The sequence below is a fragment of the Phyllostomus discolor genome, chromosome 7, assembly GCF_004126475.2.
Source record: "Phyllostomus discolor isolate MPI-MPIP mPhyDis1 chromosome 7, mPhyDis1.pri.v3, whole genome shotgun sequence".
NCBI classification, from domain to species: Eukaryota; Metazoa; Chordata; class Mammalia; order Chiroptera; family Phyllostomidae; genus Phyllostomus; species Phyllostomus discolor.
In genome coordinates this window covers 5,213,511-5,421,593 of record NC_040909.2, presented here as the reverse complement: position 1 = coordinate 5,421,593, position 208,083 = coordinate 5,213,511, and the positions used below count along the sequence as shown (strand labels likewise).

Genomic DNA, 208,083 nt, shown 5'->3' with positions numbered 1-208,083 from the left:
CGTCAAGCGGAACAGAACTCGGCGCACCTGCCATTCTCACGGCTCAGGACGGCTTCGCCCGTCCCCTCGCTCGTCACGTTCTAATTAAGTTTTATGTTTCCAGAAACGAGCCTGGACGGATGATGATTCAGAAGTGAGTCAGAGAGACAGACTTCTTTCATCCGAGAAATTATATTCCACAGAGGCAGAGAGACAATGAACAGGCAAACAAATTTACTTAATTTATTTTTAATTTATTTACAATGTAATTACAGGGGCTCCAAAGGGCAATGAGGACAAAGGCAGCAGCCTAAAGGGCCGAACCTGACGGGAAGTGTTATTTTGGAGAAAACTCGAGGTGGAGACCGTACTGGAACTGAGATGGGGGGCAGTGATGGGGGGGGGCAGTGATGGGGGGCTACGAGAGACAGGAGGACCACAAGTCAAGAGAAAGATAGAAAACGTGGAGATTTTTGGCTGAGCAAGAGGGTGGATGTAAGTGCACCGGCTCTGCCTGGGACCCCAGGGAAGTGCGTCTACGGGACCAGAAAGAATTCTGCCTCCTGCACGTGAAGTCTGAGATGCCTTTAAACCTCGCACTGTAGGTGTTAAGAAGACGACAGGCGCCCTGGCTGGTGTGGCTCAGTGGATTGAGAGCCGGACTACGAACTGAAAGGTCGCCGGTTCAATTCCCAGTCAGGGCACGTGCCTGGGTGGCAGGCCGGGTCCCCAGTAGGGGGCGTGTGAGAGGCAACGACACATTGATATTTCTCTCTCTCTTTCTCCCTCCCTTCCCCTCTCTAAAAATAAATAAATAAAATCTTTAAAAAAAAACAAAAAGATGACGGCAACAGGCTAAAACTCGTGCCGAATGCCAGAGCAGGACGTGCGAGCACGGGGGGCGTCGGACCGCAGGCACCCTTCGACCCAGGAACCCAGACGTCCGAGCCTCCCGAGACGGAGCGGCTTGTGGAGGGCTCGTGCTCCCATGAAAAACAGATTAAAAGGGAAATAAGATTTTTTAAAAAAAAATCTGTGTGACATCACCAGACAGCTGCCCAGGCGACGAGCACTTGAGTGGGCAGATGCCAAAGGGAAGAGAACCAGAGTGAAGAGCCAACATTGTTCATCTGCTTTTTGCCTGTTGGCCCCGGGCTGTAACGCTGGGAGGGTGGAGGGGGGAGGGGCTGGAAATCCAGGCACGGGGAGGTTTGGGCAGCGTTGTTGCCAAGAGACGGAAAAGTGAGCAAAACAAAATGCCCAAACTGACCTGTGTGGACGGCCGGCCAGGGAGCCAGGGTTCGCACGGTCAGCGCTGCAGAGGGTGAGGCCTCAGCACACACAAGGTCTGGCTTCTCCTGCTTCTCCGGCATCTGCCCGTCCCCCCGACTGCCTTGGGAGGGACTGGAAGTTGGGCGGAAAGCCTCTACAATATCCCAGTCTGTCAGGGCTAGAGAGGGACCGTCGAGTCTGGAGACCCATCGAAGCAGAGAGGGGGAGGACTTGAGAGATGGGCAGACGGCTCTTTGGGCTCTCCCGGTCTGGAAGTCCTGGGCCCCAGCCTCCCTCTTACCCCACAGGGCTCTGCCCCGTCGTCTCCCTCGCCAGCTGGGTCTGCGCTGCGTGCCCAAGGGTGCGTGGCGGAGGCCACCTGAGCACCTGCTTCCGTGTGCCCACACCTCCCCTGAGACAGTGGCTCACACCTCAACGTCTGTGGGCCACGAGCCTTCTGAGCCCAGCCACGGGCACCAAACACGTGGTTGTTTCATCACTCACAAGGGGTCATTTTCACAGCCCTCCGTGCATATCTGCTAAGCTCAACATCTGCAAAATCAGTGTCTTCCTGTCCCCCGGCACTCACGTTTTCTTCTGGGTCCCTGATCTCCAGGGTTCGTCTCTTCATCCCGCCTTCTCCCTGCCCAGCCTCTCTCTGCCCCTCTCTGGGCCCCAGAGCTCTGCACGAAGGTGTCGGAACCTGTGGATCTGTTTCCCCATCTTGGCCCTGACCCCACTTCCGTCCCCAGTGCCCCTTGCTCAGGCCGCAGCAGCTCTGTGCCTCGCTAGGTCAAGGCAGGGGCCGCCCAAACGCTCTGGCCACGTGCCGTCTCCCACTGCTCAGGCTGCCCAAGACACCCCCACGCAGGGCAGCTTCTGAGGCCTCCCCTCCGAACTTTTCTCTGGTTCCTCGTTTCTAGGTGCTCCTCTTGCTCCCGCCCCCCATGCTTGCCCCGTGCCTCCTCTCTGCCGGCCCCTGTGTGGCCTTAGGAGACCCGCGACCATCCCGTGAAACAAGGGTCCCTAGGGGAGCGCACTCCCCCTCCCCCCCCCGCCCCCCCGCCCAGGGAGGGCATGGGGTGGAGAAGGACGCTGGGCTGGCCAGGCAGAGTGGGAGGGCCCAGTCGTGTTCCCGGGGTGGCATTTGGGAAAGGCAGGGGGGTCACAGGGGGGAAACTCGTGCCATGGCCCTGCTGGCTCCGGCCCTGCCAAGGCCCCTCCCGGCGTGAAAGCACCCTGGACTCCTCACACAGCTGAGGGGAAGGAGCCCCCCCCAAGTCTCGTGGCCTCCCCAGGGCACCACTGCGACAGGGCAGGGCTCCTTGCCGGCCCTGGGAAATGTATTAAAAAAACATAGGTTAATGTCTAAAGGTTAAGATCTTCTGAGACTCAGAAGATAGAAGCAGGGGAATGCTGAAAAGGACTAAGAAACAGAAGCTACAGGACAGGCTAAGTCCTGGGGCGGTCCGATTTGCCGATCACCACAGCCATTGTCACGGGTGTGATGAAGAACCAGCCCCCTTTCCTGTGACTCTAGCTCAGGATTCGGAGCTCCGGGGGAGAGGGCTAACGAACCCGACCTAAAACACAGGGGTCTAGTCCCCTGGCTTTGGGGGGAGGGGAGGGCTGGAAGGACGAAGATCTGAGGGGGTAGATGGCACTCCAATGGAAATGTTATCTGAATGGGAGGTTTCCCCAAAGAGCAGCGTGGGTTTCTAAGCTGCCTGAGTGCCCATCACCCCTCCTCTGTCGAAATAAACTTGAGGCTGTGACCAGGAGGGTAGGGAAGGGAAGCCCAGTGAAAGGTCTACGGAGGAGGGCAAGGCCTGATGGGTTGTGTGGAGAACTGGACAGGAGTTCCCAGCATTATTGACAGCACCTGGGAATGCGCTGGGGCAGTCACACCTTTGACTTAGTTCATAATCAAAGAAAGTCTACGCGGCCGAGATCAGTGATGAGGAGTATATATTCTAAGACAAGGGTGGAAAGCCAGAAAGTGTCAATTCACACAGAAATTTGCAGGGCATAACCCAAATATTTAATGCATACTCAGCGCAATGGTAAGATTGATTATTTTGTGTTTTGTTTTTTAGCAAAGGAGAAAAGAGATCTCTGTATATGTTTAGACCTATGTTTTTCAGAAATCCTTTTCACTGCCATTTAGAAAGTGGACTTAAAAGTAGCCACAGTGCCTAAGAGCCAGGGAAGCTCTGCTCAGATTTGCAGATGAACAGACCTGTTGGACTCTGTCATCTCCGTTACCCATCCAGATAAAGGCGGTGCAGTGCAGGGTGAAGGGGAGATGGGAGAAGGAACGGTAAAACCTGTGGAGCTTTGCACCTGAGCACGAAGCATACAGTTCGTCGAAGGAAACAGGAATAAGCAGGGTCCCACAGGGCCTGTGATTTCTGAACAACACAAGTTCAAGGGAGACAACAGTTGAACCACTGTTAGGCTTTCGTTTTTCAGGAACAAGTCACTGACGTGTGCAGAGAAAATCGTCTACCCAGGGCGCCTAAGCACTGTTCGGATTTGCACGCGCGACACGAAACTCTGAGATCCTCGGAGAAGGCGGCTGGCAGGGGAGAGAAACCTTCGAGCTGGGGGGCGGACGACAGACGAGACGACAGATGTGTTTACCTTCTTCATAGGATCTAAAAGCACTACCCGATGGAAGACAGGGCCTCTGCTACAGTGGAGGCGAGGTCAGCGGTCTACAAGACCCGGGACCCTAGGAGACTGTAGTCCGTGTGAGCGAGCAGGACATCTGCCCACGGCGGGAGGACGACGGGGCAGGGGCCCCGCTCCGCCGCCACAGGTGTGTGGGCTGGAGGCGGAGAGGCCACCCTCTGCAGAGAAGTCCTCAGCCAACCATGCGCTCCTTGAAGCTGGAGTCCCCCCAATCGGGGTCCCAGGGTGATACAGATGTCACATGCAAAGTACGGTGGTTTGAGGATGGTGTCTTAAAGGGACTACTATACATTCTTACTTGGGATGAAAAGAATGGGAGAAATGATAAATCTAGCGTTACTGTAACGGGTCACTTTTATTACCACCCCTACAAGGCTCGGGCGGCCCATGTCCAACTTGCACTTGAGAGTCCAGGCCAGGTTTTGTTTCTGCCTCAGTCACAGGAAGCTCTGTGGGTGGGCGCTGGGCCCCTTGTGGTGGGCACCAGTTAACCTTCCCCTCCGGGTCAGGCAAGGTTAGCGGCCTACCACAGCTGACCTAGTTAAGGAGGGGGCACCGAGTCCTCCCATCCCACCTTTTATTTCCTGGTGCAGCCTGTGCTTAAAGCCCCTACTGGCGCCTTGCTAGCGTAGCTCAGTGGATTGAGCTCGGGCTGTGAACCGAACCAAAGTGTCACAGGTTCGATTCCCAATTAGGGTACATGCCTGGGTTGCAGGCCACGGCCCCCAGCAACCGCACACTGATGTTTCTCTCCCTCTCTCCCTTTTTCTCTCTCTCTCTCCCCCTTTCCCTCTCTAAAAAATAAATAAATAAAATCTAAAAAACAAAAAGCCCCTACTGACGAGGGGGGTTGGGGGGCGGGGCGGGGTGGAGCGGGGTGGGGGGGGGCCAGAGCGAGCTGGCTACAGAGCACAGGGAACTGAGCAGGGCTGCTCCCCCCGATGTCAGAGCACCTCTATGCGACGCCATCGCTTTACTGGATGACGTTCAGAATAACACGGGCGAGTGGTTTAAAGTCACAGATCTGACTGACACGTTCTACCCAGTAAAAGTCCCACAGGCGGGAGAGAGGTGTGCGCACCCACTGCCCGAGCACGTGGCCGCACGAAAGGTGCCCCTGGAGGAGCCAGGGAGCAGGTCAAATGCACCAAACCTGAGATTCCCAGGAGACCCACAGGCCTCCGGCGCTACCTCCACTCACCTGGGAAACCCACGGGCCGCGACCCACGGGGCGCATGGGACCCAGGACGGCTATGAATGCAGCCCAACACAAAATCATGCATTTACTCAAAACCTTTTGTTGCCCATCAGTTTTCGTTAGTGTTTGTGCATTTCACGTGTGGCCCGAGACAACTCTTCTTCCAGCGTGGCCCAGAGACGCCCGGACACCCCCGCCTCTTCCTCACCAGGGAGGTCCCCACCCCCCACCACTGGGACGGCACCTCTGCCGGTGTGTCACCTCCGCCCTACTACGTGGCTCCTGCTGCCCAAGGAGGGGGTCTGGGAACTTGAGGACCCGCCGTACTGCCCGTGGACACAGAGCGCTCGCCAGGCCTAAGGCGCCCCAGCGCCCCTGCACCTCACCAGGCGGATCAGAACCTTCCCTTCCCGGGTCATTTGCCTGGCTCCCCCCGTCTACGCGGGCAGACCCGCTGCACACGGGCCTTGCAGTGCCAGTCTGTGCTCTCAGAGCACAGTCGAGGTCCGGAAGATGCCGCCCCAGCGGGTGCGAACGCAGGCGTCATAAAACGACGTCCGCTGCAGACCACGAAACCGCCCAGGGCCGGCGGACACATCACCTCAAAGCCCGCTGGTGCCCCATCCACAGGGTTACACATCTCGTGACGCGTCCTTGTTTAATTTTAAAATAGTTAAATTAACGTTTACTTAAATTTCTTTTTTTTAAGATTTTATTATTTTTTTAGAGAGGGAAGGGAGGGAGAAAGAGAGAGAAATGTCAATGTGCGGTTGCTGGGGGTCATGGCCTGCAACCCAGGCATGTACCCTGACTGGGAATCGAACCTGCGATGCTTTGGTTTGCAGCCCGCGCTCAATCCACTGAGCTATGCCAGCCAGGGCTTAAATTTCTTTTTAAATTTAAATGAATCGTTCAAGTTAAAATTGTAAATATTTATTAAGTAGTTTAAATAATCCAAACAGGCAGATTTTTCGCTATTTAGAGCCTGCCTGCTTTCCTGCTCCCGGCAAAACCACACCTGCCAACCTCAGGCGGTAAGCCCCAGGCTGCTGAGAAAGCTTGGAGCTCTCACACCCAGAACTCACGCCCGTGCTCGGGCACACCACGCTGCTGAGCTAAGTCCCCTAGACTAGACTCTCAATTCCCTCCCCCATCCCCTCTCCCAGAGCACGCCGCCCTCCCGCCCTCTGGATGGTGAGGGCCCTCCCTCCATGCACCCCCTCCAGGCCCCACTCCATGAGGCCTGTGTTACAGCCTGTTCTGTCGTTTTTGTGGATCGGCCCCTCAAGCCCCTACAGACCTGTACCCCATGTGTGTCAAGGACTCTCGGAATTCAACAGTAAGAGAACCACCAAACGGAACAGGGGAGAAATATTTTGAACGGGTACTTCACCGAAGATGAAATACAAGTGGTAACTAAGTATACAAACAGGCAGTGGACTCATCACCAGCCACAAGAGAAATCTAAATTAAAACCACCATGAGCCCCGACTGCTTGTTGGTGGTTGTCAAGGGTCACAGGTTCGATTCCCATTCTTCCTAAATCTATGTGTTGACACCTACTGCCCATCATTCTTTTAGAATTCTCAGCTATTACCTCCTCGATATGACCTCCCCCCAATTCTTCCCCTCCTGTCCTTCCGGGATCCCAGTTGCATGTATCTCAGTCACTGTGGTTGAATAGAAATGGGGTCAAAGGGCACTGATGGTAAGGGCCCCTTCGCCGCAGGAAATTGTCGTCGGGCTGATCATGTTCAAGGACATCAGCCACTCTGACGATGGCAGGCCGCGAGCTGGTGAGGAGTGGAGTCAGGTGCCTGATGACAGGAAGGCACAGGAGTCTCCGGTGAAGACGGCGCGATGAGGTGATCATTTACGTGTGTAAGGTAGCAAGAGCGACCTCAACGCGCTGAGGTCTCTCAGGAGGGTAGGAGTGATGACTGAGGATGCTCCGGAGAGAACCCTTTCTCTGCTCTTATTACACACAAACCTGTGCCCGAGACGGGGGACGTCCCCCCTCACCCTACAACGCATGGATTAGAGGTGGGGTGCTGGCCAGCAGAGGGCAGAAGCAGAGAGTCCAGGCATGACGAGGCTGGGCTGCCCAGGGATGGGCAGGTGACATGCAGTCCCCTCGGACACACACACCGAAGTCCCGGTGAAAAGGCGCTGTGACGGAGGACCTGCTTGTGCCACACGGTGGGGCGCTGAGGCCCAGAGGGGCCTGGCAGTGCTGGCTTTGTCTGTGACCCGTCCTCGGAGGGGCCAGGGCAAGCTCTGTGCCCTGCTTATAGGTGCACCCTCTCTTCCTGTCCTTTACCAACGGGGCCCTGGATGGCCACCCCGCCCACCCTCCACAGGGGTCAGGCCTGGGCCCCAGCCCTGGTCTCCAGGGGCCCGCCTTCTCCGACAGTTTCCACAGGGTGCCCCCTCGGGAAAGGTGCTTAAGGACGCACATCTTAAGGAAGAGGGACCCAAGGCTTGGAAAAGACAGTCCCAAGGTAGTCAGTGCCAAGGCCAAGTCTGCAGGCTTTCCACTGGGGCATCTTTCCTCAAGGTCCGAGCTCCTGCCTGCCCCCAGGTCCCCCCACCCAGCACACACATCAAACATACACATACAGACACAAACACCCAAATCGATGAGCTGCGTCCCTGCAACTCCAGGCCAGCGAGCTGGGCCGGGAGCAGGGGGTTGGCATGCCCGCACCCAGTTCAGTGGGTGTGAGGAACACGGGTGAGTGGCCTCCCGCCTCTCTCCTTACGGTAGGGCTGCGCCCTGCCCCGGCTGGGTTCCTCTGCCCGAGAGGAAGCTGTAGACCCAGAACACCTGTTCTGCAGCCTGCAGCTGCGTCCTCCTCAGGCCCCTGCTGGCACACCCAGCATCCCCCACAGCCTGGAGAGACCAGGAGGCCCACGCAGCCCCAAGGAGCTGAGATTCCCAAGGTCCTTCAGAACAACTGTGCAGCCCCTCCCAGGAGGCACCAGGGTGAGGGGCGTGGGCGGATGTGCCTCCGCCCGGGGCAGTCGCTGCTGCGTGCCCATCAGGCCCCTCCCGCCTGCTTTCCCACCTGCCCTGCACATGCACCCCCACCCTCTGGCTCTCACCTAGGCTGTTATTCAACGGGGGATGGGGGTGGGGGGGAGCCACGGGAGACGGGGACGCAGGAGGAGCATGGGGCTGGGGTGATTATTCCCCCAGCATCCTCCCCGCGAGGGGCGGCTACAGCTCCCACGGGTTCAGTCTGGGCCCCTCGGGCCCAGGCCGGCTGGCTGCCCTGACGCCCGCAGCTGTCAGCACTTCCTTCCTTAAACTCTGCTGCGCCCCCTCCTCTGGTGAGTGCCGCCTGGCTCCCAATGGGGGCCGACAGGTCAGGAGTGGAGACAGAGCCTCGAACCCTCCCCTCCTGGTAGCATCCACCCGCTGCGCCTGGTAGGGGCGTCCTGTAGCATCAGAGAGCTTCCCGCAGGCGCTGGCCAGAGGCCGTGGGTTACAGGGCTGTCCCCTCGCCAGCTTGAGGCTCCTGTGGTCACTAATTTCTGGGTTACTTTATCCCCTGTTGTCCTTCCAGCCCCTCCAACACTTTTATCATCAACCTCCCGTTTGAAACACCCGCAGTGGTTTGTTCTGACCAGTCGCTCGCTCTCACACTCCCTCAACCACACGCCGAGACACACCTCACATCTAAAACCCCTATTCAGTTAGACAAGGTGAGGTTCCTTACCCACTGAGCCCTAGCTTCATTTTTCACTGGTCCTTGTTTCAATTTTCTGATGAACTCCCCGCTGTGGCCAGAAGGTGGCAGTACGCTGCCACCCAGCTCACCAACTCGCCGGCGGTCCTGCACCAGGGGCTCACTGGCCGCTGGGACAGACCACTGATCCTTCTGTTTCAAGAGCATTTGTCAGTCAAGTAATCCAAACGCTTACAAATAAAACCCAAAATTACAATCAAGAAGTAAATTCCTTTCCAACACCACGATGTCCTGGTCTTAAGTTTCTGGTCCACGTTTGGAGTTGGATACACCATCATCCTCAATGAAGGGGAAACACTTTTGAGGGGAGATCCAGGAGGCACTGCCCGCTGGCTAGAGCAGGCAGTCCGGGCTGGGCAGGCTGGGCTGTGGGAGTGAGCACAGAGCCACGGGGAGAGCCTCGTGAAGACCCTGTGGGCCCCGGGCTCCCGCGGAGGCCAAGGGCGGTCACAGTCACCCACCCCTGGCCCCACGGACCCGGCCAGCACGAGACCCGGTGAAACAGCCTCGAAGCTCACCTCCTTCTACAAACCAGCAAAACCACCCAGGGCGGCCTCATACGGGCAGGCAGCGGGTCAGGAGCCCCCACCTAAGACGCCTTGACTTAGAAGACACCCAGTATTCGGGGGCTCCTGAGGACGCCCCAGGCTACAGGGGGTTGGGGAGTTCAGAAACGGGACCGTGGGAAAGGGCCCCGTGGCCCACGCTGCGTGGGACGTGCATCCTCCCGCAGCTCCTTCCTGGGCAAACGGAACTCGAATGCAGGAGCCACAACACTCCCACTGCAGGTGAGGCAGCCCCCTCCACCTGGGTTGCAGACCCCCCCCCCCCACACACAGGGCCCGGCCTGGACAGGCTGCCATTTCCTTCGTGGGATCTGAGCCCAGCTGCCCTATGCCCACCCCCAGGGTGCAGACCCCGCACCCTTGCTGCCTGCTAGCAACCCCCCCCCCCCGCCCCCTCGCTGAGGGAGGGCCTGGGCCCAGCCCGCAAGACAGACGCCACGCAGTGTGTTATCCTTTAATGAAGAGCTGGGTCAGTGTGGCCACCGTTCTCCCCAAGGCCCCCCGCAAACAGGCGCCCCCTGCCACTGGCCGCGTCCGAGGCAGGGTGGCCCCAAGGCGGTCAGCCCTTCTGAGGGCTCAGTTCGCAGCGGCCTGGGAAAGGCGTTCATCGCTCGGACCCGGGGTCGTGGCAGCAGCAAAGGCCGGAGGCGGCTATGCTGAGGTCAGAGCTGATGGCGGGGAGGGCCGGGAGGGCAGGACAGCCCATGCCCTGCTCCTTCCTCTCTGGACCCCGGTGGAGTTAAGGGCAGTCAGTATTCGGGAACAGTCCAATCTGCCCAGGGGTTGGGGGGCCTTCATACCCGACCCCCCACCAACTGAGGTCACGCAGCACACAGCCCACAGGGTCGCTGGGCTCAGGGAGCAGGCAGGCCACCACCCCATCGGCCTCAGGGCCCCAGGCCCGCGAGGCGAGTCCGGCAGGGCCCAGGCCAGCGCCACCAGGAGACCGGGGCCACCTCCCACTAACTCGGCTCATCAGGCACTACGGGCATCTAAGAAGGTGGTTTCTCCCTCGAGGTTCCGGCAGAGCCGATGCGACGGCGGGGCTCGCCGGGCCCCTACAGGTCCGTGACCTTGTTCTCCACGGCCGCGGCCATCTGCTGCAGCCGGTAGCCCAGCTGCATCCTCTGGGCGGCGCCGTCCTCCTCCAGGGCGGTGATGATCTGGGTGAAGCGCAGAGACGGCGTCAGGCGACCCGCCCGGCCTGCTCGGTCACTTCCAGGCAGACTTCAGCGGCCCCCCCGGGCACTGGGGCACAGTTCGGGGGCCCCCACTACTTCCTGTGTGACCTCAGGGCCTCGTCAGTGGGAGGGAGGGAAGGCTATCCACAGAGTCACTACTATGGGGTTTTAAGGATTAGTGACACGGGGCCAGAAGTAGCCCTCAGGGTCGCAAACAGCCACCTCCCCGGGGCAAGCCGCTCTCCGTGGAGGCCAGCCCCACCGCCACGCTGGCCTTCTCCCCACGAACGCCCCAGAGGCCCTGCCACAGCACCCCCACCAGGTAACGAGCATTTCCTGAATCCCTACCCGCTGGTGCCAGGCACGGAGCAGGGACCCAACAATGACGGATGTGACCCCGCCCTTGTGGGGGTCATGGGTGGGGGGACAGATACTGACCCCCATGACACCTTAAGTGGGGCAGCCACAGAGGGAGCAGCAGGAACTGAGGGGCTCGCCCACAGTGTCCCCAGCGTCCCTGACACCAGGGCCACCACCATTCGGAGCAAGTGCCTGGACGTCACACTGTGCGTCACTCCTTTCTCCCTCCAGGCCCAGGGCACCCAGCGGGCCACCGCCCCGCAGCCACCCAAATGTCTGGGTGGGCGCTCGTGGCACACAGCCAGCAGGCTGGCTGGCGGGTGCTCTGATCTTGAGGCCCAGCCAAGAAGCACCCCCCAGAAAGACGACGCCATCATGACCTCCCTCTCCCCGGGCCCTGTGCCTAGCCCCTCCTCTCTGGTGGCCCGTGCTGCTCAGTCAGGCCCACGCCTGCAAGGGTGACCGCGTCCAGCACAGTGCCACCCATGGACTCAGATGAGGACTTGAGCAAGGGCAAGGTCAGGGCAGAGGTGGCAGCTGTGTGCCCCTCTTAGCACATCCTACATACCATCTCTAGGCCCTGGTAGATCCCCAGCTGCTGCCCACCAGCACCACCACCACCAGCACCGCCACCAGCACCACCACGCCACCATGCCTGGGGGCGTGGGGCGGGGACAGGTACCAGCAGTCAACACCAGGAAGTACGTCTGAAGAGTGCTTCCCAAACCCAGGACCCAGCTGCTCCCCTAGTCAGTGCCCAGGGGGTGATCCGAGGGCCCCCCGTGAGAATCCCAGGGCCAGGCGCCCCACCCCTACAGAGCTCCTCCGCCCCCAGGCGGAGGGCCCAGGGTGCCGCTCACCTGGTCATAGTATTTGTTGATGTACTTGTAGAGTTCGTGCAGGGCCACCCGTGCCCCCAGGTCCCCAGAGTAGTTCTAGGGAGGACAGAGAGAGGACACGGGGTGAGGGGTGCCGCTACCCACCAGGGGAAGTGCAGAACCTGGGAGGGGGTGGAGGAGCAGGGGGCCCGGGAGGCAGAGGACGGGGCAGGCCCTGCAGTGGTGGTGGAGCCCCTCTATAGACCGGGGTCCCAGCTCAGCTGGGCACGGGGTGGGCCAAAGGGCCTCCTTGGTGGAGACCCCATGCCTGCTGTTTCTGCAGGGTCTGGGGTCCCGCTGGGACCCTGCCTCTCCCCACCTCAGGGCTCCCCAGCTGAGACCTGGGTCCCTCCCGCCCCCCATGACTGCAGAGCCAAGCAGAAAAGGTGCAGCTTTGCTCTCGCTCCAGCCCTGCCCGAGGCCCCCCCCAGGCGTCCCCCAGGTGCACCTCGGACCATGGAGGTGCTATCAGGTCACCCAGCCTGTGCAGCACTTATGGGGATACAATGAGACAATAAAGCACCCCAAGATACACAGAAACACCCCAACATCATAGCTGCTTTCACTGTGGTGGTTGAGACTGTCCCTGTCCCAGAAACCCCGTTTGTAAATTCCTGGGTGGGAGTTTGCGGCTGCGTCAGGAGCGGGGGGGGGGCGCACCCACAGAACCCAGGAAGCAGAGCGCTAAAAGACGTCAGCAGGTTCGCCGGGCCGTGTCGGGCTGCACCCCGGCAACCTCGCTGCCTCGGGGTGTCGTCCACAGACCCCACGAGGGCCACAGGCACCCGGCTGGGTCAGGGCCGGCAGTGGCTGCGAGGACAAGACCCCTGCTGCTTTCCGATGCAATCCTGCCCCCCCCCCTCTTTTCAAGGGGCGACCAAAACCTTCCGCTGCAGAGGATGCAGGGACGTCCCCGCAAAGGGGCAGCGGGAAGGGCAGGACCCCGGCGGCGGGAGGCATGTGCTTAACCCGAGAGGCAGGGGGCGGGCCGTACCCGGGACAGCTCGGCCAGGATGGAGTTCATCTCTTGGTCGCTGGCCGGGATGGTCTGTCGGATGTCTGCGTAGTACCTGCCGGAGATCGTGGGGACGGCAGCCGCTGGGACACAAGCCCACCCCCACCCCCCCCACCCCCCGGCCAGGGCCTCCACTGTGACGCCCCCCAACCCGCCCACCCCGTCCCTCGGGCCCTCCCCCTGCCCGGTACCTTTCCACCATCCGTTTGTAACGGGGGATGTCCCGTGCGTACAGCAGTTTGTTGATCGGGGAGTCCTGGGTGCCAGCAGGAAGTGGGGGGGGGGGGGGGAGGGGAGGAAGGATGAGACCCCCGTGAGTGTGATGAACTGTCCCAGCCTGCACAGCACTGCTCCAGTTTGAAAAGTCCCCCGTCCCAGGAACGCCCCTCAGACCCGGCAACCGGGACGGCTGGTCACCCTTGCCCACTGCCTTCTGCAGGGACCTCCTCCCTTCCACTGGGGCCAGGCGCTGCTATTGTCCACCCCCCCCACCCCCCCGCCCCTGCGCCTCTCCCAGGCCGTTCTTTCATCAGCTCGGGTGCCCCCACTGGGCCCGGCAGGGAGCCAGCACGTGAGGCAGGGAGGGGCAGCGCTGTGTGCGCCCTGCTGCTTTCCACGCGCTGTCCGTTCCCTGCGCGATTGCTTCGAAAACCGGGAAACTGACCCAGGAAGTGAGGTCCCTGGCCCAGGCCAACTCACTCCTGAGCGGCTGGGCGGGGATTGGAAGCAAGCCTCTCAAACTGGGAAAAGGCTCCGCCTCACTCTCAGGCCCGACCCCCACCCAGCCCCACCCCGTTTCCCAGGCCCTCGGTGGCTCTGGGGCCCCCTCAGGGTGGGCCCTCACTAGCTGCCCTGGCTTCCTGCCCCCCCCCCCCCCCCCCCGCAGGCTGCACGCGCCCCCACACCTTGACCCTGTGAATCAGCACCCGGCAGCCCCTGCCCGGGCCTGTCCTGGATGAGATGGAGGCACCACTGCCCCCCCAGGCAGCCGAGGGCCAGAGCCCGGCCCGGGGCCTGCGTGCACGTCCCTGGCCCACGCTGCCCGCCCCACGCACGGCCCGGTGTCCCCCGCCCCCACTCACCCGGCCCAGCTTGTGGTCGGCCAGGGTGCAGGCGTCCATGAAGGTCTGCGCGATGACCAGGAGCACCGCGTCCATGTTGTCGGACGTCTGCACGTCGAACACGAACTGCGGGTTTTTGATTATGTTGACCCAGAACCTCAGCGGCAGGCTGCGGGCAGGCAGGGCAGGGCAGGCGTGGCCGGTGAGCACGCGGCGGGGGCCGGAGAGGAGGAGGCCCCGAGCCCCTGGCCCGGCGGGCTCCCCCCAACCCCCGCACCTGTTGGTCTTCCAGATGTGGACCGTGTCCTGGTCGGAGATGCCGTGCTGCTGGGCCTGCTCGTCCAGCAGGTCAAAGAAGTACTTGATGGCGAGCGGCACGGGGCGGCTGGTGCTGAGGATCACCTGGAACAGGTCGTCCACGAACTTCTGCAGGGTGCCCTGCGGGGACGGGAAGCACAGGGATGTGTGGTCGGCAAGGGGGCTTCAGGCCCTGCCCGGCCTCAGACTCGGGGCAGCCCCCCTCGCCCCCCCAAAGCCCCGCCCCCACCTTCATGGACAGCAGGCGGGTCAGGTAGATCTCCGGGATGGCCTTGGCTCGCTCGCGCTCCCCGCCCCGAAGGCTGCCCCTCCTCGGCCGGGGCGGCTCCGGCTCCTCGCTCGGCTTCACCAGGTGCCAGGGCCGGACGCCACCCTCGTCCACGTCCTCCAGCATCGGGGTCCCTGCGCCAAGGCCCACGCGTGTCCCCACCTCCTCAGGCGCCCCCTCCTCTGAGCCCCAGGCTTCTGCCAACTCCTAGGAGCGGGGGCACCCAGGAGGGCTTCTCTGGGTGGGTGGGTGGGAGGGAAGTAGACACAAGGCCCTCAAAGGCCCAGAGTTCCTGTCCCATCACTGGGCAAAAGCAGGGCCAGAGGGCCGTCATGGGGGTGTGGGGCTACTCACTCTCTCCGGGGACATAGTCCTGGTTTTCCCGAAGAACATGCTTGGTGAGGCAGGGCACCAGGGCCACCGTTGCTCCATCTGGGACCTGCTGACCACAGCTGGTGACCCCTCCGCCAGCCGCACCCCCGCCACACCCCTCCTCCAGCTCCCAGCACCCCCACCTTGTAATGCTGCAGGGTGTTCAGCCGCCGCCACAGACCCTGGACCTCGGAAGTCACGTCCTCGTCCGAGAGAATGAGGTGTCCGGCCACCCCAGACCGCCACTCTGCAAGGGCAAGGGCAAGGGGGACTTGGTCCTGGACTTCTGGGACACCTTTTCTGAGGCAGAGCCTGTTTCTTCCTCCATGAGGACACGTGCCCCTCCGTCAGGGGCAGCCCTGCCCAACCCCTCCGAAGACCAGAACAGGTGCCCGCCGCCGCCGGCTGTGGGGGGGTCCCTACACCGCCCAGCTGTGCCCCCACTCGGCACCCCACCCTACAGCACAGCCCAGCTCTGGCTCAGCCCCCCCCGGCCACCCGTCCCCTCCGCACTCACCGACATCTAAGGTGCGGGGGTCCGGCCGCTGGGCGAGAGGCACCCCTTTATAAAGCTGGTCCAGCATCTTCTCCTTGGCCTGGGAGATGGTGTCACAGTCCAGCACCTTCACAGGCACGCCCTGGGCCTCGCCGGCCGCCGGCCCCACGGCCAGCAGTGCATTCAAGGTCTGCACGGGACACGTGGGAGCAGTCAGGCCCCAGCTCCCATGTGGGATGACCGAAACGCAAGACCAAGGACAGGGCCATCGGTGGCCCCAGCACCCAGCACAGTGCCCTAGTGACTCTGTCAGGCGAATGTCAGAAGTGAGTGTACACAAGTCAGGTCCCCCGGCTCCTGGCTCGGCTGGTCAGGCTGCGACACCCGAGGGACACCCCCGCACCCTGCCTCACAGACGGCCAGGTGCAGCAAGGCCTGAACGTAATTTTCCCAAGGGCCCTCTGCGTGGGCCCCTGGAGGGAGAGCACACCCAGAGGGACACGAGGGGCAGGTCTGCCGGGGCGGCCGCCAGCCCGCTGGGCACTTGACATTCCTGGCGGGACAGTGATATCGCGGCCGGGCAGACACTCAGGCCGGGTGCGGCGAGGACTCAGACCAGCCCTGGGCAGGGCGGCTGCTCCCCAGACCCCGGCTGTGGCCCTCTGACCGCACCCCAAGCCTGGGACCCCCTGAGGCCCCCGCCTCAAGGTCTGACCCATAAGCTTCCACCCTGCTCAGCTGGTCGAAGGGCGTCTCCCAGGGGCCCAGCGGCCTCTCTCCCCAGACACAGGCAGCCACACGTGACCGCTGGCGCTCACCCCCCCCTCCCCCAGGCGGACACCCCAGCGCGCGTGCGCACATCCCCTCACCAGGGGGCGGTACTCCACGTCCTCTCTGAGAAGGCGGTTGTCGTTCAGGGTGTACTTGGCTTTACCGGTCACGCTGTCGACCGGCCCCTTGTCCACTTGATGCTTGATCCCACGGAACAGCATGTACAGAGGCTCCCCGACCGCATCCTGGGGGAGCGGCAGGCGGTGAGCGTCCCTGGGGCAGGGGACGGGCGCGGGGCAGAGGTGTGTGGGACGTGAGCCACCACCCTGGGGCAGGGGACGGGCGGCTGCCCAGTTTGGAGACGGCCCCGCCTGCAGGGGGAGCCCCACCCGCCCCTGCCTTGCTCACCCTGACGAAAGTGTAGAGGCAGATGGACATCCAGTTGGAGAGCAGCTTCTCCACCACGGTCTCCGTCCTGGGACGGCAGGGAAGGGGGAGCAGGGAGGCGGGGTCAGCAGGGGGGGCCGCGGTTCTCTGCTCCTCAGGCCCCCCAGGCCCCAGGTGCCCAAAGCCACCGGGCGCCCCCTGCTTCTGACCCCCGCACGGACCTGCGCAGCATCAGCTTGGGGTTCTTAGCCACGTACTGGGCCACCAGGTCACTGAGCAGCGTGCGGAGGATGTCGGTGAAATATTCGAGCTTCCCGTGCAGCGCCACCGTGAGCAGAGACGCCACGTAGGCGCGGTCCCGCGCCGAGAAGGTGCGCTGGCTCTCCAGGGTGTGGATGAACTGGTATCAGAGAGGTGGTGGGTGGGTGGGAGGGGCTGATTCAGAAAGCCAGGGATGGCGAAGGGGCGGGGCCAGGTGGGCGGGGCCGGGACAGCCAGGGTGTGGGCGGGGCCGGGGCAGGGCTGGCACCTTGGTGAGGAAGAGCTTGCTGTTGAGCAGGTTGGAGAGCTGCCCCAGGCCTTGTTCCACGGTGGGCCGCCTGCTCTCGGGCACACCCAGGTCCCGGTGCAAGGGTGACTCCTGGTGCCCCGGGAAGAAGACCCGCTCGGCGTACACCTTATAGTCGAGGAAGGGGATGCCGCTGCCCAGAAGGTCGCTGGTGAGATCTGTCATCTCGGTCATAAGGTCTGTTGGGGGGAAGAGGGCGGGTGTGGGTGCCCCGCCCACGCGAGGGGAGCGGGCTTGGGGGCCGGGCCCCCTGCGCAGCCTCACCGGTGAACTCCTTCTTGCAGCGGTCCCGCACGCTGCTCTCCAGGTTCTCCAGCTGGATCTGGACCTTCTTGTAGTCCCTCAGGGCCTGCTTGCTCTTCCTCCTGCTCGGCACCAAGGTCAGGAGGGGAAAGGCTGCAGGGGCCCAGGCCTCCCTCGGCCTGCAGTCTAACCCGGGGGTGCCCAGCCAAGCGGAGGTCCAGCCCACAATAATTCAAGCCTGTCCCATCCCTGGCCAGTCACAGCCACCCATGTCCTGGGCAGCCCAGCACAGCTGAGCCCAGGGATCAGCAAACTACAGCCAGGCCAAGGACACCGGGGACCCATTTTTGTAAGGAGAGATTTAATGATATGTCTGTGTATTGTTTACGGCCGCCTTTGCGCTCCAATGGAAGAGCCGGGCAGTGGCAGCAGCGACCGCCCGGTGTGCAAAAGCCTACGGTATTTGCTCTCTGGACCTTTACAGGAAGCGTGCCGGCCCCCGGCCTCGTCTGCCGCTCCCAGCCTGGCCTCACCCGGAGGCACCCACCTGTATATGAAGACGATGATGACCACGCCCACGGCCAGAAGAGAGACGCCCGCCCCCAAGCCCGCCTGGGCCGCCAGGGGGAAAGCCGCGGGGCTCTCGCCATCGTACTGCACGTGGCCCAGGGAGAAGCGCAGGTTCCCCATCTGCACCTGCACGGGGACACCGCCCTGAGCGAGGCTTCCGCGCATGCCCGACGCCTGGCCCCGCCCAGGACCTGCCCACTGACCGTGAACTCGGGCAGCGCCTCAGGTGCCTCCCGGAGGGGCAGGGGCTGCTCCGTGGGGGGCTCGCAGTACAGGTGGTGCCGGGTCAGCGTCTTCACCACGCAGGGGCCGGTCCCTATCATGGCCACCACCTCCTCCTTGGACATTGCAAGGTCCAGATTCTCCCCCTGGAACATGAGGTCACTGATCGATCACTCAGAACCCTTCCCTGAGGGGAGGAGCCAGTGGTCCCTCAGATCCCCTCCCCCCAGGTGTGGAAGGGCTGGTCCTGAGGCCTGTCCCAAGAGCAGGGCTGACGGGGGCCTCGGCACCTGGTCCCCTCCCTGTGGGTGGGGTGCGGCCCGTGACGTCTTCCGGGGCTGCCAACCCCCCGTCCCGACCTTTCTCCGCCCTCCCCTGTCTTCTTTCCTCCAGTCCTAACGTCCCGGGAGCTTCTGAAGGCTAATAAAGTTGTCCCAAATTCTGCCCGGTTGCCTAGCAAAGCCTGAGCCCCTAACATGTCTGCCGGCCCCACGGGGTCGGTGGCGACTGGTTGCCTACCTACGGCCTTTCAGTCGCTCGCCTACGGAGTGTCAGAACACGTGCCAAGTGTGTGCACGAGCCAGGCTCTCTGATAGGCATCAGCCCAGCACCTGCTGGGTGCAAGCCACGCCCCCACCCCCATCTGCGTGTGCCAAGCCATTTACATATTGCCATTCGGCCACCTGCTGTGGAGTACGTCAGGACCCGGGCCACCGGAGCCAGGCCCAGCCAGGTGCATCGAGCCAGGCTCCCCCACACCAGCACCCCCAGCCCGTGCCACAGGAGGGGTGAGGTGCCAGGTGCACCCACTGGCCCTGGCTCTGCAGCCATGCCCCGCCCCCTACCACACACAGCAACGCCACCCAGCCAAGGGCAGGCTCGCGGGCATCCAGCAGTACCTCCACAGAGAGCACACTCCCAGGCTTGTGCCGGAACGGCATGGTGGGGTCCTCCGGGTTGAGGGGCTGCAGAGTGGGGTCAGCCTCATAGGAGAAGGGCGTAGGGTTCAGCGTGGCGAAGTCGAAGACCAGGCTGTCGAGGATAAACTCCACCCGGACCCGGGCGTCCTCGGGCAGGCCCGGGAGGGCGGGCGTGCGGCAGGTGATGAGCCGGGAGGAGTTCACGTGGCAGAGCTCCTCAAACTGGGCGGGGGGAGGGACGGGGGCGGGTCAGGGAGGGGCCTGCAGGGAGGGGACCCACAGGCACGGCTCTCCCACCACCCACGGCTGTCCCAGGGCCGGGGTGTGGGTGAGGTGGACCACGGCTAGCCCAGCACAGGCAGGGGGTGTCCTACGTGATGATCGCCACAGGAGGCTCCGGGGGCGCACTCGGTCTCCGGGATCACATGGCGCCTCTGCCCGGGCCCCTGGCCCGGCTGCAGCGCTCTCGGTGCCACGGTCACCCGGATCCTTGGTGTCTGCACCACGTCCAAATTCTGGCCACGGACCCGGATCTCACGTCCCCCACTGCAACACAGCCCGTGGGCCGCCCATGGAGTCGAGAGCCAGGCTTCAGAGCACAGCCCAGCCCCAGCCCAAAGCTGCGTGGGGGTCGCAGCCCCCAGATAAAGCCCTACAAACCCCCTGCCCCGGTCCCGGGCCTGCAGAGACCACCCTGCCCCACGCGCCGCAGCCACGCCCTGGGCACAGCACCTGAGGAAGCTCCTGGTGGGGCCAACAGAGGTGACGTTGGGGTCTGGTGTGTACTCGAACCGGCTGTGCTGAAGCTTCCGCTCGGTGGCCCCAAACCACACGGCCACGGGGAGCGTGGCAGGCGCGGGATGTGGGCTGGTCTCACACTGCAGCTGCTCCGCCTGCTGCCCCGGCAGTCTAGGGAGGGAGACAGGAGTAGAAGGCAGGCCGGGCTGCCTGGAGGGGGCGCGGGATGGGGGGAAGGTGGTTCCAGGGCAGGGACCCGCCCGGGCCTCAGCTCACTGCCCTTCAGCGCGGACTGCCGTCTCCACGGTGGACCCAACAGGCCACACCCCCACGACAGCCCCTGTGCAGGGAGGGCCTGGCCACTTCCTGATGGAGCAGACTCGACCCTCTCCCCTCTCCCCTCCTCGGCATCCCGCCCCCACCCTCTCCCCAGAGAGCACGGATTTTTGTGGAATGAGGAAGCAGCTCTCACAGGTGACAAGGCTGGTCTCCAACTACCACTCGGATGTCCTCCAGCCGCCCGGTCAGGAGCTTGGAGCCGTGCAGGGTGAGGCGCGTGCCCCCGGCTCTGGGACCTCGCAAGGGGAAGACGGAATGCACCTTTGGGTCCTGGGGGAAGGGGGACAGGGACAGACAGACGGGAATCAGGCCAGAAACAGAGAGGCGGGGGGAACCTGAGGCAGACACGAGGGCCCTGGGGGGGGTGGGGGGGGTCCCGTCCCCAGGAAGGTGAAACTAGGTGGGCTGAGAGGAGCCACCCAAGGGGGCAGCCCATCGGCAGCAGGGGGTGCCCCGCAGTCAGGCACCTGGTAGGCGAAGTCGTGCTCCGAGACGCCACGTCCGCGTCCTGGTACCTCCACGGTCACGGCACCTGCCACCTCCCTCCCGCTGGCCTCAGTGACGCACACAAGGCTGCAGGCACAGCACAGGCAGGGGTCGGGCTGTGCCACGGGCCCCCTCGCCCACGGACCGGGCTGCCCCGCCCTGCCCCCCACGAGACCAGCAAATCCTCTCGCTCCGGAGGGGACCCCACATGGCACACAGGAGGACTCCTGTATCTGAGAACCAGAACCGTGGTTTCCACTACCCACGTCGAACCCGAGCCCCTAACACGGAGGACGCGCTGGGAGGGGCACACGTTCCCAGGGGAGCCCCCGGAAGGCCGGCTGCTGAGCTAACGAGGGGGCCTAACTGGCTGCCCTCACGTGCGCGCAGCACCCCTCGCAAAGTGATGAAAACTTGACTTCCTCGTGGAAAAAAAAGTCCCCGAAAGCCTCTAGCCAGGTCTGGGGAGGGGCATGGACGGGAGGGAGCCACCTAAGCAAGTCCTGGCTCTCAGCCCGAGGACAGGAGCTTGGGGCCAATGTCCGCAACGTGAGCCGCAGTGGCTTCACCCCGTGACGGCGTCACGGTCCCCGAGGAAGCAGAGCGAGTGGTGTGTGCACTTGCCGGCAGGGGCTTAAGCCAGAACACAGTCTATAATCACTTTGTAAGTCACTTCGGTCTCTTGGCTCCAGGATCATTAACGGTCTAGAGAGTCCCCTGAAGTTCTCAGTCATAACACACGCACGGGGGAAAACTACACGCTCTGGCCAAGTCCCATCCAAAGCACAGGTCTCCGGGCCCAGCACGGCCCACAGACCCAGGTCTCCCAGGCCGAGGCTGCAGATCTGCTCTGCGGTGGTTGAGAGTGGGCTCTGCTGTTCAGCTGGGTTTGGGACATGCTGATGGTGGCTATGTCCTTGGGGAGGCCCCATGCATGCGCTTCTGGGACCTTGCAACCACCAGCCAGGTTACCGAGAGCCAGGATCCCTGTCAGCCTCGAGCCTGGGAAGGACCCCGGCACTCAGCAGGTGTGCCACAACCTGCCCTCTGGGGGGGGGACCAGGACAGCACTAGGGGAAGAAGGGTCTGTTGGTGAGAAGCCCCTGAGCACAGCTGTCTGGGAGCCGAAGACCCTGCTACCACAACTACATCCGTGGTCACTCTGAAACCCAGGTGGGAACACCCAGGTGACGCCAGGAAGCAGAGCCACCTGTCAGCCCAGGAGCAGGAGCGACCCCCTCCCCCACCACAACCACAGCACTGGGGCCTCGTGACCAGAACCACAGACAGAGGGACAGGGAGGGCAGATGAGGCGCGGGTGGGCGGCCCTGAGCAGGAGGCGCCCTGCTCCTGGTGGCCCAGCAGCTCACCTGCTGGAGACCTCGTACTCCTGAGCGTCCACCACACAGGGCGCCCCGGCCACCCGGACCGTGTCCTGCACGTCCTGCACGTGCTGGCCCAGGTTGGAGCCCCTGATGGTGACGCGGGTGCCTCCGTCCACCGGCCCAGTCAGCGGCTCCACCTGTTCCGGGACAAGGACCCGCTCGCCTGGGCCCACCTGGCAGCCCCTGGCAGCGTGGGGAGCTCCCCCCCAGGCCCCCGGACCCACCCTCCCTCCCAGGGTGGCAGCGTTCCAACACACCGAGTGGATGAGGGGGGCCGGGCACTGGGTGGCCACAGCCTCGGCGCCACCACAGGCTTCCCGGGCCACGCAGCGGGCACGCTCGCCCTCGCACCACACGCAGCCGTACTGGGGCATGGCGGTTTGGCAGTGGCTGCAGTCCCCGTGGCCCACGGAGCAGTCATAGAGCACCACTGGGGGCGGCAGAGACGGACGTGAGAGGCGGGCCCGGAGGAGCCCTGCCCCTAGCCGCCAGCCCGGCAGCCCCCGCGGCTCACCGTGCAGCCCCTCGGCGCTGTCCACACGCAGGCGGCCGGCCCGGCGCAGGAACAGCCCCACGTGGAGCTCCGGCTGCGGAGTGTCGTAGCTGAGCTGTGGAGGTGGGAGTGGGGTCAGAGTCTGGGGCTGGGGAGGCAGCAGGCCTGGGGAGGGGGTGGCCGGGGAGAGGACCAAAATGACGCATGGTGGGAACACAAAGACCTCGGTCAGACCTGGGGTGCAGGAACCCGTGGGACCACAGGGCCAGAGGTCAGAGCTTCCAAGGGCCCCCAGGGACACAGGGCCAGAGGCAGAACTGGAGCGTAGGGACCCGGAGGTGCCACTGGGTGAGCAGTCAGAGCTGGGATGCAGGGACCCCACGGGACACGGGATCAGAGGTCAGAGATGGGGCACCAAGACTCCCTCAGGGTCACAGTGAGGTCAGTTAGCTAGGGCTAGGATGGGTGTGGCTCCGCTAGCCGGGATCGGGAGCCAGCTCATGGCCGGGGGGGCCCCCCCGCCCACCCAGGCACCTGCAGCTGCTGGCACGTGACATGGCACCGCGTGTCTGGAGGAGGCTCACACTCGACCTGGGCTGCCACCACCACCTGGCGACCCTCCAGCTCCATCACACACTCGTGGTCTCCAGGGCTGTCCTGGGAGCAGAGGCCACGGCTGTGGGGGGCAGCTTCAGGAGCTGGGCCTGCGGAGCCCCGCCACAACACCCGAGAGCTGGACCCGCGAGCTGGACCCGCGAGCTGGACCTGCTCACCTGGAAGAGGCGCAGGTTCCTGCCCAGCAGCCGCACCTGTCGCTGCACGTGCACTGGCATCAGTGTGGAGCCCTGAACGCTCTCCACACAAGGGCAGGAGCTGGCCCCGCCGTGCACCTCGTCCTGCGGGCACCAAGAGCAAGGCAGGCTATGGGCCTCGCCGGCCCCCTCCGTCCCCGCCCGCGCAGGACCGCCAGGCGAGCAAGGGGCTGCCCCTGCCCCTACCCCCTGCCCCCGCCCGCAGCCCCCTTCCCGGGCTGGGCCTCACCAGCTCCCAGAGCCCGGGGGTGTCGTACTGGTAGTCGAGGCCAGACAGGAGGATGAGGGGGGCCAGCGGGCCCTCGTGCTCGGCCGAGTCTCCGTCGCCTGAGAGGAGGGTGGAAGTGGAGAAGGCGGGCGCGTCACCCCCTGGCCACTCGTCCGCCTCGGGCAGCTCGCCGCCTTCTTTCGTGAGCCAGTCCAGAGTGGGCGTCGCGGAGCCGGCGGCCCCTGGGAGAGCGGCGGCGGGAGCAGTGCTGGGGGGCTGGTCCTGGGGCGCCGCAGTGGGGGAGGCCCCGGGGCCGGGGTCTGCGGGGGCAGAGGGCAGCGTCGCTGCGTCTGAGGGCGACGGGTGGGAGGCCGAGAGGTCCTCGGGCGTGGCGGCGGGTTCGAGGTCGGTGACAGCGGGGACAGCGGTTCCAGGTCTGTCCGGGGAGCTGGGAGGGGGGGGCTCCTCGCGGAGGGGAGACTCTGTGGAGGCCGGGGCAGGTGAGGCCATTGTGGGGCCGGGACCCGCCCAGGGCAGGGAAGGACTGGCCTCAGGCAGGGCGTCTGAAGCTGTGGCCGAGGAGGGGGCCTCAGGCTCCGCGGGAAGGGTGTCAGGAGTCGGGGTGACCGTGGTGGCTTCGGGGGCGGCCGGTGGGGAGGGGGTGGGTGCACCTATCGCGGGAGGGGCTGAGGGAAGAAGCAGGCTCTGAGGGGGGGGCAGAGACAGACAGGAGGGGCCACTCAGCAGGCAGGCGGGGGGGCGGGCGGCAGGCAGGCAAAGGGTGTGTTAAGAGGAAAGGGGACCAAGGAAAAGAGAGACAAAAACAGCCCGTTAATTCTCCAAAGGAGAAAAGCGGAGGGCAGGCTCCGGGGCACCTGTGCTGAGGTGGGGCCCGAGGCCCAGACCTCCCCGCCGCTCAGCCGCAACCGTCCTCTGCGGGACGGTGCACGGCTTCCGCACGAGGCGCCACGCACAGCAGCTGAGGTGCGCACAACAGCCGTGGGCGGGCAGGTGGGTGGGCGGGCACACAGACCCCAGGCTGTCAGAGAGCCTCTTATACCGGGGACCCCTGCACCCACCCTCCATGCGCCCGGCCCGGAGTCACGCTCACCTGCTGGCTGGCCACCACAGGCCCGGCGTCGCACGAGGCCTTGTGCGTGCACAGGTGCTGCCAGACGCACCAGTTACACCCCCAGCGGCTGCTCACGCAGGCCTGGCACCTGCACAGAGCACAGCCGTGGGGCAGGGGTCGCCACGGGGCAGCCCCGGGCCCGGGGGTCGGGGCGAGGGACTCACTGTGCAGACGGGTGGAGGTCGGTGACGGCCACACAGTCATAGAAGGAGAGAGAAGATCTGGCGATCACGACCGCGCCAAACCTGAGCTCCACACTCAGGGAAACGTGGTCTGCAAAGCGGGGAGGGGGGAACGCCAGGGCTGAGGGGCGGGGAGGGGTGCTCAGCCCCCACGCCGATACCATGAGACCACTCAGAGTGGAGTTAGCGCCCCGAATGGGGAAGGGCACGCAGGGTCGAGGGGTGCGGGACACAGAATGGGGACTTGAGGGCCTTGGGGACTAGCGGGGAGGCTCGGAGAAAGGCTTGAATTCACACCTCACCCAGACCACGCCCCTGGGAGCAGTGTGGGAGGCGGGCGGGCTCCCAGGCCCTGGGGCCGGTCCCTCGTCTCACGCACCGGCTCCTCTCGGCAGCGCCGGGGCCCTGCTAGGGTCTGGGGAGGGGCACGTCACCCCAGAACTGGTCGACAGGGCAGGGCTCTGGTGTTCCCCGAAGTGGCAGGAGTAGGACTCCCCCGGCCGTAGGGGCGGCAGGTCAGGTACAGACAGGAAGACCTGCCGAGAGAGGCCAGGACACAGCGCTGGGGTCGCTGGGCAGCAGACCGGGGCTGGTGCTCAAGGGGCACCCAGTGTGGGCGGGCACCAGTGGCCACCAGCACCCCCGCCTTCACAAACACCCTCGGGCCTGGTTACGGACAGAGGGAGAAGGCGAGGCCCCAAGAGAAGGAACCCATGTGAGGCCATGTGGTGTCTGGTGCACCTGACACCGAAATCCAAGGTGTCGACCCCCCTCCAGAGCCCTCCCCACCAGGGCCCCACCCACCCTAGTCACGCACCTCCCTCCTCTCCTCTCGGCTGAGGTTGGCCGGATTCACGGCTGCCACCTGCAGGCAGCCCAGCTCAGGCTGGAAGCTCCACAGCCACCTCTCCGGGACCTGGCCCCGCGAACACTCAGAACGGCGACTGCACCTGGGTGGCAAGAATGACCAGCGTCCACCTGTGACCCTCACAGGGCCCCTGGGAGTTCATGGGGCAGGACCACCTATGGCCCTGGGCTGGGTCCTCCCCTGGGCCATGACGCCAGGATGGGGGTGCCCTGGCAAGGCAATGACATCCAGGGTGGAGGATGCAGTGGGGGACTGGGACATCCAGAGGTCAGGGGTTGAAGGTGAAAGGCCAAGCACCAGGAATCCTGGACAGGGTGACTACGCAGGAGCACCGAGGGCACGAGGCCGGGGTTAGGGCCAGGGCCGGGGGGGCACCGACCTGCCGAGGAGCACACACCACCCACAGTAGGGGTCCCTGTGGGCCAGACAAGACGCGCAGTCCAGGTGCTGAGCACAGGCGGCCACGGGAACCTTGAGCAGCTGTGACGGCAAAGGGGGTGTGAGGCCAGCAACCCAAACACCGGGGGCTCACCCACCCCGGGCCCCGCCCCAGGCCCCTCCCAGCGGCCTGGCCCCAGCTGTCGCCTGGCACTCACTGTGCTCTGCGTCATGACGTACAGGTGCTCGAAAGCCCCGTCAAAGATGAGGTCTCTGCTCACCGCAGACCCCTGCTGGATGCTCTGCGTGGAGTATGGGTGGCCATCACTTCCAGGGCCCAAGTACACCTGAGATCAGAAACCACAAAGTAGGGGACCCAAGTCCATGGCCACAGGCCCAAGGGTCTCCCTTTCCCCACAATGAAGCAATGTACGGGCGGACTTCCTCCCAGGCAGAACACGTCACGACACCCAGCCCTGGGGGCGGAAGTGGGGACCAGAAGGGGCGGGGATCCCAGTTAAACCCCACCCAGCCCCAGGAACAGGAGCATGGGTCACCTCCCCCATTCTGGGGTCGGGGGCCTGTCTCGAGCCTGTATGCCAGCCCCAGGGGTCCCAGGAGTCGCCTGGCCCAGGCTGGGCTCCCAGAACCTCGTCCCCCCCAGACCTCGGGGCAGGGCCCAGCACTTCCCGTGGACTCACTCTGTGCAGCCGCCCTTGACTGTCACCCAGGAAAGCAACAGTGTGTCCGTCCTCCATGGTGACCGCCACCGCTGTGAGCTGAACCCCTGGCCACTCCAGAACTGGCGTGGCTTCCAGGGGGACACGGCTGGCCATGGGGCTGGGTGTGTGGTCTGAGCCACAGGGATAGGCGTCCAGGGTGTCCTGCAGGAAGCAGGAAGCACGAAGCACCACCGGTGAGGCCCTCCCTGGATGGCCTCCTCCCCCCAACCCCCCGGATACCCCACTGCCTCGCCCAGGCTTTCCACCAGTTCCCCCAAAACAATGGTCCCCTCTGCTGGGCCTCCTGGGCTGATCCCGTCCCTGCCACCGGCCTCCCCAACGATGTCCCCCGCAGCTGCGTCCTCAGCCCTGCCGGGGCGGCTTGTCTGCACCTGCCTCGGCCCGGTCTCCGGCCGCCCCTTCCTCCTTGTTGATTCCCACCTGTCGGGGACCCCACCTCTGTGCACCCCTGGCCTGGGAGCTGCTTCCTCCAGGGTAGGCATAAGCTCAGCCTCCTCCCAGCCCAATCCTCCCAAGCCCCCGGCTCCCTGCACTCTCAGCCCCAAGTCCACAGTGGCCCCTTGGCCCTGACACGGCTCAGTGACCCAGGCCCACGTGTGCAGCTCCCCCCATCCCTTCTCTAAGGCACCCTGAGGCTAGGACCAAACAGTCTCAACCTCACCTGCCCTCTTGCTGGAAAACCTCAAACAGCAAGTCCCACTCCCTGGTCCCCATCCTGGGTGGTTGTCCTGTACCCCAGACAGACGCTCCCCCAATACCCAGACACCAAAGAGGCCACACCCATAATGTCCCCAACCTGCTCGGGCCCCCCACACCGCCACAGGCTTCCCTCCGACTCCCGCAGCACAGCTACTGGGCAGGGCGAGCCTGGCCGGTGGCCGTGGCGACGGTGGGGGGCCGGGACTCACCACAGGCAGCTGCGCGCAGTCCGAGTTGACGTCGTACTCGATGTAGGCCACCTCGGCCCCGTCCTCGCCGCGGCCCTCCCGCGTGTAGCAGGCGTCTCGCGTGAGGTTGGCGAGGCGGTCCACCTCGTCCAGGCGGAAGGCACAGAGGGCAGAGGCCCCGGACACCCCCGAGGCCGCCGATGGCGGCCGGCCCACCGAGGGCGAAGTGGCCGAGGAGAAGGCTACGAAGAGCACCTCCCCCCGGGCCACCTCCCTGGACGTGGCCACGGCCGCGGCCTGGATCCGCCCGTAGCGGCCGCCCTGGCAGGCCAGGGGCAGCTCCACGTAGGAGTAGTAGTGCTGGTCCCGGAGGCACACGCGGGACACGTAGGCGCGGAAGGCTCGGGACTGCGCCTGCAGGTCCCGCCGCAGGAACAGGAAGTAGGCGCTGTCCCCACGCGCGAAGGCGCTCACAAAGTGGTGGCTGTACTCAGAGAGGCGGCCCACGGCCAGCTTGGCCGTCTCCTCGTAGGAGAAGACAGCTTGGGGGTCCGGCGGCCGCAAGGCCCGGGTTGTGATGGGAGGGATGCCGCCCCCCACGCCCCTGCTGGTGTAACCCCGCCCCACGAACAGCAGGGGCTCCCCGGCCAAGCCCTGGGCCACCAGTCCCACGGTGCTGACCTCAGGGTCGTTGGCGGCCACATACTGGGTGTCCCCAGGCCGCTCTGGCCTTAGCAGCAGCCGCCGGAGCTGCCCGAGGGCCCGCTGCTCGCAGACCCCCTGGTGCACGCTCCCGCACACCACCAGGGCCCCCGGGCTCACCAGGAGCAGCTGGTTCGGGTTGTCGGTGGGCTGGGCCTGAGGGCACTCATCCTGCACCACGGGCGGCAGGCAGTCCCTGCTGTCTAGCACGGGGCCGGTGGGCACCTCGGCCTCCAGCTGCAGCTCCGGGCTCAGCTGGAACAGGGAGTTGGTGGCCCCTAGGTAGATGGTGCCAGAGGTGGGGTCCCGGGCCAGGTGCTGCAGATGTGTGCCGTTGGGAGTGAAAGCAGCCGGTGGAGGGGCGTGGAGGGCGAGGACCCACCCAGCCCAGAGCACCTGGAGAAGGCCGGGGCCGAGGCCGGGCATGGTCACCTGGCAGGGAGAGAGGTGGAGCAGGGCTCACGTGGCCACCAGAGCACCCCGGGGCCACAGGTGAGGGACAGGGCGACGTCACTGCCAAGATGCCCCTCCTAACCCAGGGGGTGAGCAGAAGCACTGTGGTCCCAGCTAACCCCAGCAAGGGGTCAGGGCCACCTCCTAGCAAGGGGTCAGGAGATCCTTCCCGGAAACGTCAAAACTGCCCGTTCTCTGCAAGCACTGTTCTCTCGGGAGACCCCGACCCACCCCCGCCTCGCCCTGCACCACCCTGTGGCACCCACCCCGGGGCCGAAGAGTGAGTGAGGATCTGCAGAGGCGGGGCCGTGGGAAACAGCCTGCACCCCTGGACCAGGGGTCCTGGGAGGGGCAGGAGGAAGTGGGTGATGGGAAGGGGCCCAGAGCCTGGAGGAGGGAGGATGAGGCCCCACAGGCCAGCTGCAGGTTGGGGCAGGGCAAGATTTGGAGGATGGGCCTTTCGGGCAGGAGTCTGCAGGGTAACGAGCACAGAACCAAAGGGCCAGGGAGGAGAGGGAGCTTCCTGCCACCGGGGAGGGGGCCTTGAAGACTGGACCCCCACCCCGGGGAGCCCCCAGGAGAGGTGGGAGTCACACTCCTCCTAGGTGCCTAGGTGTGGGGCAGGCTCACCTGGCAGGGCCAGCTGGGTCAGGAGACAACGGCATGACCTGTGCGGGAGCCACCTGGCCAGGGAGAGAGCAGAGCGTGAAGCTGGAGGCTGGGCCACAGGCACACAGGGGCGGCACAGAGGTGCCCCCGCTCCCCGCGCAGCCTGCCGGTGGAACCGGGCCCAGCCTGGCCCTCGGCCACCAAACACATTCCACAGGGGACGCCTCTTCTGAGCCGCTCAGGGAGGGGGTGGGCGGGAGGACCAGGCACCCTCGGGGCCTGGGAAAGGGCAGCTAGGAAGGAGCCCCAGGGCTGGCGGGGCTCAGCCCGGCCCCAGCGCGGCCCTGTCCACCGCAGCCCCTTCTTCCCCAGTCTTGGCACTCTGCCACTCCCACCCTCTGCCCAAACCCCACCTCCCCGGGCACCCAGGAACATGCCCCCGCACTGGCCAGGGGCTGTCCGAGCCCAGTCGCCACAGCACATAAGCACACACATGCTCGCACACACCGAGAAGCATGAGTCCCGTGCAGGTGCTTGCACACACACACAGATGCACGCAGGTGCAACCTGTACACACGGAACACAGCAGACACACCACCCCCATTTACACACCCACAGAGACAACCTCCTTACACGCACATCGCACAAGCATGCACTTCGCACAAGCATGCACTTCGCACAGGCACACGTCACGCCCACATACCGAGGGCACACACATTCGGGCACCCACATGCAGACTCACGCATACCTCCCCGGTCGGAGCCCTAGGGCCTAGAGGGCTGCGGCAGCCAGGCCATCTCTTTTGCTATTTTCTCTCCACAAGGTCAAAGGAGATCCAGGGCCCAGGCCGTGGCCTGGAGGGGGCGTCCTGGAGTAAGTCACCATGCCCAGCTGTGCCCCAGACCCTTCCTCGCAGGCCTCAGCTAAGGCCTGCTGGGGCCAGGAAACCATGGCAACACCATCCTCCCCAGGCCTGGTGGTCCTCAGCCAGCAGCACCAAGGCTGGTGAAGGGCCGGGACAGGCCGTACATCCCAGGCCATGAGACACGTCCCCGGCCTGCCTGCCCCCAGGCCACGTTGCCCAGCCCCTCCTCTCCTTCCCCCCGGCTGCCAGTCTGTCTGTGGGAGAGCTTCCCTCGGCCGGGTCAGCTCCTCCCAGCCAAGGGCACCATGGGGTATCCCCGAGGCTGCCTCGGAGTGAGTGGGGCTGGGCCACGGGCTGGGAGGAGGGTCCGGCAGCCCAGTGGGAGCCGTGGCCACTGCCCGGCTGGGCAATGCTCCCGAAATAGCTTGGGGGTTTCCATTTTTAGTGTGCAGAGAACAGGGCGGCTCTATGGGAGCAGGAACAAGGCCGCCTCTGTCTGCCGCCCGAGGGGGTGGGGGGCGGGGGCGGCAAGGAGAGTCGTGAACCCAGCCAGAAGCCCAGGCCTGTGGCAAAGCCAGGCTTCCCAAGAGCCCCCCACCTTGTTTCCGAAGGGTGAGGGAAGAAAGTTTCCTCCTCCAGGAAGGCAGGGTGTGCCCGAGGATGGGCAGAGGCCACCTCCTGCGCTTGGCTGCTGCTCCCCCCCTACACCCCCCCGCCCTGCAGCCTCCAGCTCAGGGATGTGCCGGGGCCGGGCGTCCGCGGCCAGCCCAGCACTCAAGCCTCTATCCGCGTACAAACATTTGCTCAGGGCCTTCTGTGTGCCAAGGCTCCCTAGCCCTCAAGGGGCAGCAACCCAGACACTCCCCAGATGTACAATCTCCCCTGGGTGGCCCAGAGGAAGAAGACAGGCGGGATCGGAACGGCTCCTGTGGGGCTAGGCTTCTGAAGTCTCTGACACCCAGCCTAGAACCCCTTGCCCGTCCCCACTTGCCACGGGAGGGGGGGGAGGAAAAGAAGGGCAGGGACAACTTCCCTTCTGTGCTAGGCATTCCTGGCTCACATAACCTCTGCCGCAGGCCACAGAGCAGCCCCCCGGCTCTCCATCAGTCCCCCTCCTCAGGATCCTCAAGAGGAATTGAAGCCCGTCCCTCCCCCACTGGAGTCTCCGGGGCCCCCGGGGGCCTGGGATGAAGACCGGGCCCCTGCAGCCCCCGCCCTCTCCCATCACATGCCTGCACTCCCCCACACATGCTCCTCGTGCCTGGCGCCTGCTGCAGGCCGCTGTGCCCCTCCCTGACAGCGCTCGGGCTGCTCCCATGGCCTGGAATGCCCACTCCCCCTCCAGCCCATTAACTCAGCTCCCAGCCATCACCGAGCCACCCCCCCCGCCCCCTGCCAGGAGCCTGCCATGTCCACCGGAGCCACCGAGTCCACTCCGTGAGGTAAGTGGGCAGTGCTGCCTTGGGCTGAACGGGCATCAGGACTGCTCTGCTCATTACAGGTGACAGGGTGTATGCCTGGCATTAGTGCCACTGACCAAGGCTACTCTCCGCCCTGCTCCACCCACTCTGGACTTAAAGCTCCTTGAAGGCAGGGAGGGTGGCTTCTGATTCAGAGGCCCCAGCGACTGGGACAGAGCAGGGTAACACAAAGCAGCTGCTCCTTGTCAGAACCCCCCTTCCATAGCCAAGGAAACCTAGCCCGTGGCAAGGATGGGGGGCTCTCGAGCTACTTGGCCTCTCCGAGAACAGGGCGTGAGCAGCACCATTACTAAGAGCAGGCCAGGGCGGGCTGTAAAGTGGGGTTTGGAGCCAGGCCTCACGTCCCCAACTTGCACAGCCCCGACCTCCTGCCCACTCCACAGATCTCAGGCCCCAGCCAGGCTCACTCTGCCAACGTCCAGGCCTGCCCTGAAGTCTCGGCAGGCCCACCTTTCAGGGACCGGAGAGGCAGGGCCCAAGCTGCCTAATTCCCTCCACGAAGAGCAAGCACTTCCTGGGCCCCTCTGGGATGTCCTCACCAACCACAGAGGCTCACACACTCTGCCCTCCCACATCTGGAGAAGGGTCATGTCCAGCGGGCAAGTTCCGGCTCCTGGAAACTACTGGGAAGCCGGCCTTTCCTTCTTCCCACTCCGCCGAGAAGTTACTCATTGACTGAGCTGCAGAGCGCACTGCTCGCCCCGTTGTTTGTGCGTTGACACGGGGTGGGAGGATCCACCATTGATTTACCCGGCCCCCGCGAGGACTCAACCACAGTTTGTGTGCGGAGAAGGGGTCCCCCCGGGAGATGCGCGGTCCGAGGTTCACCGTCCGCATTTGTCGGCTGCACTGAGCGCAGCCTGAAGGGCTGTTACTACGGGCGGGGAAGCCTCGACCTCCCCATCGGCTCTTCCCCGGCCCTCCGCCCTCCTCTACCCGGCCGCGGGCAAGGACCCTACCAGTGGTCTTGGGAGGGCGGGGAAGGGGCCGGCCGGTTCCGGCTGAGGCGGTGGCGGCGAGGAGGGGGCGCGGAGGAGCGGCTCCACCTCCTCTGTCTCCCAATCGCGTTACAGGCGCAGCCGCCAGAGTTTCCATTTACGCGGAGAAGTGTGGTCCCAACTCTCAGGACCGAAGCCGCCCACTACTCACCGGGCTGCCCCTGCCCCGCGGGATCCAGGCCCGAGGCCCTTCCCCTTGGGGCACGCCGCGGTGCCGGGTCCCCACCACTCCGGGCCCCCCGCCCCGCACTCACCACCCGGCCGGGCCCGCGGGATGAGCGCGCCGAGGCGGACGCCGGCCGCTCCGGGCTCGGGAGCTGCGCGCGGCGACCTCGCCGCCCCCCTTCGCCCCTCGGAGGTGGGTCTGGCGGAGCCGCAGCTGTTACCCGGAGACCGAAGGGCGGAAAACTGCGCCCGCTGCCCGCCCCTCCCGCCGCAGCGCTGCCACCGCCGGGAACAAAGGAGACAAAGCCCGTCGGCCGGGCCGGCTCCGCTCCTTCCCCCGCGCCCGCCGGGCCGCCCTCCCCCCTCCCGCCGCCCAGGCCAGGCCGGAAGCCGCCGGGAGAGCCGCGCGCGCCCGGAGCCGCCCGGGACCCCCCGCGGGCTCCGCACTTGCCGAGGGCCAGAGACTCGACCCCTCCCCTGTGGGGAGGGACAGGCTGCACCCCGGAGGTAGCCGAGGCGACGCGGATCGCAGCGGGGTGGGGGACGGAGTGGAGCTCCGCTTACAGGCCGCCCCACCCCACCCCGCCCCGCCCCCGTCGGGCCTCACCTGCGCGCCGCGAAGAACCGGAATCGGGAGCCCTCCCGGGATGGGAGGGGCGGGGAACGCGCGATGCACCCCAGGTGTGGTGGTACCTTGAGCGCCCCGGCCTCTTCCTGCCCGCCGGCGTCGGGTGGGACCCTCGCCCCTCACCTGCTCCTACGGTTCGCTGGCCACCGCCTCCGCCCTGCAAAGTCCCGAGCTTCCCCTCTTCCTTCCCAACACCTGACTCCCGCGGTCGGCCGCCTCCAACTTTGTTTACCTGAGCTCCCAGGCGCCTAGTTTCTTCTGCCGCGCCCGGTCCTGCCCACCAACCCTACTCCCAGGACTCCCAAACAGGCAACCGCTCCTTCCGGCCCCCACCTCCGGCGGTGCGGGAAGAGCGCAGGCATTGGGGCTGAGGCCGGGTTTGCGCCATCACTAAGCCAAGTAACCTGACCCCTGCCACCCCCCACCACGCACCCGCCTATTTGCTCACCGGCAAGTGGAGGTGACACCACCCCTAGCCCCACCGTTGAAGGACGGCGCGGTCGACTGCACAAATGCAGGAGCGAGGGCGCATTTCCTTCTTTTTCCCCGCTGGCCCGTACCTGGACCCACCCCAAGCTGAGAAGCCTTGGGCAAGTCTAAACTCCCTCACTACCAAATACCTGGGCGGTCCGAGGAGGAGCTGCCGGGCAGAAGGTTCTCCCCAGAAGCCCATTTGTGCCCCCTGCTGGGCCTTTCTCGCCCTGGCCTGCCCGTTGCAAACTCCCGCGGGGATCGGGCCCGTCCTGTTACCTACTAGGACTTTTGGAGGATTTTGGCTCAAGGCCATTGAGATGGCCTCCCGGCGGGTAAAATCTGTCACACGTATGCATCACCCCGGAAGCTCCCGGAGCCTCCATGCGCTAGGGGCAGCCTCAGCCAGAAGGTTCAGGTCATCCCCACTGGCTACTCTGGGAAGAGCTACCGCCACGCCCACCCTCTCCCACCTGCCGCCCCCCCAGCCCCCATGAAGAGTCCGCCTTTAGCCCTGGCAGACGTGGCTCCGGCGGTCCGCCAGGTGGGCTGAGTCCTGCGAACCAAAAGGTGGTAGGTTCAGTTGTGGTCAGGGCCCATGCCTGGCGGTGCGGAAGGGTGTCACTGCTCCCCGGTCAGGGCGTGTGCAAGAGGCAGCCCGTCAGTGTCGCTCCCTCACGTCAGTGTTTCTGTTCCCCTCTCCCTTCCCTCTCTGCAGTCAATAAAATAAACAAAACTTTCTGTAAGAGTCTGCCTGTACTCTCGTCTACTGAACTCTGCCTCCTAAACTCTCCCTTCCCGGGGGCCTCAGGTCACGCCCGCTCCTCTGCCTCTTCCCAGCACCCGCTCTGAGCCAGCGGCACCCTCTCCCCAGTTCCCCCATCCCTGGCCTCCAGCATCAGACACCTCCGCCCCTCCACCTCATCTCCCTCCCACCTTGTGCGCCACACTCCCCCCCAACAGCCACCACCACCTTGGCCAGGTCCATCTGTCCTGAGTCCCTCTCCTACTGTGGCTTTCCTGCTGGCGTGGCTTGTTGGGGGCCCCTTCCATGTGCCTGGAACCCTCTCCTCCCTAACTCCATTCACTCAAGTGCACAGCCATTCAGGAACACCTGCACCCCAAGAAGAACCTGGGGCTTCTAAAGCCCATAGTAGCCATTGCCTGTGCACAGATACGGCACCCCCAACCCCACCAGGAGTGTGGACGTCCCAAGTGTGTGTCATCCCAGGCCATCCCGGGGGCCATTATTAAGAAAACTTTGCCAGGGATGAAGTAACCAAACGACCAAGGGGCCAGGTGGGGCAACACTCACTTCCCAGGCTTCAGGAAGGGAGGACACCTTTGTTTTTTTCTTTTTAAGATTTTTATTATTTTTAGAGAGGGGAAAGGAGGGAGAAAAAGAGGGAGAGAGACATCAACGTGTGATTGCCTCTCATGTGCCCCGCACCTAGGACCCAGCCCTCAACCCAGGCATGTGCCCTGACTGGGAATCGAACCGGTGACCCTTTGGTTTGCCGGCAGGAAATCTACTGAGCCACACCAGCCAGAGCCAGGGAGGGCACCTTACGGGAAACACTGCTGGCTCCACAGGCGGCTGCTTGGCACACCCACAGAGAGCACCTACCCACAGACCCCAGGCACTGCCTCCATGCGCTCTGAGTTTCTCCAGGCGCGCAGGCCCTCCGATACTCCACGGGGAGCACAGAGGGCCTCCCTACCGCTCTTGTTTACTCAAGGCCACACAAGGCCACCCATGACCATTTAGTCCAGGAAGCCAAAGGTTGCCCTTCTGTCCTGAAGAGGAACAGGTCAGAGGTCCTCCGGAAGTCCGCCTCCATGCCTCCCACCTCTGGGAGGCCCCTCCCCGTCGCTCTCTCCGCTCCCACTGCTGGTAGATTGAGCTCTGTCTGTGCCTGTAGAGTCCATCCCTGGGCTGTGTGCGGGAGGACACCCCGCCCGGGTGGCATACCGGGGCTGCCCAAAGTACTCTGCACTGGGGACCCAGACTGGCCACCAATCCCTGTAATTATGTCCCCACAATATTTATCAGCACTTTCCCCAATCCCTCTTCCCTGCTTTCCTCTGATTATCCCTCCTGCATTAGAACTAGAAGGTGCTCCCCACCGTGGCAGAGAAAGTGATCCACAGAAGGGATCCATGGTCACCAGTGAGCAATGGGTGGCAGCAGGCCAGGTTCCACTCCCTGGAATGCCCAGGCCACCTGCCACAGGAGGGCTGGGGCACTGGAAGGCAGGCCAGGTAATCCAAAATGAAAATCCAGACCTCGCCCTAGCTGGTGTGGCTCAGTGGACTGAGTGCCAGCCTGTGAACCAAAGAGTTGCTGGTTCGATTCCCAGTCAGGGCACATGCCTGGGTTGTGGGCCCAGTCCTCAGTAGGGGGGCACATGAAAGGCAACCACACATTGATGTTTCTCTCCCTCTTTCTCCTCTCTAAAAATAAATAAATAAAATTGGAAGGAAGGAAGGAAAGAGAGAGAGAGAGAGAGAGAGAGAGAGAGAGAGGGAGGGAGGAAGGAAATCCAAGGGCAAATGTATCCAAAATAGTCCTAACCAAGGACAAGACCAAGAGGAGGTGAGACAGGAAATAAAGGGGGCTATCGCCCTGGTTCCAGACCAAACCCTTGAGTCTGGAATCTCAATTTTCCACAGATAAAACTGAGTGTGGTATACATTACTTTAAATAACACAAACTCAAAGACATTTTAATTGGACATTAGCACAGAGTTTCCATAATTAGTATAAATGAGCACTGCCTGAGAGGCGAAGTGTGTCGGCCGGCGAGCCGCGCACACCCCGCTCAGACCCCGGCCGAGGCTGTGTCCCCGAGGGCTCGCTGCACTGCTGAGCCCCTCCGCTACACCCACACCACACCCCCCAGACCCTCCAGGCCAGGGTCCAGGGGCTAGCTGGCCCTGAACAGCATGTAGAGCATAGGCATCGTGGCCACGATGGTCACACAGGTGACCAGCGTGCTGTAGATGGTGTTCCGGTTGGCCTGGGCTTCCAGCCTCTGCTCCACGTCCTCCAGCGCCAAGATCACGCTCCCCTGCCCCAGCGCGGAGCCGGGCAGAGCCCCGTCTGCAGCCTTTGCCAGCTGAACCGCCCCAGCCGTTTGGCTGACAGTCTTTTCCAGACCACGAAGCTGTTCTCGTAAATCCTCTAGACAGGCACGGACCTGCCTGGAATGGCTGAGCTGCTCTTTCAGGGCAGCTGAAAGCGCATCTGTGTCTCTGTCTCGGGCGGGGGATGTCCCTGCCCGGGGCCCGGGGCTCTGCCCTGGCCCGGCTTGCACCAGGCCCCTCAGGTCTACCATGAGGTCGTGGAGGTCCCTCTGCTGGAGGGAGTAGCTGGATGCCTGTTCTCGAATGGCCTCCTGGAGGCTCACGGGCCCCTTCTGCGCCTCCAGGAGTAAGGCCTTCAGCTCCTGCAGCCGCACGCGGTTCACGTAGGTGGAGCCGGCCACACCGATCAGGGCCCCCAGGACCGAGCCGACTAGGGACCAGTTTTTGGTCCTCTCGGCCCGAGCCCGCTCCTTCTCGTGACTTTCCCGCACCGCCGCGGAGAAGAGGGAGAACTGCTCTCGCTCGGAGTCCTCGGCCCGCAGGTAGGCTGCCCGGATCCTCTTCTCCTCCTGCGGGGGCAGAGCCGTGTCATCCGGTGGCCACGTGGCCCCGCAGCTACAGCTGCCGGCAGATGTCCCACCCCCATGCCCCCGAGGCTCAGCCTTGGGCCTGGCGCCCATGACTGGCCGATGCACGACCACAGCCTAAGCCTGGTGGTGTGGGGGCGGGGAGCAGAGGAACCGGGGGTGGTTGAGGTGGCTGCACCGCCCTCCCACCCAAGCGGTCTTGGCTCACACCAGACTTGTACTGATGTCTACGGGACGTGTCTACCGGAAGGCACGGGTCTGGCATTCTCTGGCCAGAGCCCTCTCCCCGGTGCTCCCTCCTTAGCAACCTGGGGCCAGATCATACTGCCCTGCTCTGGGACCCCCGCACTCCAGGGGGAAGTGGGTGCATGGGCTCAGGAAGCCTGGGGCCCAGTCCCCCACAAAGAGCTCCTGGTTGACCCCCTTACCAGGTCTCTGACCACCAGACCTTGCCCCTCCACGGCCTGCCGGGTGACGGGTCCCGCCCAGGGGAGGAGGCGCTGCCTCCCGGGGAAGCCTACCTGCAGCATCCGGTGCTCCAGCGTGGCCAGCTCCAGGTACTGGTTATCCTCCCGGGACGTGCGGTCCAAGCGGTCCCTCACCTCCTTCAGCTTGGCCTGCTGCGCCTCCAAGTCCCCCCGAGCCTCGCGGACGAGCCCCCGAGCCACCATGAAGGCTTTCTCTGCCTGCGGAGAGAGCGGCGGAAGTCTCCGTGCCTTCTCTCCACACCCCGCAGGCTCAGCCTGGTCCGGCGAGACTGGGCGAGGAAGGCCAGTGGGGCATCAGGGTAAAGGGTGGCAAGACCGGGCCTCAGGAGCACGGTCCTGGGTTGCCCAGCCATGCCCCAAGTGCAGCTCCGGGCTGAGTCACCGTCTGCGTCACCGCCGGCTTTGTCCAGTCAAGTGGAAATAACATGCCCCTGAGAAACTCGAAAACAGCCAAGAATGCACCGACCCAGCCAGCTCTGGTCTGACGCCAGCCACAGAGAGAAGGAACCTGTGTTCTTGAGATGTTCTGGGTATCGCCTGATTTACACCTTACGACAGCACCATCGTCACGGCCCCCATTCGGCCCACCCAGAGACCTCAGCTCAGCCAAGGTCACGACTTCGAAACCTCCCGCCGAAGCCCAGCTCCGCCCGCCTCCCCCTCGCTGTGCTGGTCCGCACCGGGGCAGGAGTGGGAACGGAGACTCCCCCTCCAAAGAGGGTGCTTCCCGGGGCCCCCACCTTCGCAAGGGATGTTTTAATCCCGCTCAAGGCTTCAAAAACACCAGGGCCCAGGCACCCTCCAGGCGACTCTCCCCACCAACCCCCCAAACGGCCAATGAAGGAAGCACGTGCCAGCCTGACAGAATGGATGCTGATGGCCGGGGGTGCCCGGGGAACACAGCAGCCTGTTTTCAGGGTGGGTGGGTGGGTTGGGGGGCACATGCAGAGGTCTTAGGGTCAAAACCAGGCTGGCACGTGAGAAACAGTCAAATCCCTCTACCAGTGGCGCTTGCTCAGGAAGAGGCCAGGCTGGCTGGGCTGGTGGCTTGTCTGGCAGCGGCCCCCCAGGCCACACTCCCCCAGTCGGAGGGCAGGGCCAGCCACCGGCTCCCCCCGGCTCACCTCGGTCACGTTTCCCTGGGCCTCCCGCACCTCGCTGAGGCCCACAAACTCCTCGTATCTGTCCCACCACGTCTTGACGGTGGAGGACGCTCGCTGCTGGAGGCTGCGCCCCAGGGCTCTTCCCAGGGCCGAGAGGCGCTGCAACAGCCCGAGGGCCACCTCCTCTGGTCTCTTCTCTCCGGGCCGGCCCGGGCCTGGGCTGCACAGGGTCCTGGTCGTCCAGTCTCTTCCAAGGAGGCCTCTCCGCAGCAGTACGGGGGGCGCACCCACCACGTGATGCATGGCAGACACGGGGCTGCACCCTGTCATCGAGCGATCTGTGGGGGACACGGGACAGATGAGCTCGCAGCCGAGAAAGGCTGGGCGCGCGTCAGGTTCCAAGGCCCAGGGACAGCTCTGGACTGACTAACCTCCATTGAAAGGTCCAGACTCGGTGCGGCCATGCTGGGCCTGAGGCCACAGCCACTGGGCCAGGCTCCCCTCCCCGAGGTCAGCTTGGAAAACAGGGCATGTGGGGAAGAACACGCGCCTTCAGGAAATCAAGCCTCCCACCTCTCCCCACGATGCCACACACCCCAGCCCCACCCACTGCACCCGCATCTGAAGGTCGCTGTGATGACTCGGGTAAGAATTTTGGTGCCCAGGTTGCTTTGATGTCATCAAAGAAAATTCTCAAAGCTGCGTTGTGTCCGCAAAGCCCCAAGAACTCCCTAGGAAACCACGGAACTGAGGGGACTTCGGGGACCGACTGTCCATAAGAGACATCAAAACCAGCTTCCAGATGCCCCAGAAGTGCCTCAGCGCCGGGGAAGCAGCGTGCAGCTGATGCCAGGGGACACAGGCCATCTGTGTCCTAAGCAGAAAAGCACTCCAGAGGAGAGAAGTGGGGATTTCTTCACAGAGGACAACTCCCTGCACCCCCCCCTTCACACCGGCCCTCCTCCTCCTCCTCCTGGCCTCCAGGCCCACACCGCCCAGGCTGTGAAGTCCCAGCCTCTCGTCTCCCTTTCCATAAGCTCTCCGCCTCTTCCACCTTAGTCACTGCACAGCAGGTTCGGTTTCTTTAACCTCCCCCTCTTCAACCTCCCTTTGATGTGCAGGGCCCAACAACGCCTGCCTCTCCACCTGCACGCATGGCTCAGGGAGTCTCCCGTTGCCCAGCGAGGCCCTACCAGCCCCAGAGCAGCTGGGACTCTGAGGACCTGGCAGGGAGGGCCGCGGCCCGCCCACCTGGCAAACCCGGGCCAGCAGCACCCTCCTCTGGCCAAACCACCCCTCTGCTCCACAAGTCCCCTGGCTGTCACAGTGACACCTGGTGGCCAAACCACCAGGCCAGAGAGAAACAAAGCAGAGGGAGCTGGAGACAGGAAGACAAATTGGAGGCGATTGGAACAGAGACAGGTCAGAGCATCCCAGCCTCCTCCCTATGCCAGCTCAGAGAAGCTCTGCGTCTCTTGACTATTAAATGGGGCAGGGACACACCTCCTGGACAAAGTGGGCCGGAGCAGAGAACCGCAGAAGGGGCATCCCTGTCACAGCGGTTCCAAGCTGGTGCTGCACCTGAACCCAAGTCCCAGTCACAAGGCCCAAGGGAGCACACGTCACCCATGCCCGAGTGGTCGGGCAGGCCGCCTCAGTGCCAGTGCCCACTGCACACACGCTGTGACCCCACAACGATCTTGCACGTGCACCCCAAGCACACAGCCTCACAGCCCTGCCGACCACAGCACCCACTCGCCTCCTTCTGGGCAATACTCAGCAGAAGGTATCCACCTCGGCTGTCACTACTTCCTCAGCTCCCACCTTTTAAAAAAAAGTGTATCAATTGTTTTCAAGAGAAACAGAAAGATCAATGTGTTGTCCCCATTATTTATGCATTCGTTGGTTATGGTTGTGTATGCTCTGAGCAGGGATCGAACCCACAAGCTCAGCGCATCAAGGCAAAACTCGCACTGACTGAGCTACCGGGCCAGGGACCCCTTCTCTCTTCGTCCCACTCCACCAAGGTGTTCTCCTGGAGGTCCCGCAAATGTCCACCTGGCAAGATCCAGCAGGAACCTCTGCAGCTTTCAACGTGCTGTTTTTAAAACCACCACCCCCGCCGTGGCCTCCTCCGACCTTCTTAGTTTCCTTTCCTGGCTCTTCCTCTACCAGCCGCCCAGTCTTGGACCCCAGGGAGGACACCCAACGCTGGCAGAGAGGGCAGCTACAGACCCCTTCGTAGTCCTGGCTTCCTTCCCTGCCCCCACAGCTGTCCTTCACATGGCCACCAGAGGCCATCGGGTCCTACGTCACATCACACCCTCAGTCCCCACCTCACCTGGGAGTAACTCCAACCATCCTCTTCCTTCTCTCCGCTCCTGCACTGCCCTCCGGCCACCCTCCCACACTAAGTGCGATCCTGCCTGTGCCCGGCCGCTTCCTCCACCTGGGCCGCTCTTCCTTCCCAAGTCCCATCGGCTTACCCTGACTGCTGTCTTTGCTCAAATCCCACCTCTTGGCGAGGCTTTCCTCGACCACTCCCTCCCTGGCCATCTTACCTGCTTTATTTTCTCCCTCAGACACATAGTGCCTTCTTTTTTTAAAAAAATATTGTATTTAACTTTTAGAGAGAGGGGAAAGGAGGGAGAAAGAGAGGGAGAGAAACATCAATGTGAGGTTGCCTCTTGTATGCCCCTCACTGGGGACCTGGCCCACAACCCAGGCATATGCCCAGCTTGGGAATCCAACACGAGACCCCTTGGTTTGAAGCCTGGCACTCAGTCCACTGAGCCACACCAGCCAGGGCCCTTGCATGGAGTTCTTGATAAGGCTGGAACACACTAGGCAATCCCGCACAGCCTTCACACCAGCTCTCATTGTCTGTACTGCTTGCTCCTTCCTCCGTTTTAGGTCCTGCTCCAATGTCATTGCCACCCAGCCCACCCCAGCATTCCTTACCCACTTTCTCTGCTGTGTTTTTCTCCATGCACATATCCTATGACCTACGCTACGTACTTCACGTATTTACTTGTCTTATAGGCTGTGTCACCTTCCAGGATGTCAACTCTGCCAGGGCAGGCACTGTGTTGTTCACTGCTGCACCCTCAGTGCCTAGAATCCTGTCTGCATATAGTTCGTACTCAACAAAAATGTACTGGATGAATAAAAAGAATCTGCAGAAAGTCGCAACCTGTCCTATACCATAAAACCCAGTATCCTCTGGGGGGCCTCCAAAGCTCTAGGACAAGGTGATCTAACCCCCACCTCTGCCACCTCCCTTGCATCTCCCCCGAGCCACACTGTTCCTTCCTAGGTCCCAGGAATGCGCCAGCCTCCAAGGCCTTTGCACTCGCCCTTCCCTCTACCTGCAGTGCCTTCCCCCAACACACGCACGGACCGGGAGCCTTCCGGTTAACACCCCTCCCGGGTTCCGGACCTCCCCCGGCAAGAGGACCACTCACCCAACCCCCTTCCCGCGTACCTGTCCCGCCCAGCGGCCGAGCTGCAAACCCCAGGGAGCACTCGCCACTCAGTAGATCTCTGAGCCCTTCGCGCCCGCCTCCAGGAGGCCGCTTCCGGCCGCGGGAGCGCAACTTCCTGACTAGGGGCCAATCAGCGGGCCCTCCAGGAAGTCCAGGCGCAGGGGTGGGCCGGGAGCTTAGCTTCCGGTGGCAGGGTCTGGGGAAGGGGCGGCAGGCGCCATGTCCGGCCGCGAAGGTGAGTGTCCGGGTATGGCGGGGGTGGCGGGGCGGAGTGGGAGGGGACCCGGCGCGGCCAGGGATGATGAGCGTGCTCGTGTCGCCCGTAGGTGGCAAGAAGAAGCCCCTGAAACAGCCCAAGAAGCAGGCCAAGGAGATGGACGAGGTGAGGGCTGCGCGGAGGCGTGGGCGGGCGCGGAGGGGCCGGGAGAGTCGCCTGCAGTGAGCCCGTTCTGCTTCTCCCTAGGAAGATAAGGCATTCAAGCAGAAGCAAAAAGAGGAGCAGAAGAAACTTGAGGAGCTAAAAGCGAAGGCCGCGGGGAAGGGCCCCCTGGGTAAGAGGGCCGGGTAGAGCCCAAGCCGAACAAGTGTTCTGAACATCAGTCTGGACGGGGCGGAGCAGGTCCCTTTCCTCCCTCACTGAGGAGTGGGGAAGGTGTGGGTTCTTCTGTGCGCTAGGGCGGACGGCCTTGGCCGCAGCACCAAGAGCTGGGAGCCAGACCGGGTGTAGAAAGGAACCTTTTGCTTCCCGGGCAGTCTGGGCTTCCCTTCCCCAGGGAAGCGGCAGAAACGGAAACAGATTCTTATATCCTAGACGCCATTCATGCGGTTGGATTTCCAGGTATCCTCCACAGTTTCTTGCCCCAGGGTTGTATTTCACCTCTTCGTCCCTTACTTTACTATTGGTATTGTTAATGCTAGTAAGTACTTTAGCATCCTTTTTTTTTTTGGATGCGCTTGTACTAAAATATAATAGGTTCCTTGGTGTGCTATTGCTCCAAAACCTTTTTAGACCTAATCTCCTACCATTCTGCCTGTTCCTTTATGTTAGAGAAATTCATATCAAGACTTTGCAAGCCCAACAGTCCCAATATTTCCCGTGCTGCTTAAATGCTGTTTACATTAGTCAAATTAGTGATTATTTCTTCCACAGTTGTCTGGGCCTGATCGGATCGCTGTGAGCCACACGGGGGGCAGTAGAGGCTGGGGTGGTGGGAGTGTCATCTAGGGCTTCCCAAGACTGTCCCCCAGGGGCTCCCATTCATTATTGTTGAGCCACACAGCACTGAGATTCTAGCTATTGAGATTCCTTTCGGAATGATGTAACAAAGGATCTTGAACCTTCCCTTAATCTGTGATTGTAGAGAAAAGGTCAGTCCTTCGTGAAAGCCTATACTAGTTTCTGTTGAACTTCATCTGGTTTTTTATTCTTGTCATAGGATTTTCATTGCTATATTAGACGTACTTAATTCTACAAGTGTGTCTTAAGTTACCTACTGTGTGCCAAATACATAGTCATTTGTAAATTGGGTAAAGGTGTTGAGTACAGCAGACCCCAGGAACATACTCCGGAAGGTAGTGTGGTGTGATGTGTCGGTGAATAGGGGTTGGGAAGGCACAATACCTGGGTTGGAATCCTGGCGCCATCACACACCAGTTTATAACTTTGAACGGTTCCTGACACGAAGACTTCGCTCTGTAAAGTGGGGTGGTGGGGGGTGAGGATTAAACGAGCCGATCCATGAAGCACCCAACAGCACAGCTCCCAACTGGAGGGCACGGCCGTGGCTCGTGGCCCTCGTTCCGCTTTCCCCCAGAATAGAGAGCATTGGTCAAGCCCTGTGCGCGCTTGCGTCGAAGAGAATGCCCGGCGTGAGAGCTGAGCCTTACCAGGACCCGTGTGGGGCCCCTGGGGCTTCCTCCTACAAGAAGTGTATTTTTCCCTGAGACTTTCTTTTTTCTTTTGCAGCCACGGGTGGAATTAAGAAATCTGGCAAAAAGTGAGCTGTTCCCGTGACGGGGGCACTGGTGGTCCTTCATCCCCTTCCTGCTTTAACATCTGGGTTCCCTGCCATAACATCTTTTGCCACCTGTAGCTAGGATGAAGTGTCATCTGGGAGCCTGCTGTACATTTAAGAATAAACTTTTGTAAAAAATAATCATGACAATAGCCACGCAGTGGCTCGTCGTCTTAGCTCTTCTCCGTCTGCCATCTCAGCCTCGGCTGTGAGGTCAGAGGGGACCCAGCCCGGGGTCCTGTCCCAGTGTGTTCCTCACACTCGGTTCCCTCCGGAATTCTATACCACCTGGAATTAAACCAACTCGTTTGAAGTGGCTGTCATTTTTGTGTGGGTGTATGTCTGATGGGATACATTACGTGAGGTTAGTGGAAGAATTTGTACTTTGGAAAGAAAAGCCATGTTTTCTGTTATGACATCCACATTGCTGTTTAATGGGGTGGTTCATCTGGCCGTGTAAGGAGTCTGCCATGTGTAGACCGTGCTTGTATCTGCAAACAGTTGGACAGTTCCCGTTGCCAGGAAACTTCACACAGGGAGGGGAGCAGGACAAGTACACGTGATACGCAGTGTGAAGGGAAGTAAACTGCAGAGGGAGATTCCTGAAAGCCTAAGAACCAAGCCTATTCCCGCATCCCCATGTCTGCATTTCCACAAGGGCTTCAGAAGGTCCTTCCTAGGTTCTTGTGTCTTACACCCACATCTAACCCATCAGGAAAATTGAATCTGGCCCCTTCACACTTCCAACAACCCCCTGCACCCCTAAAGCTCCTCACCTGGGTTGCAGTCACACCCAAATTTGTCTTCCTGTCTCTCCCCTTGCTTCCCTCCAGTCTCATCTTCACTCAGGACCCAGAGTGATCTTGCCAAAGTGGGAAGTTATGCTTTGTCTCTCCTTGGCTCAGAATTCTTCAGAGCTTAGAACAAAACCCAGAGTCCCTACAATGGCCAGCGAGGCCCTACAGGGTCTGGACACCACTCATTGCCCTCTGAGAGCTCCTGTCCACCCTAATCCATGTTGAGCCTCAATGGCCTATATTCCAAGCAAACTCCTGCCTCACTGTTGTCACCAACTCTTCTTTCTGCCTGTCTTCTGCATACTGGAGGCTCCCTTCAGAGAACTCAACTTCACAGTAGCGAACTCTTCCCTGAACATCCTACAAAGTGACAGTCCCAATGTCTCTTAACCTGTGTCATGTTTTTCTCCCGACATCACCCTTGACTGGAGGAATAAACTCCGGGAGGAGAGAGGCCGTCCATAATGTACCCTAAGTGCATATGTAATGAAACAATTGAGAGGCACAAGTCTGGATTCCCCCTGCCCCAGGATCCTTGATACAACTGAGAATAATGCTAAACTCTCTCTGAGTGTTCTCAAAAAGGTTCCTAGATAGGTTTTGCTAAGTCAAAACTGGAACATGTTTTGATTGAAACCCATTTTATGACTAATGTGCTTGATATTAACAACAACAAAAAAAGCCTGCTCTGGTCCTCTGCGTGAAGTTGCACAGCCAGCGGCACCTTCTTTGGACTTGAGCATCCCTTGTGGGCCTTGCCAGCTGGCACCCAGCCCTGTGCTGCTGAGAACAACCCTTCCAAGAGCCAGTGCCAGCACACTGCCCTGGAGAGTGGAACCTAATCCCTCCCGACAAATTAAGTGCAGTCCTGTCTTTACAGGACCAGAGACCTGCAGCAATTTCTAATTCACATTGGACATTTGGGCTGCTGTCGGAGGGAAGCTACCAATTACCTCGAAGAAGCAAACTCGGGTATTCAAGACCCCCTAGGCCCCAACAACCATCTCCCTTTCATTTACTGCTTTCACAAACCTCCATAGGATAGTCACAGGCTGTCTGGCACTAAGCATGCAAGGATGAAAGTTACTCTCCAACACCCGGTTCGGACTAACTGTCCTGCACCAGGTTGCTGCCCAATAAAATTGGGTCAAGTCCAGTTTGACTTTGCTCTTTGAAACCTTACCTTCTCTCTGTCATAGATAACTCCTACCTGGAACTCGTGTGGCCTCCATTTTGGTGTTGTATTCTTGTCTGAGTAGTCTTGTGCGCCAGTCTCCTCGCCCACTCAACCTGTAGGACGGCCCTGGTGCCACTTCCAAGGGCCTTCCTTGACCTGAGCCTCATTCATTTCTGTATGACTAGCACTTGGGACAAAACCCCTCAAGCGCTCCCAGAGAAATGAATGAATGATGTTATTGATGAGCAGTTAGCTCCCACCCCGCTCCAACACAAGCACCTTTTCAGAATCGCCTCAGACTTTCTTCCCCGGACCTACATCAAATGTACACATTCAAAACATTTACCGTTGTCAAACATGTTTGCTCACAACAGTTCTATTAAGACTCCCCGTCCAACCCCACTCTCCCGGACTCCTCCCCAAATGAACCTCTGGGTAAGCGAGAGGAGGGTCCAGGTGGGTCCGGCGGGAGGACAGCAAGGTGGCAGAGACCACACCCCTGAATGCTGGCTGCCTCGATTCACATTCACACGAGTGAATGTCACGGCGCACGCCTCCAGCGCGACTGTGTACCCCACGCACAGCCCCCCGCGCGGTGGAGCTGCTGAGCCCAGCGCCCACACTCCTAGCTGCTCAGAGTGCACGGCAGAGTCCCGGCCACAGGCCCACTGAACCGCAGCAGGGCGGTTCAAGAGGGCCGGGCGCGTTCAGTACAAGCAGGCACTCGGCGGAGGACTGCGGCGCGCTCATCTGTGCGTCATTTCTCCGCGCCCGCATGCTGCCAGCTGATTGGCCGGGGGACTCGGGGGCGTGGCCCCAGCGGCTGAGGCGGTCGGCGGCGCGCGGGCGGTTGGTCCAGCGTTCGGGCCTCGCGGGGACGAAATCCGGTTCCGTGCTTTCGGAGACTGGCCGGCGGCAGGCATGGCTGGAGCCCCCGCGCCGGGCAGCAGAAGGCGGAGCGGGCCCCAGGCCCCTAGTCCCGGCCCGCCGCCCAGCATCCGGCAGCCTCCGAGCAAGCGGCCCCGGGGCTTCCCCGCGGCCGCAGCTCTGGACCCCGAAGACCCGTTCGGCCCTCACGAGGATTTCACCGCGGACGACCTGGAGGAGCTCGACATCCTGGCATCACAGGCCCTGAGCCACTGCCCGTTCGCGGCTCGGGATGTGTCCAGTGAGTGCTCCCAGGGGTCTTTTCCCCGAGGGTGATGCAGACCTCGCCAGACATCCATCATGGCTGTGGCTTCGGAACCCGTGACGACCGCGGCTCTCGGTGTCTTGCACCCACACTGCACTTTCACCTTTTTAAAATATAGGAACAGTTTGATTTAAGCATTGGTTGTGTCCCACAAGGGCCTTTGATTTCGGGGAGAAATGGACCAGGAATGTCAAACATTTTGCTTTAGTTTCTGAACTTAGGGTCACTTAGGTTCTTAGTTCCAACAGAGATCCTTGGAACACGACTCCCACCACCATCAGAACCATCACTACCTGCGCGTGGAGACCCGTTCTTGTAACAGGTTTGGGAGGCTTTAGATCTGATGAAGACCACTGCCCCCCCTTGAGCATAACAGGGACCTGGCAGAGGCAAGAGATACAAGAGCCTTATTCTTTTTTACAACCAAAAAAGAATTGTACTAGGTGCCCAAGCCTTAGGAACTGCAGCACACTTAGCAATGAACACAAGTCAAAAACCCCTTCCTTCATGGTGCTTACGTTCCAGTTGGGGAATGAGTGAAGTCTCCAGGGGGCTCCCAGAAACAGAAAGGTTTTGAGGGCACCTCGCATCTCTCCTTGGATGTGTCACACGTGTCTTACATTCCGCAGTCATTTCCCGGAAACCCCGTCATCCTCCAGCATCTCCGGCATGGTGCCTGGAAAAGCAGACATGCAGAAACACCGGTCGGTGACCAAATGTTCTGCAGGACAGTGACTAGCACCGCTGTCCATCAGGTGGCACAAGGCAACAGCTCCCTTTCCTTGACCATACATCTAATTCCTTTCCAAATCCCATAACTTTACCTTCTTTTTAAAAGATTTTATTTATTTATTTTAAGAGAGAGGGGGAGGGAAGAAGAGAGGGAGAGAAACATCAACGTGTGGCTGCCCCCCATGTGCTTCCCTCCACCAGGGACTTAGCCTGCAACCCCAAGCATGTGCCTGGACTGGGAATTGAACCAGCGACCCGTTGGTTCACAGACTTGCACTCAATCCACTGAGCCACACCAGCCAGAGCTGTAATTTTACCTCAATCTGTCTCTGGAATCCATCCTTTTTGCATCATCTCTACCATCTCCCTGATCTAAGTTACCATCACCCGTCCCCCGCACAATAGTTTGCTAGATTGTCTTCCTGATTCCGGTCTTGACTCCCTACAAGTCAGACTTCGCACCACAGCCAGAGTGATCTTTTCAGAGCTCAAATCTCGCTGTGTCTCGCTCTGATACAGGTGAACACCCTTACTCAAGGCCCTTTGATGACTTCCCACTGATCCAAATCCTTAATGTGGCATGGTCTGCCCCTTTCCCTCTTCCTCTCTGGGTGTTAGCCACACTGACTTTGCTTTATTTTTAAATCCCCCCGGCTTCTTTACAATACAGAAAGTTTGCACAGTGCTGTTTCTCGTACATTGGGCGTTCTTTCCTTCCATTCCCCATCCCAGCTCATGTGGTTAATTCCTGCTTGTCCTTCGTCTCAGCTCAGTCATCACTCCCAGTCATTCCGTTGGATCAAGGCCCCTTATTATAGGCTTTCCTGTGTTCTCTGCTGCTCTTCTCCCAGTTGGCATCTACATTTATACATGTGATTTTTAAAACATTGTATTTATTTACTTTTAGAGAGTAGGGAAGGGAGGGAGAAAGAGGGAGAGAAACACGAGAGAGCTACATCAGTTGGTTGCTTTTCACACGCCCCCAACTGGGCACCTGGCCTGCAACCCAGGCGTGTGTTCTGACTGGGAATCGAACCAGTGACCTTTCGATTTCCAGGCCAGTGCTCAATCCACTGAGCCACACCAGCCAGGGCATACATGTGATTATTTTTTTAATGTCCTGTAAGCTCCATGAGGGTAAGGACAATCCATTTTGCTCATATTGTCCCTTTGGACACTAAATCATGCCTGGCACATTGTAGGTGCTCAGTAAATATTGTTGAGTAATAGATCACTGAATTCTGACCAGCGATATCTTCACAGTGCCTTTCAGCCTTTAGGTGAGACTTAAAATTGGGTGGGCAATGGGGAGAAGGTGGCAGGACCTGTTATTTTGTAAGGATCATTTATTTATGAGTTTGAATCATTCCTAGATTGGGAAATACCTATATTGCTCACTAGAGCTTTCCCTAAATTGCTTTCAAGAGTGATTTTTTTCAGCATTGTCTGGCAAAAGTGAGAAAATGTTCGGTCCGGAAAAGAATGTGGGAACTGTTTTTTACAGGTGCTCATAATGTGCCCAGATTGGATGGAATGCCCAAAAATCCTACAGGCAAAAGCAGAGAAAGTGTTCCAGTTAAAGATAATTTTGAATTAGAGTTACTTCAGGCCCAGTATAAAGAACTTAAAGAAAAGGTAAGTGACTTGACTTAACGGTTTTTACAGCTAATTCACCCACTTGTGCATGTATTGTGCAGTAAGATATGTGAGAGTTTTAATACAAGAGTCCAGAAGTCACCCCAAAGTGGGGGAAGGCTGGGAATCGAAAGCCAGAAAATTGAGGCTGAAAGAAACTGAATCCTGAGATTCCTAACAGACCAGGCAAGAAAGGAAACACTGTCCGCCAGATCCAAAAAGAAGCTACAAGCTTCCTGTTTTAGCACAGGGGTACATTCACGGCACGTGTCATGTAAGGAACACAAGGTCATAATGGATGCTGTTTTCATGAGGAGTTTTGCAAAAAAGCAGACACCCTTTTTATGACCGACCTGGGTCCCTGGGAAAACCAGGAATGTAACGAGGAATTTCGCTTCTGTGAAGTGTGCGACCCAGATTGTTTAAGACTTACTAGAGCCCCCAGAATCTGTGCATGAGTGACGAGTGTGTCTTTGTGTTGCCTTGTCAGATGTGAGCGGTGACGTCCAGTTGGCGCAGGTACTGTGAGCGCTCGTTGGTCTGCGGGACGCTTGTCACCCGGGCCTTCTCCGTCTCCCCGGCTACATGTTGAAATAAACACATGCATAATTTCCCCTGACCAGCTTTTCACAAAACTGATTTGGGATTTACAGATGAAGGCGATGGAAGAAGAAGTCCTCATTAAAAACGGAGAGATTAAAATTCTGCGGGACTCGCTGCACCAGACAGAGTCCGTTGTAGAGGAGCAGAGGCGATCACATTACTTCCTGGAACAGGAGAAAGCTCAAGCGCTCAGCGACAAAGAGAAGGAATTCTCCAAAAAGGTGACCCAGAGCATTGGTTTTGGTCGGTGTGGGCACCAGCTGTGCCTGCTCGCCGAATTCCTGTAGAAACGGTGACTGCAGTTGCCTGTACATCTCCCAGGAAGATTTCAGCCGCTCTTTGTGTTACATACTCTCCGCTGCCAGCTAACTGCGTGTCCTCTTCGCAGGCTCTGCACGTGGCTTGGGAAAGGACTCGGATGAAACTGCTTTGCTGTGGCAGTTGGTCTTGGCAGGAATAAACCACTAGCTTAGACTTTTCAGAAAATGGTCGGGTTCAAACGAGGGCTCCTTGGGCAGATCAGAGACTCAACTGGTCTCGTGCGCGCCAGAGGGAAAGGCGTTGGCTTCCTGCCCCGGGTTGCAGGAGGACCTGGAACTGTGGGCCATTACGTTCACTGAGAGGTCAGCAGGTCATTGTGAGACAAGGGCGCCTGGGCCGGCTCCACGCCGCGCACTTGACATTGATCATTTAATCCCCCCAACCGTGAAGACAGGTAGTCACAGAGAAGCTCACATTCAGAGAGGCTGAGTAAATGCTGTCTGAGCCCTCACAGACCACCTCACCATAGCTCAGGTCAGAATCTCTTTCCAGGATAACGTACTGTCTTTCAGGGAGAAGGCTCACGCCCGACCCTTTGGGACACTGATGTCACAGCCGGCGCTCATTCCCATCCCTCCTCATGTGTTTTTCGTTCACTGGAGCCCTGGAAGCCCAGGGGCAGTTTCGTAGGTGCGGTGACGTGTGCTCCTCTGCCTTCCAGCTCCAGTCACTGCAGTCCGAGCTCCAGTTCAAAGACGCAGAGATGAACGAACTGAGGACCAAGCTTCAAAGCAGCGAACGAGCAAACAAACTGGCTGTTCCCTGCACTTCCCATGGCAGGTAACGACGGCGCCGGAGGGAGAGTTCGGTCTGGCGTTGTTTGGTGAAAAGTCTGAAGAACACAAAGGCTGGTCCTGAAGGAGGCCCGTGCAGACTCTGCCGTGGCCTGGGTCCCCTCTTTGAAGGCCTCAGAGCCGGGCTGGATGGAGCTCGAATGGTGCGGGCGTCACGGCACGAAAGCCCCGCACGCTGGGTGTCTCCCTCTGCGTGGGGCTTTATCAACACCGCTGCCCGGGCTAGGAAAGGCCAGCAAGAGCTCTCCAAACTTTTGGGGTGGGCCAGTCTTCATTTTTATGTAATGTATTTAAAGATTTTATTTATTTATTTTTAGAGCTAGGGGGAGGGAGGGAGAAAGAGAGGGAGAGAAACATCAGTGTGAGAGAGACATCGATCAGTTCCCTCTACAGCCCTAACCGGGGACCTGGCCCACAACCCAGGCGTGTGCCTGACCGGGAATTGTACTGACAACCTTTTGGTTCACAGGCCGGCATTCAGTCCACTGAGCCACCCCAGCCAGGGCTGTAATTTGTTTTAAATAACTGACTTTGCCCCAAGCTTAAGTATAATTCAGTCCCAACCACTTGGAATACATGTTCTCATTCGCTGCTCTGGACCTGTGTCCAGCGGCCCCTGCTTTTGCTGCAGATGTGAGGGACCGTGCAGGGCCGGCGTCCTGCTCCCTGCCTGCCAGAAGGGTCTGGCACGGCGTCAGGATCAGCTTGGAAGTTCAAATAGCGTGGGTCAGGGCGTCTTTTTCCAGTCTTGAGCATTCTGCTGCCTGTGCTCCTAGGGGGCAGGGTGTGAACTGAACTCCTGCCTTGTGTAGTCCCGGTGAGATGGGAGAGCAGAGGGGTGCACCCTCACCTCTTCGCATGGACGGCCTCGGCGTGGCCTGGTCCGGTCCGAGACCTCAGGCCGCTTCTCCGACACCACTTCCGTGGCGCCGAGGAGCTAGCTCTGTTTCCAAGTTGCGAGACAACTCACCTTTTAATTGGCCCTTTTTCTGCCGAAAATCTTGTCATTAAAAAACAGGTTGTTCCACATTGAAAACATGTTTTGGTGGAATTAGAAATAATAATGGAATTGTGGCCAATATTTTTGAGTGATTAGAAAAATATGGAAATAAATGAAAGGTTTTTTCAACACTTTGGGCCAAGATGCCTTGAATTGTTTTTCTGCTTTGCATTTTAATTACTGCATTGCTAAGTCTTACTACATTTCTTTTAACTGGCTGAGGTAACACTGGTTAATAATGTTACACAGATCTTAGGTGTGCAGCTGAAACGCCACATCTGTGCACCCCACTGTGCGCTCACCACCCAAAGTCAAGCCTCCTCCTGTCACCCGCGTATCTGACTCCTGCACCCGCTGCCTTCCCCCACCCCCGCTGCCTTCCCCCATCCCCTTCCTCTCGGTGACCACCGTACCGCTGTCCGTCTGTGCGTTTGTTTTTGGTTGTTCATTTGTTCTTTTTTGTTTCATGTCCCCCATATGAGTGAAGTCATATGGTTCTTCTCCTTTTTCGTCTGACTTGTTTCACTTAGCATAATGCTCTCCAGATCCATCCATGTTGTCATAAATGGCGATATTTCATCGTTTTTTTTTTGTGAAAATGCCTTGGCCTTTATACCGCTGTCCTGACAAAGAGTGACAGTTGTATAGCAGGTAAAACTTTGGTCAAATCACCTAGGTATGAAACGTTTAAATCTTGTCAGAAGGTTTATAACCAGGTACTGTAAGTGGTTTTAGCAGAATCATGCCTTTGCCTTCACGGTTGACTGTCTCCAGCCCTAGGAAAAGCCCCTCTGTGGTTCCAAAGCCAGAAGCATGTTCTCCGCAGTTGGGAAAGCCATCTTTCCCTACAAAGGAGTCTTTCAGCGCTAACACGTCCCTCCCCCAGCCCTGCCAGACGGAGCCAGGATGCAAGGCGCTGGCGGGCAGAGAGGGTAAGTCAGCCTACCTGCCATCTGTTGCTGTGCACCAGCTCACCCACGCTTGTGGCTTCAAACAGCCCGTATTTATTTTCTCCTCACGTCTGTGGGCCACCGGCTCTGACAGGGCCCAGTGGGAGTGGTTTGTTTCCGATATGTCTGTGCTTTTGTGCTCCAGTGTTGATTCACGTTTTATCCAGTTTCAGAAAATAAGACCCACAGTCTGGGAGGTGACCCTGTAAAGCAAGAAGAGTCCCCCCAAAAATGTCTTGTCAACAGCCTGATGCAGACATCGAACACTCGAGGTACCGGAATCCCCGCTCTTTCTGCAGGAGGCGTGCCCGGCTCCGATTATCCTTTGTGATGCGGCCAGTGCCCTCGGCCAGTACCTGCGGAGCTGTCCACCGCTCTGGGCACCAGTGCCCCAGGCAGCCCTTTAGAGGGTCCGAGGAAGTCGTAGTTGTGACCCAAACAGGAGGCTGTAAAATGGAAGGGGCCGAGCAGGTGTGTCCCAGAGCCTTGTACCCACAGGTGTCTCAGTGGGGCTCAGTGGCAGCTTAGAGGACAGCTGGCATCCAAGGAATGCCCACTTTTTCCTTCTGAGGCCACAGAAAGCCCCCCCACGTCAGAACCTTCTAGAGGCACCTTGTTCTTTGCAGGTTCCATCTTGATAAACCTTCTTCTGCAGCAGCCTTTGACCCCAGGGTCATCTGTCGGGCTGTGTCACCTCCTGAGCAGCGGCTCTGAGGCTCCCACCGGCACCCTGTCGCAGCCACTGGGGTTCGGCAGGTAAGCGTGAGGCTCCTAAGAAGCCTGTTCAGGGCCTGGCTGGTGTAGCTCAGTGGATTGAGCACGGGCTGCGAACCAAAGTGTCGCAGGTTCGATTCCCAGTCAGGGCACATGGCTGGGTTGCAGGCCATGACCCCCAGCAACCACACATTGATGCTTCTCTCTATCCCCCTCCCTTCCCTCTCTAAAATTAAAATAAATAAAATCTTTTTTAAAAAAAAGCCTGCTCAGAAAGAAGTTTCCAGGAAGCAGGCCTCCTCCTGGGACTGGGCCCGCCCAGGAGGCCTGCGCGCCGGGCAGGGTAACTGGGGAGTGTGGCGGGCAGGTTGTCTGGGGCCCCTCACCTGATCCCCACCTCACACTTGTGTGTTTTCTCGTGTCTGCTGCCAGCATCTTGCCTGGGATTTCAAGCCTCAGGACCACCGGTTCTCGCGATGGGCCACTTCCCCTCTCGGCCCTGCGGGAAGCGCAGAACCTGGCACTTACTGGACTGAACATGATCGCCAGGGATGAAGGCTCGTGCGACAGGGACCCGGCCGAGGGCGGCAGAAGGGCCTTCCCGCTCTGCCGGTTTCCCGGGGCCGTGCACCTCCTGCCACTGCTGCAGCTCTTCATCGGCGTCCACTGCCAGGCTCTGCAGGACTCGTCGCTGTCGGTCGCCAAGAGAAGCGGGGCCCCTGGGGACTCACCAGCCCGCGCCTCCCGCGTGAGCCCCAGGGCAGAGGCCAGCGCCGAGGACACGCTGAGCCAGCTGGAGCCCCTCTGTGTGGCCTCGCTGAGCGTCCTGCAGCACCTGGTGTGCCACAGCGGGGCTGTCGTCGGCCTGCTGCTGTCGGGAGCGGGGGCCGGCTCCGCTGCCGCCAGCGAGGGAGACCCCAGCCTGGCTTGCCCTGGGGCCGGGGCGTCGGACCCGGGGGGCCTTGCCGACCACCAAGGCCAGCATCCGCTGCTGAAGATGCTTGTCCGCCTGCTAACCTTGTCCTCTGCAGCACCGGGTCACCTTCAGGCCAATGTCCTCAGCCAGTGCCTTCAGGTGTTGGTGAAATCAGCTGAAAACTCTCCCTTGGACCTCTTGCCCAGGTATAACGCCACCAGGGAGTCACGGTTCTATGTGGTCTTACCTGACCTCTTGAGGCTCATCCTGTGGCCCTGTCGTTTGCTCGTATCCTGACGTATCTATACTGCTCAGCTCTGAGCCTTGGTTTAGGTTCTGAGGCTTTGTTCAGGGAGTTCTGACGTGACGGGAAGGAGACCAGGTCCTGGGGGAAGGAAGGAGGTGGTGTACTGGGCTGCATTCCGCCTCCGTCCGGCAGGGAAGCAGAGGACACGTTCGGTCAGAGAAAGCGGTTAGCCGCGGCGGGAGAGTGCCTGCCCCCGGACGCAGGCTGAGCTAGGAGGCCTGTGAGCCTGGGCCACGGAGTGGGGGAAGACCCCGGGTCGCAGCCTCATTTCAGTTCGGTGGGGTTCCCAGGGCAGCAGAGGCGGTGGGCAGAGTCTGCAGCCCCCCGAGAGCCGGCCGTGCTGGGAGCCTGCCTGTCGTCGTGCCCGGCTCTGGCCTGGGCCGCAGGCTGGCTGCTCTGACGGTCATCGGGAGTGGTGGCAAAGTTCACCTGGCTCAGGTCGCTGCTGTCCTCAGTCCCTGACTCGGGCGGGGTCCCAGAGCCTCGCCCAGCCCATCCTCTCATCCAGTGACCCCATCTCCTCCGCCCCACCAAGAGGCCAGGTCCGATGTTGGGGGGACTCTCCTGGCTGCACGTAGGTCCTCCTCTCTTAGCTCAGACACCTGATTCTAAAACTCTCCCAGACCCGGTTTCCCCCTGAATACATTGCGGCTGGTCCAGTCCACCCTGAAGGCGGTGCCCCGAGCCGGTACTGCAGCCGGTACTGCAGCTGGTGCTGCAGCGCGGTGTGGGCAGCTCGGGCGCAGGACCGTCGCCCAGGCGCCAGGACGGGGCCCAGCTCCCTGGCTGGTTGCTCGTCCCACATTTGTTTTGAGTGAATGAAGACCAGGAACCACCTTTTCACCATTTCCCTTGGTCCATACACCATCACTCCATTCCTGTTCACCGTTTCCATGGGACACCGGAAAGCCATTCGTGGGCTCTCACCGCAGGCCAGACAGACGCCTTCTGCTCGCTGGCTCCTGTGACACCCTCAGCCGTCCCCACACACAGCCCTGCCCCGGCGCACTCGGCACCTGCTCAGGGACAGCCCCGCTGGGGGCTTTCAGAGCAGTCTCCTGAGCCACTGCTTTCTTTTTTTTAAGATTTTATTTATTTTCAGTGAGAGGGGTAGGGAGAAAGAGAGGGAGAGAAACATCCATGTGTGGTTGCCTCTCGCACTCCCCCCACTGGGGACCTGGCCCACAACCCAGGCATGTGCCCTGACTGGGAATCAAACCAGCAACCTTTCAGTTCATGGGCTGGCACTCAGTCCACTGAGCCACACCAGCCAGGGCGAGCCACTGCTCTTGATCCCTGTCTGGCACCACCTCCCACTCAGTGTTCCTCCTCCGAATTCCTTCAGGCTGGCAAGCTGAGCCCCACCACTGCACAGCTTCCACTTGACCTTGGCATCAAAGCTGGAGATGGATGCTACCGGGGCTCTAAAGCCACGTGCGATGCTGACAGGCTGCGGCCTCGTTGAGGGCTCCATTGCCCACCTGGGCTTGAGGGCCAGTCACCCCACACCCTTGTCTCTGTCTTCCTGCTGCGGCTGTTGTAGCACCGAGCCCGGGGTCGGTCCCCAGGTGCCAGGGTGGCAGGGGCCTTCGGGCAGATAGGTCTCATTCCCACTCCACCCAGAGCAGTGCGTTTGCTGCTAAAAAAAAATCAGAAAGGAGGCCCTGGTGTTATCTAAAACAATTGGAACCCTGGCCTGCGTGGCTCAGTTGGTGGGAGCATTGTCCCATGAACTGAAAGGTCGCAGGTTTGATTCCAGGTCAGGACACGTCCCTGGGTTGCATGCTCGCTCCCTGCTCGGGAGGTCCCTGTGTGCAAGAGGCAGCTGACCCGTGTTTCTCTCTCACATTGATGTTTCTCCCCCTGTGCTTCTCCCTTCCTCCCCCCTCTCTAAAGGCGGTGAGCATGTTCTCGGGTGAGGATTAAAAAGAGAAATTGGAAACTGCTGTGTTGTACGAAAAGACGGATTTCACATGCAGGTCGTTTCAGGGACCCTAGTGGACCAGTTGGGGGCTCTTTCTAACAACCAGGGCACATTCCAGTTTCCCGTCAAGTGGCGCGCTCCCTGGGGACTGGAAATATGCTCCCGCATGAGTTTGCCCCGAACAGTGAGACCTTGTCCCTCGTGCACCCTGAGGAGTGTCCCTCACTCTCGGTGCCGCGTGCTGAGATGCCGCAGGCGTGGGCGGGGCGCACCCGTGTAGGGTGGCCTCCCCACCACAAGGCTGTACAGGCTGGGCAAACAGCAGTGGCTGTCTTGGCACTTGAGTCCTTAGTGACTGTGGTCCCTTTGGCCTGACACCTGGGGGAGGGTGTGCCCAGAGCCCCTCCCCCGCGCTCACCCCAAGGGCGCCCCTCTCACCCTTGTCACAAGAGGAGCTGGCGTGTCCCAGCAAGTGGAGGAGACGGTCTCCCTTGCTTAGCGAGTGGTCTCATGCGACCAGCCACAGCCCAGTCCATGTCTGACGCTCCCGGAGCCTGGCCAGTCCTTCGGGAGGGCACAGGGGGCATTTCTCTCCCCCGACCTACCTCCGTACTTGGGAGCCGAGGCAGGCAAGAGCCCAGGAACAGTGTGGGGGCCAGGTACCCCCGTCCTCAGAGGCAGCCGCCATGTACTAGGTGGCACTGTGCCAGGTGAGGGTCTGTCCTCTCTGAGCCACAGCCGGCAAAGGCGGTGCCCACTCATTCTTGTAAAGGTGGGTGGCAGTCAGCTGGCACTTGGACCCAGTTTGCCTGAATTCCCTGCCCCCTGCCGTGAGAAGGGAGGGTCACATCCCTCTGGGCCCCTGTGTTTCAGGCTCCAGAGCGTGTTCCCCGCGCTGCCGCGGTGCCTTAGCCCGGAGACACCTCTGCCCAGCGTGCTGCTCACCGTGCAGCTCCTGTCCCTCCTGGTGGACCACGAGGAGCTCGTGCCTCAGCTCTGCTCCCACTCGGGTAAAGCCGGGCAGGGGCCGGTGTCGGGACTACTCCAGGAGGGTGGTGGGAAGGGTGGCGGCAGGGACAGGTCAGGGCCCCCCGAGGGCTTCTGCAGCTTGCACCGGGCGCCCCCGAGTGAGAGGTGGGGTGCTCTTTTCAGAGGGGTGCCTCCTCCTGCTGCTGTACATGTACATCACCTCGAGGCCTGACAGAGCGGCCTCGGACAGACAGTGGCTGCAACTGGAACAGGAGGTGAGAATGCCAGGGCCCCTGAGTGGACTCTTCACCGCCCCCGCCCCTCGGAGCCATCTTTCCCTCCTTCCTCTGGGACAGAGGGAGCTTTAATTAATTCTGGTAGCAAGAGTTTATCTAGCCATTAACAGGTAAACGCGTTTGGGTGGCTGCACACTACACAGATGGGATAAGGTGGACCCCGGGGTGCCTGGGACTTGGCAGAGCTGCCTGATCACTGAACCGACCTTGGCTTTGGGGCCTGGGGACGCGTGGGTTGTTGGTGAGACATGGGTGTTGGTCCTGAGTGGGGTCTGTGAAGCCCCCACCACCTCTTGAAGCCCACCCGTGCAGACGGGCAGCTGGAGCTCTTGTAGAAGCCGGAGGGGGGGGCCCACTGTGCTCAGGGCCTTGTCCTGGAACAGTCTGCCCCTGTTCTAGGCCGTGTGGCTCCTGGCTAAGCTGGGTGTGCAGAGCCCCTCATCCCCCGTCACCGGCTCCAACTGCCAGTGCAACGTGGAGGTGAGTGCCCTGGGGCGTGGCAGGCCTGTGGGTGGGTGAGGTGGCCCAGTGCAAGGTCCCGTGCTGCTTCTGACCCTAGCGCCACCATTCATTCAAAACCCTCCTCACTTGGGGCGGCTGGGAGAGGGGCTGCCCAGCTGGGCACGTTGTTGGGGTACAGGAACCGTGGGACCCGACCTGCCTCCCCCGCACCCCCAGGTGGTCAGAGTGCTCACCGTGGTGCTGCACAGGCAGTGGCTGACGGTGCGGAGGGCGGGCCGGGCCCCCGGGACCGAGCAGCGGAAGCGGACAGTGCGCTGTCTGAGGGACGCCGTGCTGCTGCTGCACGGCCTGTCCCAGAAGGACAAGCTCTTCGCCGTGCACTGCGTGGAGGTGCTGCACCAGTACGACCAGGCGATGCCAGGGGTCAGCACGCTGATTCGGGGGCTTCCGGACGTGACCGACTGCGAAGGTGAGCGGGCGGGAGGCCCCCGCCCTGCCCCCGCCCACCTGTGGGGCTCTCCCTGAAGTCCAAGGACCAGGCAGACTCGCTGGCCTGCCGCCCCCCATCCTCCACAACCTGGTGTGAGGGCACTGGGTTCCTCCCCCCCTCCTCTCCCTGCTCCTGTTCTCCGAGCGTGCCCAGCTGCCTTCCGCTCCCGTCTGTTGGGCGGCCCAGCAGAGCCTCGGCTTTGCCAGAAGCATCCCTGTCTGAATTGCCTTTGCGTCCCTTCGCTTGCGGTGGCTGAGGGAGCAGGGCCTGGGTGTGGGAGGGACTGGTTAGTTACTGCGAGTGTGGGGGAGGGGAGGGAGGCCGTGCCCCAGTCCCCAGCACTCCGGGCCCTCACCGCCCCGTCCTCTTCTGCCCTGCCTCAGAGGCCGCCCTGGATGACCTCTGTGCGGCGGAGACCGAGGCGGAGGACCCCGAGATGGACTGCGGCTGAGGTCCGTGAGCACCGAGCCACGTGGTGGCGCCAGCCCCCCTGCCTGCCTCCCCCCAGAGCCCATTAAAAGCAGTGACCCGCTGTTTGAGAACGCGCCAGCCTCGTTGTGTCGCCGAGTCTGCGCCGCGCTGGCCAGCGGAGTGGGCGGGGTGGAACCGAGCGCGGCCCAGGGAAGGCTGCGGTCCCGCAGCTTCCCGATCCTTCTCTCCCCGGTTCTGGCTGGGGCGGAGACCAGTCCCCATGGCGACGGATCTGCCTGGAGGAAGGAGCCCTGCCCTGCCTGTGGAATTGTCCTGAGTCATCGCTTTGGGCCGGGGCCATGGGAAGGAACCATTGTGTGGCGGGGAAGGAAGCAGCCCCCAGGCCCAGCGCCGAACCAGGGAGTCCTGGGGGAGCGGGGCCGAGGGGTCTGTGCTGAGACGGCCATGGCGGGGCCCCCCGCAGGCTCGAGCCCTGCAGACAGCCTTCCCCGATAGCCTGGGCGCCCCGGCCCTCGCCTCCCCGCGGGCTCTCCCTGGCGTGAGGGCCCTGCCGCACTGTGCCAGTGCCAGCCGGCGGGCCACCGCTGCCGCTCCGAGGCCTGTGGGGAGTCCCGCTGCGGGGGTGTTTGGGGAGGGATGGGCGTTGGCGAGAGAGGGCCCGGCAGGCTGACTTAGCAGGGCGGGCCTAACTCTCCCCGGCCCGGTGGGAGGGCTCAGGCTGAGTTTCACTTCCCACCTCTGGGGCCAGCAGCGAGATCCAGCTGGTGCGCTCGGCCGAGTCCTTGCCGCCTGCCTGCCACTTGGTAAGTGAGGACCCCCCAAGGGGCTGGGCAGGGTGGGGAGGCCAAGGGTCCCGCCCACCACCCCCAGACTAAGTGGGCACCAGGGGAGGAACCCAACCTCCCCTAGAGGGTGCCGGGGTGCCGCCGATACCACTGAGGAAGCCACACCCTCCCTGGCTTCCTGCCCCGAAAATGGGTCCTAAAGATCACCAGCCGTGCCTACCTGTGCCATGAGGGCTGGAGGTGTGCTCCTGCCCACCCTCCCCACCCTGCCTTAGGTCTGGTCAGGGGGCACTCACCCACCCCCTCTGCGGGCTCCTCCCCAGGCGCAGTGGCAGGTGCCATGTGCTCGCAGGCCCTGCCCCGGGGGCCCATGCAGACCCTCGTCTTCCTGGACCTGGAGGCCACCGGACTGCCCTTCTCCCAGCCCAAGATCACAGAGCTGTGCCTGCTGGCCGTCCACAGGTGTGCGCTGGAGAGCCCCCCCGCCCTCCGGGGGCCTCTCCCCGCGGTGCCCCCGCCGCCCCGCGTGGTGGACAAGCTCTCCCTGTGTGTGGCTCCCGGGAAGGCCTGCAGCCCCGCGGCCAGCGAGATCACCGGCCTGAGCACGGCCACGCTGGCGGCGCACGGGCGTCAGCGCTTCGACGCCGACCTGGCCCACCTGCTCCTGGCCTTCCTGCAGCGCCAGCCACAGCCCTGGTGCCTGGTGGCTCACAACGGCGACCGCTACGACTTCCCCCTGCTCCTGGCAGAGCTGGCCGCGCTGGGCGTGGCCAGCGCCCTGGACGACGCCTTCTGCGTGGATAGCATCGCTGCCCTGAAGGCCCTGGAGCAGGCCGGCAGCCCCCCGCAGCAAGGCCCGTGGAAGAGCTACAGCCTGGGCAGCATCTACGCACGCCTGTACGGACAGGCCCCGCCGGACTCGCACACGGCCGAGGGGGACGTGCTGGCCCTGCTCAGCATCTGCCAGTGGAGGCCGCGGGCCCTGCTGCAGTGGGTGGACACCCACGCCAGGCCCTTCAGCGCCGTCAAGCCCATGTACGGGGTCACAGCCTCTCCTGAAACCAACTCAAGGTCATCTGCTGCCACAGCCACGGCACGCCTGGCCAGAGCCAGAGACACCAGCCCCAAACTTGGGAGGAGCAGGGGGTCCAAGGACCTCTCTCCAGTGAAGGACCCCGAATCCTCACCCTCGGAGGGACTGCTCGCCCCACTGGGCCTGCTGGCCTTGGTGACCGTGGCAGTGGCCACACTGTATGGGCTGTCCCTGGCCGCACCTGGGCAGTAGGCTGCGGGGGCGAGTCTGACCAATAAAGACCCCGCAGCACTGAGCACTCTCGCCTCTGCCTTCCTTGGCGGCCTTAGAGCCCCCCGCACCTCTGCCCGCACTCAGCACCTGGGCGGGGGCACAGAGGGGGCAGCCCTCGTCCCCCGTCCCTGTCCCTCCCCCTCCCCAGCAGGACGCCCAGCTGTCTGAGCCCTACATGAGTAGGGCAAACCCGGACTCCCAGTGCTGGACGGCAGTGGTGCCCGGCCGGCCGCCCGGTGCCTCCAGCCAAGGCTCTGCAGAAGCGAGGCAGCTCCAAAAGTCCGTGTTTATTGTAAACAGAGGCACAGACCCGGGACTCAGACACACATGACAGGTACAGAGCTGAGACAGATCTGGCGAGACAGTAACAGAGGGATGGAGGAACACCGAGGTATCCGTGTCCGGGCCAGCAGCCACCGGGGCCCCCTGCCACCTTTGGTCCAGGTGGCCGACCGACCCAGGTGGCCGCGCTGCGAGGCGAGGCCAGGACGGACGGGAGCACAGAGCTGGCTGCCCCGAGGCTGGCCCGAGGGAGGCAGGGACTGTCGGGGTCGGACGGTCCCTCCCCGTGCGCCCACCTCCCCCCAGGACCCCGGGCTTCGGCCTCGGAGCAGCTACCTCACACACTTCAGAGGAGAAAACAGGCAACACGTTTGGCTGAAAGTAAAACAAAAACACTGCAGGGAGGGCACCTGAGTGTGCAGGTGGACAGAGGCCACCCTGCCACCTGTTGGGGGGGGGGGCAGAGCCACCTGATGTGAGCCTCCAGGCGGTCCCAGGGAGGCTGCAGGAGTAGTCCAGGCGCACAGCTGGTGGGCGGGCGGGGCGTTCTGATGTCAGAAGTGCCCCCACTGGGCGCACGCGACACGGGCCCCGAGGATCAGAACCCGGCTCAGCCGGGCCCGGGCCCCGCCCGCTCCCCGGCATCACAGCTCCGGTTCTTCAAAGGGACGCGCAGAACTGGGCCACCCCAGCAGGACGAGCCCCGCCTGGTCTCCCTGGGGCGGCCTGGCCGTGAACCCCCGCCCCGTTCTTTGCATTTCGTTTGAGATTTCAAGGAAGCTTCATTTGAAGTGAGGAAGAGAACAAAAGTATGGTCCCAGCAACTCTGGCAGGATTGTCCCCACCTTGTCGGCATCACGAGTGACAAACACCACACACACATGCTGCACGCACGGGGAGAAAAGGGCCGTGCCTGCAGAGCCACACACACACACACGACACATCGAGTGGCAACCGGAGATGCAGGTGTGCGCTCAGTAGGCGGCCTTTGGGGGGTCCATGTACGCCGGGTTGTAAGGAGGCTGGCTGGGGGGGTAGGGTGTGGCTGCGCCTCCTGCAAAGAGAGGGGACCGTGGTTGGCTGGGGGCGCCGCGGGAGCTTTGGGGTCAGGGCGGCTCCGAGTGGGCGGCGGCGGCGGTACTCACCAGCCAGCGTCTCGTGGTAGGCTGGTGGGCCCGTGGGCTGAGCCGGGTAGGGCGGTGGGTACTGCGTCGGGTAGGGTGCTGCCACCATCCCCGGCTGGGGGGCGATGGGCTGGTAGCCCTGGTACGACGGCCCCGGGTAGGTGGGCGGCACACTCGGAGGCTGAGGGTAGGGGGCGTGCACCACGGTGGTGGACGTGGTGGTGGTCACGACCGCTGCAAACAGAGCCCCAGTCAGGACCCTCAGGCTTGCCACCCCTCCCCCAGCTCAGCCAAACCAGGGCCCTGGGCAGCTCCCGGGCCACCCCGGGCCCTGCACCACGGTGGGTGGGTGGGGCGGGCGTGCTTACGGCGAGGCCGGCGGCACATCTTGTACAGACAGCAGCAGGAGCAGGTGAAGCAGGCGATGATGGTGACGATGAAGAGCACGAAGATGGTCACGCCGACCGCAACAGTGGCCCCGAACCTGCCACAGAGCCGCTCGTGACCTGGGGCCTCTCACCCCTAGCCACGACCAGCAGTCCACAGCCCAGCCACCCCTGGGGGTTCCCCTCTTGCGGGAGACACTCTGGGCAACACAGATAGAGGGACTCTTGGGGCATCCTGTTCTGGCCTCAGTTTCCTCACGGGGAAAACGGGGTTGCGAATCTATATAAAGCACCCCACCTGGGGTCTGCGCCCCTTGCCCTGCCCTCAAGGGCACGGGGGGGGGGTGGTTTCTGCACCTCTCCACCACCCACACCTCTCGTCCGCCCACCAACTGAAGAGCAAACGGTCACCGAGCAGGTGCCACGAGCCAGGCACTGCGGTCTGAGCCAAAAACTCAGCGAGGCGCGAGACAGACCGTGGCCTCCGGGAGCCCTTGGAGGCCCAGAGGAGGGGGCAGATGTTGGAGGTGATGCCTCAGGAACACCAGGGGACGAGGATGGGGAGGAGACCCAGGGGAGCAGAGGCCGGCGTGTCCAGAGCGGCGAGGAGAGGAATGCAGTGCACCCGGCCGGGCCGGCTCCCGGTCCAGGGCAGGGCTGTCCCCGCCGTGACCGCAGCCTGCTGGGCACCAGCACCGTGCCAGGTGTCCACCTGCACCCCTGGGCTCCACAGGTGGGAAAACCAAGAGCCAAAGCCAAGAGCAAAACCAAGATGCCGTGGCGGGGGAGCTGAAGGCGGTCTGCCTTCTGGAAGAGGAGGCCTCGCCGCCTGACCCCGTCCCTCAGCCAGGACCTCGACGGGGGGGCCCTGGGCCAACTCACCAACACTGTCTCTCCAGGGCAGACAGAGCCCCCCCCGCTCCCCGGGCTATCCTCCCCTGCCCAAAGAGGTCAAACTCGACTCTGATAACAGGCAGATGCTCAGGAAGTGCACCGAGCCCAGGAAACCCCAGGAGGAGCCTGGTGAGCCTCCCCAGCCTCGGGGGGTGGGGGGAACAGGGTTTGGGGGGGTGTGGGCCCTACCCTGGGGGGCTGGGGAGGGGCTTCCACAGCCCACACAGGTAGCACCTCTGCAGGGCCCTGCGCCACAGCCTAGGGACAGCCTAGGGACAGACGAAGGACAGCCCCTTCACACTGCAGACCAGACACCCAAGCACATTTGCGAGACAGGATGTCAGTCCTGCCCAAGCCCTCATCTGCCCCTCCCTCGGCCACAGGCTCCTCCCAGACCCTCCGCGGACAGGAAAAGGGAAAACACACACATTCACAACAACCAGTGACCAGAGACACGTGAGTGCAGGCCCATCGCCGTCAGCCTCCCCTGCAGTCCATCTCCATCTCCCTCTCTCTCCCTCTCTCTCTCTCGCTCTCTCTCTCTCTCTCGCACACAGCATGGCGCCCAAGCTCACCCCATGTCAGCCTCCACCTTTACTCAGGGTCTTCCTGTCCCAGACTGCTCTCTTTCCATCACGGCCACTCGGTTTCAATCTCCTCCCATTTCAGAGAAAAGGAAAGTACTCTCCCCCTCAGCCCTCCCCTAGCCTGACGTCAGTGGCAGGAAAGACAGACACAGGATCTTCTTAAAGACACAGCGCAGGTGTTAACTGGCCACACGGAAACAATGGGCAGGGCTTGCTTAAGGCCAAGAGAAGCCTTTTGCTAAAGAAGTCCTGTGCCCGGGGAGACTGCCCAGCATGCCCTGCCCAGTTAGGAATTCAGGACCAGAGCGCCCCATGAGGTGGCTTTCCACAGAGCCCCCCTTTTTCTCGCCCACAGATTTTTGGGTATAACCAGCAGTCCAGCATACCTTCTACCAGGGAGACGTACAGCCCAGGGGACCCACACCTAAGACAGATACAGCTAAAATATGGGTGACCGCAGACCTCCTGGGGCTCCTGGGCTTCGTGGGGTGCCAGGGTCAAAGGGCAAAACAGGCCCCAGAGGGGAGCAAGAACCACCTAGATTCTACAGCAATCAGGGCACAAATGAGGTGAGCGGGGGAAGGCTGCTTCTCCTGACAGACGAATGGGGAGTCCCGGTCGAGAGGTATTAACCAAAAACACTTCTGTAACTTATGAATGACCATTAGAAAGACGTACCAGTGTCACACTTCTTTACCTATGACGCCCATGAGCTAATAGTTGTCTCACTGCAATTTAAAACCACTCGACTTCTTTGGAGTCGTGTACTGCAAATGCTTACGGGTTAGAAGTCAACTCCCGGGATATTAAAAGGAGAAAAAAAGGACAGGGAGCCAGGGGCTCAGGCACCCGGGGCCCCGGCTGCTCCACCCGCCCGGGCAGCAGGGGGGCTGGGAGTGGGGAGGGGGCCAGACCTGGCCGGCCCTCCCGGGCTGGCCTCTCCAACGGCCCGTCACCCGCCTCCATGGGCTCCTTCAGCTACCTCAGCCCTCCGCCACCTGGGGGGTCCGATCACATCCCTCCCTTCTCAAAGGCCCACCGTGGCTCCTGCAGCTCTTGGCCCAGAAGTCCGCTCGGTCACTTGTCACACTGTGTGCGCGCGTGCGTGCATATGTCATATATTACAGTTCACAATAAAAGCGGGTGGAGTTAGGACTTGTCTCACCACAGAGTAAAACTTGCAACAAGGCAGATTTTTAACCTTTCAAGTTTAAATAACATAGAACCCCTCGGGTGGTCTGGGACTCCCACCCGCCCTGCTTAGTACTGCAGCCACACTGCCCTCCCTCCCAGCACCTCCCTGTGGCCTCCGGCCTCTGTGTGAGCAGTGCCTCCTGCCCCGCCCACCCCTCTTCCTCCCGCCCCACATCACAGATTCCTGTCTACCCTTCAGCCCTCAGCTCAAAACATCCCTTTCTCAGAAGCTTTGCGCCATCGCTGTGTCTGCAGTGGCTGGCACTGAGTAGGTGGCCGGTTGGTCCCTGACGGATGAATGAATTCACCAGGGACCCCACGGCACGGCCAGGCACGATGCCCCGAGGCAGGGCCGTGTGGCAGGGGTGAGGGCACAGTGCGGCAGAGGCCGGCGGCCACAACAGGCCCCGCTTCTCGTGGGAGCCTGCCTCTGAGGGGGATGGGGGCTTCCCCAGGCTGGCACCCCCTCCCAGATTAAGGAGCCTGAAGGCCAAGTTCAGGAAGCAGAATGGAGCGGCCCGGAGGAGGCCAAAGACTCCCGATGCTCACATCAGAAAGGGCCGTCTCTGGGTCTCTGGGGCTGGGACCCCCGCTCCTGCATGGTGCTGACAAGGCGGCAGACCGGCCGTGACACGGCGTGTGCAAGGGTCTCGGAAAGGGCGCTGTGGGGGCTACAAGTCAGCACAGGCTCGCTGCACCCCGCCCCACCTAATGGGCCTCCCTCTCCGTCCCCTGTGCTGTCAGAGGGCGGGGGAGTGGGGGGAGGGGGGCAGAGGGTCGGCATGGCCTGCCCAGGCCCTATCGCCACTCAGGTGCCAAAAACACACCAGTCCTGCCCTGGCTGGTGTGGCTTAGTGGACTGAGTGCCAGCCTGTGAACCAGATTCAATTCCCAGTCAGGGCACATGCCTGGGTCGCAGGCCGGGTGCCCAGTAGGGGGAGTGCGAGAGGCAACCCCACACTGATGTTTCTCTCCTTCTCTTTCTCCCTCCCTTCCCCTCTCTAAAAATAAATGAATAAAATCTTTAAACACACACACACACACGCCCCAGTCCCGCCAGACCATCCCACGAGTGGCAAAGAGCTAGAAAGGGACAATAAAATCAGGATCCAAAGGAACCATGACAGGGGACCGAGGAAGCTGTGGGGGGGAACGAGCCAACAATGACCCCAGCCAGACCGCACGGACAGAGCAGGATGGGGCTCACCTGCCAGAGCTGGGGCTGAGAGGGCGCACACAAGCCCAGCGCCAAGCCCAGCGCCAAGCCCAGCACGGCCGCACTCCGGGAAGCAGTACCCGCTTGGAGGAGGGCCCCACCCATCCCGCCGTGCCAGGCAGACGCGGGCTCATCTGCATCCCTGTGCTCTGACCAGGCACCTTGTTCTTGGGGACCCAGGAGACTCACGCAGAGGGAGAGCCGAGGGCAAGATCCAAGAACGGAGCGGGGGAGGGGACTGTGGTGGGGAGGGGGCCGAGCTGGAGCAGGTCCCTGGCACCAGGCGGTCTCTCCCCCATCGGGGTTTGCCCAGAGCTCTCAGCCGGGCCCGGGCAGCGGGGGCTGGACCTACCACAGCGCCAGCACCCCAGCGGACAGACAGCAGTGCCCCCGGCCAGCGGCAGGGCACAGATGCCCACCCAAGAGAGCCCCTCCTTGCAACCCTGGACAGGTGGCCACCTGGGGGCATTCACAGAAGTGTCACTGACATCCCTGTCCCTCCACCCTCCAGAAACCTGCGCCTCGAGCCCTAAACTTGTCTAAGGCAGGTGCTGCGGGGCCCCTGGGGCTGGGCTCAGGAAGTTTAGGAGACTGGGGTGCTCCCTGGCCCCCTCAAAGGGTGGCCCTGACATAGTAACCATGACCCACAGGCCTGCACATCACCAGGTGTCTCAGCATCGGGGCCCCACCGCTGCTGCCCCGGGCACCACCAGCATCGCCGCATCAGAATGTCACCATAATCCCTTCCCACCACCGTGCGCTGCCTGTCGCCCCCCCCCCCCCGTCACGTGCCCCATCGCCCCCATCCCCACCAGCCTCTCCAACCCCACCACACACCACTGCCCCTTCACCGAGCACTCACCACCCTCCACCATCGCATCTCCCCCTCTGCTCACCCTCGCCCACCCCCCACCCCCCACTCAGGTCACTACAAACCCCCACCCTTGGCCTTTCAAAGGTCCGCCCCCAACCACAGTCACTCCCGTCCCCAGGGCAACAGGGATGCGAATTCCCAACATAAGGATGAAGGCCCTGGTGGTCGGACATGGTGACAGCTCTCCCGGGACCCCACCCCGGGGAACCCCTCCCCATCCCAGTCCCCACAGCCTTCACCCCAGCCCACCCAGGACCCCGTCACCTCCGCCAGGAAGGTGCACCCCATTCGCTGGTGTCACTCACCCTGGCATGTCTCTGTCCATCATATCGGAGTTAAAGCTCAGCGACGAGGCCAGCTGCTGCTCCACATTCTCCAAACTCTTCCTGACATCGGCTAAACTGCAGGGGGAAAAGCTCGCGGTTAACACGACCCCCCGCCCGGCACCCCAGGAGCAAGCGCAGCCTGCACTGGCGCACACACAGAACATGCACCGAGGCCCACTCAGTACTGGGCCTCAGGGGCAGCCCGGACAGCGTCCCGGGGACAGGCGTCACACGCACCACCAGGGCCTCCGGCGGCCATGTGCCAGCCCTTCCTCTCCAGAACGTGCGCCCGGCACGTTCCTCGGGGCAGACCACACGTGAGGCTACAGACCGTCTCTCAACAGAGAGACAGCTGTCCCACGAAGTATCTTCTCCAGCCACAACAGGATGAAGTTAGAAAGCAGCAGCAGAATATTACAATGCCGTGTTAAAAAAACAAAAAAGAAATGCTAAAAAGAACTCATCCCTTGGGAAACTAACATGGCAAAAACAACAACAGCAGCAAAACACCTCCTGTGAGTTAACAAGAAATCATAAAGGAAATTAAGAAATACGAAAAACTGAATGATAATGAAGATACTCCAGATCAAAACTTATGAAACTCAGCCCTGGCTGGTGTGGCTCAGTGGATTTGAGTGCCGGCCTGTGAACTGAAAGGTCGCCGGTTTGATTCCCAGTCAGACCACATGCCTGGGTTGTGGGCCAGGTCCCCAGTTGGGGGCTTGCAAGAAGCCCCCAACTGTTTCTCTTGCACATTAATGTTTCTCTTTCTCCCTCTAAAAGTAAGTAAATAAAAAAAAATTAAATTTGTAAGACTCACCTAAAGCAGCTCTTAGAGAAAACGTAACTTTTAATAGTGAAATGGTATTAAACTCAAGATGAAAAAAACAGTGCAACTCCCCCTCATCCCCCGCAAAGAAGGAAGCAAAAAAGCAAACAAAACAGCTGCAAACAATGAAAGAAGATTAACAAAACCAAAGCTGGTAGACCTCTAGCAAGACTAAACAAGAAAAGGAGAAATGATACAAAAAATGCAGACGTTACAAAAGGGGAAATAACTATAGATGCGGCAATTTTAAAAATAACTCATTTGAATTCGGCCTTGAACAAACCACCCATGAAAAGACATTTTTGAAACAAGCGGAGTCAGCTGAAGACGGACTCGTATTGGAAGCTATTAATGAATTACTGTCAATTGTGCAGAATGGGTTACTGATAGAGTGGTTACATTTTGTAAAGGACTCATTTGTACTGATAAAGTGAACATTTACGGTCCAGACTGGTGTGGTTCAGTGGGTTGGGCATCATCCCCAAAACCAAACAGTCCCTGGATCGATTCCCAGCCAGCGCACAAGCCTGGGTCACTGGCCAGGCCCGCGGGTGCGGGCATGCGAGAGGCAACTGATCGATGTTTCTCTCCCTCTCTTTCTCTTTCCCTTCCCATCTCTCTAAAAAATAAATAATCTTTTTTTTAAATGAACATTTAAGGAGACATGTTTATGATGTCTAGAATTTGTTTTCAAATAATCCAGAAAACTTAACAAGTGGCGGGAGGTGCGGGAACAGCAGTGTCACAGTGCTGGGAACCGTGGACGTGGGTGAGGGACACACGGAGTTATTACAGTATTCTCTCTGATTTGGTACTTAGTTGCACATTTCCAAAATTAAATGTATATCAAAATAAAGACTTTAGAGCATGAGGGCCGTGCTGTTGAAGGACAACCCCTAGAGCTGAGGGGCAAATATGTTTCAAGACCGATGGGCGGGCTTCAGCGAGCAAGGACACAGAGGGGTCTGCCATGTGGGGACCCCGGGGTGGGAGGGCTGGGAAGGCAGATCCACGGAGGGGAGCCTGGTGTCCGAGACTCCTTCTCCTGGGGGCACTTGCCGACTTCAGAGGAGAGCTGAGAGGCTGAGCAGAACTCCTGAAAGCCTCAGGTGGGAAAGATTAGGTGCAGAGCCCATGGGGGGCGGGGGGAGGCCCTGGTGAATCCCGCTCAGCTGGGCCGAGACCTGAGACGCTGCAACCCGAGACACGGAAGAGGCCGAGCGGACGGCTCAGCTTCCCGTCATCTCAGCCTCTGCGGTCAGGCAACCTGACCCGGAGCGCTAAAGGCCCTGACAAAAGCGGCACAAATCCACCCTGGAGGAAATCCTAAGCTCCAAAGTTCTACAATCAGTTTACAAACACCATGTCAGACACACACCCAGGCACTTTCGGGAACACCAGATTAGACACCACGCATGGAAAACAACAGAAATTACAGACCATGGACTTGTCCACAGGGGCTTCCAATACTGAAGTTATCCAACATCGACATTAAAATAACAGCACTTACACACCACTCAAGGAGAGTAAAGGTCGAACAATTCAAGAGAACTTGCAATATAAGAAAAATACCCTGGCTGGTGTAGCTCAGTGGATTGAGCTCAGGCCTATGAACCAAAGGGTGGCTGGTTCAATTCCCAGTCAGGGCACATGCCTGGGTTGTGGGCCAGGTCCCCAGAAGGGGGCGCCAAGAGGCAACCACACATTGATGTTTCTTTCCCTCCCTCTTCCTCTGTCTAAATTAAATAAATAAAATCTTTAAAATTGATTTAAAAAATTAAAATCTAGAACTAAAAATAATACAGCAAATTAATAACTAGACACAGCTAAGGATATAATACATGAACTGGAGAACAGGTCAAAATAAATGCATGTGGACTGAAGCCCAAGGTCACAAAAGGTTGGTCAGTGGAAAAGTGGGAGACAGTAGGTGAAACATGGAACACAGTATACAAATGATCTTTTATAAAAGGACAGGAACGAGAAAATGGGCCAGAAGCAATTTTTTAAAAAGATTTTATTTATTTATTTTTAGAGAGAGGGGAAGGGAGGAAGAGACCAAGAGAAACATCAATGTGTGGATGCCTCTTGCCCGCCCCCTACTGGGGCTGGTGCCCTGGACTGGGAATCGAACGTGTGACCCTTTGCTTCACAGTCTGGTGCTCTATCCACTGAGCCACACCAGCCAGGGCAAGGAGAAATTTTTAAAGAGATAATGGCCGCAAATTTTCCAAAGCTGATGAAAAACAAGCCAATGATTCCAGCAGTACTGTAAATCTCAAGCAGCATAAATTCAAAGAAAACCACACCAAGGGCCCTGGCTGGCATAGCTCAGTGGATTGAGCTGGGACTGCAAACCAAGGCATCACAGGTTCGATTCCCAGTCGGGGCACATGCCTGGGTTGCCGGCCACGGCCCCCAGCGGCCACACATTGATGGTTCTCTCTCTCTTTCTCCCTCCCTTCGCTCTCTAAAAATAAATAAATAAAATCTTTAAAAAAAAAAAAAGAAAGAAAACCACACCAAGGAACATCATAGTAAAACTGCTGAAAACCAAATTACAAAAGCAAAATCTTAAAAGAAGCCAGAGAAAAAACACATTGTTTACAAAGGAGCATTAATAAAACTGTCAGTTGATTTCCCATCAGGAACAACAGTCACCATCAGAAGACAATGGAATGAAAGCTTTAACGTGTTGAAAGAAGCTGATGATAACTGCCAACCTAGAAATCTATAACCAGGAAAAATATCCTTTAAGAAGGAAGGTGAAGTAGACATCTTCAGCCCTGGCTTTTGTGGCTCACTGGGTTGAGCAGTGGTCTACAAACCAAAAGGTGGCTGGCTCGATTCCTGGTCAGGGCACATACCTGGGTTGCGGGCCAAGTTCCTAGTTGGGGGCATGTGCACAAGAGGCAACCACACATTGATTTTTCTCTCCCTCTCCTTCCCCCTCCCTTCCCCTCTCTCTAAAAACAAATAAAATCTAAAAAAAAAAAAAAAAAAAAAGACATTTTCAGACAAACAAAAACCAAGAAAATTTGACACCAGCAGACCTGCATTAGGTAGAAGAAACATGATTTCAAATGAAGCTTAAAAAGGAATAAGTGCCCTGGCTTGTGTAGCCCCGTGGGTTGAGTGCCAGCCTATGAACCAAAGGGCTGCGGGTTCAATTCCCAGTCAAGGCACAGGCCTGGCTTGTGGGCCAAGTGCCTAGCTGGGGGCACACGCACAAGAGGAAACCACACATTGGTGTTTCTCTCCTTCTCCTTCTCCCTCCCTTCCTCTCTTTCTAAAAATAAATAAATAAATCTTTAAAAAAAAAGAGGAAGCAGCATGACGAAACAGCAAAGCGGGCTCCCTCTGGAGCGCTCTCACGCCTTCCCCATTTCTTTCTTGGGCATGATTTGTTTCTCTCTCTAAGCTCTACGGGTGCCCGTGAGACTTGCAACCAGGGGAGCAGTGGGCAGCGGCAGTTCGTCCCAGGCTTAGCCCCTGAGCCTGTCTCAACTGAGGAAAGTATTCTTCCTCCCCCACAAGAAAAAAAGCTAAACTATAGAATTTAGGGATATATTCTTAGGTGTTACAACTCTAAGGGGAAGCAAGGTTGTACATATCAAAGTTAGAATAACAGTTACCTTTGTGGGGTAAGGGAGGCAACAGTGATCGGAAGTGAGCTCAAGGGGGCTTCTGAGGTGCTGGCGGTGTGCCGTAGCCTGTCTGGTGGCTACCCAGGCGCTCGTTTCGTGATAAGTCGCTGAGTATTTTGTGCACTTTTCTGCATGTGAATTATATTTTACAGTATGACAGTATAAAAACCAACTTCAGTGGATGAGTTTAACAGCAGATGAGGCATAGTTGAAGAAAGATGGGGTGGACTGAGGGGTCAGGAGACTTTTCTAGAACACAGCATGGAGGTGGAAGTGTGGAGGAGAGACTCGGAGGCGCGGACGCTGGAGTAAAAGACGTAACATCTGCTTGAGTGGACTTCCGGACGGAGAGGAGAAGAAGGAGAAAGGGCAATATCTGAAGAAGAGCAAAAACTTTTCTCGAGCTGATGAGACACGAAAGCACAGATATAAGAAGCGCAACAAACCCACGGCAGCATAAACAAAAAGAAACCCACACCTAGATACATCGCAGGGTAACTGAAGAATACCAAAGACAAGGACAAGATTTTTCCTGTCAGATGGAAAGAAAGATTTCTTTTAAGCCCTGGCTGGGGTGGCTCAGTGGATTGAGAGCGGGCTGCAAACTAGTGTCGCAGGTTCGATTCCCAGTCAGGGTACGTGCCTGGGTTGCAGGCCATGACCCCCAGCAACCACACATTGATGTTTCTCTCTCTCTATCTCCCTCCCTTCCCTCTCTAAAAATAAATAAAATATTTTTAAAAAGAGAAATATTTCTTTTAAATAAGAGACAACTGACTATTGAACTGATGTCTTGATGGAAGTAATGGAAACCAGAAGACAATCTGGTGAGATAAAATAACCATCAACTTAAGTTCTGTTCAGATAAAATATTAAGAATGAGATCAACATAATTTACCATCTATGTTGGTAAATTACAATAAAAAGACAAAATCATATGATCATTGCTAAAAGTGCAGGAAAAAATATCTGACAAAATTCAAGATCCCTTCGTGATTAAAACTCCAAACAAACTAGCCACAGAACCTCCTTAACCTGATAAAGGACACCTACGAAAAAGCTACAGCTGACGTCACAGCTGACATTGAATGCTTTCTCCCTAACATTGAAGACAAGAGGTATCTGCTCTCGCCGCCTCCATTCAACATTGTCCTGGAGGTTCTAGCCAGTGCAATAAGGCAAGAAAATGGAATAAAGGTATACAGATTGGAAAAGAAGGAAACGATGGAAGAAAAAAATGTAATAAAAACAGACTAAAAAAATACACTAAAGGAAAAGGTAACACAGGAGAGATAAATAAAAAACACAAAATAAGATGGCAAACAGAACCCCAGGATGCCAACAATTACATTATATTTAAGTGGATTAAATGTTCCCATTATTTTTTTAAAGATTACTAGAATGAATTAAAAACTAAAAAGATCTTGTACGTTATAAGACTACCAAAAGGCGGAAAGTAAAAGGGCAGGATATAACCCATCGGGAAGGCTCAGGTGCAGCCAGCAGGTGTGCGGCCGGCAGGTATGCAGCCTAGCGCCACCATTCCCAGGAGCACTTTGGAAGCCCTTAGTCAGTAACTATGTGCCTCTCTCTGATCTGGCAATTTGGACCCCACATGGACCCCAGGAAATTCCCACACGGTCCTGTAGAAGGTGGGGGAAGTCCTGTGAGGATGCCCCCTGCAGTTATCCATGACAGCAACTCACACCACAGCAGTGGCGGGCCCCAGCCGGATGTACGCCCAAGAACATGGGTGGGCTGTACAAACCCTGTACTGACTGCAAAAAGGAAGGGGGTCCATTGTACCCACAAAACAATACAGACTTTGCAAGAACAGAAACAGTCAAGAGAATATGGCAGACTGGTGGTCTCCTGAGTGAGGGGAATGGAATGGTCGAGAGAGACTAAAAGAAATGTGTAAGAGGTTGGGGGGGCTGGTCTTGTCCTGACAACAATGACCACCTGCCGTGAGCTGAGGATGACCACCTCGACCCTCTGTCCCTGCAGCCACACACAAAAGAAACAAAGAATGTGGCAAAGGGAGGCATAGGCAGAAGACGAGGAGCTCAGTTCCAGTCCGGGCCACGGTCTACGCCCAAGATGCGGCGTAAATCCACAGCCGCACCGGGAGCTCACGGGCACGGCACAGTGTGGGGCGCATGCCCATGCTCTGTGCCCTCTCGGGCCCACAAGGTGATGCCTGTACAAATCACATACAACACCCCTAGGCTCATGCACACACTTGTGGGGCACACTCATGCCAAGGTGCCCACCCTGAGGATATGTTGGTACAAGTACACACCCAAGGGTGAGCCACAAAACCGCCTAAGAGACCTGCTCAGCCCCAGGCTGGGTGAGCTGGAGCCCTCCAGGGCAGCGGGGAGAGGGGTGAGGGACTAACCAAACAGGGTCTAGGGAGTCCAGCCCAGAGAAGAGACCCCCCCAAACCCCTATCCCAATGCTCACCACCATCTTCAGAGGCCTGAGGGGTCAGAGGGGCAGGGCCATTTCCCTCCCACGCACAGTCCCACTGGGGCACCCACCTGTCCTCACAACTCTCCTTGGCCCATACAAATTTCTTCAGTATGTCGGAGCAGCAGTACTGGTTGTAACAGGTGCCACAGCAAAAAACAGGGCAGGTCTTGGGGTAGAGGTTGTATCCACTGGAATCCACACACACCTCGCCGTGGGCTGGAGAAGAGAAACACTTGTTCACCTGTGGCCACAAGGTGAAACCTCATTCCAGGCCTCGGCCACATCCCAGTGATCAGGGCCAGCAGGCGCAGGCATGCCCGGCCACCTCTGGCCACCACCCCAACCAGCCTTGCCTTCTCTCCCAGGTCACAGCAGATCAGCCTAACTGGGCTCGCTCTTGCCCCACCAGCCCACTTGCCTTCTGATGGGAGCATGAACTTTCTACGTGTGAGTCTGACCGGGCCACTCACTGCTCTCAGACCATCCCTGGTTCACGCTATGTCAGGATCAAGCCCACAGTCCACAAGGCAGGGTCCAGACTGCAAAGGGCCTTGAAGGCCACCCCAACTCTCCAGCCCTATTCACACTCTGTCCATATTCTTGGCTGTTTCCCATCCCCCACCTTCAAATCTACTCACCCTTTAAGGCCCTACTCTAGCCCACCTCCTCCTCCAGGAGCTGCCCAAGCCCAGCGGTCACACAGCGGGACAGCAACGTCCCTGGCCAGTCGCTGGGGACCAGGCTCTGGACCGGCCAATTCTTGATCCTCATTCCTTCTCGCCACCACCGGCCACAGCAGCCTCAGCCCTGACTGCACCCCATGGCAGGCTGCCTCCTGACCAATCCACCGTGGGCTGCAGTCACACCTATGCACAGTGTCCACGCAGCCCTCGGTCCCGTGCTGGGTCTGCAGCAGGTGCCTAAGAAACGTCTGAGCCCTCGGTGGCCAGGGCGCCAAGGCAGTGGCACCGGTTCAAGGCCAAGAACCACCACAAGGCTCTCGGCCACCGAGCTGGGATCTGAGGACATCCTCACAGGCTGGGGAGAGTACAGAGCCTCAGGACACAAGGTCACACTGAGGGGACCTGACTGGCAAGTGCAGAAAATGACCCAGGGCTTTGGGGGACCACGAGGTTTGCAAACTTCCAGGAAGATGCTACAGCCATGCTCCCAGGCACCCTTCAGCTGCCCTAGCACAGAGCTAGTGCCCACCAGCAGGACGGAGCGGTCCAGGATTCTGCCTGGACAGGCCCCAACAGGGACTCCAGAGAGCCAGCCTGGTCAGTGTGTCATGTGCCCTGGGGCCCTCACAGAGCAAGCCCCACTCAGTGACTCTAAGAAGAGACAACCAGGAATGGGGAGAAAATGGGGAGATACTTTGTCCGTGGCAGCTCCAAGCAGAATCCTGCTCTGGGCAAAGCTGGGGGGCAGACAGTGGGACCCCCGCAGGCCGGACCCAGCCAGACGTCCACACGGCAGCAGGTCTGCCCAGCACGGCCCAAGCTACCGAGTGGCTGGGACGCCCCGCCGCCACCTCCAGAAAGTCCCCACAGCCGTTAGAGCCACAGCTGGAGGGCCTGTCAGCTGGGGCTGATGGCAGACACCTGTGTGCCCGCTTGGGCCACAAGCCCATGACACAAACATCCTTTGACCCACACACACTCTGGGCAAGACTCTCCAGCCTGCCCTGAACCAGGGGCCACCACAGCTCTGCCTGCTCCCTGGCCCACCCCAGGCCCTCCGGAGCCCTCCCTCTAGAGGAAGCCATCCACCCAGAGGGATCTTCGGCTTCCCAAGCCTGGGGGTGGGGAGCTGTCGCTCCAATTCCTAACCCTAAAAAGCCCCCAGCCGGGTCTCCCCATCTGTGAATCATCCATCTACAATCAAGCCATCAAGGCCCTGACCCTGACCCTGACCCTGGCCTAGGTTGCGGGTTCGCCCTCTGGTCAGGACACAATCAACTAATGAAGGCATAAATAAGTGGAATAAATCAATGTCTCCCTCTCCCTCTCCCTTCCTCTGTCTAAAATCAATTTTTTAAAATTTCACAGCCAACCAGTCTACACATACAGTTGGCTGTCTCCAGGGCTCCAGGGCCTTGGAGGCGGCGGCTGGGGGCTCCCAGCCAGTAAACACAGGCGAAGGAAAGGCCTGCATGGAGGGGCAGGCCTCCCGGAAGCCACCACCCCGGCGACGGCGACGGCCAGGCAGGAAACCCTTCCCCAGCCTAGGCTGACCCAATCCCTAGGAACCTCCGAGGGACCGTAGATCCCCACCCCCACCCCCCGATTCCAGGGCAGAGCCATGGGGGCAGCTGCCTGGGGTCTGGGGGATGTCACTTCAGGCGGGAAGGGGTGCTGCGGCGGAGGGGAGGTCAGTCCCGGGGGGTTGCTAACCGCCTGGGTCCTCCGGGGGCCGGCGCGAACGTGGCCGACCCGGTCCCCGGCCGGGACGAACGCCCCCACCCCAAAGGCTCACCCCCCGGGGGCGGCGGCAGCAGCAGCAGCAGGACCAGGAGCAACAGGTTGCGCGGCGCGGCCATGGCTGGGCGGGCGGGCGGGCGGACGGACAGACAGACACCCAGACAGACGGACGGGTCGCGCGCGGTGCAGCCGCCGCCTCCGCGACCTGAGCAGGCAGCTGCCTCTTCGCCCCGCCCCGGCGGGTTCCGGGTATCCCGCCGGGAGGAAGAGGAGGGAGGAAGAGGAGGAGGAGGAGGAGGGCAGGCGGGGGGCGGGGGGAGGAGAAAGGCGTCCTCCCGCCCCCGGCAGCCCGCGCGGACGGCCGCGGGACCCCTGGGGACCCCTCTGTCGTCTTCGGCTCCCGGGAGACTCCTCCGCCCCGCCCGGCCCGGCCCGAGGCGGTGGGGGGTGGGGTATCTCTCCGCGGGAACGTGCGACCCCAGCCGAGTGCCCGGGTGCTGCGGGAGGCCAGCTTGCCCCGCCCCCCCCCCCCCGCCCCCGCTGTCACGTGCCCAGCGGACCCTCAGGCCCCTCACCCAGGGACCAGGGGAGGTGGGACGGCGACAGTGCCCGGAGCAGAGCTCGGCACACAGTAGGTGCCCAACTAATGCTCGTCCCTTCTGGAAGTCTAGACCGGAGGCTTCCCGCGACCCCTGCTCTGAGGACACAGCGTCGCCCGGGCCTCTGTGGTGACGCCTCTGCCCCTGTGGTCCTCCGCCCCTAGTCCAGGCAGCTGAGCCCCTTGCCCCGGGCAGCCTGGCTCGGGGCCTGGGCTAAGGGACAGCAACCGGCCGCCCCCTGGGCAGCTCAGGGCTCCGGAAGGCTGGCTGGCCCGCATCCCTGCTGCCCGCAGAGGACGTATTGGCCACAAGACACCCCGCGTGGTGCCAGGGCTAACAGGAGCGGTGACGTGCCTCGCGCCCCGTCTCCGTGGTTCAGGCTGTGGAACAAACCCTCAGACTCGCGGATGAGCAACGTTTCTCGTAGTTTGGCGGCCTGGGAAGTCCAAGATCAAGGTGCCAGCAGATTCCGTGTGTGATGAGTCAGCCTCCTGGTTCATTCAGGGTCCCCCTCTCCCTGTGTTCTCGGGGCCTCCATCCACCAGTGCTCCCCCGTCTCCACCAAACCACCTCCCAAAAGTCCTGCCCCCAAATGCCATCACTTCGGGAGGTGCGATCCCAACACTTGAATTTGGGAGGACAAGGACAATCGGCATTTTTTTTGCACCTGGCCGAGGCAGCACGTTATGTTTTGGCGGAAATAGGACACGTCACGCTAACTGGGTGCCGGTGAGCCTGTGGGTGCACTCTGGGTGCCCCCGCCTGCTTCTCGTCAGAGGGCAGGGAGGCCCTGCGTCGGGGCGAGACCTGAGGGGGCGACCCAGGGTGTCCCCAAGGCAGTTCCCCAGGCTGGGGTGTGCCGAGAGGAGGGCCGGCGGCGGGGGGTCCTCCCTAGGTCCCCAGCACCGCCTGCCAGGGAGGGGCACAAAACAAATTCAACCGAGTCAATTTGAAGATCTAGCCGGCTTTAAACCAGCGACTCCATGCCAGGGTGCCCCAAGGGGCTCTACAAAATGGAAGGTTTCTATAGGGAGACCAGTGAGTGGGACAAGGGAGCCATCAACAAAAGAAAGGAGGATTATTCCTGGCTGAGGACCCCTTTTCTTGAGGTGGGGAGAAGGGGAGGGTGTTTATCAAGCATGTTGCCTGTTCTCTTTGGGGTGGGGTGGAGAGGGCCCCAGTGGCAGATGGCCTCGTTGGTGTGGACCAGCAAACCCCATACTGGCTGATTAAGACAGATTCTGTTGCTGGCGCAGGACGAAACTACAGTTACATCAGGTGTTAGCCTGGGTTTGATGTCATGGGCTTGTAGCTCAAGGGCAGCCATTTTGGACCCATGGGTTGTGTCTGTTCACAGCACAGCAGGTGGGAGCAGAGGCCTGCCGGTCCCCGGGCAGGAAGAGGGGCCGTCCCTGGCACAGCCCAGACCCGTCCTGCCCGGCTGCCTCCGCCCCCTCAGCTCCATCAAAAAAAGAAATAAAGGAACCAAGTTCAGCCCATTGACCACTTTCCCCAGAACGCAGGCCCCAAAGCCACTTCCCCGGGGCGGTGTGTGTGTGGGGGAGGGGGGGTGCTGCCTCAGGCCCAGTCCCCCCCCTCCCAGGGTGCCCCTCGCCCCAGCCTCTCAGCACTCACCGAACAGGGCTACAGCTGCGGTGCGTCCACCTCCCCACCCACCCTGTCAGCTGGAGTCCTCGCTGCCCTTGCACCGCGCCCCACCCAGTCCCGAGGCTCCGTCTTCTGGGACTTCTCCTATTTAGTCACCCAAAGGCAGCCCCAGGAGGCCAGAGGGTGGGAGGAGAGGGCAGGGGTGGGGCTGTTCTCTCCCTGCTCCTTCCGGAGGCCCCGGCCAGCAGTCACACTCACACTCACACTCACACCACACCCTACACGTGCGCACCCACCCGTTGCGACACCTCCCCACTGGATCCCTTTTTTCAAGGCCGTCTGCTGAGAAAGCTCCCGGTGCTAGAGCCTGTGCCGGATGCTCCAAAGAAAGGGCAATAGTCAATACATCGGAGTGTTGGAGCCAGGGAAGTTTTATTGATCCAGAAGGCCGAGCTCCAGGAGATGGGAGAATTCTCAAACCCATCTTAGGAGAGCCGAACGTTCAGGTGTCTTCTGTATCAAGGGAAGGCAGGGGAGGGGAGGCGGAGAGGCGGGTGGGGACTGTGGACAGCCAGGTGCTGCAGAGCGGCCCGGGGAAAACTCCCACATTCCTCAGGGTCGGCCACCCCACAGAGTCCGGTTCTGGCCTCATTCCTTCGGGCCTGCTTCCCCACGGCTCCGCCTCCCAAGCAGGGGCTGTAGTTAACCCGCATGTCTACAACAGGAGCTGTTTATTTGCCCGCAGGCCGGCACTCAGCTTGGAAAGAGTGACTTTCTACAGCTGGAACTTTGCGTACAGCCGGGAGCCCAGCTGCAGACAGAAGTTCTGCACGGGGGCGGGCAGGTCACGGGTACGGCACCGAGGATGCTCAGAAAACCCAGTGCGAGACAGGGTGTGGGTGAACGTGACCCACTGTGGGCCGCTGTGAGGGCCCCTGCCACCGCTCTCCACCGAGAACCTGGGCTCCTCTCCTTGTCTCAGGAGGCAGAAATGCCATGTAGTCATCGCTTCCCCAAGGGCTGGTACCCTCCCTGGGGTTGGCAGGGGGCCGGCGACCAGCAGCGGGACAGCACACTCTGCGGCATCCGGGGCGGTGGCAAGCCTCGCTGTCCCCTTGTCACAAACAAGGGACGGGGACTGAGGTGGGTCTGCCCCTGGCACGGTCTGGAGTGTGTAAGCCGTTTGCTCCTAGGTGTCCTCGGTCAGGGAAGGTAGGACCTGTGTCTCAGTTTCCCTATTTCACTCGCCAGGGAGCTTTCCCGGCCTCGTACTGAATCTTGCCTCGTCCTGCTGGCCCTGCGGCGGCGGCGGCCACGGCTGCTCGCCAGGCCAAAGCAGACCTCGGCTCGGGTTGGAGGTGAGGCGGCGTGGCCCCTGGGTCTTGCCCTTGGGGCAGCCTTTGCACAAATTCTGCTTCTGCTTGAAGTGGGCAGAGTCAGCTTCCTGCCACTGACGAAGCTGTCACCAGGAATGGCAGTGGGTGACCAGGGTCATGGGGGTGTGCCAGGGTTCGGAGCCACAGGGAGTGGGAATCCGACCAGGATCCGGGGAGAGCCCCAGTAGCCCTGGAAGGCCGAGGGGACGGCCAAGAAAGCCGCCGCCACTGGTGCGGCAGTCTGTGATACTCAGAGTGGCTCCTTGTCCCTTCTTCCGGGCTCCGGAGCTTGGAATGTACTGTCTTTTGTATGCTAATGAGGTGACTCCGGGTCGGGGGGTGCGGGGGATGCATCCCCACCCCCCACAGAGCTTCAGGATGGGTCTGCTCAGCAGAAAAACCAGGCCCTGAATGGAGGGCTGGAACTTTCAGCCTCAGCCCCAACCTGGGGTTTGGTTCCGAGAGACTGACTGCTGTCGCCAAAGGCTAGTGATTTCATCCATCCATCCATCCATCCATCCACCAGTCACACCTGTGTAATGAAACCTCCCACGAAATCCCCTGGACAGTGGAGTTCAGACAGTTTCTGGGGCTGTGATCACACTGACCTGCTGGGCAGGTCCCAAACTCCCAGCCCCCCTTCCCCACCCCCTGACACTCCGCCCTGTGCCTGTCTTCCGTAAACTCCTAACTGCAAATACAGGGTTTTCCCCGAGTTCTGAGGTCCAGCCAATTATCAAACCTGAGGAGGGGGCTTTAGGAACCCCTGATTTACAGCCAGGGGTCAGAAGTTAGTCCAAAATCTTGGGACTTGGGGCTGGCCCCTGAGGCGGGCAGAGTCTTGAAGGACTGAGCCCTGAACCCGTGCGGTCTGCACGAACTCATGAGCTGGTGTCGGCAAGGAGCTGAGCCCAGGCCGGGTGGCTCAGCTGGTCGGAGCATTGTCCGACATGCCGAGGTTGCGGGTTCGATCCACGGTCAGGGCCCATGCAGGAAGCAACCAACGAATGCATCAATGAGTGGAACAACAAATCGTTGTTTCTCTCTCCTCTCTACCTCCCTCCTTCATTACCTGCCAGGGGTCTGTACCTGCGTGGGTCTGCCTAGGGCCAGCTGTAGTGTGTGGGTTCCTGATTTCACGTAGGAAAGATTTCCGAACACGCGTCCAGGTGACATTCATTAAAGCTGGGGACAAGGAAACAGGGGAGGGCCGAGGCTGGGCTGCCGCAGCTCACGGGGAAGTCAGAGGGGAGGAGCTTTGGGGGCAGACTCAGGGGGTCAGACTGGGTGGGGCCCCTGCCCGCCCACTGCCCATTGCCTCAGAGTCTAGGAGAAGTGAGCCTATGAAGAAAGAAGTGGGGGGCGGGGAGCCTCGGGCCAGAAGAAAAGGAGAGGAAATGGCCGGGCCCAGCGGGAGGGCAGGTGGGAATCTTAGAGCGGGGGGGGGGGGGGGGGGGGGGGGGCCCAGCGGAGGGTTTCAGTAGAGCACGCCTCAGGTCTCCAGGTGAGCCCGTTCAGAGTCACGGTCTCCACCGATTGGTCAGTGACGGGGCGGGGCTCTTCAGTCATTGCAGTTGGTCCCGGCACTGCCCACCTGGTCTTGCTGCTTTCCTGGGCCTGGCGCTGAAACGCAGCTGAGGCCCACGTGTTGTCTCCAGGGAGGGGGGGTCAGGGGAGGGGACGGGAGGTCCTTGTTCGCCCAGTTTGCCCCTGCCAGGCCTTCCGCCCTGGTGACCCTCTGCACCCGGCTGTCAGTTGCTCGGCCACTGTGTTCAGCTGTCAGTTTCCGTGTCCCCACTCTGCTCCCAAGGAATCTTCCAGCTTCTCACTGTCCTGTCTCACCCCCCTCCCTCCCTCCCTCTCTCTCTGAAAAAAAAAAGAAAACAATTTTAAAAATGAGTTGAGCCCTGGCTGTCGTGGCTCGGTGGATTGAGTGCGGGCTGTGAACCAAAGTGTCGCAGGTTCGATTCCCAGTCAGAGCACACACATGCCTGGGTTGCAGGCCACGGCCCACAGCAACCGCACATTGATGTCTCTCTCTCTCTCTCTCTTTCTCCCTCCCCTCTCTAAAAATAAATAAAATCTTTTTAAAAAATGAATTGTTGAACACCCAGTTGGCGTGGGAGGATCTGAGAGTTGGTTGTTGGTATGAAAAAGCCAATTTAGTGTCCGAAGGGATATCAGAAAACAAGACACCGAAGGTGGTCGCTCAGGTGATGTGAGGACAAGGGTCTGGGTAGCCAAGGCGCTCACCTCGGAAGCGCCTGAGGCCCCTCGGTGTTCCTGGACCGCACCCGGCACAGCCTGCGGTCTCGGAGCCTGACGGTGGGATGTGCCGCAGCTTCACCCAGGCCCTTGGTCACCTTCTCGGTGAGGCCGTCTTACACGCCTGGCCTCCGGGACGTTTATGTACACATTAACTTACTTCTTTACAGCGTCTCCCACCTGCAGAATGTCAGCTCTGGGGGAGCAGGGGACTGGCCTGTCCTGCTCCTGGCAGGGGTGTGAGCGGTAGAATAGGAAATCCGATTTCTTTCTTTTCTTCCTCCCCCATCACAGCCTTAGATGATTAAGGTAACCTAGTCATCAAATGTATAGGTTTGACCTTACGTTCCGGCTGAGATTTTGTTGCAGGTAACAGCGGACCAGGAAAGAACAAAGGGACTTTTAACCCAGCCCTGAACCCCAGGCCGGGTCAGCGGGAGAGGGAAGACCTTCGCCCGGCTGCCTCCGTCATCCTTATCGGAATGCGGGCCATTCCGTTCTGGAAATCGGTCATGAAGATATTCATCAAGATCCAAACCCCGACCAGGGCTCAAATGCCAAAGCCTGGGCATCGTCAGGACCACGCCCCCCCCCCCCCCGCCCCCGCGCGCTCCTTTCCCCATTCCCTTCCCGCGTGCCCCTCACGCACTGGGTGGGTGGGGGGCGGTGTTAGGGTTTTTACCCGCCACCTCCTCAGATTTCCGGCATCTGATAGTGCGCCTATCTGCTTTTTGGCTGGGTGGGGACAGGCAGCGGGAGCCCTGGACTCGGCTGACCTCCGGCTTCACTTACTGCTCTCTCCCCACTGCTTAGCACAGGGTAGGCACGTCGTTCTGTTTAAGTCGTTACTTTAACAGAATCGTATATGAGAAGACCCCGGAGGAATCAAATCGCCACCCGCCCTGGCCCTTCTGCACCTTCCTCGCCCAATGCAGCGAGGTGCTCCCCGGCGCCCCCTGCAGACCTCCTGAGGGAACTGCTTTGCAGTCTGGAGCCAGCTCTTCTCAGGCTCGTTCTCCCGACTCTGACGTCTCCAGTGCCTTACACTGGAGACAAACTCCAGCTCAGGTGAGCTCGCTCCCCCTCCCAGGAGCATGCCCGCCTGCAAATTTCCCCTGCCCCTCTTCTTTCCCCGCAGGCTGCATCTCCTAAACTCTAAGGCACAGGTGGCACACGCAAGGCCTGAGGGCCTGAATCCAGCCCTCCACCCTGTTTTATCTGGCCCAGCACCTTGTTTCTACCCAGCGGCAGCGCCCAGCTCCTTGCCCCTAGTTAAAAAAGTTACATTTATACAGTCCTAAAGTTACCTTAGGCCCTTTGAAGGCGAGACTGCTGTGGCCCCTGGTGAAAATGAGCCTGACACCCCTGTTCTAAGGGGCCCCATGAGGCTGAGGCTTGCAAGCAGGGGGCAGCCAGCAGCAGCAGCTCCGCCCAGGCCAAACCCCTGAGCCTGTCTCCAGGGCCCCCTTTCCTCCGACTTCCCAGTGACCCAAAGCAGCCCAACGGGCCCTCCTGTGGCTGCTTTGGCTGCTTCCACCCTAAGCCCTTCCTTGTTTCACTGTCCCTGCCTTAAACTTCAAAAAAAAAAAAAAAACCTCTCAAAAAATAAAAATAAAAAAATTCCAGCATGTTCGGAGACCTTATTGCAAAGTCAAACCCAGAAGGGAACGCTTATATGTCAAAAGAATTGTAAGGCTTTGTTATTTTATGTTGGCCAAAATATAGAGAATCTATATGAAAAGTCCGAGGTCCTAAACCAAGGAGGTGACTCGATGTTTAGCTCGGGCTGTCTATCAATACAGGTGCGCTCGCCAGAAATTCTGGACGCGGGTGCTGCCCTCGGCCCTTGGGGTTTGTTCTGTGCGTCCGTGGGCTTGACTGAAAGGAACCTGGGGCTCACTGCAGCGGTGACGCCGAGGGCTCCCCGGGACAACGCGGAGGAAAGAACCCAAAGCCTCAGGAAGACGCCCTGATTCGTTCAAAATAAACGCTGGACTGAGTTTCTCACAGGCAGCTCACCGTTCAGGGGTCCCTGGGGAGGGAGGTGCCCTCCGGCAGGCCCCAGGCGGTTCGTGCACTTCGGGGAGCACCTTGCAGGGAACTTCCTGTTGGCTGGGGCTGCTGCAGCGAAGTGCCCCCCCCCCCGCCCCCCACGGAGGAAACGACAGTCACCGTCCGCCTCACAGCTCTGGAGGCGGGAGTCCGAAACTAAGATGTCAGCTCTCACAGGGCGCTGGGGAATGTGGGGTTAAACTCCCCCACCTCACTCTGGTGTTACCTCCCTCACTACATCTTGCAATGGCCCTGTATCCATATGAGGTCACATTACGAGGTCATGAGGGTTACGTCTTCTATGCACGAGTTTGGGGGGGACCCACGGGGCAGCCCGTCACAAGCACCATAGTGGCTGTTCCCCACGCATCAGCGCTTCCGACTGGGGGCGCTGTTGGAACGGCTCCTTGATTTCAGTGCCGATGCCAGGACCCTGGGGGGCAGGGGGACCGGGTGGCACTACTGAGCCACCAGAGAGAGGCTCGGAGACGGACAGGCGGCAGGACTCCCGTGGTGTGCAGAACAGAGTAACCAGGCCTGACCAGCGGAGACTGGGCTGCGACGGAGGGGATGTGTCTGTCACCCGGGTCCCGGGCAAGACCAGTGCACACACCCAGGGGCCCTGCCCGAGGCGGGGTGGGCACCCTCTCAGGGGGCCCCGTGGAAGGAAATAGCACGGGTTCACACCCACACTCCCCTCCCTGCCCTTCCCAAAAAGACCTGCGGCCACGAGCCAGGGCTGGACAGACGCGAGCTCTGGTCCGCTGCAAAGACATTCGCACTTTGCACCTTGAAGGTTTATTTCCTTCTGCATTTATCTTCAGAGAGAGGGGAAGGGAGGGGGAAAGAGGAAGAGAAACATCTATGTGAGAGAGAAACTCCAGTTGGTTCCCTCTCATACTCGCCTGGCCCAGGGGCTGCACGGCGGCCCAGGCGTCTGCCCCCACCACCGGGAGTCGAACCAGCGACCTTTCTGCTTTGCGGGATGACACCCAACCCACTGAGCCCCACTGGTCAGGGCAGCATTGTTCACTTTGAATGCAGTAGTTTTGATCAAACACCAGTGTGCCTGGCCCCAGGGGGTGAATCCTGCTGGCAACACTCCCCTCTGCAGGTGATAATTATACATGATTTTAATTATAATTATTATACACGTAACTCACCTATTACTGAAACTTATGTTTCCGCAACATTGCATTCAACCCAGATACCCTCCGATCCTACCTAACGGCCGTTATTCCCTAGCAACCCAAAATGATACAAAGTTTTCTCAACACGACAGCAAGTACTCCCTCACTCTTTCTAGGTTGTGGCAGAACATCGGACCCAGAGGGAAATTCTGATAGTTGCATTTCATTCCTTCTGCTATGGTTTTGCTGCTAAAAGTCCTCAACACCTTCTTCAAACGTGCCGAAGCCCCTCAGGAGGTCAGGGGTCCTCCACCCCAGGAGCTCAGCGCCGGGACACAGGACGAGGAACCCCGAGCTGTCCCCTGGCCTCACCTACCAGGAAGGCCGTCGAAGCTGAGAGGCCTCTGAGCCCCCGGCTTTGTCACCCACCACGACACAGGTGCGTAGGGCACAGCCATGGCTGTCGGCGACCCCGAGCGGTCCAGAAGCAGCGCAGCCACCGCCACCCTCTGCGCTGACACCCCAAGAGAGGTGTGGGTGGGCCCACAGCCGTGCAGGGCCCATCACGTCCATAGAGGAGCACCCGTCTGCTGCCTGCGCTCCGCAAAGCCCGGCCCCAGGGTGGGGGTGGGCAGGAATTCCGATGACAGTCCGAGGCACAGGAAGGGGGAGGCCTGATCCCTGGTCACCTCCGCCAGCCGGAGGCAGGGGCCGACTAAACACGCCCCCACCCGCAGCGCCATGTGGTTGCTCCGTCCTGGACACAGAGCCCGGCTCCCCTCCCCAAGGGCGCCAACGTTCGGGACCCACACTTTCAGGGACCTCAGGGCCCTCCACTTCACAGTGCTCCCCCCAGGTCTGCCCCGTCCCCACAAGTGCCTCTTGCTCGGAGGGGAGAGCCCGGGGCTCACTCCAGGGAGGGTCTTCTCTCCAGGCAGGGCAAGGCCTGGGGGCGGGGGCTGGAGCAAGGCCCCAGCACAGGCCCATGAGAGGCCACAGCACGGGGTCTGCGGGCCGGCCTCAGGAGAGAACCTTAGATTAGGATTTAAAAAAAAAAAATGGCCCTGGCCGGCGTAGCTCAGTGGATTGAGCGCGGGCTGTGAACGAAAGCATCGCAGGTTCGATTCCCAGTCAGGGCACATGCCTGGGTTGCAGGCCACAGCCCCCAGCAACTGCACATTGATGTTTCTCTCTTTCTCCCTTCCTTCCCTCTCTAAAAAAATAAATAAATATAATCTTTTAAAAAATGTATTTATTGCAAAGAACGCTGGACACAGTGTGATGCGCGGCGAGACCCGACATCACCCGCTCCATGGAGAGCAGGAAAACAGCCACCACAGAAGCACAGTGACTGTCATGGCGGAGGCCTGGAAGCCGAGAGCCATCGCTGGCAGAGGCGGGGAGGGTTGCCCGAGCCCTGCTGCGGCCCCAGGCCCCGTCCTTGGGACACCCCCAGGTCCCGCAGGTCCTGAGCCCCCTCTGGACACGGAGCAAAAAGGCCTCGCTGGTCTCGCCTCAGCTGGCCCGAGGTCCCGGAGGGGCGGTGACATCCACAGACGTGTGCCACCGACCGAAGGGCCGAAGGGACCCGCTATGGCTAACAAGTGTGTCCATGTGGTCAAGTCACCGAAACCCCAGTGGACACAGGAGCAAAGGCAGAAGTCCCCCAGACCCAAAGACAGGGGCTTGGTCCTCCGGCCCCGGGGCTCTGACGGGAGGTGAGTCCGGGGGGGCCGCTGCCCCGGCCTCACCTGACATCATCTCCCCGCCACGCGTGTCCACAGCGGCTGCAGCACACAAGAGCGAGACCATCTGGGCAGGAGGCACCCGGGGAGCTGCATAGCCCTGGGGCAGGTGGGCTGCCCTGCCAGGCCTGGCCCCGGGAGGGTGGCAGGGACCAAGTGGGCTTCGGGCCCCAGGGCCTGGCTCCACCAAGGTCCCCCATGGGCAGCAGGCATTCAACTACAAACCCAGACATCTCCCCCCCCCCCCCCGGGCCTGCAGGCGTCTCTGGCTGCTGCCTGGCCTGCCTCTCTGGGCCCAGAGGGCTCAGGGGCGTGACAGATGGCAGACCCCCAAGATCGCTTCCAACAGGCTCCTGTGCACGTGCATCGAAAGCCGTGAGGTGTCCAAGAAATTCCCCCGTGGACCAGCTCCCTCCGGGTTCCGGCCTCCCCGCCGCTCAGCGGGGCCAGGCCCCCAGGCCATGCAGGGCCACCACAAGCTCTTCTGAACCTTTCACAGCAAATGTCCGTCCCCGGACCGGTGCACACCCCTGTGCGGACCCAGGCACAGGGGCCCAGAGGAAGCCTGGTGGCGGGGAGGGGCAGGAGATGGGCCAGCAGCCTCTCCCTCGAGTCTGGGCCTGGGGAGGGTGATTCAAACAACCACCCCCCGCCCCGGCCCCATCTTTCCCTGGTTTCACTGAGAGAGTAGTCAGGAAGGGGGGCCTTGGCTACCGGCTCCCCAAATACTCCAGTGTACATGACTGGGAAGGGTGGCCATGGTGCTGAGATCCGGGCACGTGTCTGCACGTCGCATCGCGTCGATGCAAGCTCATCACCTTCCCAAGGGGCACAGACCCCGGGTCTGGCCGCCCAGGTGTCTGCGCAGGCGCAAGCTCTCCAGCTCCAGGCAGGGCGCGGCGACCAGGGCTCTCCTCTCACCTGGGGCGGCCGACCTCGGCAGCCGTGAGGGCCTGGCCTCTCACGCACGTCTCTGGCTCAGGAGCTGGCCGCAGACAGGGCGGCAGAGCCCCTGCAGGCGTCCCCAGGGGCGCGCAGGCGGCTTGGCCGTGGTGGGAACACCTGGTTTCACATTGTAGGGTTTCACGCTAACGGTGGGAGGGAAGACCTGAAGGCTACCGGAGCAGGACTAGGCAGGGGCTGGAGACCTCACACTGCCCCGGAGCGGGCACAGTCTGGCCAAACGCCTTTTAGTGGCCTCGGGCACCACCCTGTCACCATCGACAGGGAACAGGCAGACTGGGGCGAGGGTGCTGGGGGCCCCGGCCACACACATGGCTTCGAGGGTGTTCCTGCGTGGACCGGGGGTCCTCGGAGACCGACGCCTGTCCGGGGGTCGCAGTGGACGAGACGGGGTCACTGGTGAGCAGGGACGGTGACGAGGGCTTCCTCTGGAGGCCGCGAGATGTCTACATTCTGCACAGAAATAGAGACACGGACACTCGCCCTGCGGCAGCAGCGGATGGTCCCCGCCGTCCCGCTGTGTGTCTGCTCCCTCGTGCCGTGGGCGTCCGGGCCCCCGCTCTCCCTCCGAGCAGCCCAGCTGAGGACGCCGGGCCCTGACCGTCCCTGAGAGCCGGGGCTCAAGCACCTCTGCGTGCGTGGCTGGTGGACAAGCCCAAGGGCAGCAGCGGGGCCGGGGGTGCCCCTGCGAGCATCACGAAGGACGCCTGGTAGGACGTCTGCGCTGGTCACCTGCGGGTGGGCCTGGACCAGACCTTCGGGGGCAGTGGGACGGGGACAGGTCCAGGTGGGGGGCAGCGGCTCTGGGGGGACGCGCCCCACATCCCCGCTGCCTTGCCCCCTGACCAGGCCCTGACGGGCCGCAAGACGGCCGGCGTGGTCGGCGGGACGCCAGAGCACACGGCCGACACAGGGAGATCCTGTGCATGGGAGCCCGCCCAGGGTCATGGGAGCCGTTTATCGGGCCCAGCCTCGAGGCTGGGAGAATGCTGCTTCTCAGGCCCCTTCTCCAGGTGATGGGGACCTGCTTCCCTTAGTTGCCCAGGCACCTGGGGGAGGGCGCCAGGCTGCCTCCGTTTACCCTCCGGCTGCCCGAGGGGCCCAAGGCCAAGGGGCTGCCCAGGGCCCAGAACGGCCCCATCGTGGCTGGCAGCCGGCCCCAGGGGACTTCTGGCAGCAGGGGGCTCTGGGAACAGGGTTCGGAAGGGGCGGTCTGCCCTTGGCCTCAGCGGGAGAGGTCGCCGACAGGGTGGGAGGACCCCAAGTGGGCAGAGAGTGATTCTGGGAAACCCTTGGAGGTGCTTCTGTGTTCAGCGAGGCTCGGGGGGGGGGGGGGGGACACAGGGCAGTGAGCTGCCCTTCTGAGGGGAATCCACCCAGTGCCAAGGCCCCTCGGCCTCCACGCAGCCCCTCCCCCAGGAGAACACACCGTTTCCATTCGTACAGGCGCCTGAGCTGGGAGAGGTGCTCGGGAGCCCGGGCTGCCGGGGGAGCATGGAAGAACCCTCACCCACCCGCCACAGGCCTCCAGCCTCCTCCCCGGCTGGATGCCCTCCTCGGCTCGGACCTCTACCGGGGGCTGCTGGGGAGCCGGCCATGACCCGGCTCCAGGGCACCCCAGCTTCGTGGTGGCCCAGCTCCAGGGGTTTCCCCGCCCCCAGGGCAGCGCTGCCCCCAGGCCATGGCCTCCCCTGCAGACAGGACAGCAGCCCGAGAGAGAAGTCGAGCCGGCCGGACCCGGCCCCGGGTGGGCCCAGACAGACACCCCTGGGGAGCTGCCGCCGCCGCCCCCGCAGCGACCCCGCCGGTACCTGGGGCCTGTCCCGGTGCGTGTTCACCGCTGCCACGTTCAGGTAGATGGACTCCACTTTGCAACCTGCCAGAGGAAGATGCACAGCCGTTCCCCTCCTGAACGGCAGCGGGAGCCACGGAGGGGAGAAGCTTCTCCCAGGAGGAGGCTCTGGGTGCTGGGAAAGAACAGGTCTGACCCTGTTCCCCCAGCCCCCACAGACAGCCCTGGGAACCCCTCACCCCCCGTCAGGAAGGACCAGGCACCTTGTTAGGCCCCTGATTGTCAACCGCCACCGCCCAGCGCAGCCTCGGTGAGGAGCCCACACTGACGACCCCGGGGGCGGGGAGGTCTAAGGAGCCACAGGCCGAGCTCAGCTCGGGGTCTGTACGCTCGGTCCCCGGGGCCCCCAGACCCCTCGCCCCCCACCCGGTTGCACACGTGGTGCCAGGTGCTCAGTATGGGGGCGGGGGGACCAGAGGATGCGCCCACTGGCCTAACACCAGCTACCCCTGAGCTGTCCGCATCCTCCAAGGGCGTGACCCCCCGAGACACCTGGCGACCTGTGTTGAAGGTGACTTGCTCAGACCCCAGAGCTCATCGGGAAGCTGGCTGGGGTCTCCGCTGGCCCGGCCCCAGGCGGAGGGGGATGGGGGGCTAGGAAAAGCCAGTGGAAAAGCCCTTCACACGGGTGGGTGCTGGTTAAGGAGGGCCACTGGGGAGGCATCCTGTGGTCACAGAAATGGAACCCCCCAAATTTAAAAGCAAATCGGGAAGCGCAGGAGGATGGAGGGAGGAGGGGCAGGCCCCTAATGGGGTTCTCAAGGGGCGTGCGGCAAGTCACGGGGCCCCATAGGCAGCCCGAGCCTGGCAGGCAGGGTGGCGCACGCGCTCGGGAAGCGTCCTACCGTACGCCACAGGGGTCAGCTTCAGCACCGTGTGCAGCGGGCACCTGAGGTAGGGCAGCTCCTCTGTGGGCACAGACGGGGAGGGCTGGCACTCCAGGGATGCCGGGGTCTCAGTCCCCCGAGCTCTGTCGTGCACGCCTCCCCCCGCCCCCACCTCCCCGGGGCCCGGCCCGCACCCGCCGTCTTGTCCAGGAAGTAGGCCAGCAGGCAGCGCATCACGGCCTGGTGGCAGATGACCAACACGTTCTCCTGCCTCTCCAGCTCCATGATGACAGGCTCGAGGCGCTGGACCAGGTCCTCGTAGGACTGCAAGGACCAGCAGCAGGGAGGGTCCCTCAGGCCCGGATCCGGGGCAGGGGGTAGGGATGAGCCACCCCGGGGGGCGGGCCACCTCCTGGCTCCTGGCACCATGGCCAGGCCTCCCCCAGCTGGGCTCCGGAGGGCACGGGGGTGGGCAGCTCAGGGCCCGCCCCACCTCAGGACTGTGACAGAAGTCACCTTGCGAGGGAAGCTGAGGGACCGGGGAGGACTGGCAGGCAGTCTGGGACAGGGGTCACCTCCACCAGCCCAGGGCCAGGTCCCGGTAGGACCGAGAGGGGGGGGCTGGGCCGCAGGCTGCCATCCCAAGGGGCCACCTCTGTGCCCACCCACAGGACTCTGGTGATGTGGAATATACACAGCTCCCTTCCAGCTCATAGCAGGTGGGGGCAGGGGGAGCAAAGACCCCCCCCCCACAACTTCCGGTGCACAGCCTGCCGGAAACACCCGAGGTCCGAGGAACGACCCAGGCCCTGCAGTCGGCCTGCTCTGTCTCCGCCCCCCACAGGAGGTCTGGAGATTTCCCCCAGGGAGGCCGAGCCCTGGAGCGGCACCAGGAGCGGAGGGGAAGTCCTACACTGGCTCTGGGGTAACTGCGATTTCCCTCCCGGTCCCCCCCCAACCCTGCCCCGGATTCCCAGGGTCGAGCAGGAAGCTGCTTTGCCTCTTTCCCCCGTGCTCTGGGCTGGTTCCAAAGCTGAGCTCCGCGCACTGCACCGTGTGGGGAGTGACTGCCACGCCCAGAGCTGCCCTGTTCCCGGGGACAGGACGGCGGCACAGGGCCTGCCCGGGAGCCTGGCCCCTGGGACGGGGGGGCCTCCACGCCTGGGCACGCGTGTGCCTGTGCGGGGTGTTTCGATTTGGCCACTGTCCCGGGTCATGCCCTGAGGTTGCCCTGCTCCCAACCCTGGGGCCCAGGCCACGCCTCACCTGGGAAGGTCCCCCAGGTCTGGATTCAGGGCTGGGGGTGGGGTCTGAAGCGGCAGGGAGAGTGGGATCATCCCATGATGCCCCCGGGGAAGGGGGTGGGCAATGTGGGAGGTGACAAGGACAGCACCGTCCTTCCGGAGGAGGGGACTGCAGCCTGGGCCACACGGCCAGGAAGTGGTAGAGATGACGGACACACCCAGCCCAGCCTACCTCTGAGGCCAGCCCCCAGCGCTGCCCCCGCGGCTCCCACAGGGCCCCAGGCTCCCACAGGGCCCCACGGGGCCTCAGCCACAACGGGTGGGCCTCCCAGGCAGGCGGCACGTGCCTGGGACGAAGCACCCAAAGCCCACCTACCTCCCCCTTGGGGTACCGGTAGCGGTATTTGTCCTGGTCCCGCAGGGCAAACTCCAGTGGATAATGCTCCTGGATTTCCTCATAGGTCATTTCCTCACAGACGCCCTAGGGAGACACCAGGGTCGTTACACCTCCTATGCCAGGCCAGGGGGTGAGCCCTGGGGAGGGGGGCTGGGCAGAGGGGACCGGGTTCCTGGTCTATGGAGGCTCTCCCAGCCCGGGGCAGGGACCCGCCTGGGAAGAGCTGGCCCTATGGCGACACTGAGCAGGGGCAGCCCCTTGTTTGTGCAAAGTTATCAGAACAGTCTTTTCCGGCTATCCAGGACCCACTCACCCAATCAGAAAGCAACTGTGTATCTTTTCTAACATGTCTTTTGTCTTTTGTGCTGTGGACACGCTACTTCTCAGTATGGACTTTGTGCAGACTAGAAAGCCAGACCGCACCTGTGTCAGTCAGGGTACACGCCCACGCCCACGCCCACGCCCACGCCCACGGAATCTGGGCCTCTGTCTCTCCTCAGGACTCCCTGCACTCTCCCTCCCTCCCTCTCCACCAGCGCCTCCTCCTCAGCTTGCAGACCGCCAAGTCTCCCTGGGCTCAGCCTCCTTGCCTCCCACTGACTCCCCACCCACTCCCCCTGGGCACCAGCCCCACCCAGTTCATGCCAAGACACCCAGGGACCTTGTTGCTACATCCCAGCGGTCAGTTCTCAGCCTGGCCTCCCTGGGGCATCCCCCACACTGACCACTGCCTCCTCTCTGCCTTGACTGTCACGCCCCTCGTCTGCCCGTGCCCCCTCCCACTGCACTGGCCGCCCGTCCGCAGCCTTCTCCATGGCCCCTCCGGTGCTGGGGCTCCCGGGCCTTTGTCCTGGGTCCCAGCTGTGCTCCCTCGGCCCCCTTATCCCTTCCACAGCCTCAGCGACCATTTCTGGGTTGCAGGCCAGGTCCCCGATTAGGGGCATGTGAGAGGCAGTCTCTTGCACGCGCCCCACTGGGGACCTGGCCTGCAACCCAGGCATGTGCCCTGACTGGGAATCCAACTGGTGACCATTTGGTTCACAGGCCAGCACTGAATTCACTGAGCCACACCAGCCAGGGCAATAAAAATCTTATAAAAAAAAAAAAAAGGAGAAGCCAGGGGGTGGGGAAATTGGGTAAAGGGGGTCAAAAGGTACCAACTCCCAGCATGGTGACTATAGTTACCGATACTATAACATATATTTGAAAGTTGCTAAGAAAGCAGATCTTAAAAATTCTCATTACACAGGCGGGGGGGCAGGGGGGAGATGTAACAATGTGAGGTTATGAATATTAACTTAGTGTGGTGATCGTCCTGAGATATATACGTGCATCAAATTGTCATGCCGTACACCTTAAACCAATATAATGTTACATGTCAGTTACATTTCAATGAAACTGGGAAGAAAGAATCCAAGCAGGAAGCAGGGACTGAGTGGACAGAAGCTCGGTCGGCCTGTCAACAATCTCGGGGTCAGGAGACAAAAACCCAGAAGCTTGGGGACCACGAGTTTTCCAACAGAAAACTCGAGGAGGAGGACCTGAAAAAACTGAGTAGCCGCCACAGAGCTCAAAACGCAGCTTTAAAATAATAGCTCTGTCTCTGAGTAGACCGAGGGAGTCTGCCCCAGCTGCCGGCCAGAAGCAGAGGTTCTCCCTCCGGAGAAAGATAACGTCAGCCGGAACCTCAGATTATCTCCCTAAGTGTTCCTTCGCAGTGTCCGGCCCTCCATCTGAAAGGACCAGGCATGCGTTGTGTCCAGAGTGGAGTACTTCAAGAACTCCTGAAAACCGATAAGAAAAAGGCAGGCAACCCAACAGGGGGGAAAAAAGAGCAAAAGACCTCCCAAAAGAAATCAAATGGCCAGTATGTATAGTAAAAAAACTGTCATAATTAAAACTGTGATACCGGCGTGTGAACAGACACACAAATCATACGTAAGAACTGAAAATAAAAGTAGATAAAGTGAATCAACAGGAAAAAGATGGTTAGAGATAACCACTGTTTGAATTAACTGGGGAAAGGTCATAGTTAAAGTTTATGTCGAAATCAGTTCTGGCTGATGTAGATAGTTCAATGCAAAAGAGGGAAGGAACGATGGGAAGGCAGGGAGAGGGGGAAATCGAAACCCTAAACCACAAAGAAAAGTGAGGGAGAAAGCTCCGCCCACCCTGGCTCACACCTCCGCCCTGGCTGAGTGCAGCCAGGCCCAGGAGCCCTGGGCCTGGGACAGGAAGAGTCAAAGATTAATTACCGCGTCGATCTCATTGAGGACTTTCCACTGCTCGTAGGGCACGCCCAGGGCCTCGGCTGTCTGGATTGTCCTCTTCATCTGGCTGGTCCAGACCTTCAGGTCCTTGATGTTCTGGTCACTGATGAACTGGGCCAGGCCCTTGGCAAACTGAAACACATCACAGGCAAATTCAGGCCCCAGAGACGCAACGGTCCCCGAGGTCATGGCCAGCCTCCGAGAAGACAAGTTTCATAAAAACATGAACTAGCCTCTCAGTGACACCCACACCCTGTGCATTCCTCCCAGACCCTGGGCGTAGTGCCAGCCATCCGCAAGGTCCCCTGCCGCTGCCCCGACCCTTGACCCTGGGGTGCCGCAGGCTGTATGACCTCCCCACCGAGGCCTCCACATCACCCCTACGCTGGGGCACAGCCATCGGCTGCACTGCAGGGACTCGGGCCACCCCCAGGCTGTCGCGTCTCTCCAAGGGGACAGCTCGCACGGAAGCCAGAGACCCAGGCATGTGCTTCGTGCTCGGTGACTTTGTCCACATGTTTGGAACATTCTAGACTGAACGGAGGCCATCCGTCTCGATGGTCACACGTCGATGGCCACGAGAGCTGGAGCCCAGCCCCGGCCCCTGCGCGCACACGGCCGCCCCGAGGGGCCAACGCGCAGCCACCACTGACCTCCCGGCCCCGGGGGGACAGCCCCGGGTCCCCGCCGATCCGGCCCTTGAGGTTGAGCTCGCTCTCGCCGTGCCGGCAGAGGTAGATGGAGCGGGGGGTGACGTGGATGTTCATGAGGTAATACACGATGCGGCTCTGGATGTGGTCGGCCACCCGGTTCACCACGTAGCTCTGCCCCACGTCCATGATCTTGATGTAGGACAGATCCCTGTCCGGGGACGAGGTCGGGAGAGGCCTGTGAGTGTGGCCGGGGCCCCGGGGGGCGCATCCCGCCGGCCGCAGGAACTGGTGGCAGACCCTCGCCTCTCCGACCACCAGGCTGGACATCACGGCACACGGGGCCGCCGGCCAGGGTGCGAGTGACGGGGCGAGGCCGGAGCGACAGGACACGCGTGGCACACAAACCCTGCGGGAGGTGCTCAGCACTCAGCTCCCGAGAGGGGACACCCGAAGGCGGGGGGCGGGGTCAGTCAGGCCGCACTGTGCTGTCCACCACTGCTCCGCGACCCCCAGGTCCCTCCTGCCTCTGGCTCTCAAGGCACTGTCCGTAAGGGGAACACGGAAGAGACTGCTTTCTCCAGCAGGGATCAGCAAGCAGCTCACAGATGCTCCTCCGCTCCCCTCTTCCCGGTCAGCCACCCCAGGACCTGGCCTTTCCTTCCCCTGGCGACCTCGCCCCCTGCAGCTCAGCCCAGGTCATCCTTGCGCAGAGTGGCTGCCACACCTCCCAGCGGCCGGGGGTGCTGGGGGAGGGGGGACGGGAGGCACAGGAGGACTGTGCTGGTGGCGGCAGCCGAGGAACCCAGCTCAGCCCCGTTGCCTGCTTTGCACCTGCGCAACTTTGCAGCCCGGAGAGCGCGCTTCTCTGTTTACGGTTGTGGAGGGCGTCGGGCAGCAGGAGGAAAGGTGAGATTTCCCAGGCACTGGGCTCGGGTTCAGCCCACAGCCCTCCGGGTGTTCTCACTGGCCAGACCACAGGATGTCGGCCTAGGTGTAGGGGCGTTACCCAGACACCGCCACCAAAAACAGCAGCGACTGCCCTGGCCGGGCGGCTCGGTTGGTTGGAGCATCGCCCCGTACACCAAAAGGTTAGGGGTTCAATTCCTGGTCAGGGCACGTGCCTGGGTTGTGGGTGTGGTCCCCAGTCAGGGAGCATATGGGAGGCAACCAATCAATGTTTCTCTCTCTCAAATCAATAAACATATATATATATATATATATATATATATATATATAGTTTAAACAGCAGTGACATTCACTGACAGCCCAGCAGGAGCGGCTGCAGACCAGCTCCTCTCCTGCAGTCACAGCACAGAGCCACGAGCAGGAAGGCCATGCTGGGAGAGCAGGGGACATGCGGAAAACCAGAGACCCAGAGAGCAAGTGCTGCGTCGTTCCAACAGCGTGGGCAGGCCAGACAGCCCAGCTGGACTCCGGGGCCGGCTCAGAAATCCCGACCCCAACACCAGCCCTCCACCAGCTGCCCCTCCCCTCGGTCCGCAGGCCTCGCTCACTCTCACGTAACCAGAAGAGACCCGAGCACAGAGCCACACTCCAGCCTTGTCACTCCCTGCAAGGAACAGGCACGGGCCCACGTCTCTTTGATCTGGTTTGCAAAGACCGTGCAACGCTCTACCGAGGGGCCGCCTGCTCTTTCCTGAAGCGCTGCCACCACCACGCATGAGGGCCAGGAGCCAGCAAACCGCAGCCAGCAAGTCAGAGGCAGCCCCCAGCCCGGCCCGGTGACCACGGCCACGCCCACCCGTGCACACGCTGTCTCGGCTCCCTCTGCTCTGCAACCGCAGAGTCGGCGGCTGCCTGGCCCGCGGCCTCCAACCTCGCCTCCTGCCTCTCTGCGCAAGAGGTTAGGTGCCCGCTGCTGTATGAATGACCCCACCTGAATGGCCACCACGGGCCTGAGGGCCCCTCCCCACCCGCCGCTCGCTCCTGCTGGATCTTCCTCTCCGGCGGGAGGGAGAGGCGCCACCACACCAGCCGCCGCCAGCTGTCCCCAGGCACAGTCTGGCCCCCGCTCCCCCTTCTCAAAATGCAGGCTGCGCATTTAAAAGGGAGCAAGTCGTGGCTGCAAATGCCTGCGGGAGGCCCCTCTGTGTGGAAATCAGGCTTGATTTCACGATGGAACAGGAGAGAACTCAGCTCTCGGAGCTCCAGCAAGGCAGCGGGGACTCCGCCAGTCGCCGCTGGCCCACGACTTCTGCCCCAGGGCAGAAACAACAATGGCCAGACCATCTCTGGCCACGAGCCACCGCCACGGGGAGCCGCGAGGAGGCAGCCGAGCGGGCCCCTGCTGCCCACCCGTCACGGGGCTCGGACATGGGGCTCGGACACGGGGCTGTCCTCGCTCACCTGTCCAGGTCCTCGTCCAGAGACTCGTACGAGCTCTCGTAGCACTCGATGCGCCTCATGAAGTCCTCCGTGGCCTCGTCGCTGTCACGGTTGACGTAGTCGGGGCTGCCCAGCTTCACTTGCTGCCGGCGCCAGGCACAAAGTGGGGACCCGTCAGGGCTGGCGGCCACATGGGGCCAGAGACCGAGGAGGGCGTGGGGGTGGGGCTGGGGGTGCGGGCCCTGGGCTGAAGGCCAGGCCAAGGCCGGGACGCAGGGCCGGGGGCCAACCACGGGCACGTCAGGAGGAGCCCGGTGGCCTCCTGGTCCCCAAGCTGGAGCTAAAAGAGCATTCCTGGGCATCCCAAGGTCAAGCCCCTCATCTCTGTGGGATGGGGGAGGGGAGGCCCCAGGGCAAGGGGCCTGGAAGACCCTCCCCACCTGAACGAACTCCCCAAACCTAGAGTTCGTTCCTTGAATAAAGAGAGGGCAGGGGAGAGAGTCAAGTCTCCTTCCCAAAATTCGAATAGCACCCTCCACCCCTGACCCAGGGGCTGCAGCGTCTCCCCACCGCCCAGGGGACCGCCGTGCGGGGGAAGGGAAGAGGAGGGAGCAGAACCAAGGCCCACCTGCCACACAGCACTGGGGGTGGGGGGATCGGGTGTAGGGGGGCAGGCTCACCTGACCCAGCATTCTCCTCTCTCCCACCCGGGCCCCGAGGTTCAGAAAGACCAAATTAGGGCTGGCCCAGGCACAAGCCCAAACCTGGAGGGAACCCAAGTGCCACATGCCACCTTGGTTGCACTATTGCCCCGACCGGGTCAGAAGGGCCACTCACCACGATGTTAGCAGCTATGACCTCAGGGTCCACACAGATGGACTCCACGAAGAAGGTCTGCGGGGAGGACCACGGCCGGCAGGGGGAGGGACCACGGACACAGTCAGGGCTCTGGCCTGGCCCCACAGAGCTCTCCACCCCGCCAAGGGCCAAGCCGAGTGGCCGGGCCCCTGAGCCTCTGGGCTGGGAGCGAGGTCCAGAAACATGGAACCAAAGCAGGCGGCACCTGCTCTGGGACTCGGCCACCGAGACCCTGGCCTCCCAGGAAAGAAGGCCCTGGCTAGAGAAAAGCAGCCCCTTTCCCCCCAGATCCACTCGGGGCGCTGGCCTGTCCCATGCCCGTGAAAGGGGCCCCCCGAGGGCCCCAATGCGCCCAGCCAAGGACTCGAGCCAACAAGGTCTCACCTTGTAGCCGTTCTGCTCCCCGAAATTAAAGATGGTCGCCCTCCGTTCTCGGGTGGTATTTGTTGCATCAAAAACCTAGGACCACACTGTGGTTAACTGGGCCTCTGGCCCCGGGGAAGAGAGAGCCACCCAACAGGTGCGGGGCTGGCTCTCCCCCGGGACCCGCTGCTGGCCGGGCCCCGCCTGGACAGTCTCTTCCAGACCTGCGGGGGCTGGGCTGCCCCCCCCCGTCCTTGGGGAGCACACCCCCAGGAAGCTGGGAGGAGTGGGTGTGCTTTGCTCCCCAAGGGCAGCAAACCCTTGGCACAGAGGAATGCACTCAGCACTGCTGTGCATACAGCAGGCGCTCAGTTCATGGTTGACCAGCAGGATCTCCTGTGAAACCAGTCAAACCTGGAGAACTGAGCCCACATTTATCTCCGCTGCATCCCGAGACCCCGGGGGGCTGGGAACAGGAGGATCAAGAGGACGGGCGAGGAGAGGGGAGGGGAGACGTCACGAGGCTCTCTGAGGCAGACAGACACACGGTCGCTAACTCTGAACAACCGGGAAACCCGAGCAAGCCCCCACGGACCCGAGCACACCCGCTGGTGCAGAATCGAGATGGGCAAGGGCGGGGGCACCGGCGTCTCTGGTGAAAGGGACAGACGGCGGGGGAAACGGACCGTGGCCCGGTAACGGAGAGCTGGCAGAACCTCCCCGGGTCCAGCTGTCCCACCTCGTCCAGCTGGCTCGGCCACCTGCGCTGCTCTGGAAGCCCCTGGGGCCAGTCTGGGCCCCCTCAGGGGCAGTCCGCACCCCTGCACACCCAGGCAACTTTTGAGCATCCCTCTCAAAAGGGCACGCAGCCAGGGCTCACTGGACACTCCAAACACACCTCTCACGTGAAAAACAAAATAAATCAAGCAATAAAAGGAACTTTGAGAAAATGAAGACAGAGCATGAAAAAAAAAAGAAAATGCCAAGAACGCTCTAATAATCACACAACAAGAGCAGAGTTCTGGCCCTGGCCAGGTAGCTCAGTTGGCTAGAGCACTGTCCCAGTATGCCAAGGTTGCAGGTTCGATCCCTGGCCGGGCACATACAAGAATCAGCCAACGAACGCATAAATAAGTGGAACAACAAATGGCCGTTTCTCTGTCTCTCCCTTCCGCTCTCTCTCAAATTGGTAAAATTTAAAAAAAAAAAATGAAAAAAGTTACAATAAATTAGAACACAGAATGAGAAATTTTAAATTTGGAAATTTAAAATGCCAGCACAGAAACTTTTAAAAAATTTCAACCAAACCCGTGTAAGACACTGTCTTTATGAGATAAAGTTAGGGACCAAGCCTAGTGCACAGCCACCAGCGGTTCCAGAAGAAGCAGCTCTAAAAAAAAAATCAGAGCCCAGTGGGGGGTCACATATCTGAAAGTGGCAGATGCATCAAAGTAGTGAGACACAACAACTTCTCAGGCCTGCCGGGGAGCGTTGCCTAGTGAAAACGGCCACCGGACCCAGCGTGGTAGAGAGGAGAGGAGACTCTCCGTGAGATGCCTCAGCCCGGAGACCCCACACGCCTCCCCAGAGGAGTGGCCATGAGAGGACCCCAGCTCCCCCCACGAACCTTCAGGAATATCAGCAAGTCAGAAGGACATCGGACTTTCCCACAGACACACTAGAAGCCGTGACACAAAGGAGGAACGTTGTGGGAATGCTAAGGGGAAAGGACTTCCCACCTAGACTCCGTACCCAACAATCAACTCTAAGGATAAAAGGAACATTCCTAGACACGCAAGGTGTGGTGAAATTTACTTCCGAAGTACCTTTCTCAGAAAGCTACCGGAGGATGTGCTCCAGCAAAATAAGTTAGAAAGCCACGGAAAAGGAAGAGCGATCCAGGAGTGGGATGGTGGGATACTCCAGCCGGAGGAAGAAGGCAATTCCCGGTGTGGCAACTGTGCCACAGACCGAGAGGGCAGTGGATCCAGATGGAGCTGGGGGACAGGGTGCTCCGGGTGGCACACCTCCGAGGGAAAGTTTCTGTGTTTGCACAGCGGGGGCGGGTAGGACCCTTTTCTGTAGACACTGGCTCAGCCTTGCTCGGCCCACCCCTTGCATCTGACCACAGGGGCCAACACGCAGGCATATTCCCTCACCCGGGACTTGACTGGCTCCTGAAACGGCCTTTAAATGCTGGACGGGTGTCTCCCTAGGGCAGGGGAAATCACCTTTGCTCAAGACCAGGTAACAGGATCCCTCTAACCTATGAGGTGGCCGGCAGTGCCAGCACTCGGAAGTCCTGCGGGGTCACAGACAGCCACAAGCCGGGACGGAAACGCCTGGCGCACACCCAGCCTCGGCCGCCTCCTGCACAGCAGCTGCGGACTTTCCCCAGGGTCGGGTCCCCGAGGGGCAGCCGGGCCACACGCACCTGGCCTTCCCCTCCGGAGGCCCGGTGAGCAAAGGGGTGGATGCATATGGGCTCCCGTATGCCTCTCCCAGGTGTCACGAGGGGATCACACTCACCGCCACATGGCCCCCCTCCTCACTAAGGAACCGCCGGACGTCACGGAGGGCTGCCAGCGCACACTGCCTTCAGGGGAGAAAACACGGGGTCAGCCGGACCTGACCCGGGCTGCAGGAGGGCAGTGGGTGAGGGACACACCCTCCCCCAGACAGGAGAGGGGGTGGGCTGCAGGTGCCTTGAGCTCTGTGAGAACCCTTGAACAGAGAGCTGGAGAGCGTCCAGGTTGGTGGGCACACGGAGGAGCCGGGAGGGCCATGTGCCCTAAGAGGGTGGGGACACCCCTGTCCCCGTCTGGGCGTCTCTTCCGTCTGGCTGTGCCCAAGTTGCATCCTTCATAATAAACCAGTAAACATCACTAAAGCATTTCCTGAGCTCTGTGAGTGGTTCTAGCGAATTACTGGACCGAGGGGGAGGCTGTGGAAACCCGGAGTTACAGAGGGTCAGTCAGAAGCACGGCCCCCCCCCCCCCCGCCCCCGGGGACTGGCGACGGATGTTTATAGTAAGGGCAGTCAGCCGACGGGGTCGAGCCCGTGACCTGCGGGGGCTGACGCTGCTCCCGGCGGGCGGTGTCCGAACTGAACTGAGCGGGACGGCAGGACGCCAGCTGGTGTCTGAGAAAACACCCCGGTGCCCCCAAGCCCTCGTGTGCAGTGAGTGAAAAGGCACAGGCACGACCGTGTGCACACACGTGCGTGCATGGGGTTCGTGTGTGTGCACCCATGCACGAGTATAGGTTCTTGTGAGTGTGTCCAAATGAGCACTCAGGGTGTGCACGTGTGAACACCCACGTGAGTGCATACGGGGTGTGCCCACGTGTCTTCATGTGGCACAAGCACATGAGTGTGCTTAGTGTGTTAATGCATGTGTCCGTGTGTGTGTACAGGGTGGGCACCAGTGTGTACATGCTACATGTGCCAAGAGATACGCAGATGTCTGCGTGCAAGTGTGGGCACCCACCTTCACTTGTCGCATGACCATGTGTGTGAAAAGGGTTAACACGGCAGCCTGAGAATCCCGGCCTTCCAACGGCCTCCTGCAAGGCCGGCCTGGGGCTGGGGGCTGGGAACTTGAATGGTAAACAGCTCCCTGCACCGATTCTTTCGTTTTTTTTCTTTTTTAATCTCCTTAGTCCTGGCCGGGGGGTTCAGGTGGTTCAAGCACCATCTCGTGCACCAGAAGGTTACGGGCTCGATCCCTGGTCAGGGCACACGTCTGGGTCGTGGATTCGGTCCCCAGTCAGGCGTGTACAGGAAGCAACCAATAGATGTTTCTTTTTTCTTTCTTTTTTTCTTTTAGATGCTTCTCTCTCACATCATTGTGTCTCTATTTCCCTTCCTCTCTCTCTAAAATCAGTAAAAACATGTCCTCGGGTGAAGATGGAAAAAAGTTTCCTGGACAGTTTACACAAACGATACGGTTTATACGGAACACCTGCTTTCCTTCCGGGATTCTGCAATGCTGGTACGAGCCAGGCACGGAGTGTGCGCATGACCAGCCCCGCCAGACCCTCGACACGCGTCCGTGAAGAGCCGGCCTGGCCGAGAACACCTCACCCGTGTCACCACAAGTTCACGCCGGAGGACCTAAGGGCACCCTGTCTGAGTCTGGGGTAGAGACTCCGCGAAGCTGGTTTGCTCCAAACTTCAACCCACTGGCCTCTCCCTTTTGCTGACACTTTGTATCATTTTGTGTAATAAACCTCAGCTGGGAGTGTGGCCACATGCTGAGATCCTAGCAAATCACAGAATCTGGGGTGGTCTTGGGGAACCCCCCACACCATGCTTGAGCGTGCATATGTCTACACAGATGAGCAAGAGTGTGCCTTGGTGTGCACATGAGGTTTGCAGGTGCGTGTACGTGTCCTTGCATACTATGCCACCTTGACTGCACATGCATGAGTCCGAGTATTTATATGTGTAGGTGTCCACATGTGTATGCCCTCACAGGTATGTGTGTGTACACATGGCTGTGTGTGTGTGAACCCATGTGTGCCCATGGGGTGTGTCAAATAACTTGTTATCTTGTGTGAGACTTCTGAGCCTCGATTTCCCCATCTGTAAAAATGGGGGCGGGCAACAATGGGCATCACACACCCAGCACACAGCAGGAGTTCAAATATCAGTCCCCTCCCTTTTGTCTGGGTCCATGTCACCAGAGGGTCCGGCCTTGAGTTGGACCCACAATTTGGCCGCAGAGGCCTGAATGTCAGACTCCCCTTCCCTTCTTGGTTCATTGGGAGGATGAGCCAAGCAGCCTGGCCCAACCCAAGAGCAAAAACGGGTCAGAGGGCCAAGGCCCACGGTGGGGAGCTCCTGCCACCTGGTGGCCAGAGAGAGAACTGGCTGCCTAGTGCCCAGGCCCTGGCGACTTCTGGCCTGGGGGCCCTGTTTGACTTGTTTGACTTGGGGCCATTAGGAGAACTTGGCCAACCTCTGTTCCACGCCCTACAGAGGGCGTGGGTCCCATCAAGGGCAAGGATGCTTCTTGACCCCTCAGCTGACACCAGACAGGAAGAGCACAGTGCAGCTCCTCAGATAAGGGCTGGTGCTCAGTTTCTCTGGAGAGGGGACTCAGTAGAGGTGGGGTGGGGGAGGGGGGTGGGGGTCCTACGCAAATTTCCCCCTGGAGAGTAACAGCAGGAGTGCCAACCAGCCACCCAGCGCTACTACAAAGCCAGGTCAAGGTCTGCCCCACACATGCCAGGCACGCGCCAGCCACCCTCCAAATGTACAGGAGGGAGCTTCTCCTGGGGCACAGGAGGAAAAGGCGCCGGTTCCGGCCCGATCCTTCTGCTCTGCGAGGCCCCAGGAGGTGGCTGCCCTCCCCCTCCCGCCCAACCCCTGAGGACGGTACCCCTGCACCCACTTGGCTCTGCCCACGGAGGGCGGCCCTCCCCTGCCCTGGCCAAGGGCTTGCTAACACCAGGGCAGGGCTGGACGCCAAGGAACCACACAGCCTGTCTCCTGGTCCCCAAACCCATAGCATCTCCAGCCCTGTCCCACCCGAGAGGTCAAGAGCCCCGCCCCGGTGCAGCCCGCGGGGGCACGGCAAGGCCGGGGCTCAGGGGCAGCTCCGTTATCCCCGGCAGCTGGCCTGCAGAGGCTCCGGGGCCCCTGTGTTCACACACGCGCACCCACTCACTTCCTGATCCTCAGGCCCTCTTCGTTGTCTGGAAGGAAGAACTCGAAGGAGGTGTACGTCCTGACCACGCTCCGGCGATACTGGCCAACGTTGAACTCTGGGGGAGAGGAAAGGAAAGGCTCAGCTTTCCCACGACAGCGACGCCCCCCCTCGAGCCCGGGCCCCATCTCTCATCCCCCCCGCACCCCTCACACACAGCCCCAGCGCCCGCTTGGGGAGCCAAGGCCAAGTCTCACCCCGAGTGGGCACGCCGATCCAGTTCAGGTAGCGAGTCAGCTTTTTAGAGATGTAGGTTTTGCCCCTGGCTGGCAGGCCCACCATGACGATGAGCGTCGGGCAGTTGGTCATGCAGACTGAAAGGCAAGGGGCACAGGTCAGACAGGGGTCAGGACCCCTCCTGGGGGGGGTCCTCCCCCCCTCTCGGCAGAGGGCTGGCATCAGACACGCTTTCCAAGCCTCTCCACATCACGCAGGTCCCTGAGCGCCCCCAGGCCCGACCTCAAGCCACCACTGGCTTGCTCCAGTGGGGGTACAGAACGAGTCGCCCCAACATGTGCCTCTGTGGTATGCAGATGGCCTTGGGCAGAAGGCAGCTCTAGCTGCAGGCTCGAGAGGATCTTCTGCCTAGGCCCCACCAACTGCAGAGAAGAATTTGCAGCGCAGGCCTTGCCCATAAGCTTTCACCCGCGGTAACGCCTTCGAGCTATCTGCAGGGCAGGGCACACGTCTGTTTGGCAAAGGTCAGTTCCCCTTATCTCCGGCTCAGGGCGTCTTCTCTCCCCCTCGACCTCCCTTTCCCCTTTCGTCTCTGACCCTCTCGTGTGCATGGGGCTCTCGTACGTATGTATTTAATGTGGTTATTTTCTCTTGCTAATCTGTCTCGTGTCTATTTGATTGTTAGGCCAGGCAGATGAACCTTGGGGGTGGAGGAAAGTTTGTTCCTCCCCTGACGCCCTCACTCCCCAGGGCTGCCCGGGGCCCAGCAGGCACAGTGGGACCCCCCCCCCCCCCCGCCCTCCGCTGTGCATCACCAGACACAAAGCCAGGCCAGCCGCACCCCTGGCTGGGTGCTGCTGGGGAGTCCCACGAGGAGCAGGGCAGAGCCAGAGCCCGGGGGGGTTCCCACACGGTGGATCCCCATCCCAGAATCGCACGGGCGCTCCGCATTCCCGCCGCGCAGTGCCGCTGTGCGCTCTCCCCGGGGTGAGCTTCTCTTCGCAGTGCAAAGCCCAACTCAGAAACCGCTCCTTCCGCAGACCTTCCTCCTCGCCGCCCTGTGCCCGCCGGCCGGCGGCGTACTCTCTCCTCGGCCCGGCTGTCTCACTGAGGAAGGAGTCCGCGCCCCGCGACCGTCCCTTGGAGCAAGAGCAGCCGTGCGGTGTCTGAGCCATTCGGGGTCCTCAGGTCTGGCACAGAGTCGGTGGTGCTCAGAATTTAGGGGCAGAAGGGTGCGGGGAAGCATCTCGAAGCCCAGCAGGGTGAGGGCTGCAAGGAGCTGAGACCAGAGCCCCAGGCTGACGTCCACAAGGGCACAGCCCACTCCCGCCACCCTGTGTGCCACCAGGACCGTGTGCCAATCAGAGGAGCTGCAGGGCTGGCGGCGGGGAAGGGTCTGGCCACAGCCCCCCGACTCCCTGGCCTGCCAGGACAGACAGCAAAGCCGCAGAAGGTGACCCAGCTCAGCCCTCCGTGTGATCTCCGCTCAGACGCCGCAGGAAGCTTCCCTCTCGTCAACCCCAGGAACCGGGCCAGGCGACACCCCAGCAGACAGAGATGGACAGATGTGGGGACCCGTCAGGGCCCCTCTTTGACCCCTGTGGCTCTGCAAGTGCCCTTACCTGGCAGCCCTTCTCAGACAGACTGCCAGGCCCGACCCCCCAACCCTCTGGCCGAAGCACAGTGGCCCCAGGGCCGGCCCTGCTGGGGATCAGGAGTCAGGGAGACTTGGGTTCTTGCCTTGACTCCATCAGAACCTATAGGAGGGGCTGACAGGTAATCCCTCAGGGAGGTCCAGCCCTATCGCCCTGTGAAAGCACTTCCCGCCCTCACTGGTGTGGCTCAGTGGGGTGGACATCCTCCTGCCCACTGAAGGGTCACCTGTTCGATTCCCGGTCAGGGCACATGCCTGGGTTGCAGGCCAGACCCCCAGTTGGGGGCGTTAAGAGGCAGCCGACAGATGTTTCTCTCTCACATGAACGTTTTCTCCTTTTCTCCCTCCCTTCCTCTCTCTAAAAATAAATACATAAAATCTTAAAAGCAAATAAATAAACGTACCCTGGCAGAATGCCAGGCTAAGGACACAGGTGTACCTCAGCAACAACTGCCCATGGGGACTTGGGGTGTGGAGGCACTTCTGTCCCCAGGGAGAGGTACAGGGCCCTACTCCCCAGTGGGAGCGCCATCGCTGCTGTGGGCAAAGGTGACACAAACAGTGAGCCCCTGGGGACGACAGGAGGGAATCCCCTGGAACAGGTGAGCAAGAGTGAGGGAACTTGCGAAAAAGCCTCAGCGTTAGCTAATGCAAGAGAAAAACAAGTTAGGCAAGGCCCTGTGTCCTCAAGGCCAGCCACAAGGGGCCCTGTGCCATTTGCACAATTCCTAGCTGGCCAGCTGGGGCTCTCAGGCAACCGCAGGGCAGCGCAGGCCTACCAACCAGGGCGGTGCATCGCTACTAACCGTGGGGGAGGACCTGAACCCTTCCTGCCCCCTGTGAGGATGCTACCTCTTCCCACTGCACCCTGGAGGGTTCCTCCTCGATCTCAGGACTGGGCTCCTGCATCCCCTCTTCATCTGTGTTTCCAGAGACGCTTTGGCCTCCCCCCCAAGGGGGTCTGCTCAGCACCCTCCCACCCTGGGTGCACAGCCCTGGGGGGCGGGCAGGGCAGCAAATCCGGGCTGGGTGCAAAAGAAGAGCAATAAATTACCTATTACTTCTGTTCCTCAAGATAAGCTCCCAAGGAAATGACCCAAAAGAAAAGTCAAAGTACAAGTCCCTTCACAACAGCTCTGCGTCCAACAGCAAAACACTGGGAAGGTGCCAACCGCGCAGAGGTTGCACAAGAAGGCCCCCGTGGGGGTGTGGGGCGGGAAACCTGCTGCATCAGAACACAGAGTGCGCTGACCAGGCAAGCCGGGGTGTGCAGCTCAGGGCCCTGGAGCACCCTGACAACGAGCAGCGGGACAGCGGGACACAATGTGTAGGACATTGGGTATATGCGGAAGGAAATCTGAAAACATGTCACCCGGCTGCCCTCTCTAGTTCCCCTTCCTGCACATTCGTCTGAGGCCACGGGGGGCCCTAGCACTCAAGAGGCCTGAGACAAGCCTCGTGCTGGACAGTGAGCGGTTTCTGGGGAGGCCGCCCCAGGGACAGCCACAAGTCCCTGAAGTGGGTCTCAGGACTGATTCCTGAGCTGCGCCTGCTCCGCTCCCCTGGGCCAGGCGCGGGAAGGAGGAGCTCCTGGAAATAAAGCAACATGGCACCACTGTCCTGTTCAGAGGGGACAGAGAGTCAACTCTCCTACTGTCCTGCACACACCCCAGTCATGTCTGCACCCTGAAGAGCCTTGCCACCTACTGGCTAGGAAAAGCCACCAGACACTGTCCTTTCTACTGCGCTTCCCGAGTCCCCTCTTCGCCCTTGCCTCACCTGCCCCCGAAGCACCTCCAGGTGCTGAGGGGTCAGTGATGAGGGAGGTAACAGCTTCCGGACCTCGGGTGTAGCTCCAATTTTATCAAAAGGAGGAAGAATCGCTGATGAGAAGTGGGGGTGGAGGAAGCATGGGATGTCCCACAGCCACCAAGGACAACCCGCCACACAGCACAGACCAGCCATGAGCCCCGCACCCTCTTCTCTGCAAACGCCAGCGATTGAGTGGACTCCTACGCACCACGCACCCTCAGGTCCACACCTGTCCTCCTACCTGGTCAGAAGCCCGTTTTGCAGAGCATAAAGGCTGCAGGAATGCAGCCTCTGGGGAATGGACCTGCTGCACGTACAGGTTCCATCCGCGGGTTCACTCACTGCTGAGTCACACCCTGCTGTGAATTCTGGGACCCTAACCTGGGAACCGCCCCCCACTCTGCAGGTCTCATCTTTGGCCTCTTGGGTGCCACTTCCTTCTCCAGGAGGCACCTGGGGTGCTGGGCCAGCCCACACAGTCCCACCCACCCAGTGCAACACAGTGTGATGGGCATGAGCCCCTCTGCCCAAGCCGGAGTCACATTTTAATCACAGGCTTGGAGCTTGGAGAAAGACAGGCCCCGCCCAAGGGGCTGTGAGACCTCGGCAAGTCCCCCGCCCCATTAGGCTGCAGCTCCCTTCCCACCTGTAGTGGGGGTTCGCTCAGAGCTGATGCTGCAGTCCCAGACCTCGAGGGGACAAGAGGTGAAGAAAGAGTGGTGAAATTACAAAATGGCCAGCACTCCCTGATGCTGCAGTCCCAGACCTCGAGGGGACAAGAGGTGAAGAAAGAGTGGTGAAATTACAAAATGGCCAGCACTCCCTCCTGAGCACCTACTCATTAAGAGGCTCACAGCAACTCCACGGAGCAGGATGGTGACAGTCTCATTCCTCAGGCGAGAACCCCGAGGCCTAGAGGCTCAGCTCCCTGCCCAAGGTCACACACTCGAGCCAGGAGGCGGCTTGAGTGCGCCCGCCTCCAAAGTCCAGGTTCTTACTCCTTCCTCTATGTGAGAACAGCAGCTACCTCCTAGTTCAGACAATGCAGCCCCAACGCAGACTGGCTAGGAGCACAGAAGGGGGCCTCAGCCTCCTCCACACCTCCAGAAAAGTCTGGAAGGAGGGCATGGCCATAGCCCCCAAGGACTCAGAGCACTGCATGAAAAGCCATGGGCCCAGGACTAAAAGCATGAGCACAGGCTCCGTCCCCCACCAGGACCTGTATCACGGTCAAAGCCATGGCCACCGCCTGCCAGGACCCACAGTGTGGAAGGAGATACACACACTTCTTCCCTAGGACTGACATCATGGGCAAAGCCAAGGCCCAGGCTGGCCTCCATGCTGGACAAACGAAGAACACTTTCCCCTCCCTTATCAGGCCCAAGCAGAGGTCGGGAGTGCAGGGAGACCCTGACGCATACCCAGTCTCCTGATCTCCATTCCATTCATGTACCAGGAGTTGGACTAGATGTTCTCAGAGGTCCTTGCCAACTTGCAAATTCATCACAATGTTTCATTACTCCTAAAACAAACCTTTGTTTTTCTTCATAATAAGAAGGTTGCAGACTCATTTAAGGACAGGTATAAAGTCAAGGTAGTGGATTAAATGCCCAGGACTCCAGGAAAGGCGAGCCCCTTAACAATGTGTGGATTTCAGCATGGCCCCTAGATGTTTCATGTGCAAATGTTACCATTTACCCATGACCCCACTGGAATGCTTCCACACCCCTGGACACAAAGACAGGCTGGCATGGCGCAGTGCCCTCACTATCTCTGTCCTAGTCAAAGCTGCACTTTCCCGACATTCCTCCCAAAACTCGATTTTAGGCAAAGGGGTGGGTGATGAAGGCCGAGAAGCAAGCCTTCCTCCCACTGCAGGGCTAGCCTACACTTGGGCCTTTGAAAGTTCTGGGCTCAGAGAGGCCAAGCAATTTCTCCAGGGCCAACACAGCTCAGACCCAGGCCAATTGCCAGGCCCACGCTCTCTGGCCAGCAGAGAGGACAGGGCAAGGACTCCAGGTCCTCCCCTGGCCTGAGGCAGTGGAGACACTAAGTGCTAGGTGCTGGGGCCTCTCGCAGAGGTGAAGACCGCAAGACCAGCCCCCAAGGAGACAAGATTTCCCCACAACCCCGTTTCCGTCTCCCGCTCTGTCACACCTGTCTCCGGCCCACCACCTGTTTCTGCTCCCCTCCCACCCGTCTAGGCAGCCTCACCTGTCCCCGGATCCGCACCGGTTCTCGGGCCCCCCTCTCCATGCCAGACCACTGCCCAGGCCGCCCTATCCACCCATCCCCGTGGACGGCCCTCCCCGCTCCCCGGGGACCCCGCCTCACCACCCGCGCTGGCAGGCGTGCAGGGCGGGCCGCCCGTTGCTGTACGGCATCCAGATCTTTTTCAGGGGATTTTGAGTCAATTCCCTCGGGGATGCCATCCCGGAGGCGGGAGGAGTCGGAGTGCGCGGCTCCCGAGCCCTAGAAGCCCGGCCAACTGGTGCCACTAGAGACCCCGCCCCTCGGCCCCGCCTCTCCTCCTGCCGCGTGACGCAAGGCCTGCACGCCGCAGGCCCCGCCCCAGACCGAGCAGGCTCCACCCCAACGAAAGGGGGCCGGGCCTCCGCCGCGCATGCCCAACTCGCCGACCAGCCGGCCCCCCGCGGGCCCGCCCTTCTTGCGAGGGGTGTGGGGGGGGAATACAGGCCGCGCATGCCCAAATCCCTACGGGCCCAAATCCTAGGTGGTGTAGGCCCCTCCACGGGTGAACAGTCCAGCACACCCAACGCGACCGCGCTGACTTGCATGGGTCTCTCCTAAGGCCTCGCCGGGGCAGTCGCTGCCTGGTCCCCAAGGCACCCGGAATTCCGCTCCTTACCACGCGGGACCTCAGGGACCCCAGGAGGGACGACTTTACCTGCAGTGGGGCACAGTCTACTTGACACGCGGGGCTTGATTGGTCAGGACCATCCTAGAGGCTTCCGCGCGACTGTAATCACCGGCCTGATGTCCCAACTGTCAACCTCGCTCTGCCCCGACCCTCTCATCTGCTCCAAGTCCCGGGACTCTCCCCCAGCCCGTAGGAGCGATCCGCTCAACCATGCTGAAAACGCTCCTTCGTGTCATGGACAGGGACCCAGGAAATATTTCAACCTGATCGGGTTTACTCCCTTTTCCTTAGCTGCTGGGGAGCTCAGGCTAAACCCAGGCGCCCTGGAGCCAGTGAGTGGGACGCGAGCGGGTGTGGGACGTAACAAAGCTCTGTGGGGAGTCCGCTGAAAATGGAATGTGCAGGTCATCCATCTTACAAGATGCTGGTATAGAGTGTGTGTGTGTCAGTGTCTGAAAACTCCACTCTGAAGCACATTCATGTTATCACTTATTATATTATGTGTCTACTGTCTCTTAAACGCAGCGGAGACGAGGCAGAGGTCTGGAAGTTCAGAAGCCTCGGGGCCACTCTGCTGTCTCCGCTCAGCCTCGCTGAGCTTTGGACATTTTCTGCCCTGGGGCCCCTGTGGACACGGCTGAACTGGCCGCACTGCCCTCCAGCGAGGCCCTCTGCCACTCCCCTTGACAGGAGCACTGTGCCCTACCTGGACTTCCCTCTGACCAAACTGTGGCCGGTCAGGAGCCAGGTGCTAGGGGCGTGAGCAAGGAAGGGCCACCCCGGTACACCGCAGGCGCTGCAACCTCTCCCCCTGCCCTCGTCGCCACACCCCTGCCTTGGGTGAGTTCTCCAAATCACCACCCAGCCCTTCAGAGCCTGGCAAGGATCCTTAGGGTGACTCTGACACGGATGGCCTGCCCACTTCCCGGGAAATGAAAGGCCAGGAGGTCCACGGGCTGGAAGCCCACCTAGACCCAACCTGAAACCAGCTCTGGCTGCCTCCCCTGGGGATGCCCGACCTCAGACACCTTCGGCCACTTCCTCCTTGCTCTGCAGGGTCCACCCCCACCTCCCTCCACCCCGTGCCCAGCACCTCTGAGCACACCCATGGGTGGCCTCTGATGAGCAGGAAGCCCTTCGTGACCACCCTTCTGCTTCCTCCTCCTCCAAAGCCACTCATTCTGTTCCTGGCACAGCCAGCCCTTCTGTCTCCTGGCCACTGCCAAGGTCATCCTGGGGCCCTCTGACCTCAGAGACCTTGTCACCGTATGCCCACACCCTGTCCATCCCCCCACCCCACCCCACTGCAAAGGCCGCCTCCTCTCACACCCACAAACACCCAGCACCTCCGCAGGCCCGCCCGTGCTCCTCCCCACCTCCCTGAGGATGTTACTCAAAGGCTGGGGGCAGGAGGCGGCCGGGCAGGGCACTTCTCCCCAAGGCTGCTGTGTCTGGGGAGCCACGTCCACACCCAGAGAGGCTGAGTCGGCTTCCTAGGAAGCAGCTCTCACCTCCCACTCTTCCCCAAACAGCCCTCGCCCACCCAGACGTACCCTCCCAAGGCCTGGATTCCAGTAGGAGGCCACAGGTCAGCAGCAGGCCCCTCCCCAAGGCCAGGGTCACATCTGCTCTGAGGATACTCCCCCTGTGCCCTCCCATGGCCCCGTTTCTCAGGGAGAAGCTGAGAAAGGGGCTCAGCGCTGCAGAGCCAGCCCCCTGCCCACCCCCAGCAGGATGGCCCGGCCGACTTGCAGCTGAAGCTCACGGCCCACACCTTGCACTGCCGCAGGTCCGCCTCCTGGCCTGCGCTCCCGTGCGCTCCCTCCATCCAATGCTCTCCTGGCTCTCTCACCCTCGGCGTCAGGAGGTGCTCTCGGGGCTTTTGTCCCCCTCGGGGCCACCCCAGAGTGAGCCAGCGGTCCGTGGGAAGTGTGCCAGGGTGTCAGTGTGCACTCGTGTGTGAAACACGTCCTGCTCAGTCTCCCCACCGTGACCCGCCTCGCCTGGCCCTGGTTGCCTCCCGTGGCGCCCTCTGCACCAACCAGTGGACCTGCTCCCGAGTCCCAGGCTGCAAGCTGTGGGGTGGCTGGAGTCCTCAACCCTCAATTCTCAGTGCTCAAACTCTGCTGTCCTGGACCTGCGGGCCAGCCCTGGCCAGCCACCAAGCCGCCCTTTGCAGCGTGAGGGTCCAGGGACCTCCGAGAACACCACACAGACCCATACACAATGCACAGAAGCAAGCGTGTGCACACGCTGACCGGCCCTGCACCCGGGGCTTGCTGCTCCCCCCCGCTGCCTTCCTTCCCCTTTATTCCCTTCCTCCTGCCCCCTCTGCTGCCACTGGGTGGTTCAGGGGGTTCCCGGGAGTTCCAGCTCCCTCTGGCCATTTCTGGCCGAGGATCATCCCCTGTGTCTCCCTGCGCCCAGAGCTCACAGGGGGTGTGAGGTTCCCATTTGGAGGCATGGAGCCATGTGACCAAGTGGCCCGGGAACCCTTATCTGCACTTGCTGCTTCCAGCCTGGCACGGGGCGCACACTGGTGCTCAAAGTGACTCAGGACCAGCCGGGAACACAGAAAGGGCTCTGAGAGGCTCCTGACCCCTAGGGCACAGGGCACACGATAGGTGCTTAGTGCAGCTCAGCATGGGCACAAGGCCCACAGTAGGTGCCTAGAAGTGCTGCTTTAAGTGCTAAAGCGAAATCATATGAAAAACTTCCCAGATGAGCCTCTGAACCTCCCCAAACTGGTGTGACCCCTGACAGGGAACCTGGAGGCCAGCGAAGGGCCCCGAGGGAGGGCCCTGAGCACTCAAGCTGGCCGTCCCCTCCCCTTGGGCTGGAGGAAGAAGCTATTATAGTTCCCCCTGGCCCGGCTCCCTCTCTCTGCTAGACTACAGCGTGCCCCCTCTTCCCAGACCACTGACAGGCTGACGCCCCTCTACCTGCAGAGACCCCCCAACAACCTTGCACCCCATCCAGCACCACCCCCACTGCCCCAGGTCCTTTCCAATTCCCCACCTCTTCCCCACCACCCTGAGCCTACCCTGCCTGCTGCTCCTTGACCCAGGGTCCGTCAGAGGCTGCCTCCTCCTGTGCCTCTGTCCATCCTGCAACCCAACTGGCCCGGCTACCGCCCCTGCAGCTGGTGGAGCCCCGCAACCCCGCCCTTGCTCTGGAGAGAGGAGCATGACCCGTGGCCCCGCCTCCCCAGCCCCGCCTTGGGCCCGCCCCCCCACCGCTGCTTTCCACCGAGGATCCACCTCAGTTGCCCCCACTCCAGGCAGCCGCTCCTCCGGCCAGGACTGCCTCTTTCCTGGCAGAGCCGCCCATACCGCCCAGCTCTGCCCTCATCTCCAGCTGGAGTTGTCTGCACCGCCCGGAGCGCCTGCCCCATCCTCAGGCAAGCCTGCCCGCACTATCCAGAAGGTGAGTCCCTCTCAGGCCCAAGCCACGGAGCCCGGAGCGTGAGATAAGGCAAAACCACTCTTCCACCCCAGGGGACCAGGTGTGGGGAGCAGGGGAGCGGGCAGAGGGGCAGCGTAGCCAGCAGTGCCGCCACCTCCGTGTGTCACTGCCGGGTGCACGTGGCTGTGTGACTCTCAGCCATTCCGGTCTCCAACACTACCATTTATTGAGCTCCGCCTGCATGCCCACAATCTTGACGTGCACTCGACACTCGGTGCCTAAAAGAAGCTAGGTGGTGTCACCTGTTGTACAGATGAGGAAACAGGCTCGGAAAGGTGAGTGCACTTGCTCGGGACAGTTTACTCAGGGAGGGGCAGAGCTGGGCGCGAGCCCCAGAAGCCTGAGCCTGCATTCCCTGAGCCCCACGCATCCAAGGGCCCAGGCTGGGCGTGCCGGGCTGCAGGTGGGACCATGCCTGGCTGTGCGCTCTGCACGCTTCACGCGGGTTTGGGGTACAAGCACCTGTTCCTCCCAGCCCTGTCACATGCCCTCACCTGTCACACACACTCAACAGCTGTCAGACATCGGAGACACGGCTGCACATACACCCACTCCCCACCCCCAGTATCAAGGCTGCCAACTTCTCACTATGGCCACCTGTGCTGGACATGCCCCAACAGCCCGTCTGCCCGGGGTGGGTGCTGCCTCGTGGAGCAAAACATGCGTTGGACCATCAGCCGCTACTTCCGTGTGGTGGCCTGTGGGGACAGGCTGACCACTGGGTCTGGTCTCGGGTAGGCTGGTCTCAGAGTCAGTGTGGGCTCCTGCATGGAGGTTCCTGAGAGTGGGTGAGGGCGATAGTGGCCACTCGGGGTGGGCCCAAATGCCCTGTGACCGCGGGGCCCCCATACACAGCAAGGCTGCATGGGCGGCAGCCTTCCGTGCGGTGACCAGACACGCCGTAAGTCTGCGGGGCTCCCAGGTGCGGCACGGCTCCGCTCGGCAGCCACCCGACACGGCCGTCCAGACGCACTGCGGCTCCGTGGGGCGCTCAGGTGTGACACGGCAGCGACCCCGTGTGGCGGCGTCCAGTTGCACCGTGCCCAGAGTAGCACGTCCAGCTCCGCCATGCCCTCCAGGTGGCCCCTGCCTCCAGGCTCAGCGCGGCCAACATGGGCCAGGATGCGGTCATTGGCGGCTGCCTGCTCTCTCGAAGCTCGGGCCCGGGCCTGCTCCGCAGGATCTGCTGCAGGCCCAGGGGACATCCAGGGAGAGGGTGATGCGGGGGCCGGGCGGGAGCCAGGGCTGGGGAGGCTCCTAGTGGTGGCGTGGGTCCGTGGTGCTGGCCGAGGGGCTCTTTGAGGCCACAGGGCAGGGAGTGGCCCGAGGAAAGTTCTGAGCGGGGGGCTGGAAGGCTGGGAGTGGGGTCGCCTGGGCAAGCGGGACCCTGCCCAGCGTGAGGACCATCAGCACCAGAAGAGCCCGCTCGGTCATCGCGTGGTCAGCTGCGAGGAGAAAACAGGCTCAGGGCGGAGGCTGGGGCTGCTGTGGCTCAGGGACAGGGGCGGGGATGGAGGGGAAGCAGAGCGATAGAGGGGAGACCAGCCACGAGAAAGGGGCTGAGAGGTGAAGTCGGCCAGGCAGGCCAGGGACAGAGGGAGAGACGCAGGGACAAGGAGAGAACCGGAGTGACACAGAGAAGGGGCCAGAGAGGCCGGAGGGTGAGAACGAGGGAGACAGAGCTAGGTGCAGAGACAGGGGGCAATCCAGGGATGGAGAGAGAGAGAGAGAGTGTGTGTGTGTGTGTGTGTGTGTGTGTGTAGAGATTATATTTATATTTATACTTGTATTTACATTCCACACCGAGGGGAGGAGGTGAGAAAGAGATGGAGGGGGGTGAGGGGGAGGCCGAGCACAAGGGAGGGGGCCTGGAGGGAAGAGAGAGAGGACCCAGGCTGGGGACAGACGCCGTACCCAGGATGCAGAAACAGAGACACGCAGAGGGACAAAGGGGAGCCCCAGGTCAAGGCTAGAGTCCAGCACAAAGGGTGGCGGTGGGGGTCCTTGAGCGGAGAGAAGCAGCCAGGGCCCCCAGAGCGCCCCCAGGTCCAGAGACCTCCACTCACCCGAGTCCCAGACCCACCCGCCCCCGAGGCCCTGCCCCTCCCACCCAGACCCCAGTCCTACCAGAAGCAGCAGCAGCCTCCTCCGGGGGTAAGTCAGGGCCACCGTGGCTGCCCAGGGCTGGGGCCAGGCGGCTGCGCTGCGACCTCACCCTCTGCCCCGGGAGAGCCCCTTTTATCTCTCTCGGCCGCCTGGGGGGCCGGGGCACATCTCCTGGCAGGAGGCAGCCCCCCACCCATGACTCATCCCCTCCTGGGGGGCAGTGAGGACATACCCTCAACCCCCTCCCTGTGTTCTCCTTTCTGGGGACAAGTCGGGGCGAGGGTCAGAGGACAGCGGGACCCTACACCCGTGCAGGATAGCACGGACCCCCCAGGGAAACCTGCCCCCCGGCACCCCACCTCCCCAAGCAGCCACAACAAGGGTCTTTCAAAACAGCAGCTTTAATGCCCCCCAGAATCAGCACCATGTCATCACAGGCTCGGGTCAAGGGGCGGGTCAGACGTAGTCACATCCGCTGGCTGCCCACACCCACCCCCACGCTGAGTCATCTGCCAGGGAGGCAGGAGCCACAATGGGGGTTTGTCCACAGGGGGAAGGCGAGGCCCACGGGAACAAGTCACTGAAATGACGGACGGCTCACGCGCGCTCACGGGCACACGAGCCTCTAGCACCAAGGAAAGGAACGGAACGTCCCGCTGAGACGCCATCTCCGGGGATCACTGCACCTCAGCCAGTCCCGGGGCTCAGCTCTGCAGGGCACCTGGCGGGGCGGGTTGGGAGCCGTGTCAGCCGCCTGACCCTACCCAGCACGTGGTGGGCCACAGGGCAGCACTGGGCGAAGGAGAGCGGGGGAGGGGCCCTATCGGCTCTTTCAAGGACAGGGAACAGAGGGGACCACACTGGAGACTCCACACGTGGGCTCTCTCTCTAGCTCTTTGGCCTTGGGCGGTGTCCCAGGTCCCCCAGTCGGAGGGGTTTCTGGCCCGGGACCCTGGCCCAGGAGCTGATCTGGGCAGGCTCAGCACCCCGGCCGCTGTCACCGGGGCAGAGGGCAGGCGCATACACACCTCCGCCCTGGCTCTGGGCGCCCCGCGGCGGGCAGCGGCGCTCGCAGGCCTCACGGGTCCCGAAGCGGTTGGCGTTCCCTCCGCAGCCGCCGTAGACGAAGGGGTGGCCAGCCCCCGGCCTCCGGCCCCCGCCCGGTGGTACCAGCGCAGGGTGTAGGCAGTGCAGGAGCCCTCGTCCAGGGGGAGCGAGCAGGGGTCTGGAGCCCGCGGGGGCGGGAGGTCGGCGGAGAGGGCGGCAGTCAGAGAGGCCCGGGGTTGACGGGGGTCCACGGGGGCCACCCGCTCTGCCTTCCCCGAGACCGGAGCCCCGAGCCCCTCCGAACCCAGCCAGCCCACACCTTCGCCGTCGCCGTGCCAAGGGGCCTCAGGGTCCTGGGGTCCTCCACAGAGTACTCAGAGTACTCATACTCGTCGTCCTCGGGGGGCACTCGGTCTGCCGCAGGGCACGGGGGGGTGGGCAGTGAGGGCCGTGCCGCTGGGCCGGCGTCCCGGAGCCCAGCTCCAGCCCACGGTCTCCCACGCGTGTGCACACACGTGCCCTGCGTGCAGGAGCACGCCACCCACCCACGGGCCCAGCTGTCCTCACCTTCCTCCTCGCGTGAGAGACCCGCAGCACGGGCACCACGGGGCGGCGCTGGTGGGGGACGGTGTCTGCCGCGTAACCGGGGAGGGGTCTGGAGCAAGGAGCAGGGGCACAGGGCCCTGGGGTCGGCACGGCGGCCACCCCAGCCCGGCCCCTGCTGAGAGGGCCAGGGGGTGGGCACGGTGTCCAGGGACAGAAAACACCAGAAAACGACTCACGTGATCCCGATGCGATGAACTGGCCCTGGCAGGCTGCAGGGGGCCGCGGGGGGACAAGGACGGAGGGAGCCAGAGACAAAGGCAGAGAGAGGCAGGCGAGAGGGACACACAGGGGCGGGGACACCGACAGGGGGGTGGAGGACGGGGCGCGGGGCAGAGAAGGGGAGCGAGAAGGGAGGAACGCAGAGCAGAACCAGAGAGGGCGGGAGAGAAGTTGGGAGGACAGGTCAGCGGAGGGCGAGAGAGAGGGGGACGGGGACAGAGACGGGCACGTGAGACAACGCGGAAGCAGGTGCAGGCGGAGGGGGGCGGGGACCGAGCGTCACTGTTTGGTGCCCCGCCTCAGGCCCAGAGGGACGGCCCCGCCTCCGCCCCGCCCCCCCACGCGTGGCCGAGCTGGGCATGCAGACTCCCTGCGTGTGCACCCGCTCCCGCCTGCCTCTCCGCTGGGGGAGCCCTATCCTGAAGCACGCGGGTCCTCCTGTGTGTCCGCCCTGTCCACCGTCTCCTTGACTCCTCGCCGCCCCCAAGTTCTGGGGACCCCGCCTGACCCCGTCTAGGGGCTCTGGGGTGGCGCGGGGTCCCACTCACCGCAGTGCTGACTCATCTCCTGGCGCACGAAGCCCGAATGTCATCCTCCTGGGAGCGCCAGACCACAAGGGGCACGGAGAACCCCCGGGCCCCGGGAGGACAAAGGGCACACGAGGCAGGGACGATGGAGGGGACAGCGTCAGGTCAGGGGGCAGGGTGCTGGGGGCAGGGGGCAGGCCCTCCCTCCGGGCGCACGCTCACCGTCAGCGCAGCTTCTCCCTTCTCCCCGCGGGGGCCCGCAGGTCCTGGCCGCCCCTGTGTGCAACGATGGGACCAGGCCGTGACCTCTGATCTCAGGAACACCAGAGGTCACCCCCAATCTCCGACCGCAAGCTCAGGCATCCCCACTCACCTGCTCCCCTCTCTCTCAGGGGCCCCAGGGGCGCCAGGGGCACCCACATGCTCTCTCCAGGGGACCTCGCTCACCCTGTCAGGCGCAATGACCAGGTTCAGGGGCACAGGGGCTCAGACACAGGCAAGTTAGGGAATGTGGGCGTGGAAGTCGGGGCAGGGATACTCCCGACAGGGAGATGGGGAAAGGGATCAGGGGTCAGGGAGGCTGGAGAGAGTCAGGGAGGTCCAGGGGTCGATGAGTCAGAGTCAGGGCCCCCCCCTCACCTTCTGGCCCTGAAGTCCTCTCGGATCCTTCTGGGACAACCAATGCCAGGTGGCCCGGGGGGGCCAATGGCACCATCATTGCCCCTGGGACCTGGGACGCCCCGATTTCCTGGGGGCCCCTGGAGGGAGAAACAGGTCAGGGTCGGTGAACGGAGCCCCCGGAGATGGAACCACTTCCATGAGAGCACAATGCCCTCAGTTTCACCGTGACCTTGGCCTCGACTCACCCGCTCTCCTTTCTCGCCTTGGTCACCCTTGTGTCCTGACTGTCCATCGAAGCCTCGGTCGCCCTGGGAGCAGAAAGGACTATGGGAGACCCTCTTGCCCTGTCCTCCCTCGGCCCAGCCGCCGTGAGCACCCGGGCACAGCGGCCACACCCTTCTGCAGCCCAAGCACCTGCAGCCCTGGCAGCCCGGGACGCTCCAACCTCGGTTGACACCCAGGACCCCAACCTCATTGCAGCGCCCCCCGACTGCACCTGTTTTCCTACAGGGACCCGCTTACCCCTCCTCCCCCGCCTGCCACAGACCCCCCCATCCCTCCACCCTAAAGCCCACCGTGACCCTCACCCACCAGGAAACCTCAAGACCAGCCCCTACCTCCCAGTGTCCCAACCTCCACAATTCCTCCACTTGAAAATCCCCGTGACACCTATCACGACCTTCCTTGCCCATCCCGACTCCCCCACTGTCCACCACCAGGGGGCCCCACTACCTTTGGGACCGATCAGGCCCTCCTTGCCCGGGGCCCTCTGCCTGGCCCGGCACGCCCGGATCCCCCTGGAGAAGAGAAGGTGTGAGCTGGGGCCCGGCCCGCCCACCCGCCCCCAGCCCCCAGTTCCGGGCGTGTCCGCACTCACTGTGTCTCCCTTGCGTCCCGCCAGCCCAGGGCGGCCCAGGGGCCCAGCTTCTCCCTGCGGGCATCAGGGGAGGGGTCAGGCCAGGTCCGGGCCCTGCAGCCCCCCCTCATATCCCCCCACCTCTGCCACCTTATCTCCCTTCTCTCCGTCCATGCCACAGGCTCCCTTGATTGCCCCGTTCGCCCTGAGGAGAAAAGCCGTGGGAAGCGACTTCTGGATACTCCTCCCTGTAACCCCTGGGCCCCGAGCCACTCTCCAAACTGGCCTCAGACGCTCCAGCCCCTCCCCTTCCAACCTCGGACCCAACATCCCCCCCTTCAACTCGGGGGACCCCGGCATCTGACCCTGGATCCTGACCTCTGACCCAGAAACCTCACCCTCCAACATCAGGCCTCCTGACAGGAGAAAGAAACCCAGGCCCCTTCCCACCTTGAGGCCCCGAAGGCCCACAAGGCCCATCTCTCCTTTGTCTCCTCGGATGCCAGGGGCTCCGTCCTTTCCCGGGGGTCCCTGCAGGGGAGGGGTCAACATGAAGTCACGGAGTCGGGGAGGGATCACAGGGAATCGGTCTGGATGTAGGGTGGGGCAGGGCTTTCCATGGGGACCAGGGTCACCACCGGCAGGGGGTCACCTCGGGGTGGAAGGGTCACAGGGGTCACTGTGAAGGTGGGGGACACTGGGCCACTGGACAACACCATGAGAACATGGGGTCACCACAGGGGGGACGGGGCCTGTGGGACCAGGGCATCTCACGGGTCACCGGGAATCCCTGCATCGCCCGGCTCCCCCTGCGGGAAACAGAGGGGAAAGGGAGGCGGCTCTTTGGTGTGGCCGTCTTGTGTGACTGACCACTGCCAGCCTATCCGCTCCTCGCGCAGCCGCCCGCCGGCTCTGGGTCAGGCCCAGGCCCGTGTGAACACACACACACACACACACACACACACACGGCCGACTCTCAGCAGAGCCCTGCGTGTGACGTGCGGCTCGGCTCCGTGCCGGGCGGCGGCACTTACCTTAGGTCCTGGGAGTCCGCGGGCGCCCAGCGATCCGGCCGAACCCTTGTCACCAGGCTCTCCCTTGCCGCCCTGCAGGAGGGACCAGGAGAGGGAGCGCCGGCCAGGCTAGAGGTGTGGAACCTGCCCACCGGGCCACGGCTCCCAGTGCCACGGCCACCCACTGCCCCTGCAGCCCCGGCCCTTCCCGCCCGTGCGTGGCAGGGTGGGCTGGGGGTCTGGGCCCATGGACTGTGTAACGTGGGCCACAGACCCCAGGTAACCCAGATTCCTCTTACCCCTGAGCCCCCAAATTTACCTGGAGGACCCCTAACCCCCAAGGAGACCCTTCCTGTCCCCAGAGCTCCCTCGTGACCTCAGCTGAGGCCCCGAGCCCTCTGTAGGGCCCCCTCTGCTCCGCTGCTCCATAGGCTCACACGAAACCCCGCCCCTCTGGTCCCCAGAAGGCCAGTGCCCACGGCCCCTCCCTCCCTCCCCCATATCCTCACAGCCCACAGGACTCACACAGAGTACCCCCCACTTCCCTGTACCTTCTCTCCAGGGCTCCCAAAGTCTCCCCGAGGGCCTTTCTCGCCGTCTGCACCTCGCAGCCCTCGTTCGCCCTAGGTCAGGGGTCAGGGTCAGGGTCAGGAGCTGGAGGCCCCTCACCCTCTGAGGGTTTGAACTCTCCGGGCCCTGCCCCCATGGGAATCCCACCCACGCCCCAGGGAGACCCAGTCTGCATGAGGGCAGACCCACTCACCATGTCCCCTTGGCACCCCGTGGCCCCGGAGGCCCCATAATCAGAGCCGAGTCACCCTGAGTGGATGGGCAGAGTCAGAGGGGTCAGGAGCACCCTCAGTCCCTTGCCCCGCCCCCCTCCATGTCCACACTCACCTTGTCGCCCTTCAGCCCTGCCGTTCCAGGGTCGCCCTGTCGTGATGGTGGAAGAGTGTGAGCCTCACCACCCAAACAGGCGCGTCCCCGAGTCCTTAATTACAAGACCCCCCACCCCCGCTCGCCGCAGGGGCCGCTTCTCCCCGTCCTTACCTTCTCCCCGCGCTCCCCCGGCTGCCCGGGGGGCCCTGTGTAGGAGAAGAAGGCGGTGAGCGAAGGGGTTTCGGGGGGACAGGCCGGGGGTGGGGGAGGACCGGGCAGCCCGGGGAGCGGAGGGGGCAGAGGGCCGGAGAGCAGACAGGGAGAACCGGGGGGCCGCAGGGGGCTGCGGGGGGCGCCCCAGGGGCACAGGCCGACAAGGAAGTCACACCCCTGGCACCTTCCCCACGGGGACCCACCGCAAGTCCTCGGGGTCCCTCCTGGCCGGGTGGCCGTCTTCCCCCTGGATGGCGGTGTTAGAGTCACCGGATCAGAAGCTGGATTTGACGGGGAGACCAGCAAGGAAGGGAGTCCCAGTGGGGCTCCCTGCCGGGGGCCGGGGGCCGGGGGCCGGGGCCGAGGGCCGCAGCCACAGAGCAGGACGTACGTACCCGGAGACCTGGCTCCCGCGCTCTCCCGGGCCCGGGCAGCCCTGCTCCAGGGTCTCCCTGGAGAGCAACAGGACGGCGGGGGTAAGTGTGGGGAATCGGTGGGCGAGGGGGGGGGGGGGGGGGGGGGGGGGGGGCAGGGCAGTAGTGCTGGACTGGGTAACGGGTCAGTGGGGGTTTGATGGGACCTGGGAGTTGGACGGGGTGACGGGGGGTCACTGGGGGGTTTGATGGGACCTGGGGGTTGGACGGGGTGACGGGGGTCAGTGGGGGTTTTATGGGGGGCTGGGGGTTGGACGGGGTGACGGGGGTCAGTGGGGGCTGACGAAGCTCAGCGGAGGCCGGAGAGGGGTGCAGGGAGTGGCAGGGCGCAGGAGGGAGCCAGCGGGGCTGTGCCATCTACCCTGTCTCCTTTGAGTCCGGCGGTGGGCGCTCCCTGTGGGCGGAGCGAGGTGAGGTGAGGCGAGGCGAGGGTCCATGCCCCGCGAAGGCAGACGCACACCTGGCCGGGCCGTGCGGCATGGCCCCGCCTAGGTTCTCACGTGGACAGACTCAGCACGGGAACCAGACACACAGGGGGTCCTACTCACCGCTGACCCTGGTGGTCCAGGGGGCCCCAAGGGGCCTGGGGCTCCCTCTCGCCCTGGGGGGCCTGCCAGACCCTGCCAGAGAAACGAGGCAGGAGAGGCAGAGGTGACCGGGGAGCCTTCATCCTCCTCTGCTCCCAGACTCGGAGCCCCGAGGCAGGGCCCGGGCCGCTTCTCCTGGCCCGCTGCCGGCCTCAGAGGAGCTGAAGCCACCGAGTCGGCGCACGCCGCTCCCGGCACCCTTACCGTTCCGCTGGGGCCTGGCTGCCCCGCCTCCCCTCGAGGGCCTGGCTGACCCGGGAAGCCGACGGTGCCGGGAGCGCCGGGGGGGCCAGAAGGGCCCGCGTCTCCCTGGAAACACAGACAGCAAAGGGAGGTGTGGCCCCAGAAGGACCCTTCCCCAGAATGATCTTCCTCCCCCTGCCCACCGCCCCACCACGGGGGACGGGGCAGAGACTTACCTTTGGACCTGGAGAGCCAACTGGCCCAGGGGGGCCCTGGGCCCCAACTCCTGGGTCACCCTTTGAGGTAAAAGGGGTCAGATCAGGCTCACGGAGTCTCAGGACCACGCACGGCCCCAGCAGGGACCCTTTGGGCGCACATACCTTCTGACCCTTGAGTCCTGGAGACCCTTTAAAACCCTGAAAAGGGCAAAGGAAACAGCACATGAGAGGGGGGAACGTGAACCCCGACCTCAGACACGGGCCCAGAGAGTCCCCGCTGAGGCGGATGTGATCGCGAGCACATGGGAGTTCGGAGCGGGCGACCAAGGCTGGCTGGAGGGAGCTCGGGGGTGATGGAGAACTCATGAGGCACACGGGGGGGGGGACACTCAGGTGGGACCCCAGCACAACGGAGCTCACACGTGAGAGTGGATGCGTGGGTGTGAGCGCAGATACATGGGAGCTCAGGTGGGAGCAGGAACTCGGACACGCCCCACCCACAGACGTCATCCCAGACTCAAGGAGCGTACGTGGGGTGGCGTGGGTGGGGGTAAGGGACGGCGTAAACACGACCGAGAGGAGGCCCTAGGGAGACCTGGGAGATCAGGCCGGGGAGGAAGCGAAGGCTGAGGACGGGCACGTGAGCAAAGACGGCCGAGCCCTGGGGCGGGGGGTTGGGGGGGTGCCCCGGGAGCAGGGTCCTGAACGCCAGGCCTTCTGCCAGGCTTGGCCGGGCGGGTGCTCGGGCCCAGGACTGTCCCTCGTTGTCCTCGACCGCATCCTCAGCCCAGGCTTGGCTTGCCTGCACCCCAGACTCACATCTTCCCCGGGGTCTCCGGGCTCCCCTGGACGGCCGGCATCACCCTGCACAGAGAGCGTGGTCGGGGTCTGGCCACCAGCAGCCTTACCCCTCCCTGCCGGTGCTCGGGCCCGGGGCCAGGCCCGCCTCACCTTCTCACCCCGAGGCCCTGGCAGTCCTCGGTCGCCTTTGGCTCCCTGTGCAGAGGGGTCAGGAGGCAACGGGGTCAAATGTGGGGCAGGGTGTGGAGGCGGAGGGTGGTAGGTGTGGGTGGATATGCCGGTGGTGAAGGGGCCACACTCACCGGCTCCCCCCACCAGGTCTCCAGCGAGGGCTCCAGGGGCTCCCTGTGAGGAAGAGGGCTCAGTCGGGTTCCTGGGTCCCACCCCGGCCCCTCTTCCCAGGACCCCCCACACTTACCTTCTCTCCCTTCGCTCCAGGGGGCCGACCACAGCCTGTGGGGAACAGCTAGTGAGTTACCTGGCCTCCTGCTGTCTCCCCCCACCCTGCTGTTCTGGATGGGCAGCGCCATCCAGGCTGAGGCGAGGTCAAAATCACCTGTCCAGGGGCCCCATGGATCCAGGCTCTCCTTTAGGTCCGACAAGGCCGGAAGACCTGGCGACCCCTGTGGCAGAGCAGCGTGAGGACCTGCCCACCACCCTCTGAGGCTGCCCAGCCCCAACTCCTCCTCCTGTTGCTCTCCTGCTCCTCCTCCTGCTCCTCCTTCTGCTCCTCCTGCTCCTCCTCCTGCTCCTCCTCTCCTCCTGCCTGCTCCTCCTTCTCCTCCTCTCCTTCTCCTCCTCCTTCTCCTCCTCCTCCCCCTCCTTCTGCTCCTCCTGCTCCTCCTCCTCCTGCTCCTCCTTCTGCTCCTCCTTCTCCTTTCCCTCCTCCTCCTGCTCCTTCTCCTTCTGCTCCTCCTCCTGCTTCTCCTCCTGCTCCTCCTTCTGCTCCTGCTCCTGCTCCTCCTTCTGCTCCTTCTCCTCCTGCTGCTGCTCCTTCTCCTCCTCCTCCTGTTCCTTCTCCTCCTCTTCCTCCTCCTGCTCCGCAGGAAGCCCCACCACAGGCCCGCAGCAAGCTCCCCCCAGAACACGCACCGGCACACCAGGGGCTCTCGGTCTCCATCTTTGCCATTGGTACCATCACGACCTGGGCTCCTGGCTTTCCCGTCTCCCCCTGAGAGGAAGGAACTCTGTCAGGGGCCTGCCTGCTGCCCCCTGACCCCCGGAGCCCAGGCCTGACCCTCAGGACTCACCACTTGTCCGGGCAAACCTGGCGCCCCCTGAGGACCCTGCAGGAGAGAAGTCACATGTGAGGTGACACGGGAGAACCCGGGACAGGGACATGGTGTCCCTGCTAGGGCCACCGGGGACTCACTCACTCACCACAAGGCCTGAAGAACCAGGAGGCCCGGGCAGCCCTACAGGTCCCGTCGGTCCAGGCAGGCCCTAGGGCAGAAAAAGGTCAGCGGAGTTCCGACCCCACTCCCTCCCTGTGACTCTGACCCGGGACCCGGCCACTCACCCGTCCTGGTGGTCCTGTCTCTCCAGGTTCTCCCTGCCAAAGGCCCAGAGACTGCATGAGCCCAAGAAGGACAGGCAGGCCCCAGCCCCAGCCCACAGGCAGAGCCCCCAGAGCTGGGGCAACCTCGGTGGTTAGCCTCAGGGCAGTGACATCCCAGGACATGGGCAGATGTCACCTGGTGTGGACACGGCTTGAAGGAGCCGCCTCCTCCTTCCAGCCACACACCTGCGCACACCTCCACTCCCTTCAGGCCAGATGGTCCCTGGGGTCCCGCGGGGCCAGCGAGACCCTAGAGAAAAGTGTCAAGGGCAGGGGACAGGGGTCAGAGTTACCCCCCCGGGCTCAGGGATTAACACAAACAAGGCCTAGCTCACCAGCGGGGGCTGACGCCTGTCCCGCCCCCCCCATCCCCACAGGCAGTGCTCTCTCTGTCACTCACCGGGGCACCAGGCGGTCCAGGGTCTCCATGGCTGCCCTGTCGGGAGAGAGAGAGTGTGGTGGGGAGCCAGTACCACTCCACCAGGGAAACTGAGGCAGTACTGCCCATCATGGGGGTTGGGCACAGGACGGAGGCTTATGGGGCACTCACCGCGGGGCCGGGGCCTCCCCTCGGACCTTGCAGACCCTGAGTAGAGAAGGGGGCCGCTGAGCCTCACCTGGGCATCACTCGGGCCTGGCCCCGCCCCCCGGGGGACGTTTCCTGGGAGGCCCACTTCCCTGCTGGGACCCCCCCCACGGGCACGGATCACCCCACACCCATGGGCTGCCCCTCACGGAGAGCACACTCGGGCCTGTGCACACGCACCCACACACACACGCACACAGACATCGTACACCCCCGTGCACCGGCGGACTGCAGGCTACACCCTGCGGCTGAGCACTGGTGCCGCCCGCCCACGGCAGCCGCTCCACAGAACCGGGTCAGGGCGTTCCTGCCACCACTCACCGGCTTCCCCTCAGGCCCGGCCACCCCGCGCTCTCCCGGTAGACCCTGGAGAGAAGAGGTGTCAGGCCACGCTGTGCCGTCCCCCGTCCCAGGCAGCCCCAGGCAGCCCCAGGCACGGCAGGCTGCGGCCCGGACGGCGCACGTGAGAGCTGTGTGCCGGCCCGCGGGCCTGCGGGCGAGGACTCACCGGGCCGCCGTCGGGACCCCTCTTTCCAGGTTCTCCCTGGTCTCCCTTGACGCCGGGCCCCCTGCAAGCGGAGGGTTGTGCCTGAGCCCCCCCCCCACCCCGCCGTCACGCCCCAGGGCCACCCCCCACACACCCGGCAGGCCCCTTGGGGGAAGGGCAACGCGGTGGCGCGGGAGGTCTCACCCTGTCTCCTTTGGGGCCTCGTTCGCCATCACTGCCCGGCTCCCCCTGTAGGGACGACAGGTCAAGCCAGGCCCTGGGGTCACGGCAGGAGGTGGCCCCAAGGCTGATCCCACACTGACCTTAGCGCCCTTGGGCCCTGGGGGTCCTCGTTTTTCATATAATCCAGGATCTAGCGTGTCCACACCCAACTATAAGCACAATGTCACAGGAGAGAGACGTGTCTGTCACCGTGGCACGGAGGGGTCACCCCAGATCACAGGGTCCCAGAGGGTCATGGGGTCACGCGGAGTTTCTGGGGCCTGTGCTGACGGTGGCTTCCTAGTGACAGCAGTCAGGGCCTGGGGTGGGGCTGGGGTGATCACCGAGTTGCTGGGGGCGCCGGGGGGACCAGGGGGTCCGGGGGCGCCATCTCTGCCCTGCAGAAGAGAGGGAAGCGGGTGGGCGCCCAGCGCAGCCTGCAGGCCGCCCCACCCCGCGGCTGCCCCGCGCCTCACCTGCTCTCCGCGCTCTCCTTTCTCGCCCCGTTCTCCTGCGGTGCGAAGAGAGAGGTGGGGGCCGTGCTTGCAGGCAGTCCGGCCCCTCCCGGCCCCGCCCCCCGGCCCCCCCCCCCCCCCCCCCCCCCGGCCAGCCTCCGGCTCACAGGCTCCCTCCTCACCCTTTCTCCGGGCCTTCCCGCCTCTCCACGCCCCCAGCCGAGCCAGGGAGCCCGGGAATACCAGGCTTCCCAGGCTCCCCAGCAAGGCCGGGAAGTCCAGGGGACCCCTCTCCCCAAGGGCCAGGCCAGGTGGCCCCTGAGGACCGGGGTCTCCACGATCTCCCTTTGGCCCGCGGTCTCCGGAAAAGCCGGCAGGCCCCTGGAAGAGCAGAAGTAGATACTGGTAGCCGCACAGCCATCCCCCCCACAGGGCACCCCCCACCACGCAGCCAGTACACACCTCCTTGCCTGGGGGGCCCCGCTCGCCAGGCTCCCCCTTGGGGCCGCGCCGGCGCTCGGGCACGGGCAGGAGGCTGCCGGAGCTCTCATCCCAGGTCTCCACGATCTCCCGCAAGACAGACGCCTGAGCGGCAACGAGGGGTCGGCGGGGCAGGGCCCGTCACTGTAGCCCCATGCTCCAGTATGGCCTGTGGGGCCCCCACAGCTGCCCATGCCCAGCCCCAAGCAACCTACCTTGATCCCAATATTTCCAACAACCGCTCCGCATTCTGGAAACACAAGGGGTGAGGGGCTGCCCACAGAGGAGCAGCCCTGTCCCTGCCCCATGCCGCCCCCAGAACAGTGCCCACACCCTCCCCTCAGGCCTTTGACCAGAGGACCCTTGGCCCCTGGTTGAGGAGGCTCAAGGCCACTGGAAGTCCTCCCTGGCATGTCCCCACAGCCCAGGCTCCCCGCGTGCAGGCTCCAGGAATCCCGGCAGGACAGGTGGCTGGGCACCCAGGACAGAGTGCGTGGGACCTCAGAGCGAGGGGGCCGGAGAGGCAGTGCCCAGAGGCAGACGCATCAGAGTCGAGGACCAGACCAGGCCCCAGCCTCGCTCACCGGCACGCTCCCGGGTCTCCTCTCAGGCCGCGCTCTCCAGGCAGGCCCTGGAGACGGGCGAGACAAGCTGTTGGACCCGCTTGGGGGGGGGGGGGGGCACGGGTGTGGTGTGTGGGTGCTATGGCTACCTAGCCGTGGGAAAGTGGCGGGCCTCACCTGTTCGCCTTTGGACCCGCTGTCCCCGCGGTCACCCTGAGGACGAAGAATGATCAGGCCGGGGAAGGCCCCACCCGGGTCGACCCCCAGCCATGCCTCCGACCTGGCGTGCCCACACTCACCTTGGGGCCCGGACTTCCCGGGATGCCAGGAAAACCCTGGGATGGCATGGGACGGGACGGAACACAAAGCGGTCACGCAGGGCCACGGCACCCTTCCGAGGAGGGCGTCTACTGGGAAACAGTGGCCCCTGTGGGTCCCCAGTCCTAGGCTGACCCTGAGCACTCACCTGGCCTGGAGGGCCGACCTGCCCGGGGAGGCCGGGGGGGCCTGGGAGTCCAGGGCTGCCGGGCGCTCCACGGTCACCCTTGGGGCCATCGTGACCCTGTGGAGGAGGCAGCCAGCGTCAGGACCCCGAGACCCCAGAAAAGCCTGGAGCCATATGTCACAGGGTCAGGTCAGGGTCAGGGGTTAGGGGTTCCAGAAGACCCGGCACTCACTTCTCTCCCGGGGGCACCCAAATCTCCCTTCTCTCCCTGTGGAAGACAAGGATGCTTTAGACATGGCCTTGATCTGCCGCCAGAGCAAACTCCTGGTGGGGACTGTACCTTTCTCCCGTCTTCTCCAGGGTCCCCGGGTTCTCCCTGTGGACAGAGGACTCGCATCAGCCCAGACGTCACCAGCGTGCGGCTGCGAGACCCTGTCCTGGCAGCACTCCCGGGACAGCGACTGCCTGTGGGTAGCTCCAAGGCTGCGTCTGGGGGGCACGACCTGGGACCCCCTGAGTGAGCTGCTGCATGCTGGAGGGTGTGCCCGTGTGGGTCTTCTCGCCTCCACACGCAACCGCAACGCACGCTCCCGCCTCCGGCTCCCCACAGGAGCCCCCGCATCTGCGCCCTCTGGGCGGTGAGTGTGGCCCGTCCCGGGTCTGTGTGTCCGTCAGCTCGTGCACCCGTGCGAGGGTCAGTGCTCTGGCAGGCGACGCACGTGGGTGGCACAGGGCGGACACGTGTCTGCACGTCCCCGGTGCCCTGAGCACTGCCTGTGTGACTTGTCTGCATATGTTGTGTGTATATCAGTATGCGCGGGAGTGGCTGTGGACACGGACGCCTGTGTCCACAGTGTGTCCAGACGTCCCGTGTCAGAGTCTCACCACGTCTCTGCACAGGCCCACACGCGGCCCCAGGTCCGTGCTGCGTGTGCACCTGAGGGGGGCAGAGGCGCCCGTGTGTGGGCGTGCCTCCCAGTGCCCCTGCGTGTGGCCCCACCCCCGTGTCTGCGCCTCTCGGTCTGTGTCCGTGGCGCTTTGCCCGTGCGGTGGCTGCGGGTTTTCCGGCACGTGCACACACGCAGGCCTGGCGGGCGGAGCACAAGGCGGCTCGTCCACCGGACTCCCTGCACGGCTGCGTGTGCACGCGTGCGGACAAGCGCTTCGGGTGCACCTGTGCGTCTGCCCTGGGCGGCAGGTGCCGGTGCACCTGGGCCCGTGTCTGCGTGTGTGCGCTGTGTCCCCGTCTGGTGTTGCTCGGCGGTTTCCCCGAGTCTGCCCTGGACACTCACGTTCTCCCACTCGGGCCTGGCTTGCCATCCTCGCCTGCCTTTCCCTGTGGGAAGAGGTCACTGGTCAGAGGTCAGACTTGGGGCGAGGGCAGTAAGGGGACGAAGGGGCACCACAAAAGCCAAGTCTCACCGGTGCTCCAGGGGGCCGGTGGGGCCAGGGGGCCCTGCTCTCCTCGGAGGCCCGGGAGCCCCTGGAAAAAGTCTTGGCTGGGGTTGACGGGGCATGGAGATAGTCCTGGCCCACCCACGGACTGGAGAACCGCACTGAGATGCCCCCCCCCCCCCGCCCGCTGCGACGCTGACCACCCGGCTGTGGTTTGTGCCGAACCCCCCGGGCTGCCCTGCCCCCAACATCTGCCCGTACGTACATCTCTCCCCGGGTCCCCGGCTTGCCTGCAGTGCCCTGAGGAGACCCGAGTCAGGGAGTCCACCGTGGTCAGGGGAACCTGCCTGTGGACAGGGCCACTAGCCCCTGTGAACCCGAGGCTGCCGGGCAGGGCCCCCCAACCCAGCAGGGCCCCCTGACCAGGCAGGGCCCCCGACCCGGGCGGAGGGGCGGGCCCCAGGACAGACACCCAGAACCGCGGGCCCCAGAGCCCGTCAAGGCCCAGGAGACCCAGTGAGGGGAGGGGTCACCGGACGGGGCACGGGCAGGGGCATGGCCAGGCAGCGGCCACCCTGAACTCACGTGCGGCCCGGGGGGCCGGGGCCTCCTGGTTTCCCGTCCAGCCCGCTGCGGCCGTCCATGCCAGGGGGGCCCCTTTCGCCCTGGGGAGAACCGAGTGGTGAGAGGCCCCCAAGGGCTGAGACGAGCGTCAGTCAGAGGCCTCCGCTTCCTCTCACCTTTTCTCCCGCCGGGCCTCGGCCACCTGGGTCCCCTGGAGGGAAGAGGGCAGTGAGAGGTGGGGGCAAGACGGGCACACGGCAGAGGGCAAAGTGCGCCACTCACCTGGGGGCCTGGGGGCCCCCGAAGTCCGTCGGCGCCCTGTGGGTGCGGAGGGACAGAATCAGAGCGGGCCCTCCGGGGCCAGCACCCACCCCCCGCAGGGCCAGCCACACTCACCTCTCTCCAGCGGCTCCAGGGGCGCCAGGGTCGCCCTTGGGTCCCCGAGGACCCTCCTGTCCACGGTCCCCAGGCTCTCCCTGTGGCAGAGACAAGGTGGCTGAGGGGGCAAGCCCTTGAGCCGCAGGCGCGCCCCTGGCAGAGTCCCGTCATGGGGGGCCCCGGGGCGCCTCGCTGTGCTCAGAGCTTCCCCCGCTCGAGACTCCGATACCTTCTCTCTGGCTCCAGGTCCCGGGTCCACACTGCGGAGGGGGTGACCGTGAGAAGCGAGGTTCGAGGAGGGGCAGGGGCCTGGGGCAGACTGAGGTGCCCGGGAAAGGCTGCGGGGTTGGTGAAGGCACCAGGGGCCACAGGGGGCGGGGGGGGGGGGGGGGGGGGGGGGGGGGGGGGGGGAGGGGGAGGGGATAAGAGGCCGCAGGTGTGGAGCCTGCTGGGGTGGGGGGGTGGGCATCAGGGGGCCCGACCCCGCTCCTCCGCTTACCAGCCGTCCAGGGACTCCTGGGAGACCCTGGGGAAGGAGATAATGGTCATCAACGGCAGCCCCGAGGTCCCCGGGCGCGGCTCAGGCTTGCCCTCCCAGAGGCCCTGCGGCGGCACCCAATGCCCCACCCAGATTCCCCACCCGGAAGGGCCGGTCTGGCCCAGAGGGTGACCATCAGTCTCCGCGCCGTGACGGCCGGCCCCTTCTGTGGGCTCTACCCAGACGGAGCCCTGGAAACCTCCCTCCCTCCCTCCCAGGCCCGGGACGCCGGCACCACTCACCGGCTCCCCACGGTCCCCCTTGGGCCCAGGCGCGCCGGGGCTGCCCTGCAGAAAGCAGAGGGTCAGGGGCACCGAATTTAGGCAGCGATTTTGAGGAGCTCTGGAAGCACCCTGAGGACTCATGGAGTCCAGGGTGGCCTTTGGGGGTCGTGATGGAGGGGCCACAGGAAATGAGGGTCGAGAGTCGAGAGGGTGTAACATTTCAGGGTCGGGGTGGCACGGTCAGGGGTGAGAACTGGATGGCTGGGGGTTGAAGTTGAGGCTGGGGGTCAGAGGTCAGGGGTTAGGACTCACATTTCGCCCATCCTCTCCCAGGGTCTCCCTGGTCTCCCTTCTCGCCCTCGGGTCCCCGAGCTCCGGGTAGCCCCTGGGGAGAGCAGCTGGTCTGAGCCAAGTCCTCCCAGGCATTGTGACGGTCCCCTCATGACCCCCATGCTGTCCCAGGTGCCCCATGACCCCCAAAACGACACCTGCGTTTCCCATCACAGCATGCCTCCCTGTGGGGTACCCCCAACCCCAGCTCCCCCATTACTCTTCCTCTCCGCAGAGGTTCTTGCCACCTTCCAGCCCCTTCCTACAGGTCCTCCCCCCGCCCCGCCCCCTCCCCGCCCAGCCTCACCCGAAGGCCACGCTCGCCAGCTTTTCCAGGCAAACCTGTGTCGCCCTGGGGACGGAGAGGAAGCCACACGGCCCAGGTGAGTCGGCTCAGACTGACAGAGGGACCGGGGACAAGAGGAGGGCCTGGGCACCGGCTGGACAGGAGGCGGGGGGATTGACGGGATGACCCGGTGGAGCCCCCCTGCCCAGGGATCACAGTTCAAAGGTAAAGGGTCAGAAACCACGGAGGGCGGCAGTCCTCACCGGGAGGCCTTCGGCACCTTTCTCTCCAACCTCACCCTGCAAGACGGGAGCGTCAGCCCAGCCCCGAGACCCCTGGTGACGGCGGAGCAGCCTTCTCCCCACCCCGCCAGACCCCCCCCACCCTGCCCTCTCACATCCGTCCTCGGGGGCCGACGGGTCCTGGGGGGCCGGGCCGCCCAGGGTCTCCCTTCTCTCCAGGAGGCCCCGCGTCACCCTGTGGAGGAGGCAGGGGCGGGGCTGCATGTGGCGGCCAGCCCTGGGGGAAAGCGGCCCCGGGAACCCTGACGTGCCCCAAGGTCGCAGGTACTCACCGGGGGGCCGGCTCTGCCAGTGAGGCCAATGGGACCCTGCAGGGCACAGGACGGGACGCAGGGCTTAGCTGGGGCTCTCAGGCACAACCTTCCTTCTGGCACCCTCCCCATCCCCACGTGTACTCACCCGGTTTCCAGGGTCTCCCTTGGGGCCGGGGTCTCCGGGAAGAGCCACGCCAGGTGCGCCCTGTGGCGGAAGGGTCAGAAGTCAGGGTGGGGGGGCGGCCTCCACCTGCTCTCCCCCTCCACTCCCCCTCCACTCACCCGCTCGCCTTTGGCTCCCGCAGCTCCTCTGGGCCCAGTGGGCCCCGCGTCTCCCTGGGGTGACACAGGCCATCAGCACCAGCCCCCGGCTCCGGGACCCCCGCCACGCAACACTCAGGCCACAACCCTCATGACCTCCAGAGGCCTCCAACAGGCCCCGTGACCTTGACCTCAGCCACGGAACAGGCTCCCCTCGCTCTCCCCAGACATACCTTCTCTCCTTTGACCCCTGCACCAGCAGGCCCCTGAAACAAACAGGGCGAACACAGCTTGTCCCCGCCTGGGGGTCACAGTGCCGCAGCCCTGGGGGGGGTCACAGTGCCACAGCCCCGGAGGGGGTCACAGCGCCACAGCCCCGGGGCAGTATGTACAGCTGGGAGTGACAGAGCTCAGTCCCTGTCCAGAGGCCCAGAGTCACCGCTGGGGACAGAGGCACCATTGTTCGAGGGGCTGCACCCCGCCCCCTGTGCTGGGGGCCCCCCCCACTCACCGTGCCGGGGTCCCCGGGGCGGCCAGGCTCCCCCTGTGCAGAAGGGATGGAGGCAGAGATGGGACAGAGACCCACCTCGGACCAAGGTCTCTGTGTCTCACCTGCCACGGTCCCTGCTATGGGGGCGGGGTGGGACAGGGACCCCCAGCCCATGACCCACCTTCTCCCCTCGGCGGCCGGTGGGTCCTGGTGGCCCCTGCACGTGGAGAAAGTGTGAGCCCGGGAGAGGAGGAGCTCATGAGAGTCCCACCACTGACCCCACTGCCGTCACAAACTCACTTCAGGACCCTCTGCTCCAGGGTGCCCAGCGACTCCCGGCGGCCCCTGGGGGTGAGGGGCAGAAATGCTGATGGGGGCGGGGTGAGGGGACAGGGCAATGGTGGTGAACAGGGGCTAGAGGTGGGGTGTGGCTGAAGAGGGCTCAGGTGAGATCCAGACACGGGTCTTGGTTGGCTCAAGGCAACCAAACCCCACGTCGGCGGGAGGCGAGTTTGGTTCAGTGGGGTCAGAAAGCCGAAGGCCGACCCCCGCAGTCGGGGGTTAGAGCTGCGCAGTCAGCACAGATGGGGAGCTTGTGAGGGGAGGTCAAGGGGCAGGGGCAGTGGGGGTCAAAGATGACAGGTCCGAAGCGGGAGGGGCCCAGAGCCCAGGTCAGCGGGCACTGGCTCTGTGGTCAGGGGGCTCACCTGGGGTCCCGCGGGGCCGGGGGTTCCGCGTTGGCCCTGATGGGACAGAAGGGGCCGGAGCTGAGCCTGGCCACCCCCCCGACCCCCGGGGCCCCGAGAGCGCCCCCAGGTGGCACTTACCTTTTCTCCAGTCTCACCCACGGCCCCTGGCAATCCTCGGTCACCCTGAGGGACGAGAGACACCAGAGGGGTCTTGGCCGTGGAACCCCAGGCAAGTGTTTCACACTCTGACCACCCCCCCGAAACTCCAACTTCTGACCTGGAAGAGCTTGTGTCTCCCAGGCCTCCACCTGCCCCAACCCTATGGGGTCCCCGGGTGTCTCCCCCCTCACTCCACAACCGCCCCTGAAGTGTCACTTACTTTGGGGCCAGCGTCTCCAGGAGGTCCCCGCAGGCCCTGGAAAAGGGTCCGGGTTTCCGGTTGGGGAACAGGGAGTAGCAGAGGGTCGACGGCAGAGGGTTGGGGCTGCAGCCGCGCCCCACCCCCACCCCGTGGCCCCCCTTGGAAGCCCTGGCGCGACACTCACCCGCTCGCCTGGGGTCCCGGGCTGCCCTGGGAGGCCTGGCGCTCCGTCCTCACAGTCGCCCTGAAGGACGGACAGACAGACAGACAGACGGGCAGAAGACCCTGCCCCCGGCACCCAGAGCCCCCAGAACTGGACGCCAAGCAGGAGACGCGGTGTCCTACCTTCTCTCCTTTCTCCCCAGGGGGGCCGCCTGGGCCTCGGGGTCCGGGGCCTCCGGGAAGGCCCTAGGAGGGAGGGAGTGCAGAGGTGAGCCCCACAGCAGGAGGCCCAGCACCCACCCGCTGCCCCAGCAGCGCTCCCAGCAGCACCCCCAGCCCCTCTGCCCCCAGCGTCTTACGGGCAGCCCGGGTTCGCCTGGAGCCGTGCCGCCATCGCCTGGCCCAGGGGGACCCTGGGGGAGAACGGCAGGTCAGGGGAGGGCCCAGGGGAGGGCCCAAGGGAGTCGGGCTCAGCCCACTGCACACCCTGTGCCTCACTTACCCGCTCCCCACGATCACCTTTGTCACCCTGGAAGACAGAACGTGACATCACGACCCGGGACCACACCTCTCCTCCCCGAGTCACCAGCGAGAATGAGGGTCACGGGGTCCCGTTGGATTATGGAGGTCATGGAGGGGCTGAGGGGTGATGGGGGGAGGGTCAAGGGTTTGCATGGGCTCAGAATGACCAGTAGGGCTTAAATGGAGTCGCCATGTCACTGGATCACATGCAGGTCATGAGACCATATGGGGGTCATGCTGTCACCTTCAGAGCTGTTCCAGGAGGTCCTGGGGAACCGCGGGGTCCTGGGTCCCCCAGTGGGCCACGAGGTCCAGCAGGGCCCTGGTGGGGGAGGCAAAGTGTAAAGGACGACCCCGCCACCCCACTCTCGCGCCGCCTCCTGCGACTCCCCGCCCCACAGCACGTGCCACCCCACACCCAGAACCTACCGGAGGTCCAGGGTCCCCTTTCCTGCCGGGAAGGCCTGGGCCCTCCCCGCCAGTGACCACTCCAGGCTCTCCCTGCGGGGACAGAGAGCAGCGGGCAGGATCCTGGCCATGGGAGCCTGGAGGTGGGAGAAGCCCCCACAGGCATCCCAGCCACTCCCCACGATGCCACAGGCCCCGTGGGGTCTGGCCCACGGCACCCCGCTTCCCCCCCACCTACCGGCTCCCCCTTTGGGCCTTGAGGTCCTCGCTCTCCCTGAGGACAAAGCAGAGCAAAGGGTGACGCCTGGTCTCCGGTGAGTCGGAGGGAGGGCCCCCGTGGGCCACCGGCACCCCGCCACCCCAGGCCCCCCCTCCGGGGAGGTGCCGGGAGAGCAGAGGAGGGGCAGCAGACTCACCCTCTCTCCACGAAGGCCGGGCCCCCCTGGGGAGCCCTGTGAAGGGAAGCCAGAGTCAGGGCGGTCGGGCCACCCCTCCCGCTCGGGCAAAGGGCCCCGCCACGTGACCCACGAGGGCAGGGCTCGCTCACCTTCGGGCCAGGCGGGCCTGCAACCCCAGGGAGGCCAGGGCCGCCTGGATCCCCGTCCGTCCCGGGCCGGCCCTGAGAAAGCGGATCGGTCAGGGCAGGAAGCGCCCTCCCTCAGCGCGCCCCGCTTGCTGGCGGGCCGGACTACTCTTCACCCCTCGCCCCACAGGCCCCGAGTGCTGTCAGGTGGGGCGGGGGGCAGGGAAGCGGCTGCTCGGAGCTGGGTGGAGCCGAAGCCCGGGCCCGGGGCAGCGACCAGACTGGTTCCTGCCCTGGGACCGGGGACTCCCCCGGGCTCCCCGGGGGAGTGCCGAAAGCCCACGGGCCTCTCCGCTGCGGACTCCTCCCCAGAGCCTCGGGCGGGCTTCACACTGTCCGGCGAGGCTTCCAGGGGCACCCGTGGTTCTAACTCTGCTCTGTCCTCCTCTCTCCCGAAAACCCTCAGGAGATGTCAAGGCGCGTCTTCGGGGAACCTCAGGGGTCTCCACACTCACCCTGTCGCCCTTTGCAGCGTAGCTCCCAGGGGGACCCTGGGGCCCAGGAGCACCGGTCCTGCCCTGAGAGGAGAGAGCGGGTAAGGAGGCCATGTGCCAGCGAGGGCACAGAGGACAAGTGTGTGTGTGTGTTGGGGGGGACACTCACCGGGAGGCCGGGGGGGCCGGGAGGCCCTTCTTGTCCTCTCGGGCCCTGCAAAAGGGGGTTGGTGAGACCTGTGCTGCCGGCCCTGCCCCACCCCCGCCCTCCTCTCCCAGAGCTACTCACCCTCTCTCCGGGCTCACCCTTCGGGCCCTGGGCAAAGACACGTCAGACCAGAGTGAGAGCGGCCCCCCACGGGGGTGGCCCTCACCCGCCACTCAACCCCAGACACTCACCTCCGGACACTGCACCGAGCAGGGCAGCGGCGGTGGCTGTGGCTGTGGCTGTGGGCACAGGGTCTCCTTGAGGGAGGCAGTTCCACCAAGAGCCCCCAGATCTCCTCTTCTTTATGACCTAGCTCCAAGCCCCCCCACCGCCCCGCAAAGGCCCCTTCCAAACCTGGGTGGGCAAAGCTGCCTGACACAGGGCCGTTGCCAGACTGCCGACCGCCTGGTCCAAGCTCGGACCGTCGTCCGCGGCGAAGAAGGTCTGAGCGGGGTCCACGTCAGGTGCCAGGCGGCGCAGCTGCTCTGGGTCAGCTCCCTTCAGGCCCAGGATCATCACTCTGAGCCCTGAGGAGGGCCCGGCAGCCCGCGTGACGACCCTGCCAAGGGGGGAGGGGCCGTCCCTGTGCCAGACCCCCGCCCCCCGCCGGCCCCGCACCTACCCGCAGCCTGGGCCTCGCGGATAGGGTTGAAGAGGTCGCCCCTCACGGGCTCATCCACCAGCAGGACCATCACCCCGGCGCGTGCTGGCGGCGCCCGGGAGCATCTGGCGCCAGCAGGTACCTGTGGGCCGTGAGCACGGCCGCGCCTGGGGGGAAGGGCGTGTCAGACCCGGGGCGCCGAGCCCCCAGAGGGGGAGCCCCCAGAGCCACGTCCACTGCGGCCCGTACCCAGGTTGTTCCCACTTGGGTCCATGTAGGGGATGTCGTGGATCTTCTGCAGGACGACGCCGAGGTCATGGGAGCCGTTCAGCGGGAACAGGGGGGAGGGCTGGTAGCTGTAGGCGAGGAGGCCGACCTGGGGGGGGGCACGGAGCAGGGGAGGATGACAAAGCAGCGGTGGGGGACACAGAGCCGGGGGGCGGGGGAGACTACACCTGACCCATCAGGGGTCAGCAGTGAGGGTCGGGAGCTGGCGGCAGATGAGAGACCTGCACGTCGGGGAAGGGCTGGGAGAGAGCCCGGCCCGAGGGTGGGATGGGGAGCCCCGGGGCGGGGGGGGGGGGGGGTCTGGGGCAGACAGGGGTCTAGCGGCTTCTGGGGCCAAACCTGGACCGCCTGTGGCCCAAGGGGCCCAAGGGCAGACACCAGCCGCCCCAGGGCCGCCTTCACAGCCCCGGACCGGTGCGCGTTGTCCCGCGTGGTGTGCAGCAGGAACACCACGTCCATCAGACCGCGGGGGCACACTGCGGGAGGGGCCGAGTTACCCACCACGCGGTCGCAGCACCCGGCCCCCCCTCGGCCCCGCCCGCTGTGCCCACCGCACCTGGGCTGTGCGTGACAGAGGCCTCAGGACCTCGCACGCCGTCCCGGACGGGTGTCAGGGAGAAGAGGTAGGAGGTGCCGGGCTGCAGCCCGGTCACCCGCTGGGAGCTCGAGATCCCGGGGAGCGTCTGGGAGGCCCCCGCCGCTTCTGCAGAGGACGGCGCTCCGTCACGCAGGAGGCCCTCCGTGGGGCTGCGCTGCCGGCCCACCCCCGCCCCGGCCCCCCCTTCACCTTCGCCGGGGACCCCGAGGGGCCTCCAGGAGAGGATGTAGCTGGATGCCCCGGACACTGGGTTCCAGGCCAGGGTCACAGAGTCCACTGAAGTGTCCACCACGCGCAGCACGGTGCTTGGGGCACGAGGGGACTCTGGAGGAGGCGGCGGAGACCGGGGGTGAGGGCCTGCCCCCCGAGAGCCCGGAAGGGAGGGACCTAAGGAGATCCCGGGGCGGGTTCATCCTGGGGGGGTCACCCCAGGGCCAGGAGTGGCAGGGGAACTGCGGGAGAAGTCGTTCAAGGTCCCGGGGCACAGAAAGTCAGGGCGGGCCGTGAGTGGGGGAAAGAGCACGCCGGGAAGGGTGGGCCCTCTGCACTCACCAGTGTACGCAGTCACTTCTGTGGGGGGCCCTTCTCCGAAGGCCACGAGACACTCAGCCACACGTGGTAGAGGGTCGCCGGCTCCAGCCCGTCCAGTTCATAGCTGCTGACCTCAGGCCCCAGGAACCGGGAATGCTCCTGGCCATCTGGGGCAGGCACAAGGGCGGGGGTGGGGCCGGGAGGCAGGTAGAGGATGTTACAGCCGGGCAGTGAGAGACCTGCTCACCTCCCTGGCCCCCACCGACCTTACTGACAAGGACCGCGCACTTGGCCTGCCCCATTCTTGCTGACCCCGCCCATTTTAGTGACTCTGTCCGACCCACCCCCACGGATCTCACCCACCTGGCTGACTGATCCCCAGATGGTCGCAGACGCGGCAGATCCCCACTGACAGACCCCGCCCGCTATCCCTGACCTCGCGCACTGCGCCCACCCCGCCTGGCCACGGCCGCACCGCTAGCGGTCCCTCACCGCCCACCGGGGGCACCGCTCACCCTCGGAGCGCCAACGCAGAAAGAAGCCGCGTGCTCCGGGCACCGGCTGCCACTGCAGCCTCAGCGAGGTCTCCCCTCGCTGCACTACGCGAAGGGTCTCCAGGGGTGGTGGCTCCACCGGCGCTTGAGAGGAAGCGTGGGAATCAGGGAGGCTCCACCCCCACCGGTCCCAGCGCCAATCCCACACCAACCAACTGGTCCCCCTGTGGGTATCGGGCTTCCTCCGCCTCCATCCTCAGGCCCCGCCCCCACAGGCTGGCCACCAATCTCTGGTCCCCAATCTCTGGTCCCCATTCCAATTTCGAGCACAGGCCCCACCCCCAAACAGTCCAGGCCAGCCCTCCGAGGCTCGCCCCAATCCAAGCTCCTCTTACGCGTGGTGACCACAATGGAGACAGGTGCCCCTTCACGGTCCCCGACCAGTGCAGTCACTCGCACCGAGTAGCTGACTCCGCCTTCGAGGCCCCGTATTTCTGCTGAGTCTCTGTTTCCTGGTAGTATCTGTTGTTTTGTGGGGCCACCTGTGCAGGTGAGCACAGGTCAAGGGTTAGAGGTGGGGGCGGCTAAGCACAGGGGGGCAATCGCAGCCAGAGGACAAGGGCGGGGTCAGGGAACCATACCCTCTCTCCGGCCCCAGACCAGTCTGTAGGCTGTGGCTCCGGGGACCCCCACCCAGGTGATCCGCAGGACGTCGCTGGTGGCATTGAGGATCTGCAGCTTTGATACACTGCCCACCGTCTCAGGGCCTGGGGGCAGAGGCAGGGCGAGGGGTCAGAGGTCCCTGAGTGGCCGGCAGGGAACCAGTTGGCAGTGCAGGCGTGGCCGATGCGGAGAGAGGCCCGAAGGTCCAAGTGAGGTTAGTGTGGACAGGTCAGTTCAGGAAGCCCGTGAGAGGGAGGAGGTCAGTGCCTCAGAGTGGGCGGTGTGCAGCAGCCAGGAGTTTGCAGTGGGCGGGCCCCGAGTCGGCGTGGGGTGGGTCCGCGTGGGATGGGTCCGCGAGGGGAGGGAAGCACTGAGCAGCGGTGCGGCGGGCAGACGGAGCAGTCGGGACCACACAGCGGGGCAGCGGAGCCGATGAGATGCGGCTGGCGGCTGCCCAGGGTCCACTCACCGGTCCTCGCCACCACAGAGGTGGGCGGCCCCTCGACGCCGTCCACACTGGCCCACACGCGCACCGTGTACTCCGTGTCCGGCTCCAGCCTGTCCAGCTCAGCCACCGCGGCTTCCCCGGGAACCAGCCGGGACTTCTCTGGGCCTGGGGGCGAGGACGGAGGCAGCTCCAGGGCTTGGCCAGGCTCTGGCCCCGCGCCCTGCCCGGACCCCCAAGACACAGCCCGTATTCCTGCCCGGACCTGCCCCCCAGAGCCCCACCGTGGCCCGACTGCCAGGAGATCCTGTATCTGGTGGCACCAGGAACCTTGCTCCAGGCGATGGTGACCGACGAGCTGCTGCTCTGAGTCACATGCACTGTCCTCACCGGGCCCAGCGGGTCTGAGGGGAGAGGCAACGGCAGGTCTGATGGGGGCGTGGGGGGGGGCATCGGGCCATCGTCTAGAGGGGGCTGCTGAGGCCTGACAGGAGGCCGGTATCTGACAGAAGCGGGGCTCCTGGCAGAGGGGACGATGGGGACTCCGGGTGGCGGGTGAGAGGACCCTCGGGGGTGGTAGGAGGCAGCGAGGAGTCTGACAAAGGAGAGGGCCTAAGTCTAAGAGGGGAGTTGGGTCCCGCAGAAAAGGCGGGGGGCAGGGCCTGAGAGAAGGGGCGTGAATTCGAAGGCGAAGCCAGAGGGGTCGCAGGTGAGAGGCGGAGGCAGGGGCCAAGGACAGAGGGAGACGCAGGGGCCCCAGGGCCGTGAGTATCAGAGGGGAGACACTGGGGGTCCGCGGGGGGGAAGCCAGGGTGTGAGCGGGAAGGTCCGGGGGCCCGACCGGTGCGAGCCACGATGACCACTGGGTGGCCCTCCTCTCTGCCTCGCAGCGCCGACACGGCCACCTGGTAGGAGGTTCCCGGCCGCAGCCCCGAGATGTCTGTGACGATGGAGTCTGGGGACAGCGTCTGGCTGGACTCCGGACCTAGGGTCAGGAGGAAGGGTTGCATGGCTCCCGCCCGCCCCCTCGAGCCCCCACGCCCTGGTCGTTCCCCGCAGCAACGCCCCCCCACCCCCCGCACTAACCACTGTCTGTCCTCCAGGTGACCCGGAACCGCTGGCTCCAGGAACAGGTCCCCAGGCCACTCGCACTCGGGTGGCATCTGATGCCACCACCCGCAGCCCTGGGACCACGAGGGAGGTTTCCGGCTCTGGGGGTTAAAGACAGCGGTCAGGGGTCATGACGAGGGCCCGGCGGGTCAGGCAGCGGGCCCCCGCGGCCCCCCCGCAGCGCAGCACTCACCCCTGCGGACGGTGAGGGGTGCCGGCGCCGCCCTCTCGGGCGCCCACCCGAGCAGACACTCGCACCGTGTAGCTCAGCCCCGCCCGGACGTCCTCCAAGTCGAAGGCCGTCTGACTGCCAGGCAGCACCAGGGTCCGCTCGACCCCTGAGGGAGAGGGCAGGGGAACAGGCCGGGCCCGTGAGACAGAGGGATGCGGGGTGACGGTCCTCAGTGACGGGCAGAGATCCGGGGCAGGAGGTCGGTGAGGGATGGGCCACGGGTGTGAGACGAGGGGGGGGGGGAGGGTCCGTGATGGAGAGTGACTCGGGTGACCCGGGCCAGGGACAGACAGGGGGGACAGGATGGTGGGGGCCGTGGACAGGATGTGAGCCGACAGGTCGCTGATAGCGACGCAGGGTGACAGGGGACAGCGTCAGCTGGGGACATGGGACACGGGGTCCATGTGGACAGCGGTCACAGCTGGGGGGTGGAAAAGGAGCCCGGAGAAGGCTGCGAGACCAGGAGTGGAGGGAGGTGGGGTGAGGGTGCAGCCGGGCCCCGAAGGCTGGAACTTCAGTGTGCATGTGGGGGGTGGGGTGCTGGCCGTGTCTGCCTTACCCTGGGTGCCGCGCACGGTGATGCGGTACTCGGTGGCACCGGGGACTGGTCTCCAGGACACTCGCACCCGCTGCCCTGGCAGCTCGGTGGCCTGCAGATCTGTCACCGGGCCCACGGGCTGCTCTGGCCCTGTTGGAAGACACGGCATGAGAGGCGCCCGGGGCCCCGTCCCCACCCCCTCACCTAGCCGGGCCCACCGAGCCCTCACCTGTGGGGACCACAGCCGCAGGTGTGGCCACCTCGCGGCCCTCCAGCAGGGTGTAGAGCGTGAAGCGGTACTCCGTGGCCGGCTGCAGCCCATCCAGCTGGTGGCGGGTCACGTGAGAGGGCAGCACCACCTTCTGAGGCGCCTCCACGCCTGTGCGACGGCGGGGTCAGGGTCAGGCCGGCTGAAGCCAAGCCCCGGCCCTGCCTGCCCACCGTCCCCCCTGCACTGACCGCTCTCACGCCGCCACTCCAGCCGGTAGCCCCGGGCCTCGGGCACCGCGTTCCAGGAAAGAAGGATGGACGTGGGGCCCAGGATGACCGGGCGCAGCGTCTGCTCCACGGAAGGATCTGCCCAGGGCACACGGGGCGTCAGCGGTGTCCTCCCCGCCCCCGCCTGCCTGTCCACCCACCCCAGGGGTGCACCCAGCCTTCTCACCGGTGCGGGCGGTCAGGGAGGTGGCAGACCCCACGCCACGGCCCAGCAGGGCGCTCACGGTCACCTCGTAGTCTGTGCCCGGCTCCAGGCCACGAAGCAACACTGACCCCTGCCCAGGGCCCAGCTCCTGCTGCTGCGCGGCCCCGCCTGCACGGGGCACACAGAGGGCTCAGGGGTCGTGCAGACTCAGGGCTCTGCCGTCCGTGTACGGCGCGGGGACCCCCTTCAACCCACACCTCCCGCTCACCTCTGAGGAGCCTCCACGTCACGCGGTAGCCAGTGGCCCCCGGCACGCTCCGCCAGGCCACCAGCAGGCTGTGCGCCGTGGTGTTCTGGATGGTCAGGTCCGGCCCCTCCAGGGCGGCTGGGGGAAGGTTGGAGTTGGTGGAGTTAGTGGTTAGTGGTTAACCTCCAGGGGTTAGTGGAGTCAGGAGTGGGGAGGGGCCGGTGGGGGCGGGCTGTGGAGGGGGCGGGGTCAGAGGGCAGTGGGGTGCTCACTGGTCCGAGCAGTCCCGCTCACGGCCTCCCCGATGCTGTTGGCGTACAGGGCGACCACGGTTACTTGGTACTCGGTCAGTGGCCGGAGGTCCTGCAGCCGAACGCTGGTTTCACCAGCGGGGACGCTCACCTGCCCGGGGTCAGAGGTCACTCATCTTGCCCGGCCCAGTCCACCCCCCACGCCGGCCCCACCCCCGCCGCCCCTGACGTCTTTACCTCCCGCCGCTCGCTCGGCAGTGGCTGTCCCAGGCCCGTCAGGGGAGTGTACTGGACCTTGTAGCCGGTCACAGGGCCGCCGGCCGCCGTCCACTGGACTCTCAAGGACTGACTGCCCGGCTCAGACAGCACCAGGTCTCGCGGACCAGAGGTGGAGTCATCGGCTGGGAAGGGGGAGTCAGGTGGCAGGATCAGGGGTCCGCTCTTACGGGGAGGCGTTGGGGTCAAGGGTCAGGAGCACAGCGGTCTGGGTGCCACCTCCAGGGCAGGATCGGAGGACCGCACCCCCGGCTGTCTGTCCGGAGCACGGGAACGGGGCTCAGGGTGGGGGGTCCGGGCCAGGGCGCACACGGCGGGCGAGCTGGTGGACACTCACGGGGCAGGGTCACGGGCACCCCTCCAGCTGTCGTGCACACCCTCCGGGAGACGAGGGGCAGCAGCGTCCTCAGGATGCTGAAGTCGTTGACGAAGAAGAAGAAATCGCTGGTCGGCTGTGAGGCAACTCGCTTCAGCTCCTCGGGGTCCGCGTTCTTGATCCCTGAGGTGATGTCCAATCAGGGCTCCGCTGCCCACGTGCTCCAGGCCGGTCCCTGCCCCAGCCAGCCTGGACCCCCAGCTGGGCACTCACCCACGGCAAACAGCTTGACCCCCTGGCCCTTCAGCTTCTGGGCAGCGGGGTCCACCAGGTCCTGGGACTTCCCATCAGTGATGAGGATGCAGACCTGGGCGGGTGCGGGGGTCAAGTCAGGGGGTGCGCCTGAGGCAGTGCCACTGGGGTCCCCCTGGGAGGCGTGGTGGGTGGGGAGAGAGGTCACCTTGGGGACACCAGGTCGGGCCAGCTGGGGCAGGAAGACGCGGTCTGCCACGTGGAGAATTGCGGCCCCCGTGCGTGTGTTGCCCCCCTTGTAGCTGAGGTCACGGATGGCGCGGACCACCTCTTCCCCGGAGCCGAGCGCGTCCAGCCCAAACTCGGTCCTGCGGGGGTTGGGGGGCGGCAACAGGCCGGGTCCTTTTCTGGCCCTGGTCTCGGGGAGGCCTCTGGGGTGAGGGTTGTGAGTGCCAGCCCCCGCTGAGGGTCCACCCTCCTGGTCCTCTGACTCCTGCCCTCCACTTCTGAAGCCCCCGAGTTAACAGACTCTTCAGGTGCCCGGGCCTGCCTGTGGCTGGGCCAGGGCGGGCTGCCAATCCTTGGGGCTCTCGGCCTCAGGGGACAGGATGTCTGGTTAATTAACTATTGTAGGAGGAAGGGCCCAGTTGTAGGGAGGTGGACGCTGGCCAGGCAGGAAGGCCATCTGGTGGTGAGCGGAGAGACTGAAGGCATCGAGGGGGGCGGGGCGGGGGGGCTGGGACATGGGGAGTCCGGCAGGCAGGGGGCCTCTGGGGCCCTGGGCCCCTCCTGGCTTCTCCCTCTTCGGATCAGGACACAGAGCCCCCGTCTCCGGCAGGGCGCCGGTCTGGGGGTGTCCCAGGGGCCGGGGCTGTATCTGGGAGAGGCCTGCTCTGTGTGCAGAGGAGGTCCTGGCTGGGGGGCTCTGGGTTCCCCGAAGCCTGGCCTGAGAGTTCGGGGGATCTTTGGCCCGTGCCTGGGGGAGGGGTCCTGCTGGGGCTGCGGGCCGCGCTGCCAGCAGCCACTCACCGGGGGTCGTCGCTGTACTGCACGGCCGCGAAGCGCACCCCCTGCGCACTGACTGCTCCCGCGAAGGGCAGCACCAGCCCCTCGAGGAAACCCCGCACTTCTCGGAAGTTGCTGCGGCCGATGGAAGAGGAGCCATCGAGCAGGAACACGATGTCAGCGGCGTACAGGCGCGTGCAGGACACTGGGGCGGGGAGGAGCGGTCACCACCTCCTCTTGGAGGTCCCCCGCCCGCCCCCCTCACTGCTCCAGGTCTCTTGGGACTACGGGCTGGGATAGGGGGTAGCCCCCGTCTGCTGTGCAAGCCGGCCCGGCGCCGCTGGGGCCTGGGAGCCTCGGGGGAGCGGAGGTGGCCGCGGTGCCCAGAGGGAGTGACTCCCACGCCTGACTCCCCGTCCCCTGGAGGACTGCTGGGGAGGGAGCATTGCCTGCGGCGGGCAGCCCAGGGTGCTCTGGGGCTGCGGTTGGCCTCGGGAGGTCAGCCCGAGTGTTGGGGGGCAGGAAACCCAGCTCGCGTCTGGGGAGTCAGAGGAGGGGTCTGCACAGGCTGGGGTGCGGTTTGGGAGATGCAGCGCGAAGTGGGGAGCCCGGAGAGACTTGGAGGCCTGCTCGCAGGGTCACAGGGTCGTGGGGAGGGGGGTGCAGAGCCGAGGTGACGGTAGAGGGCGGCCGCAGGTGACGGCGCGCGGTGCCCTGCAAGGGGTCCGTCCTTGGCGTGCCCACCTCTCTCCCTGTGCTGGGCCCGCGCGGGGGGCGCCTCTGCCAGGATCCCGGCGCAGAATGCGGCCACCAGGAGTCGCAGCCTCATCCTGGGTAGGGGAGAGGGTCAGCCAGGACCCGCCTCTGTCCCTTGGCCCCCTCGGCCTCGGCGGGTCCAAGCCCAGTGCTCCCCGACCCCCAGTCCCGGTCTTGCCTGCCGGTCCGGTCCGCCGGCTCCCACCGCCAGCCGCCGCCGCTGCAGTCCCGCAGCCACAGCGGAGAAAAGTCCCTAATCCTGGGGGGCGGAGCGGCGGGCGGGGACCCAGGGGCCCGCCCCTACCCACCTCCCAGAGGCCACCGCCCCCCTCTCCCCTGGACAGATGATCGGACTCCAGAGTGAAGCCCCCCACCTCCTATGGCTTCTTCCCACAGTATGGGTTCTCCGCAGACAGACGCCCATGGGGAGCCCCCTAGAACCCCACCAGGGGTCAGAGGTGCCGGCTGCTTCAAAGAAAACACAGAGTGACTGGCCAAGTGGCTGCTGGAGGCCAGAATTCCCACGGGCCCCCCCGGGGACTGAAGAGGCAGCAGGATTGTGGGGGGGGGTGGGGGAGGCTGCAGCTGGAAATGACTCACCCCCCCCACCCCGTGGGGGTGCCCAGACTAACCCTCGGGCCATGAGTCCCGCCGGCCACTCCCGTGATTCAGCCGTCCCTCCGTCTGCCGGGTCTCCTGCACCGCACCCCAGTCCCTTTGATAAGCAGGGAGCTCCCAGCAAATGAGGGCACAGAGCTCACCCCAGGGGAAGCAGGCACCGCCGGGCTGCACCCGAGTGACATGCACCCCCTGCAGAGAGGGGACCGGGGGAGAATCCGAGTCACGCTCGTGCATACGTGTCCACCCCAGTGTCCGGCATCCCTCCCTGTGCCCCGAGCCAGGCCCGGACAGATGCCATCCAGCTGTGTCTGCAGGGAGGGGCTGTCCCTGTGCAGAGGTTGGGACCACCCCCAGTGACAGCTCATGTCGCAGGAATGCACCCCTCCTGTCTGCGCCCCCTCTGTCCTGCCTCAGGCCAGGTCCCCCTACCTACACCTCCTTCGGTCCACTCTCCTTGGAGACCCACTTCCGCCCGTCATCCCTCCCAGGCCCAGAGGTCGCCCCGGGCTGCCCTCCTTCCTGCCCTCACGGTCCACCTACAGCCTCCAGCTTCGTCACTGCCCTTGCCCCGCGTCGCCCCCCTGGGTTAGCCTGACTGTCCCCTCGCCAAGCTCAGCGGGCTTCTGTGACTGTGCGTAGGCTCCTCCAACACCCCCACGCCCTCCGGTCGAGGCCACTGTCCTGAGGAGGTGACTGTGTGTACGCCCGTGTTCCTTTGTTGGGGGTGACACCACACAGAGATGCTCTCAAGAAGGCAGGCCCCCGGTTTTTCCTGCCAGCCCTGGGTCATTCTCAGAAGCCCCGGAAGTACATCTTCCTACTCTTCTCACTGCCGCCGAGCCCCTTCCCACACGCCTGGTCCCACAGCCTCCCTGGGGGTCCACGGGCTGAGAGGGGACAGCACTCGTTACCCTTGCCCGCCCCAGACTCCGCCAGCGTCTGAGGCTCCGAGGCTCCGAGGGCAGCCAGAGCTGGGGGCATTCAAGTCCACCAACGCTGCCTGCTGGCCTGTTACCCAGGAGGCAGAGGCTACCTTCCATCACTGACCCCACCCCATGCTTATCCTAGGAGGCAGTGCTGTGACCCACAGGGCCCAGAACCTTCTTCCAAGGTCAAGGTCTCAACCATGACCACTTGAGGGGACCCCAAACCCCTTGAAGCTGCCCCACAGGAGAGGGCAGCAGAGAACCAGACACGTCCGCGTGAGGCAGCCCCTGGCCCCAGACCCTCCCCTTCCCTCGCACAGCAGAGCGGAGGGTGAGCCCGGGACGGGCTGGTGCACAGGGCTCAGACGCAGCTGTGGGCTGAGCCTGGGGGGAGACCAGAGGCCCAGCCGAGAGGGTGTTCGGGCTGACCTCGTCAGAACCACTGAGGGCCCCCCCCCAAAGGAAGGAGGGCTGCCTGCTGTAGGAGGGGCTCACTCAGAGGGTGCTGGGAGATGCTGGTGAGGAGGCAGGCGCTGGGTCGGGGGCGAGTGCGAGTCTAGCGCTCAGGGAGGCCCGAGTGCGAGGGTGTGGTCCTGAGGCCCAGCCTCCAGGCCGGCCAACAACCTTGACACCGCCCTGGAGGCCCGTGCCCTCTGCAGGAGCAGCGGCCCGAGCGCCATCCTCCCTCCACTCGCCCCTGGACATCTCCTTCGGGCACCCCTCTGCCAGAGGGTGCTGTCTGCTCCCAGCCGAGGCCTCGTTTTAGGGTGCTAGCCCCACGCGTCCCACTGTCCTGGGCACTCCAAATCCCTCCCTGAACCACGGCCGCAAGCTGGGCCGGCCACCCTCCTCTACCCTGCTCCTCCCCTGGGCACCCCGGCCCTGCTGGGGATGCCGTCCTGGCCGTGGCCCCCACAGCCATGGCCTCGGCTCTGCCACCAGGCCGCTCACTAAGACACCACGGAAACCCGGCCCGGGAGTCCCCACAGGGCATCTCGGCTGACCGAGGCGGCCCCCTTCCCAGGAGTGCACCTCCCCACGGGCCTGCAGAGCGAAGACCAATTCCCTGGCTGGGTGTGAAGGCCCAGGAGCTCGAGCTCTTGCGTCCAGCACGCCTGATGCCTTTGAGGGTCACACCTGGGCTTAGGTGCCAAGCCCGGCCCCTCGGGAGCTCACGCCCAGGGAGACAGACCCAGCACTTGCTGCTCCCACAGCCTGGTGCACGCCTCTGCCAGCACCCGGGGCGGCCCCACAGGCCTCGGCACAGGCCACACCTTCTCTCCAGCAGTTGCAGAGTTGGAGGACCGGCGTCCCCCAGCCCTGAGCACCAGGGGCGCTTGGCAGTTATTTCCTAATTGACAACCTGTGGCACCAAATAGGGGCGAGGGGACAGCACTGGGGCAGGGCAGCGGTGACTCCAGGGCTGCTGGGACTTCTCAACAGTTCCCCACAACCCCGCCCAGCACCCTGCTCGCCCTCCTCACAGCGGAGTCGGGACCCTCACTCCCAACTCCCCGGGGCTCCCGGGGCACCGGACTGCAGAAGGGCGAGGTGCAGGAGGGCCCTGCCTGCCTGGCACCAGGGCCCACAGGTGGCAAGGGGACTAGACAGCTGAGAGCTCTGCCAGGCCCTGGCTGCCTCGGGGACGTGGGGAGGGGACCCTTGGGCCAGCAGCTCAGGACTTGTCTGGGAGAGACCTAGTCAAGGGAGGGGGCTCGGGTCCCACTGAGCTCAGGGATATTCTTGGAGCCTGAGTCAGCAGCAAGCAAACTGAGGCGAAGGATTCCGTGCTCTGCCTGTCCAGGCAGCAGTCAGCAACCGAATGGGAACACGGCGCCCCAGGCTAGTCTCCTCCCAGAATCCAGAGTAAATATTATGAAGGTGGCCTCCTCGGGGGAGTCCTTGTTCCCTTTTGATCCATCCAGGGGCCCTGGGCCCACAGCAGGAGGCTCCCCACCTGAGCCCCCGAGTCCCCAGCTGGGCCCTCCACCCGGGCGAAGGCTGTGCGTGCAGTTCCCATGGGCGGCCACGCCTCGCTCTTGGGACGGACTGGCCAGGAGCGTCCCCCACGTGGCTAAGTGGGAACATCTGGCCCCAGCTCCCCGGAGGCATCAAAGGCTTCCGGACTCCCTGCTGCAGGCCCCACACTCGCCCCTGGCTGAGGACACACCAGCCCGTGGGAAAGGCGGGAGGATCTGGGTACACAGAACCGGGGGGACGTCCCCGCCACCCCACCCACAGCCCAGCGGCCGTGCCGAAGCCAAGAAAAGAAAAGACAGCACAGTTCTCGACACAGGACTTTATTGGCGGCAGCGTGCAGCACAGGACCGAAGCGCTGAGGCGGCCTGTGCGTGGTGGGGGGACCACGAACCCCAGCCCTGCCTCTTGTCTACACAGGCTTCCTGCCTAGAAGCGCAGCCAGAACATGCCGCTGCGGATCCGGTTGTAGTCGGGGAGCTGCTCAATGGGCCCTGTGGGGAGAGGGTGGGGTGTGAGGGTGGGGCGCCTGGCTGGTACAGGGACACCTGGCCCCGCGCCGCACCCACCTCGGAGCTGCCCAGAGCCGCACAAGACAGGCTTTGAGTGCAGAAGGAAAAGAACATTCCTCCAGGGGTGCTGAGCCTGTCTCTTCACGCTCTGCCCTCGGAGCCCCGCCCCCCCCACGGAGGTGTCCGTTACCTGGTGGGTGCCGGGTACTGATGGAGGCACCTTGGCAGGGAGTCAAGGAGCTGCCGGGACAGGTTTTCTGAGCAAGAACTCCCTGGCAGCCAGACTACGGGCAGAGCCTCCTGGGGGCCTCCACTGGCTGCTTCCAGTGGGGGCTGGGGGGTAGGGAAGGCCCGGGAGAAAGACAAAGAGCAGGCCCTCCAGGTCACTCACCCATCGCAGCCACTGCCGGACACTGGTCATAGAAGTACTTGGAGCAGACCTCACGGACTACGCTGGCGTCCACCTCCTGCAGGGCGGAGCAGGGGCGCACTGACGGACAGGCACCCGGGGACCGCCTCGGCCGGTCCGGGGGCCCAGCCAGCGCAGACCCTCCCCTCGCACCACGACGCACAAGCACAGAGACAGCAAGGCTCTCCCAGCCCCACAGCCAGAGCCGCCCCTGCCCGCCTCTCCCCTGCCCTGGTGCCCGCCCGCCGGTGACACTGCCCGGGACCCCAGGGAGTCTGCACCGTCGGGCCCCAGCTGCCCACCCGCCAAGCGTCAGCCAGGTCCGAACTGCGGAACCTCCCCCAGGGCCCGTGTTACCGCAATCAGGCTTTCCCACTCGGCCAGGGGGATGCGGCGGCCGTAGGTCAGGAGACTGCGCCCGATGTCCTCACACACAGGAGTGGTGCCTGCGAGGGGCAGGCGGGGCTCCAGGTCCACCCGTGCATCCCGGCCCTCGGCACACACCCCAACTCCAGCTTCAGCTCACCCCGAACCCTGGTCTGACCGCAGACCCCACCCTCACTTCTACCGCCTGTCAGTGCGGAGCAGGCAACCGGCGCGCTCCCGGCCCACCCACGCCTGGACCTGAAGCCCCAAGCCCAGGGGTGGGGTGCCGGGGTGCGCTGCAGCCTTCGCAGCTTTCCCTTCCAGTGCTGGTGAGGAGCGGTGGCCGCCCAGGGGCTGCCCCTGCGGGGTGCACGCCACCCCCGCCCGGAGGGCCGCGGGACTCACCGTCCAGGTGCGACACCAGGGCGCTGCGCAGGAGGTTCCTGCCCCGGCGCACGTCGCTCTCCGTGGCGCTGGTGCACAGGCTCATCCTAGAGCCGGGGCGGGGTGTGCTCTGAGACCAGCCGCCCAGCCGCCCAGCCCCCTGCTCCGAGGCCCCCCCCCCCCGGTGCGGCCGGCGGCACTCACCACTGGCCTTGCAGGAAGAACAGCATGTCATCGATGCTCATGCGGTCGCACACGAAGTGCGCGCCCAGCAAGCCCGTCTCCGCGTAGCAGATGTTGAAGGTCTGGAAGCTCTGGCACAGCTTTTTGGCCACGGAGACGGACGCCAGCGGGCTGGACAGGTGCTACCGGGGGCACAGGGGTCAGCACCCACGCTTCCGCCTGCGGCCCACACCCCGCAGCCCAAGCGCACAGTCCCAGAACCCTCTCTTCCCCGAAGGCAGCGCCCACACCCAGCCCGGCACTCACCATGCCGCCGCCGTAGGTGCGGTCGTAGTGGCCGATCATGGCATTGGCCACTTGGAGGGCCACGTTGTCCGGGTTGGCCCAGCCAGGCCCCTCCACTGCAATGGCCACATGGGCCAAGGGCAGGGCATCGTCACGGTGGCATATCTGAAACAGAGCACGGCAAGGCTGAGTGACAGCCGGGTGACTGAGGCAACCAGAAAAGGTGCCAGGTGTGGGTGAAACGTGTGTGCGCACGTGTGAACACGTGCTCGTGAGGCAGCAGCCACGGGCCCCTTCCCACAGGCGGAGGCGTCTGCGGCGTCGTGAGGTAACCCAGCACACAAGGGCCCTCTGGTGGCCCCAGCTGCGGGCACCGCCCCTGCCCCCCAGGCAGCCCACCTGGCTGCCGGTGAAGCGGCACGGAGCGGGAGTGGGCACAGCGTCCTCCGCGTACGCCCCCGAGACGCCGCCGAAGTGCTTCTGGGCCAGGTCCACCAGCTGCCGGTGCTCCACCCCTGCCGAGGCAGACACCAGGGTCACCAGCCCGCCGGGGCCGGGGCACAGGGCGGGGGAACCACGGGAAGGAGCGCGAACGAGCAAGACCCCGGTCCCGTCTCAGTGGAAGATGGCACAAGGAAGACGTGACCCCAAGACAGGGCGGGGGAGGAGACCCTCCGTGGCCAGGCCCTGCCGCATGGGCAGGGCGGGCACCGCCGGGTCCAACAGCTCCGGGCCCAACGGCCAGCAGCAGCAGCCGAGCTGGGGAGCGGTTCCCGCGTGACGCATCCACCCGCGTCAGGGACACGGCTGGGGGTCCCCGGGCACAAGGCCACCCGCTCTGCCGGGCCCCCCCAGCCCCCCTCAGGCAGGTCCTGGCTGCCGCCCCTGTGCGGGCTGGCGAATGAGGGGCACAGAGGGGTGGCACTGCAGGGCTGTGACGGGCTCCGGGGGCCCGGGGGCCGAGCACGCTCAGCAGTAACATCACCCACTCGTGCCCTCAGGACCCCTGCGGGGCCTCACCTCCTCACCTCAGCAAGAGGGGGCCCTGCTGCCCGCGCACCCCAGCCGCCGGGTGCAGGGCGGTGGGCAGTCTTCCCCGGAGCACGGCCCCCCAGGCCCCTGCCTTTCGTTCTCTCCTCCCCCGAGCTCGGGTTCTGTTGGACTCAACTGTCCGATGTGCCGGCAGCCCCACCCGCTCTCGGTGCCCAGGTTCACCGACCCCAAAGCCACTCATTCGTTCTCCCTGTCAGTCTTCCACAACCAGCCGGGTGCCAGAGCCACGAGCCAGAGGAGCGCCCTTGGCCCTGCTTCATCCCCTCTGCCACGGCCGGGCCACCCCGAGTCCCTCCACTCGCACCCCCACTCCTGCCGTCAGGACCCGCGCAGCCCCTGCCTGGCCTGCCGGCCTCTGCCCCGGCCCCCATGTGGCAGCAGAACAAGCCTCAAACACACCCAGCACTGCCTCCCCCTCCACTCAGGTGCCCCCCCCACACCCGACCTCCACCATCCTGAGGCCTCTGTGCAATGGCACGTGCTTCAACAGCAGCCCCCAACCCGAAACTCTAGTCTCCCCTCAAACCCCCTGCTGCCCTGTGCCTCCCGTCCCAGGCACCCCCAGTCCGCCGTCACACGTGCTTCTTCCCACCTGCCCGGAGTGTGCACGGCCCCACGGGGGCCTGTGCTGAGAGGCCCAGCACCCCGAGTGGCCCTTCTAGCGACAGCACCCGGGAAGACTCCTGCTCCACCGCGGAGCCCGGGGACGGAGGCCGCTCCCATCCAGACTGAGCGGGAGCAGGGTGCTCAGGAGTGGGAGGTCCCCTACAGTCAGACACAGGGCAGCCGGGCAGCCAAGGCCGGTGCCCACCCAGCCGTTACCACGGGGTTTCGACGAGTCCACCGCTCACCTCCAGCGGCCGCGAGCACCATGCGCGGGGCCTTGTAATGCTGGCTGAGGTACTCGGTCAGGTCAGCCCGGGACAGCTTCCTGCAACACACACGGCCAGCGGGTCAGCACCTGCCCCGCACAGTGGGGCCGAGGGGACAGACAGGGGGACACGCGGCGTCTCCAGAGAACAAGCCCCAGCACCCTGCCCGACCCCTCCCCGTGCCACCACCCACCCACGCCCTGGGGCCCGGGGGGCAGCCCGTGCCTGACCTCAGGACAGGCCCGCAGTCCTTGGTGGGGGTGGTGCGAGCTGACCCCGTGCGCTCTCAGGGGCAGCGCCAGCGCTCATCCCACCCAGGACAAAAAGCCACATGGGCGGAGACCCAGACACTCCCTCCCTGAGGCTGTCAGGACACGCGTGGGAGCACGCCCTGAAAGCAAGCCCCGAACCTGAGCAGAGGCCACAGAGGCATCAGGAAAGGCCCACAGGGACCGCACCGCAGCACGGACCGCGCTCCCCACAGCGTGAACTGGGAAGACGAGGAGCACAGGCAGCAGCTAGAAACAAACTCGCGTGGACGTGGCCCAGCTAGCGCTCACCTGACGTTCTCGCTGGGCCCCTCCACGGACTGGGCCAGAGGCGTGCCCTGGAAGGCGGTGGCGTGCAGGTAGTCGAAGACCACGTCCCGCAGGGACGCGTCGTTCTCCTGCAGCTCCCGCAGGATCACGTCGCGCTCCTTCTCGATCTGGGAGTCCTCCAGGCTGCAGTTCTGCACAATGTCTGCCAGGAGCTCCACAGCTGGACGCGGGGGCAGGTCTGGGTGTCAGTGGGCCACTGGAGACCGGCAACACCACGGGCACCCAGGCCTGGTGGCCCCGGTTGCCCTGCTGCAAAGCCATGCTCTAAAAGCAGGCGAGGGGCCCCTGCGTGCCAGCCCTCGGCCTCTGGAGTGCCGTCTCCCCGGGCATCACCTTTCGGCAGGTCCTTGGACAGTGCCTTGATGTAGTAAGCCGTGTGCTCCCGGGTGCTGTAGGCATTCAGGTGGGCACCCATGCTCTCCACCTCCTTCTCCAGGGCATTGCCAGGCCGATTCTTTGTTCCCTGGAACCAGACATCAAAAGCACCAATCAGGAGCTGCTGAGAGCCCAGGACCCCCACCCTCAGAGGCTCAAGTCGCAGCAGAACCAGTGGGCTCCAGCAAAGAGCATGGGGGCTGAGGGCCCAGGGTCTGTGCTGACCAAGCACTGAGCGGGCTTAAGCTGCCTGAGCCAGGGGCCGGGAAAGAAGGGCACGGCCACAGCACGTGTTTCCTGAAATCCGGCGCCCCCCTCCCCTTACTGGCAGTCACGGTCAGGTAGGCTCACACCTGTGTGCAGGCGATGCTGCCACTACCTGCTCTCCCTACACACCATTCATACGCCTGTGCACAGTGGCTAAAGAGCAGTGGCCTCTGTGGGACTGGACCCCAGTTGTGCGTGTCACACACACAAGCATATTAAGATCTACACACATGGATGCTACAGCTGGCTAGGCTGCTGTTCCTGCTACACACCCCTGCCCATCCTGTATTTCCTTCTCCATACCTCCATTCATTAAAACATTTCAGTCCTGGCTGGTGTGGACGCATCTCGTTTGTGGGTGAGACTGCTGAGCCTTGCTGAAGGTGGAGCAGTCGCCACCGTAGCCCTCGGCCAGGCCATGTGGGCTCGGAGTGGGACACTGTCCACACGTGCCCCACAGTTCCCTCGTCGGCACACACACACAGGCCTGGCCTCGCTGGTGGAGCTTGGGGCTCCTGTGAATCCCTGTATCGTGTTGTTGTTTTTTTTACTCTGGGGCCTTGTGCAGGGGCCCACCAGAGAGCTGCTCCCTCAGAAGAGGCCGAGCCGCGTGGCTCCTTCCAGAAAGGCCAGCCAGAGGCTCCTCCGCGGCTGAAGCCCCGAACAGAGGCGGCCAACTCTTCCGACCCACATCCTCCGGAGGGACGACACACAGCCCAGGCTGGGGGTGGGGGTGGGGGTGGGGGCAGGGTTTCAGGGGCCTCACCTTGAAAGCCAGGTGCTCCACGAAGTAGCCTGCCCCGTTGTTCTTCTCGTTCTCATACCGGCTGCCCACGTCGATCCATACCCCAACCTGGACAAGAAGCAGCAAACCAACCACTCCAGCACCCATTCATGTCCACCCCACCAGGTGGACCCCCCCACCCCCACAAGCTAAAGCTGAGGCTCCCAGTCCCAGGGTGGGGGATGGCCGTCTCCAAGCAGGGCCATGGCATTCAGAGGTGCACCGGGAACCACCAGCGGAATGACCAGTCCCCCTGCATCACCTCTCCTGCCTGCCGCGCTTCCTGGCAAGCCGGCGAGGACGCCCACAGAAGTTCCTAACCGGGCAGGCTCAGCTGGAACCATCGCTACGTGAAACTGAAATTCTCAAATTCAGCCTTGATTTTCAGTTGTCTTCTTCTGGACAAGCAACTCGTGATGTACAACTTACCTCCTCCTCCTCTCTAAACATTACACTCTGCCTCGTTCTGGTGATTCTACCCTCTCACCACGAAGGAAGGAGGCTACCAGCTCAGACGCCGAACATTCTGTATTAAGAAAACAGCCTGCCCTGGCCAGTGTGCCTCAGTTTGGTGCCATTCTGGGAAGCAAAAGGTCGCTGGTTCAATTCCCAGTCAGGGCACATGCCTGGGGTGCGGGGTTCAGTCCCTCATCGGGGCGAGTACAAGGGGGACCAATCGATGTTTCTCTCACATAGATGTTGCTCTCCCTCTTTCTCCCTCCCTCCACCCCTCTCGAAAACAATTAAAATAAATCTTAAAAAAGAAAATAGCTTTCATTCACACTTCAAGTTTTAAAAGTGTATTTTATTGATTATGGTATTACAGTGGTCCCAGTTTTTCTCCCTTTGCCCCCCTTTCCTCCAGCCATTCCACCTTAGTTCATGTATATGGGTTGTACATGTTAAGTTCTTTGGCTTCTCCATTGTTTATACTGTTCTTAACATCCCTGTCTAGTCCGCGCCTACCCAATTATGCTTCTAAACCTCTGCACCTTTCCCCCATTCTCCCCCTCCCAGCTGATAACCCTCCAAATGGTCTCCACATCTACAACTCAATTCCTGTTCTAGTTGCTTGCTTAGTTTTTTAGATTCAGTTGTTGATTTGTTGTCATTTTAATGCTCACAGTTTTGCTCTTTTCCCTAAAAAATCCCTTTAATATTTCCTGTAATAAGAGCTTGGTGGTGATGAACTCCTTTAGCTTTACCTTGTCTGGGAAGCACTTTACCTGCCCTTCCATTCTAAATGCTAGCTTTGCTGGACAGAGTAATCTAGGTTGTAGGTCCTTGCTTTTTATCACTTTGAATACTTCTTGCCACTCTCTTCTATCCTGCAGTTTCTTTTGAGAAATCAGCTGACAATCTTATGAGAACTCCTTTGTAGGTAACTATCCTCTTTTCTCTTGCTTTTAAGATTCTCTTTAACTAATCTTTGGCATTTTAATTATGATGTGTCTTGGTGTGGACCTCTTTGGATCCAGCTTGTTTGGAGCTCTTTGTGCTTCCTGGACTTGTATGTCTATTTCCTTTGCCAAATTAGGAAAGTTCTCTTTCATCATTTTTTCAAAAAAGTTTTCAATTTCTTGCTCTTCCCCTTCTCCTCTTGGTATCCCTGATTCAGATGTTGGCCTTTTTTGGAGATGTCCCAGAGTCTTCTTAAACACTTTTTTTTTTTAACTCGTTTTCTTCATTTTGTTCTAGTTGAATGTTCATTCCTTCCTTGTGTTGCAAATAACTAACTTGAATCCCAGCTTCCTTCCCTTCACTGTTTCCTGTGGATTTCTCTTTAATTTCCCCTAGTAGAGCCTTCATCTCTTCCCTTCTGCTTTTGCTGTATTCAATGAGATATCTGAGCATTCTGATCACCAGTGTTCTAAAGTCTGCGTCTGATAGGCTGGCTAGCTCTGCACTGCTTATCTCTTTTTCTGGGGTTCTGTTCTGTTCCTTCATTTGGGCCACACTTCTTTGTCTCTTGATTTTGGTAGTCTCCCTGTGCCTCTGTACTAGGTGGAGCCAATTCGATTTTGTTTTAGCGAGCCTGTTAAGTCCTGTGGGGCGGAGCCTTGGGTGTTTGCCTGGGTGGGGCAACCGTGGCTCCGTGTGGGGGGGAGGGGTCAAAAAGGGGGCAATGCCACTGCTGCCTGACTTCTGGGGGCTTGCCCGGCCCTCACCCCATTTCCAGTCCCTTCGCCCACTTCCCGTAATTGACTGGCGCCCTTCCAGAGGCTGTCCTGGTTGTGGTTCTCTGGTGGGTGGGTTTGCATGCATTCCAGGCTCTCCTGAGAAACCAGCAGTTTGTTCCACCACCCCAGTCCCTGCTGGGTTACAGCCAGAAGTCATGAGGCTTTCTTTTCGCTGGTGCTGGAGCCCTGGGCTGTGCAGTACGACCTGGGGCCGGGCTCGCTGGCTCACCAAGTGTCTCCGATTTTCATCCACCACACATGAACGTGAGGCTGCCTGTTCTTCCAGCCAGCAGCCTCACGCTGCCTTGCCCCCCGCACACCGAGTCCTCTCCACCCCGGGTCCCCGTCTCAGTCCCTCCTACCCATCTAGATGAACATAGCTTCTTTAAATCCTTGGTTTTCAGACTCCCATACAGTCTGGGTATTTTCATTTTTAAGTTAGTTGTGTTCCTTCTTATGGTTGTATAATGAGGCGAGGTGTGTTCTACCTACATACACCTCCATCTTGACAGGAAGCCCCCCCCAAAAGTTGTAAAGCAGACCTGAACACCTAACATGGCCAAGTGTCTCCTTGATACCCAAGAGGGAAATCTTGTAATTTGTTTTAAATATTTAAAAAAAGATTTTATTTACTTTTTTTTTTAGAGAGGGGAAGGGAGAGGGGAAGAGAGGAAGAGAAACATCAATGTGTGTTGCTTCTTGTGCACCCTCCACTGGGGACCTGGCCCACAACCCAGGCATGTGCCCTGACTGGGAATCAAACCAGCAACCCTTTGGTGTGGCTCTCAATCCATTGAGCCACACCAGCCAGAGCAAGAATCTTCTAATTTTCTTAATAGCCTCCTGGTGTGCTGTGAAGCAAACACCACCACTCACCCCATGTGTCCCATAGATTTAGTCTTCTAATTTACTTCTTGTTTCTAATTGACTTAAAATTTCACATCTACTTTCCTAAGAGATACTGATGTACAACCATACATCACAAACTCTTACATGAACATCTACGCCACACTGAACATCCCGGAAAGATGCATCTTACAATCCATGGCTCCCTCCGAGAATAACTGACAGCGCTCTTTCTCTGACGCTCCCTACATCGGGAGCATCCTCCAGTCCAGAAAATGCAGCATTCTGTGCCAAGCTTTCTCAACAGGCTTCGGGCTGGCTGACACAGGTGCCACATAATAAGGAAGTTACCCATCACCCTTTGCTGTATTCTGTGAGAGCATCACACAGGACATTACTTGTCCCCGAAAAACTTAACAGAGATTTTGCCACAGAACCACTGAGCCCTGGAGTATGGAGTGGGGAGAAGGGGGAGGACTTCTTCTTGAGAATCTTCTCTCCTATTCATGTACCTAGTCAAGATTTCTATCCTTGAGTCAATTTTGAGGATTTGCTATTTTTTTTTTTTGGAAAAGTCACCCATTTCACTAGAACCTTCCTCTGCAATGCATTCCTAGTTTAGCAAGTAGACTGTGACTTTGGGCTGTGAGACTAGCAGTCACCCAATGTCTCTGAACCTAATTTTCCTCATTGTAAAACTGAGGTAGAATTGCTTCTCTCATATGGGCTGCTTAAGAAAAAGTTGGGTGGGAGGACACAACACCTTGGCCTCCTTCTTGGTTGACTTCAAACGTGTTGACTGGTGAGGACTGCCCCCACTCCAGAAGTCAAAGCAAGGATGGAGTCAGGACTGGTGCAAAAGGGTTAATCCAATGGTGAATGAGCAGGAGTGACAGGAACCACAGAGACCTCGTATTCAAGGTCACACCCTGACCTGGGATGACTCCAGGGCAATAAGGAGGTCCCCTCCAGACAGCGGGCCCCACTCACCGTGCAGGTAGGCTGTGAGGACTGCTCTGAGGCCACTCGTAGCCCGTTGTCCAGCTGGCTGATTTGCGTTTCTGGCACGCTCTGGAGGGCCTGGGCGAAGGTGGCCGTGCTCCGCAAGGCAGGCGACTTCAGCAGGGCCGGCTGCTATTAAGCAGGAGATAGGGACTGAGGACTGGCTTGGGGTATCACTCCTCAGCTCCCAAGCCCGCAGGGGTATCCCCGTCCCCAGGCCAGCCGCGATACTGCCATCCCCGCCCAGGGACGTGACCTTCCCACGGCCCTGACCCCGCGACCTCCTCAATCTCGACGCGCCACGGCTAACAGCCCACTCCCGGTCAGCGTCCCGAAGTCCCACGTCTCATAACTCTGCGCCCCCCGCTGCCACCTCACCGAGCGGCGGGTGCGCAGCAACACTCGCGTCCCAGCGCCGGCCACCCGGCAAACCGCGGAAGCCGCCATCTTCTAGCCCAGTAAGCCGGTGTCGCGTCACGCATGCGTAAACGGACGCGACGGCGTCCGAGGCGCAGGCGCAGACTTCAGCTTTAGCGCTCGGCCGCCCCCTGGCGGAATTTCAAGATATTCATTCCTGGCCGGTTGGTGGCGCTGTCCGCGCTGTCCGCAGGGACCTGCGCGCATCTGTCCGCGGGGCCGTCTGTCGGCCTGCGGGTTCCGTCTGCGGTCCAGCCCGACTGCCCGTCTCATCCATAGGAGGCAGAGTGAGCGGGTGTTTCTCACGGTCCACGGGCCCCCCTAATCCCCTGCGTGTTCGGAGCAGGCTAAAGCACCAGCGAGGAATCCTGGGACTAAAGGGCAGTTGCTGAAAGACACGGTTTTCCCTTAAAAGGAGTAAAATAAATTCAGACGTTGACGTGGAAGGGATTTAACGATATGTTGCTAAAGGAAAAAAGGGGCAGTTGAGACGAATTTGTGAAACCGGTTCCTTGCGTGCAAAGCAACACACACACCCACAAGCAACAAAACGACGGTGCCTTTTCTCACAGTTTCCACTTACACGCTCCCCATTTCCTTGGGAGCCGTCACTGGCAGCCCGCAGCGTTTTTTTTAAACTTTACTTTTCAATTACAGTTGACATTCCATATTATTTTATATTAGTTCCAGGTATGACAGGCAGCATCCTTCAAGTTCAGATTTCTGCTAATAGTTGAAGGTGTGAGAAAGGGGGAAATTCTCCTTTCCCTCCTCTGGTTCTTCTGGCTGGCTGAGCAGTCAAATCAATGAGACCAAATGACAGAAGAAAATCGAGGTCCATTTCCGCTGCAGGGGAGCCCCACATAATGAGAGAGTCAGAGACCCCTCATGCCGGAAAGGTTCAGAAACAGAAGGGGAGAATGCGTGTGTAAGACATTGTGAGCAAGGGCCCTGGCTGGTGTGGCTCAGTGGACTGAGTGCCGGCCTGTGAACCAAAGCATCATCGCTGGTTCAATTCCAAGTCAGGCCACATGCCTGGGATGCAGGCCAGGCCCCCAATTGGAGGAGGCACATGAGAGGCAACCACACATTCATGTTTCTCTCCCTCTTCCTCTCTTCCCCTCTCTCTATAAATAAAATCTTTTTGAAAGATTTTATTTATTTTTAGAGAGGGAAGGGAAGGAGATAGAGAGAGAGAGAAACATCAATGTGTGGTTGCTGGGGGCCATGGCCTGCAACCCAGGCATGTACCCTGACTAGAATCGAACCTGCAACACTTTGGTTTGCAGCCCGCACTCAATCCACTGAGCTATGCCAGCCAGGGCTAAATAAAATATTCTTTGAAAAAAAAAAAGAGATTGTGAACTAGAGATGAGGTAATGAACGTTGGGGCTTCAGAAGGGAGAGACCATGTTCAGTAATTAAGTAGAAGCTTGCCCTGCCATATAGGTAGGTCAAAAGAAGTTACCTTTCATAAGCTCTTATTATGGGCAAGGCTCCTCATTCAGAAGCCTGTAGATAGTTAAGGTGGGGGGCGTGGACAGGAGGCTCTCATGAGCCCAGAGGGACCCCGTTGCCTTTAGCTCAATCAGACCAACCCATGCACCACTGGGGCACATTTTGGGGTGGCTCATGCTGAGCCACCACAAAGGCAATTTTGGCTTTTTCTGTTATGTTCCTTGAAATTCTTCCCGCCTTTGCTCCCCGCCCAATTCCAAAGTTATCTCCACATTGAAAAAAAATTGTTGTAGCAAGATCTCGCCCTTGATACTAACATCTGTATGTTTTCTATTGCGGCCTTAACAGATGACTACAGACGTAATGGCTTAGCACAACACAGATTTGTTATCTCACAGTTCAGTAGGCTCAGAGTCCAACACGGATCTCACTGGGCTAAAGTCGAGGCATCGGCAGGGCTGCGTTCCTTCTGGGAGGCTCCAGGGAAGAGCGTGTCCTCGCTCATTCAGGCTGTGGACGGAGCGCAGACCCCGAGGGCTGCGGGACTTCCTCAAAGCCAGCTGCGGAGGGCGAAGCACCTCTCACACTTGGAATAATTTAAGGCCTCATGTGGTTACTTGGGCCCACCAAAATAATCCAGGGTAATCTCCCTACGTTAAGGTCTCTCATCTTAATTTTACCTGCAAAGGTCTTTTTGCCCAGTGTTGTAACATAGTCACTGACTCCACGGTTATCTTAAGGGGCCATTATTCTGCCCACCAGCCCTCCCCAGATGGCGCCAGCTCCTGCCCCTTCGCAGCCCGCTCCCTCCTGCACCCCGGAGCTCACTCTTTCCCCTGAAGTCCTGACCACTTTATGGTCCCTAGGACAGGCCAAAGTCTCTTCCCCCACCACACCCTTGCATGTGCTTGTCCTTCTGACTGCAGCATCCTCCCCCTTCTCTCGCCACCCCATTCGTCCCAGGTCCCTGCAATCAGTCCACCCGACGGGGCCAGCACACCTCTGCAAAGTAATTGCCATTCTGAGTCTGTTTCACCATCACCACCACCCTCCCCTACTTGCGAGTGGGCAAGGGAGGAGCCAGTGGTGTTCTGCGTGTCCTGGCAAACAGTAGGTGCTCACTAAACCTTGTAGAATACAGAAGTGGCCCTAACAAGAGGCTGATGAAACTCCGCCGTCATTGCCCTTTATTTCCTGGCCTCGTGAGCACCTCCCCGTAGTCTGCCCACGGGGTCAAGTATTTTTGGAAAACTTGCAAAATCCAGTTAGTCGAACTACACCCAGTTAGAACTCCATCCCACTTCCCCTCATGTTGGGGACGTTAGGGAAGCTGTGACATTTGGGGGGCCCAGCCAAGAGGAAGGTGCATCGAGGGCTCTCCAGCTGGGGTTTTCTGGGAAGCACACGCTGAGATGTTTACCGGGGCGTCCTTTCAGACGGGCCTTGGGGGGGGGGGGGCGGGAGAACGACGGCTGTGGGGGGCTCTCTGAGCCGAGGCAGCCCCCAGGACGGGCTGCCGGAGGCCCTCCTGGAAGGGGGCACACGTGATTTGGGTTTACTGCGACATATTTACGGGGGTTGCTCCCCGGCTGAGGACGGTTTGCTCAGTGTTCCTGTCCTGGTGTAGGAATGGCCTCTAGGCACCCCCTGCTGGTCAGGAGACAGAAGTACAAGGTCCTGCTGCGTTTATAGTAAAACCTGCCCCCCAGTGCCCAGGGCTAGAAAAACTGCGGGCCGTGGAGGGAAAACAAGGTTTGAAATGAGTGGAGCCAGAAGCCCATCCATGGAAAACTCTTCCAAATCATTCAGCATCTCTCGTGAAAGTCGATGAAAGTTCCCCAAATCTGAAAACCACCCAGGACCTTCATGTGACACCATCAACAGCAAGTAAGGAAATACATTTTTTAAACGATCAATAATTAAAATACAAATCTCAACCAGCCATGTTAGAAGGAAGACTGAATTATCTTTCTATTCTCCACAGGGGAAATATTTTCACCAAAATTACAGAATCCTTGTTCTACATATAGGCCACCAGAGTGAGCAGCCAGAAAACGTGGGGGTGGGGGGGAGTATTACAGAAACATATCAAGAAGACACCACAAATATGTTATTGTTCTGGACTTTGCACTGTAGTGTTTGCCAACTTTTTAACATTTGTCAGTCATTTGTCGTGACTTCCTATTATTTCAATTCACTTGTTTCTATTTTTGAAATCATAATGTTACGTTGTTTTTCTGGAAGAGACCCTAAAATGCCCAGGTTCAGTACCCACTCAGCCTGGACTGCCCGTGGCAGAGGAAGGGAGGGGGGTGAGGGCCCCTTTGGGGAGGTCCAGCCTTCACTCCACCTCCCGGGGCCTTGAACAAGCACCACTCGGGTGCCAGCACGTGTCTGAGGCACCACAGAGAGGAAGGCGGCCAGGGCTTGCCATCCATGCTCCGGCCCTAGCCCAGGGTCTCACTTCTGGGCATCCCTCCCTGCAGTCTAACCTGACAGTCAAGTCCCCTCCCACCCCCCTGGGGCCCCCTGAGGCACCCCAGAATAGCAGTTCTATTTCTGGGTGAAGTCGTCAGTTGGTAGAGGGCAATGGAGCAGTGTGAGCCAGCCTGGGCCCCACCCATCCTGGGCATTGAGGCCTCAACAGTGTGTGGGTTCTACAGGTAGAAAGCGGGGGATACAGGGCCAGGCTGGCCTGGGAGAGCAAACACACAGGTGCGAGCCCTGCCCGGCGCCTTGGGCCCTCCCCACCCCAGTCGGCCACCAGGCAGAGAGAGGCGTGTGTTGAGTCACCCACTCGGGGTGGGAGTCCCCTTTATTTGCGCGGGCTGCTGAGCAGCTAGATTCTGCAGGTGGCCCTGGATCTGGGCCAGCAGGGCATCCAGCATGTGCAGGACGGTGAGGAGAATGGCATGGTCTGAGATCGGGGTCCGATGTTTATAGGGTCCAGAGATGTCCGTGGTCACCTTCAGGTGCTGAGGATAGGACCAAGGGGCAGGAGTGAGAGCAGAGGACCGGGGCGCAAGTGTGCTGCGGGGCAGTAATGGAGCTACGGAGGAGGGGCTGGGAAGGGGGGTCAGGCTGATGGAGGATCTGGGGGCTAGAGTGGCGTGGGGCCCGTGGGGGCTGGGTGAGGAACGGGCGTCGCGGGGAGACAGGGGAGGCAGGGTGCTGGCCATGGGGTACGGCCAGGGGCTGATGCGAGTAGGCATACGTATGGCCCCTGGGGTGTGAGTGGTGGGGTGGGGCAGCAGGAGCCCCGCAGACGTGCGCAGGAGGATGGGGGGGGCTGTGGGGGTGGGTTGACTGCAGGGGAGGAGCCCACTGGACGTGTGTGGAGGGAGGAGGCTGCGGGGGCCGCACAGAGCTGGGCTCACCTCACTCTTGCTGCCCTGTGAGCGCCACCTCTTGAGCACCTTGCGGCTGATCACCAGCATCATGGTGGTGGTGAGCGTGAAGCCCGCCACGGGGTAGATGGGGTTCATCCCCAGGCCCATCCAGTGGCTGGGGCAGCCCAGGCTGGTCCCACAACCCTCTAGGCTGTTCGGCTGGCACCCCCAGGGCTGCAAGTCCAGTCCCACCTGGTACCACAGGGGCCGAGACCAGGCCTGGGAGGGCGCCGACATGGCCAGCAGGAGCAGCAGCAGCAGGAAGCACGGTACGCCGGGCATGGCTGCAGTAAGAGCCTCGGAACCCGGGCGCCTGGCAACAGGAAAACACCCCCCCCCAGGCAGGCCTGGCAGGGGCTGGGGGTTCCAGCGGGGCCCCTGGCCTTTCAGCAAGGACAGCCTGGCCAGAAAATGTGCTGGAGCGTGGTGGTAGGTACAGTGCCAGGCCCGGGACGGTGACACGGCAGGCTCGGGGCCCGGGACTGAAGGGCCACCTCCTTTCCCCAGCCCTCCCCCACACCTAACACCCACCCCCTAAAATTCTAACCCCACCCCCCAATGCTGCTGTCCAGCGGAACTGCTCACCGACTCCCTATGCCCAGCCTTCCGGGACAGTCTACACAGAAGTACAGTGAGCGCTCCACAGTGTGGGGCCCCCCCTGGGAATAAGGCCCGAGGCTCACCCTGGCCTGTGAGGTGTCCCCTCCCGCCTGCCCACATTCCTGAACACACCCACTGTTCCCAACAGCAGGGGCCCTGCCCTTCACACCTGGGAAGGCGCTTCACACCTGGGAAGGCGCTTCTCACAGCTGGAGTTCTCCAGCACCACCTTCCCTTCCATGATCCTCTCGGGCAGCACAGTCTTCTCCCCTGAGTGACCCCGTTCATTTTTTTTTTTTCCCGAAGTATTTCTAAGAAGCTGAAATCTCCTGTTGGAGGTCTGGCTTCCTCTCCAGCCCATAAGCTTCGCTCGACCAATATTTGCCAAGCGTTGCCACGTGTCACTCGCTGCTCCTGGTGCCTGGCACAGTCCTTGGTGCCAGGACGCAGGGTGACAGAGTAGACAAAAGCCGTGACTTCCTGGGCTGCAGGTCTGGGGCTGGCACTGACCACACCTGAGCTGGACAAGTGACTCAAGGACTCAGAGGGCGGCGCCACCTCCGTCCACTCGCCCAAGCCCTGTTCCAAGGGCTCGGTGGCATTTCCTCGTTGAGTAACACAGGAGGCGGGTGCTGTCTCCATTCCTGTTCTACTGGTGAGGACACGCCAGGCCCGGGGGGAGTTTTGGGGGCTCCCACCTCCCAGTCACGCAGAGCATCCCTGGCCGGAAAGCCCGCGGCTGCCCGCGGGGCCGCATGTCCAGATGCTGTTCTCCGGCGGAGGTGGCCCATGCTTCCCGGTTGGCAGTGGCCTGCCAAGCCCAGGCGACCTAGTAATACAGAGAGCATCTTCCCACGTAAATCAGTCATGTGTGGTCTACCGCTAAATGCGGCCTGGCAGCACCTGCGAGCACCTGCGAACACCTACGCTTCCTCGCCTGGCCGCTCAGGTGTTCACGCTACCCCCTCCGGCGGCACCTGCCCTGCCCAGCTCCCTGTCTGGTGTCCCTGAGACCAGACCATTCCTGAGAAGCAGCCAATTCCAACTGTGTACTTTAGAGCCGAGATCCAGGCGCTGAGGGCTGCGTGGCTGGGGAGAAACTTGAACCTGGGCGGCCCCACGGGGGCCTGGCTCCACAGCTCTCCTGCCTACTGTATACTCTCACTGCCCCCACTGCCTGCCCCCAACTCTTAGCTCAAGTTCCCACTTTGGAGCATAAGAAGGGCCAGGAGCCAGGGCTGTGGCCGCCCCCCCCGCCCTCCACCAAGCAACAGCAGAGCCTGGTGTCAGGCAAACGAGTCTTTATTCCTGAAGTAGAAAACACGCACGCTCCCCCACCCCTGCCCTGGCCAGTGCCCCAGTCCAGGCCTCCATCCCTGAGTTGTCTGTGAGTGTGTGTGTGTGTGTGTGTGCGCGGAGGGACTCCTGGGTGACCAGTGGAGGCAGCGCAGGGGTTCTCACAGGTGCCCCGTCACGAGCTCCGGAGGTAGGCAGTCTCAGGCAGGACGGCCGCACGGTCAGAGTTTGGTGGCCTGAGCGGGCAGACAAGGGCAGGTTCTGGTCAGGTACCAGGGGCACATACCAGCCCTCCCCCACCCCCGTCCCCACCCCCCCGACAGCAACCTCTGCCCCTGGAGCAACTTCACCTAAAGGCACGAGGGGAAGGCAGTGGGTCCACTGGGGTCAGGGGCACCCAGGCAGAGCGGGGACTACCTGGAGCTGGGGTCAGGGTAAGGACACGCAGTAGGTAAAGAGGTCAGTGGGCCAGAGGTCAGCTCACCAAAACAGGGCTGACGTGGTTGGACCTCGGGTGCTGGAGGGCGAAGACGACGGCATCGTGCACAGAGGCAAAGAGGTGCTGCTTCGTGATGGACGCGTCGAAGAAGTGCCCCGCCTCGAGCTGGGCGACCACGGGAGCTGTCGGCGAGGGGCGGGTCTCTCCTGACTCCAGGAGCCACCAGGAGCCCCAGCCCCAGCCGCCAGCGGGATGGTGTCACCAAGGCTTCCCCGCTGAGGCCGCAGCTAAGAACGCCTAGTTACCCTTGACCTTTGACCCCTGCCTCCCAGGAGACCTCACCTCGGACCTCCCGTTTCAGAGAAAGACTCTTTCCCGGCGGACCCCTGGGCCAGAAGAACCCCACGCCCCTCCCGAACCACTCTCACGGTCTCCGTCCCACGCACTGTGGCAGGCGGCCATGTACACCTCCACCTCGATCTCCCGGAAGTCTCGGAATATCTGCAGCAGAAAAGGGGGCCCGCTTTACGGGGGGGAAAGGGGGAGGCTCTGGGGCTGCAGGGGGAGACTCAGGCAGGCCAGGGGAAGGGAGTTTAGGGGGGAAGTTCAGCTGGTTTGGGTTGGGGGGTCCGAAGGCTCAGAGGGCTCTCAGAGCGAGCGATGGGGTCAGGGCAGGGGCTGGAGAGCCGTGGCCGCCCCCCTCCCCCAGCCCCTTACATTCTTCAGGCTCTTGAGGCACACGGTGTCCACGAAGGAGAGGGAGCTCAGGTCCAGGACGAGGCTGTGGAAGTCTGGCGGAGGCAGGCCCAGCGCCTCCAGGGTGGACCGGTCTGGGGCCTTGGCATCGGCGTCGTCTTGACCGCTGGCTGCTGCAGTATCCTGTAGCTCATTCTCTGTGCTCCCCTGCTGGGGAGCAGACACAGTGTAGGGGCTGGCGGGAGGGGGTGAGGCAGGGACTGCAGGGACAGGCAGGCAGGCAGGGACACTTGGGGCCAGGGGTGGGACAAGCAGGCGTGGGACAAACGTGGGGCCTGCAGGGGACACATGGGGGCACGGACATGGGGAGCCTCCCGGATGCAGGCAGGAGGGACACTGAGGGACACGCGGGAGAGGACGCCCAGGCTCCGGGAGCACACGCGGGCACACGCCTGCTGCTCTGTCACCTCCTGGGCCCAGGCCCAACAGGGCACTTGAGAAGGAGAGTACTGTCCTCAGTCAGCCGGGGCGGAGCGGGAAGGGGAAGGGGAAGGGGAAGGGGGCGGGGGGACAGACAGGAGACACGCGTGCAGCCCTGTGCGCGTGCCGACACCTCGGCGCCCCGCCTGCGTCTGCAGCGGAGCTCGGCGGCCCTCCGGTCCCCCGTTTCTCCCCCGACACCCAGTGCCTTCCCCTCTACCCAGAAGCAGGGGCTGTGTGGGGCCCTTCGGACTCCGCAAATTCAAGGTCTTCACCGAGGCCCCAGACCGCAGGCAGGAAGCCACAGCAGAGTTCCATGGCATACTGCCAGAGGTCCCTCCAGAGTGTCCGGCCCCTCCCCCCAGTGTCCCCGCCGCCTACACAGCCACAGGTCCGTGGTTTTCCTCGCCAGGCGTGTCGGAGCACCCCCACCCCCGCAGCCCGTGGAGGTGGGGCCCGTCCCACCTCCAGCCTCACCTTGGCCTTGGAGCCCTCCAGGCTGTTGCTCTTGACGTGTCCGTCACTAGCGTTGACATCGATGGAAATGGAAGTGCCCCTGGAGGCAGCAGCCTAGGCGAGGGAAGGGGGGCACGGGAAAGACTTGTCCCGGCTGCCACACAGCAGCTGCTGTGCCTGGCCGGCCTGGCCTTGACCTCTGGCTTTGGGCAGTCAGCAGGCCAGGAACCGGAGCTCGGGACCTGAGCCAGGCCGGAGGCTGTGGCGTTCTGACCAGCTCCGGGAGCAGCCGCGAAGGGAAGAGGACCGCGATGGTTCACGCTGCCCCGGGGCTCGGAGGTAGGAGAAGAGCAAAACGCCACCAGCAGGGAGCGAGGAGCAGGGAGAAAGGATGAGGGGAGTCAGGAGCCCGGGGGGCTGGGAGAAAGGCTGGGCACAGGCAGCTGCAGGACAGGGGGCGGGGGAGGGGGGTGCAGGAGTCTCTGGCCCAGGGGGACCCTTGCCTTTGTCTGGAGCTGCTCCTTCTGCAGCCGCTTCAGCTTCAGCTCCTGCTTCTTGAGCAGCTTCTTCTTCTTGGAGATGAGGCGGTCCACGTCCACTCCGCACTAGAGACGGATGCCAGGGTAGGGGCTGGGGTGTTTGGGGAGGCGAGGGGCCCTCCGGCACGGACCCCGGGGACCCCAGGCCTCACCTTCTGCTTCAGCGTGTCACTGTAGAGCTCAGCGTTGGCGAAGTACATGGTGGTCGAGGAGCGGAAGACCTTCACGCCTGGGACCTCCCTGGCCTGGGGATGGGACGGGTCATGGTGGGGGCGGCTGAGCCCTTTCTCCTGGAGGCATCTTGTTCTCTTGCCTTTCCTCCCCGGCACCCAGTTCCCCCCAGCCCCCAGCACTCTGCTCCCCGGCTGGCCAGCGGGGGGCCCAGCCTGGGGCGCAGGTTGCCCTGACCCCCTCATCTTGCCCCGCTCTGCCCCTTCCTTCATCTGCCCCACGGGCTTCCTCCAGCGCATCTGCACCCCCCTCCGCCCTGCCTCCCCTGCCCCCCTGCCACTACCCAGCCCAGGTGTCAGTGGGGCCTAGGCCTCCTCCCGGGTGGGCAGACGGAGACCTCCCCCAGCTGCCGTCCCGGCCCAGCCTTCCCCAGCTCACTCCCCACTCAGGGCTCAGCCCAGGCCCCCACCCTCCTGTCCCGCCCTTTGCAGCCGGAGGAGCTGCTCATCCCCCCCCTCACTCAGACTGTGCTCGGCCTTCAAGGCTCCATGTCAGGGGGAATGGGCTTGTTCGAGTCCAGAGCCCCATCTCTGGGTCCCCATCACCAGAGCCCCAGCACTGGGCACTGGACTCCTCAGGAGGTCAGTGAATGACAGATTGAATGACTCCACCGGATAAAAACAAACAAAAACAACCCTGCCCGACACCCTGGAGCCCCAGGATCCCGCCGCGCACACACGCCCCACCCGGGGCCGACCACAGCACGGGACTCGTACTGCTGGCCCCGAGAGACGCCGCCCCAGGCCCCCAGGCCCATCTCTGTCCACTCGTCCTCTGGCCCAGCCGAGCCCCTCATAATCTGAGCGGGGGTCACAGACCCGACTTCCTCCCTTGAAATTCCAAAGACCGAAGTGTCCCCGTCAGGCGTGGAAGGGACCGACAAAGGCCCATTGTGCCGCTGCCCTACCCCACCCACGCCTCCTCCCTGCTGCTCACCTCCGAGTACTCTGCCACGTCTCTATAAACATCTGTGTCTGGGACCTGCCCCAGGACAGAATAGTGAGGCCTGTGGACAGACCGAGAGTGAGTTGGGGGGGGCAGCACATGAGGAGGGGGCAAACTTGGAGCCTGGGTCCCCCCCACAGAGGTGGGAGAGCTGGGGGGAGCCGGCGTGGACCTCACCCCTCACCAGCTGGAACTGCGGGGGCGGCCGAGAGGGGAGACTCACCGCTGTGTGCGGACCACCACGAGCAGCAGGGAGAAGGCCACCGCCACGGCCAGGCCCAGGTCCAGGTTCAGCAGGGTGGTGGCCACGAAGGTCACCAGCCAGATGAGCTAAAAACAGAAGGGCAGTGGTCAACGGGGTGCAGCGAGGCCGCTGGGGCCGAAGACTGACCCCCCGCCCCGGCCCCTGGGCTCCCGGGCCCCTCACCAGATCCATGCGGTTTGCCACCCAGAGTGAGTGGATGTCCTTGAACTGCATCAGCATGCCCTTCAGGTTCACGATGACGACGGCCGCCAGGACTGCCTGTGGCGGCGGGGGTGTCACGGGGCTGCCGAGGGGTCCCAGATGCCGACCTGCTGACCCCCTGACCCCCCAGGCACGAGCCAGACTGACCTCGGGCGCGTGGGCGTGCTAACCACAGGCGAGAACTACCACCCACCTCCTGAACTTGACAACTTGGATCTGACTCTGACAGGTTCTAACCCTTGACCCTTGGCTCCAAATCTCACCCCCAAAGATCTCGAGCTTGAAAAACAGCGCATGACCTTGTATCCCCTGCCCCTTACCTGCCACCTGGCAGACTGACCGGAGCCCCTGGTTTGGCCAAGGCCCTCAAGCCTGTCTGGGGTAGGGTGGGGTGGGGGGCCGGCTCACCTTGGGCAGGTCTTGGAAGAATTCCCCAAGTTTGAGGATGATAACGAGGATGAAGAGGGAGGAGACAGCTCCAGCCACCTGCGGGGCAGAAGTGGGACAGGGGGGTGGGGAAGCGGGGGCACCGAGTGGGGGGCACCGCCCAGTCACGCCGCCCGTGTGCGCAGAGGCCAGACCCGCCCGCACCGGATGCCCACCTGCGTGTTGCCCCCCGTGCTCTCCTGGACCAGGCTCCGCGACATGGAGCAGCACACGGGGAAGCACTGGAAGGTGCCCCCGACGAGGTTACAGAGGCCCAGGGCCACCAGCTCCTGGTGCGGGGAGGACAGCGGTGAGGCGCCGCCGCCGGCGGTGCCTGGTCCCTGCGCCCGTGTCTCGGCCTGCACACCCCCGACCCCCACCGCTCCTCGGTAGCCCCAAAGACAGGCTCGCTGTCCCAGGCGTCCTGCTGCCCTCCCACCCTCAGCCCCCACGTGGTCCCAGCACACCTGTTCGCTGTCTCCCTGGTGTGCCACCCTCCCAGGCCCTGAGGTCGCCTGTCCACCAGGCTGCCCCCACGTCCCATCCCCCAGACCTGGTTGCTGTCCACCCGGTAGCCGTGCCTCAGGGCGAAGATCTTCCCCAGCGAGATGGCGATGGCGAAGCCAACCACGGCGATGGCAAAGGCGTTTCCCACCAGCTTTGTGAACAGCTGGGGGCTGGGGGCCAATGGAGGTACCAGCCTGTGAGGGGCATCTGTGAGGCCCAAAGGAAGGCGCCAGCGCCGGCGCCGGCCCCGGCTGCCCAGCCTTCCCTGACCTCCGGGGGCCGGAGCTCACCCTGTAGGGATCTTGCCCACGACATCCACCCCGAATCTGTGGTTCAGGCCCACGCCGTAGGAGATGCCCGTGGCCCCGATGAGCTGCGGGGAGAGGGCAGCGTCAGGGGAGGCAGGGAGGTGCCACCCGGGGGCTTTCTGCCGGGCCCCTCCCCCCCAGGCACTCTCACCCGTGCCCACTCCACGGGGACAGAGCGGCGCCTGCCCCTCGCCCCGGCCCCCGGAATGCGCACCGTGAGCAGCTCTCCGGGCAGCGGCATTGGCAGGTGACGCCGCAGCTTGTCATTCAACAGCTTCACCACCACGAGCACCACTCCCGACACCACGGCGGTGACCACCGTGCCGGGCAGGCTCTTGGACAGCATCCCGCAGACCTCCAGCACCGTCTGAGGGCGGGGGTCGCAGCCAGCACTCCAGGTCGCCGCACCCGCCCCTCCCCGTCCCTTCTCCCGCCTGCACTCACATAGACGAGGGCCAGCGGTCCGGAGAAGCTCCTGGGACGGAGGCCAAACACGTACTTGAGCTGCGAGACGAAGACGTGCAGGGACGCGGCGGTGGTGTAGCCGCGGACCAGAGGCTCCGACAGGTAGGTGACGACGAAGCCGAAGTGGACCAGGCCCAGCCCCACCTGTGGGTTGGCCAGGGGCAGTCAGGCGAGACAGGGGGCCCGGCGGGGAGGGGGGGTGGCTGAACCAGAGCCCAGGGCAGGAGGGACCGGAGGCGGGCGTGATGAGGACGGTCGTGGTTAGACCCTAAGGAGGTGGGAGCGGGCTTGGCGGTGGGCGGGCAGCAGGGGGCACACATTCCCGGCCGCTCCGCACCTGGAACAGGCCGACCAGAACGCTGAGCGTGGAGGCCAGCTGCACCCGCTCAGCGTCTCTGGCTGTCTCGTTGACTGTGGAGTTCGGGGCCTGCAAAAAGGCATCATCCGGAGCCAGGGACTCTGTCACAGTGCCCACCATCACGGACATGACAGCAAAGGTGCCTACAAGGACAGGGCGGGTCTCAAGGGGAGAGGACACTGTCCTGCCCTGGAGCCCCAGTCGTAAGGGACAGCCCAGGAGACCTCAGTTCTAGACAAAGATCCTCGGACGGCGCCACGCAACAGAGGGGAACCCTGGGCTCAAGGGCTCCTGGGGCGGCTGGCAATGTAGGCCCTGCATCACCTGCCCTGCCCTACCTGTGTGCATTGGCTCAGGGCCACTCCCCTTACAAACAGTGGAACCGAGATGGAGCCACAGCCTGGCTCAAGCTGTCAGGCCCGTGGGAAGTTCTGGGCCTCTCACGTTGCTTCACCCACCCACGTCCTCCCACAGCCAGGGCCTCTAGGTCCCCGAGTCTGCGGCCCCTTGCTCAGAGGCGAGGCCTGGCCCAGCCTGCGCATGACCCCCGGGGGAGTCTCCCAGCGCCCCACACCAATGCTCCCCTCTTCCCTGAGTTCCCTTTCCCTGTGCAGCCCTCCCTCACCCTGTCCCCCACGGGAGATGTGGCTATCCTCTCGCCAGGCCGGGCCTGGCTCCACTTACCCACGGAGATGTGCCGGGAAGTGCCAAACAGGAAGTAGACAAAGACAGGGTAGAAGGAGCAATAGAGGCCGAACACAGGGGGCAGTCCAGCCAGGAGAGCGTAGGCCAGGCCTGGAGGAGGAATGGCAGCAATACTTTCAAGGGAAAGGACGAGGAAATCCCAGCACCAGCTCATGGGCCATAGTTCGGGGGGTCAGGGGTCATGGCTTCAGGGTTCTCTTGAGGGAGAAGATCTCAAGGCCAGGGTCGCTACCCAAAGGCTGAGGGCACAGCCCCTGAGTCAGGGGTGACTCACCCTGTGGGAGCTGCATAATGGCCACACTCAGGCCAGACAACAGGTCCCCCAGAAGCCAGTCACGCACGGGGTACTGGGGCAGCCAGGCCAAAACCGGGAGGTGTCTGAACAGCAGGGCTCGGGCCCGAGCACGGGAGCACCTGGGCACACGAGGGTCGGTATCAAGGACAGGGGCGGCCTAAGTCCTGCCAGGGTTCCCCCAGGCCCCCACCCTCAGCCTTACTGGAACCAGGTTCGCCACTGGAGGGCCCCAGGGGCCGGGCCCCAGCGCCCCAGCTCCTCCAGCTGTTCCTGGTTCAATAGTGGCCGCTCCACGTGGTAGTCTCGCCTCTTCGGCTCCATGGTTTCTCTTGAGGCCAGCAGCACCTGCGTGTCCCTCGGTCTGGGGTGGCGAGACCAGAGACACAGTGAGGGCACCCATGGCCCAACCTCCCCCACACCTCCACATCGGACCAGAGAGTCGCCCACCTGACTTTTCTAGACCCCAAGATCTAGGTAGGTCCAGACTCCAGCTGGCCCCACGCCCAGGTAAGGGTAGTACCTGAACTTTGGCTAGTGGAAGCCTCTTGCTGGGCCAAAGTCCCAACCGACAGACAGCAGGATGAGCCCAGTCCACACCTCCAGCCCTCGGTGTGGCTGCTCAGCCCCGAGGGTTCCGCCAGTCCAGCTCAGGCAGACTGCCACTCCAGCCTCCTCCCCTGAGCCCCTTGGCCTCCCCCAGCCAGTCTCTGTTCAGGCTGAGTCCTTTAACAGCTGCCCCATGAGCCCAGTGCTGGCTGGCAGGCAAGGAAGGACCCAGCAAACCAGAAGAAGTCCAGTTCTCCAGGCACACCCTCTTCAGGTGAGCCCCTCACCTCTAAGGGAAGGGAAGTACTGGGGCTAAGATTGCCCCTGGGTCTCCAGCCCCAGGCTCCAGGCTGTAGACAAGCTCGGCCTAATTCGGGAAAGCCAAGGATGGCTCTCACCTGGAGGCAGAGGCTTCCATCTGGGAAGGGCAGCTCCCACCCGACAGGAAAGTTTTCACTGGCCCGGCAGGTCCCATCCCTGGGGGGAATCTCTGATCTGCCCAGAGGCTCCCACCTGAGGCGGCAGGTGGTCTTACTTGGGAATAGGAGATGTGGGGGAAGCTGTCACCTGGGGAGAAGCTGTCCTGGAAACAGGAACTACGAGAGAGGGATCTAGCTATAGGCGGCCAGACGCTTTCGCCAGCTGGGGAAGTTTTCACCTGCCGGGAAAGTTCTGGTCTAGAAAGGTGCTGTCCCACTTAAGGGAAGCTCTCATCTGGGTGAAGTTCCCACCTGGGAACGGATCTCACAGGGGGCATCTTACCGGGAGGAAAGCTCCCCCCACCCCCCACCCCACTGCTGAGAAAGCTCTCACCCGTCCGGAAAGTTCCGATCTGTAGGGTCCCACCCAAGGAGCCGGCCTCTCTACACCGGGTGTCCCGATGAGAGAGACGAGTGGAGTGGTGCAAAGATCCACCAAGACTTGGCACCTCTGTCTAGCAGATAACAGTCCCACACCCCTCCTCCTGGGTGGAGTCGCTCAGGTCTTCCCCGCCCCAGCCGAACCCGCGCTTGGAGGGCGGGGCTTAGAGCCTCGGCCCCTCCCTCTGGGGGGAACACAGCTGCCAGAATACCGGCGCTCATTCCCGGACCAGTAGTACAGCTGGGTGGACTCAGGCCCTCGCTACCGTCTCCCTTGCAGGGACCTCCGGCACCGACGCGCCCCACCGGCGCACCTCCAAGGCCGGGGCCCCTCCGCACGTAGCCTCCTCCCTGCGGCCCCTAGCTAGCCGCCAGGCAGCTCTCGAGCTGCTTTCCGCACAGCGCTCAGGGGCTGGGGTCGCGCCGGCTCCCGCCATCCCCCTTCCCTCGCCGCGGTTGGGCAGTCGCCAGCAGAAAGTCGGCAAAGCAGTAAACCGAGGCGATCCAGGCGGGAAATGGCTGCTCCAGACTTAGCGGTACTCCTTCCGAGCTAACCCAAGCCGGGGGCCTGCGCGAGGGCCGGGCGGCGGCCCGCGCCTCGTGGACACCGGGATCCCAGGCCGCGCCCTGCACTCACTCCGACGCTTCTGACAACCCCATGGTAGGCGCGCTGCCAGGGCCCAGCGGTTCTAACAGCTCCGGCCCGGGGCCCGCTAAAGGCCCGAAGGCGGGGCTGAGACAGAGGCTAGGTCTGCGGCGCGCAGCCGCGGGCCAATCCCCGAGCAGGACGAAGACTTGGGCCAATCAACCTGCTTGGGCGGGGCCTCAGCGTCCTCCTCGGGGCGGGGCGTGCTCGGGGTGGGGGGTGGGGAGAAAGATTTTCGGTGTAACCCCTTCTTTCCCAGCCCTCCTGCCTGAGCCTGGTGACCCTGCAGAACTCGGACCCGCGGCGCCAGGTTTCTGAGTGGGATGGGTCTGATACCAGGTCCTGACTTCCTTGTGGACGGTCCCCATGGGATGGGGAAGGAAACCCCCCACGTAGGCAGGCTGCCCGGGGATGCGGCTAGTGACCAGAGCCTTAGCCCTGGGTGTGGGGTATCCGAGTCCGTGGGGCATCTCTTTAAGGGAGCCACCCTCGGGCTTCTGCCGCGAGACTGGCCATGTCTCTGAGACGGTAGGTGCCCAAAGCTTCCCTGCAGCTCTGGGCACCCAGACCTGAAATGAGGCAGAGCTTCTCCTCCCCGCAAGTAGCCCAAGTTTCCTTCTTGAGAAACACAGATGCCCTGAGCGCCTCAGTCCGAGAGGCTGGTAACTAGAGGTCAGAGCAGTCAACGGGCCGAAGGGTTAGCAAAGACAGTTCCTAGAGTTGGTCTGACCCCTGGCCAGGGCAAAAATGCCCGGTTAAGGCTGCAGCCTGTAAGACTTAGGACGTCATCACGCTGCCGCCTTTGTCACTGGGGAGACCTGAGTTAGGGGGCTCCCCCTCCTCCGTTCTTGTCTTGGCTCACAAGGAACGAATTCAGTTGAGAGACAACACATATAGTGGAAACGAGATCGCAAGTTTATGAATGAAATACACTGGAGCACAAAGTTGCAGGCAGGCACCCAGCTAGTCTGGGTGCCCCGGCTCGTGGGATTTTAGGGGTTTTATGCTGGTAGCCAACTTCTAGTTTTCCCCTCCTCCTCCTCCCTGCTCTAGACCTTGGGGTTAACGTACAATTTCAAACGCTTTCTTTCCCGGCTTGTGATACACACGATACACACAGAATTTCAAGGGCTCCCCTCCTCCTGTGCTATCGCAGTTTTCCTCATGATTTTCATCACGCCTGGCAGTCTTATCTGACCAGGCTCAGGACTGCTGAGCGCGTGAGTGAGCCCCGTCTGCCTCCCCCTCTCTGCCCGGGGTTCACTCTCTATCTCGCCTAACACCTTGACGAAGGAGGGGGTTTCTCTCTGGACCTCACTCCCAGCACCTGCGCTCCTACCTCGGGCCCCAATCACAAGGAGAAAGGCCAGAATGGAGGGTAAAAGGGATGGGAACCCGGTCTAAACCTCCTCTGAAATGGGCTAAAAATAGCTGAACGTTCTTAGGAGGAGGCGGCGCTCAGGTTTCTCTCCCAAAGGTCAGCCTGGCTGGAATCATTCACAGCCACCCTCCTACCGCACCCAACAGAAGAGACAATGACCATTTTGTATAGAAGTTTATTCCCAAAACAGCGCGGCTTCACGGAACAATGTACACAGACAGGAAATGGGGTCACAGGGCTGAAGGGGCGACCCCGGACAGGGGCATCTACAGAACCTAGGACATAGCGAGGACAACCCCCTCTCCCCGCAGTGGCCCTCGGAACCCTCTGAGGGTGGGCGTCATTCTGGGTAAGGAGAGCTGGGGTCCTGGCTGGCGGGATTTGGCACCGGTCAGTAAAAGAGGAATTGTAATCTCCTTGAAAACTGCCTCCAGAGACTGCGTATGAGGGAGGGGTCTGCACAAACCCCCCTCCCCCTACACACCACTTTTCCCAGTGGTAGGAGGGCACCTACTCTTGAGCTTCTGGGCCTGCTGTTGGGCAGGGGGCTCAGGGCTGACCTTTGGCCTGGGAGAGCTAGGGGTTAGAAGCCCCTCCAGGTGGCCAGGCCGGGGTCCTCATAAGTGGGATCCCCCGGCCCCTCTCCCACTTTTTCTACCTTCCTCTTGTAAACAAAGGGGTGGAAAACATTCTCGACTGTAAACAAAGTGTAAAAATTCCAACGTTTAAGTTGTAAACAAAGTATTTAAATGTTTTAAATCTTGACCTGTAAACAAAGGAACAAAATGTAAAAGTCCCCAGTTCTGGACATCAGACAAAGTAATAAAAAACGAGAGTTTTGTGAACAGGGTCCTAACAGTCATTTTTCCCTTCTGGAGGGAGCCCGCCCACGGAGGGTGGCACTGAGTCACTTCCGGCAGGGGCAGGCGGGGCAGGCAGGGGCAGGCAGGGGCAGGCAGGGGCAGGCAGGGGCAGCCCGGCTGCCTGGGGCCAGGGAGGCTCCTGTAAACAATCTGTGCCTTCCATTGCCCGGCCAGTGCCCTCGGCGCTCCCTCCTACCCCATCCTTCAGCGTAAATTCTGACACCGGGGGGCAGTGTCAGGGAACCACATGGCACCACGGACGACGTCTGCTCACGGCGGGGCTGAAGACAGACCCCTGAGTCCACCCTCTGCAGAAAAGTCTGATTCGAGGCCTGAGCCCCTCCCCGCGGGAGAGAGGACGCCTCGCTCTGTAAACACGACCTCTGCTGCCCCGCCAGGGCCGGCAGCATCAGTCCTAGGTCATAAGGCAGTAAGTGGCAGGGGCTCCACGCGATAAACATCCACGTCCACGGGGAGTGGGGGGGGCGCTGAGCGAGCCCCAGTGAGGAGGTCAGAGGACCCTAGTTTCCGAGACCGCGCGCCAGTCTCAGAAGTTTGGCCCTCGGGGCATCCAGGAAAAAGCAGAGGTCAATTCTGCACTTTGGGGCCTGACAACATTCGGGTCAGCCTGGGGTCCCAGGAAGCGCTGGCCTGAATCTACCCCAGTAAGATGAGAAAAAAAAGCACATGGTTTGCCAGGAGCCCAAACGGGGCCAAATTCTGCGCCTCTTTCCCTCTGTCCCCCTCCCCCTCCCAGCCCAGCCTCAGAACCCCAGGCAACGGAAAAGCTGAAAAATAACATAAGCATATCTCTCTGGTTACAAAGGTACAAAAGGTATAAAAGTCCTGCCTTCAGTCCCAGGCTCTGCACACCTGTTACATGCACGCTCACACGCTCACGGGCGAGCACGGAAGCTCAGCAGTGCGGCGCAGGGAAAGCCGGGCGTCGGGGTCGGCCCCAGACTCCTGGCATCTTCTGTCTGTGAGCCCACATCCTCCTCGGCCACTGTCCTCCGCTGTCCTGTCTGCTGTCCTGCCGTCTGTCTGCCCCTCAGGAGTGGCCCTCACTTCTGGGAACTCTGCAGGGTTGAATGAGGGGATCAAAGCTGGTTGCCGAGGGGACAGTGAGTCAGGTGACTCTGGACTCCCACCACCAGACCGGGCCTGGCCACCGCCCCTCGCCTCCCCCCTCACCTGTGCCTCTCAGCCCCTAGCCCCTTCACGCCCGTTCTGGGTGGGGTTCTCCAATCCCTTCGACCCATCTTGGACCCCCAGGCCCATCAGCAAGGGTCCGTGGCTGGCCACTTCTGTCTTTTCCCTAAGCACTAAGCAAGCACCTACTATGTACAGACACCACATTAAGCACTTGATAGATCTTTGTCTCAAAAATCTCTACATCTTTCCCTGGCTGGTGTGGCTCAGTGGATTGAGTGCCAGCCTGTGAACCAAAGGGTCACCAGTTCGATTCCCACTCAGGTCCCCAGTGAGGGGTGCACATGAGAGGCGACCACACATTGATGTTTCCCTCCCTCTCTATCTTCCTTCCCCCTCTCTAAAAATAAATAAATAAAATCTTTTTAAAAATCTAAAAAGAAAATCCTTCCACATCTCAGGATTTGTTACTACAGACACACTTTGCAGACAGGAAATGGAGGCTCAGAGCTGTCAAGGGGGGCTCCAAAGCCTGAAACCTTGCTCAGTCCGCCCGCCCCACGGCCCCCACAGCCAGACCCCAAGGCTAAGCTGCGGGTGGACCCAGGTGGTGCTCACAGCCCCCTCTGGCCCGTCCCCCACATCCTCCCAGAGCCCCTGCGCACCAGGCCCCCAGCCCCTGGCCCCACTCTCCTTCCCTCCTTCTCCCCTGATTCTGCTCCGATTCCGTGGCTCTCCTGTCCCACTACCGGGGTCCCCTTCCCCACAGAGCCTTCTCACCCTGCAGGCCTGCACAGAGCCTGACCCCCACAGAGCTCCTCCTCCTTAAAACTTGACTCTCCTTCTGGCTTCCTGAGGCCTGGCAAGTCCTGGCTCCTCCCCTCCCTCTCTGACTCCTGTGTGTGCGGCTGCTTCTCGGGTACATCTGCCATCCCTGCCCCACAGACACCCCAGGGCCCACCTCAGTCCCCGTGTGCCCACACCCTCAGTGCCCACAGGCAGGAGGGAGCTCACGGTGGCTGAATAAACAAATGAATACGGGGATGCGTGCTGTACCCTCAAAGTCAGCTCTTCAGCCTGGCACCCATGTCCGGGCACCACTTCTGAGCCACCCTTACCCCACACTCACCCCGATGCATGGCTTCTCCCCCCTGCCCCTCCCATACCTCAGCCTTGCCCCCCGCCCCTCGCCCAGCCACTAGCTCCAGCCCTTTGCAAGGCACGGCACCTAACTTTCCCCTGTAGCCCAGGGGGCTCAGGGGAGGGGGGCTGACCCAACAGCACAGCCAGCAAGCCCCTATTAATTGCAGCCCCACTCCCTGCCAGATTTCTGCCCTGAGCCTGCGGGCCCCTGGCTGTGCTGAGCAGGGGGGCGGGGGGGGGGGGATGCCCACACCGTCCGCCAACCCACCCCCCACTCTGTGGCAGAGCCCAGGGGCAGGGTGCGCAGGAGGTGGCCCCGAGCTGACCGGGGTGTGAGTGGGTGGCTGGTCCCCGCTTACTCTGAGTCTGGCGACAGCTCCGAGATGCTGTGGGACGTGGCGGAGCGCGGCGTGGAGGGCGCGAGCGCGGAGGTGGCGGCGGAGGGCGTGGCAGTGGTGTGCGGGCCCGAGGGCGTGCTCGAGGACGGCACGGAGGAGGACAGGGCTGAGGAGTTGAAGGAGGCGAGGATGGAGGAGAGAATGTCCAGCTGCTCTGTGGAGGGGCCCTGGCTGGGGCCACTGGCCGGGTCCTCCCGGACTCGGAGCAGCTGCGGGGGTGGCCCGAGGCCTTCTCGTGAGGGGTGCCGGCTAGGCACGCGGTCCAGCGGCTCCCCTGAGTTCGATCTCCTGGACAGAGAGTCCAGGGGCCGGGATGGCAAGAGGGGGTCCCTTGAGAGTTGCCGCTGGGGAGACAGAGGCAGAGGTGGGGGCTGTGGGTCAAGGTCCCGGGCACTGTGGGGCGGAGGGAGCGTGCTCAGCCACTCGCAGGGCGCCCCTAGGTCCAGCGCATCCCGCGACCTGAAGCGGCCGGCCATGGCACGAGGGTAGTCTCTGGGTGGCTGCCTCCGTGGCAGGGTGCTGCCCCGATCCCTGGGCTCCAGGCGGCCCGGCCCGGCATCCAAGCGTTCCTGGGAGCCCGGCCGACTCAGGGGGCGCAGAACGGGGGCAGGCACCTCCTCCAGTCGCTCACGACTCAGCTGCCGCCGGAGAAGCATGTCCAGCTGCTCGCGGGAGGAGTAGCGGCTGGCTGGCTGCGAAAGGCTGCCCGTGCCCCCCGCTCCAGCACAGATGCGACCATAGGAGGCAGCCGGCACGGCACGGTGACCCAAGGTGGCCGCACGGCACCAGGACAACTCAGGGCCACCTCGGGTCTGTGGCACCAGTGGGCACTGCAATCGGTTCTTCAGGATGCCTGTGGGGGGACAAAGAGGGGACAGGGCGTGCATATGGCTGGACGGGAACTCCCTGGGCCTGGGGACATGGCAGCCTTGGGATCTCTGTGACGTGGGCTGGGGACAGAAACCCCCTGGAGAGGGACAGAGTCAGCTCCCGGCAATTCCAGAGAGGCAGCGCAAGAGGGGCAGAGAGGGGAGGCAGTGGTCGCCTGGGTCGGGACGGGACAGTCCCCTCATGCACAGGTAGGGGCAAACCTCCCCACTACCAGGTCCTGCTGATGCAGGCAGGGTCAAAGGGCAGAACCCCCTGCCCCGGGATGGGGCAGGAGCCGCTGGGGGTGCTGTGGTGCAGACCAGGGTACGGGGCAGGCAGGGCCCTGGCCATGATGGGGCGGTCCCCAGGGACTGTGATGCAGGGCAGAGGAGCAGACCCCCGTGGCAGAGCTGGGGGTCCCTGTGAAGCACTTTGGGATTAGGAGGATGAAATCGCCCGAGTCAGGGCCTGGTGGTCCCAGGGGTCCCTGAAGTTCAAAGGTCAGGGATCGCACCTTTCCTCTGGCGCTGGGCCCGGCCCAGGGAGGTCTCATCACCACTGGTCAGCGCCAGGTCTGGCTGATTATTGTTGGCCGCATCCTTGCTGGTGTCCAGCCCCAGGCGCCTCTCGGAGCCCCAGGTCTGCAGAGCACAGGGAGCAGCCTCACACTCCCCCAGGGCTGGCCAGTAGGACAGGAGGTCATTGCCATCCACGTCTGCGGAGCCAGAACAGGTTACGGGCTTCTGGGTCGACTCCTGACCCCTGTGACCAGACTCTGGGACCCTTGACCCCAACGAGCCCCGCGACCCTGGCTGTTCCCGCTGAGCACAGGGGGCCTCTCTCGGCGATTGAAAGAAGCATCCAGGGAGGGGTCACTAACAAGCCCTCGTGCTTAACTGGGGAGTGGACAGACACTGGGGGTGGGGACATCTGATGGCTGAGAGTGGAACCCCAACCCTCAGGGAAGACCGGGGGACGGAGGGGTGACATGTCCCCCTCTGACGTCCCTGACCTTGCTCTCCTGTCACCCGGGCTGTCCCTGGGTCTCCAGCCAGCAGAACCCTGCTAGCGGGCTGGGGCGGGGGAGGGCAGGGGCCCAGTGATGGCCCCAGGAACCCCAAGGGGACAGTAGGGTCCCTGGGTCACACCCAAGTAGAATATGGGGTGTCTCGTGGTCACCCGCGCAGCCAGAGGGCTCCATCACCTTTGGGCTGGGTGAGGAGCCTCTCGCTCTGAGCCGCCCGGCAGAGTGGACGCTGGAAACGCCCCCGTGTGCGGCCATTGTCCTCGCTTTCCGAGGACGGGATGGACAGACTCCTCTCCTCCTCCAGGGACAAGTCACTGTCAGAGTCGGAGTCCGCACCTAGAGCGGGAGGTGGGGAAGGGGAGGGCCTGGCAGCGCGCCGGGGAGGGAGGGGACCTGTCGGGAGAGCCAGGGCGGGCGGGCCGGCTGGGGGCCTCCTGGGGCAGTGACGGGGGAGCCCGGGGCCCCTGCAGTCAGCCGCTGCCCCCAACCTGGGGCAGAAGGAAAGGGCGCTGGGGAGCGAGCCTTTGCCTCCCCCCTCCCTGGCCCAGGCCCCCACCTCCACCAGCGTCTCGGTGGAACATGGCCACGTCCAGGTCGGTGGGGCCAGCGTGAGCCTGGAGGCCATGGTCAGTGTGGTCAGCAGCCGAGCCGTGTCGAACCAGGACATTGTCCCTGGAAACGCAGGGGCCCCCGTCAGAGAGGGATGCGACGGGGTGCTCTGGGGGCTGGGCGTCCGTGCGCGCTTGGGGAATGGCCAGGGAGGCGTTCCGGGGGGCGGGGCAGCAACAGCGGCTCAGAGGGCCCACTCGGGTTCTGGGGGTGCCCGCCCCGGTGAAGGGGGACGGGTCTGAGCTGGGTCCCCAGCATGAGGAGGCCCCTCCGCTCACCTGAGGCAGCCGCGGCCCCGCTGGCTGTCTTGGTCCTGGGTCCGGCCGGAGCGGGCACTGCTCACTGAGGAGACGGTGGAGGCGCCCAGAGTGATGCGGATGAGGCCGCTCTCCTCGAAGAGCGCCGTGTTGTTATAAGCCCCAGGCCCCTGGGGGTGGGGGACAGGGTATGAGCCAGCCCCGGCGAAGCCTCACGCCCGGCCTCCCGGGGACCCCGGCCGGACCCCCCAGCCCTGCGAGCCCCTCACCGTCGCAGGTGCCGGCCTGGCCTCCTCGGGTGCTGCCTTCCCGCCCAGGCAGGCCGGTGCCCAGGCGGCCCGAGCATCTGCGTTGAGGACACAGAAGAGCAGCAGCACGGCCAGGCCCTGCAGGTCAGCAAGGGGCAGCGAGATTGGAGGTGAGGCAGGGTGGGGCCACCAGGGGTCAGCCAGGGACCCAGCAGGGGAGACGGAGGAGGTCAGCCAAGGCGGTGAGAGGTCCGAGGGGCCCAAGTGACCAGAGTGAGCCAAGGTCAGCGGGGCCAGCAGGTGAGGGGTCGGGGCCTCGGTGTCGGCACAGGACGGCCTAGGACCAGCGCCCAGCCTGGTGCCAGCCAGCCAGTGGAGTCAGCCCCAGGCCTGGGCCAACGCCCTGCCTGGCGCCAGAGCCTCCACCGCCGAAGCTGCACCTGGTCTGGGGCGGCAGAGGGGCGCCGGCGTTACCTGGAGCCCACAGAGTCCCGCGTGGAGGTAGTGGAAGGCCAGGACGCTGTGGTTGACTGCCAGGAGGCCGAAGAGCCAGGAGGCGCTGACCAGCAGGAGGAGGAGAAAGGAGCTCCGGAGGGTCCTGCCGCAGCAACGAGGAGGGACACAGGAGGACACGCGAGAGTCACACGAGGCTCACGCAGGACACACAGGAGGAAGCCCGGGGGTCAGGCAGGGGCACACGGAGGACACGCATGAAAGGAAGTCACACAGGAACACAGAGGTCTCGGGAGGACACTGGGGGGTGTGACAGGTCACAGGAAGAGCAGGGTACACAGAGAGCCGCAAGGGGACATGGGGGAAACACACACGAGGGGGGGCAGGAGAGGAAACACGGAAGACAGGTGGGGACACACAGGCGGGGGGCAGAGTGAGCCGCCCAGGCCACGGGAGACTCCGGGGAGACAGCAGGGTCGAGGCGCGTACGGGGCCAGGGCACACCGAGTGCACCAGGGCGGGCCAGCAGGCCAGGGCAGGTGACTCCCCCTCCTCACCCAGAGCCCGGGGCCCAGCCCGCACCAGGAGTGTTCTGGGGACCCAGACCCTACTCAGGAGGGGTGAGAATCCCCCCACGGCCCCCCCGACAGCCAACTCACAACACAGGGGTCTTCTTGGCCTCCCTCTGCCCAGCGGAGCAGGATGTGCGGGCAGCCAGGAGAAACATGGTCCCGTTCATCTGCATGCACGGCCGGACACACGGAGCGGAGCAAGGCGGAGAGACAGAGGCGGTGAGACGGACGCACAGAGGCCGAGATCACAGAGGCGGGGCCAGAGAAACACACCGAAACACACGGATGAGAGACCCAGGGAGACAGAGAAGCGGAGACGCGCAGGAAAAGGCAGAGACGGGGCACCAGGCGGGGCCAGAGAGACGGAAAACGGGACAGAGACGCAGGGAGGCAGAGAGAGGCAGAGAGAGGCAGCCGCCCCGGACCCCACGCCTCCATCCCTGTGCCCGCTGAGCAGGGAGCCTCGAGGCCAAGACCGGGAAGCCCGCAGGCTGCGCCCCCCCCCCCCCCTCGCCCCTCGCCTCACACCACCACACCTGCCGCGGGGCTCCCCGCCCCCACCCACCCAGGGGAGCACACAGGCGGCACCGCGTGCAGAGCGCTCACCACAATGACCAGGACAACAGGGCCCGCGAAGCTCCAGATGAGGGGTTCGTGGACCGAGATCCAGCAGAAGTCGGGGTTCCCATAGCCCTCGGGATCCAGGCCGACAGCGAGGCCTGGGGGTGGGGGGGGAGGGGCAGGATGGAAGACCTGTGTTCCAGAGCTGCTGAGCCTCTCACGGGTGGGGGGCAAGCCGGGATGGAGAGCAGAGCAGGCTCCTCCCAGAGCAGACGGCATGGGGGGCTGAGGTTGGGGTCACGGTCAGGACTGGGGGCAGGGGCAAAGGCCAGGCCATGTGGCGGACAGAGGTCAGGGGTCACAGCCTGGATGGGCCAGCGAGCAGGGCCCTCACCCAGCAGCACAGCAGGCACGCCCCAGCCCAGGGCGTGGTAGAAGCGCATGGCGCCGCGGTCCACGTTGCGCGGCTCGACCTGCATGCGGTAGAGGTGCAGCCCCTGCACGAGGAGCCACGCGAAGGTGCTGAGGAAGAAGTAGTGCAGGAGGATGGCGACCGCGGTGCACAGCAGCTGAAGGCAGGGGAGGGGCGTCAGGACGGCCCCCGCCTCGCCCGCCCGCCTGCCTCAGACCCACCCAGGCCTCTGGTCCCGCCTCTGACTCCTGAACCACAGCACCTGACCCAGCACCCGGCCCCACACCCCGGCCACAGCGAGAACATCCCTGCCCTTTGGCCCTGAGCTCTGGCCCTGGGCCTTCCTGGACCAGCTGAGCTGAGGTCAGCAGGACACAGGTCCCCTGACCCTGACCCTGACCCTGACCCTGCACCTGGCTTTGGGTCCTGTGGATCCCCAGCAGGAAGAGGAGCTCGGCCACCCCCAGGGCAGCCGCCACGTTGGCGTGGATCCCACGCATGTTGGACTTGAGGCTGCGCAGGCTCAGCAGGATGGCCGCAGTCAGCAGCAGCGCGGCCACAGACATGGCCACGACCACGTGGGTGAACACAGCCAGCAGCTCCAGGTCGCCCTCTAGCCGCTGTGGGGACAGGGGTGGTCGCTGGGGGGTTGGGCACCCCTGCCCTTTGACCCTCACCCTTGCTAGGGACCCTGAGCACAGCCCTACCTCACGGGGAGAGGCATCCATGAGGATCCCAAAGGTGCCTGTCCGGCTGCAGCGACACCGTGCGTGGGAGCCGTTCCTGTGCACCAGCTCGCAGTCCCGTGCTGTCCACATTCCGTGCTGGTCCGCCCTGCGGCCACAGGGCGGTCAGGCCTACCGTCCGCGCTGAGGAGTGCCCCAGCGCCAGGCAGCGGTTTGTGGCCAATGGGGGGAAGGGCCGAGGGTGTCCGGAGGTGGGGAGCAGCATTCCTCACGGGGCTGGGTGCACAGGGGCATGAGTGGGGGCCCCAGGGACAGGCTGGGCCTCCCAGGGACCAATAGGAGAACAGGAGTTCCCAGAGTGGAGGTCCTCACGGGCCAGGCGGGTCCCACTGCACGCAGATGGCCTTGCTCCGATTCGCCGTCTGTAGTAGGCGGAACTCGAGGCTGATCGGGGAGTCCAGGTCGCCCCTCAGGAAGCTGCGTCCGTGGAACACGGCCACGCTGACCACCGGGGAGTTCATAACAGGGTTCTGGGGGAGCCTGAGGAGACACCCCACTTGGGCTTGAGCACCCACTTGGGCCCGAGCTCTGACTGCCTACCTCGCTGACTCCATGACACCCCCCGGGGCTGAGCCACGGTCTGGGATGCCCCGAGTGGGTGCCATTTCTGAGAACCCCTTCAGCCAGCGCTGGGCTGCTTCAAGCCCGGAGGTCCACGGCCTAGCTGGGGTGCCACGGTTCTGCAGAAATGGCAGGTCCTCTCCAGCGGGGGGGCTCAGACCCACGGCCCACACGGGGGTCTGAGGCCCCAGCAGCTCCAGACTATCAGCCTCAAACTACCCTCTGGCCTCCGTCAGTCGGCCTGTCTCTGCTGTCTCTGTGAGCCAGCATGCCTGCCTGGGCCCGGTCCCCTCCCCTCGTCTTCCTGTGCCTGCCCTCGCTATGGCTGTGGCTGTGGCTGTGTCTGTCCCCCACTCTGCACACCTCTGCGTTTCCACGGGAACCAGCCAGCGCGGACAAGGCTGCCTGCAGCTGTGCGTACAACCATCTCTGTGTGACCATGCACCTGCTCACTTGCCCGCCGGAAAGGGGGTGCTAGGCTCGGTAAAAGCCGGCAGGAAGCTCGGGGTGAGGGGCCTGGACTAACCCCACCAGTGTACCTGGCGCCACGGCGCTCAGCCTGGAACTGGGCCGGGAGCAGCCCCCCCAAGGTGCGGTAGACGAGGAGGATGATGATGGAGAGCCCGGGCTCAGGCTCGGGTTCCGGCGGGGCTGGTGGCGGCGCCACACTGGAGATGGTGGAGTTTTCCATGCTGCCGCCGCCTGTGGGTGGAACTGCCAGGAGAAAGGGAGGAGCCACTGTCAATGACCCGCAACCCTGGGCGCCCATAAACCCAGCTCCGAACCCAACCCAGCATCCAGCATGGGAATTCCCTCCCTGCAGGTCCAGAGGAGCCGGAGCCCATGAAGGGAGCATGGACCCCAGGGCTAGATCCTGATGATCGTGCCTGGGATGGGCATCTGAGGGGAGGCGGAGGGTCCGAGGAGGTGAGCGAGCGCCGTGGCCAGGGCTGGGGCGGAGGGCTGGTGGCAGAGCATCTCTCACAGGGATCTAGCAAGGGGAGAACTGGCAGGAGGGAGAGGTGGTATCTGGCTTTGCGGGTGGGGGTGTGCAGGAAATAGGACCTGGCCCAGGGGTCACCCAAGGCTCTCACCTTCGTGTGGGGCTGGCCGCGGGGCCTGGGAAGGCAGCAGCACGTGGGTATGAGGATCCCAGGCATCCTGGCCTCGGAAAAGGTTGCTGTGGTAACGAGGGTAGCGACGGGCCCCCCGGGACGGACTGGGGTGTTCCATGCGGTCTATGCTGAGCACTGCCCGGGAGGAAGAGAAAGGAGACCGTCAAGGGTCTTCTCCCCATGCTGAGGGCCCTAGTCCCTCCTCCCCCACAACCCAGAGCCTCCTTGCTGCCAGAGCAGAGCAGGTCCCTGCAAAGCGCCAAGAGTGGCAGCCCAGCCTGCAGTCCCTTGGACCTCCTGGTCCTCACCCCGCCACAGGCCCCCCGCCCCACCCGCCACATACTGATGTTGGGTGTGACCAGCCCCACGGGGTTCAGGTATGTGAGCTCCATGTTCCTGGCGAGCGTGGCCGCGTACTCCTCCAGGTGCCGCACCAGCCCTGCGCTGCCAGGGGAGGCCCCCGGGGCCCGCTGCCCCAGCGCCGCCCACAGGTCCCCGGTCTCCGGAGCCAGCAGTGCCGAGCCTGCCCACAGCAGATTCTGGGAGGAGGGGGAGGGAAGTGTGCTCAGCTGGGGGTGACAGGGCGGGTCCAACCCGAGGGGTCCAGCCAGGTGCTCAGAGGGACCCTGGCAGGCAGGGGGTGGGTCTGGGGAGGACCAGAGAAGACAGAGAACCCAGAGCTTTCAGTTCCCCGGGGCCAGGAGGGGCCCGAGCAAGGGACCCAGGGCTCGAGAGCCAGGGCCAGGGGAGCGAGGGCACAGGGCACAGCCTCACCTCATTGAAGTGGGCATCCTGTGTGGCTGTCAGCCCAAAGCCCTGCTGGTGGCTCTCGAAGGCCAACAGGTGGGCCAGCAGGCGGGCAGTGACTCGAACATCTTGGCTAAAGTAGTGGTCAGTGTGGCCAGTGACCTCCCGCAGCCTCTGAGCCAGCTTCTTGGCCTCCACGGTGTCCAATGCTGTCTTGTTCAGCTCTAGGCCATCCAGCTGCCGGGACAAAGGTGGGGGTGGTCACTGTGGTCCCTCAGGCCTTTTTCAAAAGCCTCACAGGAAGGGTCTGGCCAGATTCAAGGGCAACCAGGAAATGCCCAGGTCAAGGGCTGGGGCATGACGGCTGGGGCCTACCACAGGCCTGGGGAAGTTGAGACCAGGGCTAAGGCCGCGGCCAGGCAGGTCTTGAGTGCAGGGCATGGTCTGGGCAGTCTCACCAGCAGGCTGAGCTCTCGAAAGACAGGGGAGGTGCAGTTGAAGAGGTCAGGCTCCAGCCAACCCTGGTCCTCGTCACACAGCCGCACGGCAGCACCTGGGGGCGGGCGCGCCTGGTCAGGCCTGGGGCCTGCATTCCTTCCTGAGAAGGTGACCACAGCGCCTTCTCCCTCCCCAGGGGAAGCTCCGACTCAGAGACCAGAGTACTAGGCATTGCTGGCTAGACCCCTTGGTGGAGCGACCCCTGGGTGGAGCGACCCCAGCCCCCGAGCCAGGCAGGCCCCACCTGCTTGTCAGTCGACTCCTGAAAGATCTGTGGACCACTGTGAACCACCAACTATGAAGGTGAGCATGAGGGCAGGACTGTGCACAGGTCCATACACGCATGTGCACACACATGCAGGCCAGGAAAGGTTCTCAGACATGGCCCGGGGCATGTCCTTGCGCATGCACACACACCAATGAGCCTATCTGCACACCCTCAGAGGCGTGGACCAGGACAAGCCCACAGACACATGGTGCTCTTACACACACACACACACACACACACACACGCCGACACAGACCCGCTCCTCCAGGGGTACTCTGTTCTCACACGAGTTTTAACCGCCCCAGGGATGCCTTTGCTGCCCTCTCTCCGCTGTCTGCGGGAGTGGGATGGGGGTTGTATGAAAATTGCCCTGAACCAGGAGGGAGCTTGCAGCCACCAGCAAGAGGGACCCTAACTGTAACACAGGATCCTCTCCCCCCAAGACGGACTCACAGACGCGTGCGCAGGCACAGAGGGACGCACACACGAGCATGCATACGCAGTCTCTGTCCAGCCACTGCAGGGACCTCAGGCAAAGGTAGGGAGGGGGGCGTTCATCTCTCAAGAACTCAAGCAGCAGGGAGATGCCTGTGGGGAACCCCAGGAAGTGGGAAGGGATTACCAGGGACCTCAGGCAGTGGGGAGGGGTCTCTGAGGCCCTGGGGCATCAGAGAAGAGCCCTGGGGTCTTCAGACAGCAGGAAGGGGGCCTCTAGGGACTTCAAGAAACTGGAAGTAGCTCTTAGAGATCTCAGGCAGTGGGGAGGGGTCTGCAGGGACGTCAGGCAGCAGGAGGGGTCTGCAAAAGCTCTGGCAGTGGGAGGGGGCAGCGCACCTGAGCAAACACGTACCCCTTACCTGCACCCCGCAATCCTGCCCAGAAGCCAAGAGAAACAGACGGAGGCTCAGTGAGGTGTAGGGAGGGACCCAGAGCCCCTGGGAGGTAGTGAGGGGCCCACGTGGACCCCTGCCACACTCCCACCTCTTTGCAGGAACAAGGCCACCCAATTCAAGAAAAGAGGTGGCCCTAGCAGTCAAAGGAGAGGACCGCCCTCACCCTCAGCGATGCCCCTGCCCCCCGGGTACTCACCCAGGGCCCCCCGAGGACAGGGCACTGAGGCCAGAATGCCAAACTTGGTCTGGGGCCACCACACTCCAGATCTCAGCGACTTGGGGCAGGCATCGTAGAGCACTAGGGAGAAAGGAGGCACTGAGCCAGCCAGCCAGGGGCCGGGACAGAGGACTGCCATACACACTGTCCCTCCACCATTCAACCCAGGCCCACCGCCCACCGCTCCCCTGCTGGCCTCCCAGGCCCTGGCCTGTCAGATCCAGTGACAGGTCATCAAAGTACTTGGGGCAAATGTGGGAACCTCTGGGTGTCGGTGTCTCCTCAGAGAAGCCCCCAGAGTCCCCACCCACGGAGCCAAGCACGCCACGGTACTCGGTTGCGGGCAGGGCGCCTTCCACATGTGGAGTTGGGTGGCGCCTGCTCACCTCGGCAGCCGCTGGCCGTCACCTCTGCAAAAGGACTGTCACAGCTGTTGCACTGGCGGCCAAGGGCCCCTGGGCGACAAGGGCACTGCCCACTGTGGGGGGCACAGGAACGCGAGGTGGAGCCCACAGGGTAGCAGTCACACGGGAGGCACGAGTCGCTGCCACGCGGCCGGTAGTGGAACTCCTGTTTGAGAGCGGGTCAGTTCCCTGAGGTCAGAGGTCGGAGCTCAGGGCAGGGGTGAGAAGAATGCAGGGCAAAGGGTCAAGAGAACAAGGCGCACGGGCCAGGAGGAAGACCAGGCCTCAAGTGAAACTTAAGGGAGGGGTTAGATGTCAAGGACAAGGGATGGTCACAGGCTGGTAATAGGTCAGAGACTTGGTCAGAGGGCAGAGGGCAGCAAGATGGATCAGAATCACACATCACGGCTCGGGAAGAGTTAAAAGGCCGGGGGCGGGGGCCAGCCACACCTTGCAGTGACACTGCCCGTTAGTCTTGTTGCAGTTGGGGTCAAAGCCTTTGTGAACGTCACAGTTGCAGGGGCCGCAGGTCGGGCTCCCCCACCAGCCTCGTGGGCACTGCTGGTCCATCCTGGGGGTGGACAGCCAGGTGAGGTGGCTCCATGACATCCCGGAGACCCTCCTTACCCCACACCGGGTCCTCCCAGCCTCTCAGCCCCCAGCCCCTTACCTGTGCTCACAGTGGTGCCCGAAATAGCCACCCGCACAGTCACAGGTATAGCCGCGGGGCGCTCCTGGGAGGTGCCGGCAGGACCCCTGGTTCTGGCAGGGGTTCAAGAGGCAGGCGTCCACACAGCCTGGGCCATAGTATCCTGCGGGTGGAGCCAGAGAGCTCAGGCCCCCACCCTTCTCAGCCTCCTCCCCATCCGGGCTCACCAGATCCCTCAGTCTTCACCAGAAGCCCGGGGTTCCCGCCCGGATCACATACCGCCCCCACCCCGGGTCCCACCTGGCCAGCATTTGCAGGAAAAGGTCTGCCACAGGTCTCGGCAATCAGCGTGGGGTGGGCAGGGCCCAGACGCACAGGCGTTGTTCACAACACAGCCAGGTTCCACATTCACTCGCTGGCTGGGTGGATGCAGGGCCGGGGACCCCGAAGGCGTGGAGCCGAGCCACACCCCCTGTGAGCCCAGCCAGCCAGAGGTGAGACCCAGGCCAAAGCCCCTCAGGCCCAAGTCCTGCAGAGCCAGCCACCTGGTCTGATGACTCCTGACGTGCAATCTCTCTAAAAACCCCAGGCCCTGACCCCCAAATCCCCAATTCAGCCCCCCAGGACCCCTAATGGTGCTGTCCCTGACACACACCTCTGACGACCCATGACAATCTGAGCTAGACTCTTCCCTCCCGCCACACAGAAAGGCTTACCTGTCTCCCACAGCCCTGGGCACCCCCACCCCGCACTGCTCCTCATGTGAACGCAGCTTTTTCAGGTCCCGAGGCCCCCTGACCTCTGACCACTCACCCCAGTGTTCCACATCATGTTCCCACGGGGACCCCCACCTGGATGCAGCCGACCAGACCCCGAGGAACCTCCTCTTCACTGCCGGGGGGCAGGCCTCCCACATAGAGTCGCTTTACTTTCAGGCCCTGTAGCTCACTCCCCACGGCCACGGTGTCCTGGAGGAGGGGCGCAGTCAGCCCTGGGGGCAGGGGGAGCCCTGCCTACCCCAGAGTCAGCCTGGCCCGTCCCAGCCCTGCACAGTCACGCTGTGTCCCTCTGCGCCAGGGGCACGGCCTGGGAGCGAGCCGCTCTCGAGCATGGGCGGGGGATGTCAGGGGGGCTCCAGGGAAGAGACAGGCTCAGATGGGCCCCTTTCTCCGGGACCCAGAACGGACCCTGAAACCCCACGCTGTGAGCAGGGAGGTCGGGGCAGAGATCAGACGGGTTTCCAGGTGTTAGGCCGAGTGCCGGCTGCCCCGAGACCAGACCAGGAATCTGGGCAGCTCCCTGACATGAGGAAGGCCTGGCAGGGGGCCCGCCTGGCTGGCCAGTGGTGGGGTGGGCTCGGAGCAGGGTACGAGGACACGCGTGGACTGCGAGAAAACGTCAGACTATGTTCAGGGGAGGGAGCTGAGAGGACCTGGGCTGGTTGGAGGACCATGGTGGGAAGACGGAGAAGGGATTACCCCAGGGTCAGAGGTCAGACCTGGAAGAGGCTAAAGTCCAGTGAGACCATGAGGACATGGTGGCCCCGCCGGCCACCTGGCTCCTCCTGCAACTCCAGCCGCAGATCGTGCCACCGGCCGTCACTGACAGTCACCTGGTCCAGGAGGAGGTGGGCAGCGCGGCCTGAGCTCCTGGTCACCGTCACGGACAGCAACCCCCGATCCAGCTGTGGGTGGAGAGACACAGACCTGGGGTCAGAGCCCCAAGTTGGGCTGGGGCTGGGAGTGTCAGGAGGTGAGATCAGTGGACTCACGGGTCAAGAGTATCAAAGAGTAGCCCTGGCTGGTGTGGCTCAGAGGATTGAGTGCTGGCCTGCAAACCACTGGGTCGCCGGTTCGATTCCCAGAGCACATGCCTGGGTTGCAGGCCAGGTTCCCAGTTGGGGGTGCATGAACGGCAACCATACAGGGTTTCTCTACCTCTCTGTTTCCCTCCCTTCCCCTCTATCTAAGAATAAAGAAATAAAATCTTAAAAAAAAGAATATCAAAGAGTAGAACCGAAGCAGCAAGACTGTATCTGGCACATACAGCACTGTGCCCAGGGACACCATGCTGCTGAGGGTGAGGGTGAGGGTGAGGGGCAGAGGTCAGGGCCAGAGGTTGCGGGGCAGTGCAGCCAGCACAAGAGCTATGCTGATGCCCCGCACCCACAGCGGGTATCATGGTGGGAAGGGGAGTCGAGGGCCAGAGCCCAGCACAGAGCTGGCAGGGTCGGCACACCCGGCAGAGAGGGGTGCCGTCCAACCAGGCCCCAGCCCAACAGGAGCACTGCTGGCGGCGTCTGCGACCGAGAGCTGAAGGTCGAGGGACAGGTCGGGAGGACAGACTCACCTGACAGAGGAGCGTGCTGTGTGGCCCAGCCTGCACTTGCATCAGGACCCCCTGTGTGGCCCGTGTCCGAAATGCCAGCCCCAGGTACCACGGCACAGATACAGCCAGGTCATTTCCAAAGTCCCACCTCAATGTGCCGTTGCCACGGAAATGGTGGGGATGGGCCAGGGCTGAGGAGATAAAAGGAGCGTGGTCACAGGCCCCACCTGAGGAGGAGAAGTTACCCTGCAGGCCCCTCCTGCCCAGCGCCGCCCACTCACTGAGCCGACAGTCTTTGCCACCAAAGCCCACAGGACAGTCGCAGCTGAAGCCACCCCACCGCTCTGAGCAGATGCCATTGTTCTTGCACGGGTTTGAGTCGCAAAAGTGGAGCTTGGCCTGGCAGCCTGGGAGAGGAACACACATGGAGGATGAGAGACATCAGGGGGCACAAGTGCTGGACAGACACAAGGGTCCATGTAGCCCCTCACCCCCTCCTTATGAGGGGACATGGCCTACCTGCCATGGTACCATTGTTTGCGACGAAGGCCGCCATGTCCACTTGGCGGCCATCAATGTGCAGGTCCCGCATGCAGCCGATGAAGTCCTTGTGGGACACGGGGAAGTTCTCGGGGAGGTTGGGAACACCCCCCAGGAGCAGAGGGCCCGTCAGGTCCAGGGACCTGGGGGTCAGGGGCCCAGGTCATTGGCGGGACTGGAGCCAGAGCAGGGTTGCTCCTGGGAGCCACAGGAAGTGGAAGGGGTAGGACTCGGAGGGCAAGGTGATGGAGGAGGGAGGGTAAGGCCAGGCTGGGAGAGCAGCTGGGGCGTGACTTCCCTTGGGGACACAAAGGAGAGCTCATGATGGGCAGAGGGTCTGGGGAAGGGTGGGAGAGCGGGGGTGAGGGCTAGGAGGAGAGAGTGAGGCATGTCGGTGCCTGGGGTAGTGGGTGGAGAAGTGAGGTGAGGTTTCAGGGTCCTAGTGCGGGGAGTGGAAACTCTTGTGTCTGGGGGAAGGAAGTGGAGTCTGGCAGGCCGGAGTGAGAAGTGGGGTCGGTGAAGGCCTGGGGTGGGCTTTGGCAAGCACGGGGCATGGCGATCGGGGGCTAGGGGCCTCACTTCTTGGAGCTCGTTTGCACACCAGCAGCCGCACACGAGTAGTTTCCGATCTCAGCACCAAACTGCAGAGCCACGGCCACGTCGCAGTCATCCACACTCAGCACAGCCACCTTGTCCTTGGAGGGGCCCTGAGCACCCCCCAGGGCATCTGTCCGGGGCTGGAGACCCAGGCACACCACTCAACAGGACCCCACGGTGACCCCTGAGGGGTAGAACCTGGCATCCCAGCTTCCCAGTACTCCCAGGCCAAGGGTGGTGCCCACCTTGTTGTAGTATCTCAGATGCACTGTGTGCCACTGCCCGTCACTCAGGCCCCCTGGAACTGTGGGGCTGACCACCGTGTTGGACTCACCTGTTTGGGGGATGCATGTGGAGGGTTGTCTGGAGCTGCTAAGTTGACACCCCCCCCCCAAGTCATGGAGGCATGGCTACTCCCAGGGTGACCCTGGACGCGTCAGCTCACTCCCCCGCACTGAGGACCCCGCTGGCTGGACCAGAGTGCCTCGGACAGACAGGAGAAGCCCGCACCTCTTGGAGAGATGGGCTTTCCCCTGGAACCAGGTCCTCACTGATGTCTGTTATGCAGGGAGGCAAACCCCAGGGGATTTGGGGCTTGCAACGGCCCCCATCTCACCCACACGTGCACCCACTTGCCCACACACATCCTCGCGGCACCCACCTGTGGAATATGTGAGCCGCACTTGCCCAGACACGAGTTCCAAGGCCAGGAAGTCGTGCTTCTCGTTCAGGCGCCCGTTGTAGAAGAGTAACCCACTTGGCTGCACTGTTGCAAACCTGGATGGGGTGGAGTGGGCAGGGCGAGTCACAAGCCCCTCCTCACACCCACCATCCCTGGGACAAGATTGGCGGGCGGGGGGCAGGGGCGGGCCGTGGGGGAGCGAACCCAGACGGGGGTGAGAGGGTGGGGTCGCCAGCGCAGTGACGTCAGGAGCAGCGACGCTCTGAGACTCCCAGGCAGGGCGACAGGGAGGGGGCGGTGGCTTGTGGGGCTGCGGGATTGGGCAGCCAGGAATCGGAGTCAGGGTCGTGTAGGTAGCGAGACAGTGTGGAGGAGCAGGGAGCTTCGGGGCGGGCACCTACGAGAGGGACAGCGTGAGGTGGAAGCGCTGCCGCAGGCCGCGGAACATGACAAACGAACTGGGCGGGAAGGAGCGAGCGGACACCTCGCAGCGTGGGCCCTCGAAGGCGCCGCCTGCCGGGCACTGGCAGCGGAAGCCGCCGTCGGGCCCATCCGCACAAGTGCCCCCGTTGCGGCAGACGCCGGGCACGCAGCGTCCGGCCTCCGTGTCCAGCTCGCAGTCTTCTCCTAGGGGGTCAAGCCACGGTCGGAGGCGGTCGGGACAACCGGGAGGGTTCTCCGGGGCGGGACCACCCCCGCTCCCCAGGCCGCGGGCTGGCAGGCGTGTTTCCACACCTCTGAAAGGTCTGGCGCCCGAAGGCCACGCCCCATTCTGTCTGGCCACGCCCCAGCCCGGCTCCTGCCACACCCCTCCCGTGGTCCCGCCCATCCCACTAAAACAGAGCACCACCGCCGCGCCTCTGCGCACGGCCACGCCTCCTTCACCGCCACAGCCCCGACTTTAACCCTTGGTGACTGGGGCCCTGTCAGGGCCAGGTTCTTTGGCTGCTGCTCTCACCGCGCCCCACCGGCCCAGGGTCGGTTCGGGCGATCCCGGTCCTCGCGTTCTGCCCGAGTTCCCGCAGCTCCGGCCCGCCCGCTCCCGCGCACCTGTGAAGCGCGGGCGGCAGACGCAGGTGTAGCCGCCCTCCCGCCGCGCGCAGGCGCCCCCGTTGCGGCAGGGGTTGGAGTAGCAGAGGTCCAGCTCGGTCTCGCAGAAGTCCCCCGTAAAGCCCGGCGGGCAGCGGCAGCGCAGGCCCGCGATGGGCTGGATGGGTCGGAAGAGCGTGGAGGCCGAGGCCAGGAAGGGCGCAGACGAGTCAAAGCGCAGCACCGACACGCACTTCATGTAGTTCTCGCAGGGCTCCCGCAGGCACACGTTGTCGTCGAAGGGCAGCACGTCCAGAAGGGAGCGGGCGGCGAGCGCGGCGCGGCGCACGTACAGCTGCTCCTGCAGCTCCTCGGAGCTGAACCAGGGACCCGCCGCGCCAGCCGCGGCCCCGCGCGGCGCCAGCGCTGAGAAGCTCACATTGAGCACGGTGCCCCCCACGTCAGTGTCATTCTGGATGTTGAAGATGAAGACGTCCTCGGCGGGTGTGGCAAGTACCGCGGCCACGCCTTCCAAAAAGTGGCCCAACAGCGGTGACAGGAAGCGCTCCTGCCACATGTTCTCCAGGCGAACGGTCAGGCTGTTGGCCAGCAGCTCCTCGGTGATGATGACCACACGCAGCACACACTGCGCTGTCACACTGTGCAGCCCATCTGCGGCCAGGGGTGGGGGCAGTGGTCAGCCTGAGGTCAGCGGCTGCCCACCCTAGGACACAAGAGGGCTGGGGCCAGTGACTGCCCGGTCCCCCAGCACCCGAGTCAGCAGGCTGACTGTGCCAGGAGACAGGGGCTCTGGGGCTTGTGACCACCAGCTCTGGCAGTGACAAGGTGTCAACAAGTTCCTGGTTCCTCTCCCCTCCCTCCAACACAAGGAGGGGCCTAAACCAGGGATCAACCAGCAACCCCACCCCCGGTGCCCATGGGTGACCAAGCGATTCCTCCAACAGAACACCCTCCCCCAGTTATCATACGCAGCAGGCCACCCCCCACTCAGGACACGAAGGGGAGCCAGGGCCACTGAACAACCATCCTCCCACACTTCCGAGCATTGCACAACCAGCAAACACATCTCCAAAAAAACAAAGAGTTCTAGGTCAGTGATCGCCCGTCCCCTAGCTTCCTCTGGTCGGCCAACTACTCCCCCATGGCACTAGAAGGGAACTGGCCCTATGACCCACTTGACCCCATCCCTCCAGGTCAATAAGCTCCCTCTGAACAGGCGAGTCTTGTACCCTGACTTCCTCCACCCTCAGCATTCTTAGGTCAGTAAGCTGCCCATCACCCCAGACCTGGGTCCTGCCATCTTAGTGGCCACTCCCAAAAGTGAAGATGAGGTGCGTATGTGCCTCGTCCCCAGACCATACACACATTAGGAGGTCGATGAGGGCTGGCTGTTCAGTAAACTGAGTGATAAATGGAGGCAGTGCCTTCTGGGGCAGTACCAGGAGTCTGTGCTCCAGACTGGGGAGCGAACCCCGGGAAAGTCTGTCTCCCAACCTCCGCAGCCTCCGGTAGGCGGGACTGCAAGATCCCCTCCCACCTGCACCCTCCTATCAGGGAGGGCTTTGTGAAAACCTGCAGTTGTGGAGGCAGGAAAGAGGCAGGTGGACCCCTGGATAGTTTCCCAAAGCAGGGCCTTGGTCAGTCCCTTGGGTAGCAGCCAGGCCAATATGGGCCCACTTCCTGCCTGAAGCTGCCAGAATAAGCTGCCATTCCTGACCACTGAAACTATTGGCTTCCCTCTCCTACACACATGGGGTGAGGGGCAGAGTACACCCAAAGTAACCCATCATGTGAACAGAGGTGTGGTGTGAGCTGGCTTTTCCTGCAAGCTCTAGAGCATTATCTCAGGCCTCCAGGCTTTTGGAGGTAGAAGGGCTATTCCTAGGGTAGTGGACAGTCTTTATAGAAGCTATTAGATGCCCTAGAATCTTCGGGATTCTTCAGAGACTTCCCAAGAACCTAAGCGGGGACTATGGAAACAATCTGGGAGGCCTATGGCAGATCCTGTGGGGTGCAGGAACCAAACATTTAAGGGATTCTAGAAGGCATGGAAATCCCTGTTTGGTTTGAGGAGCCCTGGGGAGTCCCTGAGCCCAGATAGGTTGAAGTCACTGGCTCATTTGCCTGCCCCCACCCCTTACCTGTGACAGTCACCAACATGGAGGCCACTAGTGGGCGGTTGTTGTCTAGCTTGCGGCTGAGTCGAAGCTCTCCACTGGTCTGGTTGACCACCAGCAGCTGCAGCTCATTGCCCCGCTCAAAGGAGTAGAAGAGGTGGTCGGAGACATCGGGGTCATAAGCCGGGATGCGGCCAATGATGCCGGAGGGGAAGGTGTCTGAACGGTTGGACACATAGTTGTTGAAGAGGATCTGGAAGTTGTTGAGTACTGGGCTATTGTCATTCTGGTCAACCAGGCGAACGTGCACAGTGGCCCGGCTGACCAGAGGGGCAGACGTGGCCTGCACCACAATCACATATTCCTGGCGAGCCTCATAGTCCAGGTCGATGAGTGCCGTCAACTCTCCAGAGAAGATATCCATTTGGAACAGCTCCGGGATGTTCCCCTCCACGATCTGGTACATTATATGGGCGTTGGGACCCTCGTCAGGGTCCAGGGCAGTGATCTGGGCCACCACTGAACCCACAATGCTGTTCTCCTTCACCCGAATCTCAAACTCCTCAGCTGGGAAGACGGGTGCATTGTCATTCACATCCTGCACTGTCACCTGGATGCTGACCGGAGTCCGAAGCGGGGGCACCCCTCGGTCCACAGCATAGGCCGTGAGTTCATACACTGGAATGGCCTCCCGATCCAGCCGCCTCACTGTGCGGACGATGCCAGAGGTGGGCTCAATGGTAAAATCTCCATCCCCATCTTCCCCGTTCTGGAAAGTATACTGGACCCGGCCATTGGCATGAGCATCCCGGTCAGTGGCTGAGATCTGCAGGACACTGGTAAAAGGTGGGGCATCCTCCGAGACCAAGCCCGTGTAGTGGGAGGCCACAAACTGTGGGGCATTATCATTCACGTCGTTGACCATCACCTCAACATAAGTGGTGTCTGCCTTCTGTGGAATGCCGTTGTCTCGGGCTGTGATAGCCAGTGTGTAGGTCACCTGGTCCTCATAGTCCAGTGGGGCCTGCAGCGTGATGGCCCCTGAGTCTGCATCGATGCGGAACTGGGGCAGGTTGTCCTCCAGCAGATAGGTGATACGGGCATTCTCACCCACATCATCGTCAGAGGCACTGATGACCACCACAGTGCTACCCACTGGCCGGTCCTCATTCACGCTCACTGAGTAGTGGGCACTCTGGAAGACAGGCCGGTGGGTGTTGGCGTCTGTGATGTTGATGTGCACGTAGCAGTGATCATGAAGGGCACGGTCAGATGCGGTTAGCACCAGCTTGAAGTAGCGTTCCTGCTTGTAGTCCAGCGGCAGAGCCAGGGTCACCAGACCTACGCCACCCTGGGTGCTGATGGCAAAGCGATTCCGAGTGTTGCCACCTGTGATCTGGTAGCTGATGGCACTGTTGGCATCGCGGTCTACGGCAGTCACACTTACCACACTGGTGCCCACAGCTGCATCCTCATTCAGCCGTAGGTGGTACTCCTTCATCGTGAACTCAGGCCGATTGTCATTAACATCCAGCACAGTAACCGTGACGCTGGCTGAGGCGGAGAGTGCGGGTGAACCATGGTCTCGGGCCTCCACACCAAAGAAGTAATGCTCCACAGACTCACGGTCCAGGGGACCGCTCACAGAGACCCACCCAGTTGCACTGTTTATCACAAAGGGAGTATCAGGTGCCACACCAGTAAGGGAGTACTCCAACCTGGCATTCTCCCCATGGTCTGCATCCACTGCCTGAATGTGGATGACCGAATGGCCCAGGGGCGCGTTTTCCAAGACAGATACCTGGAAGGGCGTGCTGACAAAGATAGGAGTGTGGTCATTTATGTCCACCACCTGGATGCTGGCTAGGCCCGTGTTGTTGGACAACGGAGGCCGGCCTGCATCCTGCGCACGGATACGCAAAGCATACTCTCGTTCTGCCTCAAAATCCAGAGGTGCCACCACCTGGATCTCGCCCGTGAGGCTGTCAATGGCAAAATGGCCGCGGCTATTGCCGCTGATGATGTTATAGTGCACTAGTCCGTTGGCGTCCTTGTCCTGGTCGGTAGCTGTGACACGTAGCACCACTGTATGCGGGCGCACATCCTCACGCACCTGAGCCACGTAACGCTTCTCGCTGAACTGGGGCGCGTTGTCATTTTCGTCCAGTACTGTAATGTGCACACGCACGGTGGCGGAGCGCGGCCCGGGCTCTTGGCCCTGGTCGCTGGCCTCTACCACCAGCTCATAGCTTTCCATGTGCTCACGGTCCACGCGACCGCTGGTGCTGATGAGGCCTGAGCGCGGATCAATCTCAAAGGCAGCGGAAGCTGCAGCGCGCGTAGCTGGTGGCCCGACGAAGCGGTAACGCAGGTTGGCGTTGGGGGGCGCGTCGCCGTCGGTGGCACGCAACTGCAGGATTGGGTAGCCTTCCTCCACATTTTCGCGAAGCGTCTCCCGATATTGCGCCTGCTCAAACACCGGCGCATGGTCGTTGCGGTCGGCCACGGTAACGGCCACCATGGTGGTGGCCGAGAGGCGCGGCGAGCCATGGTCCTGTGCTGTCACACGCAGATAGTGGCGCTCCATGCTCTCGCGATCCAGAGCGGCCTCCGTGCGGATGAGGCCGCTCTGCGGGTCGATGCTGAACAGCTCCAGCGAGCGGCTATTCATAAGCGCAGCAAGCGAGTATACTAGGCGCCCAGCCTCACCCGAGTCTGGGTCCTGAGCGGCTACGCGTAGCACTGCGGTGCCCGCTGCCTCGTTCTCGGGCACTAGCGCCTGGTAGTTGTACTGCGGAAACTGCGGGTGTCGGTTCGCGGCGCGACGGGGTCGGACCCGGCTCGTTAGGGGTATTATCCAGGGCTCTGGCCGGACGGGGACCCCTGGGGGTCGCGGCCCGGGGCGCTGCGGAAGGAAGCGGCGGCGGAAGAGACCGCGGGAGCGCATGCGCTTGGGCGTCAGCTCAGGAGCTGTCCGATAACCGCGCGGTGCTGAACCAGAAGCAGGAGCTGTCCTTGCCGTGCGCGGTGCTGAATCCCGCCCGGGGCCAGATCCCGTAGCTCCGGGAGGACAGTTCTCCCGGGTGACCGTCCTCTCGGCTGGGGATATCAGGGTTCTCTCGCTTTGACCCCTGTACCCCGGCACCCACAATTCTCTGCAGCATCGCGTGGCTCCCACTTTTGGGGGAGCACCTCTCCCAGCATTCCTCTGGGAGGACACCAGCTTGGAACCACGGGGCCGAACCAGGTCTGAAGGGGAGGGCAAACTGTTCTCTGGGCCCGGGACCCCTGGGGAAAGAGCCTCTGGCGACAAACTATCTCTTCGTGAGGGTCCTGTCCGCCTGCAAGAGGAGACCTCTGAGTGCCAGCATAACAGAGACCCCGGTCCCTGTCCTGTCTCTTGCCCGGGGCTGCCTAATGCCTGAACCCCGTATTCCACCCTAAGCCCCGCATCTGGCTGCTCAGGGGACCCTCGATCGCTCTGGGCGCTTTGCCTTCCTCCTCGGAGCCCCACGAAGATAGGTTCCCTGATTCCCAGGCCAGGCTCTCCATCCTCTCGGGCTCCGGGCAGCTCGGGACAAAGAGCTAAGGCCCTGCCGCCGATCCGAGCCCCGGGCCCCGTAGCTGCAGCTACCCCCGGGTCCCAGCCTTGGCCCCCGCCGCCCCCCAGCTCTTCCTGGCTGAGAGGGAACAAAGAGAGGAGGAGCAGGAGTAGTGAGGTCGTCGGCCCCCTGAGGCCCCACCACGGTGGCTGCCTCGCCATCACCCTCCGCCTCCCCACACGGCCTCCACCGTCCCCCGCTCCGGTCCAGGCCTTGGGCCCACCCCGCCGCTCGGGCCCCCTCCCGGGCCCCTGCCGCCGCCCCGGTCCCCCGCCTCTCGGCCTGTCGCTCCGCGCCACCGCCGCCACCCTCTGGCCACCATCTACTCCGTTGCCAGAGCCCCTCTGGAGTGCGGCTCCGGCTCTTGCAGCCCCCACCACAGCATCCCCGACGCTGCTGCCGCCTCCCGCCGCTCCAACATGGCTCCCGGCTGCGGCGATGGTTCGTTCCACCTCCGCCCCGAAGCCCCAAATCCGGTGGTACAGACCGTCGCGCATGGCATCTCTGATTACCGAAGCTTGTGCCGCCATCTTTGTTAATGGCAAAGCATAAGCGCTGCCCACGGTGCTGAACAGGATGTAGAGGGGACCGCCTTTGGATCCACCCTTTTCGCTCACGGCCACCGCCCTCACCCGCCTCTTTCCTTTTAGGGAGCTGTCCCTGCTGCGTCTCTCAGCCTTTCTTCTGCTTGCTGAACTCTTGTCGCCCTTCCTGAGCACTAGTTCCGAATGCTGTCCCGGATTTTGGTCTGAAAATTTGCTGCCCAATGAGAGTTCTCATGAACTCTCATTGCGGGGGGGGGGGGGCGGTGGCTATCATGTGGAATCCTGGGGTAGAGGGGGCGATGGATGGGGGGTGGGGCGCGGTACCTAGGGCGCCAGCAGCCCGAACAATAGCTTTAACTGTTTGATCAGCGAGTTTTGACTCATGAAATGCCGCGACCACCTCCTTGTTTGGAGCTCCCCCTCTGAGCAGGAATGAGAGGTTACCCGCCCTAGGCGGAAGCAGAGGCCAAACTCTCCCCTGCC

At 62.7% G+C, this 208,083-nt stretch overlaps 11 protein-coding genes and 2 long non-coding RNA genes across 26 annotated transcripts; 4 read left to right on the top strand and 9 right to left on the bottom strand.

Annotated features, from left to right (window-relative positions):
- Positions 1-9,901: 9,901 nt before the first annotated feature.
- PLXNB1 (plexin B1) lies at positions 9,902-34,331 on the bottom strand. 6 transcript variants are annotated; one of them, XM_036030375.1, is made up of 38 exons: positions 34,092-34,331; positions 29,528-29,580; positions 27,764-28,876; positions 26,814-26,996; positions 26,331-26,459; positions 26,114-26,214; positions 25,684-25,816; positions 25,246-25,402; positions 24,849-24,957; positions 24,664-24,772; positions 23,574-24,257; positions 23,306-23,428; positions 23,067-23,189; positions 22,554-22,647; positions 22,297-22,469; positions 22,025-22,176; positions 20,636-20,741; positions 20,302-20,438; positions 19,824-20,000; positions 19,466-19,637; positions 19,071-19,313; positions 18,153-18,317; positions 17,927-18,075; positions 17,401-17,501; positions 17,098-17,315; positions 16,790-16,968; positions 16,590-16,656; positions 16,280-16,426; positions 15,432-15,600; positions 15,058-15,161; positions 14,897-14,981; positions 14,504-14,676; positions 14,234-14,394; positions 13,978-14,125; positions 13,087-13,151; positions 12,875-12,950; positions 11,863-11,937; positions 9,902-10,624 (listed from the first exon to the last, which is right to left on the bottom strand). In XM_036030375.1, the coding sequence occupies exons 3-38, from the start codon at positions 28,868-28,870 to the stop codon at positions 10,520-10,522; spliced, it is 6,399 nt and encodes a 2,132-aa protein (XP_035886268.1). In that variant the 5' UTR covers positions 28,871-28,876; positions 29,528-29,580; positions 34,092-34,331; the 3' UTR covers positions 9,902-10,519. The 6 variants fall into 6 exon arrangements, with proteins under 6 accessions (XP_035886268.1, XP_035886267.1, XP_035886266.1 ...); XM_036030374.1 differs by lacking the exon at positions 34,092-34,331 and adding an exon at positions 33,876-33,955; XM_036030373.1 differs by lacking the exon at positions 34,092-34,331 and adding an exon at positions 33,839-33,929.
- A 2,474-nt stretch (positions 34,332-36,805) lies between these two features.
- Positions 36,806-42,979, bottom strand: CCDC51 (coiled-coil domain containing 51). The gene is made up of 4 exons (XM_028518513.2): positions 42,863-42,979; positions 39,400-39,716; positions 38,309-38,473; positions 36,806-37,769 (listed from the first exon to the last, which is right to left on the bottom strand). The coding sequence occupies exons 2-4, from the start codon at positions 39,706-39,708 to the stop codon at positions 37,041-37,043; spliced, it is 1,203 nt and encodes a 400-aa protein (XP_028374314.1). The 5' UTR covers positions 39,709-39,716; positions 42,863-42,979; the 3' UTR covers positions 36,806-37,040.
- LOC114501902 lies at positions 42,968-45,187 on the top strand. The gene is made up of 4 exons (XR_003685007.2): positions 42,968-43,098; positions 43,190-43,245; positions 43,327-43,414; positions 44,830-45,187. It is a non-coding gene; the product is annotated as an uncharacterized LOC114501902 (long non-coding RNA).
- A 2,459-nt stretch (positions 45,188-47,646) lies between these two features.
- Positions 47,647-60,700, top strand: LOC114501820 (ATR interacting protein). The gene is made up of 13 exons (XM_028518572.2): positions 47,647-48,020; positions 50,281-50,411; positions 51,065-51,235; positions 51,997-52,115; positions 53,904-54,061; positions 54,247-54,351; positions 54,706-54,835; positions 55,226-55,915; positions 58,814-58,950; positions 59,093-59,184; positions 59,605-59,685; positions 59,884-60,136; positions 60,541-60,700. Exons 1-13 carry the CDS (start codon positions 47,774-47,776, stop codon positions 60,606-60,608), a joined length of 2,382 nt encoding a protein of 793 aa, XP_028374373.1. The 5' UTR covers positions 47,647-47,773; the 3' UTR covers positions 60,609-60,700.
- Positions 60,701-60,808: 108 nt separating this feature from the next.
- On the top strand, positions 60,809-62,705 carry TREX1 (three prime repair exonuclease 1). Of its 2 annotated transcripts, none has more exons than XM_028518536.2 (2): positions 60,809-61,392; positions 61,686-62,705. In XM_028518536.2, exon 2 carries the CDS (start codon positions 61,715-61,717, stop codon positions 62,657-62,659), a length of 945 nt encoding a protein of 314 aa, XP_028374337.1. In that variant the 5' UTR covers positions 60,809-61,392; positions 61,686-61,714; the 3' UTR covers positions 62,660-62,705. The 2 variants fall into 2 exon arrangements, with proteins under 2 accessions (XP_028374337.1, XP_035886260.1); XM_036030367.1 differs by having other exon boundaries at positions 60,810-61,392; positions 61,698-62,705.
- A 243-nt stretch (positions 62,706-62,948) lies between these two features.
- Positions 62,949-79,239, bottom strand: SHISA5 (shisa family member 5). Of its 3 annotated transcripts, XM_036030368.1 has the most exons (6): positions 78,993-79,239; positions 76,583-76,730; positions 69,543-69,638; positions 64,455-64,570; positions 64,108-64,320; positions 62,949-64,016 (listed from the first exon to the last, which is right to left on the bottom strand). In XM_036030368.1, exons 1-6 carry the CDS (start codon positions 79,054-79,056, stop codon positions 63,937-63,939), a joined length of 717 nt encoding a protein of 238 aa, XP_035886261.1. In that variant the 5' UTR covers positions 79,057-79,239; the 3' UTR covers positions 62,949-63,936. The 3 variants fall into 3 exon arrangements, with proteins under 3 accessions (XP_035886261.1, XP_035886262.1, XP_028374179.1); XM_036030369.1 differs by lacking the exon at positions 69,543-69,638; XM_028518378.2 differs by lacking the exons at positions 69,543-69,638; positions 76,583-76,730; positions 78,993-79,239 and adding an exon at positions 65,942-66,091.
- Positions 79,240-79,358: 119 nt separating this feature from the next.
- LOC118501547 lies at positions 79,359-80,645 on the top strand. The gene is made up of 3 exons (XR_004904168.1): positions 79,359-79,568; positions 79,964-80,273; positions 80,567-80,645. It is a non-coding gene; the product is annotated as an uncharacterized LOC118501547 (long non-coding RNA).
- Positions 80,646-91,015: 10,370 nt separating this feature from the next.
- On the bottom strand, positions 91,016-116,862 carry PFKFB4 (6-phosphofructo-2-kinase/fructose-2,6-biphosphatase 4). Of its 5 annotated transcripts, XM_028518144.2 has the most exons (15): positions 113,177-113,345; positions 113,103-113,104; positions 107,394-107,510; positions 107,158-107,254; positions 104,015-104,081; positions 101,507-101,581; positions 101,102-101,158; positions 100,286-100,407; positions 97,919-98,126; positions 97,251-97,397; positions 94,975-95,079; positions 93,549-93,678; positions 93,373-93,435; positions 92,487-92,551; positions 91,016-91,128 (listed from the first exon to the last, which is right to left on the bottom strand). In XM_028518144.2, the coding sequence occupies exons 1-15, from the start codon at positions 113,269-113,271 to the stop codon at positions 91,069-91,071; spliced, it is 1,410 nt and encodes a 469-aa protein (XP_028373945.1). In that variant the 5' UTR covers positions 113,272-113,345; the 3' UTR covers positions 91,016-91,068. The 5 variants fall into 5 exon arrangements, with proteins under 5 accessions (XP_028373945.1, XP_035886258.1, XP_028373948.1 ...); XM_036030365.1 differs by lacking the exons at positions 113,103-113,104; positions 113,177-113,345 and adding an exon at positions 116,764-116,862; XM_028518147.2 differs by lacking the exon at positions 113,103-113,104 and having other exon boundaries at positions 113,174-113,363.
- Positions 116,863-117,865: 1,003 nt separating this feature from the next.
- UCN2 (urocortin 2) lies at positions 117,866-118,765 on the bottom strand. The gene is given in 3 exon segments (XM_036031505.1): positions 117,866-118,362; positions 118,365-118,388; positions 118,391-118,765. Coding segments are annotated over 3 exon segments (750 nt in total). The 5' UTR covers positions 118,620-118,765.
- A 908-nt stretch (positions 118,766-119,673) lies between these two features.
- COL7A1 (collagen type VII alpha 1 chain) lies at positions 119,674-150,210 on the bottom strand. Its single transcript, XM_036030370.1, is given in 137 exon segments — positions 119,674-120,012; positions 120,320-120,516; positions 120,664-120,752; positions 120,906-120,993; positions 121,121-121,153; positions 121,712-121,747; positions 121,750-121,759; positions 121,913-121,966; positions 122,064-122,138; positions 122,330-122,356; positions 122,359-122,448; positions 122,557-122,621; positions 123,047-123,080; positions 123,082-123,108; positions 123,189-123,242; positions 123,318-123,359; positions 123,361-123,372; positions 123,618-123,699; positions 123,942-123,976; positions 124,202-124,273; positions 124,732-124,803; positions 124,940-124,999; positions 125,078-125,113; positions 125,231-125,265; positions 125,472-125,501; positions 125,504-125,519; positions 125,668-125,724; positions 126,068-126,100; positions 126,255-126,326; positions 126,492-126,602; positions 126,713-126,772; positions 126,857-126,892; positions 127,514-127,558; positions 127,646-127,686; positions 127,792-127,840; positions 127,914-127,940; positions 128,043-128,068; positions 128,071-128,097; positions 128,100-128,118; positions 128,588-128,604; positions 128,607-128,645; positions 128,648-128,666; positions 128,746-128,781; positions 128,876-128,938; positions 129,015-129,047; positions 129,259-129,303; positions 129,454-129,489; positions 129,604-129,639; positions 129,961-130,005; positions 130,148-130,209; positions 130,330-130,375; positions 130,450-130,518; positions 130,693-130,746; positions 130,825-130,861; positions 130,987-131,014; positions 131,017-131,088; positions 131,091-131,184; positions 131,266-131,388; positions 131,499-131,515; positions 131,517-131,533; positions 131,868-131,914; positions 132,024-132,059; positions 132,146-132,181; positions 132,313-132,408; positions 132,524-132,559; positions 132,632-132,667; positions 133,580-133,627; positions 133,714-133,729; positions 133,731-133,774; positions 133,952-133,986; positions 134,261-134,351; positions 134,427-134,461; positions 134,526-134,568; positions 134,643-134,726; positions 134,858-134,887; positions 135,128-135,154; positions 135,409-135,453; positions 135,703-135,720; positions 135,722-135,775; positions 136,028-136,072; positions 136,270-136,299; positions 136,391-136,483; positions 136,581-136,616; positions 136,708-136,767; positions 136,845-136,898; positions 137,057-137,089; positions 137,335-137,367; positions 137,495-137,530; positions 137,614-137,658; positions 138,021-138,056; positions 138,141-138,185; positions 138,382-138,417; positions 138,548-138,607; positions 138,709-138,771; positions 138,885-138,938; positions 139,028-139,054; positions 139,292-139,369; positions 139,477-139,548; positions 139,694-139,729; positions 139,872-139,907; positions 140,003-140,074; positions 140,494-140,556; positions 140,642-140,686; positions 140,762-140,788; positions 140,872-140,907; positions 141,035-141,207; positions 141,303-141,374; positions 141,377-141,448; positions 141,531-141,657; positions 141,909-142,045; positions 142,126-142,272; positions 142,357-142,491; positions 142,720-142,758; positions 142,761-142,865; positions 143,214-143,336; positions 143,588-143,734; positions 143,834-143,959; positions 144,325-144,468; positions 144,585-144,704; positions 145,142-145,285; positions 145,387-145,416; positions 145,419-145,511; positions 145,604-145,619; positions 145,621-145,748; positions 146,202-146,330; positions 146,410-146,559; positions 146,640-146,756; positions 146,845-146,991; positions 147,092-147,208; positions 147,343-147,472; positions 147,559-147,722; positions 147,935-148,096; positions 148,187-148,280; positions 148,374-148,533; positions 149,195-149,375; positions 149,915-150,000; positions 150,105-150,210. Coding segments are annotated over 134 exon segments (8,529 nt in total). The 5' UTR covers position 150,000; positions 150,105-150,210; the 3' UTR covers positions 119,674-120,012; positions 120,320-120,516; positions 120,664-120,721.
- Positions 150,211-153,757: 3,547 nt separating this feature from the next.
- LOC114501536 (cytochrome b-c1 complex subunit 1, mitochondrial) lies at positions 153,758-164,090 on the bottom strand. 2 transcript variants are annotated; one of them, XM_028518142.2, is made up of 13 exons: positions 163,946-164,090; positions 163,556-163,699; positions 159,522-159,608; positions 158,447-158,576; positions 158,075-158,273; positions 157,494-157,573; positions 155,989-156,104; positions 155,611-155,754; positions 155,326-155,486; positions 155,143-155,228; positions 154,729-154,817; positions 154,354-154,429; positions 153,758-153,944 (listed from the first exon to the last, which is right to left on the bottom strand). In XM_028518142.2, exons 1-13 carry the CDS (start codon positions 164,012-164,014, stop codon positions 153,880-153,882), a joined length of 1,446 nt encoding a protein of 481 aa, XP_028373943.1. In that variant the 5' UTR covers positions 164,015-164,090; the 3' UTR covers positions 153,758-153,879. The 2 variants fall into 2 exon arrangements, with proteins under 2 accessions (XP_028373943.1, XP_028373944.1); XM_028518143.2 differs by having other exon boundaries at positions 163,556-163,696; positions 163,946-164,070.
- A 4,134-nt stretch (positions 164,091-168,224) lies between these two features.
- On the bottom strand, positions 168,225-169,113 carry TMEM89 (transmembrane protein 89). Its single transcript, XM_028518511.2, has 2 exons — positions 168,820-169,113; positions 168,225-168,417 (listed from the first exon to the last, which is right to left on the bottom strand). The coding sequence occupies exons 1-2, from the start codon at positions 169,111-169,113 to the stop codon at positions 168,232-168,234; spliced, it is 480 nt and encodes a 159-aa protein (XP_028374312.2). The 3' UTR covers positions 168,225-168,231.
- Positions 169,114-170,715: 1,602 nt separating this feature from the next.
- CELSR3 (cadherin EGF LAG seven-pass G-type receptor 3) lies at positions 170,716-207,850 on the bottom strand. Its single transcript, XM_036030363.1, is given in 55 exon segments — positions 170,716-170,963; positions 171,212-171,348; positions 171,613-171,667; positions 171,884-172,072; positions 172,820-172,912; positions 173,302-173,403; positions 173,490-173,582; positions 174,505-174,574; positions 174,737-174,843; positions 174,941-175,036; positions 175,388-175,465; positions 175,582-175,695; positions 175,959-176,106; positions 176,203-176,285; positions 176,435-176,587; positions 176,665-176,829; positions 177,023-177,186; positions 177,728-177,838; positions 178,023-178,162; positions 178,246-178,404; positions 184,994-185,885; positions 186,417-186,617; positions 187,107-187,265; positions 187,486-187,601; positions 187,817-187,965; positions 188,065-188,181; positions 188,518-188,641; positions 189,156-189,235; positions 189,675-189,787; positions 190,024-190,198; positions 190,455-190,661; positions 190,749-190,875; positions 191,100-191,267; positions 191,888-192,062; positions 192,443-192,598; positions 192,807-193,002; positions 193,238-193,447; positions 193,669-193,763; positions 195,066-195,167; positions 195,473-195,656; positions 195,941-196,061; positions 196,161-196,302; positions 196,440-196,611; positions 196,991-197,107; positions 197,638-197,823; positions 198,489-198,658; positions 198,749-198,874; positions 198,987-199,150; positions 199,587-199,744; positions 199,850-199,938; positions 200,266-200,381; positions 200,688-200,913; positions 201,337-201,987; positions 203,478-207,763; positions 207,765-207,850. Coding segments are annotated over 55 exon segments (12,813 nt in total). The 5' UTR covers positions 207,836-207,850; the 3' UTR covers positions 170,716-170,948.
- Positions 207,851-208,083: the final 233 nt, after the last annotated feature.

What these genes read in the sequence shown, in the direction of transcription:
- PLXNB1 (XM_036030375.1), bottom strand. Translation starts at nt 28,870, where the DNA reads ATGCCCGGCCTCGGCCCCGGCCTTCTCCAGGTGCTCTGGGCTGGGTGG. An exon ending in TGGTGTGTGCTCCTCGGCAG is followed by an intron (nt 25,817 to 26,113) that starts GTCGGTGCCCCC and finishes CTTGCCACCCAG; the next exon opens with GTGCAGTCGCCGTTCTGAGT. An exon ending in AGCACGACTTCGCCTACCAG is followed by an intron (nt 20,439 to 20,635) that starts GTGCCTGACTGC and finishes CCCTTCCCCCAG; the next exon opens with GACCCAAAGGTGCATTCCGT.
- CCDC51 (XM_028518513.2), bottom strand. Translation starts at nt 39,708, where the DNA reads ATGACAGGGTGCAGCCCCGTGTCTGCCATGCATCACGTGGTGGGTGCG. An exon ending in CCCAGGGAAACGTGACCGAG is followed by an intron (nt 38,474 to 39,399) that starts GTGAGCCGGGGG and finishes CTCTCTCCGCAG; the next exon opens with GCAGAGAAAGCCTTCATGGT. An exon ending in TGGAGCACCGGATGCTGCAG is followed by an intron (nt 37,770 to 38,308) that starts GTAGGCTTCCCC and finishes CTGCCCCCGCAG; the next exon opens with GAGGAGAAGAGGATCCGGGC.
- LOC114501820 (XM_028518572.2), top strand. Translation starts at nt 47,774, where the DNA reads ATGGCTGGAGCCCCCGCGCCGGGCAGCAGAAGGCGGAGCGGGCCCCAG. An exon ending in ATAAAGAACTTAAAGAAAAG is followed by an intron (nt 50,412 to 51,064) that starts GTAAGTGACTTG and finishes TGGGATTTACAG; the next exon opens with ATGAAGGCGATGGAAGAAGA. An exon ending in AGAAGGAATTCTCCAAAAAG is followed by an intron (nt 51,236 to 51,996) that starts GTGACCCAGAGC and finishes TCTGCCTTCCAG; the next exon opens with CTCCAGTCACTGCAGTCCGA.
- TREX1 (XM_028518536.2), top strand. Translation starts at nt 61,715, where the DNA reads ATGTGCTCGCAGGCCCTGCCCCGGGGGCCCATGCAGACCCTCGTCTTC.
- SHISA5 (XM_036030368.1), bottom strand. Translation starts at nt 79,056, where the DNA reads ATGGCCGCGCCGCGCAACCTGTTGCTCCTGGTCCTGCTGCTGCTGCTG. An exon ending in GCTGCCGCCGCCCCCGGGGG is followed by an intron (nt 76,731 to 78,992) that starts GTGAGCCTTTGG and finishes TCTCTTCTCCAG; the next exon opens with CCCACGGCGAGGTGTGTGTG. An exon ending in ATGGACAGAGACATGCCAGG is followed by an intron (nt 64,571 to 69,542) that starts GTGAGTGACACC and finishes GCTCTGTGGCAG; the next exon opens with GTTCGGGGCCACTGTTGCGG.
- PFKFB4 (XM_028518144.2), bottom strand. Translation starts at nt 113,271, where the DNA reads ATGGCATCCCCGAGGGAATTGACTCAAAATCCCCTGAAAAAGATCTGG. An exon ending in TCCTCAATGAGATCGACGCG is followed by an intron (nt 95,080 to 97,250) that starts GTAATTAATCTT and finishes GTGTCTCCCTAG; the next exon opens with GGCGTCTGTGAGGAAATGAC. An exon ending in ACCGGTACCCCAAGGGGGAG is followed by an intron (nt 93,679 to 94,974) that starts GTAGGTGGGCTT and finishes TGGTCCTTGCAG; the next exon opens with TCCTACGAGGACCTGGTCCA.
- LOC114501536 (XM_028518142.2), bottom strand. Translation starts at nt 164,014, where the DNA reads ATGGCGGCTTCCGCGGTTTGCCGGGTGGCCGGCGCTGGGACGCGAGTG. An exon ending in TTCTTCCTGCAAGGCCAGTG is followed by an intron (nt 155,229 to 155,325) that starts GTGAGTGCCGCC and finishes CCCCGGCTCTAG; the next exon opens with GATGAGCCTGTGCACCAGCG. An exon ending in AGTGGGAAAGCCTGATTGCG is followed by an intron (nt 154,430 to 154,728) that starts GTAACACGGGCC and finishes TCCGCCCTGCAG; the next exon opens with GAGGTGGACGCCAGCGTAGT.
- TMEM89 (XM_028518511.2), bottom strand. Translation starts at nt 169,113, where the DNA reads ATGCCCGGCGTACCGTGCTTCCTGCTGCTGCTGCTCCTGCTGGCCATG. An exon ending in CACAGGGCAGCAAGAGTGAG is followed by an intron (nt 168,418 to 168,819) that starts GTGAGCCCAGCT and finishes TCCTATCCTCAG; the next exon opens with CACCTGAAGGTGACCACGGA.